General features: G+C 45.1%; 2 protein-coding genes and 9 non-coding genes across 12 annotated transcripts; 1 reads left to right on the forward strand and 10 right to left on the reverse strand.

Moving 5' to 3' along the window:
* Window positions 1-19,990: 19,990 nt before the first annotated feature.
* LOC133351396 (sodium-coupled monocarboxylate transporter 1-like) lies at window positions 19,991-60,926 on the forward strand. Its single transcript, XM_061566560.1, has 16 exons — window positions 19,991-20,350; window positions 21,709-21,774; window positions 21,960-22,011; window positions 23,474-23,541; window positions 23,948-24,102; window positions 27,867-28,007; window positions 32,411-32,540; window positions 35,900-35,988; window positions 36,892-37,004; window positions 39,083-39,150; window positions 40,419-40,505; window positions 50,629-50,819; window positions 55,913-56,031; window positions 56,627-56,715; window positions 57,959-58,055; window positions 59,746-60,926. Exons 1-16 carry the CDS (start codon window positions 20,003-20,005, stop codon window positions 59,823-59,825), a joined length of 1,893 nt encoding a protein of 630 aa, XP_061422544.1. The 5' UTR covers window positions 19,991-20,002; the 3' UTR covers window positions 59,826-60,926.
* A 55,146-nt stretch (window positions 60,927-116,072) lies between these two features.
* LOC133351355 (CD109 antigen-like) lies at window positions 116,073-208,461 on the reverse strand. Of its 2 annotated transcripts, none has more exons than XM_061566489.1 (34): window positions 208,408-208,461; window positions 207,803-207,867; window positions 206,216-206,385; window positions 179,073-179,101; window positions 178,547-178,771; window positions 178,165-178,293; window positions 177,215-177,260; window positions 167,560-167,638; window positions 166,330-166,417; window positions 164,340-164,457; window positions 162,225-162,331; window positions 159,977-160,207; window positions 158,872-158,973; window positions 158,438-158,503; window positions 148,422-148,595; window positions 144,436-144,585; window positions 142,518-142,577; window positions 142,293-142,338; window positions 139,967-140,066; window positions 139,549-139,666; window positions 136,607-136,720; window positions 135,528-135,740; window positions 133,868-134,006; window positions 133,133-133,309; window positions 130,010-130,091; window positions 128,507-128,729; window positions 125,533-125,704; window positions 124,972-125,168; window positions 123,027-123,179; window positions 122,491-122,556; window positions 121,742-121,893; window positions 118,971-119,115; window positions 118,744-118,846; window positions 116,073-116,906 (listed from the first exon to the last, which is right to left on the reverse strand). In XM_061566489.1, the coding sequence occupies exons 2-34, from the start codon at window positions 207,844-207,846 to the stop codon at window positions 116,674-116,676; spliced, it is 4,251 nt and encodes a 1,416-aa protein (XP_061422473.1). In that variant the 5' UTR covers window positions 207,847-207,867; window positions 208,408-208,461; the 3' UTR covers window positions 116,073-116,673. The 2 variants fall into 2 exon arrangements, with proteins under 2 accessions (XP_061422473.1, XP_061422474.1); XM_061566490.1 differs by having other exon boundaries at window positions 208,372-208,433.
* Window positions 208,462-229,234: 20,773 nt separating this feature from the next.
* Window positions 229,235-229,307, reverse strand: TRNAA-AGC (transfer RNA alanine (anticodon AGC)). The gene has a single exon. It is a non-coding gene; the product is annotated as a tRNA-Ala (tRNA).
* Window positions 229,308-233,100: 3,793 nt separating this feature from the next.
* TRNAA-AGC (transfer RNA alanine (anticodon AGC)) lies at window positions 233,101-233,173 on the reverse strand. The gene has a single exon. It is a non-coding gene; the product is annotated as a tRNA-Ala (tRNA).
* Window positions 233,174-234,006: 833 nt separating this feature from the next.
* On the reverse strand, window positions 234,007-234,079 carry TRNAA-AGC (transfer RNA alanine (anticodon AGC)). The gene has a single exon. It is a non-coding gene; the product is annotated as a tRNA-Ala (tRNA).
* A 415-nt stretch (window positions 234,080-234,494) lies between these two features.
* TRNAA-AGC (transfer RNA alanine (anticodon AGC)) lies at window positions 234,495-234,567 on the reverse strand. Its single transcript has one exon. It is a non-coding gene; the product is annotated as a tRNA-Ala (tRNA).
* Window positions 234,568-234,912: 345 nt separating this feature from the next.
* On the reverse strand, window positions 234,913-234,985 carry TRNAA-AGC (transfer RNA alanine (anticodon AGC)). The gene has a single exon. It is a non-coding gene; the product is annotated as a tRNA-Ala (tRNA).
* Window positions 234,986-239,294: 4,309 nt separating this feature from the next.
* TRNAA-AGC (transfer RNA alanine (anticodon AGC)) lies at window positions 239,295-239,367 on the reverse strand. Its single transcript has one exon. It is a non-coding gene; the product is annotated as a tRNA-Ala (tRNA).
* Window positions 239,368-240,207: 840 nt separating this feature from the next.
* On the reverse strand, window positions 240,208-240,280 carry TRNAA-AGC (transfer RNA alanine (anticodon AGC)). The gene has a single exon. It is a non-coding gene; the product is annotated as a tRNA-Ala (tRNA).
* Window positions 240,281-240,695: 415 nt separating this feature from the next.
* Window positions 240,696-240,768, reverse strand: TRNAA-AGC (transfer RNA alanine (anticodon AGC)). The gene has a single exon. It is a non-coding gene; the product is annotated as a tRNA-Ala (tRNA).
* A 415-nt stretch (window positions 240,769-241,183) lies between these two features.
* Window positions 241,184-241,256, reverse strand: TRNAA-AGC (transfer RNA alanine (anticodon AGC)). Its single transcript has one exon. It is a non-coding gene; the product is annotated as a tRNA-Ala (tRNA).
* Between the last annotated feature and the right edge of the window lie 3,359 nt (window positions 241,257-244,615).

Genomic DNA, 244,615 nt, shown 5'->3' on the forward strand with positions numbered 1-244,615 from the left:
GTACCACGTGACTCAGGTATTAAAAGGGGTGAAGACGTACAACACGTGGTCAGATCTGGAACGAATGGAGGGTGAGGCCACGCTGTTGCGGGGTCCAGGCTGCCACGTGGCCGCGCGTGTCTCTCTCTCTCTCTCTCTCCCTCTCATGCTGTCTGTCAGCAGCGTGAAGGAGTAAGATAGGAGTGTTGTGAACGAAAGACAAATAAAGACTGGATTCCAGAAGTCGCTTCCACGACCTTTATTACATTTGTGTGGATGCGGTGTGGGATACAACCACCCGCCGGCACGCATATATTCGTGCAGCCGTTTAATGCTAGCTTTTGTGTGGAAGCGGATTAGCAAATAACCACCTGCTGGCACGCATATTCACGCAGCCGTTTAACACTAGTCTTTGTGTGAAAGCAAATTAGTATATAACTGCCTGCAGACATTCGCTTTCGCGCAGCCATTTAGCATCAGGCTTAGTGCGGTACTCTACATTCGTGAGTAGCGGGGGCACGTGTACGGAGAGTAGAATGCTGCAGGCGTGGGTGCGGTCGTATCGTGGCGTGCTACATCAGCGTCAGTGACGGTGTGCGCGGGAGAGCGAACGTAGAGCCGCAGCATGAGCGCTCGTTAAAATAACCGCCCTTAGAAGCGCGCGTGTTTGCGCCGCCACTATAGCGCTAATCGTGGTACGTGTGCATATTAAAATATAAGTGCCAGCAGGGGCGCGTGCATTTGTGCAGCCGCCTTTGCATTAGTGGTGGTGTACGTGGGCGTGTGTGGAGTAACTCCGTGCGGCGGTGAGCCAGCACTGTAGCCATGTCCCTCAGAGAGAGCGCTAGCGCGGGGGCCCGGCGGGAGCTGATTGACGTGGTGGAGGAGGGAGTGGAGGGGGCGGCCATCGTGCCCCACCTGCCCAGCGATGACGGTGGGGTCGACGTCGGCCCTCACACGTGCAGGTCAACTGCAGGAGAACTCTCAGGAAGTGGGGGGAAGACACGATGACTGCTGTCGCTCCCAACCGCTCCTCAGTCTGCAAGGGTCAACCGTGCCTGGTGCCAAAGGGGGTGACACGCTGCCGCCCGGTGGACGAGCTGTGAACGCTATCTGGCGATGTGGCCAATGTGCACACTGCTGCAGACTGAGCCTGACCTATTCTAGCGCGGGCGCCGTCGCCACCAGTGAGCCGCCAGCGTGTCGACTCGACAGCCACTCCAGCTGTGGACGGAGCCTGACGTGCACGCAGCCCGAGTGGATCACACGCCTTGTGCCGACACACATTCGCTGACCCAACGCCCCCTGCTGGGAACCTGATGTATTTTTGGTACAACGGGAACATACTTCGCAAGCCACCCACCGCTCTCGGGACCCCAGAGCCACAGTTGGTAACACAATCCATGTGCAGAGACCATACATGGACAAACTCAAACCATACTAATTGCTATAATTATTGGACCTCGTGGTGACTGCCGCTCCAACACACACACACACACAACGCGCATATCAGTACGAATAAGGTTGTTTTGCTGTGTAATGTTTCACATAGGGTTGCCATTCCAAGGTGGTGTGCTAAGTATTAACTGGTCGTTGACAAGCATTCTTCTGTCCCGTAAGTTGCATGAATACGGTCATTACAAGTATTTTAGTCATTTGTTTCTTTTCATCGCATAATCTTACCAATTCATTCATTTACGTCCTACTCGCCAATTGTTAAGCATACATTTTACGAATCTATACACTCGCATGAATATTATTGTTTTGGGATATTTCTTGTATAATCTTGTATAATCTAACCCCCGATGGTTCTTGTTAATAAAGTGCCTCCAACCCTTATCGTCGCCGAATTAGTCACTACATTTGGCGTCAGAAGTACTAAAGCAAAACAATAAATTCGTCACGTCAAAATCGGCCAAGAAAAATAACCCACCGATAGTGTCTTCTGGAGATGAGGACGACGGGGATGTGGTCCCCTCGACAGCCCCGGAATCTGGAACTCTGGTGATGCTTTCCGAGGCGGAGATGACTGCAGGGACAGTAGAAGAGGGACGTCGGCTCCTTGCAGCCGCCAGTCGGAGAGGGCTGGCGCGACCTCACCGGGCGCCTCACGGGTCTGCTCTCCATTGCAGCAGAGCTGGTCGGCCAGCTCGGGTCCGCGGCGCCTGTCGGAGATGCTACAGCATGAGGGCAGCAGGCAGACGGCTCGACATTCGCCGCTGCACCAGCGCAGGGAACGGCTAAGTTCCCACCCGCGCGGGCGGCCGCTATTTTGTCCAACGGGTGCGTGGCGCAGCAAGCGACAGCCATTTTATTGCCCGAGCAGGAAATTCTTCCCGCCAAATTCGAGTCACCATCGGCGGCTTGTGCAGGAGCGCTGTCTCTATGGAAGCACCTGCCTACCGTCCGTGAGTTTGTGGCCACGGGGGGTGACTGGACGGCTTTCCAGCGCCGCTTCAAAGCGTCTTGCACCCTGGTCTTGCACCCTGGTCGGGTGGCCATAGTGTTACACCAAGGGGCATCCCATGCATGTGCACTTACTGCCACTGCTGTATGTATGTTTAACTTCTTTCGCACCGTACGTAGCCAACCGTGCTAATCCTAGGTGCGAGGGAAGGACAACAAGCTCCACAAAAAAGCAGTTTTAAAGAAATTAGTTTTCAATTATGAAAATTCACTGTCGGGGGTGGCCAGGAGCATGAAGACTAGCGGGAAAAAAACTACTTCACACTCTTCCTTCACTACCTTCCTTCTGTCAGGTAGCAACTGTTGGATAGTCGATAACGACTTCTGAGGCGTTCTCTAACCATATCCTCTGGCTTTAGTCATGTAAACCTGCCCAAACTCTCCAGCTTTATTCCGTTTGCACCCTGACAGTACAAATACTGATCACAACAACGCTTGCTCTCAAACGTGAATAATTTCATGGAATGCTTCGTAAACCTATCTTCGTACCGTTACTATTTTCTGCAGTTCTTCAGGATTCTCTTACTCTTGTACATTATTATCTCCCCTTTGTGCGGTATTTCAGAAAGGTTCAAGTGTTGTGGTTTATTTCTGTTCAATAGCTCACTAAACTTGCTCTTTAATCTTGAATTAAAGCTTTCGTGACTCCAGGTATTCATATTCTTTGGGTCTTTCTGTAAAGTCACGTAGATAGGTTCAAAGAAGATCACAAAAAATAAACTACAAAAAAACTACGACGTTTTGATCGCAACACGATCTCAACGTCGTAATTTATTATTATTTTGTTATTTTCTTTGAACATATCTACGTGACTTTACCAAAAGACCCAAATAATATAAACTTGCACTTCTATACATAACTTATCTCTTATTTCAGTGTTACGTGTCACTGCTATCCCTGACTTCGTAAGTACTGTATTATTATATTCCGATAACTACTACTGATCACTGCACTGTACAATACTGTACGACAATTACAACTATGTTATCAATACGACGTAGATTTCTGCAACTGCATCTGAAGTTGCAGTTACGTTCAATTGACAAAACATGTAAATGCATCGCACGACCCATTACAAAAATGAATAAAAAACAGTCAACTACAAAAAGGTTCTGGGTGGGGGAAGGGGGGAGGTCAGGGCAAGGAAATGCTGGAGAGAGGAGAGCAACAACATGGCACAACCTGGGTCGAAGCGACCGGGGACCAGCACCAACAACAACGAGCCTCAGCTGGGGCAGCCAGAACAGCACTAATTCCCTTGGTTGTTTAATGTCTGCTGACTAATCTCAGGACAGTATTGAGAGTCCCTTGAACACCGATTCTCAAAGGCAGTGCCAACAACTTCCAGGACAGCTCCAGTAATAAACGAGGCCAAGGATCAATATAGAAAGCAGTGGTGCGTTGAAAAAAGGACACAAATAAGTGGCCAGGCAATGGTCAAGAGGTAGTGTATGAGTTTGGTCACGATATGGGTGGTGCGGGAGGACAACATAAAATTATGTGAGGGATAAAAATAAAATAACGGAAGAGCTGCAAACGGGATGAGCAGAACGAGGGTTGAGCAACGAAATACTCATTGTGGCACCTCAACCTAATGACAGGCTGGGGGCAAGAGATAAGCACAGCGGGAAGTTGGGCATCGTAGCCACTGACACGCCACGTCATTGAGACACTGTCAAGTACATTGCCGGACAAGCCGAGGCTCTTCTCATGCAAATTGTGTTCAAATGGGGAAGCACCAAAATAGGGAAGCACAGCTCTCTCTCACCCCCCTTTGAACAGAATTAAGACTGACCTGAAGTAGAGAGACATGAAGTTTATGTTCTTCTTGTGTCTCCTGAATGGAGTACCCACTGCTAGAAAGCGTCCAGATAATCGTCGCTGGTGGCCCAGCACTCTGCCATGTGACGTCCAAGTGTCCCAAAACACCAACACATCCGATGCAGACATTAAACTTTCCTGCGACAATAGAAATTTGTATAACGTGCCAAAGAACATCCCAGAAAACACCAGACTATTGATCTTAAGTGATAATAATATCCACGTGATTAAACGAAATTTGTTTTGGTATATAGTGTACAGTATTATAAACGTGATCAATTATGCAATTTATTATTTTCCTTACCTATTCCAGCTGCTGTGAATTAAACCTTACGTGTGTTTAGTGTCTGGCTGTTATTTATCACTTCGTTATCCAAAAAACATTTTTGTCTATAGACTTTCCCCACACTTTCAATGCACTATCCATTATAATAATAGTGCATTATTTAAGGTGGTGTCATCGATTCCAACATTTTGCTCCTCAAGCCATTTTAATCTGTTGCATCATCTAGATTTGTTTTAATGCGACTTTTTTTGCTTGAAATTACTTTGAAACTCTCTTTGGGCTATGTTCAAGTGCAACTCACATTTCACCAGTCACTGATTGCTTCATGTGTTGAATTTGCTGAAGACAGAAATATCTCTGTAAATCTCAGGTTTGTGCATACTTCAAGTATTTCCTGGCTGTGATCTCTAACAGATGCTCACCTCCCATTTTTCACTACAATAAAGCACTTAGAAATAATTTTCTTACCTCTGCATTCCCTGCTTTTGCTTTTAAGCCACCCATTACATGCTCTCATGAATTTTATCTCATTTAGTAGCTTGGTAATTTATTCGTATAATGTCTACTTCTTTATAATATTTGCTTGTTCTTGAAACTCCTGTTTACCTTAAAGTGATTCCAGCACCTTAGTGTGAGCTTGCCAACGCTATCCAATTAACTCTTGAACCATAAAACTCCTGTCTGATAGCCCTAAAGGACAAGGAAACTGACTCGATAATTATTATCACTCTTCACAATTATTTTGTTCTCCCCTTTCCTTTCCAACTCACTGACACCTACTATGTCTGATGAATTTCAATGCTGTCTCCAGTTCAACAATATTTTCTTCTTCAGATATAGTCTGTGCACTGTAAGTAACAATAGCCAGAGCATATATATATAGTACTATACATATGTATTCTAGACTTGAAGCTTCCGTGACTGCAAGGAATCATATTCTTAGGTGTTTTCGGTAAAGTCACGTAGGTAAAACATCAAAATTAATAAAAATAATAAAATAAAATAAAGATCACGACGTTTCGGAGGCAACACAAGTCTCCGTCATCAGGTGGGACAGTCACAGCCAGATCAGCTGCATCAAGTGAGGCAATGATTCAAGATGTAATCCCTTAAAAGCGAGTTGAGGGGGGAGGAGAGAGGGGGGGCTCATCAGAATGTGGTAGCCAATGAATGGAAAGTATCGGGAGAGAGGGGCCAAAAAAAGGGTGGGCGACGGCGTGGAAGCTATTGTGCGCAAGCGACACACTGCTGCCCAACGCCAACGCATTGGACAGAGAGGGGGGAGGGGGGAGGTCTGATACACATGATAGAAAAGAAAAGAAAATGCGTATGTTTATACCAATGCTGGCTGAACAATGAAGAGATTACTGTTAAACACTGGGGATGTTAACAGTAATCTCTTCATTGTTCAGCCAGCATTGGTATAAACATACGCATTTTCTTTTCTTTTCTATCATGTGTATCAGACCTCCCCCCTCCCCCCTCTCTGTCCAATGCGTTGGCGTTGGGCAGCAGTGTGTCGCTTGCGCACAATAGCTTCCACGCCGTCGCCCACCCTTTTTTTGGCCCCTCTCTCCCGATACTTTCCATTCATTGGCTACCACATTCTGATGAGCCCCCCCCCTCTCCTCCCCCCTCAACTCGCTTTTAAGGGATTACATCTTGAATCATTGCCTCACTTGATGCAGCTGATCTGGCTGTGACTGTCCCACCTGATGACGGAGACTTGTGTTGCCTCCGAAACGTCGTGATCTTTATTTTATTTTATTATTTTTTATTAATTTTGATGTTTTACCTACGTGACTTTACCGAAAACACCTAAGAATATACATATGTAGATGAGTAGTGTGAGCAACCATGAGGGAGCCAACAGAGGAAGGTGCGAGCGAGTTGATAGCTGAAGACAGGTGCTGTAAAGGGGTACCTTCGGGAACAAAGGCGTGTCCGAGCTAGGGGGAGGAGCCGCCAAAGGGGTACTTAAGGGGGACCCGCTGACGAAGGTGTGGTCGTTGTGGGGAACCAGGGCAAGAATCGGCTGGAAGAGGTCTCTCCCTCCTCGTCGCCTGGCAGTGTGGGATTAACCCTCGCTCTGGTCAGACGAGTGAGAGAGCCCAAGAGATAGCCGAGGGTTGGACAATATAGAGTTCGGGGTCCAGGATAAGGACCAAGAATAGAGAGCACCTACCTCTGGTGTGAGTTACAGTGTTGTGTGAACAGTGTTAATAAACGGTAACAGCCCTTATAGTAAATCCCGTCTCGACGTGGTCGTACTGCACAACACATATATAGGTGGGGACAATGCCAAACAAGGCAAAAGTCCTAAAATCCGCACATTTTTGTGGCTTTGAGGACTACCATGGCTAAAAACTCGACTCTGCGATTATCTGAGAATTAGTTTCACGGAGGAGACTAATTTGTTTTATCATGGTGTATCATGCGTGAGAGGATCTGCCAATAGCTTTCCCCACATCAACGTGGATAATTATAGAAGTTTTACTGTAATGGCGAATGCTGGAAAAACCAATGGCTAGGCAGTGCAGTAGTAGTAGAAATTTAAACTGCATTAGTTTTCCGAGTGATTCTCCAAATCAATTCATGCTATGCATATGTGTCTTTAAGTACTCCGAATTACTGCAACGTGCCATAGCATGAGCGACAATGTTATCTTGGTTACTTAAGTTGTAATTCTAGATTTGAAGCATTCGTGACTGCAAGGATCCATACTCTTTGGTGTTTTCGGTAAAGTCACGTAGGTTAAAAAGGAAAACAAATAAATTAAATCACGACGTTTCGGAGGCAACACAAGCCTCCGTCTTCAGGTGGAACCGTCACAGCAAAAATTACTGTAACAGGGTACTTAAGTTGTACTTACATTGTTTTCATTTGAAGCCCTCTTATATTTTTGTTTCTGCAGCCATTGCTGAAGGAGCTAGATCTCAGCAGAAATTGTTGGCAAAAGTATCATCCGACCACACCATACACTCGCTGCTGCAATAATTTCACCATTGAAGAAGATGCTTTTGTTGACCTGCTCAATATAACCTCACTCAGTTTGAATGGTAACAACCTTACATTCATTCCCAGAAAGCTGCCACCAAGTCTTAAAGAGTTATATCTGAAATTAAACCACACTACAACTTTAAATAGTGGGGATTTTCTAGCTTGGACAATCTGCAATGTCTCCATTTGGGTCGTTATTGTTAATTGGTAAACCCTTGCCAGAAAACTTACAATAGATCACATCATGTTTTTGCTCTGCCTCATCTAACTTGTAACAATCTTACAGATGTTCCGCTAAATCTTCCAACCACTTTAGGCCATCTTAACAAACATTAAACACAATGAAATTCGGAAAGTAATAAGAAATAAGTTAAATGTCCTGGCGCTCTTGGAAACCCTGGTTGCGGCCTTGAACTTCCCATGGTGCATCACTGAATTTCTCCCCTGCAAACCATGTCCGAACAATGCATTGCTCGACATCAACAGATTTCTATTTGCTGACATACCATATTTAACCGCACATAGACTTATCTAGTACCTCACTTAAGGTGATCCCACAGCAACTATTTGAGAACAACTCTCAAAAGATATTTAGTTCTATCATGATTTTTAGGTGTGGATATTAAAGAAGCGTATTCTCTAAATTAGCTGCACGATATAGAGTATTTAAATATATCATTTAATTATCACTCTCCAGATTATCCAGTGGAGCTCACACTGTCATCACATTTTTCTAACCTCACTTACCTGAAAGAACTTGTTTTGAAAGGCGGGGATTTTTCAGAATCTGTAAGTAAACAATTTGAATCCTCTGAAAAACCTCCTAAATCTGACTTCCATAAATGTATCATTTAATTTAATTCAGCAGGTAGATATGGTTTTAATGACTGTCACATATGAAAGAGATTATTCTAAATAAAAATATGGTTTCACCACCAAGAAAAACATCCTCTCTTGCTTCTCACCCAATAATATATGCAAAAACTAATGAAGTCAGTGTTTTACATCTGTAATAAAATACTTCCTTGTCGATGCTTGTCTGGTGCTTCTTTTATTTCACGATAGTACAGCACAGCTTCGCTTCCCCTCTCCGATGATTTCCCTTTTCCAACCCCGTGGACGAGGCGCCTCTCTCTCTCTTCGCGCTCCCACGAGGCTCACTCCGTTCTTCCAGCCTCACCGCTGGCTGACGGCTTTCTGGGAGCGGAGGTGAGCTCCGAGGGAGGACCCGCCACATGGCCCGTGGTGAGGAGGAGATGAGCAGTGACGCGGCCCGGAACCCAGGCTCCCCACACCACCTCGAGCCTTGCCCCAATCTCCCTAATATCCTACTCGGCGGAGCTAAGCCCCGCCTTTGGCCACACCCCCTCGGGGAACCTTCTCGAGGGTTCCCGAACCTCTGCCAGCAACCCTGCCCATCCTCTCTGACCCGATTATAGGATTGGATGCCGATGACATCATGGTGCCCATACCCGTTACCCTCTAGTACCCTCTAGATGGCGCTTTCTCATTACATCACCCCCCCCCCCATAACGAAAAGAATAGCCGTCCCGTCTAGAGGTAAAACCCAAACGCAAGCGCGGCCGCTTGTGGTGTGCGTGCTGAGGGTAGCACTCAACAGGCCGCGGCCAACAACAACATTGAACATTAAAAAGAGAACAACATAGAACACTAACAAGAGAATAACGAACGAGCGCAGCCACCCAAAGAGGCGAGAATGCCGTGTGGCGAATTCAACAAAATCTAAGCGTCTTGAAGCGAGTCCGTGACACCGGACCGGCATCAGAAAATGCCACCTACTGTTCCTTGGTCGGCATGCCGGGCGGCAGGATAAGCGATGGCGGAGTGGAAGGCTCCATCGCAGCAGGGTCGGCCCGGTTGAGATTGTAGTCCACATCGGCGGTTATGGGCTCGGACACTGTGCGAGGTAAAACAGAGCCTTTCGAGTGGTCATCACTTAACTGCGCTGTCCCCGGTTTGTCAGACACGTCAGACTTCAGCAGGCCAATGGGTGGAGATGAAAGGGTAAGCAGAGGAGGAACGAACGGCTTCAGCCGCGAGGGGTGGACAAATCAACGTCAGCGGCCCGCCTGGATGCGCACACATCGTGGACGAATGATTCAGATCACTTCCACTGGTCCGCGCCAGGGCTTATGCAGCTTAGGAGAGGTGCCAACGCGAACTTGAGGGCAACACAACCAAGCCCTATCCCTGACAGATCATGGCACAGCACAGTCAGACCTGCATGCAAGATGTTCATTTCGCTCTTGTGTCTTGGCGGTATTAATTTTGACCGCCTCCTGTGCGTCAGAGATACATCGCAAGGAATTGCGCACGTGTTCCGGCAGTCTAGACTTAGAATCAGCAATCGGAACACCCAATTGGGTATCAATAGGTGGCACGTTCTCCCGGCCATACATAAGGAAGAACAGCGAAAACCCTGTAGAAGCATGAGGGGCCATCCTATACGCAGCGAGCATGCTAGGCACATGCAGATCCCAATCCGCCTGCTTGGCGTCCACCGTCTGACACAGCATGGCGGACAGGGTTCTGTTCATGCATTCGACCATACCGTCTGTCTGAGGATGATACGGTGACGTCCTGATATTCTTAGTGCCCAATGCATCACAAACCTCGCGCAACAACTTCGAGGAGAAATTCCGGCCTTGGTCCGTAAGTAGTTGTTCGGGAGCACCCTTATCCATAACATACCCATTCAAAAACACGTCGGCAATGGAGGCCGCCGACTGGTCCGTTAGCGGCCAAGCCATCGGCCAGCGAGTAAAATATTAAACACCTACTAAGAGGAATTTCTTCCCTCTGGACATGACCAGATGGGGCCCCAAAATGTCGAGCGCCACCAGCTCGTTGATACGTGAGACCAAAATAGACTGCAGCGGCTGGTGGCATTTCTGCTGCGGTGGTTTCCTCTGAGCACATTCCGTGCAAGCTCGGATCCATTTGGAGACATTGGCCATCATACCCATCCAATAATAATTTTGTTGCAATGTCAACAGAGACTTTTTCACTCCAAGGTGTAACAACTTTTTCCTTTGCAGAGCGCGAATGAAGCCGCACCGAAGAGGAAGAGGAATGATAATGCAACAACGATCCAAGGTTTCCTCCTTCCACATCAAAAGGCCATCGTGAAAAATCAACCGGCCATCCTCAGCAGAAGGGGACCTCACCTGCCCATGCTCAGCCCGATGCCGCAGATCCCGTAAGGAGACTTCAAGCAGCTGCTCGCGTATCCATACGGAGCGCGGAAGTCGCAAAAAACTGTCAACCTGCGCGTTCACATACAAAGGCTAAGAAGAGCAACCACAGACATAGCCGTACTTACCTGAGGCGATGGGTCCACAACGACTCGTGCCAGACAGTCACGGGCAATGAGGAAATTGTGGCAGCCGCGATAAAGCGTCCGTGTTGCAGTGGCGAGAACCTTCATGGTAAACAACGTTGAAAGATAATTCCTGCAAAATCTTTAGCCAACGAGAGAGTTGGCCAGCTGGCTGTTCAATTTTCAAGGAGTACTGAAGAGCTGCATGATCGGTGTGGACAACAAATTCCCTGCCATAGAGGTAAGGCCTGTAAATAAACATTGGCCAAAAGTTCCCTCAGGGTAACACAATAGCGGTGTTCCGCAGGCGAAAGGACATGGCTACCATACACGACCATCCTTTCCACACCATCCTTAGTTTGAGAAAGGCAGCGCCAATGTCAGTATCACTAGCGTCGGTGTTAAGGACAAACGGCAGGGAAAAATCAGGATATCCGAGCATGGGTGCGTTTGACAACCGTTCAGGGAGGGCAGAAAACGCAGCCTCCTCCTCCAAACCCCATTTAAACCTTTGATTTTTAGAGGTCAACGCGTGTAACGGTCCAGCGACCATAGCAAAATTTGGCACGAACCTACGGTAATATGACGCAAATCCTACAAAGCTGCGGACATCCCCCAAAGTCGCAGGGGTCGGTCAATCGCGGACACAGGCAGTATTTTCAGGGTCTGTGGCAATGCCTTCAGTATTAACAATGTGGCCCAGATAATGCACAGAATTCTGCAGCAATTGACACTTAGCCGGTTTAAACTTCAAGTTAGTGGAGCGCATTCTATCGAAAACGGAGTGTAGGCACTGCAAATGTTGGTCAAAAGTGCGACTAAAAACAATAACATCGTCTAAGTAAATGAGACAAGTGTCCCACTGTAAGCTGGCTAAAACGAGCTCCATCAACCAATGGAAGGTGTCCGGAGCCAAATTCAAGCCCATCGGAAGGCAATTGAACTGAAAGAGACCTTGAGGCGTGCAAAATGCGGTTTTCGGCTTCGACGACTCGACCAAGGGTAACTGCCAAAACCCCGAAGACATATCAACAGTGGAAAAATATTTTGCGCCGGACAAGGCATCTAGAGAGTTGTCCATCCATGGAAGTGGATAGGCATCGGCCACCAAAACTTTTTTTAATTTGCGGAAATCGACGCAAAACCTGAGGCCACTGTCCTTATTTTTGACGAGTACAACAGGTGCGCCCCAAAGGCTATTAGAAGTGGAGATAATATCGGCGGCCAGCATGTCGTTGACTGCCCATTGCACATGCTCCTTCTCCACCGGGCACAACCGGTGCAAGTTCTGCTGAATTGGGCTGGTGTCACCCTATCAATACGGTGTAATAGCAGAGTCGTATGACGCAGATCGAACTCATCCTTACTAAATACGTCCAAATACTCACACAGCAGGGAGCACAATTTACCCCGTTGTTCGGAGGACAAGGATGCAATTTCCCCACACAACGCGGTAACCCATCGCTCATCCGTCACACAACAAGACTGAACCACCCCTATCAACCGCTGCGGCTCAACCTCATCGTGGTTCGAAAACATGGTGGTGGCATGAGCCAGCATCGTACCAGCGGGAACAATCACAGCGTCCATCCCTCCGTTGAACGGGGCTTGCTCGGAGCGAACAATTGTCTGCGCGCCAACAAGCGCCAACCCTCGGGTAACAGCATTAGACAGAGTTAGAAGGACTCCCGCTGTCGAATCAACATGTCCCATCCCCTTGTGATAGCGTAATGGCACAAGCATCTGAGATCCCGGAGGAATCTCCACCTTGACATCAATGAGGGTCTGAACTGCAGCGCTCAGTGTCAAAAGCAGCAAGTGAGTGGGCAAAAAGGCCAATTTGCAACTTGAAGGCATCTCCAAGCAACCCTGATCGACCAAGATCTTAATGGGCATGCGACGAAGAAAATCACTACCCAACAAACAGGGCACAGCCAACGACCTCGAGATCAAAATCGGCCCTGATACGGCAACATCACCGATGACAATGAGGGTGTCCACCTGGCCAATTATGTCCATGAAACCCCCATTAGCCACAACACAAGCATCAACAACCGGTCGTATTTTCTGCAAACCTTCTGGCTACCATCAGAGGTTTGTGCAAGAAGCCATCCAGATATACAAACACAGACATAACTTCAACCGTGATGATGGGTACAAACTGAGTAATAATTGGAAAGATGTTATTAACCATGTAAAAAAGATTTAACTACACATATTTGTACCATCTTATTTGGCAGGTACTATTCTACTTTACCGAGTGTTGACATCCCCAGTATTGCTTACTTTTATGCTTATTATCAGCTAACACCGGCCACAACCATGAGCCGATGTGCACCATTGTTCTCTTTTAGCCCCGCTCCCGAGGACCATCAAGGCCATTCCCCTGGCTACTACATTCAGACAAGCCCCTGCTGTGTCCTCACCGAACTCTAAACAGATTTTATTTAAAGCTAGCCTATCAGTAATCTCGGAAAGAACAAGGTTACTCCGATTTGAACTCGATAATTTATACAAGACTCTCTTACAAACACATTTAATGTTAACACAAAAAATGTCCCCTTCTGATTGGAACCACGTTGACAACACGACTGCTGCTTCTTCTGACACAATGTCAACCAAATGCAAAGCATGAGTAATCATTCCTCCCCGCCACGTGGCCCGTGGCGAGGAGGGTCCCCACATCCACCTCGAGCCTTGCCATGATCTCCCTTATATCCTACTCGGCGGAGCTAAGCCCCGCCTCTGGCAACACCCCCTCGGGGAACCTTCTCGAGGGTTCCCGAACCTCTGCCAGTAACCCCGCCCGTCTTCTCTGGCATGATCATATCCCCCGTTAGGATTAGATGCAGATGACATTAATGTGCCCTCTAGCACCCCCTAGATGGCGCTTTCTCATTATACATCGTATATCAAAGCGTGATAATAAAAAATACAAAAAGTTTGAGGTATTTCAAAATGTAAGAGTTATAAGAAGGTCTTAGCATTTTACTTTCAAGAGACATTACGTCTATAACACTGGGGACATTGAATGCCTGATTCTCAGCCGAAATGGTTTAAACCAGGCATGAAATGGCACTAAATTTACCAACCTCACACACATTAGGTACCTTGATCTTTTCTATAATCGAATGAGCTTGGTATTAATCACTGCTTTTCAGAGTTGCCAAACTTAGAGGTGTTGGATCTCAGCTATAACCAGTATTACTTTTCACTCTATGGGCTTGTGGACAGTGGAGGATCTTTTGTGGATTTTTGCTGATCTTATTCAGATATGCACTTGAATGAAATACACACAGAACTAGGAATGTTAATGTGCTTGAAAACGCTCCTATTTAAGGAAAAACTCCATTACTCGCTAATCTTGTCTGGAAGGATTGTGGGCACGTTTGGAGTGTGGGACATTGTGCTGTTTGCCCTCATGCTGCTGGTATCTGCAGCCATTGGGATTTACTATTCCACTAAGGAGCACTCCATGGGCGGCCACCAGCTCCCCCCTGTACTCGTGTCTGTGTCCCTCACAGAGAGCTTCATGTCTGCCATTGCCGTGCTCGGCACCCCAACTGAAATATATCGCTACGGCGTCAGCTTCGTCTACATGGGGCTCACCTACGTGCTCATGGTGGTCGTGAGTGCCGAGGTCTTTCTGCCTGTCTTCTACGAGATGTTACTTTACATTTAATTCGCGGTTTGTAAGGTTGTTGATAATGGTAATGTATTTTAAGCCCTTTTGGATGCAGTTGCAGGGGTCATATAAGCGTGCAGATCTGTCACATCACTATTAACATAGACTTGTCGTGACTAATATTATACATAGTAGATGTTTTTTGAGTTCGCTTAAATATAAATGTATCGTTAAACCAATCACCACCCGATAGTCAATTAGTAAGGGTTGTCACATAAACACAATTCGTTACTAGTTCAGCGCACCGGTGTGTCGGAGAATAAACCCACAACATTTACAATTCGAGTATGACGTTTCGTCGATAATTGCAACCAGCCTAATCAGGCGACAAACATAATTGTGGAGAAATCCTCCTGTTTCGGTCTTAAATAGAGGAGGTGAATGTGATATAATCACTGTGAGCCAATCAGGTGCAAAGACCAGGGGGAGTTAATGTAGTAATATAAATTACAATGGGAAATCAACATACATAATGTATGTACATCACGCATTCATATTATGAAAAAATCGCAAAAACGGTTGTTGGCCGCTCACAGTTAATGTTTCGGCATGCAGTTTAACAACGTGGATTGTACAAGTGTACATGTGCAGCCCATTTGTCAATCCACTGCTAGACGTGGGCGTTTCTATATGGTGCAGACAGTGGGAAGGCCCTCATTATTTAACCATTCTTAATCATGCTGGCAAATATGGGTTGGTGAATAATTGAGGCATATACGTTGGCAAACCTAAAAAATTAATTGCAATATTAATAATTACTGTAAACCAATATTGGAATTTCTTAAAACAAATCCACACCAAGTGTTCAAACTCATTTACATGACGGTTCCCTTAAGAAAAGACCTCCAATGCATACAGACCACACAATTGTAGATGTGTTAGAATAAATGCTGATTTGTTAACTTTGGCCATGAGCAGAGATTGTGTCGTGGCTGTTCTGTCTCACAGTGTCGCAAGCTACGTGGAAAACAGGAAGAACAGAAAATGGCAGACTTCCCAGCCGATCGACTCAGTGTGGAACCTCCCTTCACCTCTGTAGGGATTGACGTGTTCGAACCATGGACAGTCATCTCCCGCCTCACCAGAGGAGGGCTCGCGAACAGAAAACGTTGGGCAGTGATGTTCACCTATATGAGTACACGAGCAATGCACATCAAAGTCATCGAGTCCATTTATAAAACTCTTCGAGCTTTATAAATGCACTCCGGAGATTCTTCGCCATTAGAGGGCCAGCCAAGCAACTCCGTTCTGATTGTGGAACCAATTTCACTGGAGCATGTAAAGAACTTAAGATCAATACAGAGAATGTCGAAGATGATTCTGTCAGGAAATACCTTAGTGACCAAGGCTGCACATGGATCTTCAATCCTCCCCACTCTTCGCATATGGGTGGAGCCTGGGAACGCATGATCGGGATTGCTCAATGCATTCTCCCCTAACCCTAACCCTCCATGCTATGTGATGTCGGGTCCACACGGCTCTCTCACGAGGTCTTGACCACTCTCATGGCCGAGGTCTCAGCCATAATTAACTCAAGACCCCTGATCCCCGTCTCAACCGACCCGGAGTCACCATTCATCTTGACTGCTACACTTCTTACCCAGAAGACAGACGTGCTCACAGCACCTACCGAGGAGGCCAGCACTGCAGACCTCTACAGACGTCAATGGAGACAAGTGCAGAGCTTCGCAAACACGTTCTGGCATCGCTGGAAAAACGAGTACCTTGCGACACTCCAAGTACGCAACAAGTGGCAGTCTAACAGACCAGACATCCAAGAAGGCGACCTCGTCCTACTGAAGTACAACCAAGCCAAGCGGAATAAGTGGCCAATGGGCCGCATCCTCAAGTCGATTCCAAGTGCCGATGGAAAAGTTTGAAAAGTCGAGGTTATGATTGCGAAGCAAGGTGTCGCAAGAACTTTCGTCAGGCCCATAGTCGAGATAGTACTACTTCTCTCTCGCAAAGATATGGACAAATAAGTTGACCCGTCGAAGTTGTTATACATTTGTTTATGAGATAGGGAATAAATGGTGGTATCTCCTAGATACCAGACGGGGAGTGTTCTGTCTCACGGCGGGAGTTTTGCCGCGCGGCAGATGGGGGGGGGGGGGCGTATGTACACAGGAAGTTCCTGTTTTTGATGCTGGTTTTGGTCACGTGACCAGGAAGTTGCGATTTTAGATTTCCACTGAACCTCGCGGGCATCGGCCATTGCGCAGGTAAGTCGGGATGGCGGCACCCATCGCGTCTCAGTGAAGCTAGACGCAGTTGTCCATCGTGGGACTTTGAGAAGCATTGTCTGTAAGTTTGTTTATATTCTTATAATATTGGCAATGCTGTTGTAATGTTGGAATGACCGTTATAGTGATGTAAATGCCTTTATGGTACCGTTAAGTTGTTGTGGTAAATACGAGGCCTAGTTAGCAACGAAGCCTGCAACTTTCCTTATTGTGGATGTTACTTGTGATTTAGTAGGTCGAGTCAGACTTGTGCCCAGGTGGCTATGTTGCGATCCTGAGAGTAAAGATGACGAAGTATCTCATCCACAGTTTAGTGTTATGTGTAATGCTGTACATTTGGGGTGCAGTGGGATGAATACACGATGTGCCTTTATGCAACGCACCGGCTTGTGCTCTTGTGTAGTTGTTCAGTGGTAATGTAGGGGCCTGGTCCGTCCAGGATCTATTGTTATCTAAGACAATGTTCTGATGCTGTGGTGTTCATTGTGTTGGTGTTTCCGGGTTAAACAGATGCTGTATCTGTGTTTTCTCACCAGTTTTACCTTGTTAAAATCAATAAATGACGATTGGAGTCGGACGTTCATCCTGGCTCCGAGGGTTTATTGAACACAAGGTTATCTACTCGAATAGCGGTGCAACGCAGCGCACAGCGAGGCCGAGATAGTGGCATCTTAATGCTCTGTAGAATCCCACATCACCCCATCCCTAAGTCATACTTAGTTGTTGTTTTTTGTTTGGTCTTGCACTCTCCTTGTTCGACAAGCCGGGAAAACACTTTGGCCTGCTCAATAATAATACAAAGTCAATTTGGCACAGAATGTATTACCAGTGCAATGGTCTGCAACTGCAAATTCCGCACATAGATGAATTTTGAGCCAGGCCATAAAAAGAAGAGAAATATGCACTTTCCAATACACTCTTTCTAGTCCATACTTGAACTGGAATTAACTGGTGCTGTTTAATGAAACATGCATGACATTGTATCTGTTGCAGTACTTGGAGCTGCGTTTCAATAAAATCATACGTTTGTTTGGAACGGTTTTTTACATCGTGCAACCTGTGAGTAGACATATTACTCTACACACTTTTCACAGTTATGCTAATCATTTCAATTGGAAATGTATTTGAAGTTTAGTACTTCTATACAATCAATTGCATTTCTGGTATGTCTGCACTAACAGAGCCTCGCCTGGCAAAGAATGGTATCAAACGTCTTTCAATAGACTCTCCCCTGCACAGTAACACAGTGAAAACGCTAAACTTTCCAGGAAACAGCCTTGACATGGGAATATGAAAAACATTTCAACTTATTTTAAAGCGCATTTGTCCAGATTCTATTATGCAGTGGCCACCAAATCCATTTGTCCAGAATCTATTTTGGAAGCGTCTTCGGGCTGAGATTACAAAATCTCAAACAGAGCAATACTGGCAGGTAGCCTGATAAAAAAAAAACATAACGTGTTTGTTTTGGGTTGTAGACTACATTGTTTGAATTTTAGCTGTGTTACAATTCACTCTCTTTTATAAACTCTTTGGTTTTTTCGGTGAAGTCAATTAGAAAGAAAATAAATTAAATAATAGAATACGACGTTTCGATTGCAAAACGAGCAATCGTCATCAGGTAGAACTAAATTTGAAAAAGAGACAAAACACAGACACGGAGACACACAGACAGTCACACAGGCAGAGAGAGACAACACAGAGACACAGAGAGAGAGAGACACAACATAGACACACATAGACCCAATGCCTCTGTGTCGAGGCCTTAAATAGAGAGATGAGGGGGGGGGGCAGAGAGAGAGGTGGGTCTGCTGGAGCAGCTGCTGAAGCAGAGAAATTAGCATGTCAATGAGAGAGTTGTGTGGAAATATACACCCCGCGGCGGCCGGGGGAGAGAAAGACCCAACAAGCCTGGTAAATTTTAGAGAGAGTTGTGTGGAAATCCACTCCGAAGCGGCCGGGGGAGAGAAAGAGCGAATGGACCTATAAGAGCCTGGTACATTTTAGTGTGTCTATGTTGTGTGTCTCTCTCTGTGTGTCTTTGTGTGGTCTCTCTCTGCTTGTGTGTCTGTTTGTGCGTCTCCGTGTCTGTGTTTTGTCTCTCTCTCAAATTTAGTTATATATATTTTTGGGTTATTTCGGTAAAGTCACATAGGTATAAAATAAAATAAATTAAGTCAGTGATTTAATTTATTTTATTTATTTTAAATCAGTGATTTAACTTATTTAATTTTATACCTACATGACTTTACCGAAAAAAAACAAAGATTATGGATCCCTGCAGTCACGGAAACTTCAGATCTAGTTCTATATAACCAGAGAAAGGGCTAATTAAATATGGCTGGTATGATTTGTTCATATATTTTGTTATGAGGTATTGTCTTATGAGGTGTTCATGATTTAAATACATATTTCTCCATGTTTTTTTTAAATCACCTACTGTGATAAGGAAATATTTAACGCGTAGGTGGAGGCTTTGTGTCCTTGATTTAACGCATGCAGAAAGCATTGCTCTTCACTCTTTTGTAAAGGAGTGATGTGTTTTGATATGTAAAAATAGCAGCAGTCATCTTTTTTTCGCTTGACTATGTGTTATTGGTCCATTTAACAAAAAAATCCTCCAGTCTCCAATGCTTCTGCACTGTGGAAAGGCTGTGCTCTGCTTCCTATTGTTGTTTGGCAGCTGGGTATAATGTTCATGATGGGGTGCACAATCCAAGCAATGCAATGGTAAATACATTAACATTCTCATAGAATGAATACAGCTCTCGGTTCAGCATGCTTTCCTTGTATTTTTATTAAATTGTTATGTGCCTGAAAGTTATATTGATATCATAAAATTGGTTTTCTGTATATTTTAAATATGTGAAAGAATTTGTTCTGAGTTGGATATTTTGGTACATGGTGTACTTTGCAAAGTCAGCATGGGTTTTCACAACATACTTCTTGACATTTGAGTCGAAACCAACAATATTTTAAAGAGGGTTGGTCACAGTTCTGTACCCAACATGTAATCTGAACAAGAGAGGAACCTTTGTGTAATTTTGCTGATCTCATTCAGATATGCACTTGAATGAAATACACACAGAACTAGGAATGTTAATGTACTTCAAAACGCTCCTATTTAAGGAAAAACTTCAAAAGGTTTGGCCATTGTAAATGAACTACTCGCTAATCTTGCAATGGACGCTGTGTCTGGAAGGATTGTGGGCACGTTTGGAGTGTGGGACTATGTGTTGTTTGCCCTCATGCTGTTGGTATCTGCAGTCATTGGGATTTACTTTGCCACTAAGGAGCGCTCCAATGCTGACTTTCTCATGGGCGGCCGCCAGCTCTCCCCTGTGCCCGTGTCTGTGTCCCTCACAGCGAGCTTCATGTCTGCCATTGCCGTGCTCGGCACCCCAGTTGAAATCTATCGCTACGGCGTCAGCTTCGGCTACATGGGGCTCACCTACGTGCTCATGGTGGTCGTGAGTGCCGAGGTTTTCCTGCCTGTCTTCTACGAGCTGGGCATCACCAGCACATACGAGGTACTGCATTCATGCCACGCGTACGTTGTCCACCTCTAAAGTAGGTCCGCTGCCCAGAATGTTAATTTACATTTAATTCGCGGTTTGTAAGGTTGTTGATAATGGTAAAGTATTTTAAGCCCTTTTGGATGCAGGTGCAGGGGTCATGTAAGCGTGCAGATCTGTCACATCGCTATTAACAGTGATTAGATTAACACATAGGCTTGTTGTGACTAATATTATCCATAGTAGAGGTTTTTCGAGTTAGATCGCGTAAATATAAATGTGTCATTAAACCCGCCACCACCCGATAGTCAATTAGTAAGGGTTGTTACATAAACACAACATGACAATTCGTTACTAGTTCAGCTCACCGGTGTGTTGGAGAATAAACCCACAACATTTAGAATTCGAGTATGATGTTTAAATTAAAACCAGCCTAATCAGGCGACAAACGTTATTGTGGAGAAATACTCCTGTTTCGGTCTTAAATAGAGGAGGTGAATGTGATATAATCACTGTGAGCCAATCAGGTGCAAAGACCAGGGGGAGTTAATGTAGTAATATAAATTACAATGGGAAATCAACATACATAATGTATGTACATCACGCATGCATATTATGAAAAAATCGCAAAAACGGTTGTTGGCTGCTCACAGTTAATGTTTTGGCATGCAGTTTAACAATGTGGATTGTACAAGTGTACATGTGCAGCCCATTTGTCTATCTACTGCTAGACGTGGGCGTTTTTACATGGTGCAGGCAGTGGGAAGGCCCTCATTATATAACCATTCTTTATCATGCTAGCAAATATGGGTTGGTGAATAATTGAGGTATAAACGTTGGCAAACCTAAAAAAGAAAATGCAATATTAATTAATTACTGTAAACCAATACTGGAATTTCTTAAAACAAATCCACACCAAGTGTTCAAACTCCTTTACATGACGGTTCCCTTAAGAAAAGACCTCCAATGCAAACAGACCACACACAATTGTAGATGTGCTAGAATAAATGCTGATTTGTAACTTTGGCCATGAGCAAATATTGTGTCGTGACATCTTAATATTCTGTAGAATCCCACATCACCCCGTTCCTAAGTCATACTTAGTTGGGTTTTGTTTGGTCTTGCACTCTCTTTGTCCGACAAGCCGGGAAAACACTTTGACTGCTCAATAATAATACAAAGTCAAATTGGCACAGAATTTATTGCCAGTGAAATCGTCTGCAACTGCAAACTCCACAAGTAGATGAATTGTGAGCCAGGCTATAAAAAGAGGAGAAATATGCAATTTCCAATACACTCTTTCTAGTCCATACTTGAACTGGAAATGACTGGTGCTGTTCACTGAAACATGCATGACATTGTATCTCTTGCAGTACTTGGAGCTGCGTTTCAATAAAATCATACGTTTGTTTGGAACGGTTTTTTACATCGTGCAAACTGTGAGTAGACATATTACTCTTCACACTTTTCACATTAATGCTAATCATTTCAATTGCGAATGTATTTGAAGTGTAGTACTTCTAGACATATGTTAAATGCTTGTTCATATATGTATATGTATTTTTGCTTAATAAATGAATGCCTGCATATAGATAGAATAAACAATCTTTTGCGATTTTTTCAGGTTCTTTATACTGGAATTGTGATTTATGCTCCTGCTCTGGCTCTTAATCAGGGTAAGGACAGTCTTCCTCATTTCTTATATTTTGGTTGATGAAATGATAGTACATTATACCAAATGTTGTTTGGAAAATTAGGCTAGTTGATTGCTGATATGACCCAAAGGTTCAAAATGTTATCACATATCAACTGCATATTTCCACTCATATCCTGTCTCACAATTTATCTGCGAGTTGAGTTTGTGGTTGTGGAACATTCCATTGGCAAGAAATTACCTGAAAAAATGCCTTTTTGTTATTATTGAGCAGGCCAGAGTGTTATTTCGGCCTGTCGCATGAATAGAGCTCAAGATAAAACAGAAAATTCCGACCACATATGACTATGGGGTGAGGAGGATTATGCCTGAGTACCATGATGTCACGGCACAATTTCTGTTCAGAAGCAGAGCTAACAAAACAGCCTTTGCTCTAACATACACCGACACGTGTGTGTATGCATTGCGAGTCCGTTCTGAACGAAACCAATCATGAAAATATAGACTCTGAACACCTGGTGTCGATTACCAATGGTGGTGATGATCACAGATCTACACACCATTTTCCCTAACACCTGTGCTGTGCTGGCCTTGATAAGTGCTCAATACTGTGTATCTTTGTGTTTACGTGTGTGGGATGGCGAGCGGTGGTGTAGTGGTCAGTGCATTGCGCTACGAACTTGACAACCCGCGTTCGAGTCCTGCTCACGCTCGACACCAGTGACGATGATCTGAAATGGTCCTGGGCCTCCCCTAGGTCGACTCAGTATGGCCACTAGGTAGACAACGGCGGCCGCTCGCGGTGCTGGCCAACCACCCCCTAGTGTGCCATTCCGGCCTTCATAGGTGCTCGCTAACAGCACTTGCTCCTCCAGTCTGTTAAGGCTATACAGGGTATCTTTGTGTTCATCTAAAGTGGGGTAAACATTATCACTCAGTTGTGGCACTGACCACACCACACCCTTTCTCGACATGCCAGCCTTTATAGGCGCTCCATAACAGCACTTCCTTCAACATCCTATGCTGGCTATGGTGGGGTGGCAAATATTTAGTCAATTGTGTATCTATTTGTTTGCTAATGCATTAGTCTGTATGTTCGGTGCATGTATTGCAATGTTTGTATGCGTCTGCATCATGGAAAATCCACCCACGAATAACTGAGACTTCACCGTATTTTGCGTGCAGCCTGTTACAAGTTGTTTGCTCTCGGTTCCTTAACTCTACAGTGCTCCAAAACTATTTGATGTAGCTAAGGGCACCACTTACCAATTACAACATATCTCTGCATTAGGCTTTTTGGATTGAATGTTCCACTTCGTCATCCATTCTGGAACCAAGAAACTAGCATTACGTGTTGATTTCGCAATGCTGCATGACTGTATGTGTTTTTTTGTGATACGAGGAAGTATAAAATCTGGTCTTAAGTTGGCATAAATCTTTATTTTTATCAAAAGGTAGACCATGATTATAACGTGTTTTTTCAGTGACTGGATTTAACCTATGGGGGTCGATTATGGCGACAGGGATCGTATGCACTTTCTACACTACACTGGTAAGGCACTCGTGCAGGCACTTGTAGCATTAGCATGAACCTGTGTGAATAACTTATCTCACGTTTGAATGGTCAACATGACTTTCTTCCTTCAGAAAAAAATAATCAACATAATTGAATAATACTGCCAAAAAGGTCCCGTAGATATTACTACATTGAATATTGGCATCACATATCTACTATGAGGAATAGCCATTGCCCAAAATGTCATCTATTATATAATTTATTGTATTTTATTAATACTCTTTCCAATAACATCTGGTAATTCAGTAGCATTTTATTAATGTTTCATGGAAATCCATGAGGAGTTTGTTTTTGTTCTAAGTGTGTATAACAATCTCCTCATTCCCTTTCAGGAATTTCACGTAATGTCAGAACTGCACACGGTTTATATTTTTTTCTGTAGGGTGGGCTTAAGGCTGTGGTTTGGACAGACGTGTTCCAAATCGGGGTTATGGTGGCGGGATATCTGGCGGTGATCATCCAGGGAACGATCCTGCAGGGCGGCTTCTCTGTCACCTGGGAGAGGTCTCAGCAGGGAGGTCGTCTCGACCCTCTGAGGTGTGGCTCTCTCTGTTACTCATTGCCTCTTCAGTGAGGTGACACATAGAAGCAGTTTCTACCGTGATCGACTATAAGTGACAGTGCCTCGGGAGTTTTGAGCCCTTTGTTTCGTGTGGTCACATCAGTACAATCATGCTGCCAGTACTGAACGTCATTTCAGCTTGTACAGTCCAGAACGCATAAAACAGTGAGTCCATGCGTCGACATTTTATAAAATGTTCACAGGATTATAGGGATATAGGACAATGGTCATGGGAATGCAGAATTTTTTTTTAGACATTGTGCAAATTTGTATATCTTTTTACAGAATTATGCTTTATATTTTGACCAAACAGATGCTGAATGTTGACTTAAAGCTTTCGTGACTGCAGGAATTCATATTCTTTGTGTTGTGATCGAAACGTCGTGATATTTTTATTATATTCTATCTACGTGGCTTTACCGAAAGACCCAAATAAGATGCTGAATCGTTACCATACTGAAATCAGTTTATTTATTTATTGCTAATACCACACGCGGTTAAAGTAACTCATCACATGAAGTCACTTAAAACTATTTAAAAACTACATAAAGCTTGTTAATTATTGCTAAAAGAGAGAATACAGCATGATAGAAGTGAACTAAGTGACATTTATAAAGCGTCTCTACAGATTATTGGAATATAATCGACACAATTGCACAGAAATCGGCTGATAATGTATTTTACAAAACTAACACTCACAAATTTGCCGGACAAACAACTCTCAACTAAAAATGTATAAACAAAACGGTTATCAACCTGACTAACGTTGAAATATCCAGTGATATGGTATCAGTCCTGTCTAAAGGTCTTAACTTTGCTGTTGCCCCACGTACAATCCTTGCCGATTAGATAATTGCTGAAGTGGAATCAGCAGTTAAACATCTCCCACATAATCAAGCTGAAATAAATATTAATTTCAGTGAGGCAAAAGGCTTAAGAGAACTAAGAGCAAATAAAGATATCCAAGTTATTGCTGCTGATAAAGACCAATCAACTGTTGTGATGCCCCATGAGAATTACGATAATAACATCAAATATTTACTCGATGAAGGTACCTACCTTAAAATTCAACGAGACCCAACCAATACCTTGGAATGGAAGACAATGACAATCATTGCCAAGTCATCAATTCCCAAGGAAGAGCAATACCTGATCAAACCAAGGGCGTCAAAACCACCAAGAATATATGGGCTTCCAAAGATTTACAAACCTGATGTCCAATTAAGACCCATAGTTTGTATAATAGGCTCTGCCACATACAAATGATCACAATACGTAACGAAACAAATACAGCCCGACATCGGTAAGACCTCTTCGTTCATTATAAACTCAGAACATCTCGTAAATACAATTAAAGATATTCTCGTAAGTTTGATGTGACTTCTCTGTTCACCAGGGTTCGGGTCAATGAGTCACTTCTAATACTCGATACTCTGGTAATAAAGACAGGTTTAGCCAAAGATATCCCACGACTAGCTGAACACTGTTCCTTCTGGAAAAGTGATTTTTATAAACAAAAGGAAGCAGCAGCAATGGGTTCTCCTTTGTCTCTTGTGATTGCAAATTTGTACTTGGATGATTTTGAAGCAAAAGCAATAGCCTGAAGCACTCTAAAACCCTCTGCTTGGTTTAGATATGTGGATGGCACACTGGTGGTCTGGCCACATGGCGTAGATACATTTAAATAATTTCTAAATCATCTCAACTTGCTAAACCCATCCATCCAGTTCACCATGGAAGTGGAAGTTGACAGAACTCTCCTATTTATAGATATTCTATTCGGGGGCGGCTGAAATGGTAAAATAAAACAGCGTTTACCGAAATAAAATGCACACTAACGCCTATCTGAATGCAGTCACACCATCACTTCACACATAAATCCTCTCTCATCAAGACGCTCATACATCGTGCTAAGAAAGTGTCAGATGGTGATAGTCTGAGAAGTGAAATTCAACATGAGAATAGGGTTTCCCCTTTTTTCTGGCAACAAAACAGGTGTTAAGATGTTAAAACACCAAACTGAAACCTTTTACAAGGAATCATGTCTGCATATAACCACAATACTTGTGGTCAGAATGCAAAAAAAACATACTCTGACAATATATGCATTGTCTTTGAAACTGATTGGTCCACACTAGTCTCAAAACGGTGTTAGACCAGAGGACACCTGATTTGTTGCCATAAAAAAGGGGAAACCCTATTCTCAATTGAATGGTTATAATGGCGCACAAATCAACAGGGTACTGAATGCCAAAACCAAATCAAATAACACGAGAGTTGAAACTGACCAAGTAATTAAAACTATTAAAATACTGTACATTGCGAGATTAACTGATAAACTAGCCAAATTTGTGGATAAATAAAACCTCCGAGTAAGATTTGGCATGGTACATAAAATATAGAAACTATTATCTGGTACTAAAGATGCATAACCGAAGCTATCAACAGAAGGTGTTTACCGGATTAATTGCACTTGTGGCAAATGCTATGTTGGGCAAACAGGACGAATGATCAGCACAAGAATAAAAGAACACCAAAGAAATATTAAATACTCCCAAATACAACTGTCATAAATGGTAGAACACGCGTGCCAACAAGGACACTCAATTGATTTTGATAATGTTGAAGCTATGTGCGAAACTAGTTACTACTGGCCAAGACTAATTAGAGAATATATCGAATTTAGAGAAATATATTTAATTTTAACCATTCCGATAGCTACAGGCTTAGTGTTGATTGGAAGCGAATCATCAAATAATACATTGTTTAAATGCATGTAGGTCACCATAACATTTAAATGCATACAGGTCCCCATACGTCAATGGGGATTACCTGTACGCAGTCAATATCACGCAAACAGGAGGTACAAGAACAATGTGCATGCATAATGGTCATGCATAATGTACGTTGATCACCATATGAATAACCAAACCGGCAATAGATACCGATTGTAATTAATATGCATTCATTAACCCCCTCCCCTCCTTCACAAGTGAAGAGCTCACAAGTGACGTCATCACATCTATCACTCTATTTAAAGAACGAAACAAGAGGATTTCACCACAAATCTGTCTGTCTGCCTGATGATGGTAGTTGTAATTACTGGCGAAACGTCGTACTCAGATTGTAAATGTTGTGGATTTTCTCTCCAACACACAAGTGTGCTGTACTATTGACGAATTGGCATGTTCTGTTTACGTGACAAATCTTACAAATTGGCTATGTCGGATGGTGGCGGGTTTAACGATACATTTATATTTACGCAATCTAACCCAAAAAAAACTATATTATGGAGTTTATTTCTCAATGGAATGTACCCACATGTTCCGTACTAGAGTATAGGCTTCTCATTATTGCATTTAGCTTCACGCTTTTAAGGCTTAGTAGATCTTAGCTTCATATTCTGGTAAGAAGGCATTACAGATATTTACCGTTCTGCTATTTTAAATATATATATCTCAATATTCAACTTTTCAATGTTGAACTTCTGCCCAAAATTACACATTATTTGGTGATACTGCATTAGCAGTGGTGCACAAGGACACACAAAAATCAACACATTCGTCAATAACACTGCCTTTAAAGGAAGGCATATTAAAGGGAATGAATGGAGCAATGGCCCTTCTTCACAACACATGAAGAGGCCACTTCTCTGTTGTTCTGCTCATGTCATTTAATGCCATTTTTATTCGGCGCAATGTGATTGTCAAGTTATTACAACACAATTCTCCTGTCTCAGCTTCCATCCTGACCCAAGGTTTCGACACACGTTTTGGTCTGTCTTGGTGGGCGGCACATTTGTGTGGACGACCATCTATGGAGTCAACCAATCTCAAGTTCAACGATACTTGGCTTGCAAGACGCAGCGACAGGCCAAGCTGTAAGTGTTTGAAGAGGGTTTTTCACATCTTACATGTTTTGGATTTCTTATGCAGAAAGATACTAATATATTTGGTCGGCATCAGGGACGTGCGGTCAGGGGAGGCAGGGGAGGCAGAGCCTTACCTGTCATACTCCAATGAAAATAGTTGTTATGAAAAGTAAAAAAAATAATAATCAAATAAAATTAAATTTTAGATTTTTCCACTGATCCGTGTCATAAATGTCATTTCTGTACGATTCCAATTATTTATATAGTCAAAATCGCCAAATTTGCGGAGCTCCGCTACAAATACAGGAAGAGACGAAAGGTGAGGCAGCGACGAGCTCAGCCTCCCCTCTAATTGCACAACCCCTCAATAACTGGATGGAGCGCGGGCAATAAGCGCGTGCCTGTTACTATCTCAGTATGTCACCAATGTAATGTTTATAGACTCCTTAATTTCATGTCATCGCCTTCCATACTCCAGGTAACTTATTTCACGTATGTGTATAAAGATATTTAGGCTCGCTGGTCTCGTCATGAAACTGCAATGAAAAAGCACCAGGGGAGGCAGCTATCACATCTGCCTCACTGAGGGGGATGTGTCTAGCACGCCTCCCTCCATGAGGCCACGCCCCCCTCAGTGTTTGAATCTGGCTCTGATACTAGCCAAGGCCTCCCCAGCCATTGACCTCACCACACGTCACTGGTCGGCATTATATAAACACAACTGTGTACCAAGAGCGACTCAGAAACCAAAAAACCCATCACAACAACGATATTGGTATCAAAACGTAAGCAATTGGGCTACCTGAAATTTAGAAAAATCATACTCTTTGGTTCTTTTGGTAAAGTCACGTAGGTCCAAAAAATAATAGATCACGACGTTTTGATCGCCACACAAGTAATCGTCTTCAGGTGGGAGAGACAAACAGGCTACTAAAACAAGTCCTTATATATAGAGCCGAGAGGGGGGGAGGGGGGTTGCCGCATCGGGCAAGAGGGTGGGGGCTAGAGATTGTGCCTAAGCGAGTGGGAAATCCAAAGATGGGAACCGAGATGGGGGGGAAGGGGGGATTGTGGTTGATGCGAGAGCTGCGAGAGCTGAGGAGCAGAGGAGGTGGCCATTGTATTGTGAGATATTAGCATGTCAATCAGAGGTCGCAAACGGGTTTTGATTCCTTACCCGTACCCGGCCGCACTAGGGTCGCAAACGGGTACCCGTACCCTACCCGATACCCGGCTACCCGTACCCAGCCGGGTATCGGGTAGGGTACGGGTACCCGATTGCGACCTCTGGGATGAAGCCATGTTGCAGGCGCGGGTGGGTTGATTCTAGGAACTTGAATTGTGAGAAGAGACAAGACGTTGGGAAATGAGTGACAAATGGTTACTCACCAGTGACTCACGGCCTACCCGTACCCGTACCCGGCCGAACCAGGGTCGCAAACGGGTACCCGTACCCGGCTGGGTACGGGTAGCTGGGTATCGAGTAGGGTACGGGTATCGGGTACCCGATTGCGACCTCTGATGTCAATGTAAACGAACCAACGCAACGGTGGCTGTGCTACTGAGACATCCAGCTCGTTATAAAATGAGGGAAACAAACGGGGGACAACACTACATCGAGGGAAGGAGAGAGACACACACCGAGAGGCACACGCACGCACAGAGAGAGAGAGACATCTAGAGAGACACACACATTAAACGAAAGACATACAGAGAGAGAGACACATACACAACAACATCACAGCCAGTTATAGTCTGCTAAAAAACGAGAGCCACCGCCACATTGAGGGAAAGGGGCAACGTTGGCTTTGTTAGTGAGATTTTAGCTCGTTAATGTAAAGACATTTCGCTTGGTAATGTAAATTGGTAATGTAACTCAGAGAGTCGGAAAAAACTGCTGACGGTGGCAGGTAGGATAGAAACATCAACAACCAGTTAAGGCTTTACCTGGTTAATAACATCCTTCCAATGATTGCTCAATTTGTACCCATCTTCTCAGTTGAAGTTATGTCTGTGTTTATATATCTGGATGGCTTCATGAACAAATCTTTGATGGTAGTCCGGAAAGTTTGCAGAGTATCTTGGTCTCGGAAAAACAATGTCGTGTGAGCCCACCGCATTCAATCAGTGATCAGCCATTGCAGAGGTATTGGTTCTGCCGTGTTTCAAATCTGCCTCGTGTTCGCGAACACGGTCCGATACAAGTCGTTTCGTTTCCCAAATGTAACTGCTACTGCAGACACAACTTAGTTTGTAGACACCAGGAATCACATTTTTCACAGATGGTATCAGGTCATGGATTTTGTGTACTGTGTTGAATTGAACCTGAATCTTGTGTTTGTTAAAGATTTTAGAAATATTTTTGGTAACCCCTGCTATGTATGGCAAGGTGATGGTTTTGATTGGGTCCTCAGATGCTTCTCTACCCATGGTTGGGGATAAAGCTTTGTGGATTGTGCGGACCGAATATCCATTAATCTTGAGGGCTTGGCGTACGTGCTCCAGTTTACTGGATAGGTGGTGCTGGTCGGAGATGCAATGGGCCCTATGGTGCAGTGTTTTGATGAGGGAATTCTTCTGGGCTGGATGGTGGTGGGAATCAGGCTTTAGATAGGAATCCGTGTGGGTGGTTTCCTGTCGACAGAGTGTCCCAACGAACCATCAGGTCTCTTCTTGATCAAGCCCTCAAGATGATTGGATATTCGGACCGCACAATCCGCAAATCTGTATCCCCAACCATGGGTCGAGAACCATCTGAGGACCCAATCAAAACCTTGTTTCAGCAGCCTGTTTCTCTCTCCCACCCTCGAGCTCCTGCTCTCGGTTCCTTTTATGCTACCAGCACAGCCTGGCTCAGCCCTGACCGCGCCTCCCTTCTCATACCCACTAGCAGGTTCCAGAGGCCTCCAGATGGGGTCCTCCATGACCCTTGCCCTAGTTTTTCCGCTTTGTCAACACACCCTTGCACTCCCTCACCGGCGTGTGTACTGTCTGTCCTCCACAGTTGCCGCCACTGCCCACCAGCCGGCGCTATTACACTACACATACACTAGCCACTTCATATATATTTTGTCCAGTATTTTTTTGAGATCCTCGGTTGATGGGTGGTGACCATTGGGGGAGTGTTTGGGACCATCCTCTAGACTCAGTGGTTCCCAACCTTTTTTGGTTACTGTACTTGGTTACCGTACCTCTTGTTAAATTTTGTTTCAACCGAGTATCCCCCTTGTCTGACCCAACATGGTTCTAATAAATAAATGTATGAATAATGAATATCAATATTTTAACCAATCGTCCATTTGTGAGGTATCCTAACTAGCTAGTAACTGTAAGCAAATAAAGAATAATTAAATACACGCTTGGTATTTTTGGAAACCACATGGTTTATGATCCATGAGTTTAGACAGTGATTTTTTTATATCGTTCTCTGTTACCATATGGATTAAAATATTATTGTAGTTACTTTATATTGACAGATTCATACATGATTGTTCACCAATGACTCTTATGTATGACATAATTTCACACATTTATACATCACATCACGTACCCTCCGGGACATTGCCACATACCCCCAGGGGTCCACGTACCCCCGGTTGAGAACCACAGCTCTATATACTTTACATATGCATTGAAGTTGATGGATCACATTGGGTATGTTTGTAAAATGTGGGAGCGATGATGGAACAGTTAGCGCGCTGCACTACAAACCCGGTGACCGGAGTTCGATTCCCACTCATGGCCATCACCAGTGACAATTATCTGAATCGGTCCAAGGTTTCCCCTAAGTCGACTCAGCCTCAAATAAGTACCTCATGAGTATACATCGCCACTAGAGAGACAAAGGCGGGTTATGAGTGGTGCGGGCCACTAACCCCCTCGTGTGCTGTATAGTCATTCATACCTGCTTGCTAACAGCACTTGCTCTAACAGCTTGTTAGGGCTATATAGGAATCTTTGTTTATATCCTATCGATTTACAGCCCTTCATCAACAGACTCATGATAAAGTCCTCCTCATGCTGTGTTAGTCTTGGGGGTTGGTTGATTAGCTTAGAATAACATGATTAATGTGAGTTTTGTGTTTGTATTTAAAGTTGTGTGCATCAAACCAAATACTTTTTTTATGGTGAATGCAACTTTCTGTTATAATTGGCTTCCATACTTATACCTTAGTGTAGAGATTCATAATACTGTTTTTTTTTACAAAAACATCTCAGTAATCGCCCTCACTGAAATAAAAAAGTTTAATTTTATTTTAATCATCTGCTGACTTCAACATCGAACCGAGCTGGACTGTATCTTTGAACTACACTGTTCCCGAACATGTTTACACATGAATTGAGAATAGAGCTCTGTGCTTTGAAAAACGTGACTCTCTGTTGCCTGCCTACTACCACTGAACCTTCTCCAGAGCTCTGTACCTGAATCTGCTGGGTTTGTGGATAATCCTGGCTTGCTCCGTCCTCTGCGGACTGGTTATGTACGCGCAATACGCCGACTGTGACCCGCTCACTGCTGGGCTCGTCTCTGCCAGTGACCAGGTGAGGGATCATCTATAAGACAACCATTGATTTTACCATCATAACACTATGTAACACAATTTTTGTTCCTGGATAGTAAGTGTTATTTCCTAATTGCTTATGCCTAAAAAGTATAGAAAATGGCTATTATTCCCCACAAACTTTGCTTTTGTGACCAGGACAGTGATTTTTTTAAATTTATCTATTTTGAATGAGAAAATGGGCGAATTTGTGTCTTTTCGTTCATATAAAAAGTCAGAAAAAACAACATATGAATCAAAATTAACATGTATTTATACTAAAGTAATACAAGAATTACCACAAAAGTTGAAGAAATGAGTAGTTTTTCGAGATTTACGATTATACTGTAAATCACTTTCACATCATGTTATCGTTATACTGTCCTTGGTAGCGGCGTTCAAAGTCCAGTATATCCTGGTAGAAGCGCTCGTCTTGCTCCTCCGAGTACGCTCCCATGTTCTCCTTGAATTTATCAAGATGAGTATCAAGGATATGGACTTTGAGGGGCATCCTACAGCCCATCGTGCTGTAGTTCTTCATCGGTCTCAACGAGCTCCACATAGTTTTCGACCTTGTGATTGCCCAGGAAGTCACGAACCACTGCGACAAAGCTGTTACAAGCCGCTTTCTCCTTTCTAGTGAGCTTCTTGGGGAATTTATTGCACTCCAGGATCTTCTTTATCTGTGGTCCGACGAAGACACCGGTTTTGACCTTTGCCTCAGACAGCTTAGGGAAGAAGTATTGAAGGTACTTGAAGGCTGCCAACTCACCAGTGGCTGTCCGCTGTCACCAGTCCCGCCTGTGGTAGTGCACCTTGTGTCCCTGCTGTTCCAAACGCAAAGATAGCAGGGAAACATGGTAAAACAGCCTTGGAGACCCATCAGGAATGCCACCATTTTGAAGTCTCTGATGACCTCCCAGCCGTACTCATCATACTTCAAGGCGTCCAGCAAGGTCTTGAGGCTGTTGTAATCCTATTTGAGGTGCACCGAGTGAGCCAGGCGAAGAGACGGGCACTTGTTACCATTATGGAGCAGCACAGCTTTGAGGCTCCTGGATGAGCTGTCAATGAAAAGGCGCCACACATTCTGGTTACAGGCGATTCCGATTCCCTCGAACAGACTGGTCATATTGTGGCAGAAGCAGAGCCCATCTTGACAGGTGAAGAAGCTGCAAAAAGGTTGGTGACGCTTCCTCTGATCTGCGACTTGCATACTTTCATTCAACAAGTTCCACTGCTTGAGCCTCAATATCAAAAGCTCGGCATTGGACTTGGTGAGACCAAGATCTCTGATCAAGTCGTTGAGGTCTTTTTTTTTGGGGGTAGTATGGGTTTCCCTCCTCAACTCCACCTCTGAAATTGTCATCTGGATCTACAACGTCTTCCTCACTCTCTGACTTGATGCTCTCTTCTAAAGATGGTTGCTCTCTTTCCGGAGGAGTGGGTACGGGGAACTCATGGCAATGTGGCACCGGGGCGATGGATGAAGGAAGGTCCAGATATGTGATAGCAGGTGCATTCTTGCCAGTCCGACGTTTGGAAGGGTCCACCATGCAGAAGTAGCAGTTGCGTGAGTGGTCAGTGGGTTCCCGCCACATTCTTGGAATAGCAAACTTCATGGCTCTCTTTTCCCCTCTGTACCATCCTACAAAAATACATTTATTTCACACATGATTAATGTGTAAGAGATTATCCTAAGATTTTAAATAAATTATATATTTTTTCAATAACTTAGAAAATTGTGAAACATTTTAGAATTTAAAACTTTAACAATTAAAAAAATTGTAACAAATTGTCTAACATAAATTTCTGAGCAACAATTGTCCATCTTACCTTCTAGAGTTGTTATGCATTGCTTGTAGGTGAAATGAAGTGCCCAGGGTTTTTCTTGATCCCCGAAATGCATGCCTAAATATTCCTCGGAGGCCTCACACATCTTAGCAGATGCTTCCACATGGTACTTTTTTGCTCTTGTCTTGATAAATTGGGGGCAGACATAGCAAAATGCGTCTGTCAGATGCTTGCAGCCTCTTGATGCCATCTAAAAAAAATGCAGATATGTATCCACATAGGCAGCTGGAACTAAACTGAACTGGTGGGCTTAAGGCCCCTGTATTTATACGACTATTTATATTACTGGAAAGTTCTAGAATGTTCTAGAAGTTACTCCAAGTTTGCTCAGCACAGAATTTATCTGGAATGTTCTGGAAAATAGGTAAATTTAAAAATATCACTATCCTGGTCACAAAATCAAAGTTTGTGGGGAATAATAGTGATTTTCGGTACTTTTGAGGCATAAGAAATTAGGAAATAACACTTACTACCGAGGAACAAAACAAATAAAAAAAATGGTTACACAGTGGAATCAACAGTTGCCATGACGTTTAGTTATCTAATAAAGCTTTAAAAATAAATATCCCCAAATAGCCTTAACACACTGATGGGCCAAGTGCAGTTTAGAGAGCACTTTCGAAGGCCGACACTGCACACGAAGGGGAGGGTGGCCAGTAGCACGCCCGCCCGCCCGCCTTTGTCTCCCAAGCTGCGATGTGTATACATCGTACTAGGTACTCATTTTAGACTGTGTCGTCATTAGGGGAGGCCTAGGACTGGTTTAGATATTCGTCACTCATGTTAGCCCTGAGCAGACCCAACTACCTGAACTCAGGTAGTTGAGTCTGTATCACAACACATGTCCAGCCCTTTTATAAACACACTGTTAGATTGGGGCAGGGGTCGGTAAACAAAATAACAATAAGAGCAATTTCTTTTCGAATTCGCTAAAAAGAAAACCTCTACATTTCAAGAGCTGCAATACATGTGAATATGAGACGGTGGTCCTTAGTAAATAGCATCACAAAGCGGTCCTTAAAGAGCCGTATTCGCCTCCGGAGCCGCGGGTTGCTGACCCCTAGATTAGGGTCTCCTCACGCCACGACTGGGGGTGAGGGCTATTTAATCAAACTTCACTCCGCGCACCATCTATCCTTTCCGCAAACCTCCCCAGATCAGAACGCTAGGAACTGACCGACAGACAAAGCGGTTAGTTTTTTGTGTACCTATACTGTTATCTGGAGACGAGCATGTGAAGGAGACATTGCTCGTTGTTTTTGTTATGTGTGCATAGCGGTCACCTATCCAACCAAGCACCATCCAATCTGAACCCTGCTTAACTTCACATATTTGATGAGATTGGCCACATTGTGGTGATTTGGGTATACGAAATAAACTGCATTCTATGGCAAAACATTATAATATCACACTGTAACTAACCATTGTACTATTCCAATCTTGATGATGATGTAAACGTGCACAAATGCCATAATCCTGTGTTGTCCTCCTGGTTCCTGGTTGTAGCTGATGCCTTTCTTGGTGATGGACATCTTGAGTGACTTCCCAGGAGTCCCGGGCCTCTTTGTCTCCAGCGCTTTCAGTGGTACACTGAGGTAGGCAGCTTCTCACGCTCAGCAAGGCACCGTCATTCGCACCTCCGATTAGCACGTTTGGCTATGTACAGTATGAAAGAAGTTCAACATATATACAAACACACAGGAACAAAAGTTAAGTTTTGTTTTCACAGGAACGCTGTAAACATGAGTCTCGGGACATGTATGCAATTGCATAATTACGTTAAATTCAATTGACCATAAACTCCAATGCAGTGGAGCTCCTCTTATACGCAAACATAGTACTGTATATGTGACTCCTGCTATCTACCTCCAGAATCTATCTAGGTAAACTCCTACTAATGCACAGCCGTTACTCGGACAAGCGAAGTCATGCAGAAAATTCCTCCTATCATTCATCATGTACAACAAGTTAGCGGAATCTGAGAATGACAAACAGCAGGAAAATATGCCTCAAAAATCACGTTTTCAATCCATACTACAGACCATGAGACTCGGATCGAAAACATGGACCTTGACTAAGAACATGGAACAAATACACATTTGAGACATATTGATTGTTAATACAAAGTACATGGGCTTGGGCAGGACACATGGCTTGAAACGACGGTGGCCAATTGACAAAACTCCTCCCGTGCTTGGTCTCGATATCCAGAAATGACTGGAGACTGAGTTCAGTGTCGCGGGTTCATAGCATTGTTTTATATCTAAGCAGTATATCGGTTACCATGGCTTCCAATAAGATGATCACAATTAAAAATGTAATTATAAAATTGGCTCAGGATTGTATATGGCAGATGGATACTGCCGATTGCTCATTTGAGTGAGACAATATTTGGTATTTAAAAAAAACATATTATCAAATATGAAGTTGTGATTCAAAAATACTTGTATTATTTACAGTGCCATATTTTAATATAGATTATTATTTGTGATGTGTAGTACAGTGTCCTCCAGCATAAACGCACTGGCAGCTGTTACTTTGGAAGATCTCATCAAGCCTCGCTTCCTGAATCTGCCCGAGAAGCGACTGTCCTTGGTCTCTAAGGGCCTCAGTGAGTAACAACACTAATTCTTCATTGTAACATACATCTTGTAAAATAATTTTGCTCTTCCTTTAATGTTGTACAATGCTATATGTGTTCAGTTAGCTGCCTCCGTTCTGGTTATTACAAATATTGAAAATGAGTGCTGTTAAACAGCACTCATTATAGTAATGTTTAATAGGTTTAATGTGATTTCAGTATTAACCCCCAAAACATGACAGGAATGAATAAATGCACTTACACCTACTCCCACCTGCCCCTTCCCCCTCTTGTTTGTTGCTCTGTTGGGGGTCAATTTGTTACAACTATGAATAATGTAACCCGATTGTACAGTCGTGTGTATAATAATTATTTCCTGTCTCTTTTTTCTGGGATTTTGAGGGCACTGTGGCATATGTGTTCAGAACAACTGCCTGGGGCAAATACAACCATTAATAACTATGCTTCCTATTCCCTCTGCATTCACGAACGCTGTATCTGCATGCATCCAATTTCAGACCCTTCTATGCCATGCTCTACCATGTACAGCCCAAAAAAAAGCAGGTCCATACCATCAGTTTAGATCAAATTAAAACTGGAATTTACCTAGATGAGACATCATTGATGACTTTAGAGCTTTGTTGGTAGCCATTCCTTTGAAGGTGCTTCAAAGCAAATATCACTTTATAGGTAGAATTCTGTAGATGTTTTAATTAAATGTTTTGTTTTAAAATCAGCAAGTCATACGCAATGGGTTTTTTGGAAACATTTATATAAGTTGTGCAAAATTAAGGAGTTAATTTAACCACAAAAACCGTGTATTTGAGGCATACTGGAGCTATACATTTTCACCTACTGTAGATACCTGGATTGCGATCTCTACTTCATACCTTCCAAGAAATGGCTGCAAATCTTCTTCTTGAAAGAAAAACAAAGATTTTACATCATTGATGTAATGTTTAGGTATATTATGGGTTTAATTGGGGTTGTCTGACTTAGAATTTTGGCTGCCTGGGCTGACTCCAGCCCAGGAGTTGGAGCTACAGCCTGGGATACAGGTGTGTGTGGACAGCCCAGACCCATAACAGGGTGAATACAGCTCGCATTTAAAGGTGCGTGTGTATGGAGGATTAGATATATTAAAACCCACATCCAAGGATAATTTGTCTTTTTTTAAGTTGCCAAAAACAAGATGTATTAATTAGGTTTGTGTAATAATAATTAAACCAAAGAAAATAAGAGCAGTGAAAAACAACTTGAAGAATACCTAGAGCATTTATAAATGTGAGTAAAAAATTTCACACATTTACAGACTTTTGAATCATACAGATGTAGGTAAGCTCATGCTGTCTGAAATGCCTTGCATAATTTCAATGCCTTGCATAATTTAAATGCCTTGCATAATTTATTAACAAAACCATTATTCAGAATGATGAGTTCAGCATGGATACATTTATTTGTTCAAGTATATATCTATCTAGTGTCTACCTCACAACTGAGGGTAAAGTCCATGACAGATACTTTCCAACATTTGCGATTTGCAGCACCTTTCATGGAAGTCCCATCTGACTGCTCACATTGTCCCACCAGTTGATCCGTTTTCTTCCCCTCTTCACTCCCATTTCTCTTTTCAAAATCATATTTATCATATCTCCAGCAGTAACCCACTTAGTATAGGTGCCACATAAGTGATCTTTCCTCTCATCAGACTGCTCAGTAATTTCTGCTTCTAGCCATTCTCAGCACATCTTCATTCATCTTGTTGTCACATAAGCTGACTGTTCCCATTATCCTCTAACACCACATTTAAAACGCAGTGTCGATGTTTCACTGGCATATCCCACTGTACTCCACACTCAAACTTTCAATATCTTAATCCTTAATCATCTGTGACCTATTCGAAAGCAGTATTAACCATTACTTTTCTCGTATTAACTTCTTGTTCCCACCCTCAATGGTCAGTGACTGCTTCCAATGCATATTTTAGCTGAGTGTATGCATATGTATGAATTTGAGAATGGTTAAAGTGTTTTTTTCTTTAATTATATTGTTATTGGTGCAAGAATACAAATAAAAACTAATGCTGATGTCATGTGTATTGACGACAGGTGTCGGCTATGGTGTGATTTGCATAGCCATGGCAGTAGCTGCTTCAGGAATGGGAAGCATCCTGCAGGTATTCCTGTTTTCACTTTTCATAAAGCACACTCTATGAATATTGTTAATAAAGTTTGTGAAGTTAAAGTATCAAAGTGTACAGTTTTAAAGGTGTCTATGATGGCGATAGTGGTGTAACAAAACATCAATAATTTGGTTAATATTGATTCTTAAGCTCGTGATGCATGCATACAATTGTCGGTAAGAATCTACATGTTTCTATTGGTACTTTGTGATGCATTCAAGTGATCCATAATATGTTTTTTTGGGTTATATCGCATACATATGAATGTGTCGTTAAACCCGTCACCACCCGAAACAGCCAATAAGTAAGATTTGTCACGTAAGCATGCCAATTCGTTACTAGTACAGCACACTGGAGAGCAAATCTACAACATTTACAATCTTAGTACGACGTTTTGCCATTAATTACAACTAGCTTCATCAGGCGACAGCCAGTTTTGTGCAGAAATCTTCCTGGTTGGTTCCTTAAATAGAGGGATAGATGTGATGACGTCACTTGTGAGCCCTTCACGTGCGAAGGGGGTATTAATGAATGCATATACATTACATTAGGTATCCATTGCCGGTTGAGTTATTCATATTGTAATCAACGTACATTATGCATACACTTTATGCATGCACATTATTCTTGACCATCCTGTCTTTTGCGTGCAATGAAATAGCAGTACCCGTTATTGATTTTTCTTTTTCTTATTAAATATGAGCAGCTAATGCATGCATCAGACCAGGGTTTTCATAATTGTGAGTCATGACCATCAGCAAGATGCATGTCTCAAATTGCAATGAAGTGAAAACTGAATAAAACTATGACAAATATTTAAAACGAAACTATTTTTGTTTTAATATTGACTTAAAGCTTTTCGTGACTGCAGGAATTGATATTCTTGTGTCTTTCGGTAAAGAAAATAACAAAAAATACCGAAAAAACTATGACGTTTCGATCGCAACACAAGCGGTCGTCTTCAGGTAAGGCCCACTGAGCTATATACATAACCCTTTTTTCAGAAGCGACCTGGCCACAATTGATTGCTCAACGAAGTGGCTTATCACGTGGACATTTATAGCAGCCAAATACTCTAAATGCATGTTTCTACACTCCTTGAATGATATATCCAAGGAGTGTGGTCTCCTATTAGGCAATGCGTTTGATAAGAGATCACAGATAAAAAAACTAGTTTTGGAAAACCCTGATTCGATTCTGCCGTGATGAAGGTGCAGCATGCTTGGGACCACATTTTCACCATGGCAGTTTTTGTTTTTCAGGCGGCATTGATGGTGTTTGGGATTCTGGGAGGCCCCATGCTCGGCGTCTTCGTCTTGGGAATTCTCTTCCCCTGCAGCAATGACTACGTAAGAAAGACCCCCATGCTTAACGTGGCAGTAGGTTGATAAAATGATGTAAGTTGTAATTCTTATTATACGAGTAAGCTGAATCTTGATAATTGGGTTCAGTTAATTAGACATGTGTAATGACATATTGACATCTACTGGTTGGAAAAAGGGAAGCACGGGTACAGGCACCACTATAAACATCATCCAATCCCAAAGGGAGAGGTATCTGGGTCAAAGGTAAAGGGCGGGGCTGGCCTAGATACTCCGGGAACCGGCTAGAAGGTTCCACAAGAGGGTGTGGCCGGAGGCGGAGCCTAGCCGCGCCTGCAGCAATATAAGCAGAGGCGGAGGAGGACTCGTGGTCGGTGTAGGGAGCCTTGGGTCTGGACTGCGTCATTGCTCACCGTCATCTCTTTTCGCCATTCGGCCACGTGGCAGATTTCCTGTGAAGTCAACCAGCGGCGAGGCCGGGAGTGGGCGGATGGAACCACATTTGGTTCCATCCGCCCACTCCTTACATTGGAGTCAGAAGTGGTTTAACAAGATACAAGTTAACATAAGATGTCTAAACATCAGAAGAAGCGTCACCCACCGGTGGAGTCTTCCAAGGATGATGAAAATGGAACCCAAGACCTGCCAACCCTGGGAGCCGTGGTTCCGGTTATGAAAACCACGGCGGAAGAGGTTGCAGCGCCGGAGACGGTCGGCGCAGACGCAACATCTATGCACCTAGCAGCCCCAAGACAGCTGGAGGAAGGTGTCGGAGCAGCTGGACTTGTTGCTGGCGGTGGTTGTGCAGCTGGTGTTGCTCGTTCACGGCATCTACGGTGGCGGGGCACTCAACACACGCATCACTGGGAGGTAGCGACCAGGAGTCCGAGGTGGATGTTTCAGCGGGTTCGTCTGCAGGTGCGACAACCACTATTACGCATGCTGAGGGGAGCGCACAGCTGGACGCCACCATTTCAGGCAGTGCGGGAGAGGCACGGACGGAGTCGCCATTTTACAATAGACGCATGGTGCGCAAGGTGCGGCAGCCGCCGCCAAGGACATGCGGAGTGGGACCGATCGTACTCACAGACTTCCTCAAGATAAATCATTTGTCACGGCAGGCGGCGACTGGAGCGCCTTCACTTGGCGATTCGAGGCGGCTTTTCATTCAGTACATTGGATGGAGGAGGAGGCGCTGGTCGCTTTGCTGACTGTTTTGGATGATGACGTTCTGGACGTTTTTAGAGCCATTCCTGCAGAGAAAGAGTCCACACTTCAAGGTGCTTATGCTGAGATGGCAGACTTGTACGAGCCGCCTTCTAACACGTGACACAAATTTTTTCAACGTAGGCGAGGGGAAGCCGAGACGCCTCTCGCCTATCGCAGTGTGCTATTGGCGTTAGCGGGAACAGCTTACCTTGCCGTAAATCCGGAGGCCCTCGACTTGCTCGTCATAGAACGAATGTTGGGACTGGCTAGAGACATGGGGGTGGTCTTACCTGTTTGTGACAAAGACATTCAAACGTCCCGATGGGCCGCCAGGTGTCTTCAGGCCCACGAAAATCTACAGCGTTGATCTCAGATGGCGGCGTGGACGGGGAACCCCAGTCAGGACAGGGAACCGAAGGGATGGTCGCCGAGCACGGTTGTGGTGATTCCGGCCCGGCGATGCATCTTCAGAGGGGGATGTTGCTGCTGCAGTTCCGCCATGGAATCGGAGACGGGGGGACGCTGCGTGCCATTGATGGAGCTGGAGACCGCGTCAACGCGAGGACTGGGTGGCGCAGAGGCTGCCTTTGGTCTGTTTCCGCTGTGGCCAGCTGGGGCACTTTGCGAGGGGATGCCAGAATCGCCCTCCAACACCGATTGCTGCTCCAGCGCCCAATGCCCCTCCGGCGGCTCAACCTCAATCCCAACAGCATCCGGGCCTGTGACCGTGAACGGGGCTCGGGACCTCGCCAGGATCAAGAATGTGCCTGCTGCTGCCGAGCCTGCTGCTCCTGTGCCTCCTGTGTTGCAGCCCGCATCTCCGGATGATCCGGTGGTTGGCACGCCGCCCAAGAGGGAGCAGGAGGCCGTCCCCATTGACAGACCAGCGTCGTGGACTCGGTCCAAATGCTTGCGTTTCCATTGATCCTTGCTCTGTCAGAGTGCCTAAGGGTTGTTGCGTTTTGTTCCCTTCCTCCGTCTTGCCCCCTTTGTATATCCCCTTCTCTCCGTGTCCCCTCATTATTGCGGGTAAATTGTTCTATGGGTTGTCCCGTCCTTTAAGGCACATGCCATGAGTCCTGCTTTTATACCTCTTTATTGTAAATCTTATTCTGTGCATATGTAGGGGTGTCAGGGGAAGGATTCCCACCAATAGATGGGTTAGTGGGAGGGGTGATCGAAGAGATATAAGGAGAGAACGGGCGGGAAGAGGGGGCCTTTGGCGGGAACGAGATTGGGACGGCTGGGGACAGGTGTGGATGGAAGGAAAGGAATAAAGGACGAGACCCCTGCAATCTGGTGTTGGCTCCTACTTTACATCTGGTGGCAGCGGTGGGATCTCATGGCTACAAAGAAAAATCCCCGCGGGAAAGAGCCAAGGGAGGAGGAAGCAGGGGCCGAGGATCCTTCCCATCCCGGGCAACAAGGGGGCCTGCTATCAGAAGCAGCAGCAGGGGGCCCGGATCGCCTGGAGGACCCCATGGAGGACCGCATGGCCCGCGTGGAGAGGGCACTCCAGGAGCTCCTACAGAGGCTCCCTATGGGGGGCCCGCCAGCACCGGGACCCCCACCCCCACGCGTACTACGGGAGGAGAGGCCACGGGACCCGGAGGCCGACCAGCCGGCCGGGCAAGAGCCGCAACCAACCTCGTCACGCCAGCCGCCGCCGGTCCCGCCAAAACCCCCAGGGCTAACCACCCAACACGGAGAGCAGGTGGCCGGACGGCCGCGTCGGCTGGGGCCCGTCGACAAGTTCGTGGCTGAGGAAGAAGACTGGGAGGAGTTTGTCCGCCGATTCGAGGCTGCCTTCCACGCTCTCGAGTGGACAGAAGAAGAGGCACTACGAGCGCTGCCATCCGTTCTGGGCAAGGAAGCACTCGCCTCTTACACCTCCCTTCCCTCGCACAGCAAGACCACGCTACAGGCGGCCTACGAGGCTTTGGGGGAGATCTATTGCCCGGCGGAAGGAGCCTTTAAACGGTTCCAGGATCGCCAGCGAAGGGCTAAAGAATCCCCTTTAGCCTACAGGGGTGCACTGCTCGTGTTGGCGAGGAGAACTTTCCCTCGCCTGGCTGAAGAAGCGCTCGAGGACCTCGTGGTCGAGCACCTCATCGCCTACGCTTGCCGCGCCGGCGTTGTAATGCCCGTGGTGATGCCGGGGGAACGCACCTCGCTGTGGGCTGCCCGGACCATCCAAGCCCACGAGCAGGTCATGGGCCGGGCGCCACCCGTGGGCCCGGTGGCTGGCGCGGCGGGGGGGAACAGCCGAGCCGCTGCCGCGGCGCTACTGGGTCCAGCGACACCAACCGCCGAACCTGCACCATCGCCACAGGCTGCCTGTGGAGCAGCTGGGGACGGACCCCCGACGTCTGAGACGGAGCCATCGCTGCGGGAGGTGTACGCGGCGATCCGGGGACTGGCGGAGCAGAGGGACCAGGGGCGCGACCAACCGCCGCGTCGCTGGCAGCCGCCTCTACAACATCGCGCCGAGCCCCCCCGACGGAACGCCCCGTGGGTCTGCCACCAGTTGTGGTCGAGAGGGGCATGTGGCGAGGGGGTGCCGCACAGAGCCGGAGGCCGCCAACGTCACCTGGAACCCGCCGGGGCCGAACGCCGACAGGATCCAGGCGAGTGACGCCGTCCCGCCCGGCCTCTCGGTCGGGCCGAGCAATTATAATTCCGATGCCGCGAACTTACCGGGAGTCTCCTCGGGGTGGGCGCCGTCGGTGTCGTTCCCCGGTCCCCATTGTCCGGGTCGGGGGAAGGGGATCGCGCCGGGGATAGCGCCGGGGCCTGGGATTGCGTCGCGACCAGGGGTGGCGTCGCGACCCGGAGTGGCGTCGCGAACGGACGTGACGTCGCATCCGGGAGTGACGTCGCGGCCAGGAGTGGTGTCGCGGATCGCGCCGGGAATTGCGCCGGGGCCGTGGACCACGTCGGGGATCGCGCCGAGGCCGGAGACCGCGTCGGGAGTCGCGCCGGGGCCGGAGACCGCGTCGGGAGTCGCGCCGAGGCCGGGAGGGACGTCGCGGGCGGAGGTGACGTCGCGGGCGGACGTGACGTCGCGGGCGGAGGTGACGTCGCGGGCGGACGTGACGTCGCGGGCGGAGGTGACGTCGCGGGCGGAGGTGACGTCGCGGGCGGGCGTGGTTTCGCGGCCGGGCGTGACGTCGCGGGCGGGCGTGACGTCGCGGGCGGGCGTGGTTTCGCGGGCGGGCGTGACGTCGCCGGCGGGCGTGACGTCGCGGGCGGGCGTGACGTCGCCGGCGGGCGTGACGTCGCGGGCGGGCGTGACGTCGCGGGCGGGCGTGACGTCGCCGGCGGGCGTGACGTCACCAGTTGCCTGCGACGCCGGCGAGTTGCCAGGGGCAACGGCCCGGGGGCGGAGGCAGCCCACAAGATTGACAGTGCGCCCTGGAGCAGTTCCACGGGCCGCCTCACCACCGCTTTGCGGCAGATCGAGACGGAACCAGGGGGACCACGCCCCCGTGACAAAGGGAAGGGAGGGGAGAAGGGAGGGGCTCACGGGAAGGCCCACCCCCCAGTCCCCACTGCCCCCTACAATGGGGGGGGGCCCCCACACCACAAGGGGGGCCCATCCTACGTCACCAAAGGGGGGCAATTTGCACCACATAGAGAGCCCAGCCCGCAACCCAGGGGTAAGCCCACACTATGTAACAAGGGCGCGTTCACCCTGCTGCGACGCACTCCAAAGGGAGGAACCCCATCTTCAGTCCATTCACATCCATCCCCCATCATTTCACCATGCACCACAGGATAACGAGACGCCGCCTGGTCAGTGGCCGGACTCAGCCACACAATGGAGGAAGCTGGCAAGGCGGGTGGTAGCGGCCACGTCAGGAACCTCGGTCCTGGTCGGTGAAATCGCGGGAGTGTCGGCACGTATCTTGGTTGATACGGGGGCATCAGCCACGATCATCTCGAGCACCATGCACGAGATGCTGCCGGATAAAATCCGACCTTTAGTCCCCGTCAAGACAACGTTCATTGCAGCAAATGGAGGCAGCATGGGCTTCCTGGGCCAGGTTGAAGCCCCGATACAGATTGGGCAGCTTTCGGTAGCAGGACCCATCCTTGTCTCCGCAACATTGCCCGTACCCTGCCTGTTGGGGACGGACTTTCTGAGGCGGATGCCAATGAAAATCGATCTGGCCAATGGGCGTGTGGAAGTCCAGGGAACGCGTCTCCATTTCCTAAAGGCGGAGGGGGCCAGCCGGGGTGTACCCTACGTGCAGGCTCTGGTCAGTAAGTCTGTCTCCATTCCCCCGGCAGCCCAGATGCTGATTCCGCTGCAATATCGGTCTCCCCTCGTGACAGCCCGACCAGACTCACCCATCCTGGTGTCTCCGGCGTCAGCTGCCATGGATCGCCATGCGCTGGTGGGAGCCGAAACTATTGTACAGAGGAACCAGCATCTGTTCATTCAGGTGCTGAACACCTCTGATAGAACAGCGACGGTGCAGGAGGGAACAGTTCTGGCCCACGTTAGTCCCTTGTCACTAGGAGCCCCAGGGACAAAGCCCGAGCTTGTAGGCAGCATCAGCCAGTCCGAGGACAGAGGGGCCGAATCGTGGATGGACCAGCTGGCGGGGCCTGAGCCGGGATTGCCGCCCGACCAGAAACAGCAGCTGCACTCATTATTGCATGAGTTCTCGGACGTGTTCAGCCGGGGACCGTTCGACCTAGGGCGCACAAATCTGTCGCAGCACCACATTAACACGGGAGATGCCGCACCCCTGCGCCAAAACACATATAGAATGAGCCCAATGGAAAAAGGGCACATTCAACAAGCGGTGCAGGAGATGCTGCGGGCCGACATAATTTCTCCATCCTCGAGTCCCTGGGGGGCACCGGTGGTCCTAGTCAAGAAGTCAGACGGGTCACTGAGATTCTGTGTGGACTTCCGACGCCTCAATGCCGTCACGCTGGCCGACGCATATCCCCTACCACGTATTGACGACTCATTGGATGCACTGGCGGGAGCAAAATTTTTCAGTACGCTGGATTTATTGTCCGGGTTCTGGCAGGTCCTACTAGACGCGGACTCCCGGCCTAAAACAGCGTTCCGGACACCACAGGGCCTGTTCGAGTTCAACTGCCTGCCTATGGGCCTCCAGACTGCGCCGGCGACGTTCCAACGCATAATGGAGTTGGCCTTAGCAGGCCTCCAATGGGAAACGTGCCTCATCTACCTGGATGACGTCATTGTCTTCAGCCGATCATTCGAGGAACACATTGACCGATTACGTCAGGTATTCCTGCGGTTCCGGAACGCGAACTTGAAGCTCAAGCCGTCGAAGTGCCACCTTATGCAGTCGTCGGTACGCTACTTGGGCCACGTCGTCAGTGAGTCTGGAGTGGCTACAGACCCGGAAAAGACGGCCTGCGTGAGGGCCTGGGCTGTTCCCACAACGGTTCCAGAGGTACGCCGGTTTGTGGGTTTCGTTTCTTATTACCGCCGGTTCGTACCCAACTTCGCAACCATTGCCAAGCCCTTGCACGTGTTGACGGCGAAGAACCAGAGGTTTTATTGGGGCCCTCTGGAGGAAGAGGCATTCCAGCAGCTGCGCTCACGTCTGACAGATGCACCACCATTGGCTTTTCCGGATTTTGGCCTCCCCTTTATCCTGGACACGGACGCCAGCGATGTGGGCATCGGCAGTGTTTTGTCGCAAGTCCAGCAGGGTCGCGAGGTGGTTATCGCCTATGGTAGTCGCGTGCTTTCATCAGCGGAGCAGCGCTACTGCGTCACACGTAGGGAACTCCTGGCAGTCGTTCACTTCGTGCAGCAATTTCGACCCTACCTGTATGGTCGCAAATTTACGGTCCGCACTGACCACGCGGCCTTGCAGTATTCGCTCCGCATCGACCAGCCTTCGGGCCAGCTGGCCAGATGGATAGAGCGCCTGCAGGAGTACAGGTACCAAGTAGTGCATCGCAAAGGGACCAGACATGCCAACGCAGACGCATTGTCCCGACTGGCGCCCCAGGGCCCTTGTGCATGCACCACAGGCGGGGCACGCTGCAAGGAGGCGAGGCCGGAGGGGACAGTCATCGCTCCCGTACGCACGGCGGAGGACGCACAGGGTGAGGTCCAGCTGACCGACCACGACCTGGGGCTGACCTTGGACGATTGGCGACGGCTACAGCTGGAGGAAGCCCCACTGCGAACGCTACGCGCCTTAGCAGAGGCAGGGGGGGAGGAGTACATCGTATGGGAGGACCTCCTCATGCGATGGGACCCGACAGGGCGCCGACGATGCCTGGTAGTTCCGGAGTCGCTGCGTCAACAATTGGTTATGGACGTACACGGCCGCCAGCTGCTGCACCTGGTGGGGCGGAAGACACTGTACACATTAAAGAGTTGGTACTTTTGGCCAGGTATGACCGCTGACGTGCATCGATGGGTCGCTACCTGCGTCGAATGTGCGCGGCGAAAGCCGCCACCCCGGGTAAGCCGGGCGCCCCTACAGCCCATCACGGTGACCAGGGTCAACTAATTGGTTGCGTTGGACATCCTGGGACCACTGCCGGTCACGCCACGGGGAAATAAATACCTGTTGGTTGGAGTCGAGTACTGCACGAGGTGGCCGATGGCGTGGGCCCTCCCGGACCAAACGGCACAGACCATCGCCGATGCCTTCGTGGGAGGCTATGTCCTTGATAAGGGGGCACCGGAGCGGTTGCTCACGGATCAGGGCAGGAATTTCACTTCACAGCTATTGAAGGACGTCTGCTCTATCCTGGGCACTAAAAAGGTCCGAACATCTCCGTATCATCCCCAGACCGATGGGATGGTAGAGCGGCTTAACCGCACCATAGCGGCCATGCTGTCCCAAGTGGTGGACGAAAACCATTCCGACTGTCTTAGCGGCGTACAGGGTGGCCCCACACGCGGCGACGGGGTTCTCGCCGTTTTTCCTGATGTACGGACGGGATCCCGTTCCGCCTATTGAGGTGCAGTTGACGGACATTCCCGCAAGAGCCGACGCATGGCCGAAGGCACTAAAGACCTCCCTCATTTATTTGAGAGAGGCCCGCCAAGCAGCCGAGGCCGCATCGGCCACGAGCCAAGAGAGTAATGTACGGATACGGGAGAGGACGGTGACAGCCAAGCCCTTCAAAGTCGGGGACCAGGCATGGCTACACTGTCCTCAGGTGCTGGTTGGCCTCTCACCAAAGCTGCACCGACCCTGGAAAGGGCCGGTCGAGGTCATTAAAGCACTCCGACCGCAGTGCGTCCAGGTCCAACTGGGTAAGCGACGATGGTTTGTACACCCCACCCGCCTTAAGCCATACATCTCTCCACCGTCATCTTCACCAACATCACCACCAACATCACTGCCAACATCATCATCATCCCTACCCAGGCCAAGGTCGCCGACCACCACGCGCCGACCGGCAGGGGGTTCGGTGCCCTGTGTTCCCTTGTCACCTACAGCACCCCATGTGAGGCCTGACGGAGCGGCAGCACGAGCGGGGGCCGGAGAGACAGCGGCGCCAGGCAAGGCGACACCGGCACCACCGAACCAGGGACCGCGACGAGAGGGCCTTCGAAGGAGGGGGCCGCCACGGTCATCTGCTGCCTGTGGATGTCCGGGCTGTTACGGGATGCTGGCTGGAGACCTGGGCAGGCCGCGCAATTGATTTCGTTGTGTTATGTTGCATTGTATGGTTGTGGGGGGGGGGGGGGTAAGGGCTGTCGTCACTGTCAGTGGGGGGAGGCATGGGGAGATTTAAATGGTCCATGGGGGAGGCAGAACCGAGGACGGTTATTTTTTCTCCGGGGGGGGGGGGGGGGGGGGTGATGTAGGGGTGTCAGGGGAAGGATTCCCACCAATAGATGGGTTAGTGGGAGGGGTGATCGAAGAGATATAAGGAGAGAACGGGCGGGAAGAGGGGGCCTTTGGCGGGAACGAGATTGGGACGGCTGGGGACAGGTGTGGATGGAAGGAAAGGAATAAAGGACGAGACCCCTGCAATCTGGTGTCGGCTCCTACTTTACACATACGTGCTCTTCCATGTTAATTGAATATTAGCCGGGACGGCTACTTTTTTATTATGGGGGGGGGGGGGGGGTTGATGTAATGACATAGTGACATCTACTGGTTGGAAAAGGGAGGCACGGGTACAGGCATCACTATAAACATAATTCAATCCCAAAGGGAGAGGTTTCTGGGCCAAAGGTAAAGGGCAGGGCTGGCCGAGGTACTCTGGTAACCGGCTAGAAGGTTCCAAGAGAGGACATGTCCAGAGGCGGAGCCTAGTCGCACTTGTGGCAATATAAGCGTAGGCGTATTCGTGGTCAGTGTAGGGAGCCTTGGGTCTGGACTGCGTCGCTGCTCGCCGTCATCTTTCTCCGTCGTTCGGCCACGTGGCAGATCTCCTGCGAAGTCCCACCACCCTCGCCGGCACGCCTTCAACCAGTGGCGAGGCCGGAAGTGGGCGGACGGAACCACACTGTGGGATCAACCACGTGTAGCCTGTAGGGATGCTAATATCTACGTGTGTACTCAGAGAAGTAAGAGGATAAGGTTGGCCCATGGTGTGTCCGAATGTGAATAAAGAAGAGAGTACCCTCTACACGACGTGCCGCGGAAGTCGCTCATTACACATGTAAAAATTTCCCTTCATGATTCTATGAACTTCATGATTTGGGTTCGTGACTTGGTTGAAGATTTTTAGTTGTTTTTCCATTGTGGTATCGGTGGAATCAATCATTGTTGCAGGGTATATGCAAAACAAATCAGATGTTTTGTCGTGTTAATAATGGATTCTCACAAGCACAATTGGATGCATGTATTGTGAGCATAGGAATCTATTTGAATCGATTAATCATTGCGTGTCTAACAATTACACATAAGTGGTAATGTTGGTCTAACGTTAATGTGACTGCATGTTGTGAATATCTCTGCCATAGGGTGCTACTGCTGGTCTGGCGGCGGGGTTTCTCTTGGCCTTGTGGGTTGGAGTTGGAGCACAATTCTATCCTCCACCAGCTGACAAAACTCTGCCCTTACCTCTCAACACCAGTGGATGCCTGTGGCTTAACCAGACTGACAGTTTCCTCAATGAAACGATCGTAACCTTGCTGGCTCCGACATCTAATGGGTAAATAGTTATATTCTTTGGTTCTTTCGGTAAAGTCATGTATAAAATTAAATAAAATAATAATAGAATACGACGTTTCGGTTGCAACACAAGCAGTTATAATCAGGTAAAAATTAATGATAAAACATAGACACGGAAACAACATAGGCAGACACACATTCAGACAGAGACATACACAAAGACAAACAGTAATTCCTGCAGTCACGAAAGCTTCAAATCTATGGTAAATAGTTGTTTGCTTTTATACAGTTTTCTATGTCGCCTCCAAACTAATGAAAATGAATGGCATAGTACATATTGCTTAGTTGGAATGGTACATAGTTGCTTACCCATGATTTCACTTGAAACGTATTAAGCATATGATGAGCTCATTTGCTGGTTGTATTTTTTCTTTAGAATATAATGTACTCCTTGATTTGAAAGGACGTTATTAACCAGGTAAAGTCTTAACTGACTGTGATGTTTCCATCCTACCTGCATATGTCAGCTGTTATTTCGACTCTCTGTGTCTCTCTCTTTCTCTATGCCTCTCTCTTAGTTCTCTCATGCTCACATGTCCGTTACATTGCACTCTCATGCCTTTGGATTGCACTCTCATGCTCACATGTCTTTTGGATTACACTCTCATACTCACAGCCCCTTCGGATTACACCCGTTGGGTTGCACTGCCTTGTCGAGGAGGCCGCTATTATTCTTCTTCTTTTCTACAGTTACATGCTAATTTCTCACATTGACATCATGTTAATCTCTCACATTAACATAGCCACTTCCGTGTCCTCTAATTTCTCACATTAACATCATGCTAATCCCTCACATTAATATAGTCATTTCCGTGCCCTCATCTAGGAGGCCGCTCTCCTAGCTTACTTTTGCATTCTAATTTTTCACATTAACATCACTAGCCCCGGCCACTTCTTTATAACCCTGGAGCTACACCAATTTCAAACCTTTTAAAACAGTCTGCCTCAGCAACAGACCATGCTTTCCCACCTGATGATAGACGCTTGTGTTGCACCCGAAACTTCGTGATTTATTTTATTTTATTTAATACCTACGTGACTTTACCGAAAGAACCAAAGGGTATATGTACTCCACAAACACTTCGAAACTAAATATTGAGCTTCTTGGTTCTTTCGGTAAAGTCACGTAGTAGGGAAGTAATAAAATAATAAAAAGTAAAACATAATAAAACAATTCTCACGACGTTTCGGCCACAACGCAAGCAGCCGTCCTCAGGTGAAGAACATGTCTGTCGATAAGACAGAGTCTGAATGACACGTCCTAGGCTTGGAGCGTCTATTTAAGCTGGGAGGGAGGAGGAAGAGCACCTTCACAAAAGACTTTGCATATGAAGAGGAATTTAGCATATTTATGGGAAATGCAGGAATGCGAATAGTGCTAATTGTGAAATGCGTGGGAGGTGGGCGGGGGGTTTTCAAAGTCATATTATGCCCATGCATTATGCAGGATTAGCAGCATCAAAGGGAGGGGGCAGGGGCAGCACCAACAAAGGGAAGGAATGTTAATAGTGTGCAGCTGCAGCAACCAAACAACCACGTAACAAGCTAAAGTATAAACTACATAGTATCATCAGTATGCCAAATACACTCTCAATAAGCTGAGATACCAACCGTAAGTAATACATTACAATTCTAGGTCGCAAAAAATATAATATGCTTACAGCTAAACTTTTTAAACTTTTACCTTACATCACACAGGTATATCCCACGCTATATGCTGCCATAGACAAACCCAACATCAAATTGTATACTGTATTACTATACACTACCCTATGTCTTAGAATAATACATAGTGTAATATTACACTATGTATTATTCTACCCACCTAACTGTATACCACACTGCTGTATATTCACCATACAATCACGATACTATATATTACCCTATACATTGTATTAAACATTACACCTTAATACTATTTATATTATGATACAATATACTATACACTATATCATTGACCATCGCGTGAAAGGTACCAAGAGGAAGCAACGAAATATGTCAATGGGAGAGCAGTGCGGGGAAGCTGGCAGCGGAGCAAAGAATCCACTCCCCGAGGAGAACACAAGATATATAGTCAATGTCATTGAGTGGAACGCGGTCTGAAAGCCACCGTAAAAGCGGACACAATCAGTTAAGATCCGAAATGGTTTATTACGTCCTTCCAATGATTGCTAAGCCGGAATCCATCTTCTCGGTTGAAATTGTTTCTGTGTTTGTATATGTGGATCGCCTCATGGACGAATCTCTCATGGTAGCCAGATGGCTTGCAGAGAACCTCTGTCTTGGAGAAGTCAATATCATGTGAGCCCACTGAATTGTAACAGTGATCTGCCACGGCTGAGGTGTTTGCCCCACCGTGTTTCAAGTCTGCTTTATGTTCACGGATGCGGTCCGAGACATGTCGTTTGGTTTCTCCAATGTAACTGCTACCACAGAGGCAACTTAGTTTGTAGATGCCAGGGTACTGTATGTCTGGAACCACATCTTTTACAGACGGGACAAGATCACGGATTTTATGTACTGTGTTGAATCGGACCTGGATCTTGTGTTTAATCAGGATTTTTGAGATCTTTTTTGTGACCCCAGCAATGTAGGGTAACGTGATGGTCTTGAGAGGCTCCTCAACAGGGTCCTTCTTGATGGTTGGAGTGATGGCTTTGCGGATTGTGTAGTCGGAGTAACCATTAGCCTTAAGAGCTTGACGTACATGTTTGAGTTCACTGGCAATGTGTTCCTGGTCGGAAATGCATTGGGCTCTATGGTATAGAGTCTTGATGAGGGAATTCTTCTGGGATGGATGGTGGTGGGAATCCGGTTTTAGGTAAGCATATGTATGGGTGGCTTTCCTGTAGACAGAGTGGCTCATTGAACCATCAGGTCTCCTTTTAATTAGGACATCCAAAAAGGGTAGCTTGCCATCTTTTTCGACTTCCATGGTGAATCTGATGGCTGGGCTGTATGGAATTGATGTGGTCGAGAAATTGGTCTAGAGCAGGCCGGCCATGTGGCCAGATGACAAAAGTGTGATCTACGTACCTCTTCCATAAGGTCGGGCGTAGAGTGGCAGTCTGGATGGCGTCAGTCTCAAATTTCTCCATGAAGACGTTGGCTACAACCAGAGATAGAGGGGAGCCCATTGGGGTGCCCTCAGTTTGCTTGTAGAAAGTACATTCCAGGTGAAGTATGTATTGGTTAAGCAGTGTCTCACCAGGGGGGGGGTACCCCAGCATTCAGTCCTTGATGAACCAAGTCTTCAATGATTGCGATGGTGTCAGGTACAGGAACTTTGGTGAATAAGGAAACCACATCAAAACTGACAAGCAGGTCGTCTGGGGACAGGGAAATCCCCTTGATTGTCGATACCAGGTCAGTAGAGTTTAGTACCGCAGAGGTGGTTTTTCCAGTGAACGGCAGTAGGATTTCAGACAAAAAACGAGCCAGTTTGTATGTGGGGGAGTTGATCGTAGAGACAATGGGACGAAGAGGTGTATCTTCTTTATGTATCTTTGGCAAGCCGTATAATCTTGGTGGCCTGGCTGCAGAAGGTTTCAACGAGAACTGTTTGGTCTGATCAATTAATGCGGTTGAATCAGAAATGAGTTGGTTGGTTTTAGAGACGAGGCTGTTGGTGGGGTCTCTTTTTATTTTTGTATAGCTGCCATCGTTGAGTAGTTCTTGAATTTTGTTGTTGTCCATGATGACAGTGGCATTGCCTTTGTCGGCTGAGAGGATGTCATCCCTCTTTTTTAATTGAGCTAATTCAAATCTTAACTGATTGTGTCCGCGTTTACGGTGGCTTTCAGACCGCGTTCCACTCACAGACATTGACTATATATCTTGTGTTCTCCGCGGGGAGTGGATTCTTTGCTCCGCTGCAAGCTTCCGTTCACCGCTCTCCCATTGACATATTTGTTGCTTCCTCTTGGTACCTATCACGCGACAGTCAATGGTATAGTGTATAGCATATTGTATAATAATAAATAGTATTAAGGTGTAATGTTTAATACAATGTATAGGGTAATATATAGTATCGTGATTGTATGGTGAATATACAGCAGTGTGGTATACAGTTAGGTGGGTAGAATAATACATAGTGTAATATTACACTATGTATTATTCTAAGACATAGGGTAGTGTATAGTAATACAGTATACAATTTGATGTTGGGTTTGTCTATGGCAGCATATAGTGTGGGATATACCTGTGTGATGTAAGGTAAAAGTTTAAAAAGTTTAGCTGTAAGCATATTATATTTTTTGCGACCTAGAATTGTACTGTATTACTTACGGTTGGTAGCTCAGCTTATTGAGAGTGTATTTGGCATACTGATGATACTATGTAGTTTATACTTTAGCTTGTTACGTGGTTGTTTGGTTGCTGCAGCTGCACACTATTAACATTCCTTCCCTTTGTTGGTGCTGCCCCTGCCCCCTCCCTTTGATGCTGCTAATCCTGCATAATGCATGGGCATAATATGACTTTGAAAACCCCCCGCCCACCTCCCACGCATTTCACAATTAGCACTATTCGCATTCCTGCATTTCCCATAAATATGCTAAATTCCTCTTCATATGCAAAGTCTTTTGTGAAGGTGCTCTTCCTCCTCCCTCCCAGCTTAAATAGACGCTCCAAGCCTAGGACGTGTCATTCAGACTCTGTCTTATCGACAGACATGTTCTTCACCTGAGGACGGCTGCTTGCGTTGTAGCCGAAACGTCGTGAGAATTGTTTTATTGTTTTATTTTTATTATTTTATTACTTCCCTACTATGTGACTTTACCGAAAGAACCAAGAAGATGAATCCCTGCAGTCACGAAAGCTTTAAATCGAAATTTAAATATTGCGCTTCACGCATTAATTATCCCATTTCTTTTGGACCATTGCTTATTCATGAATATATTATTTTCATTATTGCAATAACATGTGGGCCCAGCACACCACACGATGAGATTCCAATAACATAATACAACAACAAAAAACGCAATCATCTATTCGGGCGCGGCGGGACCACTTGAAAGGGGTTTCATGAGGATATTGCTGAGGTATCCTCTGTGTGCCGTTCTCTCTCTGCAGGCTGCCTCCGGATCAGCCTGCTATAGCCAGCACCTGGTATTCTCTGTCCTACCTCTACTACAGTGCGGTGGGGACCTTGGGAGTGGTCATTGTGGGAATGTTCGTCAGTGTCCTGACAGGTAACATACTAAGATCTGATTGATATATTAATTTAACACGTAGGCTTTCACGACCAATGTTATTCATAATAAAGGTTTTTGGGTTAGATCACATAAATATAAATGTGTTAACTCACCACCACCCGACAGTTTGTCACATGAACAAAATGTGCTAAATAGCTATTCAACACAGCAGTGGTGAGTAAACCCACAACATTTACAATTTAAGTACAACGTTTTACTGGTGATTAGAACCAGCGTCATCAGGCGATTTGCCAGAATTGTGACGAAGTCATCCTGCTTCTGGTCACAAATAATGCTAAATTATGTCATCACTATGAGCCTATCAGATGCAAAGATTCGAAACGAGATTATTGTAATGATATAAATTATAATGGTTTATTTTCATCTGAAAGTATGCAGGACATTTTGTATTTTATTATGTTTTATTTGTATAATTTTATTATTTTCCTTCTACGTGACTTTACCGAAAGAACCAAGAAGATATGCAGGACATATTACTAAAAATCTCACTAGAATATGCCTGATATCAGATTCATTCCAGAAAATGGAAAGATCGTTTGAAGCAGAGCTGTGTGCTGTTGTTTGTCGACAGGTGGTAGGAAAGGGAAAGAAGTTAGCCCTTCCCTTCTCGTGAGGTCCTGTCTCCCGTGCAGTTGGAGGAAATCACATTCAGATACTGCAGTGAGTACTACGACGACTAAACTGTGATGGCCGATAAGGAGCTGTGACGGTATCGCCACGTTGTTGCCGTGATGTATATTTAGGCTCTCTGTGGGACGCCTTTAGAGCACTGGTATGTAATATTTTGCTTCCACATCAAGTACAGGGCGCCACCACTCTGCACTTCGCCGGTGGTCGTCATCCCTTTATTCTCAAAATCTAAACAGTGGTCTGATTGGTCAATGCGAATCGATAGGCACATAAATGAATGCAATATATTAACTGTAATAATTGTTCGTCAGCACAATTCCCTTCTTATTTAATTGGGATTATCCATGTTTGGATTCGTGGTATATTGGTTAGTGCACTACACAATTAACCGGGCATCCTAATTTGGATCTATAGCCATAGCTAACATAAGGGACAAGTGATATCTGAACTGGTAGATGGCAACAAGTCCGCCCTGACCAGTAGGAGATAGTATGGACAAACAACCCTCATGACCTTCACTTTGAGAGGACGCTTTCAATGAGCAAAGGGCTGTAACAAAAATATTAATAATTGGAGAATCGAACTGATGGGTTTTATGGTTCGGTTTAGGTAACCGAAAACAGGAAAACGGTAGGTCATAATAGTGTTCATTAGTAACATGTTATGGGGAATCGTGTTTTTGACCTCGGTTTGCAGCCCGGGACAAGTTTACCATTCCACATATAACAATAACATGACACGTACTTAAATCGTTAATGTGAGTACAATACATAATTCAATGAGAGCATAACCAATTAGTTAGCATGTCAAAGAGTATTCATGAAAATTGCTCTTGACTTCAAGGTAATATTGTATTTTACCCCGATATATTGTATACATTATGTCATAGTTAAAGGTTAATTATCTTAAGAAACAATTAATGTGTCTATCTCATAGTCTATTTATGTCTGTGTCTGTCTATATCCCTGTGTCTGTCTATTTCATTGTCTCTCTGTGTCACTCTATGGTTCTCTATCCCTATGCCCTTCTCTGTCTCTTTGTCTCTGTGTGTACGTGTCTCATTACTCCATGCTACAGAAAGCATACATGGTTGTCGTTTACGGTTCACCAACGACAATACATGTACAGTTATTTCTGATTAACGATGGCACTTTTTAGTTCAGTTCAACTTCCTTATTATTATTGTGAAATGTTTATATCAATATGTATAAAGCAGGTGGGATATATGTGTGTTATTATAAATCACCATTGCACATTCTTCATTGTCCTGCAGGTTGTGGAGAAAGTTGCATCGGCTGCAGTCCCAAGCAAACCACTCGGAAAATGTCACACAGCAAGCATGGGTACAACCAACCCCAGTTTTGATATTGGTGAGGCAATGTAAAGTCGAAGCAAGACCAGTCTCTAATGAGTTATTAGGACTTTAGCTAAAGCTATCATTGGCAGTGCTTCTGGCACTGTATCACTATCGCTGCCATGTACACAGGGGTTCGTTCTTGTACTATCTTTGGTTCCAAAGCACAAACTCAAATGACAGACAAACATACGGCATTGTTTCAATAATTCACGACTGGTGTGATGATTTGAAAACTATTGTAAATCCGTCATCTGTCAATAGGCAAGTCTAGCAAGCAATAACAAATAATAGTCAATCCTTTAGACATTCAATTAAGTGCTTAGATCGGCAATGGGGAGCAGCCAGAGCACAACCAGCACCTACACATTATTCACAACACTTCGTTATATTGGAACAGTATATGGTACACTGACATTTTAAACAACATCCCTTCTTCTGGGCAGTGAGATGACAAGTATGGAAATTATGAATTCATGTCGAATCAGCTTGCTCTATGTGGTGATATTAAATGGTAATTTGGAATATACCAGCCCGTGATCACTTACTGAATTTGAATTAGGTTATGACAACGATGCTGTGACAATCCTGAGGTGTTTCCATGAGAATATGCTCAATTTTACTTGTAATTTAGGTTAGTCCATATACATTTGAAAAACTATTTCTTAAAAAAAAAAGTGGCATCTTGTACTGTATGTCAGATATTAATATCCACTATTTGCTTTTAGGTAAAGATAATTCTAATTTAGCATCTCCTATACTAAGATCTGTACTGTAAACATCTGCAACGTCACAGCATGTCCATGAAAGACAGCCCAACAGCTTATTGGGCCTTTCTTGCTGAAAGACATAAAATATATCTATCAGCTTGCAATGGTGACATGTAACAACCAGTCGCTGGTCACTTCACCGACATTGTCTATTGCTATTGTTATTCTAATCTCAGTTGGAAATGAAATCCTAAACGTCTTGCATTCTATTCCAAAGGCATGCTCTTCATCCATATTAACATAATATATTTGTAGTGGATTCAACTGAGTCGCAGACGTACGTACTCCTTGGAGGCAACACATTTATTAATACCAACACACTAACACAAAGGGGTAACTGCCCCTTTACCAGATAACGACCTATGGTGGTGGACCACCAGGCTAACTACACTAATTACACTGGGAGTAGCTGCAATGGACAGAACCCCGGCTTTGGTCCAGGTCCATGTGTTGGTGACTATTTTCGGATATAGAACGTAGAACGTAGATCTTCAGGATAACAACAGCAACGCTGACCCCCGGTCCCTCTCGGGACCCAGTTTATATCCTCAATGGTCGTGGCTGGCTCCGCCCTTGGCCTAGACCACCTTCTCTAATCATCTACAGTGAGGGAAAAAAGTATTTGATCCCCTGCTGATTTTGTACGTTGGCCCACTGACAAAGAAATGATCAGTCTATAATTTTAATGATAGGTTTATTTGAACAGTAAGAGACAAAATAACAACAACAAAATCCAGAAAAACGCATGTCAAAAATATTATAAATTGATTTGCATTTTAATGAGAGAAATAAGTATTTGACCCCCTCTAAATCAGAAAGATTTCTGGCTCCCAGGTATATTTTATACAGGTAACGAGCTGAGATTAGTAGCACACTCTTAAAGGGAGTGCTCCTAATCTCAGCTTGTTACCTGTATAAAAAAACATCTGTTCACAGAAGCAATCAATCAGATTCCAAACTCTCCACCATGGCCAAGACCAAAGAGCTCTCCAAGGATGTCAGGGACAAGATTGTAGACCTAAAAAAGGCTGGAATGGGCTACAAGACCATCGCCAAGCAGCTTGGTGAGAAGATGACAACAGTTGGTGCAATTATTCGCAAATGGAAGAAACACAAAAGAACTGTCAATCTCCATCGGCCTGGGGCTCCATGCAAGATCTCACCTCGTGGAGTTGCAATGATCATGAGAACGGTGAGGAATCAGCCCAGAACTACACGGGAGGATCTTGTCAATGATCTAAAGGCAGCTGGGACCATAGTCACTAAGAAAACAGTTGGTAACACACTACGCCGTGAAGGACTGAAATCCTGCAGCGCCCGCAAGGTCTCCCTGCTCAAGGAAGCACGTATACATGCCCGTCTGAAGTTTGCCAATGAGCATCTGAATGATTCAGAGGACAACTGGGTGAAAGTGTTGTGGTCAGATGAGACCAAAATGGAGCTCTTTGGCATCAACTCAACTCGCCGTGTTTGGAGGAGGAGGAATGCTGCCTATGACCCCAAGAACACCATCCCCACCGTCAAACATGGAGGTGGAAATATTATGCTTTGGGGGTGTTTTTCTGCTAAGGGGACAGGACAACTTCACCGCATCAAAGGGACGATGGGCGGGGCCATGTACCGTCAAATCTTGGGTGAGAACCTCCTTCCCTCAGCCAGGGCATTGAAAATGGGTCGTGGATGGGTATTCCAGCATGACAATGACCCAAAACACACGGCCAAGGCAACAAAGGAGTGGCTCAAGAAGAAGCACATTAAGGTCCTGGAGTGGCCTAGCCAGTCTCCAGACCTTAATCCCATAGAAAATCTGTGGAGGGAGCTGAAGGTTCGATTTGCCAAACGTCAGCCTCGAAACCTTAATGACTTGGAGAAGACCTGCAAAGAGGAGTGGGACAAAATCCCTCCTGAGATGTGTGCAAACCTGGTGGCCAACTATAAGAAACGTCTGACCTCTGTGATTGCCTACAAGGGTTTTGCCACCAAGTACTAAGTCATGTTTTGCAGAGGGGTTAAATACTTATTTCCCTCATTAAAATGCAAATCAATATATAACATCTTCGATTTAAAGCTTTCGTGACTGCAGGGATTCATCTTCTTGGTTCTTTCGGTAAAGTCACGTAGAAGGGAAGTAATAAAATAATAAAAATAAAACATAATAAAATCAAATAATTCTCACGACGTTTCGGCCACAATGCAAGCAGCCGTCCTCAGGTGAAGAATGAAACACCACCAAGCTTGGAGCGTATATTTAAGCTGGTTTGGAGGGGGGGGGGAGGTGGGAAGAAGAGCGCCTTGACAAAATAATTTACAGTGCATAATAACAAATAGTATAACATTTATATGCTTAATACAATGTACAAAGTAATATATAGTATCGTAATTGTATAGTTAACATATAGCAGTGTGATACACATTAGGGTGGGTAGAATAATACATAGTGTTATATTAAAATGTATAAGGTGGTGTATAGTAATACAGTATATAATTTAATGTTGGGTTCGTCTATAGCAGTATATAGTACGGTGTAGACTCGTGTGATGTAAGAGAATAAAGTTTAGCTGGAAGCATATTATATAATTTTTACGACGTAGAATTGTAATGTATTACTTACTGTTAGTAACTCAGCTTATTGTAGAGTATAGTAAGTATACTGATGATGCTATGTAGTTTATACTTTAGTTGTTTATGTAGTTTATACTTTAGTTTTCTACGTGGTTGTTTAGTAACTGCAGCTACGTACTATTAACATTCCTTTCCTTTGTTAATGCTACCCCCCTTCCCTCTCCCTTTGATGCTGCTAATCCTGCATAATGCACGGGCATAATATATAATTTTTTACGACGTAGAATTGTAATGTATTACTTACTGTTAGTAACTCAGCTTATTGTAGAGTATAGTTAGTATACTGATGATGCTATGTAGTTTATACTTAAGTTTTTTATGTAGTTTATACTTTAGTTTTCTACGTGGTTGTTTAGTAACTGCTGCTACATACTATTAAAATTCCTTTCCTTTGTTAATGCTACCCCCCTTCCCCCTCCTCTTGATGCTGCTAATCCTGCATAATGCACGGGCATAATATTAATTTGAACCCCCCCGCCCACCTCCTACGCATTTTCCATATGCTAAATTCCTCTTGATATGCAAATTATTTTGTCAAGGCACTCTTCTTCCCCCCCCCTCCAAACCAGCTTAAATATATGCTCCAAGCTTGGTGGTGTTTCATTCTTCACCTGAGGACGGTTGCTTGCGTTGTGGCCGAAACGTCGTGAGAATTATTTTATTTTATTATGTTATATCTTCTTGGTTCTTTCGGTAAAGTCACGTAGAAGGGAAGTAATAAAATAATAAAAATAAAACATAATAAAATAAAATATTTGATTATGTTTTATTTTCATCAAAATAAAATATTTTATTATGTTTTATTTTTATTATTTTATTACTTCCCTTCTACGTGACTTTACCGAAAGAACCAATAAGATGAATCCCTGCAGTCACGAAAGCTTGAAATCGAAATATATAACATTTTTGACATGAGTTTTTCTGGATTTTGTTGTTGTCAGTGAGCAAACGTACAAAATCAGCAGGGGATCAAATATTTTTTTCCCTCACTGTAGCAGGATCTCGCCCCGACACGTGAACACCCCTAGCCTCCACTTGGGGCCCCTGTGTAGACTTTACCCGGCACTTGTCTTCTAGGGTCAACCAGAGTGCCATGGCCTACATTAACCCCATTCATGGCCGGCATTCTCTCACTCCCACCGATAGGGGACAGAACTGCACACGCACCGAGCCCCTCTAGGGCTGGTACTACATCCACATATATGGGGTGTCTGCGATGTCAATACATTGCATGCTGTGCCTCTTTCCCCGCCGCCCGCGGAGTGGTGAGGTCACGTTCCAGGCGCTGCTCTGCAGGCCCAAACCCCTCGCGGTCTATCTCCTGACCCGCCTCTCCCGGAGCTGTCTGGGGGATCACCCCTCCTCATCTTCCTCCTCCGAAAACCTTTTGGTAGGTTGTCTTCGTCTCGTATACATTTGAATCCTATGCAAATCAAAGCAGTAAGTATTTTCACTTCTGGTACCAGATGTAGTGTGTATTTGACGAGGCACACACTGCAGTCTGGAGGCACCATGATTTATTAACACCTTAACAGGCTTACAAGTTAACCATACTCAGGGCTATTCTAGACCCCAAAAAGGGAGAGGGGGTCCCTGCCTCATTGAGTCCCTACGACCGACGTTCTTCGGCTCCCCCCGATGCGACCACACACGGACAGCTCTCCCGCTCGACCACCACGATCGCTCTGCCTCCGTCCCTTCTATCCTCCTCGAGCATGGCCCCGCTCCGCCTCTCGCCACGCCCCTTCCTCGGTCTCTCCCGACGGAACCAGAGCCAGTGTGACATGGCCCCCCGGGCTCCCATTTCTGGACCCCCTTCATCACTCTATATCGGCACGTCCTCTCTCTATCTCCGACGGGACCCCGCTTCGCGGGCTTGCTTCTCCGATGAGTCCCCGTCGGCCCCCATCGAGAGGTAAGTGCGCATTCACACACCTGTTGGGGTCATAGTAGGCTTATACGCCACAGAGACGCTATTTACGTCTCTACATCTACACTACATACAGATGTACATTAACAATGGGGAAAAGGGTGTAAGTACATAACAACAACACGAGAGGAGAAAGAAAAATGCAGTAAACCTTGAACGCTCGGAATCCCCTCCATCACCAACATCTCCCACCCTAACCCTGTAACAACACCCGCAAGCACAATAAAGGCTAGGTTCAGCCAACAGTCGATACAACTTACCGAGTGCGACAAACAACTGACGGTGTGGGAGTGTGTGTGCATGGGGATCACAAAAACCGAAGAGTTTTTGATCGAGTCCTTGTGGCCGGGCCCCCAGGGGAGGTGGGTTTGCTCTCCCTGGAGGTCCCGGGGGGAATATGCAAATGTCCCTGTCGACCCCGGCTCCTCATAAAGAGCAGTAGGCTGGGTTGACAGGTTTTCCTCTCCCAAATCCAGTAGAGACGGCGCAGGCGGCGGCTCGGAGGACGTCAGGCGTGCGGCACCTGAGGCCGGGATCACATGACTCCGCTGAGGGCCAACCTCAGCGGGCACACACCTTAGCTTGCCCGACACATCTGACACTCGGTGCCTGCGGTGTGGAGATGGAACAAACTCGCGTGGAGTGATGAAAGGCTTGAGGCGTGAGGGATATACAAACCAACTCCGCCACCCCAAGTGGATCTGGACACACTGTGGTCGAACGACCCGAATCACATCAACCTGCTCTCTCCAGGGTTTGAACAACTTGGGTGACGTACCCACCAGTACCTGTGGACAGTGCAACCAGGCTCTGTCCCCAGGTGCCCACTCATGTGCAGAAGCACAGAAACCCTTCAGCTGCTCATTGGCCAATTGGCACGAATGGAATTTACCCTGGAAGCTTCCCGCGCTTCAGAAAGCTTTTGAAGGATGAAGCGCATGGAGCCAGAATTTTTTTTATTTAGCCTTGTTGGGTGCGGCTCGTAACTGAACATCAATCGGGGGGTCGTGTTCTCTTCCATACATAAAAAAAACGGTGAGTAGCCAGTGGATGCGTGAGGGGCCAACCTATATGCAGATAGGACTCTGGGAATATGCAAATCCCAGTTGTGTTGGGACTCGCTGATCTGATGGCTCAACATGGAGGTCCTGTGCAGCCGCTCAACCATGCCATCGATCTGTGGGTGGTATGGTGTCATGCGTAGTTTCTTTGTTCCCAACAAATCGCACACTTCTCGCAACAATTTTTAAGAAAAAATGTTGCCCTAATCGGTCATAAGACGTTCGGGAGCACCCGTGTCCATTAAATAGCCATTGAGGAATGCCTCAGTGATGATCGTTGCCGCCGACTGGTTGTGGAGCGGCCAGGCCACAGGCCATCGTGAAAAATACTCGATATATACTTAGTCCCATGAGGGGTAGTGGGAAATGGACCTAGGATGTCCAGAGCAACTAGTTCATTCACGCGGAAAACCTGAATCGATTGCAACGGTGGACAACAGGGTTTCGCCAGCGGCTTCCGCCGCGCACACTACACACACCCTTTCATCAAATTAGCGACGTCCTCAGCCATGCCAGGCCAGAAGAAGTCCAACTTAAGTGTGGCCAACTTCTTATGCACACCCAGGTGCAACAGGCGCTCGTGTACCACCCAAATTACCTTACCCCGCAGGGCAGTGGGCATAACAATGTTATAACGGCGCAACCCTCTGTCCCAATGCATGACCAATTTGCCTCTAAGAATAACAGAGGCGACACCCCATTGATCCCCGCCCCCATCAGTCTCTCTGGCACGGCATCACATTTTAAGCAGGGAAGCATCTTTAACCTGGAGGCGCCCCCATTCTTCGTGGTCCAACCCAGTGACGGCGTCAGGCACCACCGGACCCTCGGCCACCTCAGATATTACAACCTCGGGCCGACACTGCATGGGGAGGGGCCAAGTGCTCATTGGGTGGCTTACAGTGCCCGGAGCCCAAAAAACATGCTCACCCGTAGCTTATTGGTAATTGCGACAGGGCATCAGTGTTTGTGTAACGGGAGCCTATGCGATAGGTAACTTTAAATGAGTTGTCCTGGAGGACCTCCAACCAGCATGAAAGTTGGCCAGAAGGCTGTTCAACACGCAGTGCGTACTGTAGCGCTGCACGGTCAGAGCGCACCTCAAAGTGTCTACCATACAAATAGGGGCGATACTGTTGCACAAAAAACACAATAGCTCACAGTTCCCGGCGTGTGACACAATACCTTTCATGTGCGACAACACTCTCGATGCTATTGACAACTTGGGACATAACAGCTCTATTTCCGGTGTTACTAGCGTCTGTATCAAGGACGAACGGCAAGGAAAAGTCGGGGTAGCGGAGGGGAGGGGCGTTCACCAATCCATCCCAGAGCGCAACAAATGCGACCTCCACCTCCCCCCAATGGAATTTATGTCCGTTTGCCGTCAAGGTGTGGAGAGGTTTGGCGATGGTAGCGATCCTGGCGACAAAACGACGGTAATAGGACGCAAATCCTATGAAACTGCACACCTCCCCCACCAACGTGGGGGTCGGCCAAGTTCGAACACATGCGGTTTTGTCTGAGTCAGTCACAATACCCAATTCGCTTACTATGTGGACAAGATACCGAACCGATTTCTGGAGGAAGTGACACTTCTGTGGTTTAAATGTCAGGTTGGCCGCACGCATTTTGAGAATGACAGCGCGTAGCCGTTCCAGGTGTTCGTCAAATGTATGGCGAAAATTATAACATCGTCGAGATATATCAAGCACGATTCCCACTGGAGACCAGCCAGAACCATAATTTTGGTTCTTTCGGTAAAGTCACGTCGATATAATCGCTGGAACAAAATTTATTTAGTTTTATATCTACGTGACTTTACCGAAAGAACCAAAGAGGATGGATCCCTGCAGTCACGAAAACTTCAAATCTAGATTCAGCCAGAACCAGTTCCATTAATCGCTGGAACGTAGCCGGCGCAGAATGAAGACCCATTGGAAGCCGATTGAATTTGAACAAGTCCTGTGGCGTATGAAAGGCTGTTTTGGGCTTAGAGGCTTCGTCTAGCGACAACTGCCAAAACCTGGATAGGAGATCAAGAGTGGAAAATAACCACGCTCCTGCTATAGCATCCAGTGAGTCATCCATTCGAGGTAGAGGGTATGCATCAGCAACTGAGATCTTATTAAGCTTATGGAAATCAAAACAAAAGTGCAAGCTACCATCGTGATTTTTACCAAGTACAATTTGGGCTCCCCATGGGCTGGTGGATGGTGAAATAATGTCCGCGGCTAACATTTTGTCAACCGCCAGCCAAATGTGTTCTCTTTCCATAGGGCTCAGCCAGTTGGGATTCTGCCAGATAGGAGCGGCGTCACCCGTATTAATATGATGACTCAAAAGCGTAGCGCGGCCGATATCAAATTTTCCTTTGCTAAAAACATCCGAAAATTCGCGCAACGCGCTTTCATTTCCCCCTCTGGACCTCGGACAATTCCGCATTCTCCGAACAAAGCGTATCCATCCACCCCTCATCAGGAGTCTGGTGCAGCCGTGTATTTGACGCGGCACCCACACTGCCAACGATGCTTCCCTCATGAAGTGCTGGCGATGCATGAGCTAGCACGATACCTTCCTGGATGACCGGCGTGTCTAACCCTGCGTTAAGAACCTGAATGAAGGCTTTCTGATCATTGGATACCAACGTCTGGGCCCCTACTAATGTCAATCCACGACTGGTTTTATGAGAAGGTCCCAAGAGGATTCCTCCCGCTGTTGCCCCCTGGTCTAGCGGCTTCCGCAATCTTAGGGGGGCCAACATTTGCGTGCCGGGGGGAATCTTAACCATTCTACGTGCAAGTGCTTGCACGATAGCGAGAAGGAGAAGGCAAAAATGCCATTCGACGGCCGGATGATAATTCCAGGCACCCCTGGTCAATCAAAATTTGCAGGGGCATCCTTCCCAGAAAATTTGTCCCGAGCAGGCAAGGAATAGCAAAGGACGTTGAAACAAGAACCTGTCCCGTCAATTTGACATCCACAATGCACACCTCCGCTATTATTCTCCAAATAATGCCCAATGAGCCGCCGTTTGCGGCGAAGCACAGAGCTTCGACAGGGCATAAGGAACGACAATTAGGGGGCAAGATATTATGAATCAACTCTGAAATGATGGTCGCTGATGCACCGGTGTCAACGAACATCCTAATTTCAACCCCTTCTATCAATCCAATAAGACCAGACGAACTTGCGGTCGCGGCCACCACTCGATAGGTCAGCTCCAACCACTGACCCGGTCGGAGTGGCTGGCCGGCCCGATCAAAGTCAAAATCCTCCTGCACCGACGCGCGACCGGAATGGAAACCAAACGCACTAGATGGGTGAGGTGGATTCAGGGGCCAAGTGTGGAATGTGTCGCAACTCGCCTTAGGGTGCAGTGGAGCGAAGGACGGTCGGGTGGATGATGACAGTGGTCCGGGGAGGCTGTGTCGTTGCACGCGGCAGCCCAATGAGACGTTCCCCAGCAGGCCGCAGCTGTAGCACACGATGGGGCTGCTCCCGGGATGAGGAGATGTCTTCCGCCGTCGCTGGTCGTCCGCCCGTCGCACCATGCCGTCTCCTCGCCCGCCTCCACTCTGGGTCGATGCGCAGGCTAGGACAGGCTCCACGTCTTCAGTTGTATCCCCTTGTGCCGTTGCAAGAGCTGTTGAGCCTGAATGCATCTTGCAACCTTGATAGACAAGTCGACTCCGTCATGGTCCATCCTCGGAAAGGCAGCCATTGCTAGAGCCGGCATTACCCAGTGACATCCACGATGGCACTACATACGTGATATCCACAATGTAAGTACATCGCACACCGTGCCTCTCTCGGGCCGGCACCACACAGTGACATCCATGTAGTGACATCCATGATGTCACTACATATTTACCAAAAACATATTGTCTCTTTAATATTAGACAAGCAACAATTATTGTGGACGTTCTTCACTGACATACATTTGCTGCAGAGTACAGTTGCTGTTTCATTAAATTGAATAGTAACTGAAATGCTGATCGAAGAAAGACTGGTGTTAGTTTTGCATGTGATCCTATGCTAATTCTCTGTTTTGAGATGGGGCTTCAACCCTATAAACAGTTCTTTCACAACATTGATGGGCACTGCGATATTTACTGTGTTATACATTATGCACAATGAAGTTCAATATTTTTTTTACCTCGTCTACAAGTAATTAAATACATATGGCATTGTAATACTTTGTCAACCTTAAAGTTTTCCAGTGTTATCCAAAACCCAAATGTGCTAAAGCAAACCCGTAATATGAGTGTCCCTTTCCTCTCTAATTTGAAAATATATTTTTAAAGCATCGGCCTACTATGTCTATCATTTATGTTATGAGTTGGTGTTCATGATTTAGATGGTGCACGTTTTGAGTTGTGCAATCCCTACGGTAAACGTTTTCTTTTTTCCACTCTACAGGTCAGGGGGCAGGTCACACTCTAAAAAAAATAGATAGTTCTTTTCCCACAGATATGTTGTTCTAAACTTCTAATTTCAATAGAAATGTAATTCAATGAAGAGTAACGTGATATTGGTTGCTAGCATTGTATCGATATTCCAGATATATTACAAATGATATTTTTTGTAATGTCACCCAGGTTGCCAGTGTATATATTTTTTGGATATTGCATTGAATAGTTTAACCATGATTGCTTTCTTATTCCATATGGCAGATACATTTTTGCTCAAAGTTCATGTGCTTTCCGTGGTAGAATGAAAGGTAATAAGAGCTCATTACTGTGTTTTGTCTTCTGGGATCTTCGAAATGTGCACCAAGAACGTTACACATTGCAATACTAGAATGCAATATAATAATTGAGGTGTCCTGTTTCACTATTACTCAGTTAAATTTCGATTTAAAGCTTTCGTGACTGCAGGGATTCATCTTCTTGGTTTTTTCAGTAAAGTCACGTAGAAGGGCAATAATAAAATAATAAAAAACATAATAAAATAATTCTCACGACGTTTCGGCCACAACACAAGCAGCCGTATAATAAAATAATTCTCACGACGTTTCGGCCACAACGCAAGCAGCCGTCCTCAGGTGAAGAACCCTACTCCTTCCCTTTGATGCTGCTAATCCTGCATACTGCATAATGCACGGGCATAATATGACTTTGAACCCCCCCCCACCTCCTACGCATTCCACAAGTAGTGACTAATCCCATATCTGCATTTCCCATAAATATGCTAAATTCCTCTTAATATGCAAATTACTTTGCCAAGGCGCTCTTCCCCCTACAACCCAGCTTAAATATACGCTGCCAAGCCTGGTGGTGTTCATTTAGACGCTGTCTTTCTGACAGCCCTGTTCTTCACCTGAGGACGGCTGCTTGCGTTGTGGCCGAAACGTCGTGAGAATTATTTTATTGTTTTATTTTTATTATTTTATTATTTCCCTTCTACGTGACTTTACCGAAAGAACCAAGAATATGTATTACTCAATTATTACAGCGTAATGCTTGCATAAAAGTTAGGACAGATTTATTGGAATTATTTAGTTAAAACTATTAAGCAAGATGTCTGTAATTGCAACCTACTGGTAATAAGTAAATATGAAGGAAGTATAAACATAATTGCTGTAATATCAACACAACAATAAAATCTGACGATGCTTTTTCTCTTATGTATTATTATTTTCAGTGTATTGCTTTATATCTGAACTATGTTTTATTCAAAGTTGTGGTAGATTTGGCAAGTTATTTAAAATATGCAATGGTCTGTATTGAGAGAAAGAGAGAAAGAACACTCCCAAATCCTCCAAGGCAAATACCAACGGATGGTGCCTATCGTTTTAATGTCATGTGTAAATAGTAGGCTATGTACTATATAGATGTTTACAAAAATGTTAATTGGAAAATGTCAATATAAGGAATAAAAAAATGGTTCACAAGCTGGTATGTATAATTCAGTAATTTACAATGAATAAAATATTATAATACATTTTTATATATTGGTGGTTAATTACACCATAGTGCCGCAGCTGAAGCTTTATGGACTCAAAAGTTGCTCGCTTAAAATCATCTGCTAACCAGTTTTATATCACTCTGAACTCTTGTTTTAATAACTACACATTTAAAGGATTACCTTTTGTAATTTAGCATATTATTCTATAACGTACGGAATGCTTAAAATGTTTCACTCTATAAAAAATGTCAATGTAATAATTAAATGTACTTCAACTTTTTATTAACGTAAAAATAATACTTATTTTTCCTTATCTTCTCTGCTGCTTATTAACCCTTTCCCATTCCGAGACATCTCCAAGCTGGAGGGTGGGTCCGTTCACCACTGAATCTTTGAACGCGCAATTGGTTAACATTAATTGTATTTAGAGAGGCATAGCCCTGTTGTTTATAAAGACATTGTACTCACCGCAGAAAACTGTAGAGGCGCGACCGCACTCTATGATAGCTGGCGCCAAAATGTGTCCGCATATGTCATCAGAACAGAATCGGAAGAAAACTGCTGACTTACACATACGTCATCGGAATGGGAAAGGGTTGAAGGTGTTTTTTTGCATTCAGGGTGAACGCCGGGAAGACCGTGTGAGTGGATATGGTGGAATAGGAGGAAATTTACACCCTCACCTCCGCCATATGTCATCCACGAAGAGGTTTTTAGGAACTTGAATCCTCCATATCCTAAGAATTGGTTCTGAAGTCCAGTCACCAATTACAGGAGACCCCTGAATATCGTGGGGGTTACGTTGTAGAAAAGTTCTGCGAAAGCAAGAGAAAGCATGGTTTAACCGACTCATATTTACATCTTTTGGTGATCCCTCACTTCGTAGGGTCAAACCAACGCTTTACATTCTGCAGGCACATGGCCCTATAATTTAATAGATCTCGGAAAGCCAAGCCGCCTTCTTTTGCTGGAAATGTAAGGGACAGATAGGTCAATGCATGGGAGTTTATGGTTCCAAATAAAAGAACAGATTCGGAAATTAAGTGTATTAAAATAGGCCTTGGGATGCAGGAGGGGACCATTCTTGGGTCATATAACAATTTAGGGAGGATCATAATTTTAACCAAATTTACCCTGTTTAGAAGAGAAAGGGGGACATCTGCCCAAACTGCCAACGAGGCTACAATCTTTTGGAGCAAGGGGGGAAAGAGTTTTCGAAAAGTGAAGATAGAGAGGAGTGGGGAGTGACGCCTAGTTATTTAATTTGGGATAGGGACCACTTAAAGAACAACATACCTTCCAGGGGTTTGGGTGAAAAAGAAGTTGGAAATCTGGTGGAGCACCATAGAAGCCCCTCTGAAGTTACTTCTGGGGAAAGAGTCCATTATATTATTGGTTCTTTCGGTAAAGTCACGTAGAAGGGAAACAATAAAATAATAAAAATATGAAACAATAAAATTCTCACGACGTTTCGATTACGACACAAGCAATCATCATCAGGTGTGAAAACCACAGCAAGAAAATTTGAAAAAAGTGGCGGTGAGCATGTTTTCATGTGACTATCATTTGATCTTATGGATTTGGATGCCTAGGTTTTTATTCATAGTCTACATTTTGTAAATGTAATGAGTTGAAGACATTTGCATTGAGATGTATTTTGTAATAATAGGGTTTTCCCCTTTTTTTTGGCAACAAAACTGAAACCTTTTACGAGGATTAATGTATGTATTAACCACAATACTTGCAGTCAAAATGCAAACAAAAAACATACTATGATAATATATGCATTGTCCTTGAAACTGATTGGTCCACACCAAGGGATGGCTTTCTTTTGAGCCTCGACCCAATTGGTGCTCGACCAGAGGACGCCAAAAGGTGTGGACCAATCAGTTTCAAGGACAATGCATATATTATCTTAGTATGTTTTTTGTTTGCATTTTGACTGCAAGTATTGTGGTTAATGCAGACATGAATCCTTGTTAAAAGGTTTCAGTTTTTTTCCATAAAAAAGGGGATAAATCCTATTATTATATTTTGGTACTGGCAAAGGAGGTCTAATGATGCATTTTGTAGTCAAATTTTATGTTCCAATTGTTGGCGCTAAGCATCATGCGCATGTCAGTTTTTATTCTAATTTTGGAGGTAACCTGTCGTGGGAGATCATTAACAGATTACAGCGAGTACAAAGGTATGGAGTTCTACGCTTTCATTCTCAACTTGCTGCTATCAATTACGCCCCAGTCTATTTATTTTGTCTTCAATTAAGCAAGGTTTGATTCTTCAGATACAATTGTGCGCGTGATGCAGTAATGGCAGCATCGAAGTGTGTTCTTGTCACCCAATTATTCATAACATTGCTTGCATCTGTAGTGGCGGTGCGCGCCGACAAGGTGGGGGCGTGGGTGTGCGCGCGCCGGGCATGGCTACATCGAGTGTGGGGGGTGTTGACGCACACTGACAGTGATGGATCACGGGGCGGCGCTGGGTGCGTGCTTGTGCACGCAGACACGATATGGGAAAGAGGATCGTAGAGAGAGCGCTGGGTGATTGGTCAACTTGGGTGGGTGCTCTCAGCGACGTCCGCATGGAGGACTATAAAGGGGGACGCGCGAGAGCACTCGGGGATTCATCATCTAAAAAAGCACTCGGGGAGTTATTACCAGCTGAAGATCGAAGACGGAGTTGAAGAGATAGGGCCCTGAGACCCCTAGCCCCGCTGTCCTTGTAAGGGCCGGGACCCTGTGCGGCTCAGAGGCGAGGCTGTGGGACCCGGGGCCTGGTGTCCATGTGGAACCAGGTTGTGGGACCCAGAGTCGAGACTAATAACCCAGCCGGGTGTGTTCCAAGAAGCTACGGGGCGTGAGAGCCCGTGTGGGTATAGCTCAGGGGAACCTCGTGGGTTATGTGGCAGTTGCCACCCGTGTAACAGTTGGTGTTAATAAAAAGGTGTGCTACCCGTCAAAGTCGTCTCCCGCCAAGTGACTACTTTACAACTGGCGTCAGAAGTAAACCTGTCTTCACAAACGATGGATACCAGGAAGACTACCCGAACCCACGACCGAGATCGGGGAGACGACGACGTACCGGAGCCACAAGCATCGGGAGGCGAGGAAGATGAGATGCCACCGATGCAGCACCGCGCGGCGATGGACGACGCTCTGCTCGCCTCCAACACCGGCCTTCAGGAAGCACATTCCCGCCTGGCGGAGTTGTTGCTCGCCGCCGCTTCGATTTTGTCCGAAATCACGGCTTCAGGAGCCGGGACGGCGACTACGAGGGTGGAGGAGGGAGTGCGGCCGCCAGGATCCCGCCAGAACGCGCTTCGCGCCAAAAGTTTTGAAATTGGCGCCATTTTCGAGGGTCCACCTGCAATTGGCGGGAAGCGTGGACACCACGTGCTCGGGCACATCCACTCCACACAGCCCGCGTCATTGGCGCGCGACGAGACTCTCCACCATGCGCCTGCCGACGGAGCCGACATTTTCATTGACTACAGCGGTGCGCGGGAAAAGCATTCATCGGGGGACGACGACCAGGTCCTCCAACAGAGACTGCCCGCGCTCACGGCGTTCAAGGCCGACGGGGGCGACTGGGGGGCCTTCCAACGAAGGTTCCTCACGCATCAGGAGATGTCGGGGTGGTCCGACACCAGTGCCCTACGCGCTCTGCCGGCGATGCTCGACGACGACGCACTTGCGGCCTTCACATCCGCCCCAAGGTCGTCCCGCTCTACGCTCCAGGCCGCGCTACATCTCATGGCTAAGGTGTTCGGACCGCCCTCGACCTGTCGCCACCAATTTTACGAACGACGTAAGGTTGATGGAGAAACTACACTCGCCTATCGCACATCGCTGCTCGCCCTGGCGGACGCCGCCTTTCCACGCATGGACAAGGAGGGGAAGGACGCCATGGTGACGGAGCAGCTGCTGGCGTTGGCACACGGGCTGGGAGTGCCCATAATTACGGCCGACGAGATGGACATCTGCTCCTTGGGGGTGGCGACAAGTATTCACGCACACGAGGTCCTCAAGCGAAAGCGGCCGGTCATCTGTGCATCGGCGGGGATCGCGACACCAGCCGCGACGGGCGCAGAGCCTCAGACTGCGACGGTTCGGGAGGAGGCCTTCACCGTCTCAAGACCGGGGGAGTGGAGATCGGGGGGTCGTTCGCCCGTACGATCCCGCAAGCTGGAGCAACCGAAACCTACGACGTCCATGGTCTTGTGTTACAACTGCGGCCTCCGGGGTCACGTCGCGTCCGGGTGCCGGGCTCCGCGTCAGCGCGCCTCGGGACCACGTCCGGACGACGACCAAGGCCCCAAGTCGTCCCAGCAAACCCCGGCAAGTCGCGGCACCCCACACGCTCGGTCCACATACACGGCACACACGGGTCGCCGCTTCGCGGTGGGGGGACCGCGTATGGGTACCGGGGATTCGGTTCGGCGAGGGGGGTTCGTACACGGGCCGGGGGCAGTCGAATGGTCAGAGTTGGCCCACAGGATAGTGGCTGCGTCGGCCGGGTCGTCCGTAGTAACGGGGTTTATTGACGGGGTCGAGGTCCGGGTGCTGGTGGACACGGGTGCGTCGGCCACCATCATTTCGGACCTTATTTATAACATCCTTCCCGTCCAATGCCGACCCCTTCTCCCGGTGGACGTACCGTTTTACGCGGCGAACGGAGGATCCTTGGGAATAATCGGACAGATTCGGGCCACTATTTGTATTGGTGATATCAAATTGGCGGGTCCCATTTTTGTGTCATCGTCTCTGGCGGTTCCTTGTTTACTGGGCACGGACTTTTTGGCTAAAATGCCCATTAAAATTCTCATTGATCAAGCCTGCATTGAACTTCCGTCGGGTCGGCGGGTTGCATTTTTAACGAGTCCTACCAAAATACGCACGGTTTGTGCAACGGTTCAGGCGCTGGCAACTCAGACTGTGCGGGTGCCCCCGGGATCGCAAATGTTGGTACCCCTGCGGTTGCGAAAACCCCTGGGGATCGACGGGGGGGACCAGGGAGTCCTGTTAGGGCCATCTAACAGAGCAGTTGGGGGCCTCGACTTAGCAGTAGCTCAGACCATGCGGGCGGACAGAGATCCGTTCGTGATGGTTCTGAATACGGGGCCGCGGACGGCTGTAATTACTCAGGGCACGGTGCTGGCTCACGCGGCGCCGCTGCCCGTCGACGGAGGGCTCGTTGCGCATGCCGACTCCAGCCTCGATACACACCCTCCATCGGATGAGGGGACAGAATGGCTCGACTCGTTGTGTGCTGGGTCTAGTGACTTGTCTAGTGTGCAGTTGGGAGCGTTGAGGGGCCTGCTACTCGAATTCGCCGACATCTTTAGCAGACATAAGTAAGATATTGGCTGCACGGATTTGTTGCGCCACCACATAGCGAGCGGTGATGCGGCCCCTATTCGCCAAAATCCCTTCCGGCTCAGCCCGGCCGAGAAGGAACATGTGAGATCGGCTGTTAACGACATGCTGGCTGCCGACATAATTTCGCCCTCTTCCAGTCCGTGGGGGGCTCCCATTGTCCTTGTTAAGAAACAGGACGGCTCCTTGCGGTTTTGTGTGGATTTTCGCCGCCTAAATAAAATCTCTATGGCCGACGCGTATCCACTACCTAGGATGGATGAGTCGCTGGATGCCCTGGCGGGAGCACAGTATTTTTCGACGCTTGACCTGCTTTCAGGATTTTGGCAATTGCCCCTCGATGAGGAATCAAAACCTAAGACTGCTTTCCGGACACCAGGAGGCCTATTTGAATTCAATCGATTGCCCATGGGCTTACATTCCGCTCCTGCTACGTTCCAGAGGCTCATGGAATTGGTTTTGTCAGGACTCCAATGGGACACCTGTTTGATCTATCTCGATGATATCATCGTTTTCAGCCGGACTTTCGAGGAGCACCTCCAGCGGTTGAGAGGGGTGTTCCTCAGGATGCGTTCCGCCAAATTAAAATTTAAACCCGCGAAATGTCACCTGCTCCGGGAATCGGTCCGGTACTTGGGCCACATTGTTGGCCGTTCAGGGATATCCACAGACCCTGCTAAAACGCACTGTGTCAGCTCATGGCCAACGCCAACCTCAGTCACGGAAGTCCGCAGCTTCATAGGATTCGCCTCCTACTACCGCCGGTTTGTCGAACATTTTGCCACCATTGCCAGGCCCCTACACGCTTTGACGGCTAAAGAGGTAAGGTTTCACTGGGGCCCAGATGAGGAGGCCGCGTTCTGCTCCCTTCGGGACGCCTTGGTGCGAGCTCCCCCCTTGTGTTACCCCGATTTCACGCAACCGTTTCTGCTTGACACGGATGCCAGTAACACGGGTATCGGGGGAGTGCTCTCACAGGTGGTCGGGGGGGTCGAACGGGTGGTCGCCTACGGTAGTAGAGTTCTGTCACCTGCGGAACAACGCTACTGTGTGACTCGTCGTGAATTGCTTGCGATCGTTTTCTTTATACAGCAATTCAGACCGTATCTCTACGGACGTCATTTTACTGTTCGTACGGACCACGCGGCTCTCCAATACGCAATGCGGGTGGCGCAACCCTCCGGCCAATTGTCCCGATGGCTGGAGGTCCTGCAAGACTACCAGTTCACGACGATTTACCGAAAGGGATTGCGGCACTCGAATGCGGATGCCTTGTCGCGGTTGCCGCCTCGCTCGGAATGCGCGTGTCTTCTGGGATCGGCGCGGTGTAAACCCCCTGTCGCCGCTCGCGCGGGAGTTTTGCTCGCCGCCACTGATGCTCCAGAGGTTGTTTTGACCGCCGCTCCCACGGGCGGGGACTCGCTGCTCGCGTTACCTCTTATCGAGTGGGGCCGTCTCCAAATGGCCGACAGCTCCCTACTCACGCTACGGCGGAAGGCGGAGGCTCCCGAGAAAGGGGGGACGCGGGTCAGTTCGTGGGTGGTCAGACAAGGCCTCCTGATGAAGTGGGACAATATGTCCCGGCGCCATATGCTCGTTGTGCCATCTGCTTTACGGGGTAGGGTCGTTCTGGCTGCTCACGAACGCCTCATGCATTTGGGATTTCACAAAACGCTTGCCCTACTCCAACGGGACTATTATTGGCCGGGTATGGGGAGCGACGTGGAGAACATCCTCAAGGGATGTGTGGGGTGCGCTCGAAGGAAACCGCCACAGATTGCGGCTAACCCACCGCTACAATCCATTCAGGTTTCACGCACGAACGAATTGGTTGCGCTCGACATTTTGGGGCCCTTTCCCGCTACACCTAGGGGTAACAAATACTTGCTGGTCGGCGTAGAGTACTTCACCCGATGGCCTATGGTGTGGCCACTCGCCAACCAGTCGGCTGCGGCGGTGGCGGACGCCTTTGTCCAGGGCTACGTTTTGGACAAAGGCGCCCCAGAACGCTTGCTGACGGACCAAGGAAAGAATTTTTCGAGCGTTTTGTTGCGCGAGGTGTGTGACCTGTTGGGTACAAAAAAAGTACGTACCTCCCCGTACCACCCGCAGACTGATGGAATGGTTGAACGTCTGAACAGAACGATCACTTCTATGCTGTGCCAACAGGTCTGCAATGATCAGGTTGATTGGGACTTACAGGTACCCGGGGTACTCGCGGCCTATCGTATGGCCCCCCATGCGGCAACGGGGTTTTCCCCATTTTTTCTCATGTATGGGTGGGAGGCTGATCCGCCTATGGATGTCCAACTGGGGATTTCCCAGCCACGTGCGAAATCCAAATTGGCCGACCACATTAAATTTAATATCGCCAAGCTGGCTGAAGCGCGAGAGGCTGCAAGGTTAAATTCAAGGTCGCGCCAGGTCGCTAACGAAAGGTTGCATGAACGGAAGGTGCATACGCACGATTGGAAAACAGGCGATAAGGCCTGGCTGCATTGTCCACATGCACCGTCGGCCACGTCCCCTAAGTTGTTGAGACCATGGAGGGGACCGGTGGAAATCGTGCATGTTGCGCGACCCCAGTGTATCCAGATTAAATGGGGAAAACGCCGTTGGTACGTACACCCCTCCCGGCTGAAACCTTTCGCGGAAACCCATGACCTCCCTGTGTGCCGTAACGACCGAGCGTGTGATGGGGCCGTCGGCTCGGGGTGGCAGGTGTCGCAGTCTGATCCTCACGTGTCTCCGCCTGACCTACTCCCAGGTGTCGCGGACCTGACGGCGGCTGACCACCGAGAGCCGGAATCCCGAGGCACGCACGGATCTACAATACCTGCCCCGTGCCTCCCTGGACTGCCGGCGCCACCGGACGGTCAACCGCGTCTGGCTCCGTATGACGGACCGGCCAGACGGACTCGTGCTAAGACTAGCCACTTTTCCTGAAGGGGGGGCCCGAGATTGCGGCTCGGCGCCACGTTCCCCTTCTGCCCAGTACATTGCCCCGTTCAAGGGGTGATCGGAAAATGAAGGGACGCTGTACGAGTCATTTTTGTATATACGTTTATTGTTGTCTCTCGCCGCTTGTATATATTGTTCTGTTGTTGCGGTGATATGCTCTGCTTACGGTGGGCGGAGTTCTTATTGTGTTGTTGTAATTGTTGTTGATGTTACGGGGCACACACTAATTGGGGGGGGGAAATAAATAAATTTTTAGCAGCCGGGTCGGCTGCGAGCTATGTGGTAGGGGGTGATGTAGTGGCGGTGCGCGCCGACAAGGTGGGGGCGTGGGTGTGCGCGCGCCGGGCGTGGCTACATCGAGTGTGGGGGGTGTTGACGCACACTGACAGTGATGGATCATGGGGCGGCGCTGGGTGCGTGCTTGTGCACGCAGACACGATATGGGAAAGAGGATCGTAGAGAGAGCGCTGGGTGATTGGTCAACTTGGGTGGGTGCTCTCAGCGACGTCCGCATGGAGGACTATAAAGGGGGACGCGCGAGAGCACTCGGGGAGTTATTACCAGCTGAAGATCGAAGACGGAGTTGAAGAGATAGGGCCCTGAGACCCCTAGCCCCGCTGTCCTTGTAAGGGCCGGGACCCTGTGCGGCTCAGAGGCGAGGCTGTGGGACCCGGGGCCTGGTGTCCATGTGGAACCAGGTTGTGGGACCCAGAGTCGAGACTAATAACCCAGCCGGGTGTGTTCCAAGAAGCTACGGGGCGTGAGAGCCCGTGTGGGTATAGCTCAGGGGAACCTCGTGGGTTATGTGGCAGTTGCCACCCGTGTAACAGTTGGTGTTAATAAAAAGGTGTGCTACCCGTCAAAGTCGTCTCCCGCCAAGTGACTACTTTACACATCTATACAAATCCTGCTGTCATCATGAATCAGAACCAAGTTTCAGGCTGCACTACCATTGGGGGAAGACATATGACCATCCTTCACCACGCTTAGCAGGGTGGGATGGTGAAGACACCTGACAAGGGGAATACACTACTCACATTCTCTACTTACATTCAGGTGACTCCAGCCCTATTGAATGTATGCTCTTAACTCGAGTGATGCTGAAGTCTCTTCTAAATGCTCACAAGTCCCAAAAAACAAGTTTAGAAGTCGTGAGCCTAAATATGAACATAACGGTGAACATCACCATCGCACAGAAGTAAACTATGAAACATACCACACACACCTAATAAACCATTTATTCACAATTCATGGTGTTAATTCTTTCTTGATTTCAATTATTCATTACCAATCTTGTATACATACTTCCCCAAGGAAAAACCTGCTCTGAAAGGAAGGTTTTTTTTACATTGTGGCAGATATTATAAACAGAAATCCAAAATTCTGCGAAAAGTGCATTCATGCAAAAGATAATATTTTAAAGATGACAGCTAATAATTTGTAAATGCAAGACTATAATAAAAAGTTAATATTGGAACTTGTTGATAAAACCCAATAAATCAGTCCTTATTGTATAATTACAACAAAATAATATATCTTCAAAAATAATTATCATAATTGTTATAAAAGTGTTGAACAATGTGATTTAAGTTTAGATAATATTGTAATCAGTGTAGGCCCATTAGCTGTATGCTTATTGACTTGCATTTCTCATTTATCTTTGCGTAGAGTTTAATGCAATAAAATTTCCAGATAAGATATGCAAATGTTCGTGGAAAGGAGTGCTCTTTCCATATTCTGAACAATGTAAAATATGAGTTGACAGCCACCACCAATAATGGTGTTCCAAAATAAGGCTATTCCTAACCCCTGTACAGCCATGTTTGGCGAGACGTACATTCACAACTGAATCATCGCAGTTACGCCGTTTGATGTTTTTATTAGTAGGCATACAAACGACGTTGTGAAGTAGATACAGAAAACAGAGCTGGAGGCCAGTGCTTTCAAGGCCCACAGTCATGTAGGATTATTCTTTAGAGCCCCATCCAGGACAGATGGAAGGCAACAGTCAGCAGGATCCACAGAAAAGGGTTTACGCTACAACCTGATATAATGTCATTAGCCTTCACTGTGGTCTGGATGGCAGCAACAGTGCCGCTAGCATTGACTGTGGTCATTGTGCCACTAGTAGTGCTGATAGCAGCAGCACGTACATTGCTCTGAAACATTATGCAGTTTTCACCACAGAAGGACTCCAAAGTTATACTGGACAGCGTTAGGGACTTGTACTGCATCTCCACTCTTGTTCATAATGGTGAAGAAAGAGGCAGAGGGACAAAAAATAATTCAGCTGGAAGAATCCTATTTAAATAATATTACTGCAGTAGTTAACATTTATTTCCGTGGACTTTAGGTATCTACACCTTCGGGTGCGACAGGGATGTCCTCTGGTTCCTACATTCTTTTCCCATCTGGTACAGATACAATGGGAGGCTGATCGATGGCCGGGTGTGGTCAAGGATGGCTCCCTATTAGTCAACCACGTTATGTATGCCGATGATCTGGTAATTAATGCTCACTCAGAAGAGGAGTTGGACGTGCTGCTGTTGAACTTGGAGCTTGCCACTAAGAGGTGGGGCCTTACCATCAGCCCCACCAAAACTAAGCACCTGCCTGGCTATTTTGTACCATCAGACAATCCATCCCCACAACTCACAATTGGTAATGGGGCAGTTGTGGAGAGAGTGCAGAGTTTCCCATACCTGGCCAGTGTGCTCATGACCGGCTCCGGTTTAACAGCAGATGACTCACTCCGAATCAGTCGAGCGGCATTATCTATTCATCGGCTGCGTAACACTGTGTGGAAGCTACCTGGTCTCTCGCTCCACACGAAGCTCCAGGTCTTCTCGCCCACGGTCATTCCCTACTTTCTCTATGCTTGCAAAACTTGGACCCTGTTAATGGAACATCTTCACCAGTTAGAAACATTTAGGCTGGCCTGCCTATGATCCATCCTGGGTTTAACCAGGTTGGATTGTGTGATGAGCTCACAAATCCTTGAAAGATCTGGACAAAGTCCCTTTGGTGACCTCCTACGGCAGGCAAGGCTGCGTTAGCTGGGCCATGTAGCCCGCATGCCCAGCCACCGCATGCCTAAACAGCTTTTGTTCCGCTAGATCGAGGGGGCTAAACAGGCGAGGCACAGGCTAGAGAAGAGATGGAGTGATGTGGTACAGGACGATGTGGAGCTGAGTGGAGTTGTCGATGACTGGTACCAGCAGTGTCAAGATCGGCCTCTGTGGAGGAGCCTCGTGAAAGACGCTACTGACCAGTTTGAGGCAGTCACCCTCCAACAACAACGGAGGGTGGAGGAGCGATGCTCAGAACACCGAGCGGAGCGCCGGGTGACTAAAGCACAGCAAGTTAGCACAGTAGAGGGCACATTTGGTGCATCAGCCAGTCATCTCAGTCAGTCGACCCGTGGCACCTGTGTCTGCCCCGTGACTTCCTGCCAGTGGGCGTTCGACACTTCACGTGGCCTCAAGGTGCACATGGCCTGCCACATGCATCGTGGTGACGTCAACGCCACTTAGTGGCGAATGGCGGTTGTTATTGTTGTTGAGCCTATGTGTAATAAAAGACTCTTGCACTGGGTCTGTCTCTGTTGTCCTTTATTGTGGTTCGTACAACCTTGCCCGCACGGCGTCTCGCTCAGAGTCTCCTCCGTCTCCCGCTCGGCAGCCCCACTGCTGCCGTCGCCCCTGCAGACTTGCTGCTGGCTCACTATGCAGCCCCGCTGCTGGCTCTTCACTCAGCCTCTCTGCCTCCGACCTGCAGCCCCACGGCTGCTCTCTATGCAGCCCCGCTGCTGGCTCTCCGTCTCCTCCGTGCCCGGACACCGCTGGCCAACGGTGCCGAGTCCCGACCTGTGGCGATCACGCCACTCTCCACCTCCTGCCCTGCGTGGCCTCCTCCTATCTTTATTCCCACACTCTCCTCCAGCCCTTCCGGTTCCTGCCCTTAAAAGCTCTCCCTCTCCCCACGTGACCCTAACTCCTCCCACCTGTTACGTCACATCCGCGAGGCCGTTTACGCTCGCATTACATATGTATGTATGTGTGAGTCGATATGTGTGTGTAAGTCTATGTGTGTGTGAGTCGATTTGTGTGTGTAACTACATGTGTCTCTAACGTCGATGTCTGTGTGTGTGAGGCCATATGTGTGTATGTGCGTGTACGTCTATGGGTTTCTATGTGTGTGGGTCGATGTCTGTGTAAGTCCATGTGTGTCTGCCTTTTTCGCCCGGGCAACGCCGGGTACTTCCCGCTAGTAGTATATACAACTTGATTGCACCGTGGAATACAACTATTTCAATACGTAATTATACATTTAAGGTTCAGTAGAAAATGTAACACCTCAGAATTCTGAATATATCTTACTCATAGATTACCAAACATTTAAAAGATAATACCTTCAATGAATCACCAAACTCTAGAAGGATTTATGATTGGTACGGTGTCATAAAACAATATTAGGAATTTAATGCAATTGCATTTTCTCAGCTGTACTTATGCAATATGAAATTGCAATAAATGCTGTAAAAGGCTTTAATTAAATGCCGTATTGTTTAGCAACTATAAAGTTTACTTCGAATATAGGTATAAGTCTTACGGTAGCATATTTTAAATAAATGCAGCGGTACTTATAATTCGACTTTCATCTTCTTGGTTCTTTCGGTAAAGTCACCTGAAGACGGCTGCTTGCGTTGTGGCCGAAACGTCGTGAGAATTATTTTATAATGTTTTATTTTTATTATTTTATTATTTTCCTTCTACGTGACTTTACCGAAAGAACCAAGAAGATGAATCCCTGCAGTCACGAAAGCTTTAAATCGAAAAATTCGACTTTTACATTCACTATTTAGTTTGGTACAGGTGTAGTGTGGTTCAAGGAGACTTGGACAACGTAGTTGGAGGCACACTTATTTATTAAGTACCAAGTACAGAACAGGCCGGGATGTACAACACTGGAAGGGGTATCGGCCCCTTCACCCGTCTAACTGGGAGGTCAACTCTCTAGGTCACAGCTAGCCTACTCCTAGGTCCTCCACTACCGGGCTAGGGGAGGCTAGCTAACCCAGCCCTGGTTAAGCTGGGATTACGGCACCCTGAGTCCCCAGACCGGCTCTGACAAGAGCATCGGCTCTGGGCTCTTGGGGCCACGCCACTGGCTCGCCCTGGTCGGCCCTGAGAAGGACAGCGATCCAGGGGAGTCCCAGGGCCTATCTAGCAGATCTTCTTTCTTCACTGGTTAAAGCTGAACACACACTGCCCCGAGCCCTCCGGCTCACCGCCTTATATATCAACTCCTCCACTGAGGGGTGGGGGCGCGGGGGATCCCAGCTCCGTGTCAGCCCCCCAGGCTGAACGGTGCGGACGTCGCTGTAAGCACCTCCTCGCGTACAGACATAGCCACGCCCAGTGTGTTTGTTTCCCATCCGTAACAACTCTACAACACCCCCTCTGTAACACCTCTACACAGGCAAAAAGCAAGGATCCCCATTGCCACATTTACTGTTTGCTGGTGATAACATGATGTATACAATTTAAACCACTAAGTTATGTATCCAGAAAAAAATCGTATGTGAAAAGTTAGCAGCCTATGATAATAACAAGTCTAAAATTAAAATTATACTTCTTGGATAAATCGGCAATTCCAATGGATGCTTGGTGATTTGATCATCATAAGATCTAGCTCATATAAAATAATAATTTTTTTGTTTAACCAGATGAGAACTCATTAGACCATGATAGCCTCATTTGCTACAGTGATCGGGATCATCAAAATGACAAATGCAAAACAAATTAACTATCACGTGAGGAATTGAAAAGATTGCTCACGTAATTCCCTGCACCGCAGCGCGATTGGGCAGATTACTTCCAGATTGAACAATACAGCCCAAATCAGCAAATATATGCTACAGAAATATTTACATCAGTGTTTTTCACACAATTCAGAGGGGGGCTACTTTGGTCAATAAGATATCATTCTGAGGGCCGCCAAAAATTTGAAGCCATTCGGGTTTGACAGCACGATGGGGGTGTTTTCACATTTGTGTATTGTCGGAGGCTGCATGTCAGGGGCCGAACTAAAGGCCACCAGGGGCCGCCAGTGGCCTTGCAATGAAGCACACTGATTATTAATATCCATTAACAAGGTGACTTCAGTAATAATGTAAACAAACAAGGATATATATCTAAATACAATAAGCTCAGGTGTTTGCTAGTTTTTCCTCCCCTTTGCCAATGATTTATGTATATTCATTGTGATGTACAGTATCTTGATTACAGTGTAAAAAGGCGATCTATTAATGTAATGTATTATTAAATAAAGTTGTAAAGAATCAACAGTTTAACAATATATTTTAACCAACAAATGGAATTACAGGCATTTAGGGCATTCACAGAGAATGAGTGAGAATCGTGAGTTTTCTTTACTTGGTACAATGCATTTTCGTGCTGTGGGATGTGTAAGATTTGTATTATTTGATCCTAAATAAATTCCTTGGAAAGGTAAGGGACTTAGTTTGTATGCACTAAAGATATATATTGGTCGAATTAATTTCCCTCCAAGCTGAAAGAGTGTGATAACTTGACTTGGACTAAAGATCATAGTGATGAGTGGTGTGAAGATAAAGCATACAGTAAAATGAAAGGTCGGTTGTAGCAAATTTGAAGTGTTTTGAGAGATTTATTGTACTTACTTGGTTCATAGTTGCTACTAATTGAAACCAACGCTTCCATTGTTTTTGCCACTGGTGCAACTCTATACTATGTGATTCTAGATTTGAAGCTTTCGTGACTGCAAGGATTCATACTCTTAGGTTTTTTCGGTAAAGTCACATAGATAAAAATAATAATAAAATAATAATAAATGAAAATAACTCAATTAAATCACTTTCATTGAGTTATTTTCATTTATTATTTCATCACTAAATCACTTTAATTGAGTTATTCTCATTTATCATTATTATTTTTACCTACGTAATTTTATCGAAAAAACCTAAGAGGATACTGTGTGATGTTCACACGAGTTGGATTCTCATTTATCTAAAGGGGAAAAGAAAAAAGACTATAATTCTTATTTTTTTCATGCAACTGAATTGGTCAAGCAAACTAAGATGTCATGCAGTCAGGTCGCACATCACTGTGATTGGCTGGTATGCAGATAGCACGTAAATTTACAAAAGTAGAGGTGGATTTTTCATGGTGATGTCTCTACGAGCTTGAGGTTGTCAGGGCGATTTTCTCATCACCTAAGAAGCCACTGAGCAGGTTCGTCTCCATGAGGGCCATGCCAGAGGCATCCTGGCCCATCCATCTGTGGAAACAAAATGTAAACACGACACAGTGGAATGTCCATGCTGTTCGGCACTTGCATAACCGACAAGACGTTGGCAATGTAAGAATAGGTTTTACCCTTTCTGGCAATTAAACAGGTGTTAAGATGTTTAACACTAAACTGAAACCTTTTGCAAGGAATCATGTCTGCATTAACCATATATGGTTGTGGTGAACATGCAACCCAAAAAACATGCTCTGATAGTATATGCATTTTCTTTGAAAGGACGGCTGTGTCAGAGTGAGATCACAGATAAAGGAGATGGCAGTCAAAACAAGTTGCCCGGGATGACTAAATGCTGCCCACTTTTAAATCATTGCGCAAGCGGTCCGGGTTTTTGTACTCGATCCGAAGTGGCTCCCCTCTATAAACGTCCCCCACCCCTTGTGATTGCAAGCCCCAGCGGTGGCGTGCGATTTGCACAATGGCGTCATAAGAACGATGTTGTTTGTTAATGCTGCAACAACAAGAGCAGCAAACGCGTTGCGAAAACAGGACAGGAGAGCTGCGCTTGAGCGCCTGAAATTTGGCAAAAGAAAATATTCGCTTGCCTGTCATTCCTACGAGGATTCCTAAATGCACCCTAAAGGTGAACATCGAATTTCTGAAATGTTAATAAAAACGGGCACGAATGACTAAGACGAAAATTGAATGAAACATTGTATATGCTGAACATCGTAATTTGACATCCCTACAGCATGCGCCTTTAAGTTTAGGGAAATTCACTTCAAACATGCCCCTTCACTACTTTTGTGAAATACGTAATAATTGTCTCATCGAGTTTGATAAAACAAGGTGCATTATTTACATAATACTAATAGTTTAATAATACTAAACTAGTCACATATGTATATAGTTTTTAACTTGCTAAATTAATGCGACCGCATAGGTTTTCGCATCACATTGTCGAGAGTTTAAATCCTGGTTAACTCATCATCCCTCTGAGGTTATTTTAAATAATTACCACTTTGTTGGGGAAATAAAGTGGGTATTGTATGGATAGACTCAATTACATCGTGGCACAACGGCCTGACGTTTCGCCCCACGTGCTGCGTGGGAACTCAGTTCCTGAAGAAGCTAAATGTTGAACGTCGGGCTGAACACGCATCGGAGGGCAACAGAATGCATTGTCTACAAATAATATTTTTTTGTACTCTACCAAAGTTTCCTAGCACACGAATAGCGCGCGCACACACACACACACGCGTATAGAAAGCAGGAGAGCAGAGTCAAAAGCCAAAGTAAACCAGGCGATCATAAAGATAAGAAAAGCAGAACGGAGAAGGAAGAATTGAAGTTAACAAAAGGGGTAGGGGAGTAGGGGACTGGGAGACAAAAACAAAATAATTTGACACCTGAGACTTGCTTGCGAAAAAATAAAATGGAAACAGTGAATAGGGTGATAAGTCATGACAACGGCACTACCGCACAAGTCAAACATGGTTACAGGAGGCATAAAAAAACCTGAATCCACACAACGACCCCACTGACAAAAGCCCACATTAATGTAACCTCCTTGCATACGCACACAAAGATAAAACTCCCCTTTCACAACGTTTACAGAATTTTGGGGCAAGTGCTTTCAATGAGTACCTATTAAGACTGATATGATGGAACAAGAGAGTTGTGTGGCCAGCACCACGCCTGGCCACCTTTGTCTCTCCGGTGCTGGTGCCCACCACACCAGGTGCCTAATTTGAGGTCGAGTCGACCTAGGGGAGGTGCATGACCGGGTTCACTTGCCACAATGATGCACATGTCTGCATACATCCTGAAGATATTTTAAAAGATAATATCCAGAAACTGTAAATGTTTTAATTATTTCGATTTAAAGCTTTCGTGACTGCAGGGATTCATCTTCTTGGTTCTTTCGGTAAAGTCACGTAGAATGGAAATAATAAAATAATAAAAATTAAACATAATAAAACTATTCTCGCGACGTTTCGGCCACAACGCAAGCAGCCGTCCTCAGGTGAAAAACAGGTCTGTCCAGAAGACAGCGTCTGAATGAAACACCCCAGGCTTGGAGCGACTAATTAAGCTGGGTTGGAGGGGGGGAGAGAGCACCTTGACAAAAGAATTTGCATATCAAGAGGAGTTTAGCATATTTATGGGAAATGCAGATATGCGATTAGTACTACTTGTGAAATGCGTAGGAGGTTTGGCGAGGGGTTTAAAGTCATTATGCCCGTGCATTATGCAGGATTAGAAGCATCAAAGAGAGGGGGTAGGGGTAGCATTAATAAAGAGAAGGAATGTTAATAGTATGTATCTGCAGTAACTAAACCACCACGTAAACAACTAAAGTATAAACTACATAGTATCATCAGTATACTAAATATACTCTTCAATAAGCTGAGCTACTAACAATAAGTAATACATTACAATTCTACGTTGCAAAAAATATAATATGCTTCCAGCAAAACTTGATTCTCTTACATCACACGGGTATACCCCGTACTATATACTGCCATAGACAATAATACCAATCGCATTTACGCTAACCTCTGCTGCTGTAACTTCTTCTAATGCTAAACGAATTCTGTCTAGAACTAGCTTAGCTCTAATCTCAGAGAAAATCAGACTTACGCGCACCGAACTAGATCAGTTAGACAAGACACTCTACAAATCACACTTATCTTTGACTGCAACAATGTCCACATCGGATTGGGAACATGTAGACAAAATGTCCTCCTCTTCAGCTGCCACTATGTCGACCAAATGTAAGGACAACTTGATTTCCAAATTCAACCGCCTCTCAAACAAGAGACCGGACCCACACATTGAAAAGCTAGACGTTAACAAAGTCGTAATTAATCGCAGTAACAGTTTTATTTCTGATGGTTTGAAATCCGTTTTAGCTAAAGGACTAAACTTTGCAGTCACACCTAGACACATACCAGTTAATGATATCATTGCCCGAGTAGATGTGGCTCTCAAGGGCCTGAGTCACATAGCTGCAGACGTAGCAAGATCTGAAATCGCTGCAACCCTCAAAAACGCTAAGATGCCAGCTAGCAACATCAGCAAAGATGAGCTTTTGAATTAGCTCAATTAAAAAAGAGGGATGATATTGTAATCCTCTCAGCCGACAAAGGCAATGCCACTGTTATCATGGAAAAAATAGAATACAACAACAAAATTCAAGAACTACTCAACGATGGCAGCTATACAAAAATAAAAAGAGACCCCACCAATAGCCTCGTCATTAAAACCAACAAAATCATTTCTGATTCAACCGCATTAATTGATCAAACCAAACAGTTCTCTTTGAAACCTTCTGCAGCCAGGCCACCAAGATGATATGGCTTGCCAAAGATACATAAAGAAGATACACCTATTCGTCCCATTGTCTCTACTATCAACTCCCCCACCTACAAAATTGCTCATTTTTTGTCTGAAATCCTGCGGCCTTTCACTGGAAAAACCACCTCTGCGGTACTAAACTCTACTGACCTGGTATCGACAATCAAGGGAATTTCCCTGTCCCCAGACGACCTGCTTGTCAGTTTTGATGTGGTTTCCTTAGTCACCAAAGTTCCTGTACCTGACACCATCGCAATCATTGAAGACTTGGTTCATCAAGGACTGAATACGGGGGTACCCCCCCTGGTGAGACACTGCTTAACCAATACATACTTCACCTGGAATGGTACTTTCTACAAGCAAACTGAGGGCACCCCAATGGGCTCCCCTCTATCTCTGGTTGTAGCCAACGTCTTCATGGATAAATTTGAGACTGACGCCATCCAGACTGCCACTCTACGCCCGACCTTATGGAAAAGGTACGTAGATGACACTTTTGTCATCTGGCCACATGGCCGGCCTGCTCTAGACCAATTCCTCGACCACATCAATTCCATACACCCAGCCATCAGATTCACCATGGAAGTCGAAAAAGATGGCAAGCTACCCTTTTTGGATGTCCTAATTAAAAAGAGACCTGATGGTTCAATGAGCCACTCTGTCTACAGGAAAGCCACCCATACGGATGCTTACCTAAAACCAGATTCCCACCACCATCCATCCCAGAAGAATTCCCTAATCAAGACTCTATACCATAGAGCCCAATGCATCTCCGACCAGGAACACATTGCCAGTGAACTCAAACACGTACGCCAAGCTCTTAAGGGTAATGGTTACTCCGACTACACAATCCGCAAGGCCATCACTCCATCAAGAAGGATCCTGTTGAGGAGCCTTTCAAGACCATCACCTTACCCTACATTGCTGGGGTCACAAAAAAGATCTCCAAAATCCTGATAAAACACAAGATCCGGGTCCGATTCAACACAGTACATAAAATCCGTGATCTGGTTCCGTCTGTAAAAAAATTGGTTCCAGACATACAGTACCCTGGCATCTACAAACTAAGTTGCCTCTGTGGTAGCAGTTACATGGGAGAAACCAAACGACATGTCTCGGACCGCATCCGTGAACATAAAGCAGACTTGAAACACGGTAGGACAAACACCTCAGCCGTGGCAGATCACTGTTACAATTCAGTGGGCTCACATGATATTGACTTCTCCAAGACAGAGGTTCTCTGCAAGCCATCTGGCTACCATGAGAGATTCGTTCATGAGGCGATCCACATATAAAAACAGAGACAATTTCAACCAATAAGATGGATTCTGGCTCAGCAATCATTGGAAGGATGTAATAAACCATTTCAGATCTTAACTGATTGTGTCCACGTTTACGGTGACTTTCAGACCGCAGTCCAATCACTGGCATTGACTATATATCTTGTATTCTCCGCAGGGAATGGATTCTTTGCTCCACTGCAAGTTTCCTACCACCACTCTCCCATTGACATATTTCGTTGCTTCCTCTTAGTATCTTTCACGCGAGGGTCAATGGTATAGTGTATAGCTGATTGTATAATAATACATAGTATACAATTGTAATGTTTTATACAATGTGAAAAGTAATATATAGTATCGTAATTGTATAGTGAATATATAGCAGTGTGATAAACAGTAGGGTAGGTAGAATAATACATAGTGTAATATTACAATGTATAAGGTATAGAGTGGTGTATTATAATAATATAGTATGTAATTTAATGTTGGGTTTGTCTATGGCAGTATATAGTATGGGGTATACCCGTGTGATGTAAGAGAATAAAGTTTAGCTGGAAGCATATTATATTTTTTGCGACGTAAAATTGTAATGTATTACTTATTGTTAGTAGCTCAGCTTATTGAAGACTATATTTAGTATACTGATGATACTATGTAGTTTATACTTTAGTTGTTTACGTGGTGGTTTAGTTACTGCAGATACATACTATTAACATTCCTTCTCTTTATTAATGCTACCCCTACCCCCTCCCTTTGATGCTGCTAATCCTGCATAATGCACGGGTGGTAATGACTTTAAACCCCTCGCCAAACCTCCTACGCATTTCACAAGTAGTACTAATCGCATATCTGCATTTCCCATAAATATGCTAAACTCCTCTTGATATGCAAATTCTTTTGTCAAGGCGCTCTCTCCCCCCCTCCAACCCAGCTTAAATAGTCGCTCCAAGCCTGGGGTGTTTCATTTAGACGCTGTCTTCTGGACAGACCTGTTCTTCACCTGAGGACGGCTGCTTGCGTTGTGGCCGAAACGTCGTGAGAATTGTTTTATTATGTTTTATTGTTATTATTTTATTTTTTCCATTCTACTTGACTTTACCGAAAGAACCAAGAAGTTTAAATTATTATTATAAATAACATGCTCCACATTATTGCTGGCATTCATGCGATGTAATAATCAAGTATGTGGTAAACTATAAAGCACCCACAAATGCAGCCAAGAGCAAAGAAGGAATCTCGGTAACAGCTCTTGGCTTGAAATTGACCCTTGGGTACCACCCGTTATATTTTATACTCATGCCAGCAGAGAAAAAAAAGTCAATTTTGAGCAACAGAACGACATTTATTGTGTTGATGAAACCAAGAAGATCCGTGAACACAAAAGTGGCTTCAGCCACCATAGCTTGGAATGTCTGGAGATATGTGAAAAGAGCTTCATAGTTCATCGGATTCCTCCAGGAAAAATAAAAATTCGGTCTTCGTTGAATATTTTTTTTTGCTAATGGAACGTTGCAAAGTTGCTCGAGCTACTTATCCGTTTACAAATAACGAGCTCACTCAGGGCCGGTAGACATGAGCAGGCTTGGATCTATGCTGAAATCCCGCACTTGGGTGGAATCTGACACACGCATTAATCCACACCCAGGCTGTGCGGCATTCTCGATTCAACATTCAATGGCAGATTTGGGGGCAACTTAAGAGACCCTTGCTCGAGACGGCTTTCTGCCGCACTTAGAGTACGGCACACATGGATAAAGTAGGCTGCCTGTCACACACATACAGAGTTTCCAAAGATTAATACACCAAAAAGAAAGTTGAATAGTTGTATTGCTATTCGAGATACTGACATAAATTGGATATGAATATATGTGTAGTGAGTCACTTCGGAGACACTAATTGTAGGAGGCACATACTTTATTCTACACTTAACACTTCTGTTCACACACGGGATAACTACAGATGGGTCAGTACAGCCGGCACGTTGCCTGACCCCTGACGCCGAGGAGACGAAGATGTAGCACGACGGATTCCATTCCAAATGTAGTGACTGGGAATGTCGGGCCTGTGAGGCCACGGCGGATAATATGTTGTCATTATGTGCAGGCCGGATACTGGGCGTAGTACCAGCTCTAGCAGGGCTTGGGTGAGCGCTGGTTCGCGGAGGGACACCACCAACAGCGTGCGGTGCGGGCTCCCGGTGAGGGAGCGAGAGAGTCAGCCAGCCTGGGTTATGTTGGGTCATGATACGCTGGTTGACCTGCCGACACGTGACTGGATGATATTGGAGGGGGCTACCGGTGGAGGGGGCCCAATGGGTGGTCACGTGGTATAGAAGAGCTCTCGGGAGCCTTCGTGAAAGAGCGAAAGAGATCGAGAAGGTGGGTGGGGCGAGATGCGGAGCCAGCCTCAGCCTGGCCCGATATTAGGGGTCCCTGGGAGGGACTCGGGGTTCTTGCCTGTTGGTGAAGGGGAGATCCACGTCGGGTTGAAGAAGCCTCGAGCCACGCGGTCCGGGATCCAGCTTGTGGTCCGGATCAAGACAGCGGCACCGTGTCTAGTTCTGCTGTAGTGTGGTTAGATGGGCGGTCACCACCCAAGTGTAGGTTACATTACGTTATGTTGTTAGTTAATAAAAAGTGTTGCTCCCAAGACAAAGTCTGCGACTCAATTGGACTCACTTTAACTGGTGTCGGAAGTGGCCAACTTGCTAAGTTACAGCTATTGTAAGACAGTCATGTCTACGCGTCACAGAGTTCGTGTATGGGTGTCGGACAACGAAGACGACGAGGAGCTGATTCCGCCCAGGACTGCCGAGGAAAGAGCGGAGGCGCTGCCAGCGGAGTAGAGTGCAGTCAGACCGCACGGATCCTCGCCATCGTTGGAGGCACTCCTCAAGGATGTGCACAGTCGTCTTGCTAACCTCCTTCAGGCGGCGTCCTCGATCCTCACCGAGATACCTTCCCTGTATTCGGCAGTGAAGGGGGGAGCGTCGTCGATGCAGCCGCGCTCGCAACCACCATTTTACCAACGGTGCGGGGCGCGGAGCCCACCAAGCTTGAAGCGGGGACGTTCTCGTCGATTGATATCCCATCGCTCCGCCGTCAACTGCCTTTCATTAAATAATTTGTTGCCGCCAGTGGCGACTGGGTGGTGTTTAAGCGGCGATTCTTCACCAATACCGACTTGGCAGGATAGACGGAGGCAGAGGCGCTGAAAGCACTACCCGCCGCTCTCGATGATGACGCCTTGGCGGCATTCCTTGCCATTCCGCCGTCCAAGAGATCCACCCTCACGCAGGCGTTTGACCAGATGGCCGCTGTCTTCGAGCCTCCATTGAACACCTGCCAGAAGTTCGCCGTAAGACGAAAAGGGGAGGGTGAGTCGGCTCTCGCTTTCCGTAGTGCGCTCTTGGCACTAGCGAAGGCCGCATTCCCTAAGATGGACCACGACGGTCTTGACGCCTTGGTCCTCGATAAGATGTTGGTAGTCGCAAAAGACCTCCATACTGTACTCCCCGCCGAGGACGATGAAGTGTCTTCACTTAGGATCGCCAGGTGCATACAGGCGCAGTAGACCCTACAGTGTGACAGGGTATTGGTGGCATGCGCCACGTCCTCCACAGAGCCGGTGGCCCACACAGATGCGGAGCCTGCTCCTACATGCTCATTGCACCAGTGGAGCGGCAATCATCGGGGTGACAGCGATCGGCGGCGGGACGACTGGTGGCGGGCGAGGTCTGCATCATCCCAGTCCTGCAGTGGATGGGTCGTCTGCTACAACTGCGGCCTGCTGGGGTACGTCCAATCGGACTGTCGGGTTCCTCGATGGCGGCCCCCAGGACGTCCGCCTTCCTACCACTCCCTGCTTCGTAAGGCGAATCGTGGTGCACTCCACACTCGGCCCCGGGGTTCACTTCACCCATGGGGAGGGTTCAATTTGCGTCGGGGTCGCACGCAGTTTTGGGGGGAGTCGGTGCATGGTCGTGACACGCGCCCGCTCCGACTAGATCAGTGGTCGGAGCTGGCGCATCGAGTGGTTGCAGCGACTGTGGGATCGTCGACTGTGCTTGGGTTCATCAAGGGGGTTGAAATTCGTATGCTAGTTGACACCAGCACGTCTTCAACCATTATTTCTGATCTAATTTATAATATTTTTCCCCCCAGGAGCGTGTTTTTCCGCCAATGGTGGAACATTGGGGATAATCGGTCGGATAACTGCTGAATTGCATATCGCCCATGTTAAATTTTCGGGCTATGTGATGGTTTCTACAGCCCTAGCTGTGCTGTGTTTACTCGGGACTGATTTCCTCAGCAAGATGACCCTGAAAATTTCAGGGCTGCTTGGAATTGCCGTCGGGACGGCGTATGTCATTTCTCCCGTCTCCGACCCGCTTGAGTTCTGCTAACGCTACGGTGCAAGTGCTTGCATGCCGAACAGTGTGGCTTCTGCCCGACGCGAAAATGTTGGTGCCCCTCCAATTGCGTAAACCGCTCGATGTGCGCGCTGTGGGGGACGGTATTGTGTTGGATCCCTCAAATAAACTTAATCAGAGGATGTTACTCGTGGCAGCTCAGACGTTGGTGTCCCAGGACCAGGATCCTTTCATTCAAGTCCTTAATACCAGGTCGGACACGATAGTCATTCAGGAGGGTACCGTGCTTGCGCATGCGTCTCTGGCGTGTCTGGAGAAGGATGTCGTGAGTGTCGGGGTCGGCATACGGGCTAACGGACCTCGGGATGTGGATGAGGGTTGGATTGATAAGCTTTGCTCTGAATGCGGCGATTTATCCACGGGACAAATGGGGAAGCTGAGAGCGCTCCTGCGGGAATTGTCCGACATTTTTAGTAAAAGTACATTATATATTGGTCACATGTCCCTTTTGAGCCACCATATTGATACGCGATGCCGCCCCAATTCGGCAGAATCCGAAAAGGAACATGTTCATGCAGCAGTTGATGAGATGTTGGCTGCAGCCATCATCTCACCATCCACCAGCCCATGGGGTGCTCCAATCGTGCTTGTTAAAAAGCACGATGGCAGGTTGCAATTTTGTGTTGATTTCTGCAAGCTTAACAAGGTTTTCATCACGGATGCATACCCCTTGCCTCATATGGACAATTCGCTGGACGCTTTGTCGGACACGCGGTTCTTTTACACCCTTGACCTCCTATCAGGATTTTGGCAGTTGCCGCTTGATGAGGCTTCAAAACCCAAGACGGATTTTCGGACGCCACAAGGCTTGTTTGAGTTTAACTGGCTTCCGATGGGGCTCCACTCCGCGCCGGCCACCTTTCAGCATCTAAGGGAGCTGGTTTTAGCAGGCCTCCAGTGGGATTCGTGCCTAATATATTTGGACGACGTGATTTTCTTTGGTCGTACGTTTGATGAACATTTGGATCGTCTGCGGGCTGTTTTCGTTAAGATGTGTGCGGCCAACCTGAAATTTAAACCCCATAAATATCACCTACTTAAAAAATCGGTTCGATACTTGGGTAATATAGTTAGCGAATTGGGCATCACAAGGGACCCGGAGAAAACTGCTTGCGTACGGACGTGGCCGATCTCCATCTCGGCCAGCGAGGTGCGCAGTTTTATCAGCTTTGCGTTATATTATTGCCGATTTGTAGTGGGATTCGTATCTATTGCAAAACGTCTTCATGCATTGACAGCTAAAGGCCTACAATTTCATTGGGGGTAGGAGGATGAAGCCGTGTTCTGCTCTATTCGTGATGGGCTGGTTAACGCCCTTCCCCTGCGCTATCCCGATTTTTCATTGCCGTTCGTGTTGGATACGATTGCCAGTCATACCGACATAGGAGTGGTATTATCCCAGGTTGTCAATGGTGTGCAGCACGTGGTCGCATATGGTAGCAGGGTGCTGTCTCCGGCCAAGCAGCGGTACTGTGTAACGCACCGGGAATAATTGGCCATTGTAGTTTTTTCATAGCAATATCATCCCTATTTGTACGGTAGACATTTTGAGGTGTGCTCCCATCACGCGGCGCTCCAATACTCGCTGCATGTGGATCAGCCCTCAGGTCAATTGTCACGCTGTATTTCTTGTTCCGAGTTACGTATCGTAAAGGTTCTCACCATATGAACGCCGACGCCCTATCACGATTGCCAGTGGGCGGGGAGTGTGCTTGTTTTTCGGGCTCCGGTCATTGTAAACCGGCCGACTTGGTCTCCCCCTCCCCTCTCGTTGCGTCTGCCGCGGACACGATGGGCGGGTCGGCGACGTCCCTGCCGCACGGGATGCGGTTATTGGGTTGGACTACGAGGTGTGGGGACGGTTGCAGGTGGAGGACGCGTCTTTCCATTAGTTACGCCGGCGAGTCAAAGAGACCGCCGGAAACGCGTCTCCGCGAGGTGTCGCCTTGTTTGTTTTGCGGGGCAGGCTGCTCATGTACTAGGATGGAGGATTGCGCCGTTAAGCTATTGTTGTCCCTACCGCCATGCCTGGTGAGGTTGTATGGGCTGTGCATAAATGTCTGTTACATCTCGGTGTGCAAAAGACGCTGACCGCGCTTAAATTCGATTTTTACTGGCCGGCCATGGCCTCTGATGTTGAAAATCTGCTTAAGGGCTGCGTACCATGTGCCCGGAAGAAGCCGCCAGCGAGATCTTGTTGCCCTCCGCTGCAACCCATTCAGGTGTCGCGAATTAACGAAATAGTTGTCCTCAACATTCTCGGGCCATTTCCTACTTCTGCATGAGGGAACAAATAATTGCTCGTGGGTGTTGAGTATTTATTCTTTGGTTCTTTCGATATAATTTCTGCAGTCACGAAAGCTCCAAATTAAGTTTGTTGAGCATTTCTCACGCTGGCCTATGGCCTGGCTGCTCCCGAATCAATTGGCTGTGACTATTACTGAGGCGATAAGGGTGCCCCTGAGCGCCTCTTGACAGATCAGGGTAAGAATTTTTTCTCCAAACTGCTGCGTGAAGTTTGCGATTTTCTGGGGACAAAAAAGGTGCGCACGTCCCCGTACCACCCGCAAACAGATGGCATGGTCGAACGCCTACACTGGACTCTGACCTCCATGTTGAATCACCTGGTCAGCGAGTCACAGGTCGATTGGGACTTGCATATTCCTGCGGTTCTCGCTGCCTATAGGATGACCCCTCATACATCCACCGGCTACTCTCTCTTCTTTTTGATGTATGGGAGGGAGTATGATCCTCCCATTGATGTGCAATTCCAAGCCGCGCCCGCCGTGAAAGTGTCTAAAATTTCTGATTCGTTTCGTTTCACTCTTGCTAAACTTTCTGAAGCACGGGAGGCTGCCAGTGTTAACTCCCGGGCCAGACAGTTGGCCAACGAGCGGCTCAAGGGAGCCCGTCTTTCCCTGTGCAATTGGTCGTCGGGGGACCAGGCCTGGTTGCATTGTCCGCAGGTGCCAGTGGGCACATCTCCCAAATTTCTGCAACCATGGAGAGGGCCGGTTGATGTTGTTCAGGTCGTGTGTCCGCAATGTGTCCCGATTCAGCTTGGTAAACGGAGTTGGTTTGTGCACCCCTCTCGTCTAAAGCTGTTTAATGCACCATGTGAGTTTGTTTCATCTCCATATCGCAGAGTGTCGGGCGTGCCCGACGAGCTGAGGCGTGCGTTTGCCGATGTCGGTCCTCAGGAGAACAGAAATCCGCTGTGGCACAACCTCTGCGGTCACACGCCCGGGCTCGCCGGACACATCAGACACCCGGCCATTGGGTAGTAAAGATGAAACAACCTGGCAAGGCATGCAATAAGGTTTCAGCCGCGACGGGTGGACGTACCAACGTCTGCGACCAACCTGGGTTTGAACACACTGCGGCCTCCTGACCTCTTTCACCTCAACCGGGCCCTGACATGGTGTATACAATTTAGGGGATGTGCCCAAGAGTTCCTGGGGGCAATGCCGCCATGCCTTCTCCCCAGGTTTCCACAGTTTTCCGGATTCAAAAAACCCTCAAAGATCTTCTACATCCTGGTAGCACCATGGTCCCTCACCTTAGCGATCCACTTGCCTCACTGAAACTTGTCACCTCTTTTAATACTTACTTCACCAACAAGCTAATCACCGTCACAAACTCGTACACGTCTACCGACACATCGCACCATTGTACCCCGCTCATGGTACCTAAAATTGTAAGCACTAACCTAGACACTCTTCTAATTACACTAAAGCCGGTGTCTACAAAAGACGTTTTCTCTTTAATTGAATCACTTCAATTGAAGTCATCTCCACTCGACGTGCTCCCAGGTTGCTTGTTCAAGCAATGTGCTCCGGAACTCGCCATCATGATCAGGAACATCGCAAATGCCTCCTTCTCTTCGGGGTGTTTTCCGTCCAACCTCAAACCTGGCCTGGTTTCTCCCTTGTTAAAGAAACCAAGTCTAGATCCGGATGACCCATCTAGTTATCGTCCCATCACTAACCTCTCGAACCTCTCTAAACTCCTTGAATGACTAGCCCTCGCCCAGCTAAAACCACACATCACCTCCTCCGTAAACTACTGCCGCTTCCAATCAGCTTACCGTCAAAACTATTCCACAGAAACAGCACTCACTAGAGTGCTCGATGACATTTTAACGATCATTGATTCCGGCTCAACTGTTGCACTTGTAAGTCTTGACATTTTGTCAGCCTTCGACACCATCAACCATTCGCTCCTTACTTCCCTCCTGAAATCCGACTTCGGTATATGCGGCTCAGCACTCAAGTGGATAGTTTCGTACCTTTCTGACCGGCAATCTTCAGTCAGGGTGGGCATGTCCACATCGCCTAAAACAACAGCTCTTCACAGCCTACACTTCCCCGATCGGCCGGCTCATTGCAAGCTTCGGTGTTAAGCATCACTCATACGCGGATGACACGATTCTATTCACCGCCATTGATTCTAGCAATGCATCTGGATTCGAGAGGCTCTCGTAATGTACCACCGCCGTGCAACAATGGTCCACTGCACACAACCTAGCCCTTAATCCGAAAAAGTCAGTGGCCATCATGTTAGGTACCAAGCAACGTCTCAATTCAGCAGCACTCCCCACACACATACACATCTTCGGTCACAGCATCAAGTTCACCGAGCACTTCAGCTACCTCGGTGTCATTCTAGATTCAACTTTATCCTTCAACCGTAAAACCAACCATATCATCAGCTCATGTAACTTTCACCTGAAGGCTCTTAGACACATACGTCCTCTCATCTCTACTGAAATTGCCAACACATTGACATGCTGCATAGTTGGGTCTCGCCTTGACTATTGCAACTCCGTCCTAGTCCGGACCTCTGCTGGCAACCTAAAGAAACTTCAAAGACTACAAAATAATCTAGCACGTGTCGTCATTGCCCACATTCATCCCCGTCTCGACTCACTAGCTTGTCTCCGTGCCCTCAACTGGCTACCCATCGCCAGTAGGGTCACATACAAGACCGCCTGCCTCTGCCACAATGCCTTCATATCCGCCTGCCCGCCGTACCTTTCTTCATTATTGACAACTTGCAGCTCAGCATGCCTGCGCAGCATGACTCACGACCTCCTCTTGATACCAAGATCCAGGATGGTCATGTCTATGCGCCGCTTCTCGGTGGCAGCCCAACAGTCTGGAACGATATCCCTCTGCACATTCGCAGCATCATCTCAATCGCCTCCTTCAAGAGAGACTTAAAAACTCACCTCTACAATCATGCTTTTGAGCGACTCTGAGCTTGGCTCCGCGCCTCTGAGTTGCGGCCACTACGTCTGCAAATTTGCGCACGTTACAAATTGAATTATTATTCCCGGAGCTCTGCCAGCTTCTCATTTGCAGCTTGTCAATCGCTTAAGGGTAAGGTGCATAAGTCTCGGCGCAGTGACTCTATTTTTATTCGGATTAATATTCAACTGGTCTTCCATGGGGGGGTCACATTCTCTCCGAGGCATCAGAAAAAAGGGCAGAATCGATATGGTGATGCATCAGGGACGTGCGGCCGATATCGTATTTGCTCTTGCTCTTACTAAACACGTCCGCGAATTCCCAGAGCAGTGCACGCAACTCGCCCCTCTGCTCCCAAGACATCTCCGGATTTTCAGAACATAACGCATCCATCCATAATTCATCAAACAACGCTCTCCATTCTACTGAGGCCACGACCTGAGCGGCCACATCACTGGTCACCACAACACACAGCCATCGCGTGGGCCAAAACCGTACTCGCCTGTGTAACTGCGGTACCCAGCCCAGCATTCAATACCTGAAGAAAGGGCTCCTGATCCCCCCTATCGTCTGGGCCACCACCAAAAGTGAGACCACAAACCGCTCTGTTAGAAGGGGTTAAAAGAACCCCCCCCCTCAGTAACTTCCAGATTTAGTTGCTTCGGCAGACGCAAGGTCACAAGCATCTGTGTACCAGGGGGAACTCGGAACAGTTTCGTTTACAAGGGCCTGAACCGTAGCGTTAGCCATACGCAAATTGAGGAAGACAAAAATGCCAATTGATGCCTCGATGACAGCTCAACACACCCCTGGTAAGTTACGAAGGCTGTGAACACATTCTAATAGTACTGTTGTAAGTTACTAGCTTTTTTGCCCGTCCAAGGACGGGTGTATGTTACAGTAAATCTGAAATATTCAATAGAAAAATTGTTCAGCTCATGATTATTATGAGGGGGGGGGGGGGGAGGGTCGCCCCATGTATAGTGACATCACCCGCTAATGGTTATGGTGGGGAGGGCGGCATGTGGAGTGACGTCACCCGCTCATGATTATTAATGAGGGGAGGGGTGCGGCATGTGGAGTGCACGACCTTGTGCGTTAGTGTAAGTTTCCACGCGATCATGAATATTAATGAAGTAGGGGGGGCCTCTTTTGCAGTGACGTCACGCACGGATGTAGCGCTGTGCTGCTTAGATTTGTGTTTTTACCGTCACTTTCTGTATAGAAACGTCATATTTGAAGCGACTTAGCGTAATACATTATTTAATTTAGCTCGACCTTCCTCTGCGTTAGTGTAAAAATCCACCCATTCATTAATATTAATGAGGGGGGTGGGCCTCATGTGGAATGACGTCACATGGGGGTGGGCCTCATGTGGAGTGACGTCACGCGCAGAAAACATTCTTGGCTCATTTTAGTAGTATTCAATATACGAAGTTTCAATACATGAATGAGGCTCCAGGAACGCATCTACTTCGTATATTGATGTATTTCTGCAACAAACTCGGACCCATACCTAACAGTAATAAACATCTGCAAGTTGACCAGCAATAGTTAATGCAAGACTAACTCTGCGAATGAGACCACTGATGAACTGATTTAAAATAGCAATTTAGAATATACGTAATTTATTTCTCTAAGATTAAGGTACTTTGCAAACCCACTGGCTATCAACAAAGATTCGTTCATGAAGCCATCCATATATATACAGACACAATTTCAATCGAGAAGATGGGCATAAACTGAGCAATCATTGGAAGGACGTTATCAACCAGTTTAAGTCATAACTGGCTGTGATGTTCCCATCCTACCACCTTCCGATGTTAGTTATTTTCGGCTCTCTGATGTTACAACAGGTTCAATTTCTCACCCTAACAGCCAACTCGCTCACCGAGCTCGAGGTTTTTGCTTTGCAATCTCCATTAACATGCTAATATCTCACATTAACATAGCCAACTCAGGGCGCCCGCCGTAGAGGCTGCGATCTTACATTATCATGCAAATTTTTTACCGGGCAGCCCTTTGATTGGTGTGAAAACCCATCCTGGTCGCTGCCCACCACTTACATTAAAATTGGCTGCTGACATTTGGGCTACGCCCATTTTAAACCTTTATATACAAACTAGCTTTACTACCCGGCTTCGCACGGGACTTGGATTCACCACGCCCATCCGCCTTTATCACCCCAGTGGCGATGTTCACACACCACACGAGTTCCTCGTTTGAGGCTGAGTCGACCTAGGGGAGGCCCAGGACCGGCTCAAATAATCGTCACCGGTGGTGGCCGTGAGCGGGAATCGAACTCGGGTCGCCGGGTTCGTAACGCAGCACGCTAACCACGACACTACCGCTCTCCCCACACACACGCGCGCGCGTCCATAGGTACACATACACGCGCTTGCAGCAGACACACACAACTTTCAGGGTGTGTACGGCAGTAAACGACTGAAATAATAAAGCAATGCTGCGCGAAGAACGCCTTAGACCTGCAACACATTTGTATGGCACTTTACTCTTGGAGGGTTGGGGGGTGATGCGTGACATCAGCAGGCACACTGCGTGACGCTTCCGCATGCGGGTGACATCACAGATGTGACGTCACAGCTCACACGCCGTGCAAAATATATCCATTATTGCGCCCCCCCCCCACCCCCCAAAATACAAAAGTCTATTTTTATAATTGTTGCATGGTGTACAGTCTGGAAAGTGCCAAATATTCTTGGGTTTTTTCGGTAAAGTCACGTAGGTAAAAAATTTAAAGAAAAATCACGACGTTTTAATTTTAATTTTTTACTTACGTGACTTTACCGAAAAAACCCAAGAATATGAATCCTTGCAGTCACGAAAGCTTCAAATCCACATGCCAAATTTCAAGTGTGTTGCATGTCGGGAAGTATGCTAAACATTTTTGACACACATATTCACAAATTTCCCTTTTATATATATAGATGTATACTAATTTCCTATTTGCGACCCACACGGGCTCCAGTATTAGTGAGTCTCTGTAGTGCCGGACCACCGACACCGGGGAGGTACGCGCAAAATGTTGTTACATTTGAAATGGTCTGCGAAGATTAGGCATGCCGTCTCGGATTCCCGCTTAGTCCTCAGTCTCCCAGTGATCCCACTCTGAACTCACTACTGTGCAATTTTACTTTATATACGTAGTTACAGTCGACTCATTTATGCATTATGGTATGAGCCGACTGTGAGGTCAATTAAAAAGAACGCGAAAGCAATCGGAGAATGTGTTAAGGCTAGTGCTCTCCAGAGTGCTAAAATGAGAACTGTGCAATGTTATCAAACACCTGCATCTCCTGAGGAGTCATGCTCACCATTACCACCACCTCCGTTGTTGTAAAATCATCATCAAAGATAATAATAAAAAGCTACATTGTTCTTTATCATTTATTTATTGTATTCACTGTTATTAAAGATGTACCTTCCCCCCCCCCCCCAATGTTCACTCATGCCAGGAACATAACCCCATTTTTCCCATCTGAACAAGGATTCTGCATTCGCGAGTATTTTCAAGAATGTAATTTTTGCGGATAGAGACGGTTTACTGTATTTGTTTTTATTAAAGCCTTAGTTTGTGAAAAGGTGGGACTGCTTCGATGTATCATTCATTCTATGTGTAATGCGAGCGTAAATGGGCAGGTCGGATGTGACGATCCGAGAGGGAGGAGTCAGGGTCACGTGGGAGAGGGAGGAGTCAGGGTCACGTGGGGGAGAAGTTATAGCGAGGAGACAGGAAGACATCGGGGGCAGTCGAGGGAGTGAAGAGGGGAGACCACGTTGGGTGGTCGCCGTGCCTCAGCCTGGTGGCTGAGGGGCTCATGACAGCGCCAGCCAGTGGGGTGAGGAGAGAGCAGAGTGCGCGGGGCGCACAGGGCGTGCAGGGGTTGCACGGAGCAGCCGAGTAGCTGCAGACTAGCGGAGGCTAGCAGAGGATGCGAGGTTGCACAGGGCAGCAGAGTAGCTGCATAGAGAGTGCGCGGGGCGCAAGGAGAGACGACGCTGGACCGAGGAGGAGGCCAGCGGGGTGAGCGGAAGACGAACACAAATAAAGGACCAACGGGAGATCAACATCGTGTGACGGAGTCCTTTATTACATATGTATATATATAGCACTGTAATACATAGTACACTGAAATTTGGTGACAAAGTCAAATGTATAAAAATAAAAGAGGCTGTCTAAAAGCATGAAATGCATAATTAGAAAAAGGAGTGGTGTTAACCAAGTTTATTAAATTATTGACATTCTACAGCTTGAATATATTATACATAGTTATGGTATACAGCTTACATAAAACATATATATTCCTACTTAGCATAAGTAATTTGATAGTGTAGTAAATGTACCACAGTGATGCCAGACACATCCTGGGTGATTTTCTCTGATGGTAGCTGCCATTTGCCCGTGGAAACCTCAGCCTGTACAAAGCAAGCTGACCGCAGATGGATGAACAGTAGAGGCCGTTTTCCAGTTCGCCTTTAAGGCCACTAAAGCTTGTGCACAACAGCAATTCGCTTAGCGAGCTGGACATACGTCACCATCGACGTCAGTTGCCCACTTCTGCATGAGGGAACAAATAATTGCTCGTGGGTGTTGAGTATTTATTCTTTGGTTCTTTCGATATAATTTCTGCAGTCACGAAAGCTCCAAATTAAGTTTGTTGAGCATTTCTCACGCTGGCCTATGGCCTGGCTGCTCCCGAATCAATTGGCTGTGACTATTACTGAGGCGATAAGGGTGCCCCTGAGCGCCTCTTGACAGATCAGGGTAAGAATTTTTTCTCCAAACTGCTGCGTGAAGTTTGCGATTTTCTGGGGACAAAAAAGGTGCGCACGTCCCCGTACCACCCGCAAACAGATGGCATGGTCGAACGCCTACACTGGACTCTGACCTCCATGTTGAATCACCTGGTCAGCGAGTCACAGGTCGATTGGGACTTGCATATTCCTGCGGTTCTCGCTGCCTATAGGATGACCCCTCATACATCCACCGGCTACTCTCTCTTCTTTTTGATGTATGGGAGGGAGTATGATCCTCCCATTGATGTGCAATTCCAAGCCGCGCCCGCCGTGAAAGTGTCTAAAATTTCTGATTCGTTTCGTTTCACTCTTGCTAAACTTTCTGAAGCACGGGAGGCTGCCAGTGTTAACTCCCGGGCCAGACAGTTGGCCAACGAGCGGCTCAAGGGAGCCCGTCTTTCCCTGTGCAATTGGTCGTCGGGGGACCAGGCCTGGTTGCATTGTCCGCAGGTGCCAGTGGGCACATCTCCCAAATTTCTGCAACCATGGAGAGGGCCGGTTGATGTTGTTCAGGTCGTGTGTCCGCAATGTGTCCCGATTCAGCTTGGTAAACGGAGTTGGTTTGTGCACCCCTCTCGTCTAAAGCTGTTTAATGCACCATGTGAGTTTGTTTCATCTCCATATCGCAGAGTGTCGGGCGTGCCCGACGAGCTGAGGCGTGCGTTTGCCGATGTCGGTCCTCAGGAGAACAGAAATCCGCTGTGGCACAACCTCTGCGGTCACACGCCCGGGCTCGCCGGACACATCAGACACCCGGCCATTGGGTAGTAAAGATGAAACAACCTGGCAAGGCATGCAATAAGGTTTCAGCCGCGACGGGTGGACGTACCAACGTCTGCGACCAACCTGGGTTTGAACACACTGCGGCCTCCTGACCTCTTTCACCTCAACCGGGCCCTGACATGGTGTATACAATTTAGGGGATGTGCCCAAGAGTTCCTGGGGGCAATGCCGCCATGCCTTCTCCCCAGGTTTCCACAGTTTTCCGGATTCAAAAAACCCTCAAAGATCTTCTACATCCTGGTAGCACCATGGTCCCTCACCTTAGCGATCCACTTGCCTCACTGAAACTTGTCACCTCTTTTAATACTTACTTCACCAACAAGCTAATCACCGTCACAAACTCGTACACGTCTACCGACACATCGCACCATTGTACCCCGCTCATGGTACCTAAAATTGTAAGCACTAACCTAGACACTCTTCTAATTACACTAAAGCCGGTGTCTACAAAAGACGTTTTCTCTTTAATTGAATCACTTCAATTGAAGTCATCTCCACTCGACGTGCTCCCAGGTTGCTTGTTCAAGCAATGTGCTCCGGAACTCGCCATCATGATCAGGAACATCGCAAATGCCTCCTTCTCTTCGGGGTGTTTTCCGTCCAACCTCAAACCTGGCCTGGTTTCTCCCTTGTTAAAGAAACCAAGTCTAGATCCGGATGACCCATCTAGTTATCGTCCCATCACTAACCTCTCGAACCTCTCTAAACTCCTTGAATGACTAGCCCTCGCCCAGCTAAAACCACACATCACCTCCTCCGTAAACTACTGCCGCTTCCAATCAGCTTACCGTCAAAACTATTCCACAGAAACAGCACTCACTAGAGTGCTCGATGACATTTTAACGATCATTGATTCCGGCTCAACTGTTGCACTTGTAAGTCTTGACATTTTGTCAGCCTTCGACACCATCAACCATTCGCTCCTTACTTCCCTCCTGAAATCCGACTTCGGTATATGCGGCTCAGCACTCAAGTGGATAGTTTCGTACCTTTCTGACCGGCAATCTTCAGTCAGGGTGGGCATGTCCACATCGCCTAAAACAACAGCTCTTCACAGCCTACACTTCCCCGATCGGCCGGCTCATTGCAAGCTTCGGTGTTAAGCATCACTCATACGCGGATGACACGATTCTATTCACCGCCATTGATTCTAGCAATGCATCTGGATTCGAGAGGCTCTCGTAATGTACCACCGCCGTGCAACAATGGTCCACTGCACACAACCTAGCCCTTAATCCGAAAAAGTCAGTGGCCATCATGTTAGGTACCAAGCAACGTCTCAATTCAGCAGCACTCCCCACACACATACACATCTTCGGTCACAGCATCAAGTTCACCGAGCACTTCAGCTACCTCGGTGTCATTCTAGATTCAACTTTATCCTTCAACCGTAAAACCAACCATATCATCAGCTCATGTAACTTTCACCTGAAGGCTCTTAGACACATACGTCCTCTCATCTCTACTGAAATTGCCAACACATTGACATGCTGCATAGTTGGGTCTCGCCTTGACTATTGCAACTCCGTCCTAGTCCGGACCTCTGCTGGCAACCTAAAGAAACTTCAAAGACTACAAAATAATCTAGCACGTGTCGTCATTGCCCACATTCATCCCCGTCTCGACTCACTAGCTTGTCTCCGTGCCCTCAACTGGCTACCCATCGCCAGTAGGGTCACATACAAGACCGCCTGCCTCTGCCACAATGCCTTCATATCCGCCTGCCCGCCGTACCTTTCTTCATTATTGACAACTTGCAGCTCAGCATGCCTGCGCAGCATGACTCACGACCTCCTCTTGATACCAAGATCCAGGATGGTCATGTCTATGCGGCGCTTCTCGGTGGCAGCCCAACAGTCTGGAACGATATCCCTCTGCACATTCGCAGCATCATCTCAATCGCCTCCTTCAAGAGAGACTTAAAAACTCACCTCTACAATCATGCTTTTGAGCGACTCTGAGCTTGGCTCCGCGCCTCTGAGTTGCGGCCACTACGTCTGCAAATTTGCGCACGTTACAAATTGAATTATTATTCCCGGAGCTCTGCCAGCTTCTCATTTGCAGCTTGTCAATCGCTTAAGGGTAAGGTGCATAAGTCTCGGCGCAGTGACTCTATTTTTATTCGGATTAATATTCAACTGGTCTTCCATGGGGGGGTCACATTCTCTCCGAGGCATCAGAAAAAAGGGCAGAATCGATATGGTGATGCATCAGGGACGTGCGGCCGATATCGTATTTGCTCTTGCTCTTACTAAACACGTCCGCGAATTCCCAGAGCAGTGCACGCAACTCGCCCCTCTGCTCCCAAGACATCTCCGGATTTTCAGAACATAACGCATCCATCCATAATTCATCAAACAACGCTCTCCATTCTACTGAGGCCACGACCTGAGCGGCCACATCACTGGTCACCACAACACACAGCCATCGCGTGGGCCAAAACCGTACTCGCCTGTGTAACTGCGGTACCCAGCCCAGCATTCAATACCTGAAGAAAGGGCTCCTGATCCCCCCTATCGTCTGGGCCACCACCAAAAGTGAGACCACAAACCGCTCTGTTAGAAGGGGTTAAAAGAACCCCCCCCCTCAGTAACTTCCAGATTTAGTTGCTTCGGCAGACGCAAGGTCACAAGCATCTGTGTACCAGGGGGAACTCGGAACAGTTTCGTTTACAAGGGCCTGAACCGTAGCGTTAGCCATACGCAAATTGAGGAAGACAAAAATGCCAATTGATGCCTCGATGACAGCTCAACACACCCCTGGTAAGTTACGAAGGCTGTGAACACATTCTAATAGTACTGTTGTAAGTTACTAGCTTTTTTGCCCGTCCAAGGACGGGTGTATGTTACAGTAAATCTGAAATATTCAATAGAAAAATTGTTCAGCTCATGATTATTATGAGGGGGGGGGGGGGAGGGTCGCCCCATGTATAGTGACATCACCCGCTAATGGTTATGGTGGGGGGGGCGGCATGTGGAGTGACGTCACCCGCTCATGATTATTAATGAGGGGAGGGGTGCGGCATGTGGAGTGCACGACCTTGTGCGTTAGTGTAAGTTTCCACGCGATCATGAATATTAATGAAGTAGGGGGGGCCTCTTTTGCAGTGACGTCACGCACGGATGTAGCGCTGTGCTGCTTAGATTTGTGTTTTTACCGTCACTTTCTGTATAGAAACGTCATATTTGAAGCGACTTAGCGTAATACATTATTTAATTTAGCTCGACCTTCCTCTGCGTTAGTGTAAAAATCCACCCATTCATTAATATTAATGAGGGGGGTGGGCCTCATGTGGAATGACGTCACATGGGGGTGGGCCTCATGTGGAGTGACGTCACGCGCAGAAAACATTCTTGGCTCATTTTAGTAGTATTCAATATACGAAGTTTCAATACATGAATGAGGCTCCAGGAACGCATCTACTTCGTATATTGATGTATTTCTGCAACAAACTCGGACCCATACCTAACAGTAATAAACATCTGCAAGTTGACCAGCAATAGTTAATGCAAGACTAACTCTGCGAATGAGACCACTGATGAACTGATTTAAAATAGCAATTTAGAATATACGTAATTTATTTCTCTAAGATTAAGGTACTTTGCAAACCCACTGGCTATCAACAAAGATTCGTTCATGAAGCCATCCATATATATACAGACACAATTTCAATCGAGAAGATGGGCATAAACTGAGCAATCATTGGAAGGACGTTATCAACCAGTTTAAGTCATAACTGGCTGTGATGTTCCCATCCTACCACCTTCCGATGTTAGTTATTTTCGGCTCTCTGATGTTACATTAACAGGTTCAATTTCTCACCCTAACAGCCAACTCGCTCACCGAGCTCGAGGTTTTTGCTTTGCAATCTCCATTAACATGCTAATATCTCACATTAACATAGCCAACTCAGGGCGCCCGCCGTAGAGGCTGCGATCTTACATTATCATGCAAATTTTTTACCGGGCAGCCCTTTGATTGGTGTGAAAACCCATCCTGGTCGCTGCCCACCACTTACATTAAAATTGGCTGCTGACATTTGGGCTACGCCCATTTTAAACCTTTATATACAAACTAGCTTTACTACCCGGCTTCGCACGGGACTTGGATTCACCACGCCCATCCGCCTTTATCACCCCAGTGGCGATGTTCACACACCACACGAGTTCCTCGTTTGAGGCTGAGTCGACCTAGGGGAGGCCCAGGACCGGCTCAAATAATCGTCACCGGTGGTGGCCGTGAGCGGGAATCGAACTCGGGTCGCCGGGTTCGTAACGCAGCACGCTAACCACGACACTACCGCTCTCCCCACACACACGCGCGCGCGTCCATAGGTACACATACACGCGCTTGCAGCAGACACACACAACTTTCAGGGTGTGTACGGCAGTAAACGACTGAAATAATAAAGCAATGCTGCGCGAAGAACGCCTTAGACCTGCAACACATTTGTATGGCACTTTACTCTTGGAGGGTTGGGGGGTGATGCGTGACATCAGCAGGCACACTGCGTGACGCTTCCGCATGCGGGTGACATCACAGATGTGACGTCACAGCTCACACGCCGTGCAAAATATATCCATTATTGCGCCCCCCCCCCCACCCCCCAAAATACAAAAGTCTATTTTTATAATTGTTGCATGGTGTACAGTCTGGAAAGTGCCAAATATTCTTGGGTTTTTTCGGTAAAGTCACGTAGGTAAAAAATTTAAAGAAAAATCACGACGTTTTAATTTAAATTTTTTACTTACGTGACTTTACCGAAAAAACCCAAGAATATGAATCCTTGCAGTCACGAAAGCTTCAAATCCACATGCCAAATTTCAAGTGTGTTGCATGTCGGGAAGTATGCTAAACATTTTTGACACACATATTCACAAATTTCCCTTTTATATATATAGATGTATACTAATTTCCTATTTGCGACCCACACGGGCTCCAGTATTAGTGAGTCTCTGTAGTGCCGGACCACCGACACCGGGGAGGTACGCGCAAAATGTTGTTACATTTGAAATGGTCTGCGAAGATTAGGCATGCCGTCTCGGATTCCCGCTTAGTCCTCAGTCTCCCAGTGATCCCACTCTGAACTCACTACTGTGCAATTTTACTTTATATACGTAGTTACAGTCGACTCATTTATGCATTATGGTATGAGTCGACTGTGAGGTCAATTAAAAAGAACGCGAAAGCAATCGGAGAATGTGTTAAGGCTAGTGCTCTCCAGAGTGCTAAAATGATAACTGTGCAATGTTATCAAACACCTGCATCTCCTGAGGAGTCATGCTCACCATTACCACCACCTCCGTTGTTGTAAAATCATCATCAAAGATAATAATAAAAAGCTACATTGTTCTTTATCATTTATTTATTGTATTCACTGTTATTAAAGATGTACCTTCCCCCCCCCCCCCAATGTTCACTCATGCCAGGAACATAACCCCATTTTTCCCATCTGAACAAGGATTCTGCATTCGCGAGTATTTTCAAGAATGTAATTTTTGCGGATAGAGACGGTTTACTGTATTTGTTTTTATTAAAGCCTTAGTTTGTGAAAAGGTGGGACTGCTTCGATGTATCATTCATTCTATGTGTAATGCGAGCGTAAATGGGCAGGTCGGATGTGACGATCCGAGAGGGAGGAGTCAGGGTCACGTGGGAGAGGGAGGAGTCAGGGTCACGTGGGGGAGAAGTTATAGCGAGGAGACAGGAAGACATCGGGGGCAGTCGAGGGAGTGAAGAGGGGAGACCACGTTGGGTGGTCGCCGTGCCTCAGCCTGGTGGCTGAGGGGCTCATGACAGCGCCAGCCAGTGGGGTGAGGAGAGAGCAGAGTGCGCGGGGCGCACAGGGCGTGCAGGGGTTGCACGGAGCAGCCGAGTAGCTGCAGACTAGCGGAGGCTAGCAGAGGATGCGAGGTTGCACAGGGCAGCAGAGTAGCTGCATAGAGAGTGCGCGGGGCGCAAGGAGAGACGACGCTGGACCGAGGAGGAGGCCAGCGGGGTGAGCGGAAGACGAACACAAATAAAGGACCAACGGGAGATCAACATCGTGTGACGGAGTCCTTTATTACATATGTATATATATAGCACTGTAATACATAGTACACTGAAATTTGGTGACAAAGTCAAATGTATAAAAATAAAAGAGGCTGTCTAAAAGCATGAAATGCATAATTAGAAAAAGGAGTGGTGTTAACCAAGTTTATTAAATTATTGACATTCTACAGCTTGAATATATTATACATAGTTATGGTATACAGCTTACATAAAACATATATATTCCTACTTAGCATAAGTAATTTGATAGTGTAGTAAATGTACCACAGTGATGCCAGACACATCCTGGGTGATTTTCTCTGATGGTAGCTGCCATTTGCCCGTGGAAACCTCAGCCTGTACAAAGCAAGCTGACCGCAGATGGATGAACAGTAGAGGCCGTTTTCCAGTTCGCCTTTAAGGCCACTAAAGCTTGTGCACAACAGCAATTCGCTTAGCGAGCTGGACATACGTCACCATCGACGTCAGTTGCCCACGAAAGAAGCGTCGCCTGGGCGAGGTGGTGCAACTGTCGGTCGGTTCCCATTACAGTACGAAGTTTCAGTAATACGAACTTTGGATTTATTTCCACTATTTTAATGGTACCAAAGAAAGTAAAGTAATAAATAGATCCACCGAAACGAGTAAATAATACAATCCATAAACAGTACGATATAATTAAATATCAAATTATAATGAAATACGTTTCTTGAGCAGTGTCATGGAATGTTTGTTTACATTCGGCTCTGGGTACAGGCATTGAAGACTTGACAAACTACGTGGTCCAAATATATGTTAAATAATGTGGGAGCCAGAGGACATCCCTGTTGCACCCCAAGGCGTAAAGGGAATGGCTCTGACTCACGGCCACGTAGTTAGACGTGGGGCCACTCACCATCATGATGGTCCTTAAGGATGGTGATCAGTGGGTCAGGGACTCGGAAAGCACGAAGAGCAACCCAGAGGCGAGGCCTACTGATGGTATCATAGGCCTTGAGCAGGCATGGACTAAGATGCACACATGGACCTACAGACACGCAAAAAAATGGAGTTACACTGACTAACATGAAGGCATGCACACACAGCGACTAACACACACGCACATGGACTCACACACACATCCACTTGAGATACACACACATGGAGTTACACACACATATCGAGGTACACACATACAGGGACTTACACATATACATACATAGAGTGACACACACATTGCCGTACACACACATACACATGTGGACTGTCACACATAGACATCGACTTGAGATATACACAGATGGAGTTACACACACATATATGGATGTACACACATACAGCGACTCACACACCGACTCACACACAGCAATACGTGGACTCACACACACATTGATATAAACACACATGTACTTACACACACACATATGGACTAAGACACACACACATGGACTTACACACACACACACACACCGACTGATACGCACACAAATGGACTGACACGTACACTTGGACTGACACAGACACATAAACACTTTGACGTACACACACACATGGGGCGTTGTCCATTCGAAAAAGACAGACACACACATGGAATTAAAGACATGCATGGCTCTACACACACACACATATGGACTCAAAGACACACATCGACGGGCACAGCAATCCCCGATGATGGCACAGCTATCAGTATGGCAGTACTACGTATGATGAAATAGCGTGACGTGAGCGATGGAAAGAATAGAAATGTGTTGAAGAAATAACTATAAATCACAGACTGGCAGTAGACCGTGGCAGCATCATAAAAGTGCAGCAAAAAAGGGAAAATTGAGCAACGTAAAAATTTAAAAATACTTTTGTGCGCACAAACATAATTATTGTAACATCTGTCAACTTGTTTCATAATGGTAAACAATGAACCTGCGTTGTTATCTGCACACAATATCTGGCAAGGCATTTGTTTAATAATAATAAGCAATGAACGTAATAAATGATCTGCACGCAAACATTATTGTAATGTTTGTGAACTAATGTGTTTAACAATAGTAAACAATGGACTTGAGTTGTTAGCGTAAGAAGCAATTAACTTTGTACTTACCATGGCCATGTTGAGGCCTTGTGGCATGCGTAGTCCCAGTCCTGGCCTACATCGGCGAGGTGGCAGAGTTGGCACATTGCCAGGCTCGGGGCTGGGCTGCTACCCCCCCCCCCCCCAGCATCCCTCGCACGTGCAAGAATAATGGTATGCAAGCACCTAAATATTATATCTACGGAGGCTGTACTATAAACTGGACGCATCGTGTTAGGGGGGCAAAGAGGACATGACACTGTGAATAAATATCTGCAGCGTCATGTGTGTATGTGTTGGCTGTAAAACGCGTAAAAGGAAATGTCCCCCGTGAGCTCGAGTGAACACGCAGCACTTGGCAGCCCCCCCCCACGCAATTGGCGTCAGTTGGTACAGTCGATGTCTTGCAATAAGTAAATCATTAATAATAGAAATGGCACAAATGTGTAAATTAAACTACTTTAAAGTTTACGGATGGCAAAACGGAATAGCCTATTCCCACTGCGGGACTTAGGGCGTGCCGCCTGTCAAATGTTTTTCTACGTATAGCCCACCATCCGAGAGCCAAATCCCCCGCAAGCACGAGCGCGCGGAGACTTTTATATATTAAGATTTAGATAGATTTAAAGTCGAATTTTTCGATTTAAAGCTTTCGTGACTGCAGGGATTTATATTCTTGGTTCTTTCGGTAAAGTCACGTAGAAGGGAATTTTTTTTGTTTAATATTTATATTATTTTATTATTTCCCTTCTACGTGACTTTACCGAAAGAACCAAGAATCGACACTACAAGCCTAAGATGTGTCATTTAGACTCTTGTCTTATCGACAGACATGTTCTTCACCTGAGGACGGCTGCTTGCGTTGTGGCCGAAACGTCGGGAGAATGATTTTATTATGTTTTATTTTTATTATTTTATTACTTCCCTACTACGTGACTTTACCGAAAGAACCAAGAAGATGAATCCCTGCAGTCACGAAAGCTTTAAATCGAAAAAGAACCAAGAATATGAATCCCTGCAGTCACGAAAGCTTTAATCAAAATTTGCTGTAGATTTCACACCTGATGATTCCTTGTGTTGCAGTAGAAAGGTCGTGAGAATTTGTATTGTTTTATATTTATATTATTTTATTATTTCCCTTCTATGTGACTTTACCGAAAGAACCAATACCTTTATAAACAGTTTACCTTTAGAAGCTAACCCTTTAAAAGCTAACCCCCTCTTCCTGATGACGAACGCTTGTGTTGTGATTGAAACGTCGTAGTTTTTGGTTATTTTCTTTTAACCTATCTACGTGACTTTACCAAAAGACCCAAATAATATCTCAATTAGCAACTCATTTTGAATGGAAATCTGGTGGAAGGCCAGAGAAGCTCCTTTGAAATATCTTCAGGAAGAAGCCGTTGTTGGCTTTGGTTAACATCCTGGCATGTGCAAATTTGTCTTGTTATGCATTTGGATATCAAACATTTTGTTTATGGAATGAGATCTAGATATTGGCATTCAGTTACATTTCTAGTCAAAACGTCAAAGTCCAATTGTTAGCACAAAGCATCTTAAGAAATTCAGTAATTTTATCCTAATTTTGGAAATAACATTTAGCAGATCATTAGCATAGTACAGTGAGTACAGAGAGGTATGGGGTTCTTCACTTGCTGATATCAATTATATCCCACCCAGTTTATTTCAATTGTTTCCCATGAAGCAAGATTTGATTCTTTAGATAAAAGTATGCACATTATATGTAGAAATTGTAAAATCGAGGTGCCGTGTTGTTACCCAAAGGTTCATAACATTACCTACACCTATAAAACCCCTGCTCTCATCATGCACCAGAGTTGCAAGTGACTGAAGACCAAGTTTAAGGCTGCACTACCATTGGGGCAAGATATATGACCATACTTCACCACGCTGGGCAGGGTGGGTTCGTGCATATAGTGGACATTGGAAATTACTTCAGCCATTATTGAATACCTGCTTTTAACTCGAGCCATTCTTATGTCTCTTCTAAATGCACACAAGTCCCAAAAAACAAGTTTAGAAGTAGCGAGCCTAAATGTGAACATAACGGTGCACATCGCCATCGCACAGAAATAAACATTGAAACATACCACATACACCCAATCAATTTTATTTCTTGAATTCAATGACTCGTTATCAATCTTGTGCACATAGTTCCCTAAACAATAACCTGCTCTGAAAGGAATGTTTATGGCACTGACAGATATAAACACAAAAGCAACAGTTACAGAAAGAGAATGCAAATATTGTAATCGTATCTCATCATTGTTGAACAAAGTGATTCAGGTTTTGATATTTTTAATCAGTACAGGCCCATAAGGTGCATGTTTATTAACGTGCATTTCTCCTTTATATATTTGTGGAGTGTAATGCTATAAAACATCATGATTATGTATGTTAGTTTAAAGGAGTGCTCTTGTTATATGCTGAAAAATGTCAAATGTGAGTTGATAGCCACCACCAATAACAGTATTCCAAAACAATGATATTCCTAACCCCCTGCTCAACCATCTTTGGCTACACATACATTAGCAACTGAAACATACCAGTTACAAAGTATCATATGATTTGTTTCATGTTTTATTACATATTTTTCTATTTTATTAGAAGGCACACACTACATTGTGAAGTGGATACAAATAACATAGCTGTGAGCGAGTGCTTTCAAGGCCCCGCAGTAATAGAGGATTATTCTTCAGAGCCCCATCCAGGAAAGGCAGAAGGCAGCAGGCATCAGGAAACACAGAAAAGGGTTCATACCACTACCTGACATAATTCCGCTAGCTTTTACTGTGGTCTGGGTGGCAGCAGTAGTGCTGATAGCAGCAGCAGGTACATTGCTTTGAAACGTGCAGGTTTCACCACAGAAGGACTGCAAGGTCATATTAGACAGCTTTACAGACTTGTATTGCATCTCCACTCTTGTTCCTAATTGTGAAAAAAGAGGCAGAGGGGCAAACACACTCTCAGTTAGAACAATACTTTTAAAATAATATAACTTCAGTAGTTAACATTTATTTACGTGGACTGTAAGTATATTATAGACATTTTGATTGCATGGTGGTATAAAACTATTTCAATATGTAATTATACATTTAAAGTTCAGTCTAAAATGTAACACCTCTGAATTATGAATATATTTTACTCATGGATTGCCAAAGCATATTTAAAAGATAATACCTTCAATGATTCACCAAACTCTAGCAGGATTTATGATTGGTAGGATGTCATTAAATATATATTAGAATGTTAACGTACATACTCTTTGGTTCTTTCAGTAAAGTCATGTAGTTAGAAATAAAATAAAACAAATCACGACGTTTCAGGCACAACACAAGCGTCCATCATCAGGTGGACGCTTGTGTTGCGCCAGAAACGTTGTGATTTATTTTATTTAATACCTACGTGACTTTACCGAAAGAACCAGAGTATGGATTCCTGCAGTCACGAAAGCTTCAAATCAAGATTCAGTATTTAGTTTGGTAAAGGAAAAAATCAAGGATCCTCTTTGTCACATTTACTGTTTGCTGATAATTTTAAAGAAAATATTCCACAAGATGATGATATAAAGGGAGTTAAGATTGCTACACTGGAAAGTTTATATTCTGGTGAAATCATGCTACATACAACTTAAACCATTAAGCTAAGTATCCATACAATCAAACATTCATATGTGAAAAGCAGCATCCTATGATATTAACAAGTCCAACATTTAAATTATACTTAAGTAAAACAGCAATTACAATGGATACTTGGCGATTTCATCATCAGAAGATATAGCTCATATAAAAGTATACATATTTAGTTTAACCAGGTGAGAACTTATTAGAGCATGATAGCCTCATCTGCTCGTGATCTTTATAATAAAAATGACAAATGCAAAACAAATTATCTATCATATGAGGAATTGAAAAGATTTCATACATAATTCACATCAGCGCAAAGCGGATTGGGAAGATTACCTCCTGATTGAACAACACAGCCCAAATTAGAAGACTATGCTACGGAAATACTTATATAAGTGTTCACTCATTTTGAGCGGGGGACTACTTTGGCCGATAAGACATCATTCTGAGGGCCACCACACATTTGAAACCATTGGGATTTGACAGCAGGATGGGGGGGGGGGGGGGTGTTTTCACATGTTGTGTATCGTTGGCCACGAGGGGTCGCCAATGTCCTTGCAATGAAGTACACTGATTTACATTCACCATGCATAAGGTTACTGTATTAATAATACTTAAACAAACAAATAAGGATATATGTCGAAGTACAATGAACTGAAGTACTTGTTAGTTTTTCCTCGCCATGGCCAATGGTTTATGATAATATTCATTATGATGTACATTACCTTCATAAACTTGTAAAAGGCAATGTATTAATGCAATTCATTATTAAATTAACTTATAAAGAATCAACAGTTTAACATTATATTTTTCACCAAGAAATGTAATTCCAGGCGTTTAGGGCATTCATAGAGAATGGGTAAGAACCATGAGTTTTATTTCCTTGATACAATGCACTTACGTGCTGTGGAATGTCTAAGATTTTGATATTGATCTTGAAAAAATTATTTGGATAAGTAAGAGACTGAGTGTGTATGTATTAAAGATACATTTGGTCCAATGAATTTCCCTTCAAGTTAAAAGAGTGTGATAACTTGACTAAAGAGCACAGTGATGAGTAGTGTGAAGATAAATCATACTGCAAAATTAAAGGTAGGTTTTAGCAAATGTAACGTTTTTGAGAGATTGATTGTACTTACTTGGTTCATAGTAGTCACTAATTGAAACCAATGCTTCCATTGTTTTTGCCACTGGTGCAACTCTATACTGTGTGATGTTCACACAAGTTGAATTCTCATTTAGCTAAAGGGGAAAAGAAAACGTTTACTATAATTATTGCTTTAAAAAATGCAAATAACTTAGTCAGGCACAATAAGATGTCAGGTCGCACATCACTGTGATTGGCTGGTCTGCAGAGAGCACGTACATTCACAAAGTAGAGGTGGAATTTTCCTGGCGATGTCTCCACGAGCTTGAGGTTGTCAGTTAGGGCGATTTTCTCATCACCCAAGAAGCCACTGAGCAGGTTCGTCTCCATGAGGGCCATGCCAGAGGCATCCTGGCCCATCCACCTGTGGCAACAAAATGTAAGCACGACACAGTGTTATGTCTATGCTGTTGGGTACTTGCACAACTGACAACACGTTGGTGCACACATGGCCATGGCTGGAGCATATCCACAGCGACCTTCACCTGAACCAAGTCACCTTCTCGTTTCATGCAACCTACATTAAAATAACACTGCACACAGTCTCTAAAAGGTGTCTGTCTCATGTGCATGTACAAAACAGTTAATCTCGATTATCAGGTGCAATGGGAGATAACGCCAAACGTAAGTAAATTTACCAACATATAATGAAGGTTAAAATGTAGCATGAGTCAGTCTGGGTTTACTTTTGGACAATGTTATATTTAAATTATTTTCAAATTGTAATGTGCAGAGCATTCTCTAACTTCACAGACATTAAACCGGTTCAGTAGAAAATGCAAGACAGAGTTGGTTAACAGAGCTTATAATGTATGAATATTGCACACTTGTGGTAACCTTGGTTATAAGAGTTGCTCGTGTTTATAAACTACAGTGAGGGAAAAAAGTATTTGATCCCCTGCTGATTTTGTACATTTGCCCACTGACAAAGAAATGATCAGTCTATAATTTTAATGGTAGGTTTATTTTACGTGAGATACAGAATAACAACAACAAAATACAGAAAAAATGTATACATTTATTTGCATTTTAATGAGGGAAATAAGTATTTGACCCGCTCTCAATCAGAAAGATTTCTGGCTCTCAGGTGTCTTTTATACAGGTAATGAGTTGAGATTAGGAGCACACTCTTAAAGGGAGTGCTCCAAATCTCAGGTTGTTACCTGTATAAAAGACACCTGTTCACAGAAGCAATCAATCAATCAGATTCCAAACTCTCCACCATGGCCAAGACCAAAGAGCTCTCCAAGGATGTCAGGGACAAGATTGTAGACCTACACAAGGCTGGAATGAGCTAAAAGACCATCGCCAAGCAGCTTGGTGAGAAGTGACAACAGTTGGTGCGATTATTCGCAAATGGAAGAAACACAAAAGAACTGTCAATCTCCCTCGGCCTGGGGCTCTATGCAAGATCTCACCTCGTGGAATTGCAATGATCATGAAAACGGTGAGGAATCAGCCCAGAACTACACAGTAGGATCTTGTCAATTATCTCAAGGCAGCTGGGACCATAGTCACCAAGAAAACAGTTGGTAACACACTACGCCGTGAAGGACTGAAATCCTGCAGCGCCCGCAAGGTCCCCCTGCTCAAGAAAGCACATATACATGCCCGTCTGAAGTTTGCCAATGAACATCTGAATGATTCAGAGGACAACTGGGTGAAAGTGTTGTGGTCAGATGAGACCAAAATGGAGCTCTTTGGCATCAACTCAACTCGCCATGTTTGGAGGAGGAGGAATGCTGCCTATGACCAAAAGAACACCATCCCCACCGTCAAACATGGAGGTGGAAACATTATGCTTCGGGGGTGTTTTTCTGCTAAGAGGACAGGACAACTTCACGCATCAAAGGGACGATGGACGGGGCCATGTCCCGTCAAATCTTGGGTGAGAACCTCCTTCCCTCAGCCAGGGCATTGAAAATGGGTCGTGGATGGGTATTCCAGCATGACAGTGACCCAAAACACACGGCCAAGGCAACAAAGGAGTGACTCAAGAAGAAGCACATTAAGGTCCTGGAGTGGCCGAACCAGTCTCCAGACCTTAATCCCATAGAAAATCTGTGGAGGGAGCTGAAGGTTCGAGTTGCCAAACGTCAGCCTCGAAACCTTAATCACTTGGAGAAGATCTGCAAAGAAAAGTGGGACAAAATCCATCCTGAGAAGTGTGCAAACCTGGTGGCCAACTACAAGAAACGTCTGACCTCTGAGATTGCCAACAAGAGTTTTGCCCCCAAGTACTAAGTCATGTTTTGCAGAGGGGTCAAATACTTATTTCCCTCATTAAAATGCAAATAAATTTATAACATTTTTGACATGCGTTTTTCTGGATTTTTTTGTTATTTTGTCTCTCACTGTTCAAATAAACCTACCATGAAAATTATAGACTGATCATTTCTTTGTCAGTGGGCAAACGTACAAAATCAGCAGGGGATCAAATTTTTTTTTTCGCTCACTGTACTTACTTAGCTCTCTAATACAGAGAACGACTCAGATGCACGAAAAACCACAAGAATCACAGAGGCCTGGCAGTGAGTTAGCATAAACAATTGTCCAAGCCTTATGGTCTTCTATATATTAAAGTGTTTTCAGTCAATTAATGCGTTTTTACATGTGAGGGGAAACCGCAGCACTCAGAGAAAACCTACATGGTGCAAGGTGGAAACAATCTATCTTATGCAAATGGTACAGATGGGAGTCCCCATTTCCTGCACCACCTCCTGGCAAGTCAGGGTATGGTACCTCAAAACCCATGGGAAGGAATTTCACAACATTTAAGTAATCCACAGTGTTGTATTACAGGCGTGTTTCATCACCACGTGGCTGTAGCATGGGCAATGAGACAGTCACCCCGAAGCACGGTTAATCCAAATCTCAGATAATAGGCCACAGATAATTGAAAGCCATCTGTATTTGGATTGCCGTGAAAATAAACTTGACCAATCTGCTCGTTGGGATGTTTTTTAACACCCCTCAAGCCTCCTCCATACCTTGTGCATGCTGTCAGCACCACCTGCTCCCCGATGGAACCGTTAACCCCGGTGTCTTTGAAGTACACATCGAGCTCGTAGCTTGGGCTGGGGGCCGCCGAGCGAGCTCTGCGTACCACCGGGGAATCCCGCACGTTGTAGAACACGTTCAGCTGCGAAGGCACGGCAAAACTTATCAGCACGACACTTTTAACTTCATCCAAATTACACTTCCGAATGACCCCGTGTTACATGACATTAACTGAGTCGATCTATACAAAGATTATATTTGTCTACATTAAAAAAACTCAGTCACCCACTCGTGTAACCTGGTATTGACTCAGCTCTTCACAAAAGAATCGGGTGGATACATGTGTGTCTTATCATAATGTGGATGTTTAAGAATGCAGCTTTTAAAACTAAACATACATTCATATTTATATAGACATCATGAATAATAATCATATTCTACTTTTGGAATCAAGTAAGAAGTGTCCCAGGTCATAAATACACTACCTACATCAATTACACAATTTGCAGGAGACAGTCCCAGATGGTAACTTCAGAATAACATGATTTAATTAATCCTTTACTCAGCCACTACACGGGCCTCTAAAATGGCACCATACAAACCTAATTTATCCCAAATTCTATCTTAAAATGTAGCATGATATATTATGGTCACAGAGCAAAAACTAAAAGCCCCATGTGGAATGCTGCATTCTTGAGAGAATGGCTGTTTTATCATTACATTTCAGGGCAGCCAATACCTGTGCAATAACTTGTCCACGACCAGTTCCAGACAGAGTCACATTTAAGTTTGAGCTTGTAGAAATCTATTGGAATAGAAGCAATGAAATTCCATTAAAAACACAGGAATCTATCATCAGCGATGGTCTCTGCACTGCTGCACTCATGGTCTTGTGATCTAATAATCCATTCAGCTCCTGCACACAAGCTGAATTCAGCACTCCACGGTAGACATTATTTCTTAACTGCCACTCCATTATTAGTCTCAGCCACCATCCGTCATCCCTTTGAGCGATGTGCCCTGCCCAAGCCCACTATTCTTAACAGTCAAATTTACATATTTACCTTAGATATGTTCTCTATTTGTTTGTTCCTCTTCCTGTCTCCCAGTGTAATTCCAAGCAAGCACCTCTCCATCTTTGTGCACTTTTCACCATGAGCAGCTTCCTGTCACTCACCATGAGCAGCTTCCTGTCACTTACCATGAGCGGCTTCCTGTCTATCCCTGAGATTTATTGAATGCACTCTAAGTGCCAGCCATGGTAGGGTGTGGTACCTTCACAATGCGCTTGTCCGTGGCATTCATGCCGGACAGCTGCACGGTGATGGGGCTGCTCGGCAATGCAGTAGAGACAGTTAGTGAACCAGACACTTTTCCAAACTGCCACACGGCAAACTCGGACAGAGCCTGCAGCGCCACTATTGTGTCCTGTGAACCCAAAGCCAACAATACTGTTACTTGTATTTGTTAATTTGTGGAAATATTGTACAGGCAGTCCCCAACTTATGAACATCCTCTCTTATGAATGAACTGTCACAAGATGTTGTTTTTTCTAACCATCTGACTTGCGAACGTTCGATCGTACTTATGAACCGAACTGCAGAACTATTTTGTTCAGCGAATCGATCCTCCGCAAGATGTAATGAGTCCCAGAATGCTATAAACACCCATTCCTGCAAGCAAGCCAACATCAGGACACAAGCTAAGTGAAAATAAAAGTGTTTTAATGTTATTTCATTTTGTTTAATTTACTATATACTCTTTTATTATGATATGACATGGAAATGTACGTAATTTCTTCTTAGTTATGACTGTAACAATGCTCCTATTTTTTGTTGAACCATAACATTTACGTATAGTATGTACAGTACGTACAATTAAAAATTGCATTTTGAGGTACGAACAAATCGACTTATGAATAATCTCAGGAAAGTAACTCGTTCGAAAGTCTAGCACTGGCCATACAGATATATCTCTGTTCACCGGAGTAAAGGACCATTTCCATGACAAATATTTATACATCTATCACAACCAGAAATCTAAATGTAATTATCATCCAGTGTTTTACTTATTTTTACATCAATTTCATTGTTAATCACTTTGAAGTATAAGATTATTCATATTTCTCGAACTATATTTAGAATATGTTCATCTGCCTTCACAATTTTATGTCATGGTATGTTACATTCATGACGTTGATATATTTACGGCAAATATATTTTTTCTAAATGTAAATGTTAAATGTATAATTAAATACACAACATATTACGTCAATAATATTGTGCAGAATTACGTATGATTACAAATAATAAAAATTTATATTTAATGTTACTTTATTGTCCATACTTACTTTATTGCTTAACATATAATTATTCATCATGAAACTGGCCTCCAAGGAAACATATAATAGGCAACCCTTTGGGCAATGGCCCTTTATCTATGTGGAATGCAGAAGGACCATTCCCTAAGATGCCACCTAATATATTGGTTTTTCCTTATAAGGCAGTGTTATTGATGAATGTGTTGAGTTTGTTACGTGTCCTTTTGCACCACTGCCAACATAGATTATTCATATTTCTCGACCAAATCATAAATATGCTACCTTTCACGAAAAATTTACAACCTTCATATTTTTTTTCAAACCATAACTCTGTCTTTTCCAGGTCTTCCTTGCAAGTTTAACACGTAGGCATTCGTGACCAATATAATCTATAATCGAGTTTTTTTGGGTTAGAGCGGGTAAATATATAACTGTGTCGTTAAAACCCGCAACCACCCAACACAGCTAACTAGTAAGGGTTGTCATGTAAACAGAACATGCCAACTCGTCACTAGTCCAGCACACCAGTGTGTTGGAGAGCAAAGCCAGATTTGTGGAGAAATCTAACTGTTTCGTTCTTTATACAGAGGCGTAGGTGTGGTGACCACAGCGCTCTTGCGCAAAGGGGGGGGGGGGGGAGATTACTGAGTCAACGTACATTATGCATGTGCATTATGCGAGCCCTTAGATCTTGTCCACTCCTGTCCTATTGTGTGTATTAAAATGGCCGTATCAACGGTAATCCATATTGAAGTATGCTGTCCTTCCTTGCAAATCCGACATGCTATCGCAGCAATCCCGCAACTGCCTTCAACAAAAAAACCCCTTAAAATATCAATTATGAATTGTGTCACTTTCAAGCAACTCTGTAGAGGAATGTTCCCCTGGTAATGTCGTTACCTGTGTGGAGGCATATCCTCCCAGGTGGTTCCTCTGCTGACTCAGCCAATTCATGATAGGGACCGCCTCTGCAATTTTGTTCTGATGAAGATGAGCCAGGAGGGCGTACGCTGTGGTCTCAATGGTGATGGCCGACGGCTGCCAGTAGTAGGACTCTTGACTTGATGCAGAGTCTGACCAGAACTTCAGCCCATTCTCTGGAATATAATGTACAAGTTAACACTTTTATTTAATTTAGTATTTTACTCAAAACTCAGCTTGCCACCCTGACTCTGATGATGAGACACATATGTCAAAACCAGCCTAGAGTTTGCGTGTCTTGATTCAATGCTGTTAAAATTATGCACTCCCAGAAGGATATGCGGCTGATGGGTTGTGTAAGAAATTATTTCATTGTTTTATATGGAGAGACAGAAATGTGAAGGAGACAATATTATCAGGTTAACAAAAATAAGTCATTGAAATATTTTCAAAAGTTAAGCATAACACCCCATTGAAACTAAAATATCACCCATTCAGAAGTTGTGGGTTCAGTGGGCACGTGTTGCATTAGTGCCTGACCTATTGAAGTGGAGCGGCTGTTGAGTAGGGTCAGGGCAGTATCGGCGTGGCTGCTGTTGGCGAGGGAGAGGGCGTACGCTGTGAGGGCCAAGGGCAGGCTGGCTGCCACGCCGCCACCACTCACATTCGCCTCCAGGAAGTGGATAGCACTTGAGATGTTCACATTGTTATTCTGTAATCCACATGCACCAGAATTATCATTTTGGGATAATCAAAGCAAAGCACCTTTAACCAATGTGTTCAGGTCAACCACTCTAATATGCAGATCCCTAACAATGCATGCTGATCACCACTGCAGGATATTCAATAATGAATCTTCCATTGTCATTGTGTTATTTGATCTCACCAAAACCCTATGCAGTCTCATGCAAAAGAAAAATGTAATGTGTAAGTATTATGATCAGTATTAACTGCACTAAATAAACAAGGAATCATTACCCTTACGGCACATCAGCATAATAATCTCTAAAGTTGCATTTATTTATCTACTTCATCAATGCAAACCAAGGAAAACAGAAACAGGATACATGCGTTAGCACAATTAGTACAAACGAATGGATCTGGAGGAACCCCGAGTTATGATCTAAGATGGGAAAGAGAAACAGAGGGAAGAAAATAAAAACATGAATGAGAAGAGGGAGAGGAGGAAGAAGAGAGAGTGAAACACTTGAGTCTTTAAGAAGAGTGCCGTTGGCACCTGCTCAAGGTAGCACTATCTAGCGGATAGAAATATTAAAGTGACCCTCGAGGCATTGAAAGTCAAAAGAAAAATCAGGAACACTACCTTCTGAACAATGAAACATCCACAGAAGGGGTCCCAATTTCACCCCTCGCCTCCCACCTCATCCACAAGCCCTAATAACTGTATGTAATAACTTACACAACGTATAACCTGCCTATGCAAAGTAATAATACAAAGACAGCCCGAGCAAGAATTATAAAATATTTGGAAATAACTGAACTTATATTAAATTACAACTACTTTATTGTCACACGTCTGACCGCATAGCTGGATATCAGTGAATTCAAGTCGCATTTAACGATTTTGGGTAGAAATAAGTTTGCCTCATATGTAAAATTGTACAAATCAAACCCACATAAAGCGAGGTAAGCATGTACTGTTCAACCGCCATACTGCAGGTTAAAACGCTTATCTTTCCACTTAGTTGCTTGAACTGCTCCACTTTGGAATACCGTCCCATTGGCCTACGACACAGTCTGGATTAAAAGCATGATGATGAAGCTTGCAAGGATCATCCACTGTTTCAAAACACTTTGCTTGCTATGGATGATGCTGAGTAATTGACAGGTACATGTCCCTTTTGGTGACAATGGCAGTTCACCCCAGTCATTCAACAATGGACTGTCACAAGGCTAAATGCTCACAAATGCTCACTAATGTCTTCATGAGTGTGTCACCAAAAAAGTTACACAAATTTGCATACGTAGATGACCTTGCCCTGGTAAAACAAGCAGCCACCTTGAATGACATCAAGTCCACCCTGAACGGGGACCTAAACACCATGGAGGGATATTTCTGGAAATGGAGGCTCAAACCAAACCTGCACAAATCAACAGTCACTACCTTTCATCTTGTGAACAGAAATGCTAATCGCACCCTGAACGTGTCTTTTTGTGGCAAAACTGTATACCATTACCCAATTCTGAACTATCTAGGAATAAAGTTGCACCACAGGATAACCTTTGATGGCCAACTGAAAAAGATAGCCACTAAAAAGAAGACAAAGGTCAACCTGGTCCAGAAATTGCCAAGCACAAGCTGGGGAGCATCGGCATCAGTGTTTCATACAGCAGTGATGATGCTTGTGTACTCCTTAGCAGTAAACGGTACACCGGTATGAACCAGAAATAGCCAGGCTTGACTTGTTGATGTCCATCTGAATACTGGAACCCTCAAGATGGCCACAACACCCTGGCATTTTCCACGTTTTTGCACATTGCTGACAGATCCATTCACTGCGATGCTGCAACCCTCAGGGAAAAGTGGAGATAATCATGGAAAAAGTACGTCTTCCCTTCCACCACTATCTCAATAACGTTATCCAAACATTTTTGACCCATGCGCCTAACCTTCAGAAATGGAATTTCAACCCTGATGCTAGTGTAATAAAGGACTCTTTCACAGTGTCGATCTCCGTTGTTCGTGTAAATCTTGCTCCCACGGCGTCCTCGCTCAGGCCCGCGTCTCCTCCGTCGATCACTCCACAGCCACCCTGCTGCTCCGCTCTGCAGCCACACTGCTGCTCCGCTCTGCAACCACCCTGCTGCTCCGCTCTGCAGCCAGCCTTCCACAGCCCGCTAGCCCCCTGCGCCCTGACACCGATGGCCGACGGTGCCGAGGTCTCCCAACACGTGGCGATCGCGCCACCCTCCCAGTACTGCCCAGCGTGGCCCCCCGTTTCACTCCGTTTAAACTTCCCGATCCCCTTCCGGTTCTCTCCCTAAATCCTCTCCCCCCACGTGACCCTAACTCCTCCTTCTCCTCACGTGACCCAGACTCCGCCCCCCTCAATCCTTGCTCGCATTACACTAGGAAAGCTAAATGGAGTTCACAATAAGACAAACAAATACCTCATGAAAGACATAATGGAGAAATTCCCTGGCTTTAAAATTCCATGAAGCATATGGGATACCCAGAACCACATCTATACCAGCTATGGCAGATGCGGTTACTTGATACACAAATAGAAAATGTAAATTTCTCCAGTGTGCAACTATGGTCACCCAGAAGAGACCATGGAACGTATAACGGACTCAGTGCCCGATTCACAAATAAGGAGGAGGTATCATAGTCAAACATTCTACTACTCCTGATGCAATTATCTGGGTCAACCACCTTTATGTTAAATGATTTGTTGCTCTATATCTACATCAGCCATACAATGAAGAAGACGAGTTTTATCTTTGTCTCAACCAAATATTCCCATACTTTGATTGTTTATCATCTGCCTACCGTACTGTCCTCCAGGAAGGCGAGGAGAGTGTAGGCCGTCAGGCTGATGTGGCTGGCAGAGCCGCCCTGCAGCTCCCTGTGAATCACGTAGCCATGCTCCGTGAACTGACCAGATGGTGCCAAAGAGTTCAGCAGAAAGTTGCGAGCAGTGTCGATCACATTGCTGTCCACAAGGATATAACTCCGTGCCTGCAGGAAAGTCCTCAGCACGAACGCTGTCAGCCTAGGGATTTGGAAAGAGAGCGCAAGACACATGCAGACAGATGTGAAAACTACTGCACATCTGTGAAAAAAAGCTTTAGAACTTATCGGGTTCCTCCAGTATAAACAAAGTCTTATTCGGAGAAAAAGACAACATTGAAAAATCCCACTTGGGACAATAGCCCGAGAAAACACGTCATACCCTCAGAGGGAAGTCAGTATTTGCCCTCATCCCATATTTTAAGTTAAAGTTTTTGAGTTTATTTTCATTTTGTATGATGATCCCATTTAGCTAGTTGCCTGGCTGTTTTATAAGGCGCATCCGTGGTGGGTGAACAGAGTAACAACAAAGCAAAAACAAACACATTAATTTTGGAAAGAACGACTACAGGGTTCTTCGGGAATATTGCGCAACTAATAAACAAGGTGTTTGACGTTCATATGTGTGCTGTGTACACACTTAGGAGAAAGATTCACATTCTGCCCATCGTGGCATTCATGACTACTGTCTGGTATATTTGCTTGGAATTATCAGATAAGAACTCTTTTTTTTTAGAAAGTGCCAACCAAAAACAAGTTTACACATGTGTCTGATAATAATTATCATTCGGTGCAGGTCATTGGATATCACCTAAAGGCTATGTCTAGAACGATCTGTGAATGTACCATTGGGGTACAACACCCATTACAGATTTGTACCTGAGAGACTTGAATATGAGGACGATGTTACTTTTAGCTATGTTTGTGAGACTCTCACGTGTATTTCAGCTAATACTGTAATCCGGAACGGTTTTCTTAAAATGTATTCTATCTACGAGACTTTACCAAAAGACCCAAAGAGTATGTATTCCTGTTTCACGTTTCTGTTGACAGAGTTTGCAGCATACATGTTGTGGCTGCCAAGATTTTAGTATCAATACCATGTACAGAAACATGGGTCGATTATATGAATGTGTAATAAAGTTTTAAAAATAAGTGGTTTCAATTGTAGTACTGCATCCAAACATTGGAAAAAATAAGCCTTCAACCATTGCATTTTGTTGGTCATCTTTCTTACATAACACAAAATAATTTTAATTCAGATTATATAACTGTTCAATGTATACATTGTATTGCAATGTTTAAGATTACACAACAGAAAAGGGAAAATATTAATAACAAAATGACAAGTAAAAAAACGTTAATGAAAGCATAAAATACTGAATATTTAAAAAACTTGATTTAATTTAACCAAAGTTGAGAATGAAAAATTAAATAAAACTGAAAGACCACTGTATTAGTTTCTTAGCTGTAGGCTATTACCATGTACTGCCTTGTTGATCAGAGTTTCCAAATGCACTGAAGGAGCCATCACTTCTCCTGTACATGAGCTCTCGTTCATAGCCTGAATAAACACAACGGCATACTTAGCTTGTTACTACAAAATAATAATAAATACAGTTACGGAATATAATTGCCGTGTTAAACTCAATGTTGGAAACCAATACGAAGACCGCACTAAATGTAGCATCTCTGTTAAATAGTACTTTATGTTCATTGCATTTTAATATACCAAGGAACTTGAAAACTAGGTAACTGAATTATTATTTAATCTTTATTATTATGTTAAACATACCTTCCACAATTTACGATTTATGCAAATCGGATGTACATTATATGCGAGTGTTTCTTTAGGGTAACAGGAGAAACAAGTCAGTACAAACATGAACCTTTGACCTATGTAACACAAATAGGAGTCATATTCATCATGAGTTATGTTTAATCCACTGCTGAATGAAAGCCTCCCCATACCATCACCATCCCGCATTGTCCCATGATTGTACCATCCATCTCACTCCTGCCCATGCGCTGCCCTCATTGCCCAACCTCTGTTGCGATCTCGCGCGTATGTTCTCTAATCGATAATCTCCCTTCACGAGACTTAAACCCAAGGCTCCTGAGAAAAGAGGTGAGCTCTTTTTCTGAAAAGGTGAGCTCTTTTTCTGAAAGTGTTTATTTTCCTGCTATTAACCTGTGTGATACTTTTACAATACTTCTTGATTTCCCCACTATGAAGAAGAGCCATTGTCCAAACGGTTGCCTATATTTGTAAATTTTTATGGGAGTGTTTTTGATTAATGAGATTTTATAAGATAACAGGTTTTCCCCTTTTTCTGTAAACAAAACAGGTGTTAAGATGTTAAAACACAAAACTGAAACCTTTTACAATAAATCATGTCTGCATTAACCACAATACTTGTGGTCAGAATGCAAAAAAACATACTCTGATAATATATGCATTGTCTTTTAAACTGATTAATGAAAGCCTCCTCATACCATCACCATCCCGCATTGGTGTTAGACCAGAGGACGCCAAAAGGCGAACACCGTTTGAGACTAGGCTCAAAAGAAAGCTGTCTCTGGTGTGAACCAATCCGTTTTAAAGACAATGCATATATTATCAGAGTATGTTTTTGTTTGCATTCTGACCACAAGTATTGTGGTTAATGCAGACATGATTCCTTGTAAAAGGTTTCAGTTTGGTGTTTTAACATCTTAACACTTGTTTTGTTCCATTGGAACCTCATTTGCCAGTAAAAAATATAATTGTTTTTTTACCCTTCTATCTGGCAACAAAACTGACACCTTTTTTACAAGGAGTCATGTTTACATAGACCACAATACCTGCGGTCATAATGCAAACAAAAAACATAACTCTGATAATGTGCACTGTCCTTGAAGTTGATTGGTCCACACCCGAGACAGCTTTCCTTAGAGCCTAGTCTCACATGGGTTGGACCAGATGACGCCAAAAAAAAGGTGTCAGTTTTGTTGCCAGATGGAAGGATAAAAAACCAATTATCATATTTTTTACTGGCAAATGAGGTTCCAATGGTGTAAATGCTTACCCCGAGCTCTCATAATCTGATGGTGCATTGTCTTTGAGTTGTGCGCCTTTTGGCGTCATCTGGTCCAACCCATGTAGGACTAGGCTCTAAGGAAAGCTGTCTCGGGTGTGGACCAATCAACTTCAAGGACAGTGCACATTATCAGAGTTATGTTTTTTGTTTGCATTATGACCGCAGGTATTGTGGTCTATGTAAAAATGACTCCTTGTAAAAAATGTGTCAGTTTTCTTGCCAGATAGAAGGGTAAAAAAACAATTATCACTTGTTTTGTTGCCAGACAAAAAGGCGAAACCTATTCTCATATTTTGGTACTGGCAAAGGAGGTCCCATGATGAGATTTTGTAATTTGAAGAATTAGAGAATGATTAGCCTTCTGTCATATGTGTAATAAAAGACTTCGTCAGGCACTGCTGATCTCCGTTGGTCTTTTTAGTTTCTTTCTCCGCACCCCGCTGGTCCTGACCGCGGACCAGCGTCTCCTTGCATGCGCCCCGCACGCGCTCCCTCGTCAGCTCCTCCGCTCTTCCTCGCACCTCGCTGGTCCTGATAGCGGAACAGTGTCTCCTCGCGCGCTTTCCTCCAATAGCTCCTCCACTCCCTCACTCCGCACACCGCTGGCCGACGGCATGAAGGTCCTTCGGCCACGTGGCCGATGGCGCGGATCCCCTCCGGCCACCCAACGTGGCTCAGCCTCCTTACTCCCGCAACTGACCCCGATCCCTTCCGGGCTCCCCCTATATCCTGTTCCCCACGTGATCCTGACTCCTCCCCTTCCGGATCGTCAGATCCGGCCTTCCCCTACTGCCCTGCTGGCTCCACCCCCATTCACCTCGCTTCCAATTGGACCCGAGGTGAACGGCGGCCCCTCCCACTGGGCTCCGCCCCCCAATACCCCGGGCCGTGTGATTGGGCCAGAGCCCAGCAGCAAACCCCATTTACGCTCGCATTACATATGTATCAATAGTTTACAAAGATGATAGACAACCAAACAATATACAATCTAGACACTATTTGTGCTAATGAACCACTGCCAAGATAGCATCAATGAAAAGTTAGGTTTGTCTCACTTGTTTAATAGGACAATAATTGAGGCATAGTTCTAGATTGAGGTATTTAATTTGTATAAAAATTTTATGAGATCACTGATTCTGCTTTTTTTATAATGTCCACGGCTATTCCATCTGGTTCATGAGTTTTCCTATTGTCATACAAAAACGATAGTTGTTACCCTTCAAGGGTGAAAATAAATCACAGAAAAGCTCCCAAGCCACAATGGCACCGCTTCGAATAACTACCGACTGCTACAAAACTGAAACTCAACTGAAACAAAATTACCAAGGGTATAAAAATGCATTGTCACCGAACATCTCGCCGCTGGCACATAGAATGATGGGTGAACCTGAATTTTTTATATCACCTTCGAACGGATTCAGCAGTTCACAAGTCAATTTGCGGAAGTGGGGATACTGGAATGACAAGCAACAGACTATCTGCTATACAACAGCCCACTAATAACAATTAAAACATGTTACATTACCTGAATTCATGTAATTCAAGGATTTAACAGCGATATCTGGCGTTGTCTGGTGGGACACGTCCAGATACATCCGGATGTAGATTCCCGGTGCAAAGTTGATCATGTTCTGCTCCCCGCAGCCGTACGGCATCTGAATGAGCTGGTCCAGCCCAGTGAGGGAGGGCCCAATGATGTCTCCTGCACGTTTCACACAAGCGCATGTCAAGGCCACTGCTTAAAGCCACAGTTGCGCTTTAGTACTCTACAAATAACTTGTTCATCCATAAACTATCTGAGTATTCCTGGGAATTGTTATTGGAGCTCATTACCTGATGTGGTGGTTGGTGGAGCACTGAGCAGTAGCTACTGAATACTTGTGGATACCATTGACTTACTTGTGGCTGGCTCATCTGCACCTAATTCATATAAATCCACCTATCTAGTTGATGTTTTGCATGTTATCACACTTTATTATTCAGACGTGGTCATATGCTGCTACCAGATGGCTCAATTTTCATTACGTGTTTGCTAACAACAAATAATAACACAATTTTAAAAGTTAACGCATACATATTCCAGTTATAGTTCTTTATTACATGGCAAAGCAATTTCCCATTATTTATCCAACTATGGCAATAGTCAGAAAAATCTTGTAGTCAGCCCTGATGTAGAATCATATATAAGCAAAAACACCAACAATAGCAATCTAGATATATCTGTGAGAATTAACCGGCATGGTGTCCAATGGACATGTACCGTAGATGTAAAGGACGGCTGAACTGCTTCCTTGTACGATGTTGGGTGGGAAGTTGAACACAAATGATCTTGTGAAATTTTTATTATCATAAAGGCTGAGGAGGGCACTCTCCGAGTACGTTTGTGGGAAGCCTGGGTACTGCATGATGGGAAAACACGACAGAAAAGATTACACCACTTGTCAGACATTGAGAAAGAAAATTCGACAACAACACAGCCTTAAAATAAATAAATAATACGCTACATTCAGGCAACAGCCCTTGTTCACAGCATATACAAAAGGAGGCCAGAGAGATAACAGGGATTGCAGACTGCACTTAACACCATAGGACCTGATGATAATACACCAAAATCTGATGCGCAGTTTTAAACAGGCAGATTAATAGTTACCGAATAATATACATTAAGTACGGGACAAACCCTACAATTTTCAAAATGAATTACGATGTAAACTAGTTTATGTTCAAATTATAAAATGTTGCTGTCACTTTGCATTATTGGAAGGTTTGGTCTTGTGTGAACAAGGCACAATCCTTCCAGAAATACATTCCTGGGCCCAATCACCATTTCAATAAAATAATGTAAGTGTCCTACATTCCTGAGGTAGAGAAGTCTGATAAAATTAATGAAACAAACATTTCTGACAGAAGATGTTGCATGAAACTATCATCGAGGCATTTGGCCATTTCTCCAATGTAGTGAAGGCCAGTGTTTGCGTGTGATGTAATGAACCAAATTGGTGGAGGTGGAAGTAAACTTATTGTGCATCACAAATGGTGTTTCGGTTGTATTTGCGGATTGGCTAATGTGAACATACATGTGTTGCAAATTCTCTAATTGGATGGGAAGACCCCTAGTATGCTATTATTTCTAGTGTTTCAGATTAAGTTGTGAAATAGCGGGTCCCTGATATTTGTGTTTTTAGAAATAAATAAAACAAGGGCAGCGATCCGATCTTGGAACCCCAGTAACAGGTTTGCAGGTATCTGTGGATATTTGTGAGATCTTGGAGGAGGGGAAACCCCTCATCTCAGATAACTTGGGGCAAGGTAGAGTTGACCTTAATGGGGCTACCATGCCTCGAATGTTGGAGGAAGTAGGTGCTCCCTGTGAGTGGCTGGCTAATGTGCCATCTGTTGAGGAAGTGTGAAGGGAAATACAGAACCTAAGTCCAGATAAAGTGCTGGGCAGCGCTTACGTCGCAAGAGAACGGTTGAGGGTGGGTGGCAATTGTGTTGACATAATCACAGCTAACTGTACCATAAGACTGGTATATCACAGATTGGAAGGATGTAGACTCTCTTTTAAGAAGGGGGGTCATAATAATTCTAACAACTCCCTCCTTGGTGTGACTGATCAATGTAACTTTCATTCTTATTATTTGGTTACTGTTTTATATGCATGGTTGCTTATCAAATTTAAACAATCATGATTTGTTTATGAAGTATTAACAGAAATTTTGCAAATTATTACTAAATGGAAGGACTGAACTCCCACATGAAACGAAGTGGAATGAGCCATTATTCCCTTTCAGTGCTCCCTTCACAAGCCATGCCTTCATGGCATGATTGACACAACCCAATTTTCAATCACTGCAGACAACACATGGCCCCATTGCATCTGTATCTGAGAACATGCACGCACACTAGCACACACTTACCTTGACCAATGTGTATCCCACCACTGTGTAATCCACATTTTGGTAGGAGACAACTACAGCGAAGGAAACTTTGCCGTCAACATTCAGAGAAACAGGGAAGAAGGCAGTGGCAGAATTCTGACCGGACACATTCAAGCTTCGTTCATTGGGAGAGAGACCGTTGCTTTGGAACAGAATCGTGAAGTTTTCATTCTCCATCAGTTTTGCAAGGACCTAGAAATCAATAGGTAAATGCATAATGGGAGGAATAACGTCAGGATCAGATTAAAATGATTCTCACAATAAAACACTATAATTATTTAAAACAATTAAAGATAAACGTAAGCCCTGCGATTGCTTGTGCACACCACTGCTGGCAGAAAGGCCTCCTCTGGAGAAAGCGCTATCGGGCCCCTCGAGAGAGCACAGTTGATAATCGATTATCCAGTTTCCAACATTATCTGGCTGTCCCACGACCGATCCGGCGAAACTGGCAAAACCGCTCTAAAGGCCGTAGCCAGTCCGGTGATCGGCACCATGTGCGTGACAAAAAAAAGTAGCCATGCTTGATTACAGTGTTAAATATTAAATAAAGTGCATTATACACTACGTATAATTCGAAAAAATGAAAATACTGCATGTATATACATCACCCCATGCAAAGTATTCGAGATTGGAATGGTAAGTACGGTACAGTAAATACAGTAACTTCGTATAGGGTATTTATTTGTGTCTATTTGTATGTTTATTTATGCCAATTTCACCGCATACATTTAAAACACAAAAAAACATAACACGTAAAAACATGTCATTCAAGAATGTGAAAAAATTAGATCTTTTTAAATAATGTGATTATCCGGCGTTTATTTTTAAATCCGGCTCCCCCTCCCCCCCAAAGGCACCGGATAATCGATGTAACGTTCCGGTACTACATTTGGCCTCTTCCATGCTGACCAAGTCTTGGAAGAGGCATAAGTACCGAAATGTTATTTATATACTATACATTTATAATTATTTTAAATTATAATTCACAATGTTGAGTGCCAAGGTTTGTGAAACTTCAAATGTGTTAATTGATCTTAAAGGTGCCTCATTGTTACCTGAGCTGTCTGTGTCTGCTTGTTGAAGACTGTTGCCTCCACAATGAACTCTTCTCCAAGAAATGTAACGCTGGGTACATTTATGGTGACTTGCAATGGTGAGGTCACTTCAAACTGACAACAATAAGCATACATTTTGATTTAGAACTTTCGTGACTGCAGGAATTCATATTCTTTGGTTCTTTCGGTAAAGTCACGTAGATGGAAAATATTAAAATAAAAATTAGTAAAACATTTTTTATAATAAAAACCAAAAACTCACGACGTTTCGATCGCAACACAAGCGTTCGTCATCAGATGGAGAGACATGGGCGGCAAGCCTCCAACTGCAACTGTTTATAAAGGCTTGAAATGGGTGCAGCCCAAGTGTCAGAAGGAGTGGGGACAAGTGCTGCGGGGCAGCCTGAGTGGACGAGCCAAAGCTGTGAGTGGGCGGGGCACAAGAGCCGTGGAGCCAGCCCTGAGCGGCGAGCTGTGCAGTCCAAGTGTGTCAGCAGCATGTGCTGGGCAGGGAATGCAGGAGAAGACAAAGGGGGAGAGACAGGGGGCAGAGACAGGGGAGAGAGAGAGGAGGGGAGAGATAGGGGGGGAGAGAGGGGGTAGATATATGAGGGGAGAGAGACGAGGAGTAGAGATATAAGGGTGAGAGAGAGGGGGGGAGAAGGGGGTAGAGATGGGGGGGGGGGGGGAGAGAAGGGATAGAGATAGGGAGAAAGAGAGGGGGGAGAGATGGGGAGCATTGCGCCTTGCTCCACACATCCACACTGCTGACGGTGGAGGTTGACAATAAATTACAAACGAAGTCATGACCTAAAGTGGTTGTTAACGTCTTTCCAATGATTGCCGAGTTCATAACCGTCTTCTCATTTGAAATTGTCTGTCTACATATGTGGATGACTTCATGAACAAATCTTTGTTGATAGCCAGTAGGCTTGCAAAGTACCATCGTTTTTGAGAAATAAATATCGTGTAAGCCAGCCGCATTAAAATAATGATCAGCTACGGCAGAAGTATTGGTCCTACCATGTTTGAAAATTGATTTCTCTAAAACTATGGTACTTTGTAAGCAGTGGCGGCTCCTGCAAAATCTCTCAGGGGGGGCAAATGTCTGGATGATTGATATGGATAAGGTCCACCCATGCAATGGATAAATTAACAGCTTAAGCATGTAAAGGCAACTTAACTTCTTTAATATTAATGAAAAATAAAGTGACTCTTACAATACATCTTGTTTGTTTCTATACTCACTATTAATACAATCCACTCAAGTTTCTTTTATTAAAGATTCCACTAGGTGGCGACAAATTATATTGTTGGATGAAACGTGCTTACGTATGATGACGTAAGCACGTTAGGGCGAGCCCTCCCGGAAGCCATAGAGAATGCATTGCAGCGCCCCCCGGTCGAAAAAAAACATCTTTGAATGTAAGTCTATGGGGCCACTCGGGGCGATTCTCAGCCGGAGTTAAATCGCCCAAAAAGAGGCGGTACTCCACAGAACGTGACATGACGCTGATTGGACTATATCCAGAGGCACAGTGACGGCTAGCGTGACTCTGTGGTTGAATGACATTGGTGGTGCGTCGCCCAATCGCCCTAATGAAGAAACCGCCCCTGCTTGTAAGCCTGCTAGCTATCAACAAAGATTCGTTCATGAAGCCATCCACATATATTGACACAGACACAATGTCAACCGATAACATGGTTATAAACTCGGCAATCATTGGAAATATGTCATCAACCACTTTGGGTAATGACTTGATTGTAATTTCTTGTCAACCTCCACCGTCAGCATTGTGGATGTGTGGAGTTAGGTGCAATACCCCCACCATCTCTCCCGCCTCTCTCACTTTCTATCTCTGCCCCCTGTCTCTGCCCCCCCCTATCTCTGCCCCCTCTCTCCCCCCCTGTCTCTCCCCCTCTCTCTCCACCTATCTCTGCCCCTTCTCTCTCCCCGTGCTCCGCCCCCTCTCTCTCCCCCGTTGTCTTCTCCTGCATTAGCATTGCCTGCCCCCTCCCATACTGCTGACACACTTGGACTGCACCGCTCGCCGCTAAGGGCTGGCTCCACAGCTCTTGTGCCCCACCCACTCACAGCTTTGGCTCGTCCACTCAGGCTGCCCCGCAGCACTTGTCCCCACTCCTTCTGACACTTGGGCTACGCCCATTTCAAGCCTTTATAAACAGTTGCAGTTGGAGGTTTGCCGCCCATTTCTCTCTGCCTGATGACGACCGCTTGTGCTGCGATCGAAACGTCGTGAGTTTTAGTTTTTTATTAAATTTAGTAATTGTATTATTTTTATTATTTTATATCTACGTGACTTTACCGAAATAACCAAAGAATAACAATAACCATACATAAAAGGTTTTTTGGGTTAGATCACGTAAATATATAAATCTGTCTTTAAAACCTGCCACCACCCGACACAGCCAACTAGTAAGGGTTGTCACGTAAACAGAACATGCCAATTCGTCACTAGTACAGCACACCGGTGTGTTGGAGAGCCAAGCCACAACATTTACAATCTGAGTACGACGTTTCGCCAGTAATTTCAACTAGCTTCAGACGACAGCCAGATTTGGCTGACGCCTGTTAATCCTAAAAAAGCAAAGTCAATTTTTATCCCCCCACATGAGCACATTGAGTACAACGTCCAAATTCACTTCAGGGTGGGATTTTGGCTGTGGAAATTTTGAATGAAATTCATGGCCAAGGTGCAGGAGAAAAAATGATGGAAAGGTCACAGAAAAACGTGGGACAGGGGGTGTCCCATCTACCCACTCCACGTACGATAAGTTAAAGTGTGTTACATTACATAATCGTATGTGATGGCGACAATGAGGAGGTTTTTATCCAGCAGTAAATTAGTCAGGCTGATGATGATGATAAAAACAAGTAAATGTCATGAGGGAAGGGGTTTGAGGAAATAACGCATACGTACCGGAGTGCTGGTATAATCCACCGATAATCCACTTGTGTTTGATATGGAAAAGGCAACGGCAATCCAGTGGGAGTTGATTTCAGGGGCAGTGGCTGTGAATGTGATTGTCTTGTCTGGCCTTTAAGAGACGTTCCATCCAATCTTTTCATTAAAAAATGTATTCATATTTAAGCAACACGTTTATAAACCAAATATTTAAGGAAACAATAAAAACTGTTGAGAAACGTATTTAATACGCCAACCGTACAATCATGTGATCCCATTTGAATGATCGCTTAAGATTCACCCAGATTTTGTTCCAATACAATAGACACTGCTACTTGGACCTAAAGAGTTGGTGAAAATATAAGCAATGCCCTAACTTCGTTTAACCTCAGTACATGCATTCTGGGGTGCGATACACACAAATAATACTTACCCTAGGACACCATTCTGCCAAAACCAGGTATCCAGAAGTCCATCATTGAGTAAGCGATTTTCCAATTTCCTTGATTTTCCATTATTTACAGGTGGTTTATCTAAGAATGGGGTGCAGATGAGGAAATGTGTGGTTATACAGAACTCATCTAACCGATGCCCTAGTACATGCAACTTTTATCTGTTAAATCAAGAGTATGTGAAAACGTCTGTTCTCTACATCCCATTATCCCGGATAATCTGCATTTTTTCCATCCTCAATTGCAAAATTGCTTCCTGTTATCCACAAACTTTTTACATGTGTCGTGACTGACTCAGAGACACTAAGAATAGGAGGCACTCTGTTTATGAACACGGCCTGACAGCAACACTTAGTAACGACAGTTCCCAGTCAGGACAGCTGGTAGACTGCCTGACTGGCGATGCCGAGATAGTGAAGAAGGAGATGACGGTGAAGACTCCAGCAGCACGACAGGGATCCCACTCCACACGACAGCCTCGAGGTCTCCTCCCAGGGCCCCTCTTTTACTGTCAGCGTGGATTGGCTCCGCCCCCGGCCACACCCCCTTCTGGAACCTACTAGCGGGTTCTCGGTGTGCCCCTTCCGTGACCCTTCTCTAGATCCCTCTCTGGTCTATCACCTGCCCTGATGTCAGTCAGGGCCGCTGTGAGCTGCAGATCTCCTTCCCTGCCAGCAGCCAGCGCTACGTAACTGATTCTATGTCACTACACATGTAAGTGTAGTCCGTCGGCAAAGTAATCGTATTCCTGCAATTCCTTCAGTTTAACACGTAGGCTTTCACGACCAATATCATCCATTATACAGGGTTTTTTAACAATCAATTCCTTGTTTAACACAACAGATTTGTTCCTGACAAATTGCCGCATTAAGCAAAAACATTTCCCCAACATAAATTATGTAATTTATAATCAACGTTTTTGGGTTTAGATCGCGTTATTTATAAATGTGTCGTAACCCTCCACCACCCGACACGGCCAATCAGTAAAAAAGTGTCACGTTGACAAAAGACAATTAGTTCACTGCTTTAGCCCACCGGTGTGTTGAAGCGTGAAACCACAACAATTTACAATTTGAGTACGACGTTTCGCTGGTAATTGCATCCAGCATCATCGGGCAATTCGCCAGAATGGTGAGGCTCTGCTGTCTCCCGTTCTTATATAGAGCAGCAGCAGGGTGACGTCATCATTAACTCATTAACTCATCAGGTGCAAAGATTCAAGGGGGGAGTGATTGTAATTATATACTAGATTAGTAATCAGGCTATTGTTACGATGCGAGTTGTAGATTAGTAATCATTTGGAATGTGTTTTATTGTGATTATGCTACATTAGTAATCGGTTAGTGTTTGTTTCCCTTATAAGGAATTGTAATGTATCTTATTTAATAATACGCTTCCAGGCCGCACTAAGCCTGTAGCTGTCTGAGCGATTAAAGTTATTTCTGTTTCTCTCAATTTCAATCGATTCTCTAATTAGTCTTGGCCAGTAGTAACTAGTTTTACACAACACTTCAACGTTGTCAAAATCAATTGAGTGTCCCTGTTGGCATGCATGTTCTGCCACTGCCGACAGTTGTGTTTGCGATAGTTTAATATTTCTCTGGTGTTTTTTTAGTCTTACACTAACGTTACGCCCTGTCTGTCCAATATAGCATCTGCCACATACACAATTAATCCGATATACACCTTCTGTTGATAATTTAGGTAATTCGTCTTTAGTGCACGTTACTAGTTGTTGAATTTTGTGTACTGTACCAAATCTTACTGTAATGTTTTGCTTTTGCAAAACACGGGCTAGTTTGTCAGTTACTCCTGAGATAAATGGTATTTTTATTGTTTTAATAATCTGATCGCTTTCAGCAGTGTTGCTTTGCGATCGTGATTTGGCATTTAGTGCTCTGTTAATTTGAGCATTATTGTAGCCATTCTGTCTTAGTGCTTCTTTAACATGTTTAATCTCTCTCACTAGACTTTCACCATCTGACACTGTTTTAGCCCGATGTATGAGCGTCTTGATAAGAGAGGATTTCTGAGCTGGGTGATGATGCGAATCTGCATTCAGATAGGCATCAGTGTGCGTTTGCTTTCTGTAAACGCTGTGTGTTATTTTACCATTTAGGCCATGCCCAAGTAAAATATCCAGGAACGGGAGTGTGTTATTCACCTCCATTTCCATGTAATTATAAATATTGGGAAGATCATGGGTTAAAGCCAGGTATATATTTGGATCTAGGTGTGTAGATTTACAGTGAATTCCGTTAGACTCGGCACAGACGTTAATCACTGCACAACCTAATTAATACTTACTCCAGTAGTCCATGTTTCCATTAGTCACATAGCTCAGCCCAGCAGCCTAAGCAACAAACAGTAAGATTTAAACATATTTCATGAGCGAATAATTTAAAAATTATTTTTTTATTGTCAACCTAGCCTGTCAATGTCACACATTGCAACTGTGTCAGTAGTTCTTTGCACATAATTCAGAAGAATCAATAAATGTGTTACTGGTACAGCTGCAGATGCAAACATTACCTCAAATATGTTGCTTGTCCACCACCAGTAATAATTATAATCATAGTATTGATATTGATACTGTTGGGAGAGACAACAAGTAAATAACGTTTATCAAAACTAACTCACCATGCATCATTTTATGCAAGGTAAGGAGGTCATCATAGCCAATATAGTTCATGGAACTTCATCTCACCATCACTTCCTTTTGCTAGATCCCGTGGCTTTTGCAAAATTGTTGCTTAGACTTCTGAGGTTTGGTTTTATAGCAGTTAACAGCAGGGGTGTCAAGTTTTAGCATATAGAGCCATATTGACGAAAATGATGAGTGGTGCTCGATGTAGACAGTAAAAACAGAGAGCAGAGAGATGTGTAAGAGAGGTATAAGATGGGAATATGTCAATGAAGGTTTACTCATGAGAGACATGGGGCAGTAGATGTATTAAAATAGTACTATAAAAAGGGTAGGACATGTATGGAAAAGTGAGATTGTTAATCTTCAAGGTTTCAGTGTTCAATAATTAATCAGTTTAAGTTATCAAGATTACAATAAGGCTCTCAAAACACGACAAGTTAAAGATCATTCAAATATGTATGTTCCAACATTAACAGAACAGAGAAAATGTATGAATGAAATAAATTACCTTACAATAATGAAGTGAGGGATAAGGGAAGTGAGCATCTACTAGAGTTTATAAACAGGAAAGCCATGAAAATAATTTACACCGTATCCTATAAAATGAACACATATAAGCCAATATGGTGGGTTGAGGAATGCGATTGACAAGTTTCTAATGGCTGAACCCCAGATTGTCAGAGATGTCTCTGTTGTGAACAAATTCAACACAAAAAGTGATCACAGATTGGTGTGATGTGAGTTGCAATTCAGTATAGCCAGATAAAGGGCATAGCTAAGTTTAGATAAAGCATGTATGTGCCTATGGGATAGAGTGCATTAAAAGTGGGTAGAAATATGCTTAGGCAGTTAAGAGATAACATAGTCTTAAACCCAGAATGTTCAAAAGCAAAATGAGGTCAATGGAATTTTTTTTCCATATTTCCACTCAGAAATACCCCCCATAACTCATGATAGAATATTCAAATTAGTGGAAGCATGGTATGTATGTCTCTTTCGCAAAACAAGTCAAATAGCACGAGAACATGACCATCTCTCAGATGAAGCGGAACCAGTTCCAGATTGCACACTTGAACAAGTAAATATGTCATTATGCAGTATGAATAGTGGTATAACTGTGGACATCATCAAAGAAGCAGGAATTGTTATTGGAAATAAACCTAGCACACTAAATTTCCTATTTTATCCAGTTCCTACATGATGCTGCTGCTATTCCCATTCAACATTATGATGAATGTATTCAGTAAATATGAAATGGCTAATACTTTCAATGTAAATGTATTCATGTATCCAGTAAAAATAATTAAATATATTTAAATGTAACTCATCAACTTCTCCTTGACTGACTTTGCTTTTAATATATATTTTGGTACTTTCTTCATGTAATCTTAGTGTGGCTGTTCTATTTAGAAATTTTATTTCTAAATATGTTTTACTTAGGTCTTAGTTTGTGAGAGCTTGGATGACTGCATCAATTTCTTCTGAGTCAAAGTGTTTTTCAAAGTCTACAAAACCCAAGTCCAATTGTAATTACAATTCTCAGATTAGCACGGTTGGCAAATAAGTGTGGTTGTCACACCAAGCATCATGTAAACATACAACGTAGATTGGGGTTCAATAACGTGTCCAGGGGAAAAAAATAACTGGCATCCCCATACAAATTGCCCTTTCTGGCGATAGGTAGAATGCACATTTGCTATCATACAACTGCGGGCATTTCGCACTTGAAAGTAAATAGTCCTCACTTGAATGCATCTACTGTAGAATGAAGAGTGCATGATAACAGTGACCTCCGTATCTCACCAGGAGAAAGGAGAACTGGCTTGGGTAGTCTCTAAATAAATTTGCTGGAACCGCAATGACGCCAATAAATGACTGGGGGTCAGAGGCTGTGACTTGCAGGCTCACACTAGTCCCAGGTTGAGCTGTTGTTGTGCTCCACTTCACCTCCACCTGTGAAAGTGACAATTAAGTCAAGTTGTGTCCGCCAGTCAGGACAACACATGGCATGTGCTAATCATTCTTGGACTCAAGGCTGGAACCCAAGAGATACTGTATACTCAAAACCAGAATCTGCGGCTGAGTTTGAGACTGAGAGACATGAGTCCAGTCCAAGGCAACGTCTGGAAGCCTTTTAGGTCAAGGCCAGTATCAAATCCATCCAAAGCCAGATCCTCTCTGCTAAAGTAAATGTTAAGGCTGGTGTCTCTGTAGAGGTGGTACGTACCGGGGTGTAGCGAGCCATTATGTAGCCGGTGTCTACATCACGTTCCGTGCATGGGGTGGCTACATCGACGTCCGCATACAGCCCCTCCCCTCGGGGGCAGGGGGGTATATAGGGCGGTGCGCGAGAGAGCTCGGGGAGTTGTTGGAGCCAGTGAAGAAGGAAGACGGAGCAAGCTAGATAGGACCCTGGGACCCCTAGCCCCGCCGCCCTTATCAGGGCCGGGACTCTGCGTGGCTCAGTGGTGAGACCCTGGGAACCCCCGGCCCGACGTCCTTATCAGGGCCGGGTCCGATGGGCCAGTGGTTGGGACCCGTACCCTGGCTAGGTCGGGTCAGATAGCCTCCTCTAGGAATTACATAGCCGGAGGACCTGAGAGCGTAGCCGGTGTCAGGCGCGCGTAGCCGTAGGCTGTGTTCCTAGGCTGTATAGCTGACTTACTGTAGAGTGTTATAAATAAATACGTGTTGCCTCCGTCAACTCGTCTCCTGCATAATTTACGCCGTTACAACTGGTGTCAAAAGTGAAACTGTCTTCACGTGATGGATACCAGGTAAAACAATTCGTACTCACGAGCCGGGCCAGGGCGATGACCAGCAGGAGACGAGTCAGCAGAACCTTGGACGGGGAACCAGAGGGGGTGCCGACGCTGCAGCACCCATCGCGGACACCTGACACACCGCTGCAGCTGGGGGGTGGGCTCCAGGATGCTCACTCCCGCCTGGCTGAGTCGCTGCTCGCCGCTGTCTCCATATTGGCGGAGATTACTGCATCTGGAGGAGGGGGGGCTGGTGCCCGTGGAGAGAATTGGCGCCAAGCGCCAGCTCGCACCAGCATCGCGCCGCAACGCAAGGATTGGCGCCAAAATCAGGCTCTCGCCACGGACACTGAAGTTGGCGTCATTTTTCCGCCCAGTTCGTTGACTGGCGGAGACCGAGAGCATCACGTGAGGGAGGGGTTCCAGTCACCGTCTCCCACGTCATCGATACATGACAGATGTCGCCACGACCAACCCATGGAAGGGGCCGCCATTTCCCTGGGCGACGGCGCTGCGCGGGGACATCAGCAGCCGGGAGAGGGGCAGGCATTCCAATAGCGACTGCCCACGTTGACGGCCTTTCAAGCTGAGGGAGGCGACTGAGGAGCCTTTCAACGGAGGTTCCTCGCTCACCAAGAGATGTCGGGGTGGACCGATGCCGAGGCACTGCGCGCGCTACCAGCGACTCTGGATGATGACGCTCTGGCCACCTTCAGGTCGACTCCAAGGTCTGGCCGCTCCACACTCCATACTGCGCTTCACCTCATGGCCAGAGTCTACGGACCGCCGTCTGCCTGTCGCCACCACTTCTACGCTCGCCGTAAAGGGGAGACGGAAACTCCTCTCGCCTACTGCACTGCACTTCTGGCTCTCGCTGACGCCGCTTTTCCTCGCATGGACGAAGAGGGCAAAGACGCAATGGTCACGGAGCAGCTTTTGGCATTGGCGCAGGACTTGGGTGTTCCTATTAACGCGGCAGATGAGGTAGATATATGCTCGTTGCGAGTTGCTACGAGCATTCACGCGCACGAAGTTCTTAAACGAAAATGGCCTGTCGTTGTCTGCGCCTCAGCCTCAGTTTCTGCCTCAGCCTCGGCACCCAGCGAACCCCAAGGCGCTCTATCACAGGAGGAGGTCTTCGCCATGGCACGGTCGGGGGACTGGAGATCTGGAGGTCGTTCGCCCCTGCGAACGCCACGCGAGCTGGAGCAACCGAAATCAGCGATGGCTCTCGTCACATGTTACAACTGTGGCCTTCGAGGCCACGTTGCTTCTGGGTGCCGGGCTCCACGTCAACGCGCTACAGGACCTCGGCTGGACGACGCCCAAGGTCCCAAGTCGTCCCAACAGTCCCCAGTGCCTCGGAATTGACGGCCTCCGAACGCCAGCAGCCGGATCCCCGGAGCACGTGCGGAACCGGGGAACCCGGTCCGAGCCTTCCAGGGCTACCTGAGCCGCCTCTCGGACAAGCATGCCCTATTCCGTATGACGGACCAGCCAAGCGGACTCGCGCTAAATTGTGCCACTTCTCGTGACGTGCGGCCGGATCCACCAGGTTGCCGTGTCGGAGCAGCACCTTTTGACTGTCTGGATGTCCCGCTTCTCCTGGGCGTGTGGGGTCGCGGGCATGGGTCACGGGACGGCGTAATGTCGTTTTTCTTTTTCTTTTCTTTTTTCTTCTTCGACATTGTACATATGTTCTTGTTGTTGAGTGTTGGAGGGTTGGGTTATTTATTGGGGCATTCGGTTGTTGTTGTTGTTAATTGTTCTGTTATTGTTGTTACGGGGCACACACACGGTTCTGCTTTTTGGATGTGTTCTTTATTGCATAAGGGGGTTTTTGCAGCCGGGCCAGCTGCAATCTATGCAGGGGGGGGGGGTGATGTAGAGGTGGTACATACCGGAGTGTAGCGAGCCATTATGTAGCCGGTGTCTACATCACGGTCCGTGCATGGGGTGGCTACATCGACGTCCGCATACAGCCCCGCCCCTCGGGAGTAGGGGGGTATATAGGGCGGTGCGCGAGAGAGCTCGGGGAGTTGTTGGAACCAGTGAAGAAGGAAGACGGAGCAAGCTAGATAGGACCCTGGGACCCCTAGCCCCGCCGCCGTTATCAGGGACGGGACTCTGTGTGGCTCAGTGGTGAGACCCTGGGAACCCCCAGCCCGACGTCCTTATCAGGGCCGGGTCCGATGGGCCAGTGGTTGGGACCCATACCCTGGCTAGGTCGGGTCAGATAGCCTCCTCTAGGAATTACATAGCTGGAGGACCTGAGAGCGTAGCCGGTGTCAGGCACGGGTAGCCATAGGCTGTGTTCCTAGGCTGTATAGCTGACTGTTACTGTAGGGTGTTATACAAAAATACGTGTTGCCTCCGTCAACTCGTTTCCTGCATAATTTACACCGTTAAATCTCTAAGCCAAGTCCTCAGACCAGAGTCACACTCCCCAGGCCAAGGATGAGACCTGATAAAATGTTATCGAGATGATCCCAATGCCAAGGACTGGTCTTAAGGCATAAAGGTTGATGTTAATTATAACCTTGTAAGAATACGGATTTAATTTATACAAGGCAAAAATGTCTCAGCAACTCAAATCACCTTAACATCACATATCTCCTCGACATTCTACTTTTTTCCTGCAGTCTAATCAAGGGAATTCCCAGTTACAGCTGTTCCTGTGCATCACAAGTTGCATGCAGAACCAGCTAATAAATAGACAGTATTATGCCAATAGGCATATGATGTTGTATATAGTTATTGCCCAATGAGATAATTTATAATTGATAAAATTTGGACAATGATGCTAGTACACGTGGCCTCTTTAAAATAAAGTCACAAGGAAATTAACACCCATTATAAAGCGGTGGCATGTATTAATGGGTAGTACACCTGCAACGTTAAATATGGCAGCCACTAGGCTTGAGGAAGCGAAGCTCTGAAACAAGCACCAAACTCCCTACCATTCGGCCATGTCTCTCAAGTGAGTATGGCACTTTAGAGAAGCAGTCCAGCATGGTCTAGCCTCACCTTGTTCTCCAAGTCCTGCACCCTCAGCTGTACACTTTCATGGACGATGTATCCATCGTCTGTTCCATAATATACGATGATGAAGACTACAGGACCCCAGGCACTTGAGGGAGTCAGCGTAAATTGTGGAAAGCGAGCCACATCAGCCTCTAGCACCTGGCCGATTGACACGACCTGTTGGGAAACAAACCAAGAATGCATTGTTAACAAGCGTGGAATTACAAATAGTTTTTTTAAAATAACACTTCATTTTAAAGAGATATTATTCAACATGATCCTGTCAGCCATAAATTATAAACAAGGCATTGAGTCTAGCATTAGATGATTACATGGAGTGGTCACTAATTGCACCTTATTAACCAAAACAAGATTATTATCTAAGTTGGGTTTAAAAACATCAGAATTACTATTTCGTTTTTTTTTAACAAATACATTTGGTCACATATGTTTTAAATAGTATAGTGGTGTCAACCTCTGGTTCTGTGCAAAGGCACGTTCTTGGTTCAAGTTCCATTCATCCTATCCATCCCACTGCCTCCCCTTTACCTCACAACCCCTCACTCCCTACTAGGCCTCATGGGCTGTATTTATGGAATATAACAAGAGGTTTTTCCCCTTGCTTTCCTCAACAGTGTTTAGGGAACGCCATCACCAGTTGCAGTATAATAATAATGATCAAAGGGCTGTATGAGAAACAGCAGTAAAATAACTCATTCAACTAAGAAAAAATAATAAAATGCTAAAAACATTTATCTTCTTCTTCCACGCATTTGCCCCACTCATGTGGGGTCCACTGTCCTTGTCAAGCTTCTCCACACTGTCCTGTCCTGTGCCATCTCTCTTTCCGCTCCTCGGGCTACCATGTCCAATCGCACCACATCGCCCCACCTCTTCTTCTGCCTTCCTCTTGATCTCTTTCCTTCCACTTGCATCACTTGCACCTTCTGACCCACATCATTTTATGTTGTCTCTCCACATAACCGAACTACAGCAGTCTTTTCTCTCTCATCTTCTGTTATTTCTATCACCTTGAAGAAATGGAAGTGTATAAATACATTTTTAGACGTATTTTGAAAATGTCCACAGACTCAGATCCTGATAGCTCACAGAAGAGAGTTCTAGAGCCTGAGAGCTAAACCGGAAAAAAAATCGGGAACACAGAGATGTGCTGCATCCCCAGATCTTAGAGACATTGAGGCAACAATGTCATATGCAAGGGACGTAATGTCATACCCAGCATTTAGTAATATCACAATTGATATAGTGATCAGTGGCAAGACTGTGACACAATCCCACTCCAACCTATCTTGGAGTGAAGCTGGACCGTACGCTAACCTTCCATGACCATCTGAAAAAGGTAGCTGCCAAGACCAAAACAAGGGATCAACCTGATCAAGGAACTGGCAAGCATAAGCTGGGGAGAATCAGCACCAGTGCTACAGATATAATCGATGGCCCTTTTGTACTCCGTAGCCAAGTACTGTGCACCAGACTTGTTGATGTCCAACGAAACCCTCAAGTCGACCCCAACACCCTGGTTGCTCATACTTTCACAACTCTCCCCTACCTATCTTCCGCAATGCTGCAACCCTCATCAGGACCTCAATAATATCCCCTGTCATCGCTTTAAGTGATACAAGCCCTTTGGACCCATGCACTTAACCTTAAACAAAGCAAATTCAACCCTGATGAAACTTGGAGAGCTGAATGGAGTTCAAAATGACTCACAAACACCTTCTGAAAGACCCAATACAGAGGACCCCTAGGTTTGATCTTCCACAAAGCTCATAGTCCACCCTAAACCACATTTGCACAAACCATGGCAAATGCTTGGTGCCCAAATGGAAAATTGAAAACTCTCCAGTGCGTGACTGTGGTCATCCAGAACAGACCTTACAACATATGCAATGCCGATTCACAAATACGAACGAGACAGCGAAACACTCCGCTGCTTTTGATGTGGTTATCTGGCTTGACCACCTGAGTGTGAAATTGTAGTTTTTGCTCTGCATCCACATCTGCCGTACGAAAGAAGACTATTGAAATTATATGCAATATGCATTATATGTGTCAATGATCATTGACTTAAATGCACAATCTGGACTAAGTGGAGTAATAAAAAGGGAAATGTTTTCTTTGAAGAAAAACAAATCAAAACGGATAAGGCAAATTTTAAAGGCGTTTGTCATGTAATGTCTTTCAAGCCCCTACCAGACATCTGTGAAAACGAGCTGCATAACTCATCGGATTCTTCCAGTCGAAATAAATATTCTAATTCTGAAGCGAATTGCCAATTATACTCTGTGCCTATTGTGTAATTAAATCAATACACTGTTGTGCAGTTAGACATGTCGTTTAGTTTCCTTGTGGAGGGAACTATCTGAGGACCCAATCAAAACCATCACCTTGACATACAAAGCAGGGGTTACCAAAATATTTCCAAAATCATGAACAAACACAAGTTCAAGGTTCGGCTCAACACAATACATAAGAATCGTAATCTGGTCCCATCTGTGAAGGATTGATCCCTGACATGCAATACCCCGGTGTCTCGGACCGTGTTCGTGAACACAAGGCAGATCTGAAACACAGTAGGACCAATACTTCGGCTGTGGTTGATCATTGTTTTAACACTGTGGGCTCACATGAAATAGATTTTTCCAAGACTAAGGTACTGTGCAAACCCACTGCCTATCATCAAAGATTTGTCCATTAAGCCATCCAGATATATAAACACAGACACAACTTCAACCGAGAAGATGGATTCAAATTGTGCAATAATTGGAAGGATGTGATTAACCAGGTAAAGTCTTAACCTGCTATGATGTTTCCATCCTTACTGCCGATGTTAGCTGACTATCTAAGTTGCATCAATAGGTTGGATGTCTTTGTATTGACAGGCTGGATGTCCTACTCGATCTGCCACCGAAGCATCATTGACATGCTAATCTCTCACAATACAATGGCCACTTCCACAGCCTCAGGGAGACCATCTCTAGCCCCGCCCTCTTACCCTGAGGGGACTCCCATCTCAGGCCTCTATAAGACCTTGTTTCAGTAGCTTTCTCTCTCTCACCTGAAGACAATTGCCTGTGTTGTGATCGAATCCGCTGGGCAATATAGGCGAGGCTGGGGGCTCTGCACGGGACTAGGCCTCACCACTGCACTGTCAGGTAAGTACTATATTATTGGTGACGACCGCTTGTGTTGCGATCGAAACGTCGTAATTTGTTTTATTTGATTTTATTTCTAACTACGTGACTTTACTGAAAGAACCAAAGAGTAAAGTCACATAGATAGAAAAATAATAATAAAAATAGTAAAAATTTAACTTAAAAATACATAACTAAAAAAACACTCATGTAGACTGTGGCCTGCTTCTTAATCGGAGAGAATTTACTGGCAGTCTATAATGTAGACTCTAGCCTGCTTATTACGTTTGGTCAGTGTACTGGTGGTCTATAATGCACACTGCAGCGATGGTTATTAAGCTGGGTGAGTGTACTGGCAGTCTATAATGTAAACTGTAGCTAGGTTCTTAGCCTCGGTGAGTGTACAAGCAGTATATAATGGTTATTAAATGCACATTCAGTTTAACAACCATTGCTATAGTCTACATTATAGACTTCCAGAACACTCACCAAACTTAATAACCAGGCTACAGTCTACATTATAGAGTGCCAGTATACTCACTCTAATTTAGAACCAGGCTACAGTCAACATTAGTGTTTTGGGGTTTTTAATGCTTTTTTACTTTATTAATGATTATTTATTCACTTAGTTTTTTTTTATCTACGTCACTTCACCCAAAGAATCAAACAATATAAATTGCTGCAGTCATGAAAGTTTTAAGTCAAGAAGTTTACACTATTATATACTTAGCATAGCTATTACTACAGCCAGCACACACTGCTATACAGTTAGTATAGCTACTACTACAGCCAGTACACACTACTATAGAGTCAGTAATACTACTACAGACAGGAGATACCACTACGGTCAGTAAATACTGCTACAGTCAGTAGATACTACTGTAATATGAGGATATATCCGGCTCACTGACGTATCACAACTCGTCATGGTGATTGGCTCTGCCGGTCCTGGTTTACAGCCAATGGGGGGAAGCCTAGGGGTATGGCCCTGACGTGATGGAAAGGTGACAGCTATAAGGATTAGTACTGCTGACTTTGGCCACAGCCAATGGGGAGATGAGTCAGGGGCGTGGTCCCGAGAGCTGACGAGGGAGCCTGGAAGATTCCATGCAGGCTAACGAAGATTGGCGGAAACGTACCACGTGACCCGGGTATTAAATAGGGGTGGAGACGAACGACACGTGGTCAGAACGGGAACGAAGAGAGGAAGGGGGCCACGCGGGAGGGGGGCTCCGAGTTGCCATGTGGCAGTGCGTCTCTCTCTCTATCTGTCCCTCTCACGCTGCCTATCAGCAGCGTGAAGTAAACTGTAACATAAGTTGAATAAAGGACGGATTCCAGAATTCGCCTCAATGAGCTTTATTACACTACTATACAGTCCGTACATACTACTATGGTCAGTAGATACTACTATAGAGTCAGTAGATACTACTGTAGAGTTAGTAGTTACTACTATAGTCAGTGTATGCTACTATAGTCGGTAGTTACTATCATAGAGTCGCTACATGCTACTACTATATGCCGTTGATAACTACTGTAGAGCAGGGGGGGGGTGTCGTGGGTGGGGGGGGTGCGGGGTAGCAGCTCAGCCCCAGACTGCCAAGGTGCCACCTCGGCCGGCTGGGAAATCTAGGCGAGGCCGGAGACTCTGCATGGGACTAGGCCTCACCACGTCTGTGTGTGCGGTGTCTGTATGGTGTCTATGTGTGTGGTGGCTGTGTGTGTGTTGTCTGTGTGTGTGTGGTGTCTATGTGTGTCTGTGTGTGGTGTCTGTATGTGTGTAGTTCCAGCCTTCATAGGTACTCATGTGGTGTCTGTCTGTATGTGGTGTCTGTGTGCGGTGTGTCTGTGTGCGGTGTCTGTGTGTGGTGTCTGTGTGTGTGTCTGGCAAAAACAACCCCCTACCTACTCGTGGTGCGGGATGGCAACGTTGTGATGGGCAGTGCCTTTGGGGGAGGGCCAACTTAAATTGGCCATTCCCCTCATGGCATCTGTAACCACCACAGTGGCCAAATAGGGGCTCTGGACGGGTGCAAGGGGCTGGTATCCCCTCCACCTTCAATTAATTACCGCTAAACTACGAGTTAAAAAATGCACTAGGCTCGTGCCGGAGGCCCCGTGGGGACAGGCGTCTATGATGTCTCCTGGCCATACCCCATTTGGCGGAGCCAGGAGACTGAATCCTTACCCTCAGGGCTCCTCGAGAAACAACAAAAAACCACTACGTGTGGCCACGTGGAATGTTCGAACGCTCACTGCGGAAGAGAGGCTACCACTCCTCTGTCGGGAGCTGGACCAGTACCGCCTGGATCTCTGTGGTATTCAGGAGGTCCGTCCTCCACTTGGGACAGGAGACTGCCAAACAACAGGGTAGCTCTTCTTCTGAACAAAAGAATGGCGGTGAGTTGTGAAGAAGCTGTAAACCCCAGGCTACTTTGGACTCGCCTTCCCATCAAACAAAGGCGAGCAGTGGTGGTCATGGTTACTTATGCCTCCACGGAAGACGAACATCCGTGGAGGGATGCAGTCAAGGCTGCTGAGTCAGATGCCTTCAATAACAGGTGCTAGCTAAAGTTGCCCCTCGGGATAGAATCATCCTGTTGGGTGACTTCAATGCCCGAGTTAGTCATGATGCTGGCACCTGGTCTGGAGTTATTGGAAGGCATGGGCCAGATCAGCTCAATAACAACCGCAGGAGGCTGCTAGATTTTTGTGTAGCCCATGGGCTTGTAATTACCAACAAGCTGTTCCGGCATCGGCGCATCCACACAACATCATGGATACATGTCGGGTCCAAGCAAGAACATCTAATGGACTACATAGTGATGGAACAGCGGATGCGGGCCCATGTCCTTGATGCCAGGACCTACCGTGGAGCTAATCTGTCCACTGACCATCGACTTGTCATCTGTAAGATGCGCCTGCCATTCTTCCACTCCGGTGGTGGGTGTACACCCAGGACCCCATTCAAACCCATAGTGGCATGGTCTCAGCTAGCTGATGAAAGTTGCAAGCGAGAAGTTCATCATCGCTTGCGGCTGGGGTTGGCATTGTCCCCGACTTCTCCTGATGTCGAGAAGAAATGGGCGAGGTTTAGGACTGTGGCTCATGCAGCTGTAATGGCTGCTTTGGATACACGGTCTAGACCTCCCCAGAGACCCTGGCTGACAGAGGAGGTTTTCAGGCTGGCTGAGAAAAAGCGACAGGCCCACTCTCATCGGCTCGAGCATCCCACGTCTGAGAATGAGGAGGCTTATCGTAGCCTGTGCTCGGAGGTTTGGAGAGCCGTGAGGCGCTGCAAGGATGGGTGGTGGTCGCGGGTTGCTGAGAAGATGGAGTCTGCCTCAATGGCCCGCGATCACAAATCGCCCTTTAATTCCATCAAAAAAGTAACCTGCAGCACCACACCTATTACCCTCATTAGCGGAAAGAACGGTGATCCAATCTCCGACCCCCAGGAACAGGTTCACAGATTTGCTGAGCATTTCTGTGAGGTCCTGGGGGAGGGGAAATCCCTCAGCCTGGAAAACAAAGTGGGACAAAGTGGTGATGACCCTGCTGAGGCTGCAGTGCCTCAAATATTGAAGAAGTCACCCCCTGTGAGTGGCTAGCTGAGGTGCCATCTGTTGAGGAAGTCCTGAAGGCGATCCAGAGTCAAAGACCAGGAAGGCACCGGGCAGAGATGATCTACCAAGTGAAATGCTGAGGGAGGGTGGCGTTTGTGCACAGACTGCCCTACATTGCATCATAACAACAGTCTGGACCACTGGATGGGTTCTGCAGGAATGGAAGGATGCCATGGTGGTCCCCCTCTTTAAGAATGGGGACCGCACAGACTGTAACAACTACAGGCACATCTCAGTCCTCAGTGTGCTGGGAAAGGTCCTGGCAAGGATTATTCAACATCGCCTTGCTAGGCACGCTGAGGAGAGGCTTGTGAAGCCCCAATGCGGTTTCAGGAAATGGCAGTCCTGCACATTGCCATATTTTTTGTCCGTCTGCTGCAGCAAAGGTGTAGGGAATTCCAACAAGACCTACATTTCTGCTTTATTGACCTGGTCAAGGCCTATGATACCATCAGTAGGCCTGGGCTCTGAGTTGTTCTTCATGCTTTCGGAGTCCCTGACCCTCTGCTCACGATCATTAAAGACCATCATGATGGTGAGCGGGCCCGAGTAAAACGACGTGGCCGAGAGTCAGAGCCATTCCCTGTACACCTTGGGGTACGACAAGGATGTCCGCTGACTCCCACATTATTTAACATCTATTTCGACCACGTAGTTCGTGAAGCCTTCAATAGCTGTACCGGAGGAATTTCCATTTGGTATAGATACAATGGGAGGCTGATCGATGCCCGGGTGCGGTCAAGGGATGGCTCCCTATTGCTCAACAATGTTATGTATGCTGATGATCTGGTAATTGCTGCTCATTCAGAGGAGGAGTTGGAGGTGCTGCTGCTGAACCTGGAGCTTGCCACTAAGAGGTGGGGCCTTACCATTAGCCCCACCAAAACTAAGCACCTGCCTGGGTATTTTGTACCATCGGACAATCCACCCACACAACTTCCAATTGGTGATAGGGCAGTTGTGGAGAGAGTGGAGAGTTTCCCATACCTTGGCAGTGTGCTCATGACTGGCTCCGGTTTAACAGCAGAGGTCTCACTCCGAATCAGTCGAGCGGAATTATCTTTTCATCAGTTGCGTAATGTTGTGTGGAAGCTACCTGGTCTCTCGCTCCGCAAGAAGCTTCAGGTCTTCTCGGCCACAGTCATCCCCTCCTTTCTCTACGATTGCGAAACGTGGACCCCCCTAATGGAACAACTTCGCCGGTTAGAAACATTTAGGCTGGCCTGCCTACGATCCATCCTGGGTTGAACTAGGCTGGATTGTGTGAGAAGCTCACAAATCCTTGAAAGATCTGGACTAATTCCCATTGGTGAACTCCTCCGGCAGGCAAGGCTGCGTTGGCTAGAGAAGAGATGGAGCGAAGTGGTACGGAAGGATGTGGAGCTTAGTGGACTTGCCGATGACTGGTACCAGCGGTATCAAGATCGGCCTCTGTGGAGGAGGCTCGTGAAGGACGCTACTGGGCAGTTGGAGGCAGTCGTCCTCCAATAACAACGGATGGCGGAGGAGCAACGCTCACAACAACGAGCGGAGTGCCGGGCGGCTAAAACACAGCAAGTTGGCACAGTAGGGTGCACAGGTGGTGCATCAGCCAGTCATCTCAGTCAGTCGACCCGTGGCACCTGGGTCTGCCCCGTGACCTCCTGCCAGCGGGCGTTCGACACTTCACGTGGCCTCAAGGTGCACATAGCCTGGCACAAGCGTCGTGGTGACGTCACTGCCACTTAATTGCAAATGGCGGTTGTTGTTGCTGTGGTGGCTGTGTGTGTGGTGTCTGTGTGTGTGGTGTCTGTGTGTTGGTGTCTGTGTCTGTATGTGTCCATACTTCATAGGAGATGCTGCTCGTTACGAATTAACAACAGTCTATGACACCACCACTACCTCCACGCGGTGGTGGTAGTTTTGGTGGTCTCTGTCATCGTGTGTTTTGTCTGTTTTTACACGATTTCATTTAACTCACTCTGTCGGTTGTTGTTGTCGTTGTTGTCGTTGTTGTATCCTCAAATCTTGTAACTCAGTTTTAACTCACTTCCCAATGTGGTATCGACTGCAAACTTGGTATACCTATGCCATACTGATGACAATAATACATTATATCATTTAAAAAATTAAAACATTTTTCATATGTTATGTTTCGGCTTGGGTCTAATTGTCCACGGTCAACTGACGTTGGCTGTAATTGGCCCCGGTCCCTTACGTTATGGCAAGCTTCGGGGCCACTTCATAGAGTCGTGGTGTTCTTCCATTACTAGTACATTTCATAAAAGCGTGTTTTTAAAAAAGTGTTTTTAAATATTACTTATTACTATAATAGTTATTAGTAAAGCCAGTGGATACTACTATTGTCAGTAGTACAACTATAGAGGTGGTACATGCTACGACAGAGTCGGTAGATACTACTGCAGTCAGTAGATACTACGATAGAGCCAGTAGATACTACTGTAGAGTTAGTAATTAATACTATAGTCAGTGGATACTACTATAGAGTCATTAGTTGCTACTATAGTGTCAGTAGATAGTACTATTCAGTCAGTAGATACTACTGTAGAGTTAGTAGATACTACTACAGTCAGTAAATAATGCTAGTCAATATATACTGCTATAGAGTCAGTAGTTACTACTATAGATGCGTCCGTAGGCTCTGGTAGATATTACTATTGTCAGTAGATAATATTACAGTCAGTAGATACCACTATAGCCAGTATATACTGCTGCAGAGTCGGTAGATACGACTATACAGTCAGGAGATACTGCTATAGTCAGCAGATACTGCTACAGTCACTAGACACTACTCACTCTATTGTATGTAGGGTGTGTAGGTATATATGCCTACGGGGGGGGGTAAAAATATATTTTTTATGGGGGGGGGGGGAGGTCGACAATTTTCAGAAACCTTTTAGACAACTATTCACCTGCCACTTTTTATTACTTTTACATTCAGGACTTCTTCAAACCTCTTATAAAAAAAATTCTGGACAAATGGACAGGCAAATGGAACGCTGGGCTTTCACAATAGCTTAGTATTTGTGTATATATGTTATGTTTTTAAAATAAGTTTTGAACTATATTTTACCCCCGAGCAATGCCGGGTACTTCCCGCTAGTAGGAAATAAGTGTCTAACATGCTCTTGTAACAGGTAGTGTTGGCCCAAGGTATATTTCTGTTGTAAATCACAGAGTATTGAAATATTTGCCTGCTTAGAGCTAAAAACGTAGCTTGAGTGCAAAACAGCATTACCTGGTAAGACACTTTGGTGATGCTGCTGTCTGAGCTTTTTAATGTGAAGGAAACTGGGCTCCCAACCTAAAAAAAAAGCAGAGGTTTGTAAAGGGTGAAATGATTGTAAAAACTTCCATATTATGTAAGTTTACATGTTGAACACGTGAGTACATGAAGGAAAACAATTGTGCGTTTATTTTTGGAATATCAGGCTTGATTGTGCAGGGAGAAGAGTAAATTACTCACCCTGTAAATCGGTAATGACGCATATTGTGAACATAGTGTGAGTCTGTTATTATTCCATCAGGGCAAGTAACGTATGCTTCACCTGGTCATGTGTGATTTGAACACCCACTGCAGAACGCCTTTCTTTAAGGACAAGTCATAAGCAACATTCTATATTCAACAAAGAAATAGGCACAATCGATGGTGTCAAGTTTCAGGATTCTCACCTTGACATTGGTTTCACTGGCTGTCACGTGCAAAAATGATCCATTTTGAAAACTCACCCATGCTGATATCGAATTACAAACAACGACTTCACCAAATCGTGCCTTTATGTAAACACGTGCACACAAACACAAATCCCCTGTTAGATGCAGCACAATAAATACACCATGAATAGACACATTAGGCAACGTCAATTCTAAGCAAAGCCAAAGTCAATTTTACCTGAGTGAAGGATTGCCTGTACATCAGAATCAGAATATGTATTCATACTGGAGGAAACTGGTGAGTTTTTAAGCTCTTTTCACAGATGTCCAGTCGGGTGGGTCAGAAAGTTATAATCAACAAGAAATACAATAAAGGTTATACGAGTAACCTAGATAAAAGTTAAGCCAGTCACAAAACATATATATATGAGCGTGGAAGTACAAACATGCAGTAGTCCCTCCGTTAACAATTATAGCGGTTAGCGGTTTTTCGGTTCACGTTTCGCCTCCCATAGAACCCTATAGTTGTGAATAAAGTTAAAATTTTGATAAACGGTATGTTTACGTTATGCACGCAGGCGCCAATTTCAGCCAATACGAGTGCTCGTTTAGTGGGCTGAGCATGCCTCAACCAGCCCATTTATGAGCGTTTACACCTCGACTGGCTTTGTTTACATTGGTTTCTGTTTTGGCAGTGGAAACATCTCTCTTGCAGACTCAGTGGTTTTTACTTATTTTTGCAACTTATAAGTGAATTAATAGTCGTTGCAATGGCCCCTGAAATGAATTCGCGAAAAAAAAGAGTAGGAAAACAATTAGCCTTATAAACTATGTTTTAAAGTAAAAAAATGTCAACTTCTGGTCGTATAGGAACGGATTAATGTTTTAACATGTAATTCCTATATTCGATCTAATGGTTATTTTGGTTAACAACAGTTTTCATAAAACAGATTAAAAACGTTAACCGAGGGACTGCTGTACCTGCAAATTTGTCAAGAGCAAATGCAAGTTTTGGGCAATGCAGCAAAACAACAACAATCTTAAGGCCACACCAAGACAATACAGCCCCTCGATTACATTGCGTTTTAACATTTAACTATTGATACATTGGGATGGTTCATACCTCCAGAGTCAGGAAATTTGCTTCTTTGGAAGTTGGCACATCGATGAAAACAATTCCGTTCGTTGGCACTGTGTAATTGGCATCAGTTTGATCCAATATCTGAGATCCATTATTGATCCCAGGGCAACTCATCTGCTCAATACATGATATGTACTGTTTGACTGACACTGTAAGCTTTGTCTCTCGGTCTTTTGAAGTGAGTGGCAGTCCATCTACCAGATAAAGTCTTATCTGTAAAATTATGCAAACAAAATTAATTAGAGCTTAAAATTTCCTTCTTGATATTACATTTCAATACATCACATTTTTTTAAAATTATGGCATTACATTGTTTCATTTTAAAACAATAATAAGTAACTTTCAATCATGTAAATTTTATTCGACAAAAATTGAAAAAATAAAATGAATAAGTCATAACCAAAGGTTCTCTGCTCAATAAGCAATTATATTATCATGTATGGTAATGTGTTCAGGAGCTAATTGCCAAATGTTGATATGTCTGCTAGCCATGAGAGGGCTGCCTGTCATTCCTGACTTACAATACGCTGGAGTCTACAAACTGAGTTGCAGCTGTGGTGATTGCTACATTGGAGAAACGAAACGTCATATCTCTGATCGTGTCCGCGAGCACAAGTCAGATCTGAAACACGGCAAAACTGATTCTTCTGCCGTTGCCGATCATTGCTACAACGCTGTGGGCTCTCATGAAATTGTCTTTTCCGAGACCAAGGTGCTCTGCAAACCTCCTGGCTACCATCAAAGGTTTGTACACGAAGCCATCCAAATATACAAACACAGACATAATTTCAACCGTGATGATGGGTACAAACTCAGTAATCATTGGAAAGATGTAATTAAACATGCAAAAAAGATTTAACTACACATATCTGGACCATCTTATTTGATAGGCACTATTCTTCAGTTATCGTATAGTTTCTTCTTCTTTTTTCACACACTGGTTTTCCTGCTTTAAGTTTTACCACACATATTTGGCAAATCTAGAATTAATCCCAGCAACAAAGCAAAGTGCTGTTTCATCTACATAACAAAGGCTCAGTCCCATTCACAGCAGCCGCACCTTTACATCAGTCGCGCCTTAACAACTCTTGGAACCTCCCAGTTCAACTAGTCTACACAACAAAGCCTCATTCCTAGCAGCGGTTTCAGACTTACCACCTCTACATAACAAAGGCTCAGTCCCATTTACAGCAACCGCATCTTTACATCAGCCGCACCTTAACATCTCTTGGAACCTCCCATTTCAACCAGTCTACACAACAAAGGCTCATTCCTAGCAGCGTGCTTCAGCCGCACCGAACCTCACAATAATAATATCCAGGGGCCTACCTTGGCTCCTCCCACCCTCAACCAGTATATATACAAGGACTGTTTTCTTGGAATTTCTCTTACTTGATACAGCAATCGTGATGTGACGGTTCCACCTGAATACGGAAGCTTGTGTTGCCTCCGAAACGTCGTGATTTTTATTTTATTTTTTATTTTACTTTTATTTATTTTAATTTTAATTTTTTAAATTTTAATTTATAAAAAAAATTGTTTTCTTATTTTTCTTTTAATATTTTCCATCTACGTGATTTTACCGAAAAAACCTAAGAATATGAATCTGCAGGAGAGAGTTTGTGTAGTTTCGCTACTCCTCAGCTCAAGCAGCATAGACTACAGTAGTTTACTATATGGTCCATAGTTTGGGTTACATCACCACAGTTGCAATGTGGCTTGTCTTTAAATTTTAATTCATGAAAGAGATGTGTGCAGCAGCCTGTTGATGTTCTTATGAGGTTGATGGTTACACCAACACACGTTCTCTGGAACTTGGTGAGATTCAGCGGGATACCATATGGTGGATCGGAACTTGAGTCAGTGGCGAGGTACTTTTTTGAGAGCTGAGTTTATGGGTAAGTTTTCATTGCAATAAAACATGTAAACTTATATTTACAGTTTGTAGTATTGCAATGTGACAGCCAGCATTGCTCAGTATGAGCAATGATGGCTGTCTTGAACCAGCGGTGGACATTATACATTCTCGTGACAGGAGCCATTCTACTTATTGGATTTCATTATGGCTTCTTAGAGAGGGGTACTTATTTTATTACCCCCAAATATTGAATAGACTGAACTGACTCAAAACATAAATGTTAACCTGAAAACTTCCAATTGTGAGTAAAGTTCTTGAAGCACATTGACAATAGTTAGAATAATAAAATACTATTCTTTAAAATATACTTACATTACTTTTAAAGTTAATTCCAGGAATGAATCTCCAATCTCCATTAAAATTAATTTCAACTCTGTTCTTTGAAAAAATAACCCAGGTGTTTTTTTCCTTTCTCATGCCTTTAAGAACAACAACAACAAGAAGAAGCAGAATATCAGCACAAATGCTACGTCGTCTTAACAACTGTCAACATTTATAAAATAACTGACTACCAGATAAAAAATTTTAAACAAAGATATTTAAGGTGTGATATAATTAAAATATATGAGTGGGGTTAAGCAATAAACTAAACTATATTTTTCACCCTGGGTGAATGCCAATTCATATATTTAAGGGCTAGAGGCACGTTTTAGTTGATTTGTTAAATTTCAGCTCACTCAATCATACAGCGACACATATTAACGCCTGCTTAAAGCTGACAAGAAACACATCTCAAAATAGAAAAATAAATCTGGCATGTGCATTTGGATACATACAGGGTATATTATGAATCTCCCAATGGGAAAGGGTAAGACACATATACGTGCATAATATAAAGTGGAATGAAAGCATTGAGACTTGTCAAGAAGAGCAGGTTGCACCAGGATACGTGAAGATGACTGTGCAGATGAAGCAGGAAAGTTGCAGAGAGTCTGTGGTAGCATCAATGGCAATGGCCGTGGTAATTTCTTGAACTGGATTCAAATACAGTCCTCAAAATATGGTGAGGTTAATATGCTTGAATATATTTGAGTGTAAATATTAAACTGGCAACTTGGTGGATGGAAAATATTCATACACGATGTTGAGTAGGATTGGAGAACATCGTTAAAGACATAATCTTGACTGTTACACAAGTAAACCCGTAAAAACAAAGTTTTTCACTCTAAATCCTTTATATGCGTGGCGGCTAGAGTTCTCTCGTCCTCTGGCTTGAGATGGCTACAATCTATGGGTCAGATGATTGTCTGCCAGTATTAAGCAATTGGTAATTAAATATTTAATTTGTTTTCCCTAAACAGTGTAAAATTTTGGAAAAAAAATTTCACGAAAATTAATTGTCACACACAACGAGTCTGTGTGGAAAATGTCAGCTCGATTGGATCACAGGAAGTGGGTTAAAAAACGAGCGAAAGATTTGCACGATCCTAAGCAAGCAAGCGAACTTAATATAAAGGATTTAAAAATATATTCGCCTGTGGAGGACGCGGGGATCGATCCCGCGACCTTTGGCATGGGAAGCGAGGGCGCTACCAACTGCGCTACTCCACCACGGCCTGTGGAGGGGTTACGCTCTGGGCTCTTACACTCTGACGTTCAGCCAAAGCCATGAATGCGTTCTATTTGAATATATGTAAAATAAAAAATTTTTGCCTAAAAAGTGTAAAATTTTGGGAATTTTTTTTCACGAACAATAATTGTCTGGCACAACGAGTCTGTGTGGAAAATGTCAGCTCGATTGGATCACGGGAAGTGGGTTAAAAAACGACCGAAAGATTTGCACGGTCCTAAGCAAGCAAGCAAGCACGCAAGCAAGCAAGCACGCAAGCAAGCAAGCAAGCACGCGAACTTAATATAAAGGATTTTAAAAAAGTAAGTGGGCTTGACCAGAGGAAATGATGACTTCGTCAAGACTAATGGCCAAGGAGGTAATACACCCCAGAGGTTGACCATTGTAGAGATAGTTTGATGAGATCAAAACATGTGCACGAGCTAGTCGGATTGTTATATTATGGATTTGTGGTAGATTGAGACGACTTGATTAGTCATTTATCTACACACTAAGCATTGTCCATTGACACATTTAATGCAGGTTTGATAAACAAACCCTAGGCTATAACCAATGCATACATTATTAATGAAAAATTATTGAAAGGCTAGAATCTGTGAAAGTAGTTAAGAGCATATTTTTATTGCTGTGTTGATCAAACTTATATATGCATCCACAATGCAACTAAAATTCACATATTTTTTCTGTGTAAAGAACACTTTATACGTTACTACATCACCTCACTGGTGGATGAATTGTTGAAGAAAATCACAAATTATTTAGCGAATAATCTCTATGTGCAATGAGATCACAAATGTATGCACCTGCGATTAGCATGGTTGGCTACATACGGCACAAAAGAAGTTCAACATACATACCTGTTGCGTCATCGGTAATGACGACTGAGATTGTTGAAATATATATTTCTGAGGTATTGGCATAAAACAGTTGCATAAGCTCACTCCGGCGGAAAGTGAAGTATCCATTTCCATCAACCTGAAAAATTTAACAAAAAAATAGGTTAAAGGTATTTTATTTACGAGTCAATATTACTGAAATGAATGGTGAAATAAGTTCAAATTTCAATGCTTGGTAAAAAGTCATAATCATCATCACCTATCATTTAACCATAATGGTGGTGAGGGTACCACTGATGCCTTGGCCATCAATTGTCAAACTTTTGCCAGCCCTTCATAGTCTTTGTTCTGCATTGTACTGACTTATCAGATTGCGTTATCAAATTTGTCATATGATTGTTCTTTGGTCATCCTCATTCATTTTACTTCTCCCATGCCCTGGATAGTCCCTCTTTCTGCATCACATGTCTTGCAGTTTTCTTTAATCTCATCAACGAATATTTTGTGACAGAACTGATATGATTGAGCAATAATCTCTGCGTGGTATTTCTCATAGTCGTCTACGCCTTTAATCTCAAATGCTTATATCTTGTTTTGGCAGCACTGTAGAAATAACTATTACTCGTAGCAGTTACTTTTAGATGTGATTGATATTTTATTTTTCCATGTGCTTTTGAAGTTTACTAGGCGTCTGGTTGCAGCAGCTATTCTGGTTTTAACTTCGTTGTCAGATCTTTCATTGTATGTGATGGTTGTCCCTAAGTATTTGAAACAATTTACTCTTCATAAGAATAGAGAAGTTCTGCTACCTGGGCAGTGTGCTTATGACTAGCTCTTGTCTGTCAGAGAAGGTCTCCCTCTAAATTAGTTAAGCGGAATATTTTCATCAGCTGCATAACGCTGTGTAGAAGCTACCTGTCATATCACTCCGTACTTCGCTCAGAATCGTATTTAAAACATGTATTTCCTCTCTTCTATATGCTTGTGAAATGTTGACCGATTTCAAGGAACATCTGTGCTGGGTTGAAACATCCATGCTTGCTTGCCTATGATCGATCCTCAGTTTAAAAAGACTGGATTGTGTGAGGAGTTAAGAAAACTTTTATACATTTGGAAAGTCCCATTAGTAAGGTCCTCTGACAGGCGAGGCTGCCTTGGCTGGGTAATATAGCCTGCATGCCCAGTCACTGCATACCCAAGCAGCGTCTGTTTGGCACATCGCGACTGAGTGTAGAATGGCGGTTATTGTTGGTGTTAAGTGATAATGTGCATATAAATGGTAAAACAATTCCAGCATAGGATCAAAAAACAATAGTATTGCCAATTATCTTTTTCATTTGTCCAAGTTTCATGTTAATTTTGTTTAAACAAGTTTAGTGACATAGTTCGGAGACAGTAGTATTTGGAGGCACCTTCCTTTATTCTTGCACACAATTGGGCTAAACGCACCCTACTTTGGTGCACACTATATATATTGTACACACAACCGTCTAATATCCGCGGCACTATCGAGCTAGAACAGTTGGCAGGCTGTCGAGCTAGCGGCGCCCAGTGATGGTGAAGACGGCGGCGATGATGATGGTGAAGATGGCGGCGATGATGGTGGCGAAACAGCACGGTGAGGTGATCCACTTCCAGCAACAGCCCCGAACTCTCGCTCAGGGCTCCCTCTTATGCTCCTGGCGTGCTCTTGCTCTGCCCTGGCCACGCCCCCTTTCTGGAACCTACTAGCAGGTTCCCGGGGCTTCCAGATGGACCCCTCCATGAACTCTCCCAAGTTGTTTTCCCTCCGTGTATACTGTCGTCTGCTGACATGTGTACTGCCGTACACTGCAGTTACCACTTTCCGTCAGCAGCCAGCGCTATTAGACCAAAATTGCCTCATTTTCATGAGTGGCTTACAATCATCAAAATGAACACCTTATACAAATATACATGTTGGGGCAAAGAAGACCTCGAGGCATAATTTGTGTATATGTAAAGGTTTAGGTTGAAATTGTGTTTTTCTTACATTAACATCCTTCGTAATCCATGCGTTAGAGTTGTAATATGGACCAATGGTGACAGTTGCTGTGCCTTTGAAGGTCTTGCCCTGGTACCTAAGCATGTTCATAAACACTTTATGCCATTTACAAATATAAACACAAATATTACATTTTCTGAGATGAGTTTATCTTGCATGATATTCAGATTTTTTTGCATTGTTTAAATGGAGTGTAACAAATGTTTTAACAAACAACTTTCATGAACTTTTCAAATGAATCTTTCATTTAAGTCTGGTTGGCCAGCCCTGAAGCCAAGCGTTAGCTATTATGCCATATCTAATTTTAGAATCCACTTGGACCTTTTCCCACCATCTATGCCATGGGCGCCATGCCAGCCCCATTGTTTATCGATCTGCCATGCTTTGTGCCAGTGTAGGCACATCTCAATCAGAAGCTTTCTGATGAAAGTCAGTGAGTTGTGTTTCATCTCAGCCAGGATTGGAGGAATAGTCACAGTGCTATCTCTTGAGAGCCATATTTCTCATTTACAGCCCTCATAACAGAGGGTTGTAAATTACATCTCATTTCAGTCATTGGAAAAGGTGCCCACATTTGCAGATGTCCCTGTGGGCACAATGTGACCCAGCACCTGGCCTGCAAATAGGCATCAGTTTACCAGTTGGGGGAAAATGTTTATCATTTGTATAATTCATAAATTTGTAGGCAAATGTGGACCATGGCCCCAGCACACAATGATATGGCCTCTTGCAAATTCTCTTGCAATAACTCTTGCAAATTACGTTAGATTATCTTGAACATCCACTGTAAAGCAGACCGCACACATTATTATTAAACAGATGGTGCGTTATTACACCAACAGTAATAACCAGGGTTATTACTTCCGATTAGAACTGTTGTGTATATACGCTGTGAAAGAAGTTCAAGTTAGAAGTTCAAGGGTGGCTGCTGGATTAGAACCGTAAACCTCTGCACCAAGCAGGACATTCGCTACCACTAGGCCATTTCACTGCCCTTGCTGTTATTGTGTCACTGTGCCTGGCCTCCAGCATCCTAAGTTGGGACACCCTTGTGTCTAGAATTTTTTGTTCAGTAATAAGGGGAAATATAGGGAAATTAAAACCGTTTTTGGGATGGGAAGAAATTTCTTAGTCCTTTGAAATATCCCTGTGGCACTGTGAGACTGATAATTACTGCTCATGCATCAGCCTTGGGAGTTACGTAATATGTGAACTTACCATGCAGATATTACTCCAGAGAGGTCGTCACTTCCACTGAGATCGAAGTAGCGTGGGACGTCAATGAGCACAATATCCACTAAAGATTTCCAGAGAGAAGAAGCATGTTTGTCAGAAAATATCTTAAAACACTTTGGAAGACTAAAGTATATACATAGATTCAGTAGGCGTGTTTCTGCTTTAAAGCATAAATATTTGTATTGCATATGGTATAACAACGCATTAAAGTCTGCAAATATATTAAAATAGATGATGAAAGAAACAATATATGATGCAAGAAACAATATATGCCATTCCAGCAAGCTTGATCTCCTGCAGGAAATACAACATTACACATGATTTCCTTCATAAACAAATCACAATCTCTCCTACATTAAATATAAAATTTAACATTTAACAAACAGGAGGCAATGCACAAGATAAGACAGGCTGGTTAGTACAGGGTGTCAAATTAATGGTATTGGTTTCAGAAAAGCAACTTTAAGCTAGTTTTATAATTCCTTAAGCAAATTATTGTCTACGGATATTCTGTGATAGTATCTAATCACCATCATAAGCAGCCATGTATTAATTGCGTGGACAACCCATCATTCTGAACCTTTGAGTCTTATCCTCTCGATTGTGTGTTTTCTCAGAAATGCCAAATTCTTCGATTAGCACGGTTGGGTATGTACGGTGTGAAAGAAGTTCAACATTCATACATACTTAAAATTAAATTATTCAAATATCCAAAGCCAAGACCTTTTGAAACAGTTGTTTTTTTATATATGAACCTTATGGCGGGACCCCGGGGTCCCATAAGCCCCCGGCTCTCACATAAACTGCGTTGCGACGTCATTTTATGTCTGTTGAAGGCGAACGATACGGCAATCTATTCCTCTCGACGAGCTCTACATGATGCGCTAATCAAAGTTTCAAAGTTTTATTTCTTCTGCGCATTCGTCCTCACTGCGCTTGGACGACATGACAACAGAATGATCCGCACCAGTTGGGTCGCGGCGTTTATGTGCGCGGTTGGACGGAGTCGCCAAAAATAAATAAATTAATCAGGATTTTGACTTCCGTTTATTCGGGACCCCGGGGTCCCACCATAAGGTTCATATCAGCAAGTTCTAATATATACATCTAGATTAGTACACATGAATCCATCCCCAACTACTGTATGCATAAATAGGAAGAGATATTGCCAGACACATTTGCACTTATTCTTTGGTTCTTTCGGTAAAGTCACGTATAAAGATAAAATAATAATATAGTAGTAGGTTTTTACCCTTTAAACTGGTACAAAACTGACACCTTTATACAAGGCATCATGTTTGCAATAACCACAACACAAGTAGTCAAAATGCAAACAAAAAGAAACAACTCTGATGATGATAATAATATGCACTGTCCTTGAAGTAGATTGGTCCACACCCGAGACAGCTTTCCTTAGAGCCTAGTCTCCATTGGTGTTGGACCAGATGACACCAGAAGGCGTACAACTCAAAAACAGTGCACTATCAGAGTATTGATAGCTCGGGGTAAGCATTTACACTATGAGACCTCCTTTACCAGTGGCAAAATATAGTAGTAGGTTTTTACCCTTTAAACTGGTACAAAACTGACACCTTTATACAAGGCATCATGTTTGCAATAACCACAACACAAGTAGTCAAATGCAAACAAAAAGAAACAACTCTGATGATGATAGTAATATGCACTGTCCTTGAAGTTGATTGGTCCACACCCGAGACAGCTTTCCTTAGAGCCTAGTCTCCATTGGTGTTGGACCAGATGACACCAGAAGGCGTACAACTCAAAAACAGTGCACTATCAGAGTATTGAGAGCTCGGGGTAAGCATTTACACTATGAGACCTCCTTTACCAGTGGCAAATATAGTAGTAGGTTTTTACCCTTTAAACTGGTACAAAACTGACACCTTTATACAAGGCATCATGTTTGCAATAACCACAACACAAGTAGTCAAAATGCAAACAAAAAGAAACAACTCTGATGATGATAATAATATGCACTGTCCTTGAAGTTGATTGGTCCACACCCGAGACAGCTTTCCTTAGAGCCTAGTCTCCATTGGTGTTGGACCAGATGACACCAGAAGGCGTACAACTCAAAAACAGTGCACTATCAGAGTATTGAGAGCTCGGGGTAAGCATTTACACTATGAGACCTCCTTTACCAGTGGCAAAATATAGTAGTCGGTTTTTACCCTTTAAACTGGTACAAAACTGACACCTTTATACAAGGCATCATGTTTGCAATAACCACAACACAAGTAATCAAAATGCAAACAAAAAGAAACAACTCTGATGATGTTAATAATATGCACTGTCCTTGAAGCTGATTGGTCCACACCCGAGACATCTTTCCTTAGAGGCTAGTCTCCATTGGTGTTGGACCAGATGACACCAGAAGGCGTACAACTCAAAAACAGTGCACTATCAGAGTATTGAGAGCTCGGGGTAAGCATTTACACTATGAGACCTCCTTTACCAGTGGCAAAATATAGTAGTAGGTTTTTACCCTTTAAACTGGTACAAAACTGACACCTTTATACAAGGCATCATGTTTGCAATAACCACAACACAAGTAGTCAAAATGCAAACAAAAAGAAACAACTCTGATGATGATAATAATATGCACTGTCCTTGAAGTTGATTGGTCCACACCCGAGACAGCTTTCCTTAGAGCCTAGTCTCCATTGGTGTTGGACCAGATGACACCAGAAGGCGTACAACTTTTTTTGAGTTGTGTCGTTTTACATAATATTTCGACACTTTGCTAGGTTGCTTAGTTTAGTGTGTTCTTTCTCCCTCTAAGCCTGCGTACTTTACTACGCGTCTCTTCGTACTCATTGACATGTAATTTTTTTCTCTAACCCCTCCCTATCTCTGCCTCCGCCCCCCTCCGTCTATTTAAGGCCACCCCACAGAGACGATCACCCCTCTCTGTACCTGTGTTGCCCTCTCTGTGTATCTTGGTGATATCTGTCTGCTTATATGTCTGTCTGTGGTTTTCTGGTTAGATTTTGTGTCGCTATTTCATTATACCTGATGATGATTGCTTGTGTTGCAATCGAAACGTCGTATGCTATTATTTAATTTATTATTTTATCTTTATACGTGACTTTACCGAAAGAACCAAAGAATAATTCCTGCAGTCACGAAAGCTACAAAATTAACATTTGCACTTTTTCTGAAGTGGTATCTGAAGCAATCAAAATTTAGGGTGCAATAACAAAAAGTGTGTTTGTTTGCCAACACATTTAACAACCACCATATGTATTGCATAGGTTTGGTGTCTCAACTCTGAACGTTCCTTGAGTAAAATTAATAGGATAATCTGTGGCTACAGTAGCTGTGCTCAAATATGTTAAGTTTATTACAAGCTGTGCATCAAAATAGGAAGCTTGCAATTGGTAATACATTCTTGATTTGAAGCTTTCGTGACTGCAGGAATCCATACTATTTGGTTCTTTCGGTAAAGTCACGTAGGTATAAAATAAAATAAATCACGACGTTTCTGGCGCAACACAAGCGTCCGTTATCAGGTGGGAAAGCATGGTCTGCTGCTGAGGCAGACTGATTTAAAAGGTTTGAAATGGGTGTTGCCCAAGGGTCATAAAGAAGTGGCCGGGGCTAGTGATGTTAATGTGAGAAATTAGCATGTAACTGTAAGATAGGAGGAGAGCGGCCTCCTTGATGAGGGAGTGCAACCCAACGGGTGCAATTCAAAGGGCATGTGAGCATGAGAGTACAATCCAAAGGCATGAGAGTGCAATGCAAAGGACATGTGAGCATGAAAGATCTAAGAGAGAGGCATAGAGAGAGAGAGACAGAGTCAGAAATAACAGCTGACAGACAGGTAAGATGGAAACATCACAGTCAGTTAAGACTTTACCTGGTTAATAACGTCTTTCCAATGATTGCTCAGTTTGTACCCATCCTCTCGGTTGAAGTTGTGTCTGTGTTTCTATATTTGGATGGCTTTTATGACCTTCCAAAAATCCACAAAGTAGGTACCCCGCTCCGTCCTATCGTCTCCACCATTAACTCACCCACCTACAAACTGGCCCGGTTTCTGTCTGAGACTCTGCTTCCTTTCACGGGCAAGCCCACCTCAGCTGTACTTAACTCAGCTCACTTGGTTTCTCTAATCAAGGACATCTCACTGTCTCAGGATGATTTGCATGTCAATTTCGATGTAGTCTCTCGGTTCACCAATGTACCTGTGCTTGACACTATTACAATCATTGATGACTTGGTACAACAAGGACTGAATCCAGATGTACCAACTTTGGTAAGGCACTGTCTTACTATCACATACTTCACCTGTAATGGTACATTCTACAAACAAAATGAAGTTACCCCAATGGGTTCTCCCTTATCGCCAGTGGTAGCGAATATTTCCATGGAAGAATGTGAGACAGATGCCATCCAGACATCCACCCTACGTCCTTCCTTGTGGAAGAGATACGTAGATGACACCTTCGTCATCTGGCCACATGGCCTGCCAGCACTGAACCAATTTCTCAACCACATCAAATTCACCATGGAAGTGGAAAAGGATGGCAAGCTACCATTCCTGTATGTTTTGATCGAGAAGACACCTGATGGCTCGTTGGGACATTCAGTCTACAGGAAAGCAACCCACACGGATGCCTATCTAAAGCCTGACTCCCACCACCATCCAGCCCAGAAGAATTCCCTCATCAAAACACTACACCATAGGGCCCATTGCATCTTCGACCAGCACCACTTAGCCAGTGAGTTGGAGCACGTACACCAAGCCCTCAGGATGAACGGATACTCGGACCATACCATCCGCAAAGCTGTCACCACAGCCATGCGGAGACAACCTTCTGAGGATCCAAACAAAACCATAACTTTTACCGTACATAGCAGGAGTTACCAAAAAGATTTCCAAAATCTTAAACAAACACAAAATCTAGGTTCGTTTCAACACAGTACACAAAATCCGTTATTTAATCCCATCTGTAAAGGATGTGATTCCTGACATGCAATACCCTGGTTGTCTACAAACTGAGTTGGTGTTGCGGCAGCAGTTACATTGGGGAAACGAAACGACATGTCTCGGGACGTGTTCATGAACACAAGACAGATCTGAAACACGGTAGGACTAATATTTCTTCCGTTGCTGATCATTGGTTTATCGCTGTGGACTCACACGAAATAGATTTTTCCAAGGCTGAGGTACTCTGCAAACCTATCGGCTTTGTTCATGAAGCCATCCAGATATATAAACACAGACACAACTTCAACCGAGAGGATGGGTACAAACTGAGCAATCATTGGATGGACGTTATTAACAAGGTAAAGTTTTACCTGACTGTGATGTTTCCATCCTACCTGCCTATGTCAGTTGTTATTTCCGACTCTCTGTGTCTCTATCTGTGCCTCTCTCTTAGATCTCTCATGCTCACATGTCCTTTGGATTGTACTCTCATACTCACATGTCCTTTGGATTGCACCCGTTGGGTTGCACTTCCTCGTCAAGGAGGCCACTCTCCTCCGATCTTAGTTACATGCTAATTTCTCACATTAACATCATGCTAATCTCTCACATTAACATAGTCACTTCCGTGCCCTCATCGAGGAGGTTGCTCTCCTATCTTACAGTTACATGCTAATTGCTCACATTAACATCACTAGCCCCGGCCACTTCTTTATGACCCTTGGGCAACGCCCATTTCAAACCTTTTAAATCAGTCTGCCTCAGCAGCAGACCATGCTTTCCCACCTGATAACGGACACTTGTGTTGCGCCCGAAACGTCGTGATTTATTTTATTTTATATTTCTGACTCTGTCTCTCTCTCTCTATGCCTCTCTCTTATATCTTTCATGCTCACATGTCCTTTGCATTGCACTCTCATGCCTTTGGATTGTACTCTCATGCTCACATGCCCTTTGAATTGCACCCGTTGGGTTGCACTCCCTCGTCAAGAAGGCCGCTCTCCTCCTATCTTACAGTTACATGCTAATTTCTCACATTAACATCACTAGCCCCGGCCACTTCTTTATGACCCTTGGGCTAGAATCATTTCAAACCTTTTAAAACAATCTGCCTCAGCAGCAGACCATGCTTTCCCACCTGATAACGGACGCTTGTGTTGTGCCCGAAACGTCGTGATTCATTTGATTTTATACCTACGTGACTTTACCGAAAGAACCGAATAGTATGATAATAAATTTAGATTTAAAGCGTTCGTGACTGCAGGGATTCATCTTCTTGGTTCTTTCAGCAAAGTCACGTAGAAGGTAAGTAATAAAATAATTAAAATAAAACATAATAAAATAATTCTCACGACGTTTCGGCCACAACACAAGCAGCCGTCCTCAGGTGAAGACCAAGTCTGTCGAGGCGACAGCGTCTAAATGAAACACCACCACGCTTGGAGCGTCTATTTAAGCTGGGTTGGAAGGGGGGGGGGAATGCGCCTTGACAAAAGAATCTGCATATCAAGAGGAATTTAGCATATTTATGGGAAATGCAGGAATGCGACTAGTGTTACTTGTGAAATGCGTAGGAGGTGGGCGGGAGGTTTTAAAAGTCATATTATGCCCATGCATTATGCAGGATTAGCAGCATCAAAGGGAGGGGGTAGGGGAAGCATTAATAAAGGGAAAGGAATGTTAATAGTTTGTAGCTGCAATAACTAAACAACCACGTAAAAAGCTAAAGTATAAACTACATAGTATCATCAGTATGCTAAATATACTCTCAATAAGCTGAGCTACTAACCGTAAGTAATACATTACAATTCTAGGTCGCAAAAAATATAATATGCTTCCAGCTAAACTTTTTGAGTCACCTGAGTCATATCTCTGCAGACGTAGCAAGATCTGAAATCTCTGCAACCCTCAAAAACGCTAAGATGCCAGCTAGCAACATCAGCAAAGATGAGCGTTTTGAATTAGCTCAATTAAAAAAGAGGGATGCCATTGTCATCCTCTCAGCCGACAAAGGCAATGTCACTGTCATCATGGACAAAATAGAATACAACAACAAAATGCAAGAACTATTCAACGATGGCAGCTATACAAAAATAAAAAGAGACCCCACCAACAGCCTCGTCTCTAAAACAAACCAAATAATTTCCGATTCAACCGCATTAATTGATCAGACCAAACAGTTCTCGTTGAAACCTTCTGCAGCCAGGCCACCAAGATTATACGGCTTGCCAAAGATACATAAAGAAGATACACCTCTTCGTCCCATTGTCTCTACGATCAACTCCCCCACATACAAACTGGCTCGTTTTTTGTCTGAAATCTTACTGCCTTTGACTGGAAAAACCACCTCTGCGGTACTAAACTCTACTGACTTGGTATCGACAATCAAGGGGATTTCCCTGTCCCCAGACGACCTGCTTGTCAGTTTTGATGTGGTTTCCTTATTCACCAAAATTCCTGTACCTGACACCATCGCAATCATTGAAGACTTGGTTCATCAAGGACTGAATGCTGGGGTACCCCCCCTCTGGTGAGACACTGCTTAACCAATACATACTTCACCTGGAATGGAACTTTCTACAAGCAAACTGAGGGCACCCCAATGGGCTCCCCTCTATCTCTGGTTGTAGCCAACGTCTTCATGGAGAAATTTGAGACTGACGCCATCCAGACTGACACTCTATGACCGACCTTATGGAAGAGGTACGTACATGACACTTTTGTCATCTGGCCACATGGCCGGCCTGCTCTAGACCAATTTCTCTACCACATCAATTCCATACACCCAGCCATCAGATTCACCATGGAAGTCGAAAAAGATGGCAAGCTACCCTTTTTGGATGTCCTAATTAAAAGGAGACCTGATGGTTCAATGAGCCACTCTGTCTACAGGAAAGCCACCCATACGGATGCTTACCTAAAACCGGATTCCCACCACCATCCATCCCAGAAGAATTCCCTCATCAAGACTCTATACCATAGAGCCCAATGCATTTCCGACCAGTATCACATTGCCAGTGAACTCAAACACGTACGTCAAGCTCTTAAGGCTAATGGTTACTCCGACTACACAATCCGCAAAGCCATCACTCCAACCATCAAGAAGGATCCAGTTGAGGAGCCTCTCATGACCATCACCTTACCCTACATTGCTGGGGTCACAAAAAAGATCTCCAAAATCCTGATTAAACACAAGATCCAGGTCCGATTCAACACAGTACATAAAATCCGTGATCTGGTCCCGTCTGTAAAAGATGTGGTTCCAGACATACAGTACCCTGGCGTCTACAAACTAAGTTGCCTCTGTGGTAGCAGTTACATTGGAGAAACCAAACGACATGTCTCGGACCGCATCCGTGAACATAAAGCAGACTTGAAACACGGTAGGACAAACACCTCAGCCGTGGCAGATCACTGTTACAATTCAGTGGGTTCACATGATATTGACTTTTCCAAGACAGAGGTTCTCTGCAAGCCATATGGCTACCATGAGAGATTCGTTCATGAGCCGATCCACATATACAAACACAGAGACAATTTCAACCGAGAAGATGGATTCCGGCTTAGCAATCATTGGAAGGACGTAATAAACCATTTCGGATCTTAACTGATTGTGTCCACGTTTACGGTGACTTTCAGATCGCGTTCCACTCACTGACATGGACTATATATCTTGTATTCTCCGCAGGGAATGGATTCTTTGCTCCACTGCAAGCTTCCCAACACCACTCTCCCATTGACATATTTCATTGCTTCCTCTTAGTACCTTTCACGCGACGGTCAATGGTATAGTGTATAGCATATTGTATACTAATAAATAGTATTAAAGTGTAATGTTTAATACAATGTATAAGGTAATATATAGTATTGTAATTGTATAGTGCATATACAGCAGTGTGCTATACAGTTGGGTAGGTAGAATAATACATAGTGTAATATTACACTATGTATTATTCTAAGACATAGGGTAGTATATAGTAATACAGTATACAATTTAATGTTGGGTTTGTCTATGGCAGCATATATTACGGGATAGACCCGTGTGATGTAAGGAAAAAGTTTAAAAAGTTTAGCTGGAAGCATATTATATTTTTTGCGACCTAGAATTGTAATGTATTACTTACGGTTAGTAGCTCAGCTTATTGAGAGTATATTTAGCATACTGATGATATTATGCAGTTTATACTTTAGCTTTTTACGTGGTTGTTTAGTTACTGCAGCTACATACTATTAACATTCCTTCCCTTTATTATTGCTACTCCTACCCCCTCCCTTTCATGCTGCTATTCCTGCATAATGCATGGGCATAATATGACTTTGAAAACACCCCGCCCACCTCCTTACGCATTTCACAAGTAGCACTAGTCGCATTCCTGCATTTCCCATAAATATGCTAAATTCCTCTTGATATGCAGATTCTTTTATCAAGGCGCATTCCCCCCCCCCTTCCAACCCAGCTTAAATAGACGCTCCAAGCGTGGTGGTGTTTCATTTAGACGCTGTCGCCTCGACAGACTTGGTCTTCACCTGAGGACGGCTGCTTGTGTTGTGGCCGAAACGTCGTGATAATTATTTTATTATGTTTTATTTTTATTATTTTATTACTTCCCTTCTACTTGACTTTACCGAAAGAACCAAGAAGAGTATGGTAATACATTGTTAAAATGTTGCAGTACTCACCATAGTATCTAACTTCAAATGCATTCCAGTCGCCATTGGTTGCATGCTTTAAAATAAACAAATGATCAGAATAAAACATATATACAGAGCTAGACCCTTCCCACATTCGTTTTTAATTATTAAAGCTACTGTAAGCAACATTATGAACACAGCACAAATATAGGTATTCTGGCTTTCATATCAACCTTCCAGGTGAACCTGTCCCAAATGTTGCGAGAACACCTTATGGTAAAGGGCTCTGGATTATGACAAATTCCAATTTACAATATTTCTACTATAACCCTTAGTTATGAGACAGTATATTCATGCACTTTTTTATAAGATTATTTGACTTTGGTGGCTATGCCATGACACAATATTTACCCAATATGGAACACATTTTATGCAGTTTTTAAAAGATATTTATAGCTTACTATATGTACATAATAGGAACACTGTTATCCTTAGTTTCTGACTCACAGCTGCAGCAGTGTTGCAGCGTTGGGACATAATGCAGGGCCTCCGATCATGTTTTGCTTAACTGTTTCAGAAACAATAGGCGAATTTTGGTATGGAAATTTACAGGAGACAGTATATCAGGAACATTATAGACATACCGCTTGCCTTGCACTCTGATGTCCCTGATAATGTAAACGGCAGAAACAGCTCAACTTCCTCTCTAACGGGTGGGATTTATTTTTGAATTAGCAGAGCATGACCCAAACAACCTTGTTATGCCCACCCCCTCTAACAGAAATATAAACTAAAGACTGAGCATTGATGACCAGTACTATGAGCCTCTATTTTGAGTAGTAAAACAAATCTGGAGACAATTTTTAATCTGCTGGGTTACCTTCAGTTACGACGTCACTTATTAAGAGCGGTTTTTAAATCTGCATACCCTTCCCTCATTGCATTTTGCAGGCCTTTTCACGAAAGGAAAGCTGGAGTTGGTATCATTAATTTATTACCTCCTCTGCCTCCACCTGCAGATACCAGTATCCTTCTGGCGCCGTCTCAGACAGTGAGTACTGCAGTGATACGACGCCATTCTCTCCCTGCACATTCTGCCAGGTCTTCTTTACGTCCCGCACAGAACTCTGAGGACCAGTAGCATCAGCACAGTTAGCCAAGTGAGCCCTTATATACACATTAGCCAATGTTACTTGTCTAAACAATGCATTTATTATTATTTAGAAATTGGTCATTTGATGATTACATTCCAGAATGGTTCATTTAAACATGATAATAATTGGATATGTGGAAGCAATATATATAATAAACAAGTGCATGTCCTTTACACGCAAGGTTATGTTTATAGCTACAATTACGGCAGCTCAGAGAATAACAAACCTGCAGAGAGATGTTAAAGCGTCCGAAGTAAGGCAAGCGATTGCCATAGACACCAAATAAGATACACTGAACTGTCTGACCCGGCTGATAGAAATATCGATCACACTGAATAATGATGTTTAACGAAGGATAATATCCAGTATACATATACAGCGACGTGTTGAAGAGCTCTTGGTTTTCAGACTTGCCCACCAGGTTCATCATGAACCACTCACTATTCAGCATCTGAAACATTTACAGACATTAAACTGATCAGTACAAACATGGCAATCTACGTGATTTCTATTTAACTTTTCATAGGTTTAAGTTCGAGTTAACTTTTCAAAAGAAAATATATTATAGCAGCTGGATTCATACTGCTGTTTTTATAAGAGTAGAGCCTAAACAATGATTCAGTGCAACGATACATCTCGCCATTCTAGGGAGCATCTTGGACACTATTCCAGGTACCATTAAATTCGCAGATTTCACATATGTTACTGCTCTCGTTCGATTTTTTGTTAGAAAAATATTGTTTTAAACTTACAGTTGGAAAGGTAACCATCGTCGTTGTGCCTGAAATGTAAGAAAATAACAATACTCATGAAGTCGTTTCATCCGATTTTTAAAGTAGTATTCCTCCAAAACTAAATAAGATATTAATACATGTATTTAACTGATTTATACATTCATTATTAGTATTTACTTTATACAAACTTAAAATTAAACAGAGGCACCAGCATTGTCAACACACTTCTGTAACCTTAAAGGTACATTTTGGGCAAATTTAGAAAAAAAAATTCTGGCATGTTACATAGCACTTCACAAATTTTTATCTGAAGTTCATCAATTCTCCTTGGTTGCGATTTGTAAACTTCTTCTTTGGCCCTGCCCCACAGAAAGGAGTCACATGGTGTTAAATCAGGACTTCTTGCAGGCCATTCTGTTGGCCCTCTACGGCCTATCCATTGACTGGCGAAATGATCATCAAGCCATGTAGGAATATTTAATGAAAAATGTGGTGGAGCTCAAATAAATGGTAATGGTTTAGCTTGCAATTAATGGCAAGATGGTTACACTATCTACACTACTCTTGGAGTGATTATGCTTCAAAATAGGGAGTGACTTTTCAGAGACCCTGTATATATCTGTGAAGGTAAATAGATTTGAAAATGTAGGAATCATTAAATATTTTCCCATCACTATTTTTGACACGGTAAAAAATGTAAGCGCATGTTTATAGTATTTCTTGTCCGTGTGTAGCAGTTTGGTCATTTATACATTTGTCTAGCTGTGTGTATGTGTGTCGCTTCGTGTTAGATTATGTATTTAAGCCTGTCAGTGCTCTAAAGTGTATGCGCGGGGCTAGCAACCCCTCCACATTAATTACCTCCGATTAACATAGTTGACTATGGTGCGAAATACGTTCAATTAACGTGGAAAATACCAAAATAAGATTGTGCTGTAAACTGTGGGGAAATAGGTATCCATGATGTCTTTTGGACAAACCTCATTTGGCAGAGCCAAACTGTATCCCCTGCCCCTCAGGGTTCCTCAAGAATAAAATAGGAAACCGCTGAGGTTGGCCACGTGGAATGTCCAAATGCTCACTGCAAAGGAGAGGCTGCCATTCTTCTATTGGAAGCTGGACCGGTACCACTTGATCTCTGGAATACATATGAACTGGTTCTGGCTCCAGCCACCACGAGTGGTAGAAAATTACCAAATAGGAAGTAGCTCTTTTTTTTAACAAACTAATAAAGGGGGTGTGGGAGCGTGAAATATCGACTTTAGAGAAAATAATAAAGGGGTTGTGGGAGCGTGTGGGAACGTGAAATCAAGGTGTGGCAAACTGAGTCCCAAGCTCTTATGGGTTCATCTCCCCATCAACAGTAGGTAAGGAATGGTGGTGGTGGCTTATGCCCCTCTAAAGATGAATGAACATTAGCAGTGGGAAGCAGGCAACGCTGATGTGTCAGATGCCTTATATGATATACTAGTGGTAAGTACCCGGCGTTGCCCGGGCGAAAAAGGCAGACACACATGGACTTACACATAGACATCGACCCACACACATAGAAACCCATCGACTTACACACACACAAACACATATGGACTCACACACACAGATGTCGACTTTAGAGACACACATGTAGTTACACACACAAATCGGCTCACACACACACATAGACTTACACACACATATCGACTCACACATACATACATAGACTCAACAACAACAACAACCGCCATTCGCCACTAAGTGGTGTTGACGTCACCACGACTCTTGTGGCAGGTTATGTGCACCGTGAGTTCACGTGAAGTGTCGAACGCCCGCTGGCAGGAGGTCACGGGGCAGACCCAGGTGCCACGGGTCGACTGTGATGACTGGCTGATGCACCACCTGTGCCCTCTACCGTGCTAACTTGCTGTGCTTTAGCCACCCGGCGCTCCGCTCGTTGTTCTGAGCTTCGCTCCTCCGCCCTCCGTTGTTGTTGGAGGGTGACTGCCTCCAACTGGCCAGTAGAATTCTTCACGAGGCTCCTCTACGGAGGCCAATCTTGACATCGCTAGCACCAGTCATCGACAAGTCCACTCAGCTCCACATTGTCTTGTACAACATCACTCCATCTCTTCTGTAGCTTGTGCCGCGCCTATTTAGCCCCCTCGATCCGGCGGAACAAAATGTGTTTAGGCATGCGGTGACTGGGCATACAGGCTACATGTGCCAGCCAACGCAGCCTTGCCTGCCATAGGAGGTCACCAATGGGACTTTGTCCAGATCTTTCGAGGATTTGTGAGCTCATCACTCAATTCAGCCTGGTTAAACACAGAATGGATTGTAGGCAGGCCAGCCTAAATGTTTCTAACCGGTGAAGATGTTCCATTATGGGGGTGCACGTTTCGCAAGCGTAGAGAAGGGAGGGAATGACCGTGGGCGAGAAGATCTGGAGCGTAAATTTCGATTTAAAGCTTTCGCGACTGCAGTGATTCATCTTCTTGGTTCTTTCGGTAAAGTCACGTAGAAGGGAAGTAATAAAATAATAAAAATAAAACACAATAAAATAATTCTCACGACGTTTCGGCTGTTGCCTCGACAGACCTGGTTTTTTAATTCTCACGACGATTCGGCTGTTGCCTCGACAGACCTGGTTTTTCACCTGAGGACGGCTGCTTGCGTTGTGGCCGAAACGTCTTGAGAATTATTTTATTATGTTTTATTTTTATTATTTTATTACGTCCCTTCTACGTGACTTTACCGAAAGAACCAAGAAGATCTGGAGCTTCTTTCGGAGCGAGAGAGCAGGTAGCTTCCATACAGTGTTACGAATCCGATGAAAAGATAATGCCGCTCGATTGATTCAGAGTGAGACCTCTGGTGTTAAACCGAAGCCGGTCATGAGCACACTGGCCAGGTATGGGAAACTCTGCACTCTCTCTACAACTGGCCCATCACCAATTGTGAGTTGTGGTGGTGGATTGTCCGATGGTACAAAATACCCAGGCAGATGGTTAGTTTTGGTGGGGCTGATGGTAAGGCCCCACCTCTTAGTGGCAAGCTCCAGGTTCAGCAGCAGCGCGTCCAACTCCTCTTCTGAGTGAGCATTAATTACCAGATAATCTGCATACATAACGTGGTTGACCAATAGGGAGCCATCCCCTGACCTCACCCGGGCATCGATCAGCCTCCCATTGTATCTGTACCAGATGGGAATTCTTCCTGTACAGACATTGAAGGCTTAACAAACTACGTGGTCCAAATATATGTAAAAGAATGTGGGAGGCAGAGGACATCCCTGCTGCACCCCAAGGTGTAGAGGGAATGGCTCTGACTCACAGCCACGTAGTTTGACGTGGGGCCGCTCACCATCATGAAGGTCCTTAAGGATCGTGAGCAGAGGGCCAGGGACTCCGAAAGAACGAAGAGCAACCCAGAGGCCAGGCCTATTGATGGTATTATAGGCCTTGAGCAGGTCAATAAAGCACACACATGGACGAACACGCACACATGGATCTACAGGCACGCAAAGAAATGGACTTACACTGACTAACATGGAGCCACGCACACACAGCGACTAACACACATTCACATGGACTAACACACACATATCAACTCACACACACACATTGACTTACACACACACATCGAGTGACACACACACATATATAGACTTACACACACATATGGACTGACACACACATACACATGAATGTACACACACACATTGACTGACACACATAGACACACAAACGCACATTAACTTACACACTGACATGGAGCCATGCACACACATCGACTAACACACACACGGCGACTGATACACACACATGGACTGACACGCACACTTGGACTGACACATACGCACAAACACATCGACGTACACATATACAACGACTCACACACACACACATCGAGTCACACACAGACCTACGTGGACTCACACACACATTGACGTAAACACACATATGTACTTACACACACACACATATCGACTAAGACACAGACACATGGACTTACACACACGTACATAGACTGACACACACATTGGCCTACACACACATACGGACTCTCACACACAGACATCTACTTTAGATACACACACATAGATGAACACACACATATCGACTCACACACGCATTGAGTTACACACACACATCGAGTGACACACACATATATGGATTTACACACACATGTGGACTAATACACATATATGGACTGACACACACATGGTCTGACACACATAGACACACAAACGCACATTGACTGACACACTCAGATGGAGCCATGCACACACGTCGATGAACACGCACACATGGACTAACACACACACAGCGACTGATACGCACACAGATGGGCTGACACGCACACTTGGACTGACACACAAACACTTAGACGTACAGACACACACATTGGGCGTTGTTCGTTCGAAAAAGACAAACACACATGGACTTAAAACACACGCATGGACCTACACGCACACACATATCGACTCAAACACGCACACATCGACTCACACACACACATGGACGTACACAGCAATCCCCGATGATGGCACAGCTATCAGCATCGCAGTACAATGTATGAGTAAATAACGTGACGTGAGCAATCAAAATAGAAATGCATAGAAGAAATTAGATAAAATGAGTGTAAATTAAAGAGCAGCAGTAAGCACAGGTAAGTAAAGAAGCAGGATACAGTCTAGATTATAGACTGGTAGTTTGCCGACTCAATGACATAAGCATTGCCACAGTTGACATAAAAAGCTTGCAATACGGGCAGCAGCTGAAAAAGCAGGATACAGTCGACATGAAAGGCTGGCAGTACACTTAGTGAGGTAAAGAAGCAGAGAACAGATTATAGACTGGCATACACTCATAATGGTCAAAAGCAAAATTAACAGTGTAGATAATAGAGTGGCAGTGCACTGACGTTAACTAATCAGCAGGCAGCATGCAACATCGCAGACTGGCAGTACACCGTCGCAGCATAATAAAAACACAGGTAAAAAAGAAGAAATTTAGGAACTTAATAATGAAATATTAATTTTCTGCACACAAACATTATTATTGCAATATTTGGCAACGTATTCGTTTGATAATAAACAATGAACCTGAGTTGTTATCTGCACACAAACAATGGTATGTAAAGATTAACCAACTTATTAGTTTGATAATAGTAAAGAATGCAGCTGAGTTGTTAGCGAAAGATTAAATGAAATAGTAATTTACATTGCCGTGGTCAGGCCTAGTCCCGTGCAGAGCACACGGCATCGCCTACATTGCCCCCCCCCCCCCACCATCCCTCCGACCGATCTAGAATAATACAGTACTATGTAAGCGCTGTAATAATATGAATATGTAAGGACTTTATAGCAGTAACTGCACGCATTTGGGTGGGGGGGGGGGGGGGGAAGATTACATCACACTGTGAAGCAGTGGCGGCTCCTGCAAAATCTCTCAGGGGGGGCAAATGTCTGGATGATTGATAAGGATAAGGTCCACCCATGCAATGGATAAATTAACAGCTTAAACATGTAAAGGCAACTTCACTTCTTTAATATTAATGAAAAATAAAGTGACTCTTACAATACATCTTGTTTGTTTATATACTCACTATTAATACATTCCACTCAAGTTTCTTTTATTTAAGATTCCACTAGGTGGCGACAAATTATATTGTTGGATGAAACGTGCTTACGTATGATGACGTAAGCACGTTAGTGCGAGCCCTCCCGGAAGCCATAGAGAATGCAGTGGAGCGCCCGCTGTTCGAAAAAAAACATCTTTGAATGTAAGCCTATGGGGCCACTCGGGGCGATTCTCAGCCGGAGTGAAATCGCCCAAAAAGAGGCGGTACTCCACAGAACGTGACATGACGCTGATTGGACTATATCCAGAGGCACAGTGACGGCTAGCGTGACTCTGTGGTTGAATGACATTGGTGGTGCGTCGCCCAATCGCCCTAATGAAGAAACCGCCCCTGCTGTGAAGAGAAATCCGCAGCGTATTGTGTATATTTATTCCATGTTAAACGCGGAAAATGAAATGTCCCCGTGAGCTCGACCAAACGCGCATCACTTGGCAGGGTCCGCCCCCCCAGGCAATTGTCGTGAGTTGGTACGGTCGATGTCGCGCAATAAGTAAATAATGTAAATAATAATGCCACTAAATCGTTAATTAAACGACTTTAAAGTTTACGGACGTGAAAACGGAATAGTCTATTCCCACCGCAGGACTTAGGGCGTGCCGGCTGGCAAATATTTTCAGACTTATACCCCACTGTCCGAGAGCCAAATCCCCCGCAAGCGCGCATGCGGAGACTTTTATATACAGTGAGGGAAAAAAGTTTTTGATCCCCTGCTGATTTTGTATGTTTGCCCACTGACAAAGAAATGATCTGTCTATCATTTTAATGGTAGGTTTATTTGAACAGTGAGAGACAAAATAACAACAACAAAATCCAGAAAAACGCATGTCCAAAATGTTATAAAATGATTTGCATTTTAATGAGGGAAATAAGTATTTGACCCCTCTGCAAAACATGACTTAGTACTTGGTGACAAAACCCTTGTTGGCAATCACAGAGGTCAGACGTTTTTTGTAGTTGGCCACCAGCTTTGCACACATCTCTGGAGGGATTTTGTCCCACTCCTCTTTGCAGATCTTCTCCAAGTCATTAAGGTTTCGAAGCTGACGTTTGGCAACTCGAACCTTCAGCTCCCTCGACAGATTTTCTATGGGATTAAGGTCTGGAGACTGGCTAGGCCACTCCAGGACCTTAATGTGCTTCTTCTTGAGCCACTCCTTTGTTGCCTTGGCCGTGTGTTTTGGGTCATTGTCATGCTGGAATACCCATCCACGACCCATTTTCAATGCCCTGGCTGAGGGAAGGAGGATCTCACCCAAGATTTGACGGTACATGGCCCCGTCCATCGTCCCTTTGATGCGGGGAAGTTGTCCTGTCCCCTTAGCAGAAAAACACCCCCCAAAGCATAATGTTTCCACCTCCATGTTTGACGGTGAGGATGGTGTTCTTGGGGTCATAGGCAGCATTCCTCCTCCTCCAAACACGGCGAGTTGAGTTGATGCCAAAGAGTTCCATTTTGGTCTCATCTGACAACACTTTCACCCAGTTGTCCTCTGAATCATTCAGATGTTCATTGGCAAACTTCAGACGGGCATGTATATGTGCTTTCTTGAGCACGGGGACATTGTGGGCGCTGCAGGATTTCAGTCCTTCGCGGCGTAGTGTGCTACCAGCTGTTTTCTTTGTGACTATGGTCCCAGCTGCCTTGAGTGCATTGACAAGATCCTCCCGTGTTGTTCTGGGCTGATTCCTCACCGTTCGCATGATCATTGCAACTCCACGAAGTGAGATCTTGCATGGAGCCCCAGGCCGAGGGAGATTGACAGTTCTTTTGTGTTTCTTCCATTTGCGAATAACCGCACCAACTGTTGTCACCTTCTCACCAAGCTGCTTGGCGATGGTCTTGTAGCCCATTCCAGCCTTGTGTAGGTCAAAAAACTTGTCCCTGACATCCTTCGAGAGCTCTTTGGTCTTGGCCATGGTAGAGAGTTTGGAATCTGATTGATTGCTTCTGTGAACAGGTGTCTTTTATACAGGTTACAAGCTGATATTAGGAGCACTCCCTTTAAGAGTGTGCTCCTAATCTCAGCTCGTTACCTGTATAACATACACCTGGGAGCCAGAAATATTTCTGATTGAGAGGGGGTCAAATACTTATTTCCCTCATTAAAATGCAAATCATTTTATAACATTATTGACATGCGTTTTTCTGGATTTTGTTGTTGTTATTTTGTCTCTCACTGTTCAAATAAACCTACCATTAAAATTATAGACTGATCATTTATTGGTCAGTGGGCAAACGTACAAAATCAGCAGGGGATCAAATACTTTTTCCCTCACTGTATAACTAGCGGGAAGTACCTGGCGTTGCCCGGGTAAAACATATCTTTGAAAACTTCTCTTAAAAACCTTACATATACATACACAGATACTAAGGTATTGTGATAGCCCTGTGGGCCGTTTGCCCATTTCTCCACCAACACAATTATAAGAGGCTTGCACAAGTCCAAAAAGTTATAGAAAGTGTGGGGTAAAAAGTTGATGTAACAGGTTTCCGAAAATTGTGGACCCCTCGTAGGTATATATGCCTACACACCCTGCATACAACAGAGGAAGTAGTATCTATTGACTCTCTAGTTATATCTACTGACTGTACAGTAGTATCTACTGAGCCAGTAGTAGCCACTGACTGTGTAGTAGTATTTACTGATTGTAGTAACGACTGATAGTAGTAGTATCTACTGGCCCTACAGTAGTATCTAACTACTCTATAGGATTAACGACTAACTGTAAAGTAGTATCTGCTGACTCTATAGTAGTATCTACTGACTCTAGTAGCTACTCACCGTAGTAGTATGTACTGACTATATAGTAGTGTAGGACTCTTACTGATGTGACAACTTCTTTGTCTTTCTCGTTCCTTTTATTTCGCATATAGTTCACATCTCCGACAGCATCGCTCAATGTTCCTCCATACTCTTCAATGCACAATTCTCTATCATCCCCACTCGATGTCCCTCCGTTCGCTCGCTCCGCTCCGCCGCTTCGCTTGCTCTCTCTCTCTCCACCAAGGTCCGTTACTCCGCTGCTCTTGTCCACTGCTACCCTATACTATACATATTTGTCCACTGCTATACTCTTGTTCACTGCTACCATGTACTATATACTCTTGTCCCAGGCACCAACTCCAATGCTAACTCCAACTGCGACTCCAACACTAACAATGACTCCCGTATCTCCATACGCTCACTGCCTTTATCCCCCCACCAATCAGCCCCAATTAATTATGTCATCCCCCGCTTCACTACTCGCCCCCAGGCCCCCAGCTTCATGTGATCCTGTTATCGTAGACACCCCGGCGCCAGTCATCAACCACTCACCCTCTCGACCAATCACCCGCCAGCGTCCTCAGTTACCCCTAACACCTGCAGCGTCCCTTAATTACCTCACCCCCTTAATTGGCACAACAACAACTGTATCGTGCACCCCACTGTCCGTGTCCCCGGTTGCCCCCACTGTTCGCTGCATGTTCGTATCACAACCAAACGCATGACGCGTGTTATGTCAAGTCCTACAGTAGTATATACTGACTGTAGCAGTATTGAATTATTGTAGTGGTATATACTGACTGTTTTAGTATCTACTAACTCTATATAGCATGATCTACCAACTTGATAGCAGTATCTACTATCACTACAGCAGTGCATACCGACTGAGTTGGTACCTGCTATCACTACAGCAGTGCATACCGACTTTGGTGGTACCTGCTTTCACTACAGCAGTGCATACTGACTGTGGTGGTACCTGCTATGATTACAGCAGTGCATACTGTGGTGGAACCTGCTTTCACTACAGCAGTGTATACTGTGGTGGTACGTGCTATGAATACAGCAGTGGATACTGATTGTGGTGGTGTTGTGTATGTACCCCCTTTTTATTTATTTTTAATATTCTTTTTTTTAAGGATTATTCTGCCATCATATATAATATTGTTTTTTTTTAATAGACACGGGGCAACGTGGAACGAACACGCCCCCACACTTCCACAGATGCGCGCATACCTCAATTCAAAGGAAAGACGGCATGAAAGAGGGTAATCAAGGTCATAAACTCCCCGAATTTCACACAAGAGGAACAAGGGAGGGGGGAATGGCAGGCAGGGGGGTCAGCAGGACATCCTTTTTTTAAAAAAAAACCTCAAAACAGGCACCAAGCCAGGAAATGACACCCATAAAGGTTGGGGCAATGGCTCAAAGGAAATTAACACACGCCTTCGGATAAATAAGAGCATGCGCCGGGTGCTCCCACCGTGGAAACAACCGCCTTTGTCTCCCCACAACACGGACAGCAAAAATTGCACACGCGAGGAAGTAACATTTCCATGAGAGATCGGGTCACGATGAAACATCGTGAACACGGTTTCGGCATAACCAAGCAGCAAATAAGTCGCATTTCAACTTCCAAACCAAACCAACTTAAGCTGTGTGAGACAAAGGATGTGATCCCAGAGCAAGGGAGGGAATAATTAAGCTCGCTTAACGCGTAGGTTTTCGCGACAAATATTATTCAGTAACAAAACATGGATTCGAATGTTTTTTTGTATATAACTCGACGCGAATCATCGGTCTGGCTAATGGATAACTTCAGTGGCGCCGTCACGAGGCCCCCACTCCCACCCCTTTCTTCCAGAACGACACACATCTGTGTCTTCAAAGCTAATAAACACACGGAAAAACACGCACGCGACACACACGGACGGACACGGACGGACACACACACACACGGACGCAGATGGTTCAGCCCACAGGAAGGTTTTATGACACAGCCTTTGAACAACTCGGGAAGCCGAGTGGAATTTTCCGATATAAACCGAAGGAAAATCCATACAAAGCAGATCTCGTCCGGGCTTCAGCTCCAACACAGATCATCCGGGCCACGAGCCCATCTTCGGCTCCACCAAAGATCGCCAGGGCTCTGAGCCCATCTCGTCTCCGGGCTAAGGCCCACCAGATCTCGTCCGGGCTTCGGCTCCAACACAGTTCGTCCGGGCCACGGGCCCCACCAGAAATCGTCAAGAAGTTTTCGTCATCCAGAATGACGAGGTTTGCAGAGGAAGCTGGCCGCTACAAGCCGAGGTCTGCACCACCTGAGAAGAATCGCTACCCTGAGTCGCAGAGCTGCGAGTGAAGCCAACAAAGACGCCAACGTCCACCCTGCCACGAACGAAGCATCGCTCCTCGTCAGAGTGACGACCAGCGAACAACCCGCAGGAAAGGCGGAGATCGCTGAACGAGCGCCAACTTGCGCCACCGTGCGCCACCGTGCGCCACCGTGCGCCACCTTGCGCCACCGTGCGCCACCGTGCGCCACCTTGCGCCACCGTGCGCCACCGTGCGCCACCGTGCGCCACCGTGCGCCACCGTGCGCCACCTTGCGCCACCGTGCGCCACCGTGCGCCACCGAGCGACAACGAGCGACACCCAGATCGACCAGCATCAACCAAAACCGACTCGTCATCCCGCCGTGGAGAAAAAGAGTCAAAGTCTTCTGAACGAGCGCCGCCGCTCACCTCACAGCGGAGAAAGTCTCAGCTGCCGCTCGCACAGACAGCAGAGAGGTCGTATCGCTCCCCACATACACCCTCAAGGAAACAGAGAAAATCTTGTCAAACCGGTTCCTTTGTCAAAGAGTCTCGCCGAAGAATTAATTAAAACAGAGCTAGATTAGCTCTCCCGCAACACGCCCTCACCCACCATTGTATCAAACATTCCGTTAAGAGGATTTTTTTATACTTGCCGATGAATCTATTGACATATACTTTCGCCTCTTGGGTACAATAAGTGCTATATTACCGCCATAGGAAGTGTGTCATGCTTGTTTTCAAACTCGGCCAGTCGCCGATTGTGATCGAAAAAAAAAACGAACTAATGAGATGCCTGGTTGTTAGGAGGGTTTTTAGTCATAGTCTCGCAAATGCATAAGTGTTTATTCATTCATTTTAGTCAAATGCATAAGAGTTTTCGTTATTCATATTGCATAATTGCATAATTTCGCAACTGCATAAGTTTTTGTCGTTCATATTAGTTAATTGCATAATCTTGCCCATGAATTATCGACGCATGTTTGACCTGCATGATAGAATGTCGCATGCTTGTTAGAATAAAATTGTTATCACAGAAGCATATCGAGTGTTCTTTCCAAGTCCATGCAAAACTATCTTATTCATAAGAGCTGTTACCTGCGAGGAGATATGAAAATGGAGACCTAAAATATTATAACACACACTAGGATAATCGGTAAATGAATCGATGATAATCGTGTTATCCTGATTGATAACTTTGGATAAACGAAGCTAAGCCTAATTATCACAACTGCACACATTAACATAATCGCAAGCATCCACATAAATTACTACGATTATCTCCGTGATTATCATAATTTATGCATATAATTACATGCATTATCATAATGTATGCATGTTAATACACACACTATCATAATTAATGTGATTTGCGCATTTTTCAGAAAATTATTAATTTTTATTATTTTCATCAAAATTTCATAATCCAACACATACAACATAATGGGTGGCGTCGTCCGGGATCTCTCGCAGACAGTGTTTTGCATGGATGATGGAATGAATCACTTCATGTTAACCAGAATATCGGGATCGAACATTGCATGGTAATTGTGAACGGGCGGAAAACAAAAAAACGCCCTCTAAGGTTAAAACCCAGAATAGCAGGTTAAAACAGAGACAGTGGAATTAAGATAATATCGTATCAAACCAATTGCATCCTGTGATAAATGGTGTTAGAGGTACGCACTCTGAATCGGAAAATAACAGATAGCTCGAGTCAAATTGACTACACTCTGTGAGATAATTGTTTTATATGCACTCTGAAAGGGAATGTCAAAGTAACTCCCGCCACACTTTTGAGATGCTGGGATTAAGAATAATTTTTGAATGGGTTACAGGATACTGGGAACTCGTATTAAAACGTACCGACCAATCTGTTACAAAGCAGTACAGTCAGAGAGACATATGGGAAGGGAGCTATATCGATAACACGAACACACCTCGAGGGAAACTAAGTGACTGGATAAGATGTAACAAAGGCGAACACGATGCAAAAACTGCAGAGAAGGCAGGACAGGACTCATGCCTTCCCACACAGGCATACAGACAGGGATTGTGGAATGAGGAAAATTTTGGAAAGGAAACGGGAGAGAAATCGTCTCTAATAAACGAGGAGAAATGTCCTCACACCCTCGAGAGGGAGGAGAAATCAAAGCTCGCGACACCAGCGAAACTCACAGGCGTTGATCTACAGAATAAATATGGAAGTAACATTAAATCACACTCTTGGGTACGTGGACAGAGTCCAGGGATTGATCGCACAAAAATTATGGATATCGAACAAAAAATCCTTGACAGAGGGAAACCCTCACAATTCGAGAGAAGGGATGGAGAGATACATATGCAAACAAAAATATGTGAGACTGACAACTTCACAGATAGAGGGAGGAAAAATGTTAAAGAAAAGTCGACAGGACATGCTCCACCAAGGGCAGAGGCAAAAACTGAAGGGAAATGGCAACACGCCCGACACAGCACAGACCAAAGTGACAGATTGCCTGATGATAACTTGTTTGATGATGACGCTGTCGGCGATCAACTTTCGGAATACCTATTCACCAGTAAAACCCTTAAATTGATGGACAAGGCTCTAGTCAGAATTCCCGATTTTGACCCCCACAATAAGACTATGGACATCCACACACATATCGCAACAGTAGAAGAGGAGGCAATGATTAGAGGGCTGAGGAGACGGGATGAAAAAGCGAGTTTGTTGAAACGGACCTTACATAAAGAATCTATCCCATGGGTAAAGTCACTACCACACAAGGTTAGAAATGATTTTAAACAACTGAGCCTGGCAGTGATTCGGAAGTTTGGAGAATATTCGACACTCACTGAGGGGTTTTATGCTGTAAAATCGATGACCCAGGGCATGGACCAAGATCCACGTGACTACCTCGTCCAATTTAAAAGAGCGTATTACGCAGGCGATGTGAATCAATACCACGAAGGAGATAAAATGTTCAAAATTATGTTTTTTGAATCCTTGAGCCCAGAGATTACAGAAAGGGTGAGAATGGTTTTGAATCCAGAAACCGCATCCTTATGCCGCATAGAGAGCAAGGCGTACATGGCATGGTTATACAGAGCTAAGAATCATAATTCGGATCCAGAACACAGGGAGAGGGATGAGGAACCCAGCTTCTCAGAGAGGAATAAAAATCACCGAGCAGTCCCACAATGCAGGACGGAGCAAAAACGCACGCACACATGGCAAAATAACCCAGAGAGAGGTTGGCACGAGAATGAGAGCGGCACAAAGCCGAACCTTCAGAGGAATCGCAGGAGGGGGAGGTTCAGAACAGAACCATACCAACACCCCATGCCACGACACACACAAGATCAAAATTACCCACAAAGATGGCGAGGTAACAATCCAGGAAAAATTTGGCACCCAAATGGGAGAAACACTGGGCCAAAAATGTACGAGAATCGCAGGAGGGAGAGGTTCAGAGCAGAACCATATCAACACCCCATCCCACGACACACGCAAGGTTCAAATCACGCACAGAGATGGGAAGATAACCACCTAGCGGGAAGGTGTTACACAGACCGCGGAGGTATGGATGCGAACATTCAGGAGAATCGCAGGATGGGAGGTCAAACACAATCGATCCAATTCCTACCAATTCCTCCACCGGCTATACCAGGAGGGAATAGAGGAATAACACAGAATGCGGTCCAAATACATGATAAACAACCCACAGTGAGCGCGAGCGAGCGGCCAACACGCGCCCCACCCGCCGAGGTGTTAAACCCGGAGCTCAATGGGAAATACAGGCAGGCTGCAAGTGACAGGGCGGGCAAAAACGTGGACAGTGCTCCCGTAAATGACGCGCGGATCGAATACAAGGACAGGGTTGCATTGAAGCGTGATCGGACAGTACAAAAACAGACAGCAGGGACACGCCCTGAGGAGCGCAGGCATGAGCCTTTGAATGGAAAATATCCAAGGGAAACCAAAAATTACGTGGATCGGAGTGCTAAAATGGAGACGAATGTCCATGACGTATCGGGAATGGTGTTGAAATCCAACACAGTCGTAAAAACAAAGAGGGCAACATTACGAGGGACAGAATTAAATCGACACACTGACTCGGCAAATGTGCATGTAATCGCAGAGAGAGCGAATGCCACGAACCAAGTGTCAAAGTGGGTCGTGTGCGCGAATTCTGGTTACGTGCAGCACAATTTTTCACCACACACTCCCACGACGCGAGAGAGTGAGAGAGGAAACTACAAAAACGAACCCGAAAACCGTGATCAAATTATCAAAGTGATAAGTGGTAAACCAGACAACATGAGGAAGGTAACGCATAAATGCGTTCGAAACTGTTACCTAGCGTTTCCCAGGATTTAACAAAAACAAAAATGAATGTTCGTCAGAGTTATGATGTATGAGAACCGATGTAACGCAATATCGATGTTAACGTGTTGTTATTTTCTTTGCTTAATTCAAATGTAACCAGGATTTAACAAAAACAAAAATGAATATTTGCCGGAGTTATGATGTATGAGAACCGATGTAACGCAATATCAATGTTTAACGTGTTGTTTATTTTCTTTGCTTATTTCAGATGTAACCAGGTTAAGATTGTAATACGTGCACGCGCGTCGTAAGAAATAACCGCCGAGAGTAAGGGCGGCTGATGGGATTCATGACATAAAAAGGGGGCATTACTTTGTTTGAAAATTCGCCAGTGGCCAAATCGACCCCTGATAATTTTCAAACGGGCGGACTGTTGTGTATGTACCCCCTTTTTATTTTATTTTTATATTATTTTTTTTAAGGATTATTCTGCCATCATATATAATATTGTTTTTTTTTAATAGACACGGGGCAACGTGGAACGAACACGCCCCCACACTTCCACAGATGCGCGCATACCTCAATTCAAAGGAAAGACGGCATGAAAGAGGGTAATCAAGGTCATAAACTCCCCGAATTTCACACAAGAGGAACAAGGGAGGGGGGAATGGCAGGCAGGGGGGTCAGCAGGACATCCTTTTTTTTTTTAAAAAAAACCTCAAAACAGGCACCAAGCCAGGAAATGACACCCATAAAGGTTGGGGCAATGGCTCAAAGGAAATTAACACACGCCTTCGGATAAATAAGAGCATGCGCCGGGTGCTCCCACCGTGGAAACAACCGCCTTTGTCTCCCCACAACACGGACAGCAAAAATTGCACACGCGAGGAAATAACATTTCCATGAGAGATCGGGTCACGATGAAACATCGTGAACACGGTTTCGGCATAACCAAGCAGCAAATAAGTCGCATTTCAACTTCCAAACCAAACCAACTTAAGCTGTGTGAGACAAAGGATGTGATCCCAGAGCAAGGGAGGGAATAATTAAGCTCGCTTAACGCGTAGGTTTTCGCGACAAATATTATTCAGTAACAAAACATGGATTCGAATGTTTTTTTTTTATATAACTCGACGCGAATCATCGGTCTGGCTAATGGATAACTTCGGTGGCGCCGTCACGAGGCCCCCACTCCCACCCCTTTCTTCCAGAACGACACACATCTGTGTCTTCAAAGCTAATAAACACACGGAAAAACACGCACGCGACACACACGGACGGACACGGACGGACACACACACACACGGACGCAGATGGTTCAGCCCACAGGAAGGTTTTATGACACAGCCTTTGAACAACTCGGGAAGCCGAGTGGAATTTTCCGATATAAACCGAAGGAAAATCCATACAAAGCAGATCTCGTCCGGGCTTCGGCTCCAACACAGATCATCCGGGCCACGAGCCCATCTTCGGCTCCACCAAAGATCGCCAGGGCTCTGAGCCCATCTCGTCTCCGGGCTAAGGCCCACCAGATCTCGTCCGGGCTTCGGCTCCAACACAGTTCGTCCGGGCCACGGGCCCCACCAGAAATCGTCAAGAAGTTTTCGTCATCCAGAATGACGAGGTTTGCAGAGGAAGCTGGCCGCTACAAGCCGAGGTCTGCACCACCTGAGAAGAATGGCTACCCTGAGTCGCAGAGCTGCGAGTGAAGCCAACAAAGACGCCAACGTCCACCCTGCCACGAACGAAGCATCGCTCCTCGTCAGAGTGACGACCAGCGAACAACCCGCAGGAAAGGCGGAGATCGCTGAACGAGCGCCAACTTGCGCCACCGTGCGCCACCGTGCGCCACCTTGCTCCACCGTGCGCCACCGTGCGCCACCTTGCGCCACCGTGCGCCACCGTGCGCCACCGTGCGCCACCGTGCGCCACCTTGCGCTACCGTGCGCCACCGTGCGCCACCGTGCGCCACCGAGCGACAACGAGCGACACCCAGATCGACCAGCATCAACCAAAACCGACTCGTCATCCCGCCGTGGAGAAAAAGAGTCAAAGTCTTCTGAACGAGCGCCGCCGCTCACCTCACAGCGGAGAAAGTCTCAGCTGCCGCTCGCACAGACAGCAGAGAGGTCGTATCGCTCCCCACATACAGACTCAAGGAAACAGAGAAAATCTTGTCAAACCGGTTCCTTTGTCAAAGAGTCTCGCCGAAGAATTAATTAAAACAGAGCTAGATTAGCTCTCCCGCAACACGCCCTCACCCACCATTGTATCAAACATTCCGTTAAGAGGATTTTTTTATACTTGCCGATGAATCTATTGACATATACTTTCGCCTCTTGGGTATAATAAGTGCTATATTACCGCCATAGGAAGTGTGTCATGCTTGTTTTCAAACTCGGCCAGTCGCCGATTGTGATCGAAAAAAAAACGAACTAATGAGATGCCTGGTTGTTAGGAGGGTTTTTAGTCATAGTCTCGCAAATGCATAAGTGTTTATTCATTCATTTTAGTCAAATGCATAAGAGTTTTCGTTATTCATATTGCATAATTGCATAATTTCGCAACTGCATAAGTTTTTGTCGTTCATATTAGTTAATTGCATAATCTTGCCCATGAATTATCGACGCATGTTTGACCTGCATGATAGAATGTCGCATGCTTGTTAGAATAAAATTGTTATCACAGAAGCATATCGAGTGTTCTTTCCAAGTCCATGCAAAACTATCTTATTCATAAGAGCTGTTACCTGCGAGGAGATATGAAAATGGAGACCTAAAATATTATAACACACACTAGGATAATCGGTAAATGAATCGATGATAATCGTGTTATCCTGATTGATAACTTTGGATAAACGAAGCTAAGCCTAATTATCACAACTGCACACATTAACATAATCGCAAGCATCCGCATAAATTACTACGATTATCTCCGTGATTATCATAATTTATGCATAAAATTACATGCATTATCATAATTTATGCATGTTAATACACACACTATCATAATTAATGCGATTTGCGCATTTTTCAGAAAATTATTAATTTTTATTATTTTCATCAAAATTTCATAATCCAACACATACAACAGTGGTACCTGCTATGATTACAGCAGTGCATACTGCTGTAGTGGTACCTGCTATGATTACAGCAGTGCATATTGTGGTGGTACCTGCTATGATTACAGCAGTGCATACTGACTGTGGTGGTACCTGCTATGATCATAGCAGTGCATACTGACTGTGGTGGTACATGCTATGATTACAGCAGTGCATAATGACTGTGGTGGTACCTGCTATGTATACAGCAGTGCATACTGACTGTGGTGGTACCTGCTATGATTACAGCAGTGCATATTGTGGTGGTTCCTGGTATGATGACAGCAGTACATACTGTGATGGTACCTGCTATGATGACAGCAGTACATACTGTGGTGGTACCTGCTATGACAACAGTACATACCGACTGTAGTGGTACCTGGTATGATGACAGCAGTACATACCGACTGTGGTGGTACCTGCTATGAGGACAGCAGTGCATACTGTGGTGGTGGGACCTGCTATGATCACAGCAGTGCATGCTGACTGTGGTGGTACCTGCTATGTTCATAGCAGTGCATACTGTGATGGTACCTGCTATGATGACAGCAGTACATACTGTGGTGGTACCTTCTATGATGATAGCAGTACATACTGACTGTGGTGGTACCTGGTATGATGACAGCAGTACATACCAACTGTGGTGGTACCTGCTATGATTACAGCAGTGCATATTGTGGTGGTACCTGCTATGATGACAGGAGTACATACTGTGGTAGTACCTGCTATGATGACAGCAGTACATACTATGGTGGTACCTGCTATGATTACAGCAGTACATACTATGGTGGTACCTGCTATGATTACAGCAGTGCATACTGACTGTACTCACCACTCACCCTGACCACTCACCCTCACCACTCACCACTCATCCTCACCACTCACCCTAACCACTCACCACTCACCCTCACTACTCACCCTCACCACTCACCCTCACTACTCACCACTCAGCCTCACCACTCATCCTCACCAATCACCACTCACCCTCACCACTCACTCTCACCATTCACCCTGCAGCGACGACGCGCTGCCCGTCGCCAGGGACAACCCTCGGTCAGCGTCTCACCCAGCCTAATAACCAGGCTACAGTCTGCATTATAGACTGCCAGTACACTCACCCAGCTTAATAACCAGGCTACAGTCTGCATTATAGACTGCCAATACACTCACCCAGCTTAATAACCAGGCTACAGTCTGCAATATAGACTGCCAGTACACTCACCTAGCTTAATAACCAGGCTACAGTCAGCATTATAGACTGCCAGTACACTCACTCAGCTTAATAACTATTTGTGCAGTGTACATTATAGACTGTCAGTACACTCATCCAGCGTAATAACTATTTGTGCAGTCTACATTATAGACTGCCAGTACACTCACCCAGCTTAATAACTATTTGTGCAGTCTTCATTATAGACTGCCAGTACACTAGCTCAGCTTAATAACCAGGCTACAGTCTACATTATAGACTGCCAGTACACTCAATCAGCTTAATAACCAGGCTACAGTCTACATTATAGACTGCCAGTACACTCACTCAGCTTAATAACCAGGCTACAGTCTACATTATTGACTGCCAGTACACTCACCCAGCTTAATAACTATTTCTACTGTCTACATTTAAACAACTCTATAACCATACTAATAGGGTTTTTCCCCTTTTTTCTGGCAACAAAACTGACACCTTTTTGCAAGGAATCATGCTTACATTAACCACAATACTTGCAGTCAAATGCAAACAAAAAACAATACTCTGATAATTTATGCATTGTCCTTGAAACTGATTGGTCCACACCAGAGACAGCTTTCTTTAGAGCCTAGTCTCATACGGTGTTCGACTTGATGACGCCAAAAGGCGCACAGTTCAAAGACAACGCACTATCAGAGTAATGAGAGCTCGGGGTGAGCAGCTACATCATGGGACCTCCTTTGCCAGTACCAAAATATACTAATAGGGTTTTTCTCCTTTTTCTGGCAACAAAACTGACACCTTTTTGCAAGGAATCATGCTTACATTATAACCAACTTGTAGTAACGGGAATTGGCCGATTCTAAAGGAATCTACAATCTTCGATTCCTTTACGCGATTCAAAGAATCGATTCTTGGCGCGCTTGGGTTTAATTTTTAATTGCTTCAGAAGATTTGAAATGTATTTTTCCCCCGGGCAACGCTGGGTATATCGACTCTATAGCACAAAGTCCTCGCCTGACAAGAGTGGGGTGTCGAGGCCTAGTACCGTGCAGAGCCTCCGGCCTCGCCAATCACCACTCACCCTCACTGGTCACCCTCACTGCTCACCCTCACCGTTCAGCACTCACCCTCACCACTCACCCTCACCAATGAAAAGACAAATGTGTAAAAAAAAATGTAAACCCGACTGAGCAAGAATCGATTCTCTGAATCGCGCAAAAGAATCAAAGGTTGTAGACTCCTTTAGAATCGGCCGATTCCCGTTTACTATAAGTTGGTTATAGAATTGATATAAACTGCTACGAATGGGGCAAAAATATAATTAAAAACTCCTGAAAACTTTAAAACATAACATACCAATGAAAATAAAACTCTGTAATCAAAAATGGAAACCTCCTACGCGCCAGGAATCGATTCTTTGAATCGCGCAAAGGAATCATTGAAGGTTGTAGATTACAGAGAATCGCCCTATTCCCGATTTAAAAACTATATGTCGCAAAGTTTGCTTAACATTTCCAACAGACACACACATTCACACATTTAGCTTTTACATTTAACATACAAAACGTCAGCATGTACTGCTGTCATCATAGGCAAAAATATATACACCCTCACCACTCTCCCTCACCACTCTCCCTCACTCACCATCACCATTCACCCTCAACACTCTCCCTCACCACTCACTATCACTCACCACTCACTATCACTGACCACTCACCCTCACCACTCACACTCACCCTCACCACTTACCCTCACAAATCACCCTCACCACTATTCCTCACTACTCACCCTCACCACTCTCTCTCACCACTCACCCTCACCACCACCACTCACCCATACCACTCATGCTCACCACTCACCCTCACTACTCACCCTCACTACTCACCACTCACCCTCACCGCTCACCCTCACTAATCACCCTAACCACTCACCCTCACCACTCATTCCCACCACTCATCTTCACCACTCACCCCTCACCACTCACCCTCACCACTCACCACTCATTCCCACCACTCTTCCTCACCACTCACCCTTACTACTCAACCTCACCACTCACCCTCACCACTACTCACCACTCACCCTCACCTTAACCACTCACCCTCACCACTCACCATCACTGTGGTGGTGGTACCTGCTATGATGACAGTAGTACTAGCTGACGTTTTGTATGTTAAATGTCAAAAGCTAAATTAGTGAATGTGTGTGTCTGTTCGAAATGTTAAGCATACTTGGCGACACGTAAGTAAGTTTTTAAAACGGGAATAGGGTGAGTGGTGGAAGTGAGGGTGAGCGTGACTGGTGAGGGTGAGTGGTGAGGGAGAGTGGTGAGGGAGAGTGCTAGGGTGAATGGTGAGGGTGAGTGGTGAGGGTGAATAGTGAGTGGTGAGGGTGAGTGGTAAGTGCTGAGGGTGAGTGGTGATTGGTGATGGTGAGTGGTGAGGGTGAGAGGGGAGGGTGAGCGGCGGTTGTGAGTGGTGACTAGTGAGGGGTGAGTGGTGAGGGTGAGCGTGAGTGGTGAGGGTGAGATTGAGTGGTGAGCGGTGAGGGTGAGCAGTGAGGGTGAGTGATGATTGGTGAGGGTGAGTGGTGAGGGTGAGTGGTGAGGGTGAGTGGTGAGAGTGAGTGGTGAGTGACGGTTGTGAGTGGTGATTAGTGAGTGGTGAGGGTGAGTGGTGAGGGTGAGTGGTGAGCATGAGTGGTGAGGGTGAGTGGTAAGCGTGAGTGGTGAGGGTGAGTGGTGATTGTTGAGGGTGTGATTTGTGAGGATGAGTGGTGAGTAGTGAGGGTGAGTGGTGAGGGTGAGTGGTGAGGGTGAGTGGCGGTTTTGAGTGGTGATTAGTGAGGGGTGAGTGGTGAGGGTGAGCGTGAGTGGTGAGTGGTGAGGGTGAGTGGTGAGGGTGAGTGGTGAGGGTGAGCAGTGAGCAGTGAGGGTGAGTGGTGATTGGTGAGGGTGTGATTGGTGAGGATGAGTGGTGAGAGTGAGTGGTGAGGGTTAGTGGTGAGGGTGAGTGGCGGTTGTGAGTGGTGATTAGTGAGTGGTAAGGGTGAGTGGTAATGGTGAGTGGTGAGCGTGAGTGGTGAGGGTGAGTTGTGAGGGTGAGTGGTGAGGGTGAGTGGTGAGAGTGAGTGGTGAGGGTGAGTGGTTAGGGTGAGTGGTGAGGGTGAGTGGCGGTTGTGAGTGGTGATTAGTGAGTGGTGAGGGTGAGTGGTGAGCGTGAGTGGTGAGGGGTGAGTGGTGAGTGATGAGTGGTGAGGGTGAGTGGTGAGGGGTGAGAGAGTGGTTAGTGGTGAGGGTGAGGGTGAGTGGTGAGGTTGAGTGGTGAGGGTTAGTGGAGAGTGGTGAGGGTGAGTGGTGATTGGTCAGTGGTGATTGGTGAGGATGAGTGGTGAGTAGTGAGGGTGAGTGGTGAGCGTGAGTGGTGGTTGTGACGGTGAGTTGTGAGTGTTGAGGGTGAGTGGTGAGGGTGAGTGGTGAGCGTGAGTTGTGAGGGTGAGTGGTGAGTGGTGAGTGATGAGTGGTGAGGGTGAGTGGTGAGGGGTGAGAGAGTGGTTAGTGGTGAGGGTGAGTGGTGAGGGAGAGTGGTGAGGTTGAGTGGTGAGGGTTAGTGGAGAGTGGTGAGTGGTGATTGGTCAGTGGTGATTGGTGAGGATGTGTGATGAGTAGTGAGGGTGAGTGGTGAGCATGAGTGGTGGTTGTGACGGTGAGTGGTGAGTGGTGAGGGTGAGTGGTGAGGGTGAGTGGTGAGGCTGAATGGTGAGTTGAATGGTGAGAGTGAGTGGTGAGGGAGAGTGGGGAGTGGTGAGGGTGAGTGGTGAGGGTGAGTGGTGAGGGAGAGTGGTGAGGGTTAGTGGTGAGTGGTGAGGGTGAGTGGTGATTGGTGAATGGTGAGGGTGAGTGGTAAGGGTGAGTGGTAAGGGAGATTGGTGAGTGGTGAGTTGTGAGGGTGAATGGTGAGGGTGAGTGGTGAGTAGTAAGTGGTGAGTGGTGAGTGGTGAGGGCAAGTGGTGAGGGTGAGTGGTGAGGGTGAGTGGTGAGTACAGTCAATATGCACTGCTGTAATCATAGCAGGTACCACCACCACACTATGTACTGCTCTCATCAGAGCAGGTACCACCACCACCACCACAGTATGTACTGATGTCATCATCGCAGGTACCACCACACTCGGTATGCACTGCTGTAATCATAGCAGGTATCACCACAGCGGTATGCACTGCTGTAATCATAGCAGGTACCACCAGTCAGTATGCACAGCTGTAATCATAGCAGGTACCACCACAATATGCACTGCTGTAATCATAGCAGGTACCACCACAATATGCACTACTGTAATCATAGCAGGTACCACCACAATATGCACTACTGTAATCATAGCAGGTACCACCACAATATTCACTGCTGTAATCATAGCAGGTACCAACACAGTATGTACTGCTGTAATAATAGCAGGTTCCACCAGTCAGTATGCACTGCTGTAGTGATAGCAGGTACCACCTCAGTCGGTATACACTGCTGTATTGATAGTAGATACTGCTATCGAGTTGGTAGATACTGCTATATAGAGTTAGTAGATATTAAAACAGTCAGTATATACCACTACAGTCAGTCAATACTGCTACAGTCAGTATATACTACTATACAGTCAGTACATACTACCACGGTGAGTAGCTACTAGAGTCAGTAGATACTATTATAGAGTGAGTAGATACTGCTATAGAGTTAGTAGTTACTACTATAGTCAGTGGATACTATTATAGAGTCAGCAGATACTATACAGTTAGTCGTTATGACTATATAGTCGGTAGATACTACTGTAGGCCCAGTAAATACTACTATGGTCAGTAGTTACTACAGTCACTAAATACCACTACACAGTCAGTAGCTACTACTGGCTCAGTAGATACTACGGTACAGTCAGTAGGTACTACTACAGAGTCAATAGATACCACTTCCTCTGTTGTATGTAAGGTGTGTAGGTATATATAACTACGAGGGGTAAATATATTTTTTGAGGGGGGGGTCCACAATTTTCGGAAACCTTTTACATCAACTATTTACCCCACATTTTCGACAACTTTTTGGACTTGTGCAAGCCTCTTATATATTTGTTGGTATAGAAATGTACAAACGGCCCACCGGGCTTTGACAATACCTTAATATCTGTGTATATATATGTAAGGTTTTTAAGAAATATATTTTTCACCCGGGCAACGCCGGGTACTTCTGCTAGTAGTAAATAAATAAATAAAGAGAAATCGCACCATATCGATAATTGGACCACTTTAAAGGTGACGGACGAAAAAACGGAAATGCCTATTCCCATCGCGGGGCACGGGACGTGCCTCCCGGCAAAAAATTTTCGTCCTAAACCCCACGGCCCGAGCACCAAATCCCTCGCAAGCGAGCGTACACAGACAGACAGATGGACAGACGGACAGACAGACAGACAAAAAGTGACGTTTATAGGTAAGAAGAAAGATAAGGCAGCTAAAGTTGCCTCTTAGAATAGAGTAATCTTGTTGGGTTACTTTAATGCCTGATTGGATCATGACAGAGGCAGAGTGATTGGTAGGCTGCTAGGCTTTTATACAACCAATGGGCTTGTAATCAACAACTCACTGTTCCAGCATCAGCACATGCATATAACATCATGGATGCATGCCAGTTTCAAGCAAGAACATCTGCTGGACTATAAAGTTACCGAACAGTGAAAGCGAGCCCATGTCCTTGATACTAGAAACTACCATGGAGCTGATTTGCCCACTGACCATCGGCTGGTCATCTGTAAGATGTGCCTGCCATACTTCCATTGCGGTGGTGGGCATGCCTCTTTGACACAATTCAAAAACCACAACAACCTGGTCTAAGCTACTTTATGAAGGTTGCAAGTAAACATATTATTATCGCTTGCAGGTGAGATTGGCATCGTCTTCCCCCCCTCCACCTCATGTGGCTCATGCAGCGGCAATGGCTGCATTGCGTACGCGGTCCAAACTTCCCCAGATGCCCTGGATGACAAAGGATGTATTCCAGTTATTTACAACGTCCCACTTCTGAGAATGAGGTTGCTTAGCACAGCCTTCGCTCGGAGGTTCAGAGAGACGTGAATAGTGATCGTGAGTTGGTGATGAGATGGAAACTGTCTCAATAAAGCTCAATCATAAATCACTCATCTTTAATTCCATAAAAAAGTAACTTGCAGAACCACACCTGTTACCATCCATAAAGGAAACAATGTTGATCTGATCTCGGACCCCCAGGGACAGGCTATGGTGTTTGCTGAGCGTTTGTGAGGTTTCGAGGGAGGGAAAATCCCTTAGCCCAGATAACACCATGAAGCAAGGTGGAGTTGACTTTGCTGAGACCTTGCATGACATCATTACAACTTTCTGGCAAAGGACAGGTTCTGCAGAATTGTAAGGATGCCCAGGTGGTCCCTATTTCCAATAAAGGGGAACATACTGGTTGCAACAACTACCAGGGCATCACCTTCCTCAGAGTGTTGGGAGTGGTCCTGGCAAGGATAATTTCACATCGCCTTGCCAAGCATGCTGAAGAGAATGTTGTGGACACACAATGTGGTTTCAAACCGAGGAGGTCCTGCATGGATACCATCTTCTCTGTATATCTGCTACAGCAGTGGTTGGTATCGGGAATATCAACAAGACATACATGTCTGCTTAATTGACCTGGTCAAGTCCTTTGATACCATCAATAGGTTATGGCTCTGAGATATTATTAATACTTTCGGCGTCCCGTACTCTGTGAATGGCTGTAATTCGTAGATATTTCCTGTTAAACTTGGAGTTCGACAGGAATGTCCTTTGGCCTCTACACTATTTAAACATTTCTTTGGCCACGTAGTTTAAAACACTATCCATGGCTGTAGCAGAGACATTTCCATCTAATAAAGATGCAATGGGGGCCTGATAAATGCCCTCCTCTTTGTTAACCATGGTATGTACGCTGATGACTATACATGCCGAGCCGCATGCCTAAGGAGCATATTCTTTGCTAGTTAGAGGGGGCTAAATGGGCATGGTACAGGCTATAAAACAGATGGGCTAATAACGTCCAAAATTATATGGAGCTGATTGAACTTGCCGATGACTGGTACCAGTGGTGTCAAGTTCGACCTGTTGAGGTTCGTGAACGACACAACTGAGCAGCTGGAGTCAGTCGTCCTTCGACAACAGTGGAGTGCAGAGGAGTGCACCTCATAACAATGAGCAGAACACTGTGCGACTAAAACACAGTGAGTTTAAAACCTCTTATGGATAAAACAGTGAGTTGACAAAGTGGACAGCATTGGTGGTGCATCTTCCAGTCACCTCAGTGAGTCCATCCATAACCCCTGGATCTGAACCTTGACTTTCCAGTTAGCCTAATACACTTCACATGGCCTCAAGGTGCACTTAGCCTGTCGCAAGCACGGTGGTGATGTCACCACTGCTTAGTTGAGAATAGCGATTGTCATTCATTCAGGGGCACAAATAAAGCAGTGTTGGGGTACTTTGCTTTGCCAAATTGAATGTCTAGTTTGAATCCAGAATTTAGTGGAGACAGACCAGCATTTTTAAGTAGGTGAAAAGGAACTAACATTTAAACGGAGCGCACAGGCATTCACAAACTTGGAAGTACTGAATCGGGTGCTCAGGTTGTGCATTCCTGGAGGGCTGGATTTGACTATCCCTTGGTTCAACATGTGGGCTGTTGCACAATTAAATTGTTTTTAAACACATACAACAGTTACGTTCGAGTTAAATCGCTCCTTTACATTTTACGGAACCGGACTGCATTTTTGTTCTGCCGACTGGACTTTGCTCCCAACACCCCCACACACACCCAAGCTCTTACCCACACTCAGGTTGTCAAGTTCTTTCTTGATACCACGTGACGCGATGTCGAAGGTCACATTGACGAGGGTCTCATTACCAGGTCCTGGCAATAGTGAGAAGCCCATGGCAAAATCTGACCTCGTCCGTGCATCCCCATACCAATGCGGAAAGGTCGCAAGGTATGTGGCGCTGGTAGGTGAAGGCATACAGAGCATGTGTATTAGCCTCACTACAGTAAACAAATATGCATACATGCTGGGTGAATAAATATAACATTCAAACACAGATTCCAAAACTTAATGCACTTAAAAGTAACTGTGAATGTGTCGTTAATATTCCTGGCTGAAAGCAAGTGGAATGGCAGTAACAAAAAAAGTGTAATGTGCATACGATATAGATGTGTTATTTTGCAATCACACATAAAACATACAAATCTGTAAAAATGTACATGCCCAAGAGGTCTTTTTTTCATGTAGTAGCTAGGTAATTCACATTGTAGGTCGCTAATTGGAGTTGTGAAGCAGTTTTGGTCATCATTCCACTTTTTAAAACATTACATAAAGAATTAACATGAAATTTAATAATAATTCAAATTTATGATGCACATTCCATCCTAGGATCCCAATTGAAATCCATGAAGATAGGAAACAAAAACAGAACCAGGGCAACCTACCAAACCATTATAATGTTTTCTTAAAATTGGATTGGAGAAACTAAGGGATAAAGATGAAATTAGCAAATATGAACTGTTCCAGATTTGCTGATACTCTATAGCCATTGGATCATTCAATGAAATTTTACTTTCGGATATTTAATAATAAATTAATAAGAGGGCCACTAAGTTTTGAGCCAATAAAAGATCATGTTCAACATATCGAACCATGGACAGAACAATACAAACAACATTGTATGTGTTTGCTGTGAGAATTGTTTGTGAGTGCAGACATCGATAAGTACTTGTGTTCATTCAAAAACAGATGGGCAACAAATTTACTTTACAATTACAAAATAGGATGGCAAGATAATAACATTTTATGGACTCATAAAATACCAATTTTCTTTTACATTTTTAAAGAACCTCAACACATCAGATACTATTTAAATGTAATATTCCCAGCACTGCTTAATAGTACTACTATATTTAGCAGAATGCACCACTCCTTTTTAACCCACTGCTGGATGAAGACCTCCCCATGGGGTGTCAGTCATGAGGCTATCTGACCATACTTAACCACAATGGACACTGTCGGTTGGTGAATGGGTGACCCAGAATGGGTTCATAAAACACTCACCAGTAATAATAGGCCGGGATTCATACTCAAGTAACTAGGTTCATAACAAAGTGCAGTAACTACTGAATTACGGTTATCTCTTCAGTACTGCTTGTAAATGTTAAATATTTTAGGGAAAATACATTTTAAACATAAAAACATAGCAAATCATGACCGTCTTTAAAATGTTAATGCTTTCAACAATTTTTAGTGGAAAAGTTATGTTAACCAGGATATTCATGTGGCACATTGTTTGAGAATCTTTTTTTTGTCTACTCACAGATTCGCTAACATTTTATTTGGATTAAATATATGTTCCAACTTAAAGCACTTACCTTTGAGCAACAGTGGCTGTCAGCAACAGAATAAAGAGCTTCATCTTGCATGCATGCACAAGATCCTACAACAACAGGAGTAAATAAGCTGAGGAACAGAATAATATTTCACTTACATTTTAAACTATTTTCTGATCGTATTTTATTTTCAGCAATAGAAGCCAGTGTGAATTGGGGGGGAGTGAAGTTGCCTATAATGGATTAGGTATTGTGTCCTTTGCATTAGGTTTTGTGAACATTATTTGCTGATATGCAGCTGGTTATAACATTTCGTAGCCTGGATGTCATTAGACACCTCTATTAGACACCTCTCTTAGACTCTTCTATTAGACACTTCTATTCAGCCACATAGCGTTGGGGGGCTGAAGGGCACCAAGCGCCCCTGCTGAACGCTCGGTCCATTCAGCAATGGGCAGCTATTCACCACGTACATAGGGGTGATGGCTCGATAAATGCATGATAGACAAACTAAAATCATATGTTAATCATTCTATGTCTTGTTAAAGATGTGTTCAACAGTCGTTGTTCCCCGCCTCCCCCCAATCTATCAAGTGTGTGTATGCCCATACATTACAGGGTTGCCTCTATAGCTTAGTGAAATTAACCTTGGATCCTGGTCTTTAGTTTCTGCAGTCAGAGGAGCAGTGAATGAATCACGGCACTGAGCATCTCCGGTGCCACTTCTTTCGTCTTTATATAGCGGCTCCTGAATGAGAAAGAATAGACCCTGTTGGCTTACCAGCTCACGCGATTGCACAAGTTTAGATTGCACAGATTGTTTACTCACATATTTGTTATGCAAATTAGTGCTGATGCAAACTTTTGTAGGATGGCAGGAAGAACATACAATGAAATATGTTGGTTTTTAGATTTTTTTTTAATAAACATAGAATTAATTATATATGGGCCACATTTACTATTTCTTGTTCTTTAAGAACAGAAATAAAATTATTGTAAAAACCAGTTTCATGTAAACATATGAATCACTTGTATTATAGTTTTGACAGAGTAACTCACCTTCCAAAGTAATGTATTTTTATAGCAATATCTAATAAGTGTGGGATACTTAGTCACCACGATATGGAAAGCAAATTTCCACATATCTCAGGTCCTTCAATAAATATAGAACATATTTAGAGGTCTATTAAAATGCACAGTATTGTGTGTGTATTTTTATTCTGTAGATAGCTCATGCAATATTATTGAAATTATCATCAACATATTCACAATTATGTGGATGAAAAAGCAGTGAACGGTATTAATTATAATTAATTGCTAAGCAAATGATTTATAGCTATAGAAAACGTACATTGTATTTTATGAATATAACATTTACTATTCATATTTTAGCTGGTTAAGCTCTTTCTTAACATTCTGCATTGGTACCTAGGAAACAAGAGAAGTTTTGCACTTCACATATGTATTTGTATTGCACGTGTACTCACACGAACAAAGATATTTGCTTTCTATGCCATGGTTGCTGCAGCTACTGTATGAATGTAGGTATTTCAATGCCCATGTACAATAAAGGTTGCATCAGGACAAATGCATGACTACTTGTCAATACGTATAGTTGCTGGGTGCTTACTTCATTATTAAAATACCTTTCACGACTATGGAAACAAGGTCAGTTTGTAACAAAAAATACAAGGTGACTTTAAAACCATTAAAACAAGCCAATACCCTTGAAAGTCTACCTGAATGTAAATAAGACAAATTCATAACTTTATAATCACGAACTCTGCAACAGCTTACGTTGTCCATTACCACTCTCTGCAGCTCAACACTTGAAAATGGTTCCTCATAAACGTATCTCGATGTCTGACTCGTTTCCGGTCTCAACTTAAAATTTGTAACTAAAGGTTTGAATAAAAAAATAAGAATCAATATGGGATATTAGTATAGAATAAAATATTGTTTCTCATCTTCTACATGAAAACATTGAATGACCACTACCTTTATGCTTCTCAGAGGCTATGCTGACATCAAACATAAATCACCTCATAAAACCACTGGATTTACCAAATACTATTTTTCGTCTGCTTCGTGCGTTATCACACAAGGTTACTAATCCACTCCTCACGTGATATTTACTGCTCGACTGGTTATTACTCACTTTAAATTTGGAGGGAGATGCATTCAATCAGGTTTATAATTAATGTATTCCCATATAACTCAGTTACTTACCTATTTAAAGTGTTTATCTAGGACCAAAACCCTTAACTTTTTTTATTCTACACAATAAAAGTACATTCCAGCTAGGGGAGGAATAACATATGGTTCTTAGTTATTCTCTGTACCCCAAGTACCTAGAATTATATTGTTTCAAAAATATCCATGGTTACTTTTTAAGTTGATATTCACTAAGTCACATGGAAGAAGAAGCCAATATATATGTGAACATTACTCGAATAATTAAACTGTGTTTAACTAGAAACAGAATTGAAAGCAAAAAATTGGGACATAGAAAGGGGTGAATTACATACTTTTGAATAGTGGTAATCTTGAGAATAGGTTTTACCATTTTTTCTGGCAACAAAACAGGTGTTAAGATGTTAAAATACCAAACTGAAATCTTTTACAAGGAATCATGTCTGCACTAACCACATTTGTTGTGGTCAGAATGCAAACCAAAAACATACTCTGATAATATATGCATTATATTCTTGGTTCTTTCGGTAAAGTCACGTAGAAGGGAAATAATAAAATAATATAAATATAAAACAATAAAAATTGTCACGACATTTCGACTGCAACACAAGTAATCATCACAGATTTCACACCTGATGATGATTGCTTGTTGCAGTCGAAACGTCGTGAGAATTTTTATTGTTTTATATTTATATTATTTTATTATTTCCCTTCTACGTGACTTTACCGAAAGAACCAAGAATACGAATCCCTGTAGTCACGAAAGCTTTAAATAAATAAAAATATGCATTGTCTTTGAAACGAATTGGTCCACACCAGAGACAGCTTTCTTTCCAGCCTAGTCTCAAACCTTTTGGCGTCCTCTGGTCTAACACCGTTTGAGACTAGGCAAAAGATGTCCCATCAGTGGTAATCTTTTCTATCATAGAGGGAGAGTTCATAACAATGATAGAGTGGCTGATTGCATTTGTCTAAGCATGTCAAAAGTATTCAGCGATAAGCTGGTTTACAAGAATGAACCACAGAAGACCTTGGTGAAAAAAGTTAGTTACAGCAAATCAACCATAACATTGTAGATATTAAGTAGCAAACACAATCTAGGAAAACAACATTCAAAGCATGCACCATTCAAGTAACACTTGCATTTAACACAGAAATCTAACACCAACCAAGGGCACAAACAAAATCGTTAACATCACAAGCAGGTAGAAGATTAGAGACTAACTCTAAGAAATATTAAAATGCCCAAATAAGTTATTTTATTATAAGAATATCACCACCTTAAGTAATGAACTAACTACCATAATAATGGGCAGTGCATTAAATGTATGAGAAAAAGGCTAAAAAGCAAACAGGGAAAACATTGTTTTAAACCAAAAAACTAATGTTGAAGAAAAGTATGCATATAAAAAAGAGACAAATATGCGGAACTGAAGAATGAGTGTATGTAGCGGTAAACCAATTACGAAACGAATGCATAAAGAAATCAGATAAGGAAACATAAACATGTTTAAATATCATAGCAATTGGAGCATAAAATATCGAAAAAGAGATTGATAATTGTCGACTCACAAATAACAGAAAAAATCCTCAACACATTTGTGAATAATGCCTTGAAAATTAGATCCTGGGGGAGAAACATGAACAAGAAAATGCATTCAAGTTTCATATACACTAGCATTGCACATGCACTTACATAGAGAGAGATGTTTGTTTGCTAAGCAAACCATGTACGTGCATAGCACCGCGACAGTTATGTTTAAGGACAATGCAGGGTGAATAGACACAAACCCAAAAAGCGTCAACTCAATACAATTGTTGCCAAGGAAACAAAGGTGACTTACACCATATTAAAACATGTTTCATTACACTGGTAACCAAACATGTATACAAGTACATAGATTACCGTATTTTCCTGCATATAACCCGTGGGGTATACCACTTTTTACAAACCAAACAAGACCCTGCCTAATTATCATATATGGAGGTGCGGGCTATCCCAAAAATATTTTACACGTGTGACATGTCATAACTCGTTTATTTGTTTCATGGTAGGACTATCCAATATGCAACAATTACCTTTGACTAAAGCACTGCTGAATAAACCACTCACACTAAAATTGCACATGTTATCACGTTTAAAATTATTCTAATTGTTTGTACAATGAAACGACAATGTTTGAAGTGGGCACACTTTGTTTACCTGCGACGGGAGAGCTGGGAAAAGAGAGAGGTGGGGGTTGGGGGCGAGGCAATGGCGTACCGTAGTGCGGCTATTGTCTGCGCAGTGCGCAATCTACCAGTGCTAAAACTGTACTTATCTATCTACCAGTTATGTGTTACTTATTTATTGGATATTTACTTTTGTTATGTATTTACTGTTTTAAGTTCACTCGTTTCCGGTTAGTTTGTTTTCTTTGTGCACATTATGATTTTAATGTTAACAATTGATAGTGGAATGTATTACAAATGTAAACTTCGTAATCATTGAGGGTTAAATGTACGGATCAATGAGGAGAACATCTCCAGGAGTACTGTATTGACAATTCCAAGCATAAGAGTTCGCATATTAGAGTGTTATGTTTTTGGTTAAAAATTAAAATTGCTTAACACAGAAGTGTCTGAGTGGTGCCTTCCTAAGTTCATGCGTAATAAACATTATTATGAAAAATGAGAGCCGAGCTTAATCAGCATAGTTACATAACACTTGCAAAACTTAATACAATTCCTTGTATTATTACGATTGATAATACGACCCTAGACAACAAAGCCGAGCCTAATGATCAAAATTGCATACATTAGCATAATCACATACATTTGTATAGATTACAACAATGACACCTCCATAATTAGCATAAATTGTGTGCATAATTATATAAATTAACGTGAATTCTGATAAATACACATTTTTTTATTCTGTTTTTTATTGTATTCTTTTAATTAATTTTTCAAGACCCGACATATACGACACCGAGCACGCTTCCGCTGTCCCACTCTGCTTTCCTGTAAATTGATATTATCTACGTCAATGTGTTGGACTCGTACCGACGCGACAGCTTCTTTGTCTTTCTCGTCTCTTTTATTCACGCATATAGTTCACACCTCCTCCTCGTCATCACTCCATGCCTCTCCGTTCGCTCCAATGCACAACCCGCCATCATCATCACTCCATGACTCTCTGTTCGCTCGCTCCGCTCTGCGACTTCGCTCGCTCTCTCTCTCTCTCCCCCAAGGTCCGTTACTCCGCTGCTACCCTACTCTGTACTCGCTCCGTCTACTGCTACCCTATCTGTATTCTCTCTATCCACTGCTACCCTATCTGTATTCTCTCCTACCCTACTCTGTACTCGCTCCATCCACTGCTACCCTATCTGTATTTTCTCTATCCACTGCTACCATACGCTGTATTCTCTCTATCCACTGCTACCCTATCTGAATTCTCTCTATCCACTGCAACCGTAGGCTGTATTCTCTCTATCCACTGCTACCGTACGCTGTATTCTCTCTATCCACTGCTACCCTATCTGTATTCTCTCTGTCTACCCTTATCGTATCTATTCCTGCTCCCTGCTGCTCCGTCTCTGTCCCGGGCACCAACCACTCCAACTCCGACTCCAACACCAACCAAGACTCCCGTCTCTCCGTTACGCTGTGCCTTTATAACTGAACCAATTAGCCCCAATTAATTATCTCATCCCCCGCTTTGCTACTCGCCCCCAGGCCCCCAGCCTCACGTGACCATGTTATCGCCGTCAGCCCGGCGCCAGTCATCAGCCACTCACCCTCCTGACCAATCACCGGCCTGCGTCTTCAGTTACCCTTAACACCTGTGGTCTCTCTTAATGACCTCGCCCTCAATGGCACACAACAACAACTGTATCCTCAGTTGCCCCCCACTGTACACTGCTCGCTCCCATAGCAACAGAATGCATGGCGCGTGACATTTCAAGTCCTACATCACCACCGCCCCCCCCCCCCCCCCCCCCCCCGTTGAAAAAGTTAGCCGTCCTGGCTAAGCACAACGCATCAAGCGGAAAACACAACATACAACAAAATGTAGACGATCCCCAACTCCCAAAGTTTTAAGAAAAAGTCAATCTTCTTGAGCGGGTTCCCGCAGCCGGTCCGTCACCCCGGCTCAACTGAACAGGGGGCAGGGTATCTCTGTCTGTGGGCGCGGGGCAGCGTCCTGCCCGAAACATGCGCCCATCTTCGTTACACCGGCCATTCCTTGATGAGACCCCAACGTGGCCTCGTGTGTCCCGGGGTGTCCCCTGACTCAAAAATGGCGATCCTGCAGACACACGGGGGGTAGACTGCTGAGGTGCGTCCTCCTGTCGCCGCACAGTACGCTCGTCGGACACATCCAATACAGGCCGTTCCGGGATGGGAGATGACGCATCATAAGGCACCACATATCTTTTCAAGCGCGACGGGTGAATATGCCACAATCGGCGACCGTATCGAATCCTCACACTCTGATCCCGACGAACTTCCACAATCTCAACGGGCCCCTGCCAGGGCCCATGGAATTTCGGTGATGTGCCTACCGGCACCATCGGACAATGTAACCAGGCCTTGTCCCCCACCTGCCATGGCTCACGTGGAGGCTGTGTACCGTGCAGGCGCTCATTAGCCGCCTGCCTTCGTTCCGTATTTCCCAGCGAGGCCTCCCTAGCCTCTTTCATTCGATCCAATGCCTCAAGCATGGGGACAGGCACCGCTGGTGACTTCCCTTTAGATTTCACCCTCAGCCTGACCAAGGCCGGGGCTTCTGGTTCACGACCATACATCAAATAGAAGGGTGAATACCCTGTCGAAGCATGTGGGGCTAATCTTTAAGCGGCCAAGGCTGCCGGGACATCCCAGTCTGTCTGAGTCGAATTAACCTGTTGGCACAACATAGACGTCAATGTTCGATGAAGACGCTCGACCATCCCATCGGTTTGCGGGTGGTATTGGGATGTCTGAATTTTCCTTGTACCCAATGCATCACACACTTCCTTCAATAGGCGGGATGAAAAATTCTTACCCTGATCCGTAAGCAGGTGCTCCGGGGCACCTTTATCAAAAACGTAACCCTGCAGGAAGGCCTCCACGATCGATCCTGCCAATTGGTCCGCTAGCGGCCATGCCATAGGCCACCGAGTGAGGTACTCGACCCCCACAAGCAGGTATTTGTGACCCCGCGGGGTAACGGGGAACGGTCCCAGAATATCAAGGGCTACAATCTCGTTCACCCGCGAAACACGTATCGACTGCAATGGTACCCGATATGGCTGTGCCGGCGCCTTCCGCCATGCGCACTCGTGACAAGCCTTAACATACAAATGAACATCATTCTGTAACCCTGGCCAATAGAAATCGTTACTCAAAGTCAAAGCCGTTTTCTTCTCCCCCAAGTGCATCAATCGCTCGTGCGTGTCGCGAATAAGTTCCCCTCTCAAACATAGTGGTACCACAATACAAAACTTCTGCAAGACAACATCCCATCTGACCAGGAGGTCGTCAACGAGTCGAAGAAAGGCCCGATTATCCGATTGTTTGGAACGAGAGGCCCGAAGCCTCATTTTGGTAAGCGAAGGATCGTCCGCTTGCAAGCGCGCCCAACGATCCCGTGACAATCCCAGCAACCCAGGCTCCTTAGCCGGTGCTTCGTCAACCCGGTCTAAATCGGCTGCAGCGGCAATCGGGACAGCGCATCCGCGTTACCATGACACGTCCCTTTCCTGTGCTGGACCGTGAATGAGTATCCCTGCAGGACCTCAAGCCACCGGGCCATTTGGCCCGAGGGTTGATCGATCCGCAAGGAGTACTGTAGTGCCGCGTGGTCGGTGCAGACCAAAAATTGTCGCCCGTACAAGTATGGTCAATACAGCTGCACAAAGTGTACAATCGCCAACAATTCCCTGCGTGTTACAAAATATCTTTGCTCTGCTGGGGACAGCACACGGCTGCCATACGCGACGACCCTTTCAACTCCGTCAATCGTTTGCGACAATACAACGCCGATGCCCGTATCACTGGCATCGGTGTCCAAAATAAACATTTCCACAAAATTTGGATATCCGAGCGGCGGCGCGTCAGCCAAAGCATCCCGGAGCATCTCAAACGAACGCTGTTCCTTGTCACCCCACAGAAACTTCTTACCCTTAGCAGTCAGCGTGTGCAGCGGCCTCGCAATTGTGGCAAAGTTTTTAACAAATTGACGGTAGTATGACGCAAATCCCACGAAGCTACACACTTCTGACACTGTCTTAGGCACTGGCCATGCACGTACACAACTGGTTTTCTCTGGGTCTGTGGCGACCCCCGCTTGACTGACCACATGCCCCAAGTATTTAACAGATGTTCTCAACAAATGGCATTTTTGGGGTTTAAATTTCAAATTGGCGTCCCGTACCCTGCCAAACACAGCCCGTAGCCGCTGTAAATATCCCTCAAAATCCTTACTGAACACAATGACGTCGTCAAGGTATATCAAACATGACTCCCACTGCAATCCAGACAATACAAGTTTCATCAATCTTTGAAAGGTGGCTGGCGTGGAGTGCAGCCCCATCGGTAGTACGTTAAATTGGAACAACCCTTGCGGCGTGCGGAAGGCCGTCTTCGGTTTAGATTCCTCGTCCAAGGGCAATTGCCAAAAGCCAGACAAAAGATCCAAAGTGGAAAAAAACTTCGCACCGGACAATGCGTCCAATGAGTCGTCAATGCGCGGGAGCGGGTATGCATTCGCCACCGAAACCTTATTCAATTTGCGGTAATCCACACAAAATCGTAGAGAACCATCTCGTTTTTTAACCAATACGATCGGAGCCCCCCATGGGCTGGAAGAAGGGGAGACGATATTCTGTTGCAACATCTCGTCAACCGTTTTCCGAATGCAATCCTTCTCCAGCGGGCTCACACGGTGAGGATTTAATCGAATTGGGGGTGCATCCCTAGTATCAATGTGATGTCGCAATAAGGTCGTGTGACCGACATCAAACTTTCCTGAGCTAAAAACGTCCCTGCATTCCCAAAGCAACTCCCTTAGACGCGTCCGCTGCTCGGGTGTCAAATCGTCGTTGCATTCATACAAATCGCGAAACCAGCTTGGTTCCTCCTCCTCCCGTGGCAGCGTGTCTCCTTCCACAGCTGCCAAGCACACATCCCCTTCCGAACCCCGCGCGACCGATGCGTGCGCCAACATAGTCCCCTCTTGAATAATGACCGGCTTGTGCCCCGTGTTCACAATCTGGATGAATGGTTCGGCCGTCGCCGGCACCATCGTTAAAGCACCCACCAAAGAGGGCGTTCGTGACACGGCATTCGAGGGTGACAACAGAATGCCTTCCTCCAAGTTACCCACTGACAGCCCTTTTTTCAACCTTAATGGCACAAGCATCTGCGTCGCAGGCGGAATGCGCACCATGCGGCTAACCACCGCCTGAATCACAGCGTTGACACAAGCAAATTTAGATGGAGTTCCCAAAAATTTAAGGCACTTCCCCGATGGCAATTCCAATCGTCCCTTCTCAATCGAAATCTTAATTGGCATCTTTTGCAAAAAATCCGTGCCCAACAAACAAGGTACAGCCAAAACAGTCGAAACCAAAATGTATCCTGTTACGCACACCTCCCCGACTTTTATCGTTGCAAGTACGCGACCCAAAATTCCCAAACTGCCCCCATTTGCCACTATACATGGGCCATCCACTGGTTCCAAAACATGGGGCGAGGTGTAGGATACGGCCGCGTATTGCATATGTCGCGACTCGCCTGTCAATCCTGCGCTGGGTACAATCCATGGTTGTAGCCTCCTGATGATCGCGGGAAGATGCCTCTCCATCCCCAGCAGTCTCGTGCGAAGTGTCTTCGACGCCCGCACTCGTTACACGTCAGCGGACCGCCACGTCCGAACGTCCCTGAGCGGCGAGGTGGGCCCAACAGCGGTCGTGCGGCTGCTGCCATTAGCGACCTCGGCTCCCACTCTGGTAGGCCCCCATCCGCACCGACGCCCACCACCAGGGGCTGTGGTGGCACCGCCGATGGGTCGTCGCGAAGATCCAGGTTGGCCTGGATGTTCCTGGCAATCTGCAAAGATGACCCGTCGTCGTCGCTGTTGCTGGGAAGTGAGAGGACGACTCGTAGCTCCTTTGCCATCTGCAACAGCTTCTCCTGGGCCAAGGAATCAAGGGCAGCCTGATCCATCGCCGGGTAAGCCGCTTGGCCGAGGGTCAATAGCGCACTGCGATACGCGAGGGGAGATTCTGCCTCCACCCGCTGTCTCAACTGAAACTTGCGCTTGGCGACCGATCGAGGTTTATAAATGTCCTGCATCGCCGTGAATGTCCCTGACAATGAAAAGCGAACCCCCCCAGGGAGGCCGTAGAACGTCGCCAGTGCATCGTCGTCCAAGGCCGTTGGCAGGGCCCGTAGCGCTTCAGCTTCCGTCCACCCGAGCGACTCATACGCTGCCCGAAACCGTCATGTAAACGCGTTCCATGTGCAGTCGGCGTCGCCTGCTCGAAGTCAGCGACTCCGGCTCCTCCACGGCATCCAGCTGTGCACCTGGCGCATCGGGAGATCCAGCCGCACCGCCGGCCCCCGCAGATGTAACGAGGTTGTGCGGCCACTGATCCGATCCCGTCGGCGCCGCCCGTATCGTAAGCATAAACTGTTAAAATTCTTTCGTGAGCGCCGTCATCCTGACCTCCCACGCCGCCATCGTAGCTCTCCATACGTGAGGCGGGCTCAGCTCATCCTCGTCGTTCGGGTCGCCCTCGTCACGCGGCGGCGCCCCATCAGTAGCGTCCCCCGGGGAAGCGGGAGCCTCCACTCCCGATGGAGGTATCACGTCCGCATCGCTGCTGTCGGCCGACGAGACCGCCGGCAAGTTCTTCTTTTTCGTAACTTTCTTTGACATATCGGCGTAGTTCTTTTAATCACTTCCAACACCAGTTGTAGGACTCGTACCGACGCGACAACATCTTTGTCTTTCTCGTCTCTTTTATGCACGCATATAGTTCACACCTCCTCCTCGTTATCACTCCATGCCTCTCCGTTCGCTCCAATGCACAACCCGCCATCATCATCACTCCATGTCTCTCTGTTCGCTTGCTCCGCTCCGCGACTTCACTCGCTCTCTCTCTCTCTCCCCCAAGGTCCGTTACTCCGCTGCTACCCTACTCTGTACTCGCTCCGTCCACTGCTACCCTATCTGTATTCTCTCTATCCACTGCTACCCTATCTGTATTTTCTCCTACCCTACTCTGTACTCACTCCGTCCACTGCTACCCTATCTGTATTCTCTCTATCCACTGCTACCATACGCTGTCTTCTCTCTATCCACTGCTACCCTATCTGTATTCTCTCTATGCACTGCTACCGTACACTGTATTCACTCTATCCACTGCTACCCTACCTGTATTCTCTCTATCTACCCTTATCGTATCTATTCCTGCTCCCTGCTGCTCCGTCTCTGCCCCGGGCACCAACCACTCCAACTCCGACACCAACCATAACTCCCGTCTCTCCGTTACGCTGTGCCTTTATACCCGAACCAATCAGCCCCAATTAATTATCTCATCCCCCACTTTGCTACTCGCCCCCAGGCCCCCAGCTTCACGTGACCATGTTATCGCCGTCAGCCCGGCGCCAGTCATCAGCCACTCACCCTCCTGACCAATCACCGGCCTGCGTCCTCAGTTACCCTTAACACCTGTGGTCTCTCCTCTATGGGAACCTCATTTGCCAGTAAAAATATGATAATTGTTTTTTTACCCTTCTATCTGGCAACAAAACTGACACCTTTTACAAGGAGTCATGTTTGTATAGACCGCAATACCTGCAGTCATAATACAAACAAAAGACATAACTCTGATAATGTGCACTGTCCTTGAAGTTGATTGGTCCACACCCAAGACAGCTTTCCTTAGAGCCTAGTCTCACATGGGTTGGACCAGATGATGCCAAAAGGCGCACAACTCAAAGACAATGCACCATCAGAGTATGAGAGCTCGGGGCAAGCATCTACACTATAGGAACATCATTTGCCAGTAAAAATATGATAATTGTTTTTTTACCCTTCTATCTGGCAACAAAACTGACACTTTTTTACAATAAGTCATGTTTGTATAGACCGCAATACCTGCAGTCATAATACAAACAGAAGACATAACTCTGATAATGTGCACTGTCCTTGATGTTGCCCCAAGCTCTCATACTCTGATGGTGCATTGTCTTTGAGTTGTGCGCCTTTTGGCGTCATCTGGTCCAACCCATGTGAAACTAGGTTCTAAGGAAAGCTGTCTCGGGTGTGGACCAATCAACTTCAAAGACAGTGCACATTATCAGAGTTATGTTTTTTGTTTGCATTATGACTGCAGGTATTGTGGTCTATGTAAACATGACTCCTTGTAAAAAAGGTGTCAGTTTTGTTGCCAGATAGAAGGGTAAAAACCAATTATCACCTGTGGTCTCTCTTAATGACCTCCCCCTCAATGGCACACAACAACAACTGTATCCTCAGTTGCCCCCCACTGTACGCTGCTCTCTCCCATAGCAAGAGAACGCGTGGCGCGTGACATTTCAAGTCCTACACATGTATCTGATAGGCAGCAGAAAAGATGTTGAAAATGTATCATTATTTGCATCAATACCGGGTTAAAAAAGTTCATTTGCCATATTTTGATTGACCTTGTGAATATATTGATAACGTTTTAAACATTAGACACGTTCATATGTTTACTCACTTTATACACACTAACAAAAAAAAGGAACTTGTCCATATGTTCTTTGGAGAATGTGGGCATCAATCCCACTACCTCTCACATACTAAGTGAGCACTCTACCACTTGAGCTAATCCCCCGCTGGGTTGTCTTGGATGTTTATCTCGACACTTTTAGAAAAATATCTAAGCAAAACAAGAACAACCCTCACCTTTAAATCTGCGATAAATAAAAACCGACATCAGCGATACAGGAAGCCAGATAGCATAAATTGGCTTCGATCCCTCGACCTCTGGTTAAAAGGCCCAGCACATTTCTGCTGTGCCACTCTGCTTTCTTGTGTAGTGGGTTCGAATTAGGTGCACACACACGCAGCTTGGAGGCAACACTGTTTATTAAACGGTAAGTAACATAACGCTGTACATGAGGTGGTGACCACCTTCCTCAACTCACTAACACTCTGGAACGCGACACAGACTGGACCAGGCAGGCAACGGCCTGCCTGGCCCAGGACGACGACCCATGATGTCTTCACTTCGGAGTACAGTACAACAGCCTCGCTCTGCGTTCACACCACGCTTATATCTCCTTTGGCCTGGCTGGCTCCGCCCCGGCGTGGCTGGCTCTCTTCAGGCCACGCCTCCCTTCCCAGGACACGCCTCACTTCCCCCACCTCTGGGAAGGTCCGGATCCCTCCACCACGTGACCCCCCAGGCACCCCCTTGGGGCCCCCAGCCTTCGTACAGGCCGACACAGTAGTGACCATTCTATGTCACTACATCACATCCCCCCCTGTATAAACACACAGCCGTCCCCGGCTGTAACACAACTGTGAAACATAGAAAAGGTGTTCCTCCGAACCAGCAACATCAATAAATGATCGGCGACCGATAAGAAATACAATCACGTAATATATACAGAATCGACGAGGGTAAAAGGGAACCACATAGAAAACGGGAAATTAACAACAAATATACATGAAAACTGGCTAACCCACTTATGCTCCAGCACAGCCCCCCCCCCCCGTGAGAATCACGCATGCACTGACATGTGAGTGTGGCCATTGGAACGACGTCGTAGGCAATGAGCAAGGAGTCTGAGAGGCATGTAGAGCAGCCATTCTTCAACGAGTCCATGTGGCCGGGCCTGGGGAACCAGAAGCGGCCCAAAGGGCACGGCCCCTCCCCCCAGGAGTCAGAACAGGAGGAGCAGGAGTAGCTGACGCATGCTCCACTCCCCCCCCAGTCCATAGCCGGTCGGCATAACCGGCGACTCCAAAGTGCCAGGTAGATACTGCCTCCTGTGACGAGAACCAAACCCTCCTGAGGCATCACTCAACGAACACTCGCCTCCGCTCTTCGGACATGACAGTCACCCGTTAGCACCCCCCCGCCTTTCCAACGTGGCATCACAACCAGTAGCACGCGTCGGCCATATCGGGGGGGGAATTTCCATGTTACCACCCCACCGCCTTTCCGACGCGGCGTCACAACCAGTAGCACGCGTCGGCCATATCGGGGGGGGGGGGAATTTCCATGTTACCACCCCACCGCCTTTCCGACGCGGCGTCACAACCAGTAGCACGCGTCGGCCATATCGGGGGGATTTTAACCCAGTCTCTCTCCAAGACTCGCATCACAGCATATAGCTGTACCGACCGAGCTGAGACGACCCAGTCTCTCTCCAAGACTCGCATCGCAGCATATAGCTGTACCGACCGAGCTGAGACGACCCATCGTTCACTCACTGCACAACATGCACCCTAACAACTGAGGGATACAGTCCCAACGTAACAGGACAACTCCACCTGAACCTTACGAATCTCCAGCCCACTGTTTCAACGCACCTCGGAGTGTCTCACTCTCCGGGCCGTCAGGTCAAGCCATCAGACACAGCATGATGGGACCACACTCTCTGAGCCATGTGAGCGCACAGCCCACTAGGCTAGACAAGCCACGGAGTGTTTCGATCTCCGGGCTGTCAGGTCAAGCTGTCAGACAGCATGACGGGACCACACTCTCTGAGCCATGTGAGCGCACAGCCCACTAGGCTAGACATGCCACGGAGTGTCTCGATCTCCGGGCTGTCAGGTCAAGCCGTCAGCCATTACATGACGGGACCACACTCTCCGAGCCATGTGAGCGCACAGCCCACTAGGCTAGACATGCCACGGAGTGTTTCAATCTCCGGGCTGTCAGGTCAAGCCGTCAGCCATTGCATGACGGGACCACACTCTCCGAGCCATGTGAGCGCACAACCCACTAGGCTAGACATGCCACGGAGTGTTTCAATCTCCGGGCTGTCAGGTCAAGCCGTCAGCCATAGCATGACGGGACCACAATGTTCGTGTCAGACACGCAACACTCACTGGGCCATCCTGGTCAGGATCTGCGCCCCAAGATAGGTGACAGCCAGCACCACAATTCCAAATCCCTGGCCGCATGTCACCATCGCAATTTAACACCATCACAACACATACAATTTGAATTATGATCCCCCATAGAACTGATCCAATGCCGAACAGGTACGCACAATTTGTGACGATCCCGAATATTCAATGGTCACAACAATACACCTCACATCCCGTCTCCGTACACATCATCTCCGAGACTCGCATTGCAGCATGCAGCTGTACCAACCGAGTGGAGAGAGCAACGCAATTTGACGGCAATTAACGGAAACACACCCCCGATCCATGTAGAACACAAGGGGCATTCCCGCACAAAAGACATCATCTCTGCAACAACAGACAGGAACCAACCAGTGAGTTTGAAACAAACCGAACCTATCATTTCAAAATCCCCTTCAACATTAACCATGTGACTCAGGGCATTCGAATTTTGAGAGCAAAAAAACTAGACACAAACCCCAAGAATCGCCGAATTGATTAATACAGTATATGCAGTATACGAAGTTTGTACAGTCAATCATTTGAAGCAATGCTCCATCCAGTCCCCACATGGCAACACATACAATCAATACTCCAGACAATCCGTATATAGTAAATAATCACAAGCAAGTACCCAACAGTCCATACACTGTTAACAATTTCGAGCAAAGCTCCATACGGTCTGTACCTTGGCAACAATGACGATCAAAGTTTCTGACAGTTACACGTGACAATCACGAGCGAAACTCCATACAGTATACACAATAACAATGGCGATTTCGCAACAAAACGATGTAACAACACGAGTCATTAACACGGCAACCTACAGGATATCAACAGAGCTCGGGACACCCAACAACGAATTAATCATTAACTATACCCAGAAGATACCGATCTCGACGCCGTAATTAACAACAACACTTGTTACAAGCAGACACCTGCATAGAAGCCGCGTCAATTTATCACGCACACAACCGGATGAACACGCTCCGCAACCCACGAGTTAAAAAAAACACACGCGATCGCAACCCGGCGCACGTAAGATGGGTGAAGATATTATTATTTTTCTTGTATTATTTTTCTTGGGGCCGGGTGCTTGTCATGTCACGACTCGCCTGGCAAACTGTGAATAGCGGAGGGCGGCAAGGTTGAGCACTGGGACGCCCCGAAGAATCTTGCATGGTGAACACGGCCTGCTCTTGCGAACCCGTCCACCTCTCATGCTCCAGCAGAAGACTGGAATTCCCTCTCTGCAGGCGTTGATGTCGCCGGGAGCGGCATTTCGGCAGCAGGAGCGGCGTTTTGGCGGGACACGCGACCCGAGCAGCCACCGAATTGGCGGGAGTGGTGTTTTGGCGGGAACCGCGCCCCGCGCAGCCGCCGAGTTGGCGGGAGCGGTGTTTTGGCGGGAACCGCGCCCCGACCAGCCCTCGAAATGGCGGGCCCACCACGTGGCCCGCATGCCCGGGCCTCCCCCGCCAGCCCCCGCAGCGACGATGGTGTCCTCTCCCCGCGGCTCCGTCGCTCCGTTCCCGATGGCGGCGAAGCAGCGGTGCGATGCCAGTCCCGCCGCTCCGCGTGCAGCGCCATCTCTCTCTCTCTGTCACCGGGGCTGCCATCCCCGGGGCTGTCCGAAGGATGGTCGTCACACCGTCCCCGTTGTACGAAGGCGTCCAGGTGAGTTTTATATTTGTTTTTCGTGTGCCCATTTTACTTCCCTAGGATAACACCTAGCAATATTTATTTTTCCACCTTCTGACACCAAATGTAGTGGGTTCGAATTAGGTGCACACACACGCAGCTTGGAGGCAACACTATTTATTAAACGGTAAGTAACATAACGCTGTACATGAGGTGGTGACCACCTTCCTCAACTCACTAACACTCTGGAACGCGACACAGACTGGACCAGGCAGGCAACGGCCTGCCTGGCCCAGGACGACGACCCATGATGTCTTCACTTCGGAGTACAGTACAACAGCCTCGCTCTGCGTTCACACCACGCTTATATCTCCTTTGGCCTGGCTGGCTCCGCCCCGGCGTGGCTGGCTCTCTTCAGGCCACGCCTCCCTTCCCAGGACACGCCTCACTTCCCCCACCTCTGGGAAGGTCCGGATCCCTCCACCACGTGACCCCCCAGGCACCCCCTTGGGGCCCCCAGCTTCCGTACAGGCCGACACAGTAGTGACCATTCTATGTCACTACACTTGCAAGGGATATTATACTGGTAGGAACCTCCTGGTTACACCAGCCCACAGGGGATTATTGTGTCCGTCCGTCCGTCGTGCATCCAAAAATGGGAGGGGTGGGGCTGCGTGGGGAGGGTGGGGAGAAGCTGGGTGGGGCGGGGAGAGTTGGGAGTGGCTGGTTGGGGAAGGTGGGGCTGGGTGGGAGGGGTGGGGCTGGGTGGGGAGGGGCTGGTCACCCCGTGGTGGCCTTATAAAACGCAACGTTTAACCTACTCACGCCGGCTTGTGCCTGCCCTCACAGTGGGCCATATTTGCGGAATACACCACACCGCCGTTGACCCTGGCCATTGACCGAGCAACCCAACTTCCTACCAGCTCCCTCCGCAGGAATGTGTTCGACGTCCATGTAACTGATATTTAGCAGAATAGATGTTGCAAAAATGATTATTGTTTGCATCAATACCGGGTTAAGAAATATATTTGTAATATTTTGATTGACCTTGTGAATATATTGATAACTTTTTAACATTCGACACGTTCATATGTTTCCCACTGCCTCTCGCATGCTAAGCGAGCGCTCGACCACTTGAGCTAATTCCCCGCTGGGCTGTCGTGGATGATATCTCGACATAGGCCATAGCACTTTTTGAAAAATATTTAGCAAAATAAGAACACACTTGACCTTTAAATCTGCGATAAATTAAAACAGACCTCAGCAATACAGGAAGCCAGATCGCTTAGACGGGCTTCATTCCATCGACCTGTGGGTAATGGACCCATCACGCTTCCGCTGTGCCACTCTGCTTTCTTGTAACTAGCTGTTATCGACGTCCATGTACCTGATAAGGTGCAGAAAATATATTTAAAAATTATCATAGCGTGCACAAATACCGGGTGAAGAAATGCATTTGTAATATTTTGATTAACCTTGTGAATATATTGATAACGTTTCAAACATTCGACACGTTCAAATGTTTACTCAATTTATACACGCTAACAAAAAAATGGAACTTGTCCATATGTGGTTTGGAGAATATGGGCATTGATCCCACTACCTCTCGCATGCTAAACAAGCGCTCTACCACTTGAGCTAATCCCCTGCTTGGTTGTCTTGGATGTTTATCTCAACATAGGTCATAGCACTTTTTGAAAAATATCTAAGGAAAAATGTAACCCGTAAAAACAAAGTTTTTCACTCTAAATCCTTTATATGCGTGGCGGCTTGAGTCCTCTCGTCCTCTGGCTTGAGATGGCTGCCACCTATGGGTCAGATGATTGTCTGCAGTATTAAACAATTGGTAATTAAATATTTAATTTGTTTTCCCTAAACAGTGTAAAATTTAGGAAAAATCTTTTCACGAACATTAATTGTCTCGCACAACGAGTCTGTGTGCAAAATGTCAGCTCGATTGGATCACGGGAAGTGGGTTAAAAAACGACCGAAAAATTTGCACGGTCGTAAGCAAGCAAGCAAGCACGCAAGCAAGCAAGCAAGCGAACTTAATATAAAGGATTTAAAAATAGAACAAACTTAACCTTTAAATAAAAACCGACAAGCGATACAGGACGCCAGATATAATAGACTGGCTTCGATCCATCGACCTGTGGGTAATGTACCCATCACGCTTCCGTTGTGCCACTCTGCTTTCTTGTAACTGGCTGTTATAGACGTCCATGTACCTGATAAGGTGCAGAAAATATGTAAAAAATTATCATTGTTTGCACAAATACCGGGTGAAGAAATTCATTTGTAATATTTTGATTAACCTTGTGAATGTATTGATAACGTTTAAAACATTCGACACGTTCAAATGTTTACTCAATTTATACACACTAACAAAAAAAATGGAACTTGTCCATATGTAATAAAGGTCGTTGAGGCGACTTCTGGAATCCAGTATTTTATTCAACTTGCATTACAGCTTTCCTTCACACTGCTGACACGCAGCGTGAGAGGGATAGATAGAGAGAGAGATGCACTGCCACGTGGCAACCCGGAGCCCCGCTCATGCGTGGCCCCTTCCTCCGTTCGTTCCCGTTCTGACCCTGTGTCGTTCGTCTCCACCCCTATTTAATACCCGGATCATGTGGTACGGTTCCACCAATCCTGATTAGCCTCCATGGAATGTTCCAGACTCCCTGGTAGGCTCCCAGGACCACGCCCCTGAATCATCTCCCCATTGGCTGTGGCCAAAGCCAGCAGAACCAATCCTTTACTTACAGCTGTCACCTATCCATTACGTCAGGGCCACGCCCCTAGGCTTCCCCGCCATTGGCTATAGACCAGGACCGGCAGAGCCAATCATCATGACGAGTTGTGATACGTCAGTGAGCCGGATATATCCTCACATTACATCACCCCCCCCGGTGTAAAACGTCAGCCGTCTCGCCTGGGAAAAGGGGCAACAGGCCGAATCCCAATAGAATAAATCTTAGGGCGTCTACGACGCATTAACAAGGTAAGGGGGGAGTAGGCGTCAACGCGACAAGGAATTCAAAACATTTAACAACAGACATACATTAGGGCGCCCCTGTAGCGCAGTAACAACAGGGTGACAGACCGCAAGGCAATCAATATTAGCGAAACGGGAGAGATTTCGACCGCGTGCGCGACGCCGGACCCTCTCCTTCCTTCACGCATGGTTGCCTCGCCGTGGAGAAGAAGAAGAATGTTGCGTTTCCGTTGTATCTGGGACAGGTCCCATTGGAGGAGGGACGTCAGGGGTCTCGTTGTCCCTCAAAACATGTTCATCTGCGGGGGGAACAACACAGCCCCGCTGGGGATCAACGGGCGAGGCAAGTGGCACATTCGGCACGCCAGATCCCGGCAGGTCAACAAGTGGAGATGAGGGGCCAGCACGCAGGTCAACGTAGGGTTTGAGTCGCGACGAATGGACATACCAACGACGTTGGCCGTACTGGATGCGAACACTCTGGGGGTTCCGAATGTCCACCAGCCTCACAGGCCCCAGCCAAGGCCTGTGCAGTTTAGGGGACGTGCCAACTGGTACCTGAGGGCCATGGATGCATGCCAGATCGCCCACCGACCAGGGCATGTCAGTTCGCGATCGACGCGCATACTTCTCGTTCCTTGCCTGCGTACGGGCCGTCGCACATCTGGCGGCCTCTCGCGCCTCTATAACCCGTTTAAGCGAGTCCCGTACGTGATCAGGCAAGGAAGGGGACAGTTATTTACCCGCCGTACCCAGTTGCACATCAATCGGGGGTACATTCTCACGGCCATACATCAGGAAAAATGGCGAATATCCTGTGGACACGTGCGGAACAATGCGGTATGCTGCCAGGACGTCCGGTATGCGCAAGTCCCAATCGGTTTGTTTTTCACTTACTGTGTTACAAAGCATGGCAGTGAGCCGGATATATCCTCATATTACATATTGATGACGTTTTAAACATTCGACACGTTCAAATGTGTACTAAATTTATACACGCTAACAAAAAAAATGGAACTTGTCCATATGTGCTTTGGAGAATGTGGGCATCGATCCCACTACCTCTCGCATGCTAAGCAAGCGCTCTACCACTTGAGCTAATTCCCCGCTGGGCTGCCTTGGATGATATCTCGACATAGGCCATAGCACTTTTTGAAAAATATTTAGCAAAATAAGAACAAACTTCACCTTTAAATCTGCAATAAATTAAAACCGACCGAAGCGATATAGGAAGCCAGATCGCATAGACTGGCTTCGATCCATCGACCTGTGGGTAATGGACCCATCACGCTTCCGCTGTGCCACTCTACATCCTTGAAACTGGCTGTTATCGACGTCCATGTACCTGATAAGGTGCAGAAAATATATTTAAAAACTATCATTGTTTGCACAAATACCGGGTGAAGAAATTCATTTATAATATTTTGATTAACCTTGTAAATATATTGATAACGTTTTAAACATTCGACACGTTCAAATGTTTACTCAATTTATACACGCTAACAAAAAAAATGGAACTTGTCTATATGTGCTTTGGAGAATGTGGGCATCGATCCCACTACCTCTCGCATGCTAAGCGAGCGCTCTACCACTTGAGCTAATTCCCCGCTGGGCTGTTTTGGATGTTTATCTCGACTTTTTGGAAAATATTTAGACAAAAGAGGAAGAAAATTTATCTTAAAATCTGCGATGAATAAAAACCGACCTAAAAGATACAGGAAACCAGTTAGCATAGACTGGTTTGGATCCATTGACCTCTGGGTATAGGGTCCAGCACTCTTCCGCTTCACCACTCTGCTTTCATGAAAATGGCTATTATCGACGTCCATGTCCCTAATAAGGTGCAGAAAATATGTTGAAACATTATCATTGGTTGCATCAATACCGGGTTAAGAAATTCATTTATAATAATTTAATTGACCTTGTGAATATATTGATAATGTTTTAAGCATTCGACACGTTCATATGGTTTACTCAATTCATACTCGCTAACTAAAAAATGGAACTTGTCCATATGTGCTTTGGAGAAGGTGGGCATCGATCCCACTACCTCTCGCATGCTAAGCGAGCGCTCTACCACTTGAGCTAATTCCCCGCTGGGCTGTCTTGGATGATATCTCGACTTAGGCCATAGCACTTCTTGAAAAATATTTAGCAAAATAAGAACCAACCTAACCTTTAAATCAGCGATAAATTAAAACCGACCCAAGCGATACAGGAAGCCAGATCGCATAGACTGACGTCCATGTACCTGATAAGGTGCAGAAAATATATTTAAAAACTATCATTGTTTGCACAAATACCAGGTGAAGAAATGCATTTGTAATATTTTGATTAACCTTGTGAATATATTGATAACGTTTCAAACATTCGACACGTTCAAATGTTTACTCAATTTATACACGCTAACAAAAAAATGGAACTTGTCCATATGTGGTTTGGAGAATATGGGCATTGATCCCACTACCTCTCGCATGCTAAGCAAGCGCTCTACCACTTGAGCTAATCCCCTGCTTGGTTGTCTTGGATGTTTATCTCAACATAGGTCATAGCACTTTTTGAAAAATATCTAAGGAAAAATGTAACCCGTAAAAACAAAGTTTTTCACTCTAAATCCTTTATATGCGTGGCGGCTTGAGTCCTCTCGTCCTCTGGCTTGAGATGGCTGCCACCTATGGGTCAGATGATTGTCTGCAGTATTAAACAATTGGTAATTAAATATTTAATTTGTTTTCCCTAAACAGTGTAAAATTTAGGAAAAATCTTTTCACGAACATTAATTGTCTCGCACAACGAGTCTGTGTGCAAAATGTCAGCTCGATTGGATCACGGGAAGTGGGTTAAAAAACGACCGAAAAATTTGCACGGTCGTAAGCAAGCAAGCAAGCACGCAAGCAAGCAAGCAAGCGAACTTAATATAAAGGATTTAAAAATAGAACAAACTTAACCTTTAAATAAAAACCGACAAGCGATACAGGACGCCAGATATAATAGACTGGCTTCGATCCATCGACCTGTGGGTAATGTACCCATCACGCTTCCGTTGTGCCACTCTGCTTTCTTGTAACTGGCTGTTATAGACGTCCATGTACCTGATAAGGTGCAGAAAATATGTAAAAAAATTATCATTGTTTGCACAAATACCGGGTGAAGAAATTCATTTGTAATATTTTGATTAACCTTGTGAATGTATTGATAACGTTTAAAACATTCGACACGTTCAAATGTTTACTCAATTTATACACACTAACAAAAAAAATGGAACTTGTCCATATGTAATAAAGGTCGTTGAGGCGACTTCTGGAATCCAGTATTTTATTCAACTTGCATTACAGCTTTCCTTCACACTGCTGACACGCAGCGTGAGAGGGATAGATAGAGAGAGAGATGCACTGCCACGTGGCAACCCGGAGCCCCGCTCATGCGTGGCCCCTTCCTCCGTTCGTTCCCGTTCTGACCCTGTGTCGTTCGTCTCCACCCCTATTTAATACCCGGATCATGTGGTACGGTTCCACCAATCCTGATTAGCCTCCATGGAATGTTCCAGACTCCCTGGTAGGCTCCCAGGACCACGCCCCTGAATCATCTCCCCATTGGCTGTGGCCAAAGCCAGCAGAACCAATCCTTTACTTACAGCTGTCACCTATCCATTACGTCAGGGCCACGCCCCTAGGCTTCCCCGCCATTGGCTATAGACCAGGACCGGCAGAGCCAATCATCATGACGAGTTGTGATACGTCAGTGAGCCGGATATATCCTCACATTACATCACCCCCCCCGGTGTAAAACGTCAGCCGTCTCGCCTGGGAAAAGGGGCAACAGGCCGAATCCCAATAGAATAAATCTTAGGGCGTCTACGACGCATTAACAAGGTAAGGGGGGAGTAGGCGTCAACGCGACAAGGAATTCAAAACATTTAACAACAGACATACATTAGGGCGCCCCTGTAGCGCAGTAACAACAGGGTGACAGACCGCAAGGCAATCAATATTAGCGAAACGGGAGAGATTTCGACCGCGTGCGCGACGCCGGACCCTCTCCTTCCTTCACGCATGGTTGCCTCGCCGTGGAGAAGAAGAAGAATGTTGCGTTTCCGTTGTATCTGGGACAGGTCCCATTGGAGGAGGGACGTCAGGGGTCTCGTTGTCCCTCAAAACATGTTCATCTGCGGGGGGAACAACACAGCCCCGCTGGGGATCAACGGGCGAGGCAAGTGGCACATTCGGCACGCCAGATCCCGGCAGGTCAACAAGTGGAGATGAGGGGCCAGCACGCAGGTCAACGTAGGGTTTGAGTCGCGACGAATGGACATACCAACGACGTTGGCCGTACTGGATGCGAACACTCTGGGGGTTCCGAATGTCCACCAGCCTCACAGGCCCCAGCCAAGGCCTGTGCAGTTTAGGGGACGTGCCAACTGGTACCTGAGGGCCATGGATGCATGCCAGATCGCCCACCGACCAGGGCATGTCAGTTCGCGATCGACGCGCATACTTCTCGTTCCTTGCCTGCGTACGGGCCGTCGCACATCTGGCGGCCTCTCGCGCCTCTATAACCCGTTTAAGCGAGTCCCGTACGTGATCAGGCAAGGAAGGGGACAGTTATTTACCCGCCGTACCCAGTTGCACATCAATCGGGGGTACATTCTCACGGCCATACATCAGGAAAAATGGCGAATATCCTGTGGACACGTGCGGAACAATGCGGTATGCTGCCAGGACGTCCGGTATGCGCAAGTCCCAATCGGTTTGTTTTTCACTTACTGTGTTACAAAGCATGGCAGTGAGCCGGATATATCCTCATATTACATATTGATGACGTTTTAAACATTCGACACGTTCAAATGTGTACTAAATTTATACACGCTAACAAAAAAAATGGAACTTGTCCATATGTGCTTTGGAGAATGTGGGCATCGATCCCACTACCTCTCGCATGCTAAGCAAGCGCTCTACCACTTGAGCTAATTCCCCGCTGGGCTGCCTTGGATGATATCTCGACATAGGCCATAGCACTTTTTGAAAAATATTTAGCAAAATAAGAACAAACTTCACCTTTAAATCTGCAATAAATTAAAACCGACCGAAGCGATATAGGAAGCCAGATCGCATAGACTGGCTTCGATCCATCGACCTGTGGGTAATGGACCCATCACGCTTCCGCTGTGCCACTCTACATCCTTGAAACTGGCTGTTATCGACGTCCATGTACCTGATAAGGTGCAGAAAATATATTTAAAAACTATCATTGTTTGCACAAATACCGGGTGAAGAAATTCATTTATAATATTTTGATTAACCTTGTAAATATATTGATAACGTTTTAAACATTCGACACGTTCAAATGTTTACTCAATTTATACACGCTAACAAAAAAAATGGAACTTGTCTATATGTGCTTTGGAGAATGTGGGCATCGATCCCACTACCTCTCGCATGCTAAGCGAGCGCTCTACCACTTGAGCTAATTCCCCGCTGGGCTGTTTTGGATGTTTATCTCGACTTTTTGGAAAATATTTAGACAAAAGAGGAAGAAAATTTATCTTAAAATCTGCGATGAATAAAAACCGACCTAAAAGATACAGGAAACCAGTTAGCATAGACTGGTTTGGATCCATTGACCTCTGGGTATAGGGTCCAGCACTCTTCCGCTTCACCACTCTGCTTTCATGAAAATGGCTATTATCGACGTCCATGTCCCTAATAAGGTGCAGAAAATATGTTGAAACATTATCATTGGTTGCATCAATACCGGGTTAAGAAATTCATTTATAATAATTTAATTGACCTTGTGAATATATTGATAATGTTTTAAGCATTCGACACGTTCATATGGTTTACTCAATTCATACTCGCTAACTAAAAAATGGAACTTGTCCATATGTGCTTTGGAGAAGGTGGGCATCGATCCCACTACCTCTCGCATGCTAAGCGAGCGCTCTACCACTTGAGCTAATTCCCCGCTGGGCTGTCTTGGATGATATCTCGACTTAGGCCATAGCACTTCTTGAAAAATATTTAGCAAAATAAGAACCAACCTAACCTTTAAATCAGCGATAAATTAAAACCGACCCAAGCGATACAGGAAGCCAGATCGCATAGACTGACGTCCATGTACCTGATAAGGTGCAGAAAATATATTTAAAAACTATCATTGTTTGCACAAATACCAGGTGAAGAAATTCATTTGTAATATTTTGATTAGACTTGTGAATATATTGATAACGTTTTAAACATTCGACACGTTCAAATGTTTACTCAATTTATACACGCTAACAAAAAAAATGGAACTTGTCCATATGTGCTTTGGAGAATGTGGGCATCGATCCCACTACCTCTCGCATGCTAAGCGAGCGCTCTACCACTTGAGCTAATTCCCCGCTGGGCTGTCTTGGATGTTTATCTCGACTTTTTGGAAAATATTTAGACAAAAGAAGAAGAAAATTTACCTTAAAATCTGCGATGAATAAAAACCGACCTAAAAGATACAGGAAAACAGTTAGCATAGACTGGTTTGGATCCATTGACCTCTGGGTAAAGGGTCCAGCACGCTACTTCTTCACCACTCTGCTTTCAGGAAATGGCTATTATGGACGTCCATGTCCCTGATAAGGTGCAGATAATATGTTGAAACATTATCACTGGTTGTTTCAATACCGGGTTAAGAAATTCATTTGTAATAATTTAATTGACCTTGTGAATATATTGATAATGTTTTAAGCATTCGACACGTTCATATGGTTTACTCAATTCATACTCGCTAACTAAAAAAATGGAACTTGTCCATATGTGCTTTGGAGAATGTGGGCATCGATCCCACTACCTCTCGCATGCTAAGCGAGCGCTCTACCACTTGAGCTAATTCCCCGCTGGGCTGTCTTGGATGATATCTCGACATAGGCCATAGCACTTCTTGAAAAATATTTAGCAAAATAAGAACAAACCTAACCTTTAAATCAGCGTTAAATTAAAACCGACCCAAGCGATACAGGAAGCCAGATCGCATAGACTGACGTCCATGTACCTGATAAGGTGCAGAAAATATACTTAAAAACTATCATTGTTTGCACAAATACCGGGTGAAGAAATTCATTTGTAATATTTTGATTAACCTTGTGAATATATTGATAACGTTTTAAACATTCGACACGTTCAAATGTTTACTCAATTTATACATGCTAACAAAAAAAATGGAACTTGTCCATATGTGCTTTGGAGAATGTGGGCATCGATCCCACTACCTCTCGCATGCTAAGCGAGCGCTCTACCACTTGAGCTAATTCCCCGCTGGGCTGTCTTGGATGATATCTCGACTTAGGCCATAGCACTTCTTGAAAAATATTTAGCAAAATAAGAACCAACCTAACCTTTAAATCAGCGATAAATTAAAACCGACCCAAGCGATACAGGAAGCCAGATCGCATAGACTGACGTCCATGTACCTGATAAGGTGCAGAAAATATATTTAAAAACTATCATTGTTTGCACAAATACCGGGTGAAGAAATTCATTTGTAATATTTTGATTAGACTTGTGAATATATTGATAACGTTTAAAACATTCGACACGTTCAAATGTTTACTCAATTTATACACGCTAACAAAAAAAATGGAACTTGTTCATATGCGTTTTGGAGAATGTGGGCATCGATCCCACTACCTCTTGCATGCTAAGCGAGCGCTCTACCACTTGAGCTAATTCCCCGCTGGGCTGTCTTGGATGTTTATCTCGACTTTTTGGAAAATATTTAGACAAAAGAAGAAGAAACTTTACCTTAAAATCTGCGATGAATAAAAACTGACCTAAGAGATACAGGAAACCAGTCAGCATAGACTGGTTTGGATCCATTGACCTCTGGGTAAAGGTTCCAGCACGCTTCCTCTTCACCACTCTGCTTTCAGGAAATGGCTATTATCGACGTCCATGTCCCTGATAAGGTGCAGAAAATATGTTGAAACATTATCATTGGTTGCATAAATACCGGGTTAAGAAATTCATTTATAATATTTTGATTAGACTTGTGAATTTATTGATAACGTTTTAAACATTCGACACATTCATACGATTTACTCAATTTATACACGCTAACAAAAAAAATGGAACTTGTTCATATGTGCTTTGGAGAATTTAGGCATCGATCCCACTACCTCTCGCATGCTAAGCGAGCGCTCTACCACTTGAGTTAATTCCCCGCCGGACTGTCGTGGATGATATCTCGACATAGGCCATAGCACTTTTTGAAAATTTTTCAGCAAAATAAGAACAAACTTCACATTTAAATCTGCGATAAATTAAAACCGACCTAAGCGATACAGGAAGCCAGCTCGCATAGACTGGCTTCGATCCATCGACCGGTGGGTAATGGACCAATGACGCTTCCTCTGTGCCACTCTGCTTTCTTGTAACTGGCTGTTATCGACGTCCATGTACCTGATAAGGTGCAGATAATATGTTAAAAAACTATAATTGTTTGCACAAATACCGGGTTAAGAAATTCATTTATAATATTTTGATTAGACTTGTGAATTTATTGATAACGTTTTAAACATTCGACACATTCATACGGTTTACTCAATTCATACACGCTAACAAAAAAATGGAACTTATTCATATGTGCTTTGGAGAATGTAGGCATCGATCCCACTACCTCTCGCATGCTAAGCGAGCGCTCTACCACTTGAGCTAATTCCCCGCCGGGCTGTCGTGGATGATATCTCGACATAGGCTATAGCACTTTTTGAAAAATATTTAGCAAAATAAGAACAAACTTAGCCTTTAAATCTGCGATAAATTAAAACCGACCTAAGCGATACAGGAAGCCAGCTCGCATAGAGTGGCTTTGATCCATCGACCTGTGGTTAATGGACCCATGGCGCTTCCGCTGTGCCAATCTGCTTTCGTGTAACTGGCTGTTATCGACGTCCATGTACCTGATAAGGTGCAGAAAATATATTAAAAAACTATCATTGTTTGCACAAATACCGGGTGAAGAAATTCATTTGTAATATTTTGATTAGACTTGTGAATATATTGATAACGTTTAAAACATTCGACACGTTCAAATGTTTACTCAATTTATACACGCTAACAAAAAAAATGGAACTTGTTCATATGTGTTTTGGAGAATGTGGGCATCGATCCCACTATCTCTCGCATGCTAAGCGAGCACTCTACCACTTGAGCTAATTCCCCGCTGGGCTGTCTTGGATGTTTATCTCGACTTTTTGGAAAATATTTAGACAAAAGAAGATGACACTTTACCTTAAAATCTGCGATGAATAAAAACCGACCTAAGAGAACAGGAAACCAGTTAGCATAGACTGGTTTGGATCCATTGACCTCTGGGTAACGGGTCCATTACGCTTCCGCTTCACCACTCTGCTTTCAGGAAATGGCTATTATCGACGTCCATGTCCCTGATAAGGTGCAGAAAATATCTTGAAACATTATCATTGGTTGCATCAATACCGGGTTAAGAAATTCATTTGTAAAAATGTAATTGACCTTGTGAATTTATTGATAACGTTTTAAACATTCGACACATTCATACGGTTTACTCAATTTATACACGCTAACAAAAAAAATGGAACTTGTTCAAATGTGCTTTGGAGAATGTAGGCATCGATCCCACTACCTCTCGCATGCTAAGCGAGCGCTCTACCACTTGAGCTAATTCCCCGCCGGACTGTCGTGGATGATATCTCGACATAGGCCATAGCACTTTTTGAAAAATTTTCAGCAAAATAAGAACAAACTTCACATTTAAATCTGCGATAAATTAAAACCGACCTAAGCGATACAGGAAGCCAGCTCGCATAGACTGGCTTCGATCCATCGACCGGTGGGTAATGGACCAATGACGCTTCCTCTGTGCCACTCTGCTTTCTTGTAACTGGCTGTTATCGACGTCCATGTACCTGATAAGGTGCAGATAATATGTTAAAAAACTATAATTGTTTGCACAAATACCGGGTTAAGAAATTCATTCATAATATTTTGATTAGACTTGTGAATTTATTGATAACGTTTTAAACATTCGACACATTCATACGGTTTACTCAATTCATACACGCTAACAAAAAAAATGGAACTTATTCATATGTGCTTTGGAGAATGTAGGCATCGATCCCACTACCTCTCGCATGCTAAGCGAGCGCTCTACCACTTGATCTAATTCCCCGCCGGGCTGTCGTGGATGATATCTCGACATAGGCTATAGCACTTTTTGAAAAATATTTAGCAAAATAAGAACAAACTTAGCCTTTAAATCTGCGATAAATTAAAACCGACCTAAGCGATACAGGAAGCCAGCTCGCATAGCGTGGCTTTGATCCATCGACCTGTGGTTAATGGACCCATGGCGCTTCCGCTGTGCCACTCTGCTTTCGTGTAACTGGCTGTTATCGACGTCCATGTACCTGATAAGGTGCAGAAAATATATTAAAAAACTATCATTGTTTGCACAAATACCGGGTGAAGAAATTCATTTGTAATATTTTGATTAGACTTGTGAATATATTGATAACGTTTAAAACATTCGACACGTTCAAATGTTTACTCAATTTATACACGCTAACAAAAAAAATGGAACTTGTTCATATGTGTTTTGGAGAATGTGGGCATCGATCCCACTATCTCTCGCATGCTAAGCGAGCACTCTACCACTTGAGCTAATTCCCCGCTGGGCTGTCTTGGATGTTTATCTCGACTTTTTGGAAAATATTTAGACAAAAGAAGATGAAACTTTACCTTAAAATCTGCGATGAATAAAAACCGACCTAAGAGAACAGGAAACCAGTTAGCATAGACTGGTTTGGATCCATTGACCTCTGGGTAACGGGTCCATTACGCTTCCGCTTCACCACTCTGCTTTCAGGAAATGGCTATTATCGACGTCCATGTCCCTGATAAGGTGTAGAAAATATCTTGAAACATTATCATTGGTTGCATCAATACCGGGTTAAGAAATTCATTTGTAAAAATTTAATTGACCTTGTGAATTTATTGATAACGTTTTAAACATTCGACACATTCATACGGTTTACTCAATTTATACACGCTAACAAAAAAAATGGAACTTGTTCAAATGTGCTTTGGAGAATGTAGGCATCGATCCCACTACCTCTCGCATGCTAAGCGAGCGCTCTACTACTTGAGCTAATTCCCTGCTGGGCTGTCGTGGATGATATCTCGACATAGGCCATAGCACTTTTTGAAAAATACTTAGCAAAATAAGAACAAACTTCACATTTAAATCTGCGATAAATTAAAACCGACCTAAGCGATACAGGAAGCCAGCTCGCATAGACTGGCTTCGATCCATCGACCTGTGGGTAATGGACCCATGACGCTTCCGCTGTGCCACTCTGCTTTCTTGTAACTGGCTGTTATCGACGTCCATGTACCTGATAAGGTGCAGAAAATATGTTAAAAAACTATCATTGTTTGCACAAATACCGGGTTAAGAAATTCATTTGTAATAATTTAATTGACCTTGTGAATTTATTGATAACGTTTTAAACATTCGACACATTCATATGTTTACTCAATTTATACACGCTAACAAACAAAAATGGAACTTGCCCATATGTGTTTTGGAGAATGTGGGCATCGATCCCACTACCTCTCGCATGCTAAGCGAGCGCTCTACCACTTGAGCTAATTCCCCGCTGGGCTGTCTTGGATGATATCTCGACATAGGCCATAGCACTTTTTGAAATATTTAGCAAATTAAGAACCAACTAAACCTTTCAATCTGCGATAAATTAAAACCGACCTTAGCGATACAGGAAGCCAGCTCGCATAGACTGGCTTTGATCCATCGACCTGTGGGTCATGGACCCATCACGCTTCCGCTGTGCCACTCTGCGTTTTTGTAAATGGCTGTTATCGACGTCCATGTACCTGATGAGGTGCAGAAAATATATTTTAAAATTACCATTGTTTGCATCAATACCGGGTTAAGAAATTCATTTGTAATAATTTATTGACCTTGTGAATATATTGATAACGTTTTAAGCATTCCACACGTTCATATGTTTACTCAATTTATCCAAGCCAACAAAAAAAGGAACTTGTCCATATGTGTTTTGGAGAATGTGGGCATCGATCCCACTACCTCTCGCATGCTACGCGAGCGCTCTACCACTTGAACTAATTCCCCGCTGGGCTGTCTTGGATGATATCTCGACTTAGGCCATAGCACTTCTTGAAAAATATTTAGCAAAATAAGAACCAACCTAACCTTTAAATCAGCGATAAATTAAAACCGACCCAAGCGATACAGGAAGCCAGATCGCATAGACTGACGTCCATGTACCTGATAAGGTGCAGAAAATATATTTAAAAACTATCATTGTTTGCACAAATACCAGGTGAAGAAATTCATTTGTAATATTTTGATTAGACTTGTGAATATATTGATGACGTTTTAAACATTCGACACGTTCAAATGTTTACTCAATTTATACATGCTAACAAAAAAAATGGAACTTGTCCATATGTGCTTTGGAGAATGTGGGCATCGATCCCACTACCTCTCGCATGCTAAGCGAGCGCTCTACCACTTGAGCTAATTCCCCGCTGGGCTGTCTTGGATGTTTATCTCGACTTTTTAGAAAATATTTAGACAAAAGAAGAAGAAAATGTACCTTAAAATCTGCGATGAATAAAAACCGACCAAAAAGATACAGGAAACCAGTTAGCATAGACTGGTTTGGATCCATTGACCTCTGGTTAAAGGGTCCAGCACGCTTCCGCTTCACCACTTTGTTTTCATAAAATGGCTATCATCGACGTCCATGTCCCTGATAAGGTGCAGAAAATATGTTGAAACATTATCATTGGTTGCATCAATACCGGGTTAAGAAATTCATTTGTAATAATTTAATTGACCTTGTGAATTTATTGATAACGTTTTAAACATTCGACACGTTCAAATGTTTACTCAATTTATACACGCTAACAAAAAAAAATGGAACTTGTCCATATGTGCTTTGGAGAATGTGGGTATCGATCCCACTACCTCTCGCATGCTAAGCGAGTGCTCTACCACTTGAGCTAATTCCCCGCTGGGCTGTCTTGGATGTTTATCTCGACTTTTTGGAAAATATTTAGACAAAAGAAGAAGAAAATTTACCTTAAAATCTGCGATGAATAAAAACCGACCTAAAAGATACAGGAAACCAGTTAGCATGTTCTGGTTTGGATCCATTGACCTCTGGGTAAAGGGTCCAGCACGCTTCCGCTTCACCACTCTGCTTTCAGGAAATGGCTATTATGGACGTCCATGTCCCTGATAAGGTGCAGATAATATGTTGAAACATTATCACTGGTTGCATCAATACCGGGTTAAGAAATTCATTTATAATAATTTAATTGACCTTGTGAATATATTGATAATGTTTTAAGCATTCGACACGTTCATATGGTTTACTCAATTCATACTCGCTAACTAATAAAATGGAACTTGTCCATATGTGCTTTGGAGAATGTGGGCATCGATCCCACTACCTCTCGCATGCTAAGCGAGCGCTCTACCACTTGAGCTAATTCCCCGCTGGGCTGTCTTGGATGTTTATCTCGACTTTTTGGAAAATATTTAGGCAAAAGAAGAAGAAACTTTACCTTAAAATCGGCGATGAATAAAACCCGACCTAAAAGATACAGGAAACCAGTTAGCATCGACTGGTTTGGATCCATTGACCTCTGGGTAAAGGGTCCAGCACGCTTCCGCTTCACCACTCTGCTTTCAGGAAATGGCTATTATCGTCGTCCATGTCCCTGATAAGGTGCAGAAAATATGTTGAAACATTATCACTGGTTGCATCAATACCGGGTTAAGAAATTCATTTGTAATAATTTAATTGACCTTGTGAATATATTGATAACGTTTTAAACATTCGACTCGTTCATATGGTTTACTCAATTTATACACGCTAACAAAAGAAATGTAACTTGTTCATATGTGCTTTGGAGAATGTAAGAATCGATCCCACTGCCTCTCGCATGCTAAGCGAGCGCTCTACCACTTGAGCTAATTCCCTACTGGGCTGTCGTGGATGATATCTCGACATAGGCCATAGCACTTTTTGAAAAATATTTAGCAAAATAAGAACAAACTTCACCTTTAAATCTGCGATAAATGAAAACCGCCATAAGCGATATAGGAAGCCAGCTCGCATAGACTGGCTTCGATCCATCGACCTGTGGGTAATGGACTCATGACGCTTCCGCTGTGCCACTCTGCTTTCTTGTAACTGGCTGTTATCGACGTCCATGTACCTGATAAGGTGCAGAAAATATATTAAAAAACTATCATTGTTTGCACAAATACCGGGTGAAGAAATTCATTTGTAATATTTTGATTAGACTTGTGAATATATTGATAACGTTTAAAACATTCGACACGTTCAAATGTTTACTCAATTTATACACGCTAACAAAAAAAATGGAACTTGTTCATATGCGTTTTGGAGAATGTGGGCATCGATCCCACTACCTCTTGCATGCTAAGCGAGCGCTCTACCACTTGAGCTAATTCCCCGCTGGGCTGTCTTGGATGTTTATCTCGACTTTTTGGAAAATATTTAGACAAAAGAAGAAGAAACTTTACCTTAAAATCTGCGATGAATAAAAACTGACCTAAGAGATACAGGAAACCAGTCAGCATAGACTGGTTTGGATCCATTGACCTCTGGGTAAAGGTTCCAGCACGCTTCCTCTTCACCACTCTGCTTTCAGGAAATGGCTATTATCGACGTCCATGTCCCTGATAAGGTGCAGAAAATATGTTGAAACATTATCATTGGTTGCATAAATACCGGGTTAAGAAATTCATTTATAATATTTTGATTAGACTTGTGAATTTATTGATAACGTTTTAAACATTCGACACATTCATACGGTTTACTCAATTCATACACGCTAACAAAAAAATGGAACTTATTCATATGTGCTTTGGAGAATGTAGGTGTAGTGACAGAACGGTCACTACTGTGTTGGCCCGTACGAGGGCTGGGGGCCCCAAGGGGGTGCCTGGGGGGTCACGTGCTGGAGGGATCCGGACCTTCCCAGAGGTGGGGGAAGTGAGGCGTGGCCTGGGAAGTGAGGCGTGGCCTGGGAAGGGAGGCGTGGCCTGGGCGGAGCCGGCCACGCCAGAGAGACGAGATATAAGGGTGGTGTGAAGGCAGAGCAGGGCTGTTCCTGAGAAGAATGAAGACACCTCGTGAAGATGCCAGAAGAGAGGACCTACAGTGAGCGGACTGCCAGCAGCCACCTGGCTGGGTCACGCTGGAGCGGCTAAAATACAATGGTGTGTTAGCTAGTGTAGGTCGGTGGTCACCACCCTATGTGTAGAGTAAGAGTAACCGTTGAGTAAACGTTGTGTTAATTAATAAATGAGTGTTGCCTCCCAAGAAGTGTGTGCGCCTAAATTGAACCCATTACATTTGGTGTCAGAAGTTGTGGAAAAATAAATATTGCTAGGTGTTATCCTAGGGAAGTAAAATGGGCACACGAAAAACAAATACAAAACTCATCTGGACGTCTTCGTACGACGGGGATGGTGTGACGACCGTCCTTCGGACAGCCCCGGGGATTGCAGCCCCGGTGACAGAGAGAGAGAGAGATGGCGCTGCACGCGGAGCGGCGGGACTTGCATCGCACTGCTGCTTCGCCGCCATCGGGAACGGAGCGACGGAGCCGCGGCGAGAGGACACCATCGTCGCTGCGGTGGCTGGCGGGGGAGGCCCGGGCATGCGGGCCACGCGGTGGGCCCGCCATTTCGGCGGCTGGTCGGGGCGCTGTTCCCGCCAAAACGCCGTTCCCGCCATTTCGGCGGCTGGTCGGGGCGCGGTTCCCGCCAAAACGCCGTTCCCGCCATTTCGGCGGCTGGTCGGGGCGCTGTTCCCGCCAAAACACCGCTCCTGCTGCCGAAATGCCGCTCCCGCCGACATCAACGCCTGCAGAGGGGGAGTTCCAGCCTTCTGCTCGAGCGCGAGAGGTGGATGGGTTCGCAAGAGCAGGCCGTGTTCACCATCAAAGATTCTTCGGGCCGTTCCAGTGCTCCACCTTGCCGCCCTCCGCTATTCACAGTTTGCCAGGCGAGTTGTGACTTGACAAGCACCCGGCCCCAATAAAAATAATAATAATAACTTCACCCATCTTGCGTGTGCCGGGTTGCGATCGCGAGTTTTTTTTTTACTCGCTGGGTTGCGGAACGTGTTCGTCCGGTTGTGTGCGTGAGAAATTGACGCGGCAACCAGTGTTTGTTGTTAATTACGGCGTCGAGATCGGTATCTTCTGGGGGTAGTTAATGATTAATTCGTTGTTGGTGTCCCGAGCTCCGTTGATATCTTGTATGTTGCCGTGTTAATGACTCGTGTTGTTACATCGTTGTGTTGCGAAATCGCCATTGTTATTGTGTATACTGTATGGAGTTTCGCTCGTGATTGTCACTTGCAACTGTCAGAAACTTTGATCGTCATTGTTAACAGTGTATGGAATGTTGGGTACTTGCTTGTGATTATTTACTATGTACGGATTGTCTGGAGTATTGATTGTGTGTGTTGCCATGTGGGGACTGGATGGTGCATTGTGCCAAATGATTGACTGTACGAACTTCGTATACTTCATATACTGTATTAATCAATTCGGCGATTCTTGGGGTTTGTGTACAGTTTTTTTCTCTCAAAATTCGAATGCCCTGAGTCCCATGGTTAATGTTGAAGGGGATTTTGAAGTGACAGGTTCGGTTTGTTTCAAACTCACTGGTTGGTTCCTGTCCGTTGTTGCACAGATGATGTCTTTTGTGCGGGAATGCTCCTTGTGTTCTACATGGATCGGGGGTGCGTTTTCGTTAATTGCCGTCAAATTGCATTGCTCTCTCCACTCGGTTGGTACAGCTGCATTGCTGC

Source organism: Lethenteron reissneri, chromosome 37 (genome assembly GCF_015708825.2).
Source record: "Lethenteron reissneri isolate LAM-NWPU_2019-01 chromosome 37, ASM1570882v1, whole genome shotgun sequence".
Classification (NCBI taxonomy): Eukaryota; Metazoa; Chordata; class Hyperoartia; order Petromyzontiformes; family Petromyzontidae; genus Lethenteron; species Lethenteron reissneri.

What these genes read in the sequence shown, in the direction of transcription:
- LOC133351396 (XM_061566560.1), top strand. Translation starts at nt 20,003, where the DNA reads ATGGACGCTGTGTCTGGAAGGATTGTGGGCACGTTTGGAGTGTGGGAC. An exon ending in TGCTCTGGCTCTTAATCAGG is followed by an intron (nt 22,012 to 23,473) that starts GTAAGGACAGTC and finishes GTGTTTTTTCAG; the next exon opens with TGACTGGATTTAACCTATGG. An exon ending in AATCACATTCAGATACTGCA is followed by an intron (nt 56,716 to 57,958) that starts GTGAGTACTACG and finishes ATTGTCCTGCAG; the next exon opens with GTTGTGGAGAAAGTTGCATC.
- LOC133351355 (XM_061566489.1), bottom strand. Translation starts at nt 207,846, where the DNA reads ATGAAGCTCTTTATTCTGTTGCTGACAGCCACTGTTGCTCAAAG. An exon ending in TCACCAAAGTGTCTTACCAG is followed by an intron (nt 148,596 to 158,437) that starts GTAATGCTGTTT and finishes GTTTCCCAACAG; the next exon opens with GTCGTGTCAATCGGCCAGGT. An exon ending in GTGCTGACAGCATGCACAAG is followed by an intron (nt 119,116 to 121,741) that starts GTATGGAGGAGG and finishes TTGTTGCCACAG; the next exon opens with GTGGATGGGCCAGGATGCCT.